The sequence below is a fragment of the Cavia porcellus genome, unplaced genomic scaffold, assembly GCF_034190915.1.
Source record: "Cavia porcellus strain 051 isolate PalLab524CR breed Dunkin Hartley unplaced genomic scaffold, mCavPor4.1 scaffold_20, whole genome shotgun sequence".
Taxonomy (NCBI): Eukaryota; Metazoa; Chordata; class Mammalia; order Rodentia; family Caviidae; genus Cavia; species Cavia porcellus.
In genome coordinates, this window is record NW_026947503.1 from 56864209 (window position 1) to 57104253 (window position 240045).

The 240045-nt window shown below is 42.9% G+C and overlaps 1 protein-coding gene and 1 non-coding gene across 3 annotated transcripts; one reads left to right on the plus strand and one right to left on the minus strand.

The window, feature by feature from the left end:
• Positions 1-12079: 12079 nt before the first annotated feature.
• On the minus strand, positions 12080-239735 carry Lama3 (laminin subunit alpha 3). Of its 2 annotated transcripts, XM_063231837.1 has the most exons (76): positions 239344-239735; positions 223368-223520; positions 189349-189466; positions 188579-188697; positions 185986-186165; positions 183454-183545; positions 178588-178703; positions 177729-177847; positions 170517-170607; positions 168463-168594; positions 167053-167122; positions 166614-166615; positions 140991-141125; positions 137541-137678; positions 135193-135239; positions 134260-134359; positions 133580-133632; positions 133266-133371; positions 132510-132609; positions 131118-131274; positions 128557-128689; positions 126667-126809; positions 124654-124751; positions 123989-124142; positions 119964-120118; positions 116079-116187; positions 114200-114297; positions 112671-112791; positions 105895-106021; positions 105657-105796; positions 104424-104539; positions 103239-103450; positions 102256-102454; positions 94376-94523; positions 93717-93857; positions 90924-91082; positions 88434-88532; positions 86275-86358; positions 80504-80731; positions 76679-76792; positions 72683-72792; positions 69796-69876; positions 65534-65640; positions 63948-63998; positions 63285-63436; positions 58162-58272; positions 57934-58045; positions 57574-57741; positions 56306-56502; positions 55388-55504; positions 54557-54711; positions 54123-54264; positions 53640-53742; positions 51952-52068; positions 51688-51867; positions 51069-51211; positions 47363-47533; positions 45296-45447; positions 45010-45172; positions 44463-44596; positions 43543-43687; positions 40313-40432; positions 39799-39932; positions 34786-34903; positions 34318-34458; positions 31645-31784; positions 30773-30904; positions 30347-30500; positions 26146-26315; positions 21954-22137; positions 19778-19918; positions 16425-16584; positions 16194-16324; positions 14719-14812; positions 13402-13521; positions 12080-12689 (listed from the first exon to the last, which is right to left on the minus strand). In XM_063231837.1, the coding sequence occupies exons 1-76, from the start codon at positions 239578-239580 to the stop codon at positions 12544-12546; spliced, it is 9939 nt and encodes a 3312-aa protein (XP_063087907.1). In that variant the 5' UTR covers positions 239581-239735; the 3' UTR covers positions 12080-12543. The 2 variants fall into 2 exon arrangements, with proteins under 2 accessions (XP_063087907.1, XP_063087906.1); XM_063231836.1 differs by lacking the exons at positions 80504-80731; positions 86275-86358; positions 88434-88532; ... (34 more) ...; positions 223368-223520; positions 239344-239735 and adding an exon at positions 79156-79451.
• Positions 219223-219356, plus strand: LOC111758106 (small nucleolar RNA SNORA2/SNORA34 family). The gene has a single exon (XR_002792339.1). It is a non-coding gene; the product is annotated as a small nucleolar RNA SNORA2/SNORA34 family (small nucleolar RNA).
• Positions 239736-240045: the final 310 nt, after the last annotated feature.

Below are 240045 nucleotides of genomic sequence, written 5' to 3' on the forward strand. Positions count from 1 at the left end.
GGCTGGCAAGCAATTCCAATCTGGAGCCAGGGGTTCTTTTCTTATTTTTGTATTACCATAAACACCCACAAGTTTCGTGGTACATAGAGAGGTGAAGGCATCATTCTTATGAATCCACATGTTGAACCAACTCCATTTATCATGGGACCTAGGAAAGGAAGCAGTTTCGATAGTTGTCACCAAATAGATGAGAAACCATGCTTTTTCTGCAAGTCTTCCATTGATTGATTTATGAATCAATTTCCCATTAAGCTTCAGTAGTAAACTACATGGTGTTCATGAGAAGAACATGGTTTGGAAATCTTTGCATTTTAGTTCCTTTCCCTTTTATGCAATTCCTTTCTTTCTTTCTGTAAATGAATATTTATTACACACAAGGCACAGGGAAGAAGCAATTTACATAAAAGAATCAATGGAAGGAAACAGGCCAAGCAATTCTCAGGATGCTTTATGTTATCTTACTACATAGCTGGTGTTTGCTTTTATTTTAAGTTTCTCTACATTTTTGGGGAGTGTTTAAATGAACATTCCAACAGAGCAGCATTTCATTGAAGTTCAAGGCCAAAGACTGGCTGTCCTGGACAGTAATGAGTTACGTTTGTTATAAATTTCCCTTCACCTCAGGGCTTTATTGAGCGTGTAATTATTTTGCCCTGGCACCTAGCCAAAGGGATATTAGCTTCTAAACTTGTGTAATAATTGACAGCACAACAGCAGCCCTATTAGGACTTAAAATACTCACTTGCCAGCTGACCCAGCTTTTCTGGTCCAAGGTCAGCAGCAGGTGGGGTTCTGATGTTGTGATATGCTCTTCAGAGGCCAGGAGGCTTCATCTGTGCCCTGCTCACACAGTCTTGTGGTACTCTGAGCTCCACAGAACCTGGACAATTACACTGGGTAATTCTATGCTTCACTAACAGCTAAACATGGGCAAAGGAGCTTCTACGAAGCTGAGAAGGAGCCCAGCAAGTACTCGGGGGCTTTGGTTTGCTTCTCAGTGCTCCAAAGCTGGATGATTGCACCAGCCAAGGAGAAAGGACAACTCAAAGTCATGGAAAAAAGCAGACAGGGCCTGTTATGAAAGAGAGATGAAAACTTATATCCCTTCTACAGCAAAACCAAAAAAGAAGCTCAAGTCATTCCAAAGCACCCAGAAGGCCTGCTGCAACCTTCTTTCTGTTCTGTACTGAGCATCACCCCCAAATCAGAGGAGAACATCTGGCCTATCCATTGCTGACACTGCAAAGAGCTGGGAGAGATGTGGAATGACAGTCCTGCAGGTGAGAAGCAGCCTCAGGAAAAGACAGCTGCTAAGGGGAAGGAAAGCTACAGAAAGGATTTTGCTGCATACGAGCTAAAGGAGAGCCTGATGCAGAAGAAAACAGAAAAGAAAAGAAAAAGAATTTCTCAAGGCTGAAAAAAGCAAGAAAAAGGAGGAAGAAGAGAAAAATAAGAAAAATGAAGATGATTAGTTTGCTCTAGTGCAGGCTTTACTTATGTATAAAATATTTAAACCCTCAGTACCTCAGTGTCACAGTGTGTGACGATGGCAGTGTGGAGAGTGAAAGATTACTCTGAGATGAGACCTACTTCAGTCATCAAGAGGCCCAGAGGAGCTATCTCAACCAAGAGCACTTAGCCTTGGGGAAACTCCCAGGAGTAGCCCGGAAGCCAAGAACTCTCAGGCTTTTATTTAGAATGTTAGTGTAAGAGAGGAGGAGGAGGAGGAAATACAAGAGGGGAGGAAAAGGAAGAAGAGGAAGGAGAGAAGAAAAAAGAAAACTAGTTTGGGCAAGGAACTGTCTCAAGGCTAGGTAGGTTCCTATTTTTTTTTTTTTTTTTTTTTTGGTACCGGAGATCAAACTCATGACCGTGCTTGCAAGGCGGGCGCTTATGCTGCTGAGCCAAATCCCCAGGGGGAAGGGGCAAGACAAGAGCCAGACACAGCGCACTCTACTCTAAACTTTCTGTCCGGGAACTATTCACTCTTCCCACAGCCTGCATACTTTTGGCCCGCAGTTTAATCATTCCTTCCTTGGCCAAGTCCCCCACACCTCATTCTTAAAGAAAAAAAAAAACTGAGATGGAATGCTGTGCAAAGTTTTGTTTTTAAGCTGTAGTATCCTTTTTTAACAGTTAAGATACTACCGAAGTATCTTTAGAGAGCGCCAGTCTTTGTGGTATTTTTAGTAATCATCTACACTATCTGCTACCGGCTGGAGGGTATAAATTGCATGGAAATTTAAGGTAGGTTCTTCCTGTTCACAGCACAAAATAGTATACATGGCAAAGGTAGTTGTTTTTTTTAATCTGCAGCTGTCTCTGATTCAGATTACACAAAGTGTTATTCTATACCATTTTGAAGTTGCAAAAAAAAAAACTCCTTGTAATTGCTCCTGACATTTTGAATGCTTCTAAGTAAATACAAATTTTTATGTATTTCTTAAAACTAGAAGCCAAACTCTTTCTAAATCTGGTTTCTATGGCCTCCCTTCATGTGCCCACAGGCAAAATGAAACACTTGACTTTTTGTCCCACTTCTGCCTCCCAATCCTAGCATGATATGAGAGTAACAAACACAGGCAGGTCTGAGAACTTCAGCAATTGGCATAAGGTTTCTGAGGCTAAGTATCTCCATCTTAAGACAACCAATGTGCCCACAGTTTGATGTGTTTTTGAGAGTGACAAGGCCAGAGCTCCTGCCCCTGCCTCCTGGGACTCTGGTAGCTTCTCTGGTGCATACAGCACTGGGTCTCCTAGGCACCTGTGCCTCCTCTGAACCAGGAAGAGCTTGGACAAATCTCTGGATGACTCCTGGTTATATAGGCTGGATCTGGTCTGAGTCTTGAGGAGTCTTCTGCCCTTTTTGCTCAGTACTAGCAGTGAACTGGGACCTTTGCATCAGGTATTGTTGGTTTTGTTTCCTTGCTAGTTACAAAACCATCCAAGATCATAGCACTGACATGTTACAGAGCCAGGCAGGAAGCCCCTCATGGCTGAACCCAAAGACCATGTACCTTCTCTAGAAGAAACCACTGAAAGTGTTTATGAGTTTAGTGAGAACTCAAAAGCAAAACAAATTAAACAGCAAAAACATCAAGCAACAAAATACCACCACAACACAGCAGTGACTCAGGAGAAACACTCTGGGCTTCCTGGCCTCCGGTGCAGGTCGTAGTGGTGGATATCGTGACCACCTGACCCTACTTTGATCTTTAGTTACTGCAACTCCATGCATAGGCCCTCACAGAGGATTTCACCTCCTGTGGCAAGATGAGCAGCAAGTAGGACTAGACAGCACAGTGCACTGTGCGCATTGCATCCTTTAGAGTCACCTCTGGGTGCTACCAGTGCTCGTGGTGGCTGAACGACCCAACAAGTGCCTCCTCTTGCTGCACGTGGGGTGGAAGGGTAAATGGCAAGAAGCACGCAAGTCGGCTTGGTCAGCCTTCTCCCCTCCCAGCAATCTCCACCTGCACATCCAATGTTAACCTTGCCAGCTCTCTAGGCAAATCCAGGTGGCAGCGTCCAGGAGTGCTTTTGTCACTGACTTTTGGGGTCCTGAGGGGACAGCAGAGTCTTTTAATGTGCAACAGCACCTAGAAACTTGCAAATAATGCCTGCAGTGGCCAGAGTTTGTCTAGATCACAGTAAGGCAAGCTGTAAGCCTCCTCTGTCCCGAACTAGTGTAAGTCCTCAATAAGGGTCACAGCAGACAGGAACTGTGACATGGTAGTGTAAATGGTAATGCATGATGCAGGACCCAGGAAATACTATGTGACTAGTTTCAACCATATCTTGTGCTAGGCAACCAGCAACAAGGCGACTACCAAGGTTAGAAGCAGCTGATTTATTTGGAGAGCTGCAGAAGTCCAGGACTGAGTCAGGAGACCGTTTAGTGCTTTTCCCCTCCCACCTTTTAAATGGAACTTGGAAGGGCCATTGGGCACACTCTCCCTGTCACACACCTCCCTCTCTACCTGCCTACTCTCCATTTACACCACCTTTATCTGGATATCCATTCTTTGTTGCCAGTTGCAAATTCTTCTGTGTGCATGGGTGGTCTTTAGGACCCACTCTCAGATTCACTGGAGCCAGTACAATGTGCTTATTCTTGGAACTTTTTCCTACCCCTTCCAAGGATGGTCCTGCAAGTGTAATAGGGATACACATGACAGTCGGGCAGAAATACCTGCATCCCATATGGTGATGTTCCTTAGCAAAGCAAGACCTCTAACTGCTATGGTCATTGTGGTGCCCTAAGCCTATATGATCTGTGTGCCCCATCGCTACCTCCCTGGCTACATAAAACAACACATAATAGAGTCCTTTAACACAGGGCTTTGTAGAAATCCACACTTTTTGATTAAAGCAATATACATTTCTATAGTCAAAAGTACATGTATAAAATGAAGTTCAAAAGTGTTTCAGTGGCCATCTCTGATAAATCTCTAGCTGCTTCTCACCAGGGAATAGAAAAGCACTTTTCTCTGGATATGTCTGGGGTCAGGGGTCCTCAGTCCCAGCTGCAGGTCTGGATCATCCGGGCTGCTTTGAAAGGCAGGAATGCTGGGGCCCACCAGACAAACTATCTGGGCTGGGCCATAGATGTCCTTTATTGGACACAAATTCTGGATGCCTCTGTGCCAGCACAGGTTGAGAACCACTATGTGAGATAAGCCAACTGGGCTGTGAACCAAAGAGAGTGGATAACTCACTTCTGTGCACCACGAAAACAGACAAGACAATAGGGGGGAAAAGGGAAAGAATTCACAAATAGGGACTAAAAGAATTTAATCTCTATTTCACCCATGGGAGTTAATTATGTGAGGCGGTGCCACTGAAAAATCTGTTTAAAAATACAACCCTTGATAAACACCGAGTTCCCCTCAGCAATCACTGTCCTTGTACCTGTCCGGTTGATACTTGAGTTGCCCACCACGTGCCCCGAAACCTTCCCCTGTCTCTTGCAGTCTCCCCCAGACAACTTTTTCTTCTAATCCACTGGGAAATAACCACTCTCTAGATTCCCCGTCTACACACAGTGACCTCTTTCTCCACCTACCTCACCTCCTCACTGCTGGAATCTGCTCAAGAGGTCTCGCTTTATCTGTTTTCCAGGTCACTCCCTTCCAGCATCCTCCAAATCCATTTGCCATCCTCTCCTGTCTTCGGGGACATGGGCTTCCTCCCTCTGCCCTCCCCTTTTAACCCTGCCATCTGTGCCAGCTCTTTCCCAGCAAACTCCACATTCTACTCTGCCTTCTAAAATCAAAACAAAGCTGTCTGCCTCTACCATGTGTCCTCCAAGCACCTCCTCTTCCCTTGAGAAGCGTTTCAAAGAGTAATCAACGTGAACTGTTGACATTTTCTCACCCCTTTCTCTGCTCCGTTGTAACCGTTGTAACCTGACTTTAGGCCTCATCTCTCTGCTAAAATTGCCCTCCCCGCAGGTACAGAGTCAGCCATATGCTCCCAAGGCCTGGCCTAGCCGCAGCCATCTTCACTTGCACCTACTCTTGGCCCCTGCAGTTGCACTGTCCGCTCAAGCAAGGAGAAGCTCAGATGCAAGCGACTTCTAAGAGCAATGGCTCTTCCCGGGGTGGGAAGAAAGGCTTTCTCCTTACTGTGAGAGAGCAGACTGGGGAGCTAAGGAATAGCAAACAATCTGCAATCTGGAAGCTGGGCTTGTCAGGAGCTGTCGGGCTGGGAAGTAACCCAGAAGCCCCATGATGCTTTTCAGCCTCTGAAAGAACCTGGGTATTAAGATATTATCCTCTTCTGGCAGTGTGGCAATTGAATGGTAGACAGACTTGGTCCTTTGTTTTCCAAAATAAAGGTATTGTTCTGAGGGCACACAGTCCTATGGGAATAGGAAACACCTCGCGAGATTTGTCTTTGGAGTGGACACCATGCCAGTATCTGACACTGGACATAAAGCTCCTTTATAACCATCCAGGAATGCATGCCCCACTTCCTTTCTCTGAGGCAGAAACAACAGAAGGTATTGTCTAACAGCAAAAGCCTTTGAGCAAGGAATGGACTGACCAGTAAGTGACCTGCCTGCATACATTCAGAGACTCAAGTGCTGCACAGTGTTCTCCTCACCCTGCAGAACTGCAGAACTCTCTGTTCTCATTTTATCAAGGACTCACTGAGGAGTGAAATAAACCACACATTCAAAATTTATAGGGACTCAGACCTTCTGGCAACAGAAAGGCACTCTTTACATCCTGGGGTCATAGAGTCCTTTATGAGGAAGGGAAGAAAAGACTTTTTCAGTGAACAGTATTCAGCATTTCAGGATTCTGCCCTCAACTTCTTCAGGAGAATAACTGTTCCAATTTTGTTTCTATTTTCCATTCATTAGCATGCATACAAGGTGCTGCAATTTTTATGCTGGAGGATTAAGCTGTACTGTTGAAGAAACTAGAAACATCCCTCACTTTCTACCTCGGCAATTGCCAGTTTCCCCCATATTGAAGAAGAAAAAGAAGGAAAAGAAGAAGAGGAGGAAAAAGAGATGGAATCATAAGAAATCCAAGTAGCTAAAGCAACCATGGGCAAAGAAATAAAATACTGGAGACATTATAATACTTGACCTTAAAATATATTACAAAGCTACAGAAACCAAAACTGTGTATTATAAAACTGGCACACAGATCAACAAAACTGAATAGAGAGCTCAGAAGCAAATCCACATATCTATATTCAACTGACCTTGACAAAGGGTGCCAAGAACATACACTGGAGAAAAAACATTCTCCTCAATAAAGTGCTGGGAAAACTGAATTTTCATATACAGAAGAATGAAAGTATACCTGGATCTCTTACCACATACAAAATCAACTCCAAATGGAACAAAGAAGTAAATATAAAACACCTGAAAACATTGAAGAAATCTTTCAGTGCATCAACATAGGACATTTTTGGGGATAAAACCACAAAAGCACAGGCAACAAAAGCCAAACTAGACAAATGGGATTATAACAAACTAAACAGCTTCTGCATAGCAAAAGAAACAAGCAACAGGACGAAGAGTCAAGCTGCCAATAGGAGAAAACATTTGTAAATTATCCAAGAATAAATAGCCAGAATATATAAGGAACTCAAAGGACTCAACAGCAAAAACAAACAAAACCAAGAGTTTTATGAGGAAGGGAAGAAAAGACTACTACTTAAAAAGGCAAAATAATCTTAACAGACATTTCTCAAAAGATGACGTGCAACATGTGTAATCAGTACATGAAAAATGCTCAGCATCCTTTATCATCCAAGGTAAATGCAAATCAGAACCACAATGAGATATGATTTTACCCCATATACTCATATGATCCATGTAAAAATGATAAAAAATAAATGGCTGTAATAAAAAGGACAAAAATACCATGAGGATGCAGAGAATTGGGAACTTGTACAGTGCTGATAAATAAAAGGTACAGCCATGTGGGAGACACATGGAGGCTGCTCAAAACCTTTAAAAAAATTACCACATGGTCCTGTAATTCTGTTACTGGCTATGTATCTGCTACTCCTGTGTTCATCACAACACTACTCACAGTAGTCAAGAAAAAGAATCGACTGAGGCACCATTAACAGATAAATAGATAAAGAAATATGGACACAATGAAATATTGTTCAGCCATAAGAATGAGATCTGTCATTTGTGGCAACATGGATGCAACTGGAAGACATTATGTTAAGTGAACTAAGCCAATCAAGAAAGGGACCATCTCCCTCCCGTGCAGAAGCTGTAAATGTTGATTTCATACACCCAGCATAGAGATCAGTAGAAGCCAGGAAGGAGAGAAGGGAGGAACAGAAGGAGGCTGGATAATAGATACGAACACAGTTACATAAGAAGAATAAGGGTTAGTGTTCCACAGCAGAGTAGGGTGACAATAGCTGACAATTCATTCTTTTTTTTTTTTTTTTTTTTTTTATCATACCGGGGATCGAACTCACGACCACCTGCTTGCAAGGCAGGTGCTTATGCCTCTGAGCTAAATCCCCAGCCCCAATTTATTCTTATTTTATAAAAAAAAAAAAAAAACTAGAAAAGAAGGGTTTGAAGGATCCCAACACAAAAAAAAAAATAACTAAGAAGCTAGAAATTCAATTTATCTGATCTGATCTTTTTGCACAATTTGTATGTACTGGATGATCAAACTATACACCATAAATATGTGTCAACTTTTTTTAAAAGAACTTCTGATTTGGATTTTTCTGTTAGGGGCCAAGGTGTGAGAAGGATAAAGTCTTGGGCTTTTGCCAATTCAAATTCTAGAATGTTATCTGATAGAATCCTTGGGAAAGTGTCAGTCATCAAGAAGCAAAATGCCAAGGTGGAGGAGAAGGTGGCTGGCTGGGGCCAAGCTGCCAAGACACAGTGAGAATTCAAACCCTCAGAGGGCCTTGCTCCACCTGGAAGCACAGCCTGGTTGGCACTGGCTTAATGCCCTCTGAACGTGATGTGTTCTACAATCTCGGCTGGTTTGTGGCTCAGCGCCAGTTTGAAGGACTTCTCCTTCCTCAGGCATCTTGCAAAATGGCCCCCCAGAGCCAAACACACTGTGTTTTCAGGTGATGTGATTTGTTCTTAACCTAGATAACCATGGCCATGTCTTAGTCACTTTCTTGTTGCTGAGATGTAACATCTGACACTCGCAACTTAAAGGAAGAAAGGTGTTTTTTTTGTTCACATTTTAGTAGTTTCAGTCCTTGCATGATCCTCCGGCTCCAAGACTGGAAGGACAGAAGCGCATGTTAGAGCAGAGCTGCTGGCGCATGGTGGACTGGAAGCAGGAAGAGTTGACAGAGGCGCTAAAAGGAAGTGCAGCGTTCTGGGCCAGGCCCACCGGGAACTACCTTTTCCTGCCACGCCCACAGCGACATACCACTTCTGGCCACGCCCATAACAACCACTAAAAGCTATCACCTATGCTGCCCCAGAATCAGCTCTCTGGCGTTTATAATTCAGGCACCTTCCAAGAGCCCCACTGTTGAGCACAGGAGGCTTTGGGTATCAGGCATAGGAGGCCACTAAAATTTGCTTGCTTAAATGGCTGCTTCCAGTTTTGAAGACTGTTGGAGGGCCGTGGGGATTTATATTCCAGGGCCAAGCCCAGTTTAAAATGATTCTAAGTGTAGATGGGTATACCAGTGACTGCGAACATTTTAGAGCCTTTAGTGATACAAACAGTATATTTGCCACCCCTGGGATATACCCTTTGGGCATAATTGATCAGTAACTAACCACAACCATTAAAATGTTCATAGCATTAGTCAAAGCGTTTTACTTCCGATAATTTATTTTAAATAAATTTATGTCCTATTCATTCTATTATTGCTTATGATTGTAAGAAACAAATATCCCAAGTATCTAAAGATTGGATGGTGGTGAAATGAACTACAGTAAATTCATTTGGTGTAATGAAATGTTTTATAAAAACCTGAGAAACTGGTACTGGCACACTTTTTAAAGCCACATAATAAAAATAAGTACTATAATCATGATTTTGAAAGATAATACTATGACTTTTTAAAGATGCATACATATACAGCTAAATATAAACAAATTTCTGGGTAGTGATTTTTTATACTTTCCTATATATTCTGATTTTTCCTCTAATGAACATACATATACCATTTGTAGTCAGTGAAATACGTGATGTTATTTTAAAAATTGTTCCTCTCACATGCTGGCTTGAAATCATTGCTCCTATGAAGAAGTGGTCTTTTCCAGGGCCACTGTTGAGCTACCAAAAGCTGAAATTAGTGAAGAGACCTGGGGTAGCAGAGAGGAACGTGGTCAACAGAGGTTGGTGTCTTGGGTTTTTGTAGTGCAGCACTGAAGAAGGGAGACAAGCGTGGTGAGAGGAGCTGAGTTCAGGTTCTCTGTGAGTGAGACCACTTCCTGTCTGGGAGAAGAGGAAATCAGTGTGTTTTATCGCATGCCACTGTGGTCTGACACAGATCTATCTTGAGTGTGGCAAAGCAAAATCTCAATGCCCAGCATACTGAGGAACGAGACTGACAAGTACACTGAGAGATGCTGTGAGAAGCGAGCCTCCAGAAGCACCCAAGTGCTCTGTAGATATTTGTTGCCCTGAAATAGTTGTTGCCCAGGAAGCTGTGTGCTTTCCAGGCCCCACCACACGGTACCAAAATGGAACTGTATCAGTCACCTACAAGGGACAACAAATACTTAGCAAACCAACTTCATTAAGAGGAAAGGTTTATTTAGCACAGTTTTGGAGGTTCAAAGGCAAATCGCCTACTTCAGCTCAGTTCTGGTGAGGTCGGTGGCTTATTCTGATTGGAATGTGTGTCAGGGCAGTCACATCTTGTGTGAGGAAGTGAGGTGGAGAATGTGCAGGGTCCCACAATCCCTTTCGAAGGCACAATCTTAAGGAAAGGGAATTTCATGAAAGTTCATAGCACCTGCCAATTCTCTGCCCTGGGGCACCAAGCCTTTAAATAATGGACCACTGGGGGAGTACTCAAAAGACTATGTTCAAACCACAGCAGGAACCAATAACGGCCCTGCAGTGACAAAGTCAGGGTTGTTGACCAGTGATTTGATGTCCTTGCTTAGCCTCTTACCCCAAGGTCAGGCCACTCAGTGTGAGCTCACTGAGCCAAAAAAAAGATAGCAGTGACAAAGGACAAAGGTTGTATGTCACCTTACAGTTCATTAATGATTTTCATGTTGGTTCAGTGCAAGACCTATAAACATTCTTTATAGAAAACACAAATTTATAATCATAGAACAACTACACTTAGGTCACTTTCTTTCCTCAGGTATAAATCATCTGGGACTCTCTCTGCTGCTTTCTGTGACTGGAATTTTATTTAGCAAATGCAGATAGGGGAGTTGTCTTCAGGTTATCACAGAATAGCGGGAAAATCATTGCGGTTAGGCAGTGAAAGATGAACTGTCCCTTAATTTGCAGGAAGAGATAACAAAAAACACTAATGCAATTCTAGCTAACACCAGGAACCCAGGAGAGAATGTGGACTTGGTGAAGACTTAGCAACAATAGGTAGTATGTATAATTTTGCAGCAAACTCAGTTCTGAGGCTGATTCTGTTGCCTGGGAGATTTTTCATTTGAAAATCAATGTTCTCAGAAAGCACGTGACTTAGTCATCTGCTTCAGCCCTTGACCCAGCATAGCATCCCTGAGGATCCCCACTTAGGCTCTGCATAGAACCTCCATGCCGGGTACTTGGCTACTTCCCTGGAACATTCCAGAGCTGTGCTGATGATTGTTAGAAAGCATACCCATCATACTGCAGTGCACATGTCACACAGAACAGGGGAGTGTGACTCAATTTCAGAGGATGAAAGCATATACCTTTGAGGAAGTCATAGGATTACTATACTCAATATTTAGGATTGTTATTTTTGTCTTAATGAACAAATAATATGTAGAAGATACAGAAATGCTCACATAGTCTTCTTTGTTATGGAAAGTAGTGTAGAGTAATTATATTGGTCTAGTACAGCATTCAATATTTTATAGCTAAAATTAGAAGTGATTTCCTTCTCTTTTTTATAGGAGAGTGAAATCTCTTTCCACTGCTGACTTCTGGAAGCTTCCACCTGAGCTCCCTTATTAGATAGTTTGAGTCTTCAAGGAATTGGTAATTTTTTTTACTGGAATTGGTAATAATGATCTGGACTTCACGGATAGCAGATTAGGGAAGAAAAGGATTGGGAAGCCAGTGCGCTTTGTTACTGGATGGGTTCATGAATCAAATTTGTTAATTGCTACTTTATGAATATTCTGTTTCCCCAACTGAATTAAGTATTCCTTAAGGGCTGAATTACTTTCTGTACCTCACTGTAGTTCACATACTGAGAATGTGCAGAACCTCCCAGTTTGTGCTCCATAATTACTTATAGAAAACCATGTTGTAGGCAGCACGCTGACCAGGTGCTAAGGAATTAATATGCTTAACAATGATCATCACACCTTTGGTTTTATATCTTGAAAACATAGAATTTAAAAGTACACTGCTTTTATTTAACCCCATAAATTAAATCCTTTAACATATGTAAAAGCTTCAAAGCCTTAAAGTGCTCTAAAGGAAATTTATTTTTTTGATGAGTTCTTTTAAAGGCACATTTTTGTGACAAATTTATCAAAGACTTTGTGTGCATATTTGAGTAACAATTTGTTCATCTTCTTCAAGAAGATGAGATTTTTATATGAGGTAATATGTAGCAATGAATACCAAAATGATGGGTAAAATGGTCATAATTCAGGATTAGATCTGCCATAAACTCGCCGTGATGGTGTCTTGAGCCAAAAATGACTTAGAGGGGCTGGGGATTTAGCTCAGCGGCATAAGTTCCTGCCTTGCAAGCAGGCAGTCGTGAGTTCGATCCGATAAAAAAGAAAAAGACCAAAATCCGATAAAAAAGAAAAAGACCAAAAAAACAAACAAACAAAAAAATGACTTAGAGTTGCAGAGGAAGGAGTGTCAGGTCCTCTGTGCTTCTAAAGGTGACTTCCTGCCGTGTGGTAGCTTGGCGTTAGTGCCCAGGGCAGCCACTCAGACTGACGGAGCCCTGGACTTCCAAGGCTTTCGAGATAGGGACAGGGTTGTGATTGACTAGAATATTCTTTAGACAGCCCCAAAATGACCTCCACACCGGAAGGTTCAGTGTCTTCAAGTTGGCTGAAAGAGAAAAGCAAGAGGCACTCAATGAATACTTGATACTGTCAAATGAACGCACCCTGAGTTTTAGAGAGAGTTGTAAGAAGGAGCCAAGGGGACCCCACAGCCTGGTCATTTCTTCCTCTTCAAGCAGGTGGCTGACCCTGTGCCTGCTGTGATAAGTCAACAACAAGGCGACTCTTCAGAAAACGAGGTTCCACAGTTCAAATTAATAGGCCATAACTCTGAACTCTGCTGTTTTTTTATGGGTCATAAAGGGCCTATAAAATTAACAACCAGACAGACCATTTGGAAGGACATAAAGCAATGAAGAACGAAAAGGCTCTTTCCAGACAAAAGTTTAGTCTTGAATTTGCCTCCATCTCAACCTGCCCAGCTCTCCCATTCTGGCCCCACGAAGCCTAACAATTCAGCAGCGAGAATAAATGTCTCGGGAAGGGAGATCAGATTTTCTGCCTGATGCCTTGCTGACATCAGGTGCTGGATTAATGCAGCCTCTTAGGAGAGGATTATGAATGGTAGGCTTGGGGCAAGGGGCAGCAGCAGTAATGTGGCCTGGATTAGTCACTGGGTTTCCTCAAGTGCTAGACAAAGGGCCTCTCCATCTCCACCATCCAGCCAAGGGCCGCCCTGCTAATTACCCACGCGGTGGGGAACGTTAAGAGCTGACGTTAAGCTGGAGAAGTGTGGAAGAAATGAGGATGAGCGTCACCTGGGACACCGCCAACATGTAGTGACCCCTGGGCGCTGTGGGGTGGGAAGGTGAGCTGCCCGGCTGTGTAGCTGCTGTCCTTGTCCAGTTCCAGGTGCAGGATGTGTTGTTTCATGGTGACTGGGAGAGAGGAAGCTGGTTAAATCTATCACCCAAGGAAAGTCCCTCCTGTATCGTGGTGTCACCACTGGCTTCATTTTGGACGCGTTCGCATGGCACCCTGCCTGCAGGCACTCAGTCCACTCGGTACCAACTCACTTAATTCTTAGTGCCGGCAGCATGAGGTGCTTCTGCATAATTACCAGACTGCTCCCTAAAATGTATCTCTGCAGAAAACATTGTCATCTCCCTTTCCCAGATGAGAGGCTGAGAAGAACTTGGGACCTGACCAGATGCCTGGTTTATAAAAAGCTGGCATTCGAGCTCTGGTACCTCATCTCCAGGAGCCATGCTTGCTTCTCGGGACCTCAGCTCCTTTCTAAGTCAGTGCTGCTTCTAAAAATAGATGCCAAGGCAGTCGACCCATTTTTGACCCATGGAAGCAAATTCCTCCCATGGTAGCTAATGGCAACATACTTGGTTTTCAAATTAGACAAGGAAAGATTGCTTTTTACACAAGATATTTTAGCAAATACAGGTGCACATGTCTGTAAACTAATACCTATGAGTTATTAATCAAATAGCAGGTTCTATTTGAGAGGATATGCTTGGCTCTCCACCATTAGCTTGTTTAAATAGTTTGCATTTAACTGATTGTTGAAAAAAATAACCCAACAATGAGACTTAACAATACAGTAGTCAGAGCAGACACTTATTCTATTAGGGGGCTCACACTTCACACACGCTATCCAATTTAATGTTTGCACCATGTGAGGTGCATGCTACTTTTTTTCTCCATTTCACAGATGAGGAAACTGATGGTAAATGGTATTTGTGTCACTTGTCCAGAGTCACACAGGGTAAAGGATGGCACTGAGATGTGACTTCTTTCCTTTTGACCTCAAACCCAAAACTTAAACTACAGTGTTATATTGCCTTGAAAACTAATACAACTTATCAATTTGCTGGACTCAGAACACACACACATGTACATACACACACACACACACACACCCCAAAATTCCCCAACTCAGGAAGTTATGGAGAACTAAAGGCAGCAGCTTCGATTACATCCCCATAGCTGGGGTTCACAGTGGATGGGTAAGCTGGTTAGCACTAGGAAAGATGGCCTGAGGCTGCCCTGGGCCTGGAGAAATTGAATTGCACAAGCAAAGAGACTGACTCAGTGTGCGCACAACAAGGGACCAGATGTCCTACCTGCCACTGAGTGCCACTGCCCATCACACAGAGACTGCTTGGGTGTCAATGATGTCGACATCCTGCCTGTCCCGCTGTCCACAGAGGCCGTGACCTGGAACACATACATATCTTTCTGCTCCTTTCCCCAGCTGGTAGACACAACTTTTCTCCTCCTCTTCCCTTTCCAGGCACAGCCAGGCAGACAGCCCACAAGCTGTACCTAATGGTCCCCCAATTCTTGGCAAGCAAGCTACAAACTCAGGCCCTGCCTGAAGTTGTTGGTAATGGTGATGACAATGAACCACTGCCTCCAAGTCGGACCCTGTCCTAGTGGTCCTACCAGTGGGCACCAACCATTCTTCTCAGCAATCCATATGTGACAGTGGCTCTGTTGAGAAGGACATATGTATGGCCTTGGAAGACAAATATGTGAGGGGTGGCCTACAGCCTGTTGTAAGGGCCAGCCAGTTACAGTCAAGACATTGATCAGGCTGATGGAGTGTGTCGGAACTGGACATTTGTTGGGTGCCCACTCTCTAGTTAGGGCCTCCTTCAGGACCTTCCAAGGTTGAATCAAGATGAATAAAAAAATAAAAAAAAACATGCAAGTGGCTGGGTACTGGAGGAAAAACTATTCTAGGAGTTTGGGCCATTTTATTTTCTCCCAGGACTATTTTCCCTCTCATTTAATAAATAGTAGAAAGACAGAGATGAAAGAAAATAGCACAGCATTAATTTTGACTCAAGGCTTCCACGATGAGCGGCTTCCTGGAAGAGTGTGGTTTTACAGAGAGCTTTGAGAAGAAAGGCGCTTAACTGGGTGATGGAAAATGAGAGGCTGACTCAGGCATGTGAGCGACGGGAGGGATGAGGTAGGAGCAGCATAAGCTGAAGAAGGAATCAGTGAGAAAGCAAGGGAAAGCTGGTGTGGGGCCCAGGGACCAGCTCGGCTGCAGGCACACTGGGCTGGACCTGTGTGGAGAGACTGAGAGGACCGAGACCGAGTCCGTGGACACAAGGCCACAGGCACGGGAGTGACATGCTATAGAAGGCTGGGAAACCGGTCCCAGTTATTCTGGCACCGCCCTTCTGATAAAGGTGTGTGGAAGGTGGAAGGGAGGAAGGAAAATGGACCTTTATGAAGTACATGGAAGCTTCTCTAATCTTGACCAAAGCCCTAGGACACAAGAATTGCTACCCTTGGTTTAGAGAAACAGTATGAAAGAGGTTAAGAAACTTCCCAAGGGCTCTATAACTAAGTGGTGCACCTGGAAATCTCCCCAGTTTATAAATTTTCTCAATTTTGAAGACAAACAACAACAACAAACCCATAGCAATAAATTTACTTGCTACAGTAAAATGATAAGTCATCTCCAAGGCTAACTTAACTATAAGGCTAGGTTCAGCTTCTATCATGACTTTACTTGCTATGGTCTCCATAAATGGAATCTGGTTTCCATGTCCCGCTCCCAGGTCACCAGACTGCTACGCACCTTTCCTGCCTCCATGTAAACACTTAAGTGCTGTCCTTGTTGACTTCCAATGTGGATCAGGAGCCCAGTGAGACTCCTTGGGCGAATACTGAATGTCAGCTTGAACCCCGGCTCCAACGGCACAGAGTTAGCTTTGAGAAGGAGAAAACAAACAGTTAAACCATCATAACTAAAGACAAAGATAGAGTTCTTAACACTCAAAGACATGAACTTTACCAAACTGCTTCTTACCCAGGATGACATGACCTCCTCCTTGGGAGAAATAAATGCCTTCCTCCAAAGAGCCATTCAAGCAAGGAGACACCCCAAAGTTTGCAGAAGGGGAATCCAAGGGTTTTAATCCCAACTGAAAGTTCTTCAGGCACCCAACAAAGCTGTTTTGGGGGAGATTCTGCAACCAAGTGGAAAAGAATGGTCATTACCGACAACTCCCCAAAATGCATGGGGTAACTGAGCTTAGGGGTATTGCAACTGGTTGGCAAAAGAAGATTTATTGTTCCTGCTTCACAGAGTTGGGTGGGTCTGACTGTTCTGTTTGGCTCCCTGCCCAGAGTGTCAAGGAAAACCTGTCTACCAGCTGTTGGCGGGTTGTTGACGTTCGAAGGCATCTCCATGCCCAGTGGGGTGTGTGCGGAAGTGTGGGGGCAGTGGAGGTTGCTAACTTGGGTCAACCTAACCCTGAGTCACATGCACAGACGGAGATGCAGCGTGGGGGGAATTTCCATCTCACTGTTCACAGAGCTCACCAGTGCTTTGCAGGTGTAAACCACTCTTGAGGGTTTCGTGAGCTGGGGTGAGAGCTTAATGCAAGGAAGCCAATTGAAAAAATGAGGCCAAAATGTTCCATAAATGATGAAGGGCCAAACAGCTCCCTTCGTTGTTTGGCTCAGTGTATGACTAACAAAGCATAAAGGGTGCAGAGTTAAAATGAGAATTACAGATGTGCATCCTGGATGGGCTTGGGCTCCTTACCCGAGCCAAAGGCTGAGCTTCTAAGGATTTGTAACCTCTTATAGCACATGCTCTCCATGTGTACATTTTGCTAGAGAGAAGCACTGTAGTGCATTCATAGATTCTCAGAGTATTTATAAAATTCTCAAAAAACAAATCTTAAGAATCATTGAATAAAAGCTCCCCAACTTCCTTCTAGAATAAACGCACTTAGGGCTCTGGAATCCTACACAACAGGAGCATGAGCCAGTAACACTGAGAGACAACGGTGATATTAGAGATGAACATGGTGCCGGTGTCAACAATAAACCATGGTCCTCGTGAAGTTTAGTTTCTTAAGAAGCCCGGAGCTCAAGCTAGTAAGTAAACCTTTCTTAATGACATCCACTTCTAGGCCCACACTTGAGTCCTGCAACTCAGCGAAAAGCCCAAATCTAGAATCAAGTGCGTACTTTCCCAGAACAGTCATAACCTGCCCCTGAACCCCTAAAAGCCAAGTGGGAGGGTGTGCAGGAGGGCTAAGATAATGGTTTACACCCCCATGTTGGAGGAGGCTATGGAAAGAACCCTGATTGATGAGAATACTGTAATGTATGTTGCTATTTGCCCCAGATGTTAGGAAGCCAGCTTTATAAAAGAACCTACCCAGCTCAGAAGGATACCCCTGAATTGTGCTGCTGAATAGCTGCCCCCTCCTGTGATTTCTCCAAGGGGGAGACAATCCAGAGGTTGAGGGAAAGCCAACATCAACAGTGAGGATTCTCTGTAGTAATTAATACATTCTACATTACAGGCACGCTATTGTGCATAGAATTTAACCACGTTATAATTTATGTATCATATCCATGTTAAAGTTATTACATATAAGACAGCAAAATAATACTTTATTGCTTACTGGGCCTTCGGCACAAACCTTGAGCAAAATTCCAGTGGGCCAGGCTGTGCCTTGTGGAGGCTTTGCCTCTGGCTAGGTCAGGCTGAAGCCCTGGAGAAAATCTGCCTTAACAAGTCCATTTCTCAGCCAGCATTTGAGTCTGGGCCCTTCCCTGCCTCCCTGCAAGCAAATATCAGACCAAGATGTGCCACCAGCTCTCAAGGAGAGGGGAAAAGCCTGGATGAAGGTGGAGGATGGTTTGCAGCCCGAGCTGCTGATGGGACCATTTTACTTAGCTTTGAGAGAGCAAAGGGCAAATCTGGGAGGAGAAAGACAATGTGCTGGGCCACCCCAAGTGGTCCAGGTGCAACTGATGCTCTGCCAGATGGGAGGAGAGATGGGGGAGAGGCAGGCACAGAGCTGGCTCCCAGGCCGTGGCTCAGCACAGCCTCTGAGCTTCAGACATCCAGGCAAGAGTCCCCTCCTTGGGGACAGAGGAGTCCTGCCTTTCCCTTAAGCCCATGGTTCCCAATTTTGGTTCTTGGCATTTAAAAAAATTCCAACACTGCATAGCCCTGAGCTACACAGATAGCCTGTCCTTCCTTCTCCTTCCTCTTTCAGGGCGGGACTGGACTCAGGTCTCACACATGACAAAGCCTGCTCTCACTGAGCCCCCTCAGCCTCCTTCCTGTTTCAGTTCTCTGTCCAACCCTCTGAGGGACAAGGGACAAACTGCAGCTTTGTGTTATTATGTCTTGAATGCTACCTGGCCACTTGACAAGCTCCCAGTGAGGTGTTTCTCCCTGTGAAGGGGGCATAGGCCACACTCCTGAGCTAATAACAGTGTTTCATTTTCATGTATTTATTTTTATATTATTGTACTATTTCTAGAAAAGTATATTGGGCTTCCACTTAGGGCAGAGAGAAAAGTCCTTTACAAACACATTTAAGTGCAATAGCAAACTATGAAGTAAATGCTTTCCCTGAGTGCAACAAAGATGGCAAAGGTGGCGTAGATGACTAAAGAGCCTCACTGCCTTAATCCAAAATTGCTTTCAACCTACAGCCTTAAATGTGTGTGCACTGCCCATTGAAAGAGAAATCAAAGCCTGCCAAGAATGCCCTCCAAAGTCAGGCAGACACTTCCGGATGGGCCTGGTAACAAAACATCTCTTCCATTGTGTAACCTCTATCTTTACTGCCTTTGCATAACTGATGGCCTTGCAATGTAACTTAAAGTGTAACAGGACATTTCTTCCTTTGTATAACCCATGCTTTGTATAAATAATGGCCTTGTAATGTAACCCGAAATGTTTAAACTCTCTTAGCAACCTGAGATGTCACCCAACTTGCCAATCATACTGCATCAAATCTACTTTTGTACCACGCTTGCTCTCTCCATAAAAGCCCTGGAACTCTTCCAGGCAGGGTTAACTCGAAGAGATCCTGCTCAAGGCATAATAAACTGCCTTCTAAACCTCCTCCGTGCTATTTCTTCCCCATCTGGTTTATTTTGCAGTAACACCAGGAAAGGTGTAAGGACCTCATGAGAGAAAGACACAAAGGCTATACTCTCATCTAGGTGCTGCATCAACCTGCTCCCAACCCAGGAAGGCTTCCTAGTGAGGAGTGGGCTCTTTCTCTGTGGCCCTGTCAACATTCAATATTTTTTAAAATATTAAAGCATTTTGAGATTGTTAAACATCTTCTATCATTACAATGACTATATTATAAGTGGATTTGTTCTATCTATGTTTACCTTTGGCTTCCCTGATGGAGACCATCCCAGATAAACTTGTGCTCTGGGGCTGCTGGTGGAATTTCCAGGCAAACTGCCCTCCTGGGCCCTCAGCCCATCCACGAGCAAGCGCCCCCTTCTGCCATCTTGCCCAAACACCACCTGTGGAGTCGAGAGAACACACAAGTCAAGTTCTTCCCTCTCGTAAGTGCTGCTGCATTTTATTAGTGGTCACAGGACTTTTTTTTCCAAGTTTCTTACCTTTCTGATTGCTAGAGAGAGAGAGAGAGAGGTTTTGCTCCTGTTCCCATCACTACTGTTTTGTGAGATTGTGTTCGATATTGAACAGACTAAGTAGAAAGGGCAGATAAATAAAAGGTCACTCCAAAGTGAACTAAATAAACAGATACAATTGATCTGGAAATTTGTACCAATGATGGGCAACCAGTGGTACAGAAATCAGCAAGCTTCTTCCCATCAAAGGGAAGGCACAGAGTGTATATAATGAGAGGAGCGGAGGTCATCTATGCCGTCGAGGATGCTCCCCGGAGCAAGAGGAACATGGCCACCTCCCTGCTAACATGAGGGCCAGGGTTTTCAACCCTCTGCCACCAGTTAAGTCTCCTGGGCCCTGGTGCAGACTCTGCGATCTTTGCAGTTTCCATATCAAGCGGCAGCCTCCAGTCTGTCTGTCTGGGACACATGGGTAGCACATCTGAGCACCTACCCTAACCAGCAGGAAACTGTTCTCAGGCCCTAGGGCCTGTTCTCCACCTTCTCCATCTCAGCAAATGCCCCCCACTGGGCAGACTGCTGCACATCCAGGCCTCCTCTCTCCCAGCCCCTGTGTGGCTGGGCCTCTGCTCTGCCTCTGGGGCCTGTCCAGATTCCAGTTCTGCACTTTCAGCCCTTGGTCCGTCTATAGAGTCCTCACTTCTATTTCTAACATCCCTACTACGTCGTCAGCTGAAGAGAGGTTTAAAAGAAATCCATCTGCTTTACTAGTTTAAGCCCTTCCAAAGCCGCAGAGACACCTGGAATGAAATCCAAGGTCCTCTGGGATGGCCTTCAGAATTGAACCATCCAGCCCGCCTCCCGCTCCACTGCTTCTCCTGGTTCTGTGCTTTGTTCAGCGTGCTAATTCCCACCTGGAGGTCCTTACCTTCATCTTTGCTCTGCCTGGAGCGCCCATAGAAATTCACATGGAAGTCACCCTCTGCAGGTGGCCTTTCTTAACTTACCTGATCTAAAACAGTCTCCCTAGCCTGCACTGTCATTTCCTGATCTTGTTCTAGTGTTTTCTGAATGCACCTGCCCGTATCTGAGGTTCTACGGAAAATGCTGTGTTTATGTGCTCAAGCAGAGCAGCCCATGAACTACTGGTTGGATGACTAAGTGACTGCATCTTGTCGACTCACTTAGGTAAGCTGAGTGTTAGCTCCCTTAGTTTAAAAAAAAAAATTTCCTTCTGGTACTATACTGAATTTTTAAAAATCTGGTCTGCCTTGAGGCCAGAACTAGGATACTAGGGATGCAGGTCTTTATGCTTATGGGCAGGGAGGGGAACTCAGGTAACCAGTAAGTGGCCTTTGCAGGAGGCAAATGGTCCAGGAAGCAGGTTGGATGCAGATCAGGGAACAAAGCAGCCCAGTGAGGATGGAGGGGGTCTAAGGAGCAGTGGCTGCATCCACCTGGGCATTTAGGGCATCATCAATACATAGTGTATGCAGCAGTCCCAGCACCAAGATGCTGGGTGGCCAGTGCCTCCACCCACACAAGTTCTCCGGATCCTCGTATCTCTGTGTACGGGAAGGACACTGGGTCCTATTTTCATTATCAGACAGATAATGTCACTGGAGGTGGAGGCTAAATACCTTGATCGGACATGCTTAGGACCAGATGTGTTAGAAATTTCAGATCTTCTGGATTTTGGAATATTCCTTAACACTTAATAAGCTGTCCTAGAGACAGGACCCAAGTTTAAGCACAAAATCCATTTATGTCCATATATACTATATACCTATAAACTAAAAATAATTTTATACGATGTTTTTAGCCTGTCTGCAATTTGACTGCAGCTCAAGATTAGGAGTGGGATTTTCCACTGTGGTGCCATGTCATGCTCAAAATTTTGGGATTTGGCAGTGTTTTGGATTTCAGATTTTTTGGAACACTTAACGTGTAGCCATGATCTTACCGTGTGCCACTTCCCGTCATTGTATGTCTCCTTGCTTTTGAGCCTCAGTTTTTTCCCTTCTTCCCCCAGAGCAAACACCAAGTGTCCTTTCAACAGGTAAAGAGCCATAAAGGATTTCTTGGTCCCGGCATAAAACACCAGCCCCTCAGAGGAGGTTGTTCTTATGTCCACGGCAAACTCTGACCTGTGGGGAAAAGAAGGCAAGGAAGGAAAGGGAGGTTGTTATTGTCCTTCTGCAGGGGTTTCCCACTCTCACAGCCGGGAGAGTGGGGCGCATATACCCAAACTCCTGTTTTCCCAATGCGTGAGTGAAGGCATGTGCCTCTCTCCCTCCTGCCCCAGGAAACCACCATTCTAGTTCCAGCCTGTGTGGGTTTCCTGCTCTAGGTATCTCATGTAAGTGGAATCCTACAGTACTTGTTTTATCATGACTGGCTTGTTTCACCTGGTAGCCTGAAGTCAGTAAGTCTGATGAATATGCCTTCTATTTGTGTTAATTCCGAGAGGGAAGTCTCAGGGGCAGTAAGGATCAGAAATGAACAAGGATGTGACCCAGGCTTCAGATGAGCACTTTCTCTCAGTAAAACTCATTTAACAAAAACACACTGAAGTAAAGATATAACAAAAACACATGGAAGTACAGATTCACCCATCTCTGCGACTCTCCAACCTTTATATTTCACCTATGATGGAAGAGGGACTAAATATTATGTAGTCGAAGCAGAGGTTGAAAGCTAACATTCAATTGCATGAATGGTTGCATGGCATCTGTACATCTGGCTGAGAAAGATTTACTGTCTATGAAAATGTACACCTATCCACTCCTATTCAGCAAATATGTAGCAAGTGTGTAGTAAGGATAAGGCTCTGTGTTGGACTCTGGCGTTGCCGATAGGGATGCTTCATTCCTAAGCTGTGCATGTCCCTGGATGCCCTGAGAGGGACCCTGAAGATGTGGCATGAACAGCTGGTAGAGACACAGGTAACAGCTGGCAGTCATCCTGCATCGCTTCAGCTTAATGTCTCAGGACACACCAGACCAGGGGCAGGAGCCAGCTGGGTCCAGTTTAGAGCTGCATCTCCAGTGCACAGTACAGAGCAGGGGCTCACTGAATAATTACTGAACTGAGTTAAGCAGTCAGGCCTTCTCGAGGCAGAACCAGCAAGTAGAAGGAAAAGTTTCACTGTTCTGTTGCTTTGCTTTTCAATACTGTGAGGCTGAGATGTAATCTTCAGATTAGCAAGTTTCCTGGAGGGGAACATTCTTCAAAAGGAAAAAGAAGTTTGTGTTTGTTACATGAAACCACCCAGATGGCAAGGGCTGTGTCTGCGAGCGGGGAGAGCTGGAGGGCCAGGGCTGGCGGAGGCGGGGCGGCTGCTGCAAGGCGCTGCAGAAGGGAAAGCACTTCACACTCGTGGGCTTGGTGATCAGACTTGACATTTACCTCCCAGAACTGTTTCTTAAAGCAATTTGCTTTCAGAAAAGACTAACTGGCTAGCACCCTAAAAAGGCGGCAGTGGATTCAAATCCCAGAATACGATATTGTGACTGACTATTCATTGCTGGAGGAGAAGGGAAATGGCACTTTCATACATTCACCTCAGGGTTACCCCAATGGTCCTGGCTGGGAAAGAGAGTCAAAAGTTGCTGGAACATAAATCAGAATGATGATGGTAAAATACATGAGCTTCCTAAAAATATAAGCTTGCGGTTCCTGAAAATATTTGATTGCTATGACATTTGGTACTCGAATAGTTTAAAATATGTATTTATTAATGATGGACTGCTTTTTTATTTAAACTTTGGAAATGTTATCTTTTTTCATTTATGATGCATAATCTAGAGCCAGATGTGAAAGGACTGACGCTGGGGATTGATTCACAGGAAAAAGCCGGATAATTTACCTCCCTCAAAGCGCAGGGGTGAGGGCTGGGGTGTGGGTAGGGGTGGGGCAGGGCTGGGGAGAGAGCATTCAGGTCAGCATCTGTAGCTGTAGCTGCTGTTTTTTAGACATTAACGTCAGCTTGATCAGGGACACGGCTAGGCAGTGGGGCCTCATCACTGAGAAGTCACCAAAGGAGGGCTAAAGGACAATCCCCTCCCTCTGCCTTAGTCTTCTGTTAGCACAGTTTTGCCAAATGAAGGATCCTAAGATTTGCCACAGGAGACGGAACTGCCTAGTGATTTCCCTTACTGAATGCAGTAGTTACTCATTTATGTATCTAAGTACTAGGAATTGCACTCGGAGCCTTTGCACTAACTGTATCCCCAGTTCTTTTCATTTTTTTATTTTGAGACAAGGTCTCACTAAATCATTAAATTGCCCAAGCGAGGCTCCAACTTGCATTCTTCCTGCCTCAGCCTCCCAGAGTGCTGGCATTACAGGTGTGCACCACCATGGCTTGCTTCCAAGCAGAATTCAGTTTCTCCCTGATCTCTGAAAGAGTTGCTGGCCCAGACCGGACACTTTAACCAGGAAAAGCCACAGCCACTGCCTCCCCCGCCCGTATAGATTTGCCTGTAACCCTATACCCCCATCCCTGTAACCCTGGCGCCAAACGTGTGCCAATGAAATACCTGTGCATCCCTAATGCCCCTTGGGGTCCACCCCAGACAGAGGTTACTTATGGGCCTGACTCCACGTGAAGGAGAAGAAGAAGGAGAAAGGGAGAGTGTGTTCCAGAGAGAGACCACCGGCCCTGGGCGCAGTGGAGATGCTGCGCCCCGGGGCCGGGGGGGGGGGTCTCTCCCCGCATTCCTGAAATAAAGGTTACTTATATTTTATATTTCTTATCTTTGCAGCCACCGCCGCCCACTACTTTCACGGCCGTCCACTCCACTCCTTCCACGGACCTCTTCCTCTCCCTCTTCCCATCCTTTCCCTTCTTCTCAGACCTAACAATTTCCAACCCCATCTGCCTGCTGGTGAATCATGCCCATAGCTTACTGAATGGCTATCCAAGAGCAACATTTCTTCCTGGTCAGTGCCTCTACTTCCTGCAAGGGGCCCTGAATCAACCCCATTTAACTGAAGAAAAAACAGAGGTCCAGAAAGTGGTCATGATTTCCTAGAGTATGTGGGACAGCCACAGAAGGAAAGCCTGGGCTTCGAAAAGTTACACAGTTTGTCGTGGTCAGAGATGTGCCTGTTGCAGGAGGCTCTGCCATGGGCACAGTGTCCAGGCTGCCCGCCCTGCCCCCCTCTGGGGTAAGCAGCAACAGCTTGGGCTGCTCCCAGCCAGGCATGCCAGTGGCAGGCAGACTAGAGCCGAGCCACTGGAGCCCCACACTGGGCTCTCTGGGGTCACCTCTGAGTGGGGCATCCCCGGGCCTGGCTGACCTCTCACAGCTGCACTGCAGTCTGAGCCCCGCTACTGGCCCTGGTTCTCCCTGAACTCTCTGCATGGTTCAGCAGGCCCCATGCCAGCTGCAGGCTCTTTCTGCCCACCCCCACCCCCTGCCTGCCTTTGTCCCCTCTCTGTCACCTTTCACAATAAACCCAGTGCCCATGTTTGCCTCTGAGCATCTGGGTCTCAGAGCAGCTGAGCTGGCACATGGCCTCGGGCCACACGGCCAGTATGTGGCTGGCTAGGGACTGAAAGCCAGGTCATTATGAACCCTGAAATTCTGCCTCTGTAGAGAAGTCTTGAAGGAACAATTGGACCCTTTTCATTATGCCTCCTTCAAACCACCTGAGAATGACAGGTCCCGTTTTTCTCCTCTCTGCTGACATCATTAATATTTCTGCTCACTCCTTCCTCCCCCAAAGAGATGCACCGTGCTTGCACAAAAAGTCGGAATGCATTCTCTAAAAAGTGATCTATCTGCCACCCAGGCTTCCTAAAAGATTGCTTTTTCTTTCTCTACGGAAACCAAGGGAAGGTGATTTGTCACAGGAATAAATAGCAGCTTTGGGAACAAAACAGCCTTATTTTTAGAACACTGTCAATTCCTAACCAACCAGCTTAGCCCCTGAGTGGGGCACATCATGTTAGCACCCCAGCTGCAGGGAGCACATGGCCCACAGTCATGCCTCCCATCCCGGTCTTGTGTGAGCTGGCACCTCTCTTCACAAAAATGGTAGTGCCACCTTCCTTCACGAGAGGCATGCAGCGTTGTACCAGCCAGACATCCCTCGGTAGTCTTGCAGTCGGGTTGAGTTGGCCCTGGAGCAGGAAAATTTAAAAATACCTGGGTTTCAGCAGCTCCTGGGGAAGCTTGAATAGCAAGTGGCTGGTGGGATTGTTCCCAAACTGAAGGGCTCTGTGACTGGTCTGGACCCCAGCGGGGGGTGAGCAAGGCTCTGAATCTCGCCACACTCCCATGCTCCTGGGGGAGGCCATTGGTGCATCCTGCAGCATCTGCTCGGGAAAGAAGCACAGGGTTAGGGTGCTAGCCGCTAGGATGCAGAGCGGAGATTATCCTGCCAAGCACCTGGCTCAGTTTTCACTCCCCAGAGAACAGGCCCACAGGGACAGGAAGTTCCCACTGAGAACCCTTCCTGCAGGCCCCAGGCTGGCATAGAGCAGGGGAGAAGGGGAAGCCAGAGCTTAGTCTCTGCTCCTTAGTCAGTGTCCAGTAAGTGTCCTAGCGGGGCTTTACCTCTAGAGAGGTATACACAGCTCTGGAAGGGGTAAGGGGTCATTCTTTGGGGGAGACAAAGTTGCAGAGCCTCTAAATATCCCCTTTCTCTTGCTCTCCTTGGGGAGCACATGTGTTTTTCTCATCCTACATTAATCTGGTCTTTCTGGAAAGCTGCTGCACCTGCAGATACCCAGCATCCTGCCCCATCATGGAGCACTGGAAGAAGTGATGTCCCCTAGAGAGCCAGTGTGCGGCCAGTAATACAAGGCAGCTGTAGCCAGCCAGTGGGATATGGAGCCCCAGAACTGCCATCTCCACTTCCTGGCCATTCGCTGGAGTGTTTGCAGGTAAATGGGCCCCACCAACACTAACAGTGACATCAGATGAGCCCTTTGCCACCAACTCTTCCTTAATTCTCATTATCTTTCAAGGAATCCAGGGTCAACGTCTTGGTCATCATGGATGCCCAGCTCATTGGCCTCTTTTAATCCCTGTTTTCACATCCTGCTGCTGCCTCCAGGACCTATTTTGTTTCTGCTCGTTGCTTTTCCTGTGTCTCTGCCCGGAAAGTCGGCCTGGAGTATTATAGTGACTTGCTGGTTTACACTCCTTGCCCCTAGAATTTCTCTGACCCTAACCATCCCACAGGCTGCTGCCAGTTTCATTATCTTTAATCTTTTAAGCAGTTTAAAGCACACCTTTCAATGGCTTTCCGCTGATCACTGGAATCGCCTAGGTTCACACAAGGGTTGCCCGATCTGCTGCTGGTGTGGGAGTGGGGTTACCCTCCTCCCCCATCTTTTTTCTCCACCAGATTCCCCATCATTTATCCCACTGTCCCAGCCTCAGAGGCTTTCCGAGCATATTCTGTGGGATTTTTACAGCCCTAAATTCAAATGCTGACTGATGGGAAGTTCTTGGGCAACTCAGTTTCCTGGCTGATGAAACTGGCACTTTCTTCTGCTCTCAGAGGGACGTGGTGTGGACAGAAAGCGATAGTGTGAAGCCTTGGGAGGATCAGAGGGAACTCACGTGAGGTGTCTCATGAGCGACACCCACATCCTGTCTCCAGCTTTGTGCTTCTGCCCTTGCAACACCAATATTCACATAAGGAAACTCAACCCATGCTCAGGAGCCCCAGCTGCTGGGATACCCCCACCAAAAGCCCCCCTCATTTCCATGACAGAAAATCCGTGTTGCACCATTTCTATAGCATGTCCTGTTCCTCTCATTTAGGCTGTTGCTGTTATTATTATGCACAATAATAATAACTAATATGTATTACATGCTTACTACATGCCAGGACTTTTCCCAAGTGTTTTATGTTTATTTCATCATTTGATCCTCACAGTGACATCACGAGATAGGGCCATTATTTGTCCTCATTTACACTGGAACAGGATTGTTCTAGTAATTATTCAAAGGCATGGATCTAACCAGTCATAAAGCCCAGTGTGAGCCCAGGAGTCTGACCCTGAGGTCCAGCTCTTAGCCCTAAGCTTGCTGCCTTCTCTCCACTGTGTAGCTATTAGAGGCAGAACTAACATCTATCTAATCTGGGCTTGTACAGAACTGAGGGTAAATTAACAACGTCACAAACATTTCCCACAGTGATAGCCCTGGCCCCACCAACAGCCTCTACTGGGCGCTCTGCAGACTCCTGGGACTCAGCACACCACCAACTCCTTTCCTCTCTTTCCCACCAAATCCTTGTCTTGCTAGTTCCATGGAGCTCTCAGTGGAATCTCCATCCCCCCAACACCCAGTCTGGATGCCTTGCATTGTCCCATCTCTCTCTGATCTCCCAAATCCAGTAGTGTGAGTCTAGCATATTCTGTCTTCAAATAGCTTTAGAATCTATTGCACCTCTCCTCAGTTCCACATCAGTGTGCCAACTCTGCCTCTCAGTAGCTGTCAGTCATACAATGAAAAGCTGAATGAATATACGGCTTCATTTCTGAGAGTCAATTCTAAAGATGCTCCTCTGATAACAGTAAAATGACAAAGCTTTGGATTCATGAAACGTATTTCTCTGCAATAGCATAAAACATTTCTTATGCATTAGCCACTCACACTCTGAAAATCATCATGCAGCACAGAAAAATTAGCAAACAGCACACGGTTGAGGTTCAGTGAAAAGTGGGCAGAGCAGAGCTGATCACTGTTCAGGGGCACAGGCTGCAGAACTGGAGCTGCACCTCTACCTCCGACCGGGGGAGCTGACAAACTGCTCAGCCATTCCCGCTGCAGCCCCTTTCTGTAAGACCTGGCTAGTGACAGTAGTGACTGCACAAGGTGAAGGACTTAGTAAGAAAATCCACTTGCAGGGCTTAGTGCAATGCCTAGCAGACTGGGGCACTTGATGATATCCATTAATCTTATTCACTGTGACCTCAGGCACTGGAGGTTACACTGTTGGCCTCCAGCAGAGCGAGGAATTCCTTTAAGACCTAAGACTTAGCCCCACATTCAATTCACAAGGCTTCCACTCCTCCACACTCAGAATGGCTCTTCCTCTCAGTCTCCCTCAGGTGGCTCTCGGGAATCTCTTGGGAGCAAGGCCTGGTCCCATTCCCAAAGCCTCTGACCTGGGATTGCAAAGCACCCTGGGTGTTTCTCAGTGCAGTGAAAGTTAAGCACGAGGCTTCAACAAGGCCTGAGTACACAAGCGTGTCTCTTTGTCGGAATCCCATCAGGGCAGAGGGAAGCCTGTGGGCAGGAGTGGGGTGTGGCCTCCATCTTCTGGAGAAAAACCACTGGACCTGCAGTCAACACACCAGAACTGTCCAGAGAGAAAGGCCTCAGCTACCAAAACTCAGGAAGCTGTGAAGGTTCTGTCATCCACTAAGTAGGTCATTTTTAGGGCCAGCTGTCACACCTGGACAGGGTTCCCTTCAAATAGCTGTTAATGTTTCTTTAAGGCTTTTGTTTGTTTCAGATAAGGCTCTCAGAGAAGCCACAGGAATGGGTTTAAGCCATCAAGGCTGCTCAGGCCTCTTCTAGGAGACTTACAGTAGAATTTCTTTATCTTAATCTCTTAGTAGTGCTACATTCTCTGCGCATAAAATGCTTCTGTTCACCTTCTTTTCATTGTTGTTGTTTTTTGATTTTAGGGATTTAACCAGGTCATTTATGCTGAGCTATATCCCAGCCCTTCATTTTAGTTTGTTTTGTTTTTTAATTTTGAGATAAAATCTTGTTGAATCACTAAATTGCCCAGGTGGGTTTGAACTTGCTATCTTCCTGCCTTGGCCTCCCAGAATGCTGGGATCACAGGTGTACACCACCACACCTAACTTTGTCTGCTGTTTTTCGAACACAAATGTATGCAGAAGCATGATCTCCAGCCGAACATATTCAGGAATGTGCCTACTTCTCCACACGAGGACAAGGGTCTTCCATATGAGTGCACATGTGTTTGTTAACCCAAGTCCCTGGCTCTCCTTGTTGCAGGACAGACAATGCTCTGAGAATTATTCCCTGACCTTTGCTGCAAGGAATAACCTTTCTTTCTTCACCCTTCTGCTTCCTGGCTTTGCATTCACCGAGGGCAAACCCATTCCATTCAGTTATGGCACTGTTTGTTCTATGACTGCAAAATTTGCCAAATTTTCAAAAAGATACAAAGCAAAAGCCAGAAAGAGAATTGCTCTGTCATGTTGGCGCCGTTCAATGGCAGAAGTCCTGTGAATGCCACCTGATGGAGGCTCTGACCTGGGATCTATCCCCCGTTCCACTATTGGCTACCTAGCTGGCCCAGGGGAATCCTCCAGTGGAGGTAAAGCCAGGGTGAGGCTTCATCACTTACGCTGTTGATATTGAAAGTTCTGGCCTTGTTAAACTTCGTGGAGCCTTTAAGTAACATTAGGAAAGGTGGTTTGTTCAGACTGCAGCCTCCCACGGACACATCTTTCTTGGTAGATTTACTGGCAAAATCTAAGACTTCAGGGCTCTCCGACAACCTGGAAAGGGGCAGAAATGAAAGCTGCTTCACGGTGATCCTCGTGCCTCGATCTCCCAAGTACTGGGATGATAGGTGTGCATCCACCACACCCGAAAACAAATAACATTCTTAACTGTCCTGGGTCCTAGTACATTTGTGTCTCCTCCCTGAAGACCACAGCTACAACCCAGAGGAAGGAGTAGGGGCAGCTTTGTTGATTGTGGCAGGAGTAGGGTAGGACCAGAATGGTCATGAGTTCTCATCCATTACCTCAGAGAAAGGATCACTCACCTCTGGATGAAAACATTGCTGATACAACCCTCGAAATAGCTCCCTCCCAGGCGGAGAGACTGTGGAGAATTTACAGTGGCCGGCAGCCTTTGGATCCTCCTGAGGGGCTGGTCATCCACGAGAAGCAGGAGGCTGAAAAAGGAGGACATACACAGTGAGAACCGCTAGGAAAGATGCTCAGACCATGGGGTCAGTTTACTCCCTGACCCAGACTCGGCATCCGTCACTTAAAAGAACTGGTTAGACTGGACTTGTTTTTAAAGACCACTGAAATTTCCTTTCATGGACTTTTTATACATGACACTGTCATTCACGACTGTACACATATGGAAACTGAGCATATCTTATTTGACTCAAAAAGTCTTGCAACATGAAAACATCAAAATAACCAGTCCCCAGAGAAAGAAACAGAAATAACTCCAAGCTGAGAACCCCACTGTGAGATGTTCTAAGTCTCTAGCTTCCCTCCTTCTCTGTGAATAACCAGCATCCTCAACCCTGGTAGAATAATTTGCCTTGCTTTGGAACTTTGTAGAAGTGACATCCTAGAGGATGATTTCTTTGATGGGTGACTTCTTTTGCTCCATACTATGTTTTTAAGGTTCATCCATGTCATTCCACATCATTTTAGATTTTTCTTTTACATTGCTATGTAGTAGTTCATTTGCATGTACCACAATGGACCCACATCCAACTATTAATGTAATTTTACTAAGGACACTGACATAGAACAAGGAGAAGACTAAGACTTCCTAGTAAATAGCATCAGCATCAAGAACAAACATTTTGCAAAAAGGTACCAGAGAATTCCATTCATATAAATAAAACAGAACTCTCAGAGCCCGGTGGAGGTGGAGAGCCATCCCACTCACCCTGAGTTGTCACTTATTACAGATACGTGATGCAGTGAACCATCCATGTATGTCTGAGGAGACTTAAAAATTGGGCTGCTGCCTTCCCTGGTGCTCAATTCAATGTGACCATCTTCCAGAGTGACCTGCAGGCCACTTGTCTGAAATCATCACAGAACACACTCATCAAACCTTAATTTGCAGCTAAGATGATGAATAACCGAATACTTAATTTATGAACACAATGATATATAAAATATAATGTTTTGACCCAAGTATTTTGCCTTAGCCTTTTAATCCAAAGCTTATTTTTAACTATTTTTGACTTCGTGTTTGTGACTATAAAAAGCCTTATGCAAATTACTTTAGCAAAAGTAATCTGTCAAAATCATTTTTATGGACCTAACATTCATTAAAATGATCTAACTTATCCAAAATGGTCAAGTCATTTCTAAATTTTTCTATTTTAACTTTCATTTTTCGAAAGTTATTTGTAGCAGAATCAGAGCAAAGAGACGGTTCATCAACTTTTTTCATACAGAATTAAAACAATGATTTCTTCTCTTTGGTCACGAATTTTTTATTTTCTGGTCCTTATTTTTAGGAAGTCAAATTTTCCATGTCAAACTGTGCAGATCCAAATTGTCACAAGATGATTTGACTTTCTGTCAATTAGTAGTTTAAAAATGTACAATATCAGCAGTATTCATTGCAATTTTATTCATATTTTTTCCTACCAAATTCAATTTCTGCAGTTTCCAGCAAGATGTGACTCTTTGATGAACATTTAATCTAAAACTTGTTTAGACTGTTATAGCCTGGTTATAACCATCATTACTTTTATTTTTGTGCTGCTTTTTTTCCTTATGAAAAGCATAAAAGAATTGTATAGATACATATCAATTTGAGGGCAATGTTCCTGAGCAACTTCTCGGATTTCTCTTTTGTCCAGGTTGATCTGATCTTTTGCTAAACCAATTCTCCCATTGAGGAACATATACTAAGCGTTCCCAAATGTGGCACAGAAGTGTTAGGTGTCACAAGAGCTAGGTCAAAACGTTCTGCTTTGATGGAAAATCTACCTCCCAGTGTAATGCTGGCATGTGATTTTTAAGGGCTAGTGTTTTTTTTTTTAAATTTATAAAGGTTGATGAACAAAATAGTAAGAGATGAAGCTTTCCTAATACTACACAGCCATAGCTCTGGCTACCGTCTTCTAGCATCTTAAGAGATATTAGATATGTATTGTGCTCAACAAGCCTAAAAAAACAAATCCAAGAACCACGGTATTCTACTTCTACTGCTATTTAAAAACTGCTGTTATTCAGCAAGTGGATTCCCAAAAACTAACTGGCTGCTACACCTACACCATGACACCAGCAAACTCCTCAACAGCAGACTAGTGATGGCCTGCCTGTCCTTGTGGAAGTGATCTTCTATGGCTCTGTTGTATGTGACCTAAGAACAAAGGATCTCATTTTCTCCCATTCCCCAGATGTAAATAATGTCCAGCTAGATGTTGCAGGAAAAAAAGAGGAATCTAAGGATCTCCCTTTTGTGTAATTAAAAAGGAACAATAGTCATAAATTCTGATTTTTCTTTATATTTAAACTTTTAGTCACATAGCAGCACAATTTGTAATAGCCAGATCTTGGAAACAACTTACGTGTCCATCAACTGAGGAATGGATAAAAAAGTTGTGGTATTTTTATACAATGGAGTACTACTCAATTATAAAAAATGATCACATTGAGATATTTATAAATAAATGGGGCAGCTTGAGACCATACTCATAAGTGAAATAAATCAAACTCACATGAATAAATACCAAATAGTTTCCCTAGTGTAAGAAATGGTAAGAATGCATAAAAGTATGTGGTAATCATGATTCCCCATTATATTGCTTTGAAGTCTTATAATGTTTTCATTCATTAATTGGAATGGTTTTATTCTGGGTTGCTTGTTTATTGTCTGTGATGGTATGAACAGTTATTTTGAAGAAAACAAGACATTATAATAGCTAGTGCTGATTTAATACCATCTTGTTTTGAAGTCCCATCAAGCTTTTGTTCTTTTGTCTCCATCGGTCTTAACATGTTGTATCTTATTGGATTTTATTATGTGTGATAGTATAAATAAAATTTTTTATGGACAAGGAGATAATATAGAAACAATTGTTCATTTTCTGTTATTTGGTTCTAAATACCCTGTAATACTTTCATTCTCTTGCATGGTTTTACATTGTCTTGTTATGTTTGATGCTAGAGTATATGAAGGTATACTCAAATATTTTAAGGAAAGAGACACTATGGTAACTACTGTTATGTCGGGTTGTCTTGTGGTGAAACACCATGTTGTTTAAATTGTTCTGTTCTGAAAAAAAATAAACTTTTAGTCACTTCATCACTCAAAATTCATTTTGAATCATCAACTATATGTATCAAGAATGAAAGGAAGTCCAGGAACACACACAAATTCGGTTCTGCAAATCAGTATGTGCATTCTAAGCCTGATACCTTTCAGCACCTATGCCAGGGTAGAGGTATAAATTTCACATTTGAACTATACAACGGCATTTACTTTGATGAATGATAAAATGCCCTACTACTCTACCATCGGCAGCTTTCTGTTGTTTCTGACATCAAACTTTGAGACAGGTTTAAAACTGTCCAACACTAAAGCATGATCTCTTACCCGCGTCTGATGATTTAGTAACACACCATTGGGCTGATAGGTCTGAAAGCCGAAGGAGGCCTGGAAGGGGTCGGAGGATGACAGGCCCAGATTAGTGAAGCTCAAATGTCCCCCTCTGGAGAATGAGGCAGATCGCACAAGCTGCAATGCAAACGTGGATGTCATTGGCCTTGTAATCATTTCACACCTGAAACACAATAAATTGCCCTAGAACTAAAAGAAACCGAGCATGTTTTTCTGCATAAGTCACCAATCAATGGAAAAGTTTTGGTCAACAGCCATATTATCTTACAAATTCTACATGTTAAACTGAAGGAGCTCTGTCCCTTGAAATTAGGTGGGCAGTGACATGGGCCCTTCACCGCAATATCTGCTAGCAGCAAAAAGCCAGAAGCTGAGGTGCTGCCACATGGGGAAGTGAGTCAGCTAGGATACATCCCACCACAAGGTTCAGGAGCCTCGGCTTACCTGCCAGTCCTCGGAGCACTTTTTGGTCACTCCCACGGTATCATTCAGCCTCACGACACCACTGGTCTTCTTCAGATTTTTCATGCAGCCTCGGAAAGCAGGTGTAGAAATATTGAACCTGAGGAGGGGTTCAAAAGAGGAGGAGATGGTGCATGGCAGGCTCACCTGAGAACCGCGGCTGGAACTCTTGTTCTCTGGTTCCAGCTCACTCTTACACAAGGACTTCCCCTTTTATGGTTATCTGTTCCTCTGGACTTCCTATAGCGCTGTCCCAGGGGCCCTAAAAGGCTGCTTGGAAAATCTACTTCCTTTCTGCGGGAGTCTTCAGTCTCAGCTTTAAAAATACAGATAACTGTGTTGACAGAAAAATGGCTGGTGTCCCCAAAGTGTCCCAGGATGAAAGATGTACAACATCCAGCATTGCCCATCCTCCACCCCCACAGTCATGGCATTGCATGCTGGATGGGGAGCACATTAATAAGATAAAGTACAACACATATCATATAAATAGGTGTTAAGACATCAATATGCCTGTGGTTAGGTGTTAAGAATCAGAAATGTTTCTGATGACTTTTTGAATCTTTTTTTTTCCCCATTTATCCTCAAGGGTTTCATTCTGAACGCAGAAAAAGCAAAGTATTACTTTTGTGTCAATTCAATAATGAGAAATGGAGCTTGACTTAAAAAAATGCCAGGCTGGCATCACAGAACGCACTGTGTGGGGTTAAAGCTGTATCCACCACCTGGTAACTTTGCAGCATGGGCAGGAGGTTACTGCGAGGATAATGCATGGGGCAAACTTGGAAGCATGGCGGTGCTTGCTGAGGGGAGGACCCTCAGCAGTTGCTTCTAGAGTAATGTTCTTTAGAGCCAGGCTGCTGGGGTGCAAGTTCTGTCACTGCTGCTCGAGCAAATGGCTTAATTCTCTCTGCTTCTGTTTCCTCATCAGTACAGTGGGTCCATATTCCCGTTTCATGGGGTTGTCCTGAGTTTACATAATATGTGCCACACATTCAGGTGGTGCCTGGTGCAGAGCGAGGGCTCAGGGTGAGCGGCAGGGTTGGTGGCTAGCTATCTATCATTTTATTATGACAGCTCTTCCTACGTGGCACCTTGACATTTCCCCTTTGATTTGACTTCAAAGTTTGTCTGGAGCTGAATCCACACAAAGCATAACTGATTAAAGTCCAGGCAAATATTTGTGTTTCTTAAGCAGTCAATGTACTAAGAAAACCGAAGCTGATTCCATTATAAATCCCCACAGCAGCTCACTTTGCTAAATGCAAAGGCGTCTGCATTCATTTTGGTCCAATTCATTATAATCAGTGGAGCTGCATGCAACACGCATAAAATTAAATTTCACTGAAAGGAAAAGAAAGACACAATCCTCACTGGCATTGCACCATGAGCTTAATTATTTTATAAAGATGACTTTTGGCCTCAGAAGAGGAAGAAAGTTCATCTGAGTTCCTGGAGCTGGCTTCTGATTTATATTTTTAGGCCCGTTCTCTCTTGGGCCTCTGAGGTCTGCATTTCCAAGCTGACACACTTGCTGGAGGAAGGCGATCCTGTGGGGTTTGAGTTGCACGGTTAGTGGGTTTCCACGTGGCAGTCAGCCTGCCCTGTGGGTTGAGCTACCAACAACCCAGGTCAGCCTATCAACAAAGCGTATCCTGCTTCCTGGCTGTGGTGGTGGATTTCAGAAAGCAGTAAGAACAAAGCCTGACCCTACACCTGGGCTTGAGTCCTTATAAATGTCCCGCATATCCTTGACTTATTTTCATTTCTTGAACTATTTTCATGTTTTAGGATTATACTTTGCAACACCATGGGCTAAGTTCCCCAGGAAATATTTCCTCACTGGGATCAGATCTTCGGCATCATCAGGGGTGACTTGCTCTTGTCCTGGGAAGCAGATGGGATCAGCAGACTGTGATTTCTGATTATAATCATAAGAATCTCATTCCCAAATCTGGGTAACCATCCTCAGAAAATAACTACAGTGAGGGGAAGATAAAAAAACACTCCAAGAAACCCCTTGAGCAAAGCTGGCTTCTTCAGGCACCAAGGTGCTGTGAGCACAAGGGCCTGGTGTTCACTCTGCGATCAGACTCTGCCCCGCAGAGCAGGACTGGGGGTTACGGGAACGAGCCCTCCTGCCCTCTAGTGACCTACACGCTGGGTTGCTTCAGGAATTACTGGACTTCCAAGACCACCTGAGGGATGAGGCAGGCCAGAAATAGCCCAGCATTTCACTATTGAGGGAGTAAAAGGCCAGGGAAATCCGCATTTTCCATGTTCTAGTGATTTAATTAAAAATCACAGCATAAACATGCCTAGAAAAGGGTGGCAGGCCTTGGTGTGTAAGGTCCTAAGTTAGAGTACAAGGGAACTTCTGTGAGTGTGTCAGTATGCATAGGCGCCTCTATATCTGCTTATGTATTTATTTCTTTAATGGGTAAGGATGGAAGGGCAACAAAACTTGAGTATTAACAGCCCAAGGTCTCCCCCATTCTTTGATGGCAGAGCCAAAACAAGGACCACTTTTGCAAATCTGTCCTTAGTTCTTTTCTAGAAAGCCTGGACTGGCTGGAACCCACACTGCTGACTGTGGGCCTTTAATGCCACCAAATGCAAACTTCCAATCAATGGTTCCTTACAGGTCATCTGGAGACATCCTTGTGGCTCTGGGTTGGCCACCTGGCTCAATACCTCCATGATCACTTGTCCTTGAGAATCATTTACCCCGTCTCTGACCTATCTTTTTTCTGGAAGCCCAGGCTATTATGTTTCCCCTCCTTCCTCCAGACTTCTCCACCTGGCTGTGTCTGTGAATGTGTCACCTGCTCTTGTCCTTATGTCCTCTATCCAGCCACATGCTCAACCAAAAACCAGCCATCAGTCACAGCTGCCCTAGCTTAGGCAACTGGTCAGTCCTGCCTATCTTTTGTCCTCCATATGTCTGGAATCCATATCTTTTTCCTCACTTGTACCACCATTTCCCATTTCCCTGGGCAGGCTACCTCATCCCTCTCCTCTATCTTTCCAACCCCTCTGCCCCCCGCTGCCCTTCCTCTCCCCTAATCCAATCTCTGCCCTGCACTTAAATGGGCTACTGAAACCCATAGATGGGCACAGCTTTTCTCTGCCAAAATCCCCCAGTGACTCCTCCCCAACCTGCAAGATTCTCTGACATATCCCCTGCTTCCCACATCAACACCATGGCTGTCCCTGCGCCACCTCCTGGTATGTTTCACCTCTTTGAGGTTCACATAGTCGATAGCTTTTGGCTCTTCACACATGTCAATGGCTAGCATCCTTCAGGTCCTAGCTATATCCTACTCACCTGCTCTCCTCAGCTGGACCAGATTCCCTCCAAGGCTTTCCGCACACTGAGCTTCTTTCTCCTGACACATGGCATGCTTGACTATAGTGACAGTCTCTCTTCCACTGTTCTTTAGCCTTTGCCCTGGTCTCTGTCTTCCTATTCCCATCACACTGTCTGGTACACACTATGCACTCAACAAATGCTTGTGTAGTAAACAGGTAAGTGGATCTTGCAACTGCATTTGCAACCTACTTTAAACAATTGTTATATCACATGTAGTTGACTAATACTGAAATTACTAACAACTCATAACTGGGTATTCAGGGCTGCACTGTTATTTAATATTGATGATTCTAAATATTAACATCATCTTTTTGACCTTCAATTCTCTTCATCTGTAAAATTCAGGGGCTGGATACTATGATTTTCCAGGTCCATCTTGGTCAAAGACATTCTCTTTCCAATTCTTCCAAGTGCCAAGCTTTCCCATTTGTGTTTTTGGGAGAAACTTACAAAAAAATCACATGTAGTACTCCTCCCAGCTGATTTTATAAATTAGAAATAAAGTTATTTAACTTCATGTCTCTTAAAAGTGTCATAATCAAACATTCTTCAGTGCTCTTAGCTGGGTCATGAAGTGTACCAATCAATCCTCCCAGGCTATCTTCTTTTTACATGTGGCTGTCAGATATCTAAGTCTTCTCATAGGTTATAAACAAATTGACTCAATGTAAAAGTGATTTCTGTGTGCATTCTCCAAGCGGCGGGGTATTTTTTTTTCTCACTCATTACACCTTACAGCCTTTGGGGAATGAATTTTGTTCATTTATGCAAAGAAAGGTTATGAACTTATTCTATACACTACAGCACCCAAGAGGCAGGTAACAGAGGTGTGAACAGTGCATCTTAGATTCCTCAAGAAACTTCCTGAAGGATGCAACCTGAGTTTCAAAGAGCCAGTACTGTTGTCAGGCCATGGGCCACCAATGGCCCAGGGCCACAGCCTCTTGCTACTGGATGGCAGCATTGTCAACTCAAGGATGCTCTTTGTGGTTTCCTTCCTTCCAAGAATAACAACGTGAGTACACAGTTGCTGCCATCCTTTATAATCTCTTCTGCTCTGTCGACTACACTGCTAATACTGAAGAGTTCACTTTGTGTTTGTGGCCAGAATTAAACAAGCCTGTTACAGTTTGTGTCTAGATGTCCCCCCAAAGACTCATGCAGTCATGAAGCTTTTTTCAGAGGTGACTGAATCTAGAATGTGTGATTATTCATTTGTAGTGCAGTGTTGGGATTAAGGGTGCTGGGATTAAGGGTGAGTGACTGCTGGACCAGTCCATTGACTGGATTGGCATCACTCTAATACCAGTAGGCTGGATACAATATAATGGACAGAAACAGTCTTGTCCTCTGTCTCTCTCATTGCCTTTGCTGCCTTTCAACACAAAAAATTGTCTTCCCTTTGCCATGTGCCATCTTGCCTTGGAGCCAGTCGCTTATGTGCTGAAACCTCCACAAACTGTGAGCTAAATAAACCTTTCCTCCTTTAACTTTGGATATTGGATATTTTCCTCCACAATGAGACAAAGGTAACTAAAACAAAGGCAGACTGCTAGATTTATTGGCAGCAACCATTACCATATGAGAGGTGTTGGCTTTTTAAAAAAGCCACACTATCTTACCTTTCCCTGATGGCAATTGGAATTCCACCCAGATAGTATGTGCTGAAGTCGAATATTTCCCCTTCAACTCTAATACTTTGATCACCCACATTTATTCTCATAAGTTTCTGTGTTTTTCCAATTTTGATTAGAATCTGGAATAAATGAGAGATGAATCAGCAAGTGGTGGAAAACAAAAGAATCTTACTTTCAATGGCTCAGAGATCTGTTGTTTGTGTTTGTTTGCTTTCATTTATATACATGATAGGAAGATGGCAATTTGGCAGAAAAATCTCATACTAAACCATTTTAATAGATGGTTTTACTTGAAATGAACCATGGCTTATACACCCCATATACATCACATATTTCATGCTCAAATGTTCAAATTTTAAAAGGATGCACTCCCAGTTAATAAGTTCATCTGATAATGGAAGATTTGTATTTATTTCAGGTTCTGTATCTTGGCACTGAATTAATTTTAAATCTAGGTATAATATTTAACAAGTCAAGTAAACACACTCCAAGGACGTACCAAATGATCTTTCCCGTTGTTGATGGTGCCTCTAATTCCTTTCTCTTTCGGTGGTCCTGAGTCCAGTTTGTATCGGACCATGACACTGCCGTCTTCTATATTTAAGGATATGAAGCGATCCTAGGGTATGGAAACAATGCAGGTTACCAGAAGAGCTGGATCACTGAAGTTGGGTTATTCTCAGGTCACTAACGACATTCAGCTTTAACTGTAAGATTTATTTCCTGGACTAGGTTTTCATGTTCAGTGCCTGCTGCTCAGGAGAGACACAATACTATCAATCACTGTGACTTTGTTTCATATCGTTCATAACCAACTTGTAAACTGGAAGGTACAGATCATTATAATTCCTGGAAAATAACAAGAGCTACCTCCCCAGGCGGACGCAGTCTTATTGAATCTGCAGGTGTTTTTCTCTGTTTTCTTAGGTTTTAGTCTCTTTGCTGTCTTCTATTGCCCATTCCAGTTTTGGGGGTCTTTTGCAGGAGGTGACTCACACAGGGCTTCTCCTTCCTTCATACCACCCCTTGGCCTGGAGACCACAGGCACGCCTGTGTTTCTACCGTGGTCACATCCGCGAAGGTTGAATCTTTCTCTCCAGCCTGGCCCTGCCTCCTCAGGGCAGGGTCTGAAGATCGAATTTCTTTGTTACTATCATTAGTACTTAGATGACTCACAGATCCTTTAGATTCCCAATATTCCAAACAGAATTTATGAACAAATGCTCCCACATGCCGCCAAGCCTGGGTCTCCGGCTCAAGGCTGTGTTTCTTTCACGCTGTGTACCCGCCTCCCCCCCCCCCCCCGACCTCATCACCTTGCTGAGACACCTAGCAGGCACTTCTGACCCAACCTTCTCTCCTGGCCAAGCAAACCTGGTGAATTTTCCCCTAAGTCTCAGCTCTTCTCCCGGTCTCAGTTACAGTGCTTCCAGCCAGACTACAAGCAACAGTCCTCTGGGTTCTCCATAACTCTTCTTGTATCATTTCTAAGCTGCAGCCAGAGCAGCCTCTGACAACGCCAGTGCAAGCTGTCGCTTCCCTTTGCTCTCAGGACATAGCAGATGCTGCAAGGTGCTGCCCATATCTTTTCTGTGCCCCTCAACACTCCCTCTGGCTCTACAGCCCCTGGCATGCTAAACTCCCCTTTATGGCCGGGTGCTCCTGCCCTTCTATCTACATGCCTTCTTCATGGCTTTTCTCTTCTACTCTGTCTCCTTCAAGTGCCATCTTCTACTTGGCCTCCAGGTCTCAGATGAAGCATTCTTTGCTTAAGAAAGTCCTTCATTTTCCCTCTATGTGGCTCCTTGAAAGTAGAGTGATGATGAATTAGCAATTAACTTATTAGCAGCATACCTTTGTGTAACACAAGTCTTCCCCTCCAGAGGGCAAGAGCTGTGTCTGTCTTAGTCATTGCTTCTTGGTCTTGGACTAAGACATGCACTTGAACCAGAAATTTCCTTAGTAGTTAGATAAACTGAGGAATTTCTGACTTAGGAATTGAAGGTTTTGCTCTAACCCAGCTCCCTATGGTAAGAAGGCTTGTCTTTAAAGACCAGGGTCAGAGTCCTCTTCTAAAAGAAAAAGTACTCCTTCTCCGGCTCCAAACTTTGTCCTTGAGAAGCTGGGGTAGAATTCATCAACCAATGAGCAAGGGAACACCAGTTCCCTGAGAGTAATGGGCCATCCTACTTAACAGCGGCTCTCTGGATCATTTCTTTTGCAGTAGCATTATGTAAGTTTTCCTCTAAAGTAATTACTGTTTCTGGCTCTGTCTCCAAGAACTTTGAAATGTAGTATATATTGCGCATCCCTAACACAAAAATTTTAAATGTGAAATGCTTCTAAATCTAATTTTGTTTGACCATCAACATGATGCCACAAGTATGATAAGTTAAGGTATGAAAATTTTATTTCATGCAGAAAATTATTAAAAATAGGCCGGAGCAAGGAATGGGGAGAACCAGGAAGGAAGCTAAACCCCTGATGTGCTGGCTAGGGAGAGAAGAAAAAACAGCTCCTCCTGCTGTAAGCAACTGGCTGATTCAAAAGAACTGTATTATTTGATTGACTTTTCAAGCTGAAAGCCAGTAGCCTGAGCTGTTCTTTAGAGGACAGCAATATGTACTATAGTAACTATTTTTAAAAATTATTAAAAATATTGTAATATAAAATTAGCTTTGGTCTATAAAAATAAGGCATGTATGAAATATACAGGAATTTCTTATTTAGACTTGGATCCTCTCCCCAAGATATCCCCTTTTGTATATGCAAATATTTAAGGTCTGAAAAAGTCCAAAACATTCCTGGTCCCAAGATTTTAGAAAGAGATGCTCAGCCTGAACAAAGGCAAGTTTGTTTTAGAAAACAGCCACCTTGATCTGAAGGTCTGGATGATGACTTCTCAGATCTCTGCAACTTTCAGGCTGGTTGGGTTCTTCCCAAACCATCAAGACTGGTTATCTTACGAAGGGTCCAGGCCAATCTTAAACAGGAAAGTTGGCCAGATGTGTGCTCTACAATCTGCAGGTACAAGGACCCCAAACCAAGCTTCATATCTTCTCAGACCAAATCTATAGGCCGGTCCAGATTTCCACAGAAAAGGTACTTGTGAGATCAACTGCAAAAGTTCTATTCCTGGGAGGGTTCCCCCCTCCCCGCCATGGCTCTAGTCCAGCTATATGGGAGCCAGAGCATTTCTCTTCACTTCCTTCCACCAGCAGGTGGCGCAGACGATTACTTGCAGAGCATCCCTTTGGATTTATCTCCCCTACTGGATTTAAGAATGGTGCCCAGGAACCTTGGCTGCTTTAAAGTAGAAAAACTTCCATGACTTGGAAAGTCAAGCACCAGACCGATAAAAAATGGTAATCCCACAGTCTGGCAGGAGTCAAATCAAGATGGAAGCAGGAGGAAGTCTTAACTCTTTTTGAGATATATTAAAATTGACAATGAGAATAGGATAAGAAAGGGAAAGCTCTCCCCCCATTTTTGAGGCATGTTCTCGAATTCCTGATATTTTGGTCCTCAAAACTCACTTCCCCACTGCACACTGGCCCCGAATATACACACCAGCTACCAGAAAGAAAGTGCAATTGGCCAAAAACAAGGATGCAGATCACATCTGCATGTGGTTTTATAGTGCCAGGTGCTTGTTTACAACCCAGTTATGTTCACATCGCTGCACAGAGTGATATATTTAATCATATCTAGACACTTATTGTGAAGTACCTGGTTTTCTGCAAAGAACAGCAAGCCTCTGTCCATGGTGGTCTGGATTGTCTGTCCGAAGGTTGGGAAGGGAGCATTTGGTTGAGTGGGAACTCGAGCGTAACCTGTACCTTCAAAATAATTTTTGTCTGATTCCTCCTTTCTCCTGTCAAAATCAATCACCGTAAGTTAGAACACAACAGCAAAGGGCCACCACGCAAGTGTGCTTATTAGTACAAAATGCTACCGTCTGTAAAAGCAAAGAACTACAATCTAGGTGTTGTGATTTTTGTCAAAGAAAAGAAGGCATCTTTAACATGTTAAAGATGGCCAGTTTTGCTTCCTAGATCTGCTCTAAACCCTGACTCATAAACATAATATTCAAGAGTCTCCTTTAGACACATCTACTAGTAAGCTATGGACCACAAGAGGAAAATCTTATAAGAAATGAGTAATTTGAAAAATATTTTTATTCTGAGTAGCAAATAATTGATCAGTCTTATATCAGAATATTCCAAGTGCTTTTAATTGTAGATATTATTAGCAGTTCAAAGCAGCAATTTTCAAACAGGTTCAGAGAGCAGAGTCATCCACTTTGTGGACAATTATTTTCCAAAACTTAAAAATAATTTCATGCCAAATTGAGATGCCATTGAATGACCCTGACTATTTTGTGGTAGGAAGCACCAAAAATCTAAGGATTTACTTTTTTAATTAGAAAGCCCTATCAATTGAATGTTTTATCCAATTTAGAAAAAGCCTGCCATTGTTAGATTTTAGGGATGCACGGTTAATGTTATGAGCAAACATAATTTAAGAACTATAAGCTGGAAGCAAAAAGCAGCATCCATAGCATCTCACTGGCCATCCCTTCGTACATGTGAAAGTATGATCAGTTTCCCTCTGAGGTACAGAGACACTGGCTGCCCACTTCCACTTACCGCCTACAAGGTTCCACTTCAGTTGTGTTGAGATTGAAAGTTTTTTTGAAGTTGTATAAGCTCACAACATTTTCATTTAGGTCATCTAATTCAATACAACCTTTGTATGGAGGGAATCTTAGTCTACTGGGAAGCTGAAAATGAAACAATACAAAAATGTCCCACTAATTGAGCCGAAGACAATGATCATGTTGACAAAAAAAATTTAAGTTTATCACTTTAAACAATCAGTATTGCATAAGGGTTAAGAGTGTAGACCCCATAGCTGGATGCCCTCCCTGGCTTTGCCATTTAGTTTCTATCTAACCTTAAGCAAGTTATTAAACCTCTCTGCCTTAGTTTCCTCATCTATAAAATAGTAGTGATAGTAATTATTTAAATTAATATACATGAGTTTAAAGCCGTGCATAGAGGAGGTATTCAACAAATGTTAGCTATTATCATTAGATGTTCTCAATTTTATACATACTTGATTACCAGAAATACATAGGTCATTGTGCCAAATTAAAATGAAATGGTTTCTCTCAGTGAGATAAGTTATACTTACTTGAAAATCAGGTGGGTAACCTCCAACATAAAACACAGCATTTTCAGGATCCAAGTTAAGAAGCGTGTTGCTAGTTTTACTATCCATGTAATGAAATTGGGGTGCTTTGGGTTTAGCGGAGGTGGCTTCTTTGGTGTAATTAAGCCTTGCATACTGATAAATTCTGTTTAAAAAATTGATAATAAGGTTATAAGACAATTAATGAACAATGAAAAAATGGCTCAGGAACACATACTAATGGAAGCATCTGATGATTACATAAATCAGCAGTCAACCACACTTGTACCTCTGAAACTTCACCCGATCCATAACTGCCTCTCGCGTCTCACTCTCGGTCACAATCTGGTCCACCTGTAGTTCGGCCACTCGCTCGCCCAGGTTGTAGACACAGGTGAGCTGGCCGTCCACAACTGCCATGCCGATATAGTCACCAGAGGCCTGGAGACAGAGTCACCTCAGTATGTGTCATACACCCTCTCCCCATACACTGTCAACTTTCCACTCCAAGATCGCAAGACTTTATTATATAAAATAATGGGTTTTATGCAGCAAACCTTGGGTAGATACACTAAACAAGGCACATCCTCTCATAGAGAAGTGTAGGACATTTAATTAATACTTTCTGGGCTATCTTTGCTCATGTGATTGTGTGCTCATTTATTTATCCCTCCATTCACTCAGTTTCCAGACATTTGCCAAGCAACCACCATAAAGATAGACCTGATATGGACCCCGCTGCCCATTAGGTTTCATCTGATATGCAAACAAGCCTTTTTTTTCTCCCAGAACCATGAAAAGTTTCTTTTAACCTCTGGGAATGCCTCTACTATGCCACCTATCCGCTGTCCTGGTGAGTTCTGTATGCATCCTTCTTTCTTATTAGAATTTAGAAACCTTAAGAATGAAATAGATTTTTCAAAATTGTGAGAAAATATTCACAATACAATATTTACCAATTTTACCCTTTTTAAGCAGCACATAGGCATCCAGTACATACATGAAATACAATTTTGCTTAGCATAATTACAAGTGTGGCAGGAGCACTGTAAGTAGAGTTATTCCTCTCAGGGTATGGCTTCCAGGACCCTAGGATGCCTAAATCTCAGAGGCTCAAAGCCCTTGTATAAAGTGGCACAGTATTTGCATATAAACTATGCACATCCTCCATAGAGTTTAAACTTTTCTCTAGGCTACCTATCGTAAGGCAAATGTTATATAAATAGCTGATAATCTGTGTTGTTTAGGGAATACTGGCAAGAAGAAAAGTCTATACATATTCAGTATAGATGCATTTTTCCCTGAATATTTCAAACTACTGTTGCTTGAATCCAGGCGGTGGCATTTGTGGATACAGAAGGTGAAGTGTACATGGCAAAAATTGTTAAATGCATAAATAATGTGCATTTTGTCATAGTCCAAAGCAAAAAGGAACTTAATAAAGAAGTTACCACCACCTCAAAGTGTGTAAAGGTAACTAATGATAGGGCTGAATTTGAGAATTTTCAAAACCACGTGCACTAGTGATAACTAACAATTTCCTCATCAGGTAGAATTTTCAAGAACCATATTTCTGACATTTCTTTTCCAGCAGTGGTATCCTAGCCTCGTCAGAGCTTAGCTTTTCCTTTGACCCTTAAGTTGAGAGAACTGTATTTTAAAAAGAGAGGCTGAAAAGCTCAGATCAACTATGTGAAGTGACCATAACGGTCATAGTCTAATGAATGAATGTGCCACGTGTCTGAAAAACACACCAGCATTTCTCTCTCGTTTTGGGTGCTGCTGGGATGGAGCCCAGACCCCCACCCCCACTAGGTGGTGCTCCCCACGACCACACCCAGAGCCCTGCAGTTCTCACTGGCAGGAGAGGCTATGTTCCACTCCCACGCTCATCCATAGATTGTCCCTGCCCCACAGACGTGAGTGAGGAGCCTGTGGCAGGGCTTGCTGAGGAAGAGAACAAGATCACAATTCCGTGAGGAGGAGCTGCTGCTGATTTCCAGGAAGCCTTATGACTGATGCCTTTCAATATGGCAAGAGAGTGCTGAGCCTCCACCTCCAGTGAGTAAGTGCTCCTATGTACACACGCATGTGCAGAGCCCACCAGGAAAGTGGATCCGTCAGCACCTAACAACTGCAGTGGATGCGAAGTCTCTCATGGTGCCTCCCCCATGCCTACGTGAGGGGAAAAGTCAGAGGACAGGGGTTGGGTTTGCTGATCTCTTGGTGGGATTTCTGAGGAGGAGCTCATGGCGGTGACACATGGGCCTCCACCCTGTGACACACTGTGCCATGTATCTCAACACCTCCAAAACCATTGTCACAGAAACAAGTGAAATAGTCAAGCAGTACTTACATCCTTGTTTCCGAGGTACATCACGAACATATCCTCAGTACCCCCGTTTTCTCTTAAGTCAGGTCTTTGGAGAAACAAAGACAGAGACGTGTAGCCCTTCAAATCTTCCAGGTCATTTGGCAGCCGGACTTCGACACCAGATTTCCCGTTGAACCTCATGGGCACTGCAACCTGTGAAAAATGACAAGGCATCAAACACAAAGAGAGTGCATGTGCTCAGAGAGGTCATCTGTCCCCTTTAGTTAGGCATTAGCCTTCCCCAGGCTGTTCTGATCAGGAGTAGGAGGGCGAGTGTCTCCTACACCTGGTTATAAACACTGATGCAATTTGAGGAGCCAAGTAATAAAGCACTCAAGGTCTCTCTGTTTATTAGCCCTGGGTCTCTGAGAAGTGTCATCCAGACCCAACCAGCAATGTTAACAATAATAATTCCAACTCTAGATGGATTTTATATAGAGAAATTACGGAAGCACTCAGTATAGTACTGGCATAGAGTGGATATATCATACATTCTAAGGCACGGATTTTCACCAACACTTTATATATTATGATTATGCTTACTACCAGTATTCAGTCCTTAAGAATGCATCCACCAGTATGTCAACACACTGCTTCTCAGAGTCCCTGTAGTGATAGCCTTTCTTCCCCCTCTCCAGTCTGTCATGGACCAATGCTTTCATAAAATTCATTATAAATTAAATTATTTAAAAAATGAAATGAAGAACACAAGCCCCCTGATCACATACCTGAAGGTGGAGACATTACAGACCTTTAGAAGCTTCTGAGCACTTCCTCTCAATTTTTTTACTTAGATTTAATGAACTGGTAACCAGTGTGTCTCACTGGTGCTAGTCTGTGGGCCAGGATGGGGTACCCCTGGTCTAAACCACAGACAACAAATATCCTCTCTCAAGTAGGAGGATAATCGCTCTGGAGGGATACTTACACCAACTCTACATTTTATCAAGAATTGTGCATATGGAAAGCACCAATCAGGAGGCTCAGCAGTGGGGGAGTTGAGGGTGCCCTAGTCACACTGATGAGCCCACTTAAGCTCTCTTTTCTGGCCACCTTCCACCCTCTAGGAGACCCAACCATGTCTTTCAGCCTTCCTGCCATGCTCCTCTGCTTTTTTGTCACTCGGCAAACTCTTACTAATTCTTTTTATTCTTTGAATTAACGAGATATTTCACTGCACAAAAAAAGCACGTAAAAAAGGACAGAGACTATACCTGTGCCTCAGCACTTAAGAAATGAAATATACCTGACATAATTGTCCCTATTCCCCTTTCTTTCTTCTCAGAAGTCAGCATGACTCTGGATTTGGATTTTCATGCAAATTTCCATGTAGGTTTTAATAATTAGCAAGTATGCATTTATCTAGGTATAAGACACAACTACTTTTATTTTCATCTTTTAAGTATTTTAACACCAATGACATCTGTGCCATTCACATCCTTCCAGAACTTGCTTTCTTGGCTGAGCACTGTGTTTTAAAATTACACAGATGATGCCTGCCTTCAGCTCCTTCACACTGATTATTGTAAACACTTGGTTTGTGTGTGGTTATGGACCATGTTCTGATGTACATTCTTACGTACATCCTCGAGTGCCATTCATTAGTGCTATTCTGGGCCTCTCCAGGTAGAATTACGTAGTTCTAAGATTCACATAATTCTCTATCCAGCGTCTGGGTATGTTCTGAGAAACCACCTGCAGTGGCTGGTAAGCAACCTGCATTCAGGTCTGGGCTTAGTAACATCTGGGTGTCCACAGCCAAGCGAATGCCAGTACACACTAGGTGTTTGGAAGTACTTGTTCTTTATTTTAAAAAGTATTTTCCACTGGTGTGCTACTTACTGTCTACAAGACAATGCCCTATGTTAGCTCACTTTACCCTAACATTTTCATGATCTTGGTATAGCTATTTACAGATGAAGAAACTGACACATGGAGAGGTGACATGACTCACCAACACCTTATAGCTCATAAGTGATAGAGCAAAAATTATACTAAAACAATCTGGCTTTATTAACCAGTTCTTAACTACTGTGTTATATCAAACTGTGAATTTTGTCGAATAAAGCTGTGAATTGACACAGAAGGACAAAAGCTACCATCACATTCTTTTTAGTTTCTTTTATTGCAAAGTTTTTATTGTTTTTTAAATTTTTATTTTTTTCAGTGCTGGGAATCGAACTCACAACTGAGCGCTTGCAAAGCAGGTGCTTATGCCACTGAGCTAAATCCCCAGCCCTTGCAAAGTTCTTATTGATGTGAGGAGGCTAGTCTTCTAAACTTTGTCTGATGCTCTTGGGTTTTTTGCTAAAGGTTTTACATTAGGAGCACTTCTCTTTCCTATAAGCAAGGGCAGATTTTGAGGCTCAAAAGAAGTTATATCGACCATGGTGTCTTCAGGACAGTGGTATTCTGACATGGCTCCCCCACAAACATCTCACACAAACCTGGCTAGGAACTACTGAAAAATGCAAAGCATTTCATTTACAGCAGTGTTTTCTTTTTTTGTTTTGTTTCCTGAGGTTTCAGTTACACACAGTCAACTCTTGTCCCAAATTATTAAATGGAAAATTCTAGAAATAACTAACTCATAAGCTTTGCATTGCATACTACTCTGAGTAGAGGGATAAACTCTTGCACTGTTACAGTACTTTTGTCACAGTTTCCATGCTGTATATGCCACCCTCCTGATAATTAATCTATAGGGGCTTCAGTCTAATAAGACTGACTACTGCAGTACTGAAGTACTTGTATTCTAGTAATCCTTACATAGAAGCATATGGCTACATCACAAAGCCTACTTTACAGACTTCATTATCTCATCAAGTAGGCACTGTATCATCCCACATCGTCCTAAAAAGGGTGAATATAATACACTAAGGTATTTTGATATATAGGGACTACAAACTGCATAATGGTTTAGAGACTATTACTATAATTGCTTTATTTTATTGTTAGTTATTATTAGTTTCTTCTGATTCTTTGAGACAGAGGTTGCCCTCAAACTCATGATGATTCAAGGCCTCAGTGTCCCAGTGCTATGATTATAGGTGTGCATCATCATAATCAGACTTACTAATTTCTTACTGGGACTAATTTACAAGTTACACTTTATCATAGGTAGCTATGTGTGGTTCAATATTGTCTGATGCTTGAGGCATGTATCCTCCATGAATGAAGGAGGACCACTGTACATTATTTTAAACCAAAACATATCAGAAGAAAAGAGTGTCAGGAATACAAACAAACAATGCCAAGTGAAAATAAGAAACCCTGATGAATTGGCTCTCTGGTGAAAGAAAGCTGCTGAAATCTTACATCCTCCATCCTCAACAAGGATGGACTCTATCACTTTCAAGATATAAGAGAGTAGGTCCTGTGCAAAATCTTGTTGACACACTGCCCATAGATCCCTCACTGGAGCTTGAAGCATCAGTTTAAGAAGTGGAACCCTCTTCCCGCCTGCATATACTCAGTGGGAGGAAACTGCATCAGGACCCGGATATGCTGGAAAATTCATGGATTGAAAGTCATGCGCACTTTCATAGAGTAGCAGGAAGAAATCAGCCTTCATATTTCAAACCACCAAAAAATCAGGACGAGGAAAGAGGACCAGTTTTCCATGAATGAGGTAAGAAGTAGCCTTGGCTATGACAACATGGCTATGACAACATGGGGTAACGCCCACCTTATTTGCAGCATCTCTGGCCTGCTGAATTAGTTCCCGAATTCGGTCCACATTGTCAGAGATGTTCCCCAGGGGCAGCAGTTGTTGGTTGATACTTTCGATCTTGCTCAAAACATCAGGCAGTTTCTTGGATAATTTCTTTACTGAGGGTGAGATTAGAAAACAGAACTTTAAATTATGCACTGACTAAAGGTTAAATACAGATGTTATTCCTAATAGTATTCATTTAGTGACATGCTTGGGTCATAAATGTTGAAAAGATAGATTATAGTCAGAAAACTTTCTTTCTAAATGCATTATGGGTTCATTCTGTGATATAGACACCAAATCCTCTTCCTACCATAGGAGAAGAAGTCTGTTTTTTGGTCCTTAGTGTTGTTCATGATTCACAACCTTAGAACTCTACAAGAAAGAAAGCCAATAGTGCTACCAATGGGCTCAAAATTAAAACATCTCACCCAGTTCACCTGATATAATATCTATATTATTTACATGTATTTTATGAAACTTTACTGACATTTTTATGTCTGAGATCAGACTTTATAGAGAACTGAAACGAACCAAGGCCATAACATTGGAGGAAATGGCTAAGACATCCTGACCAAAGACCGCCTGATACCTGACTTGTTGGCACTGGTCAGAGCCCTGTTGAAGTCTTCACTCTGTGCGCTCCCATAGTTCTCTTTAATCCTTTCCAAGTCTGTCTGAATGGGGCTGAGTCCATCCAGAACCTCACTCGTGATGTCATTGGCCTTTCTGACCAAGCTCTTTGCACCATTGATTGTACCGTCAATGTCACCTAAAGCACACACAAACAAAGAGGCATAAGGATCTGAAATGTTAACAGAAGAGGCCAAACACATGGGTTCAGGAAGATGCTGACCTCTCTGTATCCCACGAAGGTCAACACGGACAGAAGTGAGGTTGCTGTCTATTAGTTCTCTCTGAACCATCATAATATTCAAGGTTTGCTGTAGGTTGTTGAGAGCTGGACTAATTTCTGCAAGAAAATAAACACAAGGAGGCAATGACTATCCATTTTGACTATCCATTGCTGTCTGTAGCCCCAGAAGTATATCTGCCCAACACTGAGCAGACCTGTCTTTGGGATCATTTTACGATGCCTATTGTGTGTGCCTAGACCTGGGAGATCTGCAGCTCTGAGGCACCCAGAAGCACAACAGAGCCTTGTAGTGACAAGCTCCTAGGAAATACATACAAAAAAGGGACAGGCTGAACAACTTATGGGGGCAGAAGAGCCTGCTCAGTGAAGGAAGTATCTGTTTTATTCACTGCTGCGCCCTATGCAGTGCAGTGTCTGGCACTAGTCAGAGCCTACTGTTAGTACCTACTTGCTGAATGAAGGAATATATGAAAAAAATAAATGAGTAATGCAAAAAGAATGCCTTTTCAGCCAAAGGACAAGAAGCAATGCTTTTGAGAGAGACTCATCCTAAGGACACAAAGTAGACATTGTTTGCTTCTGTTCACTTCCAGATGACACATTAAAATAATTCCATGAGAGGCCAGGCATTAGCAGACCATCCTAGTTGCTAATGTTGCCATTTTTGGGCCACAAAAAATGATCAGCGGACGCTGTAAAACCATACAAATAATTTACATTATGATCTCATGGCTGATTATTCACCAACATACTTAATACTCCAACCTATTAAAAACACTGATAGTGGCCTGGGCATGTGGCTGTGGCAGAGAGCATGCTTAGCACCTTCTGGGCCCTCGGTTTAATCCCCAGCACTTCAAAAACCAAACCAAAACAAAATAAAACCCATCTACAACATGACTTTCAAGTGGAAATTTTAAAAAGACAGCAGATATCACACCATTAAACCTTAATTCTTAAAATTTGCAAGGTGAGTGATTGTGTACTAGCATATATTTTTTCCGCCTTTTATTTTTCATGTGTTCAGTTCTTTAAAATGCTAAATAAATTTACAAAGGCATCATCTAATCCCTCTGAATGGACTAAGAAGCTCAAAGAGGACCAGGGGCTCAGATGCCTGCTCAGCCATGGCTGCTCACGTAAGATCAGAGAAACTCAAAAGACAGCATTTTCAGAACACAGAGACTTGGTAAGTTTAAGGCAGCTTAATTCTTAATTCTAAACAACAACAACAACAAAAAAACCCAAATAAAAGAAAAAATTCTACAAATAAAATTTAGACTTTTAAAAAATGTCCATTCTTTAGAGTGGTAATGAGCTATGGTGTTTTAGTTACCAAGGTTTTAAGATATAAGAAATTTCAAAGCAGTTTCTCTAACAACTTGCAGTGAAGGATCTGGATATGTTGGTTTTCACTGCCATGATCATAGGAGAGTAAATCAAAAGAGTCTCCCCAAAATCAGGCCAGAAGACTTCGTTTATAGGGCTCTAGTCATTTATAATACTGGGCGGATTCATGATATTGGGTAAAATAAAGCATGCATTCAAAAACTTTCTTCCACCTCGACACTGACACTTAGAAACAACACTTGCTCCCGGCACCGGTCTTCCTGGTCCCACAGGGCCTTTAAAGCCTGATTATCCCTGCCACCTCTGCACATCCATACCTTGCTGTAATTTTTTCTGTGTTCTCTTGGCTTCGTTTAACAGTTTATTGCTGTCAGAACTCAGGGACTTAGCTTTTCTTGGAAGATCTTCTTTTATCACGGTCTGAAAGCAAAGTGTTTATCAGTCTCAGCTACATGCTACCCATTTGGTAATATAGAATATGATTTTTCATCCTATAAATCCCTTCAAGGTAAATGTTAATATTTATTCACAGTGTAAAAGCACCTGGTAAGGAGCAGGATAAACCATTTGTTTAGGTTCAAAATCAGTAATCAGCATAATTTCTCTCTGGCTTTCTAGGTAAGCTTCAAATAGCCTTGTAAGCACAGAAAAGACCTCTCTCTAGAGAAAACTCGAGTCTATTCTGTATAGTAACTTCTGATTTAAAATAAATGCACTTTTTGCCATTCCTTCAGGAACAGAGAAAGAGAAAGAGCTGCTTCCGGAGTGAATCTGAAAAAGCTGCTGGTGCTGGTGCCCACCTGAAGGGCGGACTGGGATGCGCTGGTGGCTTTGTTGGCTGCATCCTCTGCTGCTTGGATAGCACCGAGGATGTTCTCGTAGGCAGTGGCAGCATCCATGGCACGGCGTACCAGCTCATCCGCACTAGCATTTCTCTTTATTCTGGAAGATGGTAACGCGGTACAGAGGGTCAGGTCCTCCCGTGCCTTCCCCGCCCGTGGTTGCCATCTTACCAGTGGACCCCAGGAGCAGTGGTCTCTGCTGATCTGCCCCATGGCTGTGGCTGGAAATCAACTCCCTGCTGCAGGGCTGGCTGAGCCCTGTGGATCCTGGGTGGGGTTTTGGTTGGGCAAGGTCTCCCGCCCTGTTCTGGGTACCCAGCTAGCCCAGCGGAGGGTTTGGCTTGGTGTTAAGTGGCCTGGGGCATGTAGGTCTCCACGGGCCCCACACTTACTCTTCCAGCTGCTTTGCCACTTCTTGTAAAGACTGTGCATATTTTTCAGCGTCCACCACCAGGGACGTGTGGCTTGAAGATCTGGAAAGTTCTCTCACTTTGTCATTTAGTTTCTGTCTTGCTTCATTTAAAGTGGCTGCTAATTTTTCATATTCCTGTTTTTTCCCAAGTGAACAGAGACAATATAAATTCAAGCAAACAATGCATGGGCCATTTTCTCAAACTCTGCCATAAATAATGTTTCCAGTGAGAAGTCATATATTTTCAGCCCATTTGGCACATTAGTGAATTTTGGTTATTTCAGATAGTACCATAAATGATAGCCCCCCCTACTGTCAGCATCACTTTGAGCAATTTTCTTCTGGAAGGTAGCCCCTTGAGAAAGTTTGATAAAAGTAACTTTAGTAAGTTTTATAAAAATTACAGTGTCATCATCAAAGTTCTACTAAATCAACAGTTTTTATGATATAGAAATAGTTATCATAGAACATATTTTCAAAAACGCCCACTAGGCTGTTAGGAAATTTTGCCAATCTTTTAATCAAATCTTGAATGTTTTCTGTTAATAAGATATTTGAGATTTTGAAAATAAGCATTGCATTTTTTAAAATCCCAGAAGTGACGTACTTACTACAGACAAATCAGGTAACACAGATAGACTAAGAGTGGGTACATCTTTTACAACCTGCCCTCAGGAAAACCACTGTGAACTTTGGGATTTTTGCTTCTATCGAAAATACTCTAAGAAAGAAACAGGCGAACCTATTTCATAGACTCTTGGCAACATGATCGAAATGATTCTAGATTTTCTAGGGAATTCAAGATCTCTACCTTCCAGTCTTTGTCCATCAGCTCCAGCATGGAGTTGGTCTGTATCAGAGCGGAGTCTGCCATGCTCAGGTACTTGGCGAATTCACTCTGCAGGGAACTCATTTCTTTCACCTGTCTCTGGAGAGAATAAAAAGAACGTCTGCCAGAGCTCCGAGACACATCAGCAGCAGAAGGTGGTCTGGGCAACTAGAAAGAGCTGGGTCTGCAGTGCTCTTGGCAGTACTGGCCGCTGTCATGATCTACTATACTGTATGCTAATAAAAGTCAATACTCCCATTGAAGAAGTTTTCTACACAAGTCAACCAGTGATATTTGACTAAATTCTAGGTCAGCTCAGCTCGTGGACCACATGCTAAGCTCCAGTTTGAGGAAAAGAATGAGAGATATTAACTGAACAAACCAGGACCACCCACTACCCTGCAGATCAATCCCAATGAAGCTGTGATGGGCACCTGAATGACAGAGGACACAGGACCAGTGCATGCCAAGGGGCTGAGCATCGGTCCTGTGTTCCCTGCTTCTGATCTTCCTGCCATTTTTTTAACCCCTCATGTTTTTGTTGTTGTTTCAATGCATGTTGTTCACTATCAAAGATACAAACTAGAAACTCTGAGCTCTAAATTAGCTCTAATGTGATTCATTTCTCCTCTACTTGGCAATGTTATTCCTCCAACACTCAGCCAGGGGCAGGCTGAGGCACTTTGGGAGGCTTTGTGCATGAGTTAAGTTCAGAATCTTTGCTGGTAGCTGAGGAGTAGAAATAGTTTTGGTTTTGCATTTAAGCCTTGGTCCTGTTGGGTCAGAGTTTGAGTTGCAACCAGAGGGACACCAGGCTGTGCCACTTTGTTCATAGCAAAGCTCCCTGCTCCCTCATCCTACCTTTAAGGACAGTAAGAGGCTTCTAGCTGCGAAGCTCACCTTGATGGTTCCCAACACTCTCTCGTTTTCATGGTTGAGGCCAGCAGCCTGCTTTGCCTGGGCGGCTGCCTTCTGGATCATGGCACGCAGGTTGTGGAGTCTGGCTTCATAATCATTCAAAGAATCGCGTACATTCTTAACAAGTCCGTTGTTCTCCACCTGGTGGGTTTGCTGCCAGCTTTTTATCCGGTTCAGCACTGTAATACATCACTTTATGTTTTCCACTGGACAGATGTTAGGTTATAAAGACTACAGAAGGAGAATCAAGTTCCTGCTCATTTTCTGGATTTCTTTGAACTTTAGAGGGAATGGGATAGGACACTAATATTTATGCAAATCTATTACAATGCTACTTCGTTCATGAACTTAATTCTTCCCACGATTCTGGTCACAAATCAAACTGGGTAAGAAACAAATCAAAGTCAATGGTTAGGTTCACTGGTTCACTTAGCATCCATGATAATCACACCAAACCGGTTAACTGTCATTTGGATGTTACTGATAAAGAAATGCAGGGCTGAGAAATTGGGGGGTCAGCCCAAGGTCATACAGCCACTCTGGCCTTGAACCAGAGCTGTGGGGTATAAGGTGCAGGCTCCTCTTACTGCTAACACTGTCTTTGTATAGTTAAAAGCCAAGACTAATACTACATTTGAATGCCAGGAATGCTGCAAGAAAATAGCTACTATCTGTATATTAACCCCAGACACACTGTTTTACCAGACAACAAACAAGTGTTTGAACAAAGTATGCACCTTTTTTAGTTCTGAGGTAGTCAAAAGCTTTCGATATATCCAATAGAATATCCATTTTTGTTTTCATAATTATAGCATTAATATCAATTTGTGATTCAAAAATCTAGTAGTGGTGAGGAGATCATTAAAGGTGATATAATTAGAAATTTGCAAAGAGATGAATGAGGATCAGAAGCACGAAAATGTAGTTTAAAAGGGAAAATGAGGTATGAATGTCTCTAAGCTTTAGGAGAACTTCCTTTGGTTGCTTGGTTCTTTTGTTTTGTTTTTGTTTTGCATGATGGTGGGATGTTATATTCTACAGACCTGGTAACTTGGAGAAAAGATACTTGGTGCCCTGGCAGGGAGGGTGGTGGGAGAAAGCCCCCAATTCCACCCGCATGACACTAGCAGTAATAACATTCTTGGAAATGAGAAGACCTGACACCCTCCAGGGTCTCTCTTTGGAACTCTGCACAGAGTGCTTCAAAGCAACTAAAATGGTCTGGATGCGCGAGGGGGAGAGGGTCTTACAGAGCTGTGCTTCTGTTTTCTCAGCTTCTGCCTCTCTCAGGTACTTCCCAAAGGATCGGTTTCGCAGCTCCCTCAGCTTGCGCTCAGCTTCGGCCAGCTCCCTGGAGAAGTCACCTGAGGGCAGGTTGTTTCCTCCGCCACCTGTCCCAGAGATCTGCTTCAAGAGAGCTGGAAAACATTGAGCGGTTTATTAAACTAGGAATTCGGGACATCAAAGAGCTATTTTTTTTTAAAAGCAGAAACTTTGTTAGAGGCTTCCTATTTGGTTTTTAGTCTCACTATAGGATCTTTTTCATCATATTGGCCACTCGAAAGGGAATTCTTTCAGTGTGTGACAAAGGCCTGAGGAATTTTTCTTACTGTGCACATTCTGGATGACAGTTTTAATCTTCATGTCCAGCTCTTTTGTGCTCTGGATTGTACGGTCAACATTGTTATACAATGTCTGTGCTTTTCTCGAATTTATTTGAACCTGTACAAAAAATAAGTTGATTAGCAACAGATTCAGTTGATGGGGAAAAACTAAAAATGTTTTGAAAGCAAAAAAAAAAAAAAAATTGGTAAAGGTTAATGATGTCAATGAATTACCTTTTCTTGCAAAGTTTCAAACTCTTGATTCAAACTATTCAATTCTTTTTCCAGACCATTCATTTTTGATCCGTGATTTGAAATAGTAGAACGATAGTGGAGCAATTGATTCTGAAAGGGAAACACAAAGCCAATCTCATTTTGGAGCAGAAATTTAGACTATCAGCCTGGTAAATGTGATAAAGCTGCAAAGACTCATTTAACAAGAGTAATGTCAACTCCACAGGCAGAAAATGTGGTTCTTTGAAATAGATACCATGAAGAATCTACTTCCTGATATATATTGTATTATAACTCTAAAATTAAGTAGCAGTGCTAGTTAGTTTTCTATCACTATAACAAAGACCCAAAATAACTAATATAAAAAATCGACTTTGGCTGATGATTTCAGAGGTTTAAGTCCATGACTGTTTGGTCCCATTGCTTGGACCTGTGGTGAGAGAGCACATCATGGTAGGAACATGTGGCTGAGCAAAGTTGCTCACTGTGAGGTGAGCGATAGAGTTTACTTTACTTCGAATAGAGTGGAAGTAAAGACTGAAGTCCTATAATCCTCTTTCGAGGTCCTGCCCCCACCATCCTGAAGACCGCCCACTAGGCCTCGCCTCTTAAAATGTCTACCACCTCCCAACAGCACAATTCCAGGGAAGGAAGCTTTGATACACGAATGGGCCTTTGGGGGACAGTTAGGGTCCAAACCTTAACTGGGAAATACAAAAGCAACAACTTTATCAAATTTATTCAACAATTATTTTGTATGGTGTATCTTAGAACATTCAATACACAACATTACAATCTAGACAATAGTAGCTAGTCTCTTTCCAAATTCTTTTTTTATTATTTTCTTCCTATAAACAACACGTTTTAAATTGTTGTGTTGGTCTTTCTTTTTCTTCTGCGGTGATACAATTTCAATAAAATGTCTATCCACTAATGTAAGGTGAAGACACTGATGATGGACATGCTGGTTGGTGTTTCACTAACCTGTATTTTCTAATTATGTGGTCCATCACAATCTAAATTGTAAATCACTTTTTGAACCCCCTTGTTTTAAATACATAGCAAACAAATTACATATTGTCTGGTTCGGAAGGTGCATAAATATTTTATAGTAATATTTTTCCTCACTTTTTGATTATAGGATAGCTTATTAGATATTGGTCAACTCTGTCCATATCACCCATAGAATTATTATAATCACTGACCACTATTGAAATAGTTTTTTAGTTTTGTTTCTTCTTTCAAGTTCCATCATTTTTGTATTATGAATAACTGATAATAGGGGACATCTTTTTTGTCTTTCCATTTCATAACAGACTTTTCCTTTCTGATGGGCCATCATTTCTCTCTTTTTCAGTTTTTTCTTTATTAAATCTTTTGGCACTTCCTGTTCAGTTTCAGGGTCCTAAATGTGTCCATTTTATATTGAAAAAGAATAAAACTGAGTTCTGGAGAAGTATAAAAGTTATGCCTCAGCTACATGGCCTGGTAAGCATGAGGTCCTCAGTTTGATTCCCAGTTCAAAAAAAAAAAAGTTACATCTAATGTTCTTACGAAAAGAGCTTTATAGGTCATAACATAAAATTACAGGTTATTTTTCACAAATAAACATAAATTAGTAAAAGAAAACAACCAGGACTTATTAGATTTCATTAGGAACACACATTAAAGGTGAATATAGTGTTTTAAATTTAAAAGTATGCAGAACAATGATGTAAAACAAATAGATGTATGAGTGTATCTCACACAAACAAGAATCGGCTGGTTAAAGTGAGACCTACTGGAAGGACCTGGGAACAGTCAGTATGTAAGCAAATGTGCTTCCCGAGAGGCACTGGAGTGAACTTTAAGGGATTAATCTGCTAACATTAAAGGTAACATTAAAAAGTAACATAAAAAAGTAATTTATATGGTGACTTTATTGGATGAACCATTAGATTCAGAATTCAGGGAATTCAGAGCTCATATTACTAATGAGAAAATGGAAACTTATAGAAAGTGAGTAACTAGTCACCAGCTTTATCACTTATTAATGATTGCTTCAGGGTATTATCCAGGTCCCTGGTCTTTCTTAGTGTTAAAATGCCTTTATTATTATTATTATTGAACCCAGGGCCTCTCACTTGCCAGGCAGGCACTGTACCACTGAGCTACATCCCCAGCCCTGCCTTATTCCTTTTAAAGGGTGACTAAGCTGTACATAATGTATAGATTATGATTTCTGTGGTTTGCAGATTAGTGATTATTTTCGATTTTTAAAAAAGTAACAACTTTAAAAAATCAACAAGAAGAAATGATCTACTGCTTCTATTTGTTCATCAGAGCCAGAGCTGGGTAAGAGAATACATGCTTAAGTCTATAGGTCTAAACCCTAGGTCTACTGCTTAGTAGAGGAGTCTCATCAAGTCTTATCCTCTCTTCATCAGCCATCTGTGAATTTTAATATTTAATCTGCAGGTTTAGTTTGGGTGATAAGTTCATAATACTTCCACAAAGTACCGTGGCAGAGTGTGTTGACATAGCAAGAAAATGGCTCTGTTTTAGTTTTATAATGGGAAATCTGGGGCACATTGCTACATGGGCAAGAGGAGGACACCTGGATAAGAGGTATAACAGGTAAAGCCCGGTCTTTAGACTTTGGTCTTGATTTGAATTCTTTTGGAGGCTCCCGGTACTAGCTATGTGATTTTAGGGAGCATCCCAGGCCTGTTAAAGGAAAAGATCGCTATTTTTCTGATGGAGATGTGGTGACACTTGAGTCAAGCAGTTGACACATCCTAGCACATAGTGTGTGAACAGGAAAGGGAAAATGTGTGCGGCTATGTCAAAGAGTCCAAAGTTAACTCAGACAGCTTCCATATTGCTTACAACCTAAAGGTTATTTTCTCCCAGATTAAGCCTTTATTTAACTAAACTAAAATTACTCTGAGGGATGAAAAGGAGTCATTTTTCTGGAATTAATTTGGCTATACACACTCTTCCAAAGGCACTAAACCTCAGCCCTTCTTCCAAAAGCACAGATTAGTATTTCTCCAAAGCCCCTTTTACAGTGTCTAGTCTTGGGTTTACCTCATTTACTGAATTCTTTCACATAAATGAACATGTATTATTTATTGCCCTTATTTTCAATTGGATCTGTTCATCTTTACCTCTCTCGTTTAATTGCTAGTCCTTTCCCCTTGAATCTCCTGGTTTCTTACTCCTTCTATTAGGTAGTACTATTTAATTTTCTGTTTGTCCTACAGTTTCCATTTATCTTAAGTCCACGTATCTCTCAAGTGTTGCTTCAGCTGACTGTCTCTCCTGCTGTTACCTATCTGTAAAATGTTAAAAGCCCCTCTCTCTCCCTGCACTCCTCAGGTCCTGTCTGGAGATCCTGTTGTTATGGTCCCCATTTTGGATCCACAAGTCCAGGCTCAGGTCTCCTATTGGCAGTGTTTGCTATGGGGAGAGGAAGTTGTATTCCAACAAACCCATGTTTGTGGATTTTTCCAGGTCCTGATGGAAGGCTGTGATTTCTGTATCTTTCCTACATTTGCATATAGCCATTTTCCAATAATGAGCATTAGGCAGTGAAGAGCATGTATTTTCAACCTGCCTGGATGGGCAGAGTAGCTCTCAGTTTCCCCCAGAGAACCTGATGGGGCACTGTGGGATCCATTAGACCCATTTCTCCACCAGTCAAGTACACAGAGAACAGTCATCCTGAGGACCCGTATTTTGAACTATGGAACAAAACTTAATACACTTAAAAGAAATGAAATCATAAAGGTTCATTCTCCCACCACAGCAGTTAAATTAAAAATCAATAGTACCAGGTTATCGGGGGACTGTCCAATTAGTACGTTAAACCCTACACTAGCAAAGCACTCAAGAGTTAAAGAGATGTCCCAAAGGAAATTAGAATGCAAAGAATAATTAGAATGAAAAAATATTTCAAAATCTATGGGATACAGCAGAAGAAGCACTTAGGAGAATAGTTTATAAAATCAAATGCTTATGTTAGCAACAAGCAATAATTTGAGTAGGTAAACTCAAGTTTTCAATCCTAAACTAGAAAATAAGTTGCAAATTACACCAAAACCATAAAGAGGAAGAAAAAAATATGGATGAGAACAGAAACCAGTGAAATTGGAAAAGAAAAACAATAAAAATCAATCAATTAGAGCAATAAAGTTGATCGATGTCTAGCTACAATAATCAACAGAAAGAGATAAGTATAAATTATCAATATCAGCAATGTAAGTGAGGACATAACCACAGATTGTGCAGACACTTAAAGGTTAGCAAAAGAACATTATGAACAATTTTATGTCAATAAATGTGATCATGGAGATGAAATGGACATATCATGTGAAAAGCACAGATTACCAAATATCACCAAAAGGAAACAGATAACGGAGTAGACTCTTACCCGCTTTCTAAAAATTAAAATGATGGTTAAAAACATCTCACAAAGAAATCCTCAGGCTTATTTGGGCAGAGAAATTATACTAATTTATACAAACCTTTGTTTGGATTATCTGAATACAAGAGACTGAGCTAAAACCTCTATGAAAATAGGCTGAAAACACTGAGTAATAAAAAAAGGTGCACAATGAAGTGATAATTTCCTATGTTCATGAACACTTCCCACCAGTGAAAACCTAAGCTTCGTTTAGATGAGAGGAACGAGGAATCGAGGAACAGGGTAAGCATTCAGGGGACTCAGCCTCTCCTCCTTCCCCCCCCAGGGAGGAATTCACTCACACACTCCTCCCTTGCCATCCGAGGGCTCTGTTATTCACGGATTCACCCGAGGACTGGAAATACTCGAAAACCACACTGCATCTGCACTGTATGCTGCAGAAATGTGTTTCCTATTATTCCCTAAGCCATACAGTGTAACAGGCATTTGCATGGCATTTAGACTGCATTCGACATTATCAGTGAACTAGAAGTGGTTTAAAGTACATAAAAGGATGCGCACAGATTAGATGCAAATACCACACTGTATATAAAGGAGTTCAGCTTTTGTAGGCTTTGGTATTCACAAGGGTTCTTGGAACAGAACCCTGCAGATACCAAAGCACAGCTGTATTCGCTGAGCATCTACTCTTCCCCCACCCCCAGGGGCAGCTTACTCTCAGGTCCTTGGCCTGGGTTTCCAGGTGCCAGATCTGTTCCAGGGCGCCTGAGCTGGCACTCAAGCCCTGCAGTTGAGACTTGACCAGGCGGAGCTCCTCACTCATGGTGACCAGGTCATTTAGGAGTGTCACCACGCAGCTGTCACAGTCTGCAGGGATCACAATCACAGGCAAGAAAGCTGTGGGCTGGAGCCAAGGGAATGTGGAGAGAACACAGTACTATACAATCCAATTCACATGCTTCCTGGTCATCATGGGCAGAAGTCCCAGCCCTTCTCAGAGGGACATGAGCTCTGACGAAGAGGAGCACTTGAAATACAAATGGTGGGTGATTCCATGTTTATTTTGTGTGTGGGAAAATAAATCAAGAATAGCTTTGATTTATGAAGTGCTTGCTACTGACTAGGTATTGTGCTAAGGGATTTTCCGAGCACTTCCTCAAAAGCTCTAAGAGGTAAGTGTAGTTATTGTGTTCATTCTACAAATGATGAAACTAGGCCTGGAAAAGTCAGGTACCTCTGGAAGGTCACATAGCTAGCAGTCAACAGGGGCTGCATGGGACACCTCCTTCTCCTCCCAGCATTGCATGTCCCACCAGGGGGCTCATACGCCTTAAACTATAGCTCACATTTGGAAAGGCAGGAAGCTTTCGAAACTTACCGTCACATTCTTCTGCAGGAATGCTGTCTTTGGGTTCTTGGTTCATGCAGTCTGCAAACAGGTAAAAACCAAAGAAGACACTGTTATTAAACTTACTCTTCATCTGCATTTTAACTTGATTACCAGAAAAGTGAGTTTGGGGAGCTTTTAGTTACTACACTACACAGCATCATTTGGTCCTTGTTTGCCTATCTCCAAACCTCCAACCCCTAAGCCATCTCCCAGCTGGGCCACCGCAGGAGCTTCCCTTGATGATACACCTTCTGTTTCATCTCTCTGCAGCACTGTCTCCCTGGAGGGCCATGCCTTTCCCACCAATGAGAACCCCCTATTGTGTAGGTCAAGGCTTTCTCCTTTGTATAGCTCCTCTGTGTTCACACCACTTCCAACACCATTCGAGGTCACTGCACAAACATTCATCCAGCACCTTTGAGTTTCCACCACGTGCCCTAGCCCTGTGCTAGGGGCAGGAAATAGAGACATCAAGACAAAAGCCCTGGCGTCTTGTGGTTTAACAGTCTGGGAGAGGTGGACAAATGGCAAAACAGTGTGACAGAAACTGTAACAGAGATTGGCACACAGTGTTGCTGGGCCATGCTGTAGATGACCTCATGTGCAAGCTCAGTTTTGAGATTCCCAACTCCAGTTCAGGAAAAGCCTTGTTGTCACCCTTGAACTTTCCTTACTCCTTCCACTTTCTTTTCCCCATGCCATGAATTCTGAAGAAATGGCCTCTGAAAAACAACTCAACGTCCTCACACTAAATCTCTAAGCTGGAAGTTCTCCTAAATGTGTCAGAATTGGCATTTGTTTAGGCCCTCTTTGTGGTCATCTGATAATAGGGTATATTTACATTTGGGTATACTCACATCTGTGTCAGAGATATGGAATGAGATGGAGCCAGAAATTAAATCCAGAGGCACAGCAATCAATATTCCTATACTAGTTACTCCATCTTCTTTTGGGAATAGATCCTTGATCCGAGCCAGTACATGTCTAGGGTTTTAGTTTTTCACATTGCTCGCTGCTATGAGAGCTTTTATCTAAGTGATTTACACTAAGTGATGGTATTTTCTTGGTAAGTCATGTTAATATTTGCTCTAACAGAAGGAAGAGGATAGTCATCTTTTTTGTTCTGAGTTACTCCTAATAACGCATACTAACTTTTAAAATGACTTTTTCTTTGGTAAGATCTACCACCATTACCTGCCCACATCTCAGAACATATATAGCTATAAGAGAAAGACTACTTTGACTTCTTCAGATGTACACGTGAAGAAAGCTGATGTGAATATTATCTTACCATGTCAAAGGGAGACCTCAGCAAAACCACCAGAGTTGAAATGGGTTAACTGAGTTTTTAAAACAATTTATTAAAAAAACTAATTGATGTAATTTATTCACCCAAACTGTAAATTACACCTAATTTATTCTCAGATATTATCTCCAGTTGGCAAAGCAAGGGGACTATTTGCTAGCTAGAACTGTGTATTTTGATTCCTGGAAATTTCTGCTTGGGCCCTTAGGCTGTTATTTTAAATCAGTTTTATCAGCGCAGGTTGGCAGAGGATGTACATAGATCTTACCTCCAGTTAAGGGGTCACAAGTACCCAACTGGCCATTGCCATTACAGTTGCATGGTTGGCAGCTACCTCCAAACTTCTGGGGATTCCCAAAATACCCTGCTGCACACCTACACAAAACAGAGAGAGGCTGAGAGATGCTTAAATAATTCAGCATTCATTCCATTTAATTTTCTCAAGCTCTAGCTCCACGCTTGGGATATTGTGCCTCTGTGGAAGGAAAGATGACATGGATTTGCAGGAGCGCATATTTCTCCATGCAAGGATATTCACCCCTTGAGTGAGACTGGCAAGAGAAGGCAGGCGGGGATGTTCCTTTCCTGCTCCCAGAACTCCCAACTCCTCAAACACCCACACGGCTGAATAGCAGACGAGCAAAATACACACATGAAAAAATGGTTTGACCTTACACAAACCAGGGATGGCTGAATTCTAAGATTCATGTTCCTGGAGATACCCTACAATTAAATATTGCTTCACTTAGGGTTAATTACCTCACAAAATATGTATAAAGAAAGATTCATGAACTTCAGACTTGTGCATGGAGGAAGATGTCTAACTTCCTAATGTATTATTTCTAGGCTGCATAACTCACACTGGCGCTAATTGCTGCAGTGCTGTTTATAATGAGCTTAAGCAGCTGAGAGCAGTTACAGGTGCTGCCTCGGGCCACGCACCATTAGTATTCTAGACCAGTGATGGCAAAGCTTTAGAGCCTCAGTGATAACCAAGGCCTATGATGGCATACATGCCCCAGATTCACTGCCACTGTCAGTGATGAGGACTCAATTCCCGACTTACACATTTAAGGATCAGATGTCCTTGATGGTTAGATTCTGTTTTTTAAAGAAGCAAAACAAATGCATGTTAATGTTTCTGAAACTGGGATGTCAATTAGAATATTTCCATTTAGAAAAGTTCCACTCTCTGCCCACTGTGCCCAAATTCACATGACATTGCTATGTGGTGTCTAACCCTCAATGGGATTGATAGAATCAAGGAAATACGATAATTCTTTCCCTACATTGTAAGCTTTGCATCAAAAAACTGTTGGGCAAATTCAATATACATTACCAATGGCTATGTAGTGATACGATTCAAAGGATATGGGTTTTGGGTCAGGAAGATCTAACTTTTGGACCCCTGCCTTCACCCTTTTGCTATTGGGGTCTTGAGATTTTGTCCCAATTCTCTGAACTTCTGATTCTTCATCCATTCCCTTCATAAGCTCCATGAATTCTTGGTATTTTTGGGGGAGGGGGGGCTCTTTTCCATACTAACACATCCCTACCATCTAGGTTAGTGTCTGGCATACTTTAAAAGCTAAGCAAGTACTACTTATACTTATTCATTGAATGGATGGATAGATAGAGGAATGAATGGAGTACTAATATCTATTTTGTCAATGGGTGTAAGAGACAATGTAGTAAGGAATCTAGTACAATTCCTGTACATAATAGTCAATAGCTATGATTATGACATAGTGATATTTTACTTTATTATTGATATTGGACTACTGCATTTCTTAAAGTAGATGGGAAGCAGAAAATCCATGTATTCCCTATTTATCAAGAAACTAGCTAGGTTGAGGTGCTTATCTAAGTCTATTAAGCTGGGTGGGAAAAATACTAATCATAGGACTTTATGATCTGCCTCATAGTATGCTATGCAGAAGATGTATGTTCTAGAATACTCTTTTTTGCAATGTCTCATCTATATCTAAACTTTACATATAAAAGTCACAAAAGTACATATAACATATTAAAATCACACAGGTAGTCAAGAAGTTTGAGTTCTCTTTCTTACCCTGGTAAAGCATTAGTGACTGATTATAAGAATAAGTGATTCTTTTAATTTTGTTTTATGGCTAACAACAATGAATTAAAAGTTCCTGACTTCACGTATCACACTGATACAACAAACGAGCAGAGAACACATTTGTCACCTGTGGATCTGTGTGCTGAGAGACAGAGGTCAGCTGAGCGTGGTGTAACGCTGGAAGCTCCCCCACTCCAGACTGCTCCTCCTCCACCCAGCTAGGGTCCTACTGTTCACCCTGACAGTCCTCGAATTTGACATTTTGGGCTGAACTCCTAGTGCCAGGAGTGACGCTTGCTTGCATGCTTGGTCTGTGTTTGAACAAATGAAAATGTCGATGCCAACCTGGCATCTACTTGTGAAGATGTATTTTTTAAAAGAAATTTTTAAGAAACAGCTCAATTTCTTGAGGCATCAAATGTAGCAAACACAGAGAAAAACAGTTCATTAAAATTTTCTCCTCAAATGAGCTGTCTGCGAAATCACTGGATGCCTTGCCAAGCCTGTTGCTGTTTGTGGCTTTGTTGTTTGTTGTTTTTGGAGAAGTCAGAATAAGCCTCAGCCAGGGGAAGCCCTGTAGGCTTTAATGCTCAAGGTCTGAATTCCTGCCTGGTCCCTGTCCCCACCGTGACTGTCCTTGCCCTATCCCTCTCTCCCTCACCCTGCAAGGCTGGGCGGCTATCCCTGCACTTAGGCCTGATTCAGCCGTTTTCTGTGCATCTTCCTCTGGCCTGTGGGCCCCCAAGGGCAGAGTCCCTGCTCCGTTTGCTAATGTGTCCTTAGTGCTCAGCCCAGTGCCAGGCATAATCTAGGATTGTCATTGAAGTAGCAAATAAAAATGGGAAATGTCCCTTACTGCCAAAATAGAAAATAAAGAACCCCACCTTGGTCCCTTTTACCAAAGGACAGTGTCTGGACTTGTTTTGAGTAGCTGCCCAGTGTCCCCATGAGTCAGGTGGTCCCCACCTACCTTCCACACCAGGCAGATGCCCTCAGCTCTGGGGGTTTCTTGTACCTGCCACTTCCCTCTTCTGTTGCCACCAGGTTCTAATCATCCCTCAGACCTACCAAAGTCCTGCCTGGTCTACAACACAGTTTCAAAAACCCCATGCGCTACTAAGAAATTTGGTGGAATTAACTGTTTTTTAAAAATTTGCTCAAACTCTCTATGCCAGAATGACAAAGGAAGCAAAGGCAATAAAGGGAGTCTTACTCAACCAAATATCCAGAGACATCTTCTACTTTCAGAGAGGACACCTAAGTGAGCAGGACACATGAGCCACATACAACGAACAGAAACAAATCCAGTTCCGTGCAGTTTTGTACATACACATAGCTTTAGTGAATTCAGCTGATGGAGTGAGCTGAGCAAGGCGATAGAGGAGTATACTGGAGAGTGGAAGGCAGTGGGAGGTCTGCGCCTGCTTACACAGCCAGCTCACATCCTGCAGTGGGGGATAGGGAGGGTCCTCAGTCCTCCAGGCCACCTGGCTACCTGAGTGTCTCTGAGCTCAGTCAGGGACAGTAACCAAACACCTGATCTATGTTGTGCAAGGTGGCCCTTTGATACCTGAGGGATGGGATGTCAGGGTATTCAAGGTTACTTGAACCTGGGCAATTTTTTTACCTTACATATTGACAGTTCCCAGGTACCAGAAGCTAAGCATGGGAAATCTGTTCATGAATCACTAAAGCATAACTCTACGGCTGCTTATAATTAATTTTACACTTTGCTTTCCACAACCTTTATCCTTTCGCTCCACAAAGATTACTGAACACCTACTATGAGAAGGACATCACCCTGGTATCAGGGATTCAGAAATGAACAAGCCACAGATCATCCCGAGTGTTCAGGACACAGCACAAAGATAGAGGGGTGTGTGTGTGTGTGTGTGTGTGTGTCCATGTCCATAGAAATGTGTCCATAAGCAAGAGTATATACAGTATGTGTGTACAAATGAGGCTGTATGGGGGTGAGGTTAAAAATTCACATCTCTGCAGGGGACCTGGAGCATGCAGAAAAAATTCACGGGGGGAAGGATCCCCCAGAACACATGGTAGAGGGATGGGGGTTGCAGGAATTTAAGGGTGTGGGGCAGCACAAGTAATAGGGACATGGAGGGGGATATCTGTGGGAGGGAAAGAGACGCAAAGACAGGGACAGGGTATGCAGCAGTAGTTGGGGATGGAGCACGTAGGACTGAGGACGGGACTGGGGTGCCTTAAGGTGTGTGCTGGGGTACATAGTGCTCTGTGTGTGTGCAGAACCTTGTTCTCAGATTTCTGAAACATGTACAAAGGAAGAAAGAGGAGGATGTTAATGACTTATGAAGAGAGCAGTCTTGTATTTTTCCCAAGGAGACCTTTTCCCAGCCCTCAGGAAAGGAACAGTCAGCCCCCTCCCCTGGCCCCTGCCTTTCACCCCCCCTTCAGGAGGCAGCACCCACCTCTCGCATTGTGTCCCCGTGTACCCGGGTTTGCAGATACACCTCACGCGTCCGCCGTTCACCACACAGCCAGTGGCAAAGCTTAAAGGGAGACAGGAAAACGCTATAGTCAAAACACAAATCCACAGGCTTTTCGTTCATCTTTTCTTTCTTTTTTTGTTCTTTTTACCTCAAAGGACTGGTTTGCATTAAGTGAAAATCATGAGGAAAATTTTATGTGAAGAAAACCTTGCCCCTCAAGATTTGGCCGAACTCACAGTGAAATATTTCAGCTGACACAGGGGCAGGATGTAGAGAAAAATGACTGAAGGCATTTGTTGTACTTCTGGCTTGGAGAAATGCATACTTTCCCTTGAGATAGAGTGAAGGAACGCACTCGGGAAAAGATGATTACAACAGCATTTTTCCAGGAATACAAGTCCAGGCAAGAAAAAAGAACAGAGTTCTGATTCTCTTTACATTTTTTTTTAAAGTTCTTTTACATAGAACACACTGCCAGCAGGGAGGCCAGGCCCAAGGAGCTCAGAGGAGTCCAGAGCCAGGCCACCTGCCCTGGCATTTCTGTGGACACAATCCTTAGCCATTTTCACATTTTTTCAAACCAAGTCATGATTCTGTTGACATATTGAAAAGAGAATTTCTCCAACCCCAAAGAAAGATAGCCCAGCTGCCTCACGCAGTGTCAGGTCTGTGGGGTGAACATAACAGTGACATAAATCAGGAGGGAAATGGCTCCATTTATTATTTGCAAGTAAGAGAATTCATACTTGGGAGGTCACCCTTATTGTTTTAGGTACTATATTTGTACAGGGTCAGTTAGAAATTAGCCAGCAGCATTGCATTGCTGGAAGGACAATTTGATGAAGAGTTTTCCTAATAAATCCAATAAACTGTCACTCCAACTTCATCAAAGCTGGAAGCCAACCTTAATGATGTCAGAGCACATGAAAACTTTCCAAGCACCCCAGTGGAAATCTTGCTGCTTTCTATTCGTGCCAGCTTCTGTTGGGAGCAAGCCTGGGCAGGCGCGGAGGGTTAGATCCCTGAACAAATAGAACAGCAGGACCAGGCAAGCCAAGCAGGCAGCAAATGTATACACAGCAAAATAGGGCGAACATATCCAACTTGGAGCTCCAGATAAAGCCGGGCTCGGACACGTAACTTGTGGCACTGTTATGAGCTGGCCAATTTGTCTGACATGGGGCTGATGGCAGTCTGCCTTGTGCTCCATTCTTGCTTCTGAGCCCATTGTCTCTTGATTTTCAAACTAACTCCTGCTCCCTTTAGCTTTCTGTTACACCATTTTCTGCTCGGACTGCGTGATGAACATGTCATGAGGTTCCCTCAGGATGTGACAAGGTGCCCAGGTGGGGACCATCTTGGCCGGTGGGTGTCAATCTGTGTTCATAGACTGCTGGCCACACTGGAGCCTCGGTGGCAGATCAGGCCACCTCACTCAGGCTCAGAACTGTGCCAAGGCTTCTGTCATGCTGAGGCTGAGACCCAGGTTCCTCCTGCTAGGTTGCATGGGATCTGAGCCCAGGCCGAGCCTCTCATCTCTGCTCTAGTGCCCCAGAGACTGAGGGAAAAGCCAAACAAAACCTTTAGCTTTCTTTTGGCTTATTTTTAAAATCACTGACTTTGGAGGTCTCACCACTGAGTGATTATCATTAGTCTCCCACTTGTTTTGCTGGAAGCTAAACCTCTCGGACATGTAGGTCTTGATGATTCTGGTTGTCTCAATTACTTACAGAGACTTGAAGGCCACTTATGCTGAAACCACCAGTTCGTCAGCCTGTGCAAATGTCCTCTTTGAGTGACTCTGTTAACATCAGGGGCTAAAAACTTCACCCTTACATCATGTGGCACTGTGCTGCCATTTCCAAATTATATACACACGTTCACTAATGACTCTCCTTCCCTCACCTCCAATCACCTTTCCCATGCATTATATCACCTTCCTTTTTTTTTTATCTCATAAGTATTCCTAAATCCTGTCCTCAGGGAAGAGAATTTGAGACTTTTCCTGTCTCCAAGCACGGCTGCTTATGAACAGATCAGCTTTGCCAGACTCCTCATTTCAATAACTGGCATTATCATGTGGTGGGCAAAAGAGCCTGGCTGGGTCACACTCTCTCCTGCCTGTCCCTGAACACATCTTCAGAGGGCTTTCCCTGCTGGGGCCACGTGGCAAAGGTGGTGCCATGGCTTAATCTACTCAGTGGAGTAGATGAATTTCAGTCCATGTTCAACAGCCCCAGGCCTCCTGGCCAGCCTTTAATACTGTCACTCAGTCACTGTCAATCATGTAACTCTCAGAGTTCCCAATGCCATCTGAAATTCTACTTCAGATATACTCGTGTGTCACACACACACACACACACACCAGCACGCACAGAGAATGGTGTGCGATAGGCCTCTCCTCTCTCCCTCCGCCATCCACCTTTGGCTCCCCAGCAAGTAGCCAAGGCCCAGTCCTGGCCTCATACTGAGTGCTCAGGAAGTAAATGTTTAACCACTGAGTGCACAGCAAAAGAAAAAAAGAGGAAAAGTCAGAAAATATGCGACATAGTAAGACTGCAACTCTCTGATTGGTTTTGATTTATCTTGCATGTTGTTTCTGTTCATTTTTAAACCTTTATCGAGATACAATTTGCATACCATGCAATTTATTTACATAACGTACATGATTCAGTGGCTCAGTATGGCCACAGCATTGTCCCACCATTCCTGTGGTTACGTTCGTAATGTTTCATCACCCCAAAGAGAAATCCTAGGGACCCCTAGGCAGCCACTTTCCTCCTCCCACCCTTCTGCCCACCCTGGGGTCCAGGCCACCAGCAGACTGCTTCCTGTCTCTGCAGGTTACACTGAAACCTTTGATTACCTGTTGGTGTGAGGACAGGGGCAGACGCTGCAGGATCCGTGGGCAGCGTTTCCATAGTGACCCTCCTTGCAGCGCTCGCAGTGCTTGCCGGCCGTGTTGTGCTGACAGTTCTTGGGACAGAGGAACAGGACAGTGAATGCACCTCTCACACTTCCTACTTTTTAAGTCATTGCAATCTTACATGACTGTAACTCAAGTTCTCTGATTCTGTATAGGAAACAATACACATGAAGCGGTGGATATGCCGATTACCCTGATTGTGGGGATTATATGCAGAATACGTGCATCAAAATATCACACTGTGCCCTGTAACTAGGTACCATTCTGCCAATTTAAATTATTTAAAGAACAGACAGAAAATGGAGCTGTTAAATATCCTTCCCCCCCCCTAGATATAGAATTGTGCTTTTAGGGCCAGGGATATAGCTTAGTGACACAAGCACCTACCTGGCAAGTGCAAGGTCCTGAGTTTGATTCCTGATCCCCCCCCCCCCGCCAAGTACTATGAACATAAGAAACTAGTACATATTTTTTTAAAGCAATGAGGGTCTTTGGGATATTGCTTACATTTTTCTACTGGATCATCACAAGAAAGCTGACCCTGTCTGGAATTTTCCTTCCTCTCCAGATCTCTCCACAGTGAGGGTTTCTCCTTTATGTTTGAACCCTAGGAGAGAACCACCCTGCGGCTTATCCACTCCACAGGAGTTCTCTCAAATGCTGCAGTCAGGTATCCGGGTCTCATGAGACAAGGATGATAAAGGATTTTTTTGCTCAGCTGATCTGTCTTGCTCATGAAACATCCTCATTTTAAACAAATCATTTACCTTCCTGTTTTAGTTTTCTTTCTTAAAATAAATGACAACTTTAAAGGAGAACATTCTGTGATAGCTATAGTTTCGTGCTCTACTTACATCTGCGATTGAAAACAGCTGGAGAGACAAGGATTGCACCAAGGGTGTGCGCATCCTGCTAAAAAACACTGCCCAGTGGTGTAGGGAGGGTACTGTGAGTGGGGGTCATTCCCACCAGAATGTCTGGAGTACCCCTGCCCTTGGGGGCGGGCACCTCTCCTAGGATCTGTTGTCATCAGTCCTGCAAGCTGGAGACCTCTGCCTGTCAAGTTTCCTTGTGCTTTGCTGTAAATGAATGAATTAGGGAATGAAGGAGTGAATGAATGAGTGAGAGAGTGAATGCCACAGAGGCTCACATCCACTCTTCAGGATGAGTTCAATAGCCTTACTCAGCAACAAACATTTACTATGCGCTTGCTATATGCCCAACTACATCTGGTACTACAGACACAAAGATGGGCTGGTACCATCGCAGGAGGACAAACGCCCCTGTAAATAGACAGTCAATATGTCCAGGAAGACACCCCAGGAGGGGCAGCATCCCTAGGAACAGAGAGGGGCGGTTGGCTCTTCCAGAGCCCAGGGCAGGGCTACACAGGAAGTGCTGCCCACTGCGGGGTGGGGGGATTACCTGGGTGCAGAAGCCAAGGAGGGGCATTGCAGACACAGGGAACAAAGCACGCAGAACCTCAGTCCTGTGATGGTATGGTAGTGGGTGGAGCAGCAAGCGAGGTACAATGGGGATACGGAGGCCCACGTGCGAGGAAGGAGAGGGAGAGCATTCCTGAGACCTCACAGAGGCCCAGGCACATGGACTGGCTTGTTGCAGGAGTGCTTCCTTCGCCAGCTCCAGCCCCACCAGAGCCTCGTGTCAGCTGTGAGTTTCAAGTAAGTCATTCAGGCATGGCAAAGGAATAAACAGTTGGAAATTAAAGGGAAAAAAAGACAGGGTAACGCAGGCTTGTAATCCCAGCATTGAGCAGACTAAGGCAGGAGGATCGCTGTGAGTTCAAGGCCAGTCAGGGATACAGGGGAAGAGTTTATTCCAAAAAGCCAAAAAGGAAAAAGAAAGAGAAAAAGGGAGGTGATGTGGGAAGAGAAGGAAATCAGCCATGGTGGTAGAAGTGACAGAGAGTAGGAGGCAGGGGAACTAGGAAGTGAGAAAATACAGGGAGAGAGGAGAGAGCAGCCAGGAGAGAAGGGAGACCCAGGGGCCTTGTGGAGAAGGAAGCCCATCCCACAGGGCCCTCTGGCCACACTCTCAAACTTCAAAGTTTATTCTTTTTTGAAGTTTATTCTTGAAATGACATGGCATTTGCACATGTGCGAAGGTCTTTTGATTTTAGAAATTTATATTGTAGCTTGGTAGGAGTGGCCAAACAGTCCCTGCGATATCCAAAGGCACTTGGAGTCCCATTGCCCCTGGTCGGGAACAACAGTGGTGTCTTCAGCTTTCATGGAACCACAACAGAGCAGTTTACTGAATGCAGACGCGGGCTCCGTGTGTGCGCACCAGACATGGTTGTACATGTGCATGTAAATATGTATGTGTGTGCATGTGTGTGCGTACATGCATGTTCTCCACTAGACAGCAAGCCTCTTGACAAAAGGATGGTATCTGGCGTTTTTTAAACCCAGCTCAGTACCTGCCACCGTAGCACTGGTGCAATATTGATTTTCACGTGGCCATTAAAGACAAATGAAGACAGAGGTGTAAAGAGATGAGATGGGGAAAAATATCTTATTTGACTGAAATATGAATTATGATTCTCACAAGTTATCCTTTCATGAGGTGAATAATGGACTGCAGAGGAAAGTCCTTTTGTTCTTTGGCAGCTTTTAGAAGGTGAATTCGACACCTAGCAATGGTTTAATGATAAAAAATTTATTTTTAATTAAAGCATTCACCTGTGATACACACAACATACAGTATAAAACATAAACTGTTGCACAGGAACACTAGGAGCTGGGAAACCATGGTTCTCCACTTTTTTATTCTTTTGAACACTCAATATTAAACATTAACTGTTATGTAGGAAGGCTTAGGAGCTGGAAAACAATCTCTCTTAAAATCTTTTATTCTTGTTGAGCTTATAAGGTTATAATTCAACAAAATATTCTGCCAGGCGGCCCTTTACAGCACTCTCTTGCTGTGGCCTGTCCCATCTTGCAGAGGAAATGGGATGTGCTGAATTGGCTCATATAGTCTAGGAACTCAAGTAGGTGAAACACTGGTTGCTTTATGCAATGCACCGGAAGCCCACACCAGCAACGCGCATTTCCAAAGGAGCTCAACCCAAATAGGCCCAGGATTCCTGGGAGCACCGGACTGGAGAGGTCATGGCTCTCAGGAAGAATTCTGATCAAAGGGAAAAAGGAAGCAGAATTTTAAAAAAGGTTCTGCTGCAAGGTGTAGAAGAAAAGTTTCTAATGTAAGTAGAAGTTTATAAAAGCTTCAAAAAAATCAGATAATTTTCCAGCAGATAAGCTACAGACATCAAAGGTTACCCCAGAGGTCTTGAAAATGAGTCAAAATGGGGTATGGGCAGATGTTATATGAAAGGGGTTGTGAGGTTGTTCTTCCCCTGCCCAACATCCCCACCCCTTTCCCATAACCCCATCTGAAGGCTTTGTGTTTTGAAAGCAGCCGCCTTTCTTGGCGCACTCCCCCCCACCCATCCACTCTCTTGAGTATTTTTTTGTTTGTTTGTTGTTTTATTATTATTGTCACTGGTCACTGACAACAGTGAGTCCCCCCTCCTGCAACCTACTACCCCAACAGAACTGGAGCCCAAAGTAACGGCTCTGGTTTATCACATCCTGGCAAGAGTTAAATGCCATAAGCACCTAGAAACACCATTTAATGAGGCAGAGATGCAGAAGCTGAGGGGATGTGCAATTGTGCAGACAGGTGCTCCGGTTAGCAACTGCAAAGTGCACTATCAGAAGAGAACAACTTCTGATAGTGCATGTCAGAATAGGGAAAAATGTGCCAGGTAACATACATGATTTGGCCTGAGGGTGCTGGGGCCACCTAGTCCTCTACTTAGGGTTTGTTTAAACTGCGACATTAATATCTTGGGGCAAGGGGCTGGGGAAGAGAAACTGATTGATGATAGTATCAAAATATCAATTTACTCACAATACATGTTCCAAGCAAATCCAGGCATCGATCTGAATGTCCATGGCAATTGCAGGGCATGCAGGTTCCGGTATACAAGCCTCTGAAATCCCGATAGTATCCAGGGGCGCAAGTCTGGTTTTTAAAACAAAGCGCTTCATCAATACAAAGAACGAGAACATTCACTCTCCACAGCCTATGACAACTCTGACTATGAAGGGTTCACTTTCCTTGGGTAGTATGTGGGTTTCTAATTTCAGCCACTTGCTTTTTCTTCTTTTTTGTCAGGTTGAGTTCTGTTTCCACATCTTGGCAAGAATATGCAGGGCTTGGTGGGGAAGTGAGAGCAAGCTCGGGGTGTGAAGTAAAAGGACCGCTCCCCATACAGGAAAGAGGACCAGGCCCCAGTCGTTAGCATGGAGGTACCTAGACAAACCTCCTCAAGTTCAGATTCTCTTCCAACAGCTCAAATATGGTTTGGGGCTGGTAGAAGGTGCAGTAGACCAGGGGTCAGGGAAAGAGTCTTTCTCAGGGTCTGCACAGCACTAGTGGAATTATTGGAATCACCTTGTTACCACTGAACTAGTCTGTGAGCAGCAGGTGGCCTGTGGGGAAAGAGGCGCTTGGGTGGTGTCCAGAACTGATCACCAAAGTTTGGTCTGTGCCCAACACACCAAGAAGCAGAAGCTGCTCTTTCTGCTTCACTACTGCTTTGGTCGTTTCTATTTTCAGTATATTATCTCCTTCTAGATGACAATACAAGTTACTGTGCTCCATCGGGATGAAAAATTATAGTGTATATTTGCTGAACTGGTGACTTTTTAATAGGTTCTAGTAAAGAGTGCCTCCAATAACTTGAACAAATTTGTAGCACCCAGTAAAATCCTTTAGGGGTCTAGCTATAGAGAAGACTAAGACATGTTCTTTATTTTGGCAGAGCTAATCTGTGCATGGATTAAAACTGGACATTGCCCCTACCGTGTTACACTGATCCCATGCACGTCCTAATTTTAAGGCCTTAAAATTAATATAACATAATATAATATAATTAGTATAACAAGTAAAAGAATGTCATTTATCTGATTCTCTTTAAAGAGTACGCATATCTATTAGACTCTGAAACTCAGCCAGTGGAAATCTTGAAATTACTGCTCCATTCTTATTCATCCAAGGCCAGAAAGGACTCTACGTGGTCCAGTAGAAGACAGGAAGAAAGCCCTGAAGCGAGGATGAGTCATGAGCTCCTCAGGGTGGAACTTTGCAGTTGCTAACCAGAGTACTGTCTGAAATCAGCAGTGACTACTGATCATACAGGAAAACAGAGCACAATTTCCAGTATAATGTTCCATAAGCTAAAAAATTAGATTTTGTGCTCTGTGAATAGGCTTGCCTAAAGCAGATAAAGTATGAATGGAATGTTCTTTTAATGAAATCTATCCAGTTAGGACAAACAAGCTCCACTTCAGTGGCAAGTATGTTATGGTTAACACCATCCATCGCATCACTGTGTTTGCAAAATAATTATATTTGGTAAAGGACAAGTTACTCCAATCAATAAATGGATCTGGTTAGTTTATGACAAGGTACTTGAGTGGAAAACCTTAATTAAATATGCTTTGGGGAAGGATAGTCTATCAGGATTAAAGTTAAATTATCCACCATAATTTCTTTTGATTCAGTGCAGGAAAATACTCTTCAAGAACCGTTCCATGTGATTCTCAGAACACTTGTTAATTATTGAAATATAATCATTTTCCCACCTCCATAAAACAAGCAGACTCATATTCTACATAAAATGCAGTTCAAATGTTCACACTGTATTGAAGAATTACTTTCAGTGAAAATGCATGCATCCTAATACATTATTTTCAATAGAACAACTTTGTACCTAGCTAGGTTTCATCAAGTGATAAACTTTTATACTCTAAATGATAAGACCATGACCCTACCCAGATTTCAGGACCATTTCAGCAGCCATGAGGATCTATTTCTCTGTAACCATAATGTAACACCCAGGAAGTTTAAAGAAAAGCAGAGTTTATAATGTTTCATGCATGGCAAATCGAAACATATCTGTTAGACATTATGCAAACTTTGAATACTTTTCTCAGGCAAGGATTGTTTTTTCTCTCCAGTTTTACTCTATGGGCAAATTTTCTTCTCAGCAGAATTTGGAAACCCATAGGCAATGGATTCTTTTGTCCTGAGGCCTGAGTTACTCAAAAGGGCACAAAGTTTCATAGCCTATTAACATCCCACAAGCATTCAAGCTGTTAACTGTCTCAGCTTTTCCAGGTGGGCTGACGTTTATGGGGTTTGCGGTTAAATAGCTCCGGAGAACAGTCTGCCAGGGACTGTAATAAGCACTGTCAGTTAACATGAAGTAAGCCCCCACCCTCCCCCAGCCCACCCATTGACTCCTTAATCTCTCTAACTTAAAATGTCACCAAACTGGGAATCCTTTCCCACCCCAAGCCAAAACTGAAAATGGACTTTACCTGGTTGGATCTCAACTCCGTAAAACTTGCTTGCAGCTGACTTTGACCTGGAGGCTTAAGAAATGCTAGTTTCTGCTGCTGCTGTGAACTATACCCCAGACACTGACTCAGGGCTACCCCGAAAATCCACAGCCATCCTGCACCCAGGGCTGCCCGCCTCTCTACGGGGGGCATCCTGATTCCCTGCGGCCGTGTCCTGCTGGCTGAGCTCAGAAACCTCCGTGTCTCTCTTCCTCTTATACCTGCCCTTCCTGCTCAGTGCCCAGGCCTGCCTGACTCAGGTAAGCAAAGCTGTCTGCGGCAGGAGGCCCCACCTTTAAACTTCACACATGAGTCAGCCTGTGCCGGCGCAGTCCAGCAGGTGAGTGCGCCGCTATGTAATTCCTATGAGGTGGGGCAGCCCTGGCCTTCTACCTGCCTCGCCTTAGACGGCTCTAGACCATTAGAGCAGCCATAAATCACAGGCTGAGTCACCACAAGTAACACACCCTGGGCATGAGGGTGGTAATCTACGGTCCTCTCCTTCCCTCTGGCTATCTATTTTAATCAGGCCAGCAGTGAAGACATGGAGGGCAAGGAGATGAATGTAGGCAATTTAAGAGGCTTTCACAAGTCGGAAATCCCCAAAACACCATGGCAGGGGAGGCACTGCAAGCTTAAACAGTGGAAACTCTCTTGCGCAGATGGCCTTGGGTCCCTGTTATTAATGTCCAGGCAGTGGAAGCAGTGGACATTGCATCTATGGAATACACAGAATGATGAGATTTGTTGTTTGCTACTAATCATACTAATGTGGAAAAGAACATACACACAGCTCGAGACACTGAACAGCTTCATTGTGTGGCACGTTCTGATAATCTCAAGATGTCTTTGGTCAGCTGGACTTTATACAATGAAGATGCACTAAGAGCTAGAAAATTGGAATATGATTTCTCCAAGCAGAACCCAGGAAAGTCCCTGGAGTTCAGCTCTGCTGGGAACCGGGGGAGGAGGCTGGAGGGAGACCCTGGATAAGAGAGGGCCATGATTGCCCTTGTTCAGCTTCTGGGACAGTAGGGGCACCGACACTGGGGTGCTGACCTGCAGGCTCCTTTTCACTTGTGATTTCTGCAGCCCACAGTATCTTTGGGCTCCTGTGGTTTCCTGTGATTGTCATGCGCTCATATGACTCATATTAAGTCACTGGTGATGCCTTCTCATATTTAATCCCTGAAGGGAGTCTAGGCGAGATAGAAGCACTAGTCCAGTAGAAACCTGCATGATGGACCAGGGGCCACATGGTTTCACATGGTGTTGGACAAGCCACACATGTTGCTTCTGGGACGCCATGGATGGGGAAATGTCCTACCTGACAAGAGTCACCCGCGTACCCTGGAGGACAGTCACACTTCTCCACATGAGACGCCGGCTCTCCGTATCCATCTTGGAGCACATCCAGCTCCACCATGCTCAGGCTGAGCCGCTGTGTCTTCGTGAAGTAGAGGGCCCGGATGCTCAGCTTCCGCAGTTGAGACAGCAGGACCATCATGTTCTCCTTGACCACTGGAGCACCGGTCTCAGCGTGTCTGAAGTTTCTCTGTGTGGGCAAGCAGAGAGTCAGGGGGTGCTCCCTTAGTTCACCGAGTGACTTTCCAGTTCACTTCCAGGGAGTAGACAGGCTACCCCCACCACCACCACCACCAGGACAAACCAAAGAGAAGACATTCCAGAGGCACAAGGAAAAATCAGAGTAAGGTGGGAGAAGTCCCTCCTGGGACATTCACATTCTGAAGTCAGATGCTCTGGATTATTCCCAGGAAAGGTGAGCACCAGGAGAAGGGGAGAAAAGCCCCACAATAAGCAGCAATAGAATGAAATAAAGTGCCCCAGTGTCCTATGTTAAAGTGACTTTTGTCTGGGCAAATATAACATGACTGTGGGAGAGACAAAGGGAAGTAGAAACCAATAGAGACAAGCAGCACTGATCACATATGTATAATAGTGACAGGGAGCACAATCTCTCCCTGCACATGTACACTCATTTAATTTTAAGTTTTTATTGTGGTAAAAACACATAGCATAAAACTTACTGTCTTATCCATTTTAACAGTTTATAGTCATGTCCAGGGCATTAAAAGCTCTAAACACTGTTGTGGGAGAGGTCTCTAGAACTTATTCACCTTGCAAAATGGAAACTCCAGATCCTCTACACCATAGCTCCCCTTCTTTCTCCCATCTACTCTCTTGCAACCACTATGCTACCTGCTAAGAATTTTGAATACTTGAGATATTTTCATCAGTGGAATCACCTGGGACTTGTCTTTCTGTGACTGGCTTATTATACTGCCCTCAAGTTTATCTATGGGACAACGGTATCTCCTTCCTATGTAAGGTTGGAATAATGTCTTTCCTTTATCTCTTCCTCCATCCATAGATCATCGCTTGGCTATTGTGATACTGCAATGAACGGGTGTCTGGATGGCTCTTCCACATCCTATTTGCACTTCTTTTAGATCTGCACCCTGAAGTGCCACTGTTACATCATTTGCTGGTTCTATTTTACTAGTCCTAAACTATTTTCCACAGCAGATGCATCATTTTATATTCCCACCTGCATTGCAAAAGGGTTCTCGTTTCTCCACACACTTGCCAACACTTTTTGTTTTTTATAGTAAGCATCCTAATATTTGGGAGGTGATATCTCATTATGGGTTTGATTTGCTTTTCTCTTATGGTTACTGATCTAAGCATCTTTTCACATCCAAGCCTGCATTTTAACCATTATATTCTGTTGTCTCCCTTGAACTCAGTTTCTACATCTCTTGAATGGGCATGGTAATGTCTAATCCCTTAAGGCTTTAAAATTAAAATAAATTAATATAATGTATATAAATATTAAGCACAGTGCACAGCATGTAGTACATAGTCAATATTAGCTATTGATTAAAATATGGTAATATGTAATTTTAATTTGTTTTTAATAGCTTGAGGTCTAATTTATATACATGTAACAATATTATCTCATTTTAAGCGTAAATTTTAGTAAACATACAAAAGCATACAACTATGACCATAACGTAATTTTAGAATATTCCCATTACTTCAAAGAGCGTCCTTGGGCCTCTCTGTCACCTGTGGTCCCAGGCAACCTCTCTACTTTGTCTCTGTGGATTTGCCCATGCTGCACATAAACACCAATTGCATCTCAATAGTGCACAAAACTTTGCTTCTACCAAGAACCTCATTCATTCCCTCTTGGCTCCTTTGTGTTTTTATTGTCATGGAAATCACATCTTTGTACATTGTGTACCCATCAACACAGGATTATAATTACTGCTTTATGCAGCTGTCCTCTAAATTAGACAGGCAGGGAAAAAAACAATTACAAACGAGAGATATACTGTCCTTCATATGCACCTACGTGGCTGCCTTTTCCAGCACTCTGTTCCTCCACATGGATTTCAGTTACCCTCTAGTGTTCATTCCTTTCAGTCAGAAGGATTTCCTTTAATGTTTCTTGTCAAAGAAAGCCGGCTAGCAATGAATTCTCTAGTTCTTTTTCTTTTTTCCTCCTTCTCTCTCTCTCTCTTCCTTCTGAAGGACTGACGGATATCTTGTTGGATACAGAGTCCTTTTGTTCCAAGCAGCCCAGTTAGTTAGAAATACTATAGGCAGTGAGACAGGGCTAGATCCTCAAAGGAGCCAGTGCAGATACTTTACAACTGTGGGGAGACAGACACTTCCCGCTGTGGGCTAGGCCTCAAGACAAAGGATTAAACAAATGCATCTACATCCTAAAGACTGATATTCTAATTAGTTTTCTATCACCCTGGAGTCACTATCTCATCCCCCTAGGGGAAAGGTCACAGCTCCAAGAATGCCCACTTCCCATGTGACTTGCTTCCCCATTTGTCCCCAGTTTAATCAATTTTACCTGAACTATTAATCTTATTGGCTAAATATAGTTATGTCCCACCTTATGCCCATCTGCTTTGTGAGTTCCCAGTCTCCCCCCTCCCTCTACCCTCCACCTTGAACCCATGGTTTTACCCTATGAAAGTCCTTGGAAAAGACAGACCTGGGCATCCCACTCAGGTCCCCTTCTGTCTCTCTCTCAGACAGAAGCTTTCTTTCTCTCAATAAATATATTCTACTCTTCACCTCCATTGTTCCTAAAATTCATTCTTCAATTTTAGAGAACATGAACTTACAGACATACTGGTGTACACTAGCAAAAAGAGCTTCATTATACCCAAATACCTGTAAGGTGGCCATACTGTTCTGTATGAGTTTTTTGCCTGCCTCTGGGTGACCTAATTGATATGTTAATCAATGCTCTCCTCTGTAAAGAATTGTGAATCCCTGGGAACCTAACCTAATTGATATGTTAACCATTGTTGCCCTCTACAAATAACAGATGTGGTGCTAAAATAAGTTGACAAAGAATTGTTAATTACTGCTAGACTACTCTATCCTCTGCTAAGGAAAACAAAGGTCTTCCTCATTAGCAGATTTCCTGATCCACTTACTTTGTAAACTGTGATATGTACATAAAGGCTGCAAGTAAGGAGGAGCGACACACAGCTTTTGCAACTTCAACTGCACTGTATCGCTGGGCCCAGGATAAAATAAATCAGCACTGCTTTTTAAAATATGTTTTTGCCTCATTTTTTAAACTTGAGTTGGGGGCTCATTTGTGGATTACAAGACATACTAGGTTGGGAGTTTCATTCCCCTATAACTTTGTTGACAGTGTTCAGCATTCTGAATATGTCAAAATCATCCATGGTCTTCTAACAAATCAACCGTTAATCTCCACAAGGACCACTTGTATGTGATGAATCAAAGCTTTCAAGATTCTCTGTTTTCCAGCATCTTTACTACGACTGTTTGTGGATTTCTTGCATTTAGCCTATGTGGAGCTTGTTGTACTTTTGGGATGTCTACTTTAATGACTTTTTTCAAATCTGGGACATTTCCAGCAACTACTTCTTCCAATGCTCTCCCCATCCTTCTGCTAACCCCACTATGCACATGTTGGAACGCTTGCTGTAACAATTCACTATATCCTAAGTGACTTAGACCCAAGAAATTTATTTTCTCATGGTTCTAGAGCCTGGAAGCGTCAGATCAAGGCACTGGCTGCCTGGGTCCGTGGTGGGACCTCTTCCTGGTTTGCAGTGTATTCTCATTTCCTCTTCACAGGGAAGGAAGAGAGTGAGCACTTTGTGTCTCCTCTTAAAGGACTAATCCTACCAGAGTGTCACTTCCAGGACTTCAGTTAACCCCATTTACTTCTTTTCTCCAAATACCACCACATTAGAGGTCAAGGAACTCACATACAAATAGGGCTCTGGAGGTGTACAATTCAGTGCACAGTGAACTTTCTAGGGAATTCTTCATTTATTTACTGTGTTTTTCAACTTCAGAAATTCTATTTGGTCCTTTTCTATAATTTCTGGGTTTTTTACTTTATTTGATGAGACAATGTTCATATTTTCCTTTAGAACTTTACACATGGTGCCTTTTAGTTTTTTGAGCATATTTGAAACATTGGTTAAACATCTCTATTAAGTCTAACATCTGGTCTTCCTTGTTAGCAATGTACTTATTTGCTTACCACCCACCATTGTATGAACCACATCTGTTTCTTCACATGTCCCAAAATTGTTGAAAGCTAAGCATTTAAAATATGCAATGTGGGGCCAGGGATTTAGCTCAGTGCCCGGCAAACATGCAGTTATTTGATCCCTGATACAAAAAAAAAAAAAAAAAGATTCTTAAAATAATATAATGTGGCAACTCTAAAAAATCATATTCCTCTTGCTTCCAAAGATTTATTGTTGTTGCTTGCTGCCTTTTCCGAACTAATTCTGTAAAGCCTGTATTCATTGTCAGGTATGGCCACTAAACTCTCTGCTTTGTTAGCTTGTAGTGAGCAGCTAAGGTTTGGACTAAGATATCCTGAATTGCCTGGAGCTATTCTTTGTCTCCTATTATTTGCAAATTGGCTCTGGGTGGTTATTGGGAAACTCCTTACACTCTTGGCCAGGTAGTTGACAACTCTGCCGTAATCTTCACTTCCTGCTGCCATAGAGGTTCAAGGTCAGCCAGAGGCAGAGTTTGGGCTGTCTCAGATCTGTCCTCGTCTCATGTGTGCGGAAGATCTGAAGCTGTAATCTTCAAGAGTAGGTTGGTGCTTTTGAAAGGCCCCTGTGGACATCTCATCCCCCAGTTATTTTACTTTAAGATCTGTGATTACCTTATTGGTTACCCTAGCTATTTTAGGAAGCCACGAAGTTAAACAATTGCCTCTAAGTATTTCCAACAATAGTCCCAGGGAAAATAAAAACAGCCTTGCAAGCAGGACCTTCCAAAATACACCCAGACATGTCAAGCTGTGATAGTTCTCTGAGAGGGAGGTATGGAAGGAGCTCTGATCACTGTTCCTGTGGAATTGGAGAAAGGAGAACACCACAAAGTCAGTGTTCCAACTGAGAGTCAGGCAGTTCTTCTCAAAGAAACGCTTCCCAGATGTTTGCAAGCCCAAAGTCCTAAAAATGCTACTTCTGACCATGTTGCCAGTTTTCTTAATGCTTTTATGGAGGGGAGAATTTTTGGAAATTTGTTACCCTTGAGGTATTGGATATATTGAGTTGTAGAAACAGACTACTATTTTTAAGGAATAACAATCAAGTAAGCATAATGAGATTTTTTTATGAGCCAGTGAGTGTTTCTCTGTGTAGCTATATAACTTTTATTTATTTTGATGTAAGGCAGTTTTTTGACTTTTCTAGCCACCCATACCAAGAAACTGTGGGACACTGATCACGTTCCAGTCGCTGGGGGAGACCTAATGCAAGGAGCATGGATAGCCCCCCAGGTGTACCACACAAAAGGAATCGTGAAATGAGAGACAGGGTGTTAAAGTGCCAGAAAGATGATAGTAGCCGTGTGACTACCAAACATTATACTTTATATAATTTATATCACAAATCTACCTATAAATAAACTTGTATCTACACAAATGTAATTTACATTTTTAAATTCTTGAAGTAAATCAGAAATCATGATTATCTGAAATAATTAAAGCAGAACAAAAAGGTTCATCAGGCACCATTCCCGGTGCCGGTCCCTTACCGCCAACAGCTGTATCTGCCCACGGTACAGCTGGTCGGGGTGTGGCACAAAGTGGTCCTCACACACGATGGTCATGGTATAACCCTGTTTAGAGAAGAATGTGAATATATCAGCACCTCTTCCACACTGCTTTGAGGTTTATCACCGATCTAAGAACAAACTTCAGTGAGTCTCTACATTACATGAAATGTCTGTCTTTAAAACATACTTCAGAATTAACTGATTAGTTAAAGGATTAGTGACATGGAAATGGAATCATAACAGCTAATGTGGTGTATTTTCACAAATAGAAACCCTGGAAAATTGCCTTGAATGAAAGTGACTAAAAAGATGGGGAAAGAAGAATTTAAAAAATAAATTACGCTTTGCAATAAATACGAGAAGTGCTGTTCTTATTACTGCCTACAGAGAAGACTGTGGTGGCTAGAAAGGGCTTCGGTGGGTGGGTAGCTGGAGAGGGCAGAGGTTTAGGGAGCACAGCAGTGCAGCTGCAGAGCTGGGGATCCCCAGAGCTTTCGTGGGGAGGGAAGAGTTAGCTGGCAGCCCTGCCCAGGACATCTGTCCTTGCTCACTCTCAATCTCCCAGTGTGGGGATCAAGGGTGGCTCTTGATGGGACAGAATGGGGTGCTAAGTGCCCTCCATCAGCAACCCCAGCACAAGCATGCATGCAACAGAGCAGCTTTCCTGCAGCAGCTCTGCTGATGAGGGCTGGGCTTGCAGAAAGCTGAGCATTATCTGGAATCACAAATCACTGAAAACCTTAAGCTGAGAAACATGCTCCAAGGCTCTTAATTATACTGGCTTAGGACAAAGCAGCAAAGTAAACGTTTCATGTGCCTAAATTATTTTTATGTTTGAAGGTAAAATTAAAGAGATGTTTCAGTCATTAATGTCTCACCGAGTTTCAATAGTTTGCATAGTAAACTCCTCGGCAATGGAAAATAAGCACACCAACAGCCTGATCTGTGACGGGCTCTGCAAAAACATGGAGCTCAAAAATAGTGCAGCTGAGGCAGTGTTTTTATTGTGCAGCTATTTTTTCCAGACTTTAATGTTAGTGCTTTATCTTCAAGATGCTGTGAAAAGGTTCTTCGGAGTTTTTAAGCAATTCAGTAGATATGTATGTGAGTGGAAACGGCACAGCACAGCAATGCCCAAATACAAAGCGTGGGAGCCCTCAGTGGTGACAAAGTACCTGAGATTGGCTGGTCTCTATGGGATACTGAATGACATGAGGAGATCCTTCAGGAAGCGGGAGCTGCATTGCATTCATCACAGCACACAAACTAGAAATAAAGTCACCTTCGGGAGATGGCACTGCACCCTACATTCTGGGGATTGTGCCTTACACGGGTGTGATGTCATCCAGGCCTCAAGTAATTTTCAAGATTGCAGCCTGGATTCTGTGCCAGGCACATAGTGTACGGATATTGCTTCTCAAAAATCCCGAGGTGCGCCTTACTATCAGTAACAAGTTAAATTCCCAGCACAGCACGAGAGTTTTCCACCCTCCCAGGATCCTTCTTGATGACTCAGCATACTGACGTCCAGCCATGTTGGATGGACCAGCCTTGGCTACAACCTGCTGCCCTGCACTGCCGAGTGCCTGGGTTTCCCTGAGTTCTGGAAAAATGGGCATCTCTCCTCCTGTGCCCATTCTTAAGGGTACCCCCCACTCCCAGCCTTCTAAGGGACTGCACAACTCGCATTCACCCAGCACCCAGCTTACTCTTATTCCCAGCCACCTGCTGCTCAGATGGAAGCGTTTGCCTGTTTCTCCAGTCCCCGCTGCTTTGCAGGACAGAAGCCTCCTTTACAGAGCCCAGAAATGTGGCCTTGCACATGGGAAGGGCTCAAAGGCATGTATAAGACCCAACCGAAGACAGAAACATAAAACATAAGGCAGTGGGTCATGGCCAGCAAGGGCTACCTGCAGTTCAGTACTTGGGGAGGGGAGAAGAGGAAAAGCATTTTGGTCAGAGGAAGCTAGATCTTGAACAGATGCTCTGGGCTCTAAACTTACTTTCCAGACTCTTCCAAACATTGGAAATAATTTAATCCAAACTCTTCAGAGGTCACCTACCAAGAGGTCCCCAGTTCAGCTCACTACCAACTGTAACGTTATTTCCTGCTACTTGGGTCCTGCTTTGATACCTACGCTGAGCTTCACAGTTGGCCCCCTTTCCAGAAGAACCATGTCTTCAGGTGAGCCGTGGGACTTGATTTGGTAAGAGAGGTAGCCGCCATATGAGGTAACCTAAAATTGAATCAACAGCATTGACAGCATCAAGCATTAATTAATTATTAAACCAAAGAATTTAACCCATAACAATTCTAGGATATTTAGGCCACTGGTTTCTTATTTAAACTGAGACTCTTGGGTTTTATCTAGCAGTCCCAAAACAAAACTCTAAAAATAAAATTTTAGAAGTTCCCCTGGAAGCATGAGACTATTGTACTGAATTTCACTGAGCACTGAGGCCAGGACTGACTTCTCCAATAGGGAAGCGGACCAGCTCTAAGTGCCACATAAGCCTAGGGTCACGCTGATGACATGGATGTGAATGGCCATAGTTTTCTGACAGCTCCTTCACCTCTGTACTTGACCCCTCTCTGCTTTGATGTAGAAACTAATCAAGAAAAAAGGAGTAACAAAGGATGGAAGTCAGAGACAAGAGGGTTTCAGGTTAGAACAAAGTACTCTTCCAGGAAAATAAAAGTGACTTGGAGCAGTGGAAAAGCAGCCACTTGTCTGGTCCCGGTCCACAGCAGCTCCTCCTGGGATTTGCAGATTAACAATGTCTCGTGGAGTTGTGTTCTCAAATCTGGAAATATTCCAGGTAATGTCCTAACTCATCTTTTGCAAGTAAATACTGCCTTTCTGATGGGCTATAATTTCAAAAAATATGCTCCCAAATTCCTTGACACTGCCTTCTACAGAAAGTAGAGCTGAATTCCCCTCCCTTGAACATGGCTGGACTAAGGACTCCCTTCTAACCAGGTAACAATAGAATAATGCAGGAGTGAGACTATGTCGTTTCCTGTATTAGGTCATAAAAAGATGGTGGCTTCTGTCTGGAGTTGTTTTGCTTATTCTCTCTTTCTCTCTGTCTATATGATCTGTTGCCTTGGGGGAGCTTGACTGCCATGTCATGAGGGCACTCAGGTAGCCCAGGAGGATCTCGAGTGAGGAGGACCTGAAGTGTCAGCCAACAACAAACAAGGAACAGGAACCTGCTAATGAGGTGAACGGACTTGGAAGCAGATCTTCCAGTCCCAGTGACCACAGCTCTGGGTGACACCGTGACCACAACCTCAGCGGAGACTCTGGCCCATTGTCTCCTGGAACCCTGATCCATGGAACTGTGCAGCATAATAGTTTGTTGACTGTACTGCAAAGTATTTGGGGGCAATTCGTAACAGGTCACAGCACATAAAGAGGAATATGAAAGGGACAGCTGGGTCACAGGAGAGAGCCAACACTTCTCTACACTCAGGCATCAAAAGTCATAGGCCTTTAATGGAAGACAGAACTGAAGACCTTGAGCCAGGAAGACCCTAAAAGTCATACTCCATGTGAAATTATGGCACCACCCAAGCTGGGGCCTGTGAAAGCCACCCTTTCTCAAAACCTCTCCCCTGCCAAGCTCAAAGCATGTGTCACACAAAGCCTGCATTTCTGTCCTCATAAAGTGAGTAGAGTGGGCTGAGTTCTTGAATAATAATTCAAGCAGCAAAGGAAGAGCGGCTCATTTATTAGCTCCCTGAGGAGCGTGTAAGTAAACACACGTGACCATGCTCATGAGACCGAGCCTGCCACAGGTTTGCGTTTCTTTAATAAGCTCATGAGTCACTTTCCAGCCTTTGTTTCCTGACAAGAAGCCTTTCTTCTGCTCTGTAACAAAGAATTCTCAGGTTTGGCATTTAAAAGCCTCCCTTGGGGGAGCTTGGCTGCCATGTCATGAGGACACTCAGGTAGCCCAGGAGGACCTCGAGTGAGGAGGACCTGAAGTATCAGCCAACAACAAGCAAGGAACAGGAGCCTGCTAACAAGGTGAACAGACTGGGAAGCAGATCCTCCATACCCTTAAAAGTCCCATTTGCAACAGACATTATATAAATGGCTCTATATCTTTCTAGAGGAATATTCTTTAGCAGTCTAAAAACTGAGAAAAACACTACTTGATTTCTTTTGCTGGGGTGCTCGTGCATGAGGGGCATACAAAGTGCTAACTCAGTCTCTGACCAGAGGTAAGCAGGGGATCCTCTAAATTTTGGCTTACTTCATTCTTTTTCTTTTCTCTTTCTTTCTTTCTTGTTTGCTTTTTTACCATGTGGTACTGGGCTTTGAGCCCAGGGCCTTGTGCATGCGAGACAAATGTTCTACCACTAAGCTACACTCCCTGCCCTTTTTATTTTTTATTGTGACACAAGGTCTCGTTAAGTCTACCAGGCTGGCCAGGAACTTGGGATTTTTCCTGCCTCAGCCTTCAGAGTACCTGGAATTGCAGGTGTGTGTCAATGTGCTCAGCTTTAACCTCATTTCCTAAACATCTTCCTGATACTTGCTTCCAGAGCCCCTGTCAATATTGATCACACAGTCACAGAGGAGGCCCAAAGAGGGCTCAGAAGAATAGACTGTCATTACCCTGTCCCCCAGGTAGCTTGCAGGTGCAACCCAGTATGCACTGTGGATGTCCGACATCGTCTGGATATCTGTAGCCACACTGGAGCTGAACCAGAGGTACTTGGTGTGGATGGGGAAACCATCAGCTGTCTCCAGGTACCAGCCATTCATATCTGTAAACTGGAAACAAAAGCAAGACATAAGCAGGTGTGCTAAGCCTTCTGGGTGAAGGCAGCATCTCATCACAGGAAGGGCTGTGGAGTGGCTGCTAGCTTCAGAGGCTTCTGTGTGTCTTTGGAAGTGGGAGGTGGGTTGTACCCAGGGCCCCGCATACCCAAAGCATGTGGTTTACCACTGGGCTATACCCCTGGCCCTGAGTGTCTGTCCTTGAGCCCCCCTGGCCTGTCATGACCAAGGCCTTACCCTCCAATGCTCCTGTTTCACCCAAAGTGACCAGGGGCTTTCAGTGGCAGTGAAAAGACACATGTGAGATTTACCTTTGTACCCCAGACCACAACTGGGTCCTTAACATTTAGGATTTGTTCAACAAGGGTTTGAACAATAAATAAGTGTATGAATAATAACTAGAATGGCGGGTACATTTAAAAAGTGAGCTCCCTAGAGAGAAAAACCAATGTATAATACCATGGCCTGCTGTCATTATTTTTCTCTAAATGGAGTATCAAAGTTACATATGTTTCTGGTCACAAAAGAAGCCTGTTTCGTTTTGAGGGAAGAGAAGAGAACTGACAAGGCCTAGTTTAGGAAAAATGCTTCCTGGCTCCCTGAGGGGTATAGAGAGGAGGCTTCAGGGAAGATTTACAAACTAATTTTCTTTACATTTCCAGTCTGTACCTCTTTTAAGGGATAGGCAGTAAAAGAGACAAAATAATTCTCCTTGGATGCTTGTCGGTTCTAGGACATTATTCACACAAAGAAAGCAAGCATGAGACTGCCTGTTCCTGGAATAAGGAAGTTAACAAAAGTTTTAATTTTATGAAGTTAATTTCAAAAGTAGGCCCTAAAATGTGTTAAATAGGGGAGGCGGAAAGGCAGACAGGAAGAAGAAAAGAGAACAGAAGGATGGGATCTTGTACCATCGCAGAAGACACCTCTTCCACCTTATCTTCTAAAACCGTGGATCCCCACAGTGATGAGTGTCATTTTGTATGTTAATGAGGTGGCTGGTCATGACCACCAGAAAGTTTCAGAATAGGAACCAGTGGCCAGAAAGACCAAGACATGATTAGAAGCTGAAACTCTCAGTCCCATCTCAACCTCTGGAGAGAGGGGACAGACCCAAGACTGAGTTATGAACCAATGGCTGATGATTTCATGATAGGATCTCCATAAACCTTAAAAGGCTATTTGGGGAGCATACAGGTGTTGGGGGTGAGGGTGGCACACCCCAGCTGTATCAGGACAGAAGCGCCTATGCTACGGACTCTCTGGACATCACCCTGAGCACCTATGCATCTGTATCCTTTATAATAAACTGATAATACCAAGTAAAGTGCTTCCCTGAGTTCTGTTAGCCAGTGTAGCAAAGCTCCAGCCCTGAAGAAGGAACGGTGAGAATTCTTGATTTATAACCACATTGCTCAAAAATAGGAGAGGTCCAGCACTTGCATTTGGCATTTGAAGTGGGGGCAGTCCTGTGGGCCTGACCCCATAACCTGTGGCCCCAATACTACCTCTAGGGAGAACGTGGACAGAATCAATGTCTAAGACATCTGAAGAGGAGACTGGAGAGTTTCTTGGAGGGAAACATTCTAAACACTTGGTGCCAGACATGTGGGGAAGACAAAAACAGCTTCCTCTTAAGGGGAGAACAGCTGCTATAATTTTGGCCTTCACTGTCCCCACAAGGCCCATGTGGTAGACTTGACCCCCAGCTTATCATTAATGGGATGTGGTGGAACCTCTAAGAGATGGACCCTAATGGAAAGAAAGCAGGTTATAGGGGCAGCGTGCTCTTTTTTTTTTTTTTTTTTTTTTTTTTTTTGTCTTTTTCATTTTTATCGGTACCAGGGATCGAACTCACGACCGCCTGCTTGCAAGGCAGGTGCTTATGCCGCTGAGCTAAATCCCCAGCCAGGGCAGCGTGCTCTTGAGGACATATTGGGAGCCTAGCCCTTTCCTCTTCCACCTGTTCTAGTCCTAGCTACCACCACAAAGTGAGCACTCTCTCTCTGCCATACATCCCCACTATGACAAACTCCCCATTACAGGCTCCAGAGGTATGGAGCTAACAGACTCTGACCTGACATGAGCCAGTTAAACTTTTCTTCTTTTTAATTTGGTTACTTCAGGTATTTTGTTATGGTAACAGAATGTTGAATAGCGTAACAACAAACTCTATTCATTTAAAAAGTTTTTAAGGGATATCTATTAGGTCCCATTTTCTATCCTAGGAAAACTCACAATCTGATGATGGAAAAAGTTATTTTAACTTTTAAAGTGTAACTTTTTACGTGAAACATAGAACTTTTAAAACGAAATACAGAGTATGTCAGAGAGTGATAAATGTTGCAGAGAACCTAAGGGGAATAGCATGGAGTGATCTGTGTGAGATATTTTATAAGGAGTGGGGAGGAGGGCATGTGACATTTGATCAGAGACCTGATCATTCAAGAAACAATCACAAGGACATCTATGGGGGAAATGCTGCAGGCCAGGGAACAGGAAAGGCAACAATCTCTATCTCAACCACTCAGTATACAAAAAGCCCCAGAACATTTTGTGCCGATTTATTTCCTTCTTCATTCAGAATCAGACTAAACAAAATTCCCAAGACTCTAACTCTATGCATACCTCAGTGTGACAGTCCTGTGTCATCTTACAAAGATTAGTCGCTCCAAAACAGAAGCAATCAACACAGCCCTGGGGATTGTCTGATTCTAAATTGAACGAATTTTCTTGACACTCGTTACATTTTTTACCTTTCACATTTTCCTGTTGAAAAAAAAAACATGATGAAGGAGACACCATTCCTTCCAAAAGTTCCCTGGCTGCAAGTAACTGCACAGATTAAACAGTAATAGCAGTATGAGGGTTCACAAAGAGAAGAAACCAATTCACCCCACTCAGCGCCACCTGTGTGTCTGCTGGGAATGGAATCTACCTGTATCTGGCAGGACCCCTTGCAACAGAGAGGAAAACTTGGTATGCAGGGGACAGGGAAAGGCATTAGGGAATCTGTGAAGCTCTTGACATTTTAGTTTAGCATTTGCGTTGATTTTTCTGGAGAGGGTCTACCCTGAGATCAGACCCTCAAGGGGTCGGGGGTCTGTCCAGAAGATGAGAGGGGTTTCCTTCTATTTCTGGGAAGTGTGAGGAGGACTGTACAGTGCTACACATGTGATAGAGATCTGTGATGGGTCGGTCTCACTTCCCACATTTTCACTCACTGACTCAACACGAAGAACTTCTCCCGGGGTGGTGGTGGTGTCCCAAGCATGACATCATCTTACCTTACAGAAGCAAGCCCCAGTTTCCTTATCACACACTTTTGGCTCAGTCCCAGCATGGTTACAGTCACAGGGCTGGCACTCAGGAAACATGTAGTATCCATCAGCACAGTGGTCACACTGTCGCCCTGTGATGCTGGCAAACTTGCAGCTGTAGCCAAGCAAAACAAAATACCATTCATCATCTGTCTGCACACAGTCCCGAGGGTCCTCTGTGCTGGGGCCCAGGAGGTGCTGCATGAAGCCAGCTGAATGATACAGCAGCTGCCTGTGGGGTGCTTATATCCAAGGCGGAGGAGAGACACAGACAGAGGGGCTGACAGAAAGCAGCCAAAGACAACTATTGTGGGTAGCATGACCCCTGATCAGGCTCAGTGCTGGTGCTGGGGGTGAAGGACAGATTTGGAGCTGAGCCTGGAGGGCTCCTGCAGGTGGTCCATGAGTGGAAATGAGAAACACACACACACACACACACACACACACACACACACACACACACACGGGTTCAAAGGAGCAGCTGGTATTACAACCCAGGACAGTCACCACTTCACCAGGGAAGTTAGCTTCAAAGGGGGTTAGCCTCAAAGGACAGTGCAGGCAGTTGAGGTGGGCCAGATGTTCTGGACAGAGAACAGAGCCAGGAGAGCACCCAGCTCGTGCAGAGAACAGTGTGGTGCTGCTGGGCCAGAACACTACACAGGACTGCTGAACCATAGGTCTGCAGAGGAAGGTGCAAACTCTTACACAGCTGAGGGCTGGCCCCTGGCTCCTGCTGCAGAGCACAGAGGTAGAGATGGCTATCTCAGAGGCAGACTGGTCAGGGCTCTCACCCAGCACTGACATGCGAGGTTTACTATCTTTGCAACCTATCTGGATAATTGCAGAGAAGAGGTAATGCCTGCAAAATTTCAGCATGATGCCTGGCATGTGGTGGGCTCAGGCGGTATCTTGGAGGAGGAAAGGATGCGGGTGGACTTGTATGAAGGATGAAGATGAGGAGATGGACTCCAGCAGAGACACAGGGCTGAATGGGTTTCAAAATTGTTTTGTGGTGAGGTTATCGAGACTTGTATGACTGTGCATGACGGGAGAAAAAAGAGAAGGCAAGGAGGACCCCCAGGTTTCCGGCTCAGTGGTGGAGTGGATCCTGGGACCCTGTTAGGCGGGCAATGTAGGGAGGGAGACACGGCCTCGGGGAGGAGTGCAGCAGGCAGGAACCTGCTGGCACCAGAGCTCAGCAGAAAGCTCCGCTGGGGGCTAGAGTCACCATTAGCAGCAACCCAAGCATGGAGTGGACAAGAAAATGCCGAGCAGATGGAGAGTAGGGATCTGCAGCCGCTCTCAGGATGAGAGACGGAGGCAGAACCGTGTAAGCCTGCAGGGGTGCAGTCCTGGTGCAGTCTGCACCAACACCCACACATAGCCAGACAGAGGAGTTCACACCTGATGAGGAATAGCAAACTTGGAACAGGCAACCTAGCTGGAAGTCAGCTCTAAGGTCTATTACTTCTGGGATATGAGACATTGAGCAACCAGGTCTCCTCACCTGTGAACATGCAGACATTATTAATCCAGTGCCCACTTCATAGGATTGCTGTGAGGGTTACCAGGTGACACAGGTGAAAACCTTAGCATCATGCTACATATATTTCTGCAAGGATCTTTGTTGTGATCTTGGCTGGGGGAAGCAGATGACTGCCTCTTTATCGACCCAGCACACCTAAAAAGATGAAAGCCGCAAGACCTGCTGACAAGTTCAATGTCAGGTCAGTTTCTCCAGGCCCATCCACCCCCCTCACCCTCTTCCTTGGCTAAAACTGCAGAAACTGCTTTGTAAGGAAGAAAACATTCTCAAAGTCACACCCAAAGCGATCTAAGTGTAACGTGTAGAGTGAGCCACACCTAGAGCAGGGCAGGTATAAAGTGTAAATGCTCAGCTTGAAGGATTTGCTCTACAGCAGTGGACTGTAAACAAGACGTCTTGCAGGCTGAATAAACTACGGGCCATCACCTCAGAGAACCACTCCTGCTGTGTACACACACTTGCTCTTCTCACATATACATCATCTGTGTCACTGTGAGAGGGCTCCGGGGCCCAGGTGAATAACACCTATACTATTCTTGTGATTCTTAGACTAAATGTGATCAAGCAACTCAAAAACAGAACAGAAAAGAACAACAGAAAAATGGAGCCTGTTCTCAGATGACACTCTGTTTCAGGAGGGACACCAAGCATAGAACAAAGAACACTGGTGACCAAGAGATGGAAAGAAGAGAAGATAATTAAACCCTTCCAAGTAAACAGCAGTAGGAAGAGGAAGCTTAAAACAGAAGATTGGCTCAGGAGAGGACCTGAGCTACGATCTGATCTTCAGAGTCTTGGCCCACCGGTGAAGGATGTGTTTCCAGCTGGCAGTGGCACTGTTGGAAGCAGCAGCAACTTGAGGAAGTGATACCTTGTGGAGGGAGTAGGTCGTTGTTCCTTCATCTCAGGAGGGAAATAGCTTTTCCCTGCCACATGCTTCTGCTATGATGGGCAGCACTGCTACAGATCTAAAACCCACTGGGCCCAGTGACCATGGACTATATCCTCAGTGAGCCAAATCAATGTTTCCCCCTTTTTAGGTTGATTTTCTCAGGTATTTTGTCACAGGAATGGAAAGCTCACTTCGACTGACACAACTGACTTGGCCTGGCAATGAAGAAAAAGACAGTGGGCGTGGAGGGACAGGCATGAAATGCCAACCAGACACTCATCCCAAGGTCTGGCCCATGTCTTCTGGCAACACGAAGGATTTATGGTCCGAGGGTACGCACTTTAATGCTAGTACAATCTGGTATTTACTGGGTGTGGCTGAGTGCCCCTGAGCAAGGGATCTGCACCTGGACTTTGAAGGTGGAGACGCAGAGAGGAGCTTGTTTTTTGTTTTGTTCTGTTCAGAGTTTCTATGTGCTCACTTCACTGGAAAAGGAAGGAATGGGGAGTATGCAGTGGCGAGGCAGCTCTGAAGCTATGCGTGTGGGAGGGAAGCAGTCACTCCGTGTGCCATTCATTCCAGCTGATACGGTGGAAAAGAGGGGTGGAGAGGGTGCAACCACCCCAACCCTGCAGGGCCCGGCTCTGGGCCTCGAGGCATACAAGTGGCAGTTGGGAGACATCACAGAACTGATACCCACAACCTCAGTCACACAGTGTTTAGATCCTTGTGCTTCTGAATCCTGTACAAAAATCAGCAAGCAAAGGTGCTTTGGATAGTGCCATGACAACAGGGGAAAAAAGGAGACTTCCTCTTCAAAGTCTGGCTGAAAGTGATCTGATGTCAGCCTGACCTTGCACATTTCTCCAGGGAGACATTTTACTACCCATAAAAGCTGCCTATGCCACAAGAGCAAGAAGATTTCATTAGTTGCTGTTGCCTGGGGCTGCAGAATGGCCCATAAAGTCATCTCCAAGTCCATGGGCTTACACATTATGAAACAACATCTATCCGTGTGTGGGCACAGATGCATTGGGCTGAACTCCATCTTTCTGCTGTTAAATATTGTGGGTCCCTTCATAGTACATTCATATTAAAGTCCAGTTTTGTTGTGTTGTTTTTGGTAACAGGGATCAAACTCACAACCCAGTGCTTGTCAAGCAGGCGCTTGTGCCACTTAGCTATAGCCCAGGCCTCAAAGTTCAGTTTTAACTTAGAACCCAAGTCTACCTGGTCCATTTGCTTGTGCATTTGAAAATTATATACATCTTGGACACACACATTTCTATGTCGAGGGACACGCAAGGGAGAAGACGGAAGTCTAAGTCAACACTGACCTCAGCACATTGTGACTAAGGATACCGGACCTAGAAATATGGAAAGTCAAGTAACTGCGTCAAAGATGGGATGACTAAGCACCAAGTCTGCCCTAGGCAGGAAATGCTTAGAATCTTTTTGCTAGTGGAAGGCTTAGAGACTTCTTTGAGTCTTTCTTCTGATGCAAAAAGTGTTAGAGAAAGTGAGACTCAAATTAGGGTAGGTGGGGGCCAGATTGCCACAGAACAATGGCCTTCGATGAGTAGGCAATAGGGAACTGAGGAAGGTTCTTGAGCAAAGAATGGTATAGTGGATGTGGACTGATGTGGACCACGCCACCATGGCACCCTGCATACAATATAGCACTTGCTGCACTGCGCTGACATCTGTTAGTACAGGTTCCCCACTAGCTCCCAGACACACACGACTTCTGCCCATGGCTGAGAGATAAAATGTACTGATTCCTGCCAGAATTGAAGACAAATTCAAAGACAAACCAAAAACCTCACAAAGAACTGAGAGACATTTCATTCTCATTAAAACACATAGAGATGCCAAAAAATGTACAGCCATTATGGAAAATAATATGGAAGCTGCTCAAAAAGTTAAAAATAGAACTCCCAAATAATCTAGCAATTCCCCTCCTGGGGTACATAGCCAAAGGAAATGAAATTGGTAGATCAAAGAGAGAGATGTACTCCTGTGTTTACTGAAACACTATTCACCACAGCCAAGTTATGTATTCAATCTAATGCCCATCAATGGATGCACAAATAAGGAAAATGCAGTACATGTGCATGGTGGAATACTATTCAGCTATAAACAAAGACAAAATCTTGTCATTCTCAACCAACATGGAAGAACCTGGATGGCAAAGTGTTAAGAGAAATAAGCTGGGCATAGAAGGACAAGTACCATACGATCCCACTCACATGTAGAATTGAAAAAAGTTGATCAGGTAGAAGTTAAAAGTAGAACAGATTACCAGAGGCTAGAGAGAGTGGGGAGAAGGAGAGAGCAGTGGGAAGGAGTAGAGAGTCTGGTCAGTGGGTACAATGTTAGAGTAGGAGGAATAAATCCTCATGTGCTACTGCACAGCACAATGGGTATAGTTAACAACAATGATGCATTACACATCTCAAAATAGCCAGGAGAGACTTTGAATGTATTTACCATAAAGAAATTATAAAAATATAATATATATGCTAATTACTCTGATTTGATAATTATGGAATGTATACATGAATTAAAACACTACACTGTGCCCATGTGTACAATTATGTGTTAATAAAAATTTCAAAAGATGGTAAAAGATTAAAAAATCCACACATGAAAAAGATAAAATCACAAACATATGCATATATCAACACTGCTCCAGCTGTATACACTAATGATGCCATGTACATATTAGTAACAAAATTAAGGGGAAAGCAGAATTTAAAATCCTAGTATATTGTCCTCTTAGATTAAAGGAACAAAAAAAGTATGATTAAATAAGTAAACCAGGAAGAGGAAGGCCAAGTTAGGAGAGCATTAATATCACCTGAACACAGGTGACAAGAGGTGTTAGTCAAATACATCCATGGAAGGAAGGGTGACAATATATCCCTTGCCACCTGACTGGCTGGAGAGAAAATAAGCTTTCAGAGTTGGAGGACTAAGGAGAGGCTGTTGTCAGTAAGTAGAACTTTTTAAAAAACTGCAAGGTGAAATGGCATACTGGAGGAACTAAGGTCCCACTCCTGTTGATGTTTTCAGGTTGGGTAGAACGGCGTGACATGCTATGGTCCTGGAGTTAGGAATCTTCCAATCCATGAAACTGTTATTAGCTAGGCAAGGCTTGTTAAACATTCTCAGGATTTTTCCTAAAGTGAATGCTACAGTAAATCCACTTACCACATTCTTCCATCTTAAACTATTTAAACTATTTTCTATGCAGTGATGGAGAATGAACCTAGGGCCTTGTGCATGACAGGTAAGTGTTTTACCATGAGCTACATCCCCAGCCATTTTTATTCTATTTTCAGACAAGGTCTTGCTATGTTGCAGAGGCTAGTCTCTGATTTGTGATCCTCCAGTAGCAGGAAAGTGCATGCCACTGTGACTCATTTTATTTTAAACTTTTCTGGTAATTCTTTTTTCTCCCTCCCAATAGCATCACTGAGACACTGTGTGAAGTTCGGTTTGCAGGGATTCATTTTGTTGACCAAGTGTTTCTTTTCGAAAACTCTCCCCACTACTTCTCATACAGTGAATTCTCAAGCTCCCCTCCCTGCCTGAAAACTGCTCTGGTAGATCCCTCTGCCATCTGAGAGACAGGACGATCATCATGGAGATGGTTCAAAACTATGTCATGATAATGCGTAACTCCTTCTTCCCAGAAGCCCCTGTGGCTTCTTCCTCCCAAAAGTCTTTGCCGAAGCTCATGTGTGTAAAGATTAATCAGCTCACATCAGTACCCAGAGCCCTTCCCTCATCAGAGCCTTATCAGGCAGAGCCTGCCCTTTTGTCTGCAGACAGCCTCCTCTGTGGTGACTCCCTCCGTGCCCTCATTAAACTCTTTTCCTTTCTAGTTGTCTCCTCTCATTTAGTATTCTGTGCTGCTCTAGACTGAGTACAAACTCAGTCATGCTCCTTCTCCTCCACAGCTTTGCTTCTTCTGATTAAGCACAGATATACCTGGGGCCTAGCCCTGGTTTGTGGGTGACCAAGTTGACTCAGGCCAGACTCACACCTGGGTTTAAAGACCTGGAATATTCCATGACTCAAATTTTGCAATGCACTTCCTTACAAGGTCCTGGAAGCCAGGAGTAGTGAAGGGTTCTTCCTTAGAAAGCAAGCATCGTCAAGACAATGTTGAATCACATCCCCTACGAAAGGCATCTCGACGTTCTAACTCGCATCCCAGGGAGTGTGACTTTATGTGAAATACAGCCTTTGCAGTGTGATCGAGCTGTCATCCTGGAGTAAGGTGGGTCCTAAGCTGATATGACAGCCATCTTTTTAAGTGACAAGACACAGACACACAGAGAGACAGGAACACCATGTGAAGACAGAGCCAGAACTGCGCGCAACGACGGAGCGGAGACTGGAGGGATGTGGCTACGAGCCAAGGAACCGGAGGATTCCTGGTGACACAGAACTAAGAGCGAGGCACAGCACAGATTCCCTCAGAGCCTGCAGACAGAACCAGCCCTGCGGACTTCGGCCTCCCACCCTGAAAACTTACTGTTTCGAGACACCCATCCTGTGCCCGTGCATCCCAGCAGCCACAGACCAAGAAGGCAGCTGCAGTCACTGTGGCCGTCACCAGCAGCCACTGCTCCTTGTTTCTCACCCACATCCACACACTGTGTGTGGTGCAGGGTGCACAGTGGCCTTCCGCCTCCCATCACACACAACCCCAGGGCACACTCCTTTGTGGGTCCTGGGCTCTGCCTGTGGCTTCCTGCTGTGCAGCCTCTTCTGAGAGACCACATGCTGATTTCCACCCCTCCTGCCACTGTCCTGCCCTGATATGCTCAGAGCCAGGTCTGCTGAACACTGGCCTCTGGGCTCTGCTGGTTCAGATGCTTGTCACTCTGCGGGGGACAGCTTGGTGGCCAGGCTCCCCTGGAGCCTCCTGCCTCCCTGCCTCTTTCCACTTCCAAGCAAGTCTTGCTGTGGATCAGTTAGGGCAGCCGGGCCAGGTGCTCGGCTCTGCTCCCCACTGGAGCAAGGGCTGGAGACTGGACCAGAGACGGCAGAACTGGAGCTTGCTGCGCGGTACACGACGATGCTGCTCACTGCACTGCACACACACAGCTCTCCTCTGCTTGCATATGTGCCAGTGGCAGCATACTGGAGTAGGCAGGCAAGGCTGTTCGGCCCTGAGTCTGCAGGGATCCAGCACCTGGGCTCTGCCCTGACTGTGGGACCACTCGGTCCACCTGCTGTGATCCATTTTGCCTGAAGGTCTGCCAGGGCTGAACACTGCTTCTTGGCAGGTGGGAAGCAAGGAGCAATAAGGACCAGCAAGTAGATGTCCGCATGGCGCCCCCCCACCATCTTCCCCTTGCAGGACTGCACATGGAGCCCACCCTGGCTCACCTGCACTGCCCAGTGATCGGGTCACACTTCATGGAAGGGTGGGTGCCCATCAGGGAGCAGTTGCAGCTTTCGCAGCCGGCCACAGGGTGGAAGTTGTAGAAGTGCGGCTCACAGGCCTCACACTGGGGCTGCATCGTGTGTGGGGGACACTGGCACCGCCCCGTTGTCTCTTCACAAGGGTACCCCCTGCAGTTGCACGCTAGCCAGGAGACAGAAAGAAACACTGTGAGGGTCAGGTACTGCGTGACCTGGAGCCAAACTGCACCAACTGCCATGATTTTCAGAAGCTTCCAAGGGCTCTCCCGAAATGTTATTATGACATTTTGACTCTGGTTGATCTAACAGCCCCATTTCTTGTGGCCAAGACCATGTATATCAAGTGCCCCTGGCAGATCTGGTGTGCACACCCTGGGTTCAAGGTTGGTACCACAATTAGTGTGGAGCCTGTTCCTCAGAAGGTTCTAGAAAGAACCAGGGAGGGGCTGCTCACAGGCTCACAGAGCCCTACAGGTTCTCCACCCCAGATCAGTAGTGACACCACCCAGGCAAAGGCTCCTCACTGCCACCTTATGACACGAGCTGGCACTACACCTACAGGCACAGGACGGGGTTAGATACAAGTGCAAAGATTTCTCTTCTTGTATTAAGCCCATGTGATCCTGGCTCTCCTGTCTTAACTGACTTATGTTGGGTACAAAAACTGAAGGCACTTCTGCCAATGATAACAGTGAACTGTCCAAGACTCTACCAGGAAGACTTTCCTCATGGCTTGGCCAGATTTGTCTTCTCAAGCCGTGCTACTCGAAATGGGGTCTATTGACCAGCAGCAATGGGAGTCAGCTGGCCCCAGCCCAGGTCCCCTGAATTGAAAGCAGTGTTTCACAGAACTTCCTGGAATGTCTTTAGCACAGTGAAATCTGGAAGCCCTGAGCAACACTCGCAGGGACCAGAGAAGCCCCCAAGGCCTGGGAATGTTCACTTACGCCTGCAGTGTGGGAATCCGTAGTAGCCCACAGCACAGAGGGTACACTGCCGCCCGATGACATTGGGCTGGCATGGGCACTGCCCACCATCAGGGCTGCAGTTCTGTCCGGTGGATCCAGCAGGGTGACACCCACAAGGCAGGGCACCGTCATGGTAAAAGGCCACCAGCGACCTGGCGGAACCCTTACAAAACCAAGAGACTCGATCGGGGCTGAAGAGACAAAAAGCAGAGCAGGCTGATGCCCCTGAATGTGTGCCCCAAAATGCCCCCAAATTTGCCTTTCCCATTTGTTTCACCAAGCAGGGACTCTGGGCCCTGGCTTCTGGGAAAAAAGGGGACTCAGTTGGCAACAGTCACCCTTTCCTCTAGCCATCCAGTCTAGGAGAAGTTATCACAGGGGTGGCCAGTGGGAGCTTTGGGCAGCTAAAACCAAAGGAGGAAAATACACACATTGGGCTGAACTAGACGGTCTGTGAGCTGTGCGTCAATAGTGCAGTCATTTACAAGTAATGAAGGGTAACAAGGAGGAAGCAGGACTTCTGTCTTGGTCTTTATAGAACTGGAGATTGTACCCAGGGCTTTCACCCAGAGCTACATCCCTTAAAATTTTGAGACAGGGTGTTGCGATGTGGCTAAATTGCTCAAACTGGGCTTGAACTTGTAATCTTCCTGCCTTAGCCTCCTAATGCTGGGAGTACAGAGAAATATCTGGCTTCACTAGCACCTACTCAATGTTGTGTACTAGAAACTAGCTGCATCTCATTTAGCCTCACAACCACCTAACCAATTAGGCATAAGATACAGATACAAAAAAAAAAAAAAGATACAGATACAAAGCCTGAGGCTCCCAAAAGTTAAGTGAAATTCCTAAGACTGAGCGCACGGCGTGGCTGACCAGTCATGTACAGCTGACAGGGCAAACAGGAAGCAGCAAAAAGGGAGACGGCCCCAAGTTGCTCAGAGGGTGAATCTCAGCTGGCTAGTCACCTCACCAAGAGGGTGCCTATGAGGTCTGCTGCAGAGTGCAGAGGAAGAGCATTGCTTTCCTTGGACCCAAGACTCACGGTGGCTTCCTTGGTGGGGTGGGGGAAGCAGGAAGATCCAGGGCCACCCTTTCCCTCACCTGCTGGGAACGTGGGCCTGCCCCATGGAAGACGGCACTTCCCCATAACATGACACTTACTCAATATAAAAGCTGTTGCCTCCACATTTGGTGATGAACTCAGAGGACTTGTCCATTACAGTTTTGTCCAGCATTTGGTCACTGTAATTCTTGGCAGGCACCACTAGGACTCGGACCTAAGAGAAACCCATCAATGAACGTTTGGACCTACAACAAGATTAGTGTGCTTTATCATTGAGCCCAAGGCTAGATGAAATGGAATTTATCAAAAAAGAATCACAGGAGCAAAGCTATGGCAGGGTTAAAGGCTGCATCTCTGTTGCTAGGGAACAATGGGAGCTGCGCAGCCCCCTCAGAACACCTGCCCAGAGCAGCAGTGACCTCGGATGCTGCCCTGCAGGTGAGCAGGGGCCCAAGCGGCTGGGCCTGGGAGGCCCCCAAGTCTGCAGGGACTGTTGCTCTGTGTTTCTAAAGGTAAGTGTGGAGAAGTGGAGGAAATAAGACCCCAATACCATAGCCGCCATAGAGTTTGCTTAATGCTCAATAATGAGGAGCTGTAGCCCCAGTCTTTAAAGCACTGCTCCCCCCTCTGTACACATGCTCAGATCAGACCATGCCCTTGACAAATGCTGTATGAGACTCAAATGCTCTTACAGCTCACAGGCTGGGGAGTGCACATTGTCTCTATGTTTGTGTTTTCTGGCTCAGTAAACATTCGTGGAGCATCAGGTTCTGGGGACAGGGAGGTCACACGAATAAGGTCTGCTGCTTGCCTAGAGGGTGGGCACCCTCGGTGAGAGGAGCACGGGAGGCCACAGAACAGGGCTTGGGAAATGTCTCCTGGTCCTCAGGAAGGATCAGGGGTGAATTCAGAGATGTGGGTGCCCTTCCCACAAGGCAGACAGCAGAATCAACAGGCATGGCTGCTGTTTTCTAGACAGGAATGATGCTGGGGGCTCTGTATGGAGAAAGAGCCACAGTGGGATTGTGAGAGGTGGTGAGGGAGCTGGAGCTAAAAGGAGGAAGGGGTGTGAAATGCTGCGCGGAGGGAGTGGTCAGACCAGGAGCCAGCAAGTTCTGGCGGGCAGTAAGATGTATACGCTCCATCACACCTGGGATTGTAATTGTCATGCACTTTTTTCCCCACTGGGGTAAAAGCTGTAAAATGTCACACTGTCCCATAAATATGACTTCAGGCCCTTGGAAGAATGCTTGTTGTGAGCCGACAGACACACAGAATGGCCAACCAAGGCAGCTACATGGGAAGCAAGCGGGGCGGAGTTGCAAACGCACCAGCTCTAAGGACTTGTCCTGCGGGATCTTCACGGTCACCGTCACCTCACGATTTGAGCTGTCAAACTCAGTCTGGCCTTGGGCGACTACTTTGTCCAGGCAGCCGAGCAAATTGGGGCAGAAGGAGGCTTGGAAGGAACCTGGGGAGGGAGGGAAGAGCTCCTGTCACGTGACTGTAAGGACACCACCAGCGGCGGGGCGCTGGTCACGGTGGTGAACATCGCTGGTGGCGGCTCACCTGTCCACTGTTCTTTTCCGTCCACAGACACCTGTGCAGGATATGACGGGTGTGATGCTTGAGAAAAGTGGACGATGAAGACGTACTGGCCGGGCTTTGGCAGGATGCCTCTGAGGGTCAGCTGGCACTGAGAGGGAGGGAAAAGCAAGCATCTTTCAAATTAGCACTGGAATCAAAACAAGCGGACACTGTTGTGGTTTAAGCATGTTTTGTCCTCACCGAAACCTACGGGGGATCTTAGTTCTCAGTGTGGCAGTGCCTGCAGGTATTCGGATATGGACACAGCTCTCACGAGTAATCTAAAGCTGCCCCATGTCACCATCAGTGAGCTGTTACAAAGTCATGGCCCTCTCAGCCCCCTTCTCTTCCACAGCTGCTCACGTGTCCCTGTCACATCTATCCCTGCCGCACAGTCCTTCTGCCACACTGCAGCACAGCAGGACACCCTCCACACATGGGACCACTGCGCCTTGAACACGTCAGCTTCCTAAACCCTCCAGAAGCAAACCAACTGCTTCTCATCACAAATTACCCAGTTTCGGGTGTTCTGTTACAGCAACAGAAAATCAACTACGCCAGAGCATAAAGACCAGAACCACTGAGGAGTTTATCCAAGTGAAATGACGATCTCCATTCATTCTCACCAAAAACTTCCTGCAAATGTCTGAAGCAGCTTTCCTTGCAAACACAAAAAATGCGAATGAACCAATCATCTCTTACCTACACAGTGGACCAACTGGTATGACCATGCATTTCGTGGGAAAGGGGTGTCATCAGGTAGATCACATTGGAAAATTCTTTGACAGTGTTTACCAAAGTCAAACACATGCCCCAGCAGTTGTGTGCCAGGTTCGTACCTAACAGAAATACATACTAGGTTTGCCAAACGGCTGGAGCGGAATATTCACACAGTACTACTTGTTACACCCACAGACTACACAGTCTGACTCCGTTTTGGGTGTCTGACCATGGACAGTTTTCAGAATCCTCTACTTCCTAGCGCCTTTTGCCTTAGACCTGGATAAGCCAGGAAGCTCAAAGTCACATCACCCCATGAGGTGACTGAGGGCCACCCGCCCTCTCTTGGCTTGGGTAAAGTCCAAATCACACAAATTCCAGCCTGCAGGAGAGGAAGCCCTCACCCCAGACTATATGCAAACAACACCCGCCACGGCAAAACCCACTCAAAGCTCTCTTCCTCCTGCTAACGCACGAATGCAAGCCTTGGTCTCCCGAGAAAGCTTCAACCATGAGTTCAATAAGTCTTTGGTGGTTTTTTGTTTGTTTTTTTGTTAATGATATGTTAGAAAAATTTATTTTAAATAACCAATGAAAAACATAAACACAAACCATTGACTGTATTATGTCAACATTTTGAAAACTGCTATGCCTTAACATTGGGTTATTTTTATTCTCACCAGGGTTTTTTTTTTTTTTTTTGGTGTTTTAAAAATATTTTATGAAAAAAGTAAAACAAAATTTCATAACAAAATAATAGGAAATAGCAACAGTTAATACATTGTGTATTGTTATCTTAAAGTAATTACTCAGAGTATAAGACATCGGCACTTTTTAATCCAATCCTCAATTGGTGGGCATTTCATCTGTCTCCAAGATTTAGTTATTACAAACTATGCTGCATAAAAACAGGTACATATATATCATTGTGGTATGATGTTTTAAATTTTTCTAGGAAGATATTCAGAAGGGGAACAGCTGGTTCAAATGTGACCTTTAATTTTAGTTTTTTGAGGAACCCATATTGATTCCCATGGTGATTGTACTATCTACAGTCCTATTGCAAGTAAAGAAAGGTTCCCTACCCCACAGCTTTGCCATCATTTGTTATTGGTTGATTTCTTGATGATAGGCATACTTTTTGGATTGATAAATACTTAGGAATCAATCTAACAAAGGAAATAAAAGATATATACATTAAAATTATAGGACTCTAAGAAAGGAGATTGAAGAGGATATCAGAAAATGGAAAGATACCCTTTGCTCATGGATAGGAAGAATCAATACAGTGAAAATGGCCATACCCCCAAAAGTGTTATACAGATTTAATGCAATCCTGATCAAAATACCATTAGTATATTTACAGAACTATAGAAAACATTTCTAAAATTCATTTGAAAGCTGAAAAGACCTAGAATAGTAAAAGCAATTCTGGGCAACAAAGGCAAATCAGGGGCATCACAATCCCTGACTTGAGATTTTACCACAAAACTACAATGATAATATCAGCATAGTACTGGCAAAAACCAAAAAACCAGATCTGAGGATCAGTGGAACAGATTAGAAGATGCAGAAACAACTCCAAACATACTCAGCTACCTTATCTTTGGCAAAAGGGCCAAACACATTCACTGGAAGTAGGATAGCCTCTTTAATAAATGATGCTGGAAAAATGGGCTTTCTACATGCTGAAGACTAAAACTAAATCCATGTCTACCACCATGCACTAAGATAAAGTCAAAATGGGTCAAAGATCTAAATATTATCACAAAAGAAGTGAAAGACGTATACAAGGAAAATTATGATACATTGAAAAAAGAAATTGAAGATCATCTCAGAAAGTGGGAAGACATCCCTTGCTCATGGATAGGAAGAATAAATATTGTGAAAATGGCCATTCTCCCAAAACTGTTATACAGATTCAATGCAATTCCAATAAAAATACCATCAACATACCTCATAGATATAGACCATTCCTAAAATTCATCTGGAGTGAGAAGCACTAGAATAGCAAAGAGAGTTCTAAGCAGCAAAGGCAAGGCAGGAGGCATCACAATCCCTGACTTGAAGTTATACTACAAAGCAATCATAGTAAAATCAACATGGTACTGGAATCAAAACAGAGCTGAAGATCAATGGAATAGATTAGAAGATACAACCACAACTACAAACACACTCAACCACCTTATCTTTGATAAAGGAGTCAAACATGTTCACTGGAAGGACAGTCTCTTTAATAAATGGTGTTGGAAAAACTGGCTCTCCAAATGCCAAAAACTAAAACTAGACCCATGCCTATCACCATGTACTAAATTAAAATCTAAATGGATCAAAGATCTGAATATTAAAACAGAAACACTAAATCTATTGGAAGACAAATTGGGTAAAAACCTTGAAGACATAAGGGTAGGTAGAAAATTTATGAACAGGACTCAAACCGCACGGGAAATACTTCCCAGAATTAATAACTGGGATCACGTCTTATTAAAAAGTTTCTGCATGTCAAAAGAAATCTCCAGGGCTGGGGATTTAGCTCAGCAGCATAAAGCGCCTGCCTTGCAAGCAGGCAGTCCTGAGTTCCATCCCTGGTACCGATAAAAACGAAAAAGACAAAACAACAAAAAAGAAATCTCCAGCATAGTGAAAAGAAAACCCACAAACTGGGAAAAAAATCTTAGTGAACTGTCCCTCAGACAAAGGATTTCTGTCTAAAACATAACAAAGAATTTTAAAAAATCAGACCCCCAAAATTCAAAGATCCAATCCAAAAATGGGCATCGGAGATGAATAAACAATTCTCAGATGAAGAAATACAAATGACAAATAGATACATGAAAAAATGTTCATCATTATTACTCATTAGAGAAAGGCAAATTAAAACCATGCTGAGATTTCATCTCACTCCTGAAAGAATGCCCAGGATCAAGAAAACCACCAACAACAAATGCTGGAGAGGCTGTGGGGAAAAAGGAACTCTCCTGCATTGTTGGTGGGAGTGTAGACTGGTGCAACCTTTGTGGATGTCAGTATGGAGATTTCTCAAAAAGCTAGGATTGGAAGTCCCATTTGTTCCAGCTATTCCACTTCTAGTCATATTCCCAGAAGAATTGAAAGCATCGAACCACAGTGATATATGTACACCTACGTTTATAGCAGCATAATTTGTTAATCGCCAGATCTTGGAAACAACCTAAGTGTCCATCAACTGAGGAATGGATTAAAAAGTTGTGGTATTTTTATACAATGGAGTTATAATCAGTTATAAAGGATGATCACATTGAGATATTTATAAATAAATGGGTGCAGCTTGAGACCATACTCATAAGTGAAATAAATCAAACCCACATGTATAAATACCGAATAGTTTCCCTAGTGTAAGAAATGATAACAGTACATAAAAGTATGTGGTAATCATGATTCCCCATTATATTGCTTTGAAGCCTCATAATGTTTTCACCCAGCAATTGTAATGTTTTTATTCTGGGCTGTTTGATTTTATTGTCTGTGATGGTATGAACAGCTATTTTGGAGAAAACAAGACATCATAATAGCTAGTGCTGATTTAATATCATCTTGTTTTGAAGTCCCATCAAGCTTTTGTTCTTCTGTCTCCATCGGTCTTAACATGTTGCATCTTAATGTATTTTATTATATGTGATAGTATAAACAAAAACTTTTATAGACAAGGAGATAATATAGAAACCATTGTTCATTTTCTGTTAGTTGGTTCTAAATACCCTGTAATACTGTCATTCTCTTGAATGGTTTTACATTGTCTTGATATGTTTGATGCTACAGTATACGAAGTTATACTCAAATATTTCAAGGAAAGAGACACTATGGTAACTACTGTTATGTTGGGATACCTCGTGGTGAAACACTATGTTGCCTAAATTGTTATGTTCTGACCTGTGCTGTTGTATTGTTATGTCTTTTTTTATCTCAATCTCCTTTTTTATTATTATCTTTTTAATTAAGGGAAAAATAAATTAAAAATAGCAGGATATATTATAGTATCCCACTTTGATTTCCTATTAGCTTGATTTGAAACCCTATATTGCTCTCATCATCTTGTTTGGACTGATTTTACTCTATTCTGTTTTGCTTTATAGTATCAAGTTTGAGGGTATAGGCAACTACTTTGAAGACAATAAGATTCACTATGATGCTCATTCTGGTTTGATTATTATCTTCTTTTGAAGTCCTATAATGTCTCCAATGTTTCGGTTTTATTGGTTTTGTTCTGTACTGTTTTGTTCAATTTTATTGTAACTGATGATATAGGCAATTCTTTTTAAGATAGAAAGAGGCATTATGGTGACCATTGTTGATCATCTTGTATTCTGTTTTTACAGCATGTACTATGTCCATCCTTTTGATTTGACTGACTGTTTTGTTATGTCACATTTGGTTTTATTCTCTTCAAAAAAATGTAATAAGAACTGTGGGACTAATAAAACCCAAAATGTGTAATTGTCATTGTAAAAAAGAGAGAAAAAGAAAGTACTCTAAAGGATATAACTGCATGTATATTTAAGTGTATAAGATAGATAACCATGTAACTGAGTTTTTGTTGGATCATTGAGCAGAACTGTTTGCAGACTCACTGTTTGAATGTCCACTTTGTATGCTTTAATTTTGTAATTTGAACAACTATTTCTAAGATGACAATATGTAATGTAATAAGTAGCGATTTTGTAGTTTATTTTTTAAAAATTCTGTATTACTTTACCCTTTCTCTGTTTTTTTTCTTTTACTCCTTAAAATAAAATTAAAAAAGATCTAAATATTAAAACAGAAAGCCTAAATCTACTAGAAGATAAAATAAACAGAAATCTTGAAGCTATTATGTGTAGTTAGAGTTTATGAACAAAATTCAGACTGCATGGGAAATAGTATAAAGAATCAACAACTGGGATCTCATCTTTTAAACAGCTTTTGCTCAGCAAAAGAAACCACAGACAGAGTGAAAAGACAATATACAAAGTAGAAAACAAATTTTTAACCAGTTGTCCCTCAGACAAAGGACTTCTAATCTAGAACATATAAAGAACTGAAGAAAATCAGACACCCCTAAATTCAAAGACCCAATCCAAAAATGGGCATCTGAGGTAAATATGCACTTCTCAGACGAAGAAACACAAATGGCAAACATTCGAGAGACGCACATCGAAACAACACTGAGTGCAGTAAGCCTTCGACTCCTCCAACAGCTCCAGCAGCACCACAACAAAAGACTACGCTCGTCTTTCAGATGAGACGTACCATGCAGAGAAAGTAACTAAGATACCAGAGCGTATGTTAATTTAACGATAAAACCAAAATAAGAATTCTATTGCCTTGCTTTCTAATCTCTTGCCCCCATTACTAAGCTACATTTCTCCTATGGGATCTTGTTTAAACTCATCTCTCAGATGCTGTTAAGTTCCAAACTGTGTGAACTGACACAGCCATCTTTGGGATGACAAGACATAGTAAAATCAGAATGGCAAGTACACGTCCATAATCTGGAATTTAAACAGCCTATAATCTTATAGTTTATGATAAAAAAATGCATTCCCTGGCTCTACTTTACCTCCGTGCTCCAGATGATTAACAAATGAATGTTTATCCACGATTTCCTACGTGCTATGCCAGTGTGTGGGGAAACATAAGTTTATTAGGTACGGCTGCTATTCTAACAGTCCAGTGATCCAACCTGGGAGGAAAACTAATATACTCAACAATCCGAAAGAGCAACAGGCCAGACATAAGATAAATCACAACATGGGCTCATCAGAACAAGGCCATGAAAAAAATGCCAAAGAACTACATGGTGTGCGCGGGGCTGGCTGGTCACAGGCAGTTTAATCAGTCACCTGCATTTCTAGGGTTCCCCATAATCCAAAGTAGAAATGTTTGATTCTTAGGGTCATCAGATCATCTGCAAGCTGCTGGGCCCTGCCCCAGAGCTTCCGATACAGACAGGTGTATTTGGAACAAGTTCCCACACGTGGAGAATCACAGGTCTAGATGTAGCCCACCTGGGGGAGTCCTACCTGCGGCGCCTGCAAGGTGAATCCAGAGACACTGTCTGCAGAAGATGAAAGCTGCCGAGTGGGGACATTCAAAACTAAGGCTGTTGGAGGTGTCTCTTGGGCCATGCAAGTACAGGTGACACTGAAATATACAATATTTAAAAATTTATTTCACCATAACTGAAGCCTGCAGAACTCTCTAGCAATGGTGACATAGACTTTGAACATTGAACAGAGGGGCCATGTAAAGGTTCCTGTGCTGGGGAACCACAGGATTCTGGGAAGCTTTCTCTTTTATTATGTTACCTTTGTTTGTTAGGGAAGGTGAGGCTAGGGATCAAACTCAGGGCCTCATGCAGGCTAGGCAAGCACTTTACCCCTGAGCCACATCCCCAGCCCTCTGAAGAGCTGTATAGAGCAAATCTCAGTGTAGTCTATTCGCCAAGGTTATTCCAGCTGCCAGCTCAATACAGCTAGTTACAACAGAGAGAAAACCTGATGGTTGTTCTGTTGGTACTGGGGACTGAACCCAGGATCTCACATATGCCAAGCAAGTGCTCTACCACTGACCTACATCTGCAGCTCCAAGAAAATCTTAATCTTGAAGTACAGTAAGCTAGACAGGAACTTACTGAAAGAAACCTCCCTTGCCAAGCTAAAACTATTAAAATGTGATAAATGCACTAAGACATATAGAAGTGCTGACATAACAGGAAAAACAAATGCACGTCTTTTCTTTAACATCTGCATCGTCAGATCTGCATCGTCCTGGTGGCTTCCACAGTCCCAACCACACACACGAGATTTCGGGACTGTGTCAGTAAATTATTTTTGAATCCATGAAAAACAACGCTACTGAAACCCCAATGAGCATCAGGTAGCTAATTCTTATTACATAGTTGTGAGATAGGTCACTATTTTTTGTGCTTTTTCAAGAAAAGAGCCTCAGACAAAGATATTAAAAAGGACTGACACAAAGTGAGAGCCCAGAATAGAAGCCAGCATGCATGCTACCCTGGAGAGCCAGGCTTAAGGATTTCTCCAGCCGTCACTCTGTCTGTGTCTCAATGTTACGGAATCCTAGAAACACTGAGTGCTACAGAGCATTATGTAGTCAGTTTCTCTTTTATTAACTTCTGTCACCAGACTTAGCACCTTGGCTTTGATCACTTCTGAAGTTAAGTACACAGTGGGCTCCCTCATCTAAAATCCAAAATCTGAAACTGTTTAAGTACTGGACATTTTTCCACAAGCCGAAAATTCCACGCATGCATACTAGGTCACAGGCCCAAAAGTAACTCCAGGCCAAGTGTGCAAAGTATGCATGAAAAAAAGTGAATCTGATTTTTAGAGTTACATTCTACTCCTAAGATATCTCACGACATACATACAAATATCCTAAATCAAAAAAGAATTTAAAAAAGAAATTGAAGTATCTCTGGTCCTGAACATTTTGGATAAGTAATAATCAGTGTGTGTGGAATGCCAGCTTTATAAGCATTATAGTATCATTGAGAACATCACCAGGAGAAGGGAGGGACGCACATTACCTCGGATTTCCAAACAGCCGATAGCTGGCAATACAGTGGACTTGAGGTTTCAGATAATCAGTTGAGAAATCTTGGACGGGAATGACACAGACCTGATACTGTTGAGGATACACAATATATAAAAAGGCACATAGCAGTTAGCAGCCAAACCAGTGAGAAAGCTACTAAGTAAAGAATTCATCCAGAAAAATAAAGGGATTATGTCGGAGCAGTGAATATTACAGGAAGGCGAGCCCGTGGGCAGCAAATTCTTCTTAAACAGGGATCACTCTCTAGACTGCTGAGGAAGTAATTTTATAAACAAAGCTGAGTATCATACAAACATTCAAAAACAACTCCTTTCAGTGACCTCAGGTGTCTGGTTTTCCTCTTCTGCCTGAGGCTGTGATGACTTTGAGACCCCCTGGGGGAAAAGAAGGGGTGAGGTGGCAGCCAGAGAGTCTGCTACCCAGACAGGCTGCCTGCTGGGACAAGGCTTCTCCACATAGGGCACCTCGGATGTCAGGCACCCACAGGCTCTGCGGAAGGATCTGTCTCCAGAGCTGGTTTTTGAGTCACATGGGAACTCAGTCCTCAATTCATCATCATTATTCATCTGAAATCACAACTATATACCCAGCCTCACTGCGAAACTATTCAGTGACAATAAAAATTTTATTGAACGTTACTGAGACTTAAGAGTCCTGCAGGGACTGTTATCTACCCCAAAAGAGAGTCTATTCTAGCCAGCTTTGCTTCCAAATGATATCGTACTACTCATTTATTTACGTATTTTAGCTTTTTGAAGACAGGGTCTCGCTATGTAGTTCAAGCTGGCCTTGAACTCACTATGTGGCCCAGACTGGGCTTGAACTTGCAGGGACCCTCCTGCCTCAGCTTCTCAATTAGGCTATCAAAAAAAGAGGGGAAATTCATGCTTAAAAGATGAAGAATCTGCTCCAAGATAATTTCCAAAGATAAAGCACTTAGACTTACTTGAATTGTTATGTTTTTAAAATGCTTTACTTATGGGGCTGGGGACTTAGCTCAGCGGCATAAGCGCCTGCCTTGTAAGCAGGCAGTCGTGAGTTCGATCCCTGGTACAATAAAAACGAAAATGCTTTCCTTATAGTAATTTTAAAAACTGAATGCCAGCTATTCCTTAGGCTCTAAGACTCTTAGTAATAGCAGGTAAAAATACCTAAAGGACACTCATTCATCCAGGCTGGCCTGGCATTTCCCAAGGTGTGAGACATGCTCAACCCTGGCAGTAACAGGAAGTTGTGTCACACTTAGATAATCTCATATTTGCAGAGATGTCTATTATAAATCGGCCGCCCCTTCCTATACAGAGCCACCGTTTCTGTTTATCATAACCCAGCGTTCAACTTGCACCATTACAATGGAGGACAAGCAGATTGCTCAATCTGCCTCAGTTGTTATTTTAACTCTTAATATATCCAATTTGCTGAGCAATTGTCTTTTAGAAATAGCTATTTTTAAAAACTTAGCTGATTATAAACTTTGCTAAGAAATAATAAGATAATAAAATGGGAAAGGAAATAAACAATAACCAAAGCCATTTCTATTATTTGGCAATAATAGTAAAACAGGAACTATAACAACGGACATTTCACTCGCAAATAAAAATTAATGACATGAGATTTTGTGAGATGTGTTCAAATTTCACCATGAGACTTTCTATCGGGTGATCTAAAATAAAGGCTCAAACATGAATGAAGAAGGAAGCCCTAGCTGGAAGGAGAAGCAGTAAACCGGCAGTTCTTCCCTGGTGTGTTTTATAGACATTGTGCAATCCCAGCAGCAATTTTACTAAGCTGTTTAAACACACAGACATCACACAATGCCCTAACATTCAATGGGCACAACAGAAGCGTACCAGAAGGAACTGGCCTCCCTGCACCATGAGCCTCATCTCCGTGTCTGCTGACAGCTCATACACAGCTATGCGGCCTCGGCTGTCGGTCACGATGCTCCGGCAGAGAAAGCTGCAAAAGGGAACAGGGTTTCCTCAGCCTGAGTCCGCAGTCACCTCACTGAGCACCTCCCTATGTGGTGGCTGGCTGCTCTTCGGTTTTTCTGGTGATAACTAGATGAACAATAGCGAATTTCCCTGCATGAGAAATTGAAGAGGGATGCAGCCTGCTGTGGTTTGAATGTCCCCTCCAAAATGCTTTTGTTGTTTTGGTTTAGACGGGGTCTCACTATGTATTCCAGGCTGGCTTTGAACTCACTGTGTAGCTCAGACTGGGTACAAAGTCTCAGGGGTCCTCCTGCCTCAGCTTCCTGATGCTGCAATTATAGGCAAGCACTGTCATGCTCAGCCAAAACTCTTTTTTTTTTTTTTTTTTTGGTACTGGGGATTGAACTCGCAATCTCATGCCAGCCAGGTAGGCGCTTACGACACTGAGCTAAGTCCCTGGCCCCCAAAACTCATTTTGAAATTTAAGTGCCACAGTGTCCTTTAAAAGGTGACCAGCCTTCATGAAGAGATTAGCCTTGCAACCATGGGAGTGCGTTAGTTATCTCAGAAGTGGTTTTGTATATATATTTGTGTATATATATATATATATTTTTCTTCTTCGCAGTGTTGTGCGTAGGACCCAAATTCTTAAACATGGGCAGGTAAGAGCTGTACCCCTGACCCAATGACCTTCTTTTCTATATAAAACATCCAATCAGATATTTCTGTCTAGTAGCATAGACTAAGAACAGTCCACTCTATCTGCAGGGAAAAGAATCTTCTGACTGTGGCCAGTGCTGTAGCCCTTGGAGCTAACAGTCCACTCAGCTTTCCACCCAGCAGAACAGAAAACAGTGCTTGTTTCAGGCGCTGGGCGCAGAGCCGGGCAGTGAAGCAGCTCTCATGCAGCACCTGCCTGGAGACTGACGCGTGTGTTGGGGACCATTTACAGTTCAAGCTGCCCACCACCAGCGCCCAGGCAGTGAGCACAGCTGCCCTTCCTCAACAGAGAGAACTCTGCTCCTCTCCTCTGTCTTCCTCATTTCTCCCACTGCTTTCCCTTCTCAGCATCCCATCCAGTGAGCTACAGAGTGGAGGAACATTTAAAATGTCACATATTTGCACCAAAGCACACATCTCTCATAGCAAAAGCCCATAAAGGAAGTATTTTTTTCAGAAACATTACTGATTTCACAGAAAAGTAGCTACTTTTTGCCTGTAAATATGATATGAAACTAGTGAGTATTAAAACACAAAGATCATCTCTGATTCTGTGACAGTGCATCCCTGAAGGCCCAGCACTTCGGGAGGCTGAGGCAGGAGGATTGCAAGTTTGAGACCTAGTCTGGGAAACTTAGGAATTTAGTAAGACTCTGTCTCAGCCTCTAGTACTATACTTCTAAATAAAATGTAAAAATAAGTAAGCGCACATATACATACATACATACATACATAAAAATAATATTATAGACAGTGACTTTTTTGGTGAGGAACAAAATGAGATAATCTATACAAAGAGCCAAGCAGGGACTACATTAGGAACTTAATCAGAGTTTGTGTGACTACATTAGGAACTTAATAGTAATTTCCTGTTCTCTCTCCCTCTCTCTCTCTCTCTCTCTCTCTCTCTCTCTCTCTCTCTGTGTGTGTGTGTGTGTGTGTAGTAAACCACATCCCCTTTAGATTCAGGTGTAACCCTGGGAGTTAAGTATAATTAGTGATTCATTTAAATTTAGTTTTCTCCTTAACCTTTATTAAATTCTTACTAAGAAACAGACCATGGTGTTAACAGGATTGATTTTCACTCATTAGATCCCCTGTCTGTGGAGAGCAGACTTCATTTATCACAGCACTGTTTTTGAAAAATGTTCTTATTAGCACCCCTGCTACTCTAATAGGATATGATCTTTCTAACAACATAGTTAGAAATATTATTGAGAAATACTGGGGAAAATTCAGACCTCAGCAGGAGATGCTGCATGTTGAACAGGCCTGACATTTGAAATAGGTTTTTATGGGTCATGTATTCTAATAGCACCATTTTTGGGGATCCCATACTTGTAGCATATCCATTTTTACTTGTCCATAGGACAGGTGATGTAGAGAAAAAGAGAAATAGTTTAGCCAAGTGGGAAGGAAATTGCAATAGAACCTTCTTGAAAGCAGTTATATATTAAGCAGTGGTTCCTGGTATAATACAGCTCTGAATTCTCACCACAGAGACTCATAAAACAAGCCTTGGTGTGGGCATGACCAGGACCCCAGTGATCAGCAGGGTATCACGATGACCCCCCACAGTAAGTCCATCCTGATAAAGAAACAGCCTTTCATGGGACCCTGAAAACATGGCTTTGCGATCCCCTGTTGGCCGAGGTAGTCTCAGAGCTCTTCTGAGATGATTCAGTCACCACAGCCAGCGTGGATATTCCCTCCTGTCCACTTAGCTTGGAATCCTGTGCAACACAAACCAGGCCAGGTGACAGGGAAGTGGCTGGAGCCTGGGAGCTCAACTGGAGAGAAGGCTGGGGTGGGTGGGGTGTGGAGAAGCCCTGCCCTAGCCTTGTGTTTAATGGTCCCCAGGACTCAGGTGACATGGGCACTGCTCACTTGGGAGGGCACGGTTCAGCTATGGATACAACTCGCATCTTCAAAGAAGGACAAAACATTCTGGGGGAAGTATTTTTAGGCCCATCTCCTGCTAAAATCCAAATGCGGATCTGGAGGTGTAGCTCAGTGGGACAGTGCTTGTCTTTGCCTGCACCAAGCCCTGAGTTCAATCCCCGGCAACACACACACACACACACACACACACACACACACGCACGCACAAATTATATTTTTTAATTCTTTTTCTTCAACCCAAAGAGAAAGCCTTCACAGCTGCATGTTTAGGGTTGCGGAGGGCATGATGTTAATTCAACAGGCATTTCATCCACTCTGGCCCAAGTTCTCTTCTAGCCTACTGATTGTTACCCTTTGCACATGTTCTTCCATTTTCACATCAGGGGAGATGTCTATCTACTTGAGGCCACCTTAGTTTTTAAAAAAGCAACATTAAAGTGGGGGCAACGCGATGGTCAAATCCTGGGCGAGCACTGGATGAGTTTGCTGCCATTCTCTGCCCACTGTTTCGAGGCCTGCAGGCCACAGCTGCCGTCCATTCCACTCACGTGGAAACACACTGCACCATTTTTTAATTAACGTGCGTCTTTGAACAATTAAGCAAGGGGAGCCATTGTAATGAGTCCTTCTCAATGAGTCTCTCAGACACTTCATTAGGATGCATTTTAAAGTCCTTTGTCAGTTGTAAACCTAACTGTGCCCCTCCCGAAGGCAAGTGTGCACCTCCTAACGTTGAGAAGTGAGTTGTTCCCTTTGCCGGGCACCATGCCCTTGAGGTGAGGACTCTGAGTCCATGCTAGCCCATGGGAGAGATGGAGAATAAATAAAGATGTACAATTTTGCTGGGGATTTAGCTCAGCAGCATAAGCGCCTGCCTTGCAAGTGTGCCGTCATGATTTGATCCCCGGTATAACCAAAAAAAAAAAGATGTGTAATTTCACATGAATCTGAAACAAGCTGCTAGGTACAGCATGCAGCCCTTTAAGGAGACGCACTGTTTTCCAGTCGCTGCCCATAGAAAGGATGCTGCAGTTGCCCTTGGGTCCTATAACCAGCCCCTGCTTGCTTTTAAGATCTGTCTCAAAACAGAAAGCAAGATTCCAATGCAAATCAAAACCAGACTTCCCAGGCAATCTTCCTATCTGTTCCTCCAGAGGCCACCGGGCTGGGAGTGTTCACCTGTACTGGCAGCTGTATATGTTCACGCGGCCTATGCTTGCCAAGGCCCTAAAAAGCACTTCGAGCACAAGCAGTCGGTCTGTCTCGGTGGCGTACTCCAGCGTGACCACGTAGCGGCCGGGCTTCGTGATGCGCAGCCACAGATGCAGCTCTATCTGCCAGAGAGACAAACAGCCTGTCACACAATGCTCAGAGCACTGGACGCACTTACCTACCGAGGATGACAGCAGAGAAGACGCTCTGCAGGTGTCTTCCCAATCAGTATCGCCCTATGGGGGCAGCGCGAGGTGAGGCAGGTGCATGAGGCCCCATGGAAATGCAAGTCCAGGCAAATAGTGAATAACTGGTTGCTGTTTATCTGCATTTCAAATATACCAGGGCATCTTGCATCTTTGTTTTCTGAACCTAGCAGTTCTAGTTAGGGGGGCTCCCACTATTACCCAGGGGGTCTCTGTCCCTTATTTCTCACAGCCTGGGCACTCCCAAACTGTCTTTATGAGTCCATACAGCTAAACTGCATTATTCATGCTATAATACAGATATAAAATTATTTTACTACTAGCCTACTCCTGGACACTGGAGGTGGCCTCTAATTTTCCCTACAAGGTACAATGTCAGAGCACCATCACTGTATCCTTCTCCTAGGCTTTCTGTAAGCCTCCTGGGCACAGGGCTGTGGGTTAAGGTGCATCCGCATATTTAATGTCTGAGCCAACATGAGGATGATTCTCCTTAGCAGGGGAACCCACGTCAGCCAGCTGTACTGTACTTCATTAAAATGCTCCTCCTTCTCCAGCCCTCCAGAGATTCACATTTATTACTTTCTCAACAGCTCAGAGTCACACGGCTGTGATTTTTCTACCACTTAAACAATAAAAAGCCTTCCCTCGGGGGAAACAGTGTGGATTATCGACACCACTTCTCACTGTGTTAGAGGGAGAGGTCGGCACTGTGCCAGCTGGTGTGGAGGGGTCGTCACCAGCGCCTCTCCCCTGGGCCTCTCAGAACAGAAGCTCATCCGTCCTTACCATACCCACACAACGGCCATCTACCCACACAGGTCGATGATGAGCCGTGCTTTCCCCAGAAGTTAATACTGACAGCAAGTGCTGTCACTGCGCTCCGCTTCAAATCTCGGCTACCTTCCTTGCTCTGAGTCCTGTGGATTGATTTTCAGAAGACTTGTGGGAAGTGTTTAAGATACATTTGATGACAAAAGCAGGATTTGAGGAACTCAGATAAAAGACACTAAAGTGACCAACAGAAACTTTATGTTATCTACACAAGAGGGAACTTGTATGCAACCAATGTCACATCAATTTGGTGGCACAGACTACCCCCTCCTAATTACTGGTGCTTTAAGATAATGAGATAAAGGGTGGGTTTAAGCAAAGCTTTGCCAGATAATGAACAGCCCTGATGTTAAAGTAGGATCCAGTGATCTGATCAACAACCATTGCATGCCTGCTCTCTAGGCCAGCCCACCAGCCAGGGACTGGGTGCTCCACAGGAAACGGGATCTGTCCTCTGTCAGATAATTCAGTAACAAGACAGTTCCACTGTGAACCACACATGATAAATGCGCTGAAGAGGTAACCTGCTAAGGAGCATGTAATTACGACAGAGGCCTGAGCTGGTCAGGGAGATGTGGGAGAGGGGAGGCTTCCCGGAAGGAGGTGGGTCACCAGGGGAGGGAGGCAGCATGCAGGTCCCCTCTAATATAAAATGCTGCAGGACCACATGCAATGTGAGGTAAAGAGACCAAAGGATGATGGATGCTCAAGGAACAGAGAGCGAGTGGTGGCAGGGCACCACTGGGAGGTAGGAAGGCCAGTCTCTCGGGACAGGCTAAAATTTTGACTTTATCCTAAGATTAATGAGACATGACTGCAGTGTTGCAATTGTGTGTGGGTTGATGATCAGATGTTTGCATCAGGATAGCTCTCTGGCTAATGTTCGACAGGAGAACTGGGAGATGCAGATGCAGGCGAGCTAATTAGGGAGACACTGAGGAGATCTTTGTGAAACATGATGGTGCAGGCTGACTACCCCATCTCCAACAGGCTTGGCACCTGGGGTGTTTCAGTCTGCATTTTTGGCAGATTGTGGAATATTTACAGATACATAACGAGATAGATTAGGACTAGGACTCAAGTCTAAACACAAAACTCATCTGTTTCATACCCAGAGAGTGAATGAATCTAACAAGTAAAACATTGAAAAGACGTTCTTCACTGAAAAGGAAATCAGGATTTTTCAAGACCTCTTTTAACCCTGTAAGTCTTTGAATTTCAGCATAATAATCTATAACAGATCATAATCTATGCTATGCCCTGTCCTGTAGGTTGGCTACTGAACATAGTTAATTGTTGAGACCCTGAAATGCAGCTGGCACAACTGAGGAGCTGAATTTTCATTCAGAGTCTATAGAAGTTGAATGAAGTCTATGTATTCACAAGGAACTAGAGGCTACTGTATGGGACTGCACTGGCCTGTGGGCATTCAGACAAAACAGGAAAAATACAGGGGCAAAACAATGGATATCTTAGGCCATCAACCCAAAATGGTCCTGCTAACATAGCTCAGTGCTGTGTCTCTGGGATCAGCGGGAGATGAGGGTGCTTCTGAATCATCAGCTTCCCTTCCCGGAGGCTGGTGCTCCTCTGCCTGGCCTCCTGGTGGTTCTGGGAGCACACACACAAATGCACACACATATGTGTACATGCATATGCATATTTATACTTGTTTGGATGGATACGGTATAGATGGGGGATATGGTGAATTTGCTGTTAGAATGTAGGAAAGGGAGGATCGTTTAGCTTTTTTCTTTAATATTACACTGTTTTACTTGACAGGCATATATTCTTTTGTGAAAATAAAAATTCTAACAAAATGGAATGGGAACTATATTTAAGAAATACACTTAAAATCATTAGCTGCTAACTTCAAAACGTTAGGATCAGAGTTGGGAATTTATCTCAGTGGCACAGGCGCTTGCTTGGCAAGCACGAGGTTGTAAGTTCGATCTCTGGTACCAAAAACAAAAAAGTTAGGATTGTTGCTTATAAAAATGCACACATCTAAGGCTAGGAATGATGGCACATGCCTATTATCGCAGCACTCAGGAGGCTGAAGCAGGAAGATCATTGTGAGTTTGAAGCCAGCCTGGGCTACAAAGTCAGTTCAAGGTTAGCCTGAACTGCATAGCAAAACCCTGTCTCAAAAACACCAAAAAAGAGGAACACATCTAAACACATCTCTATGTTCAGGAAGAATTAAGGCCACAGTATCTTAATTTCACATATTTTATCCCCCACTTAAACATTTTCTTCAAAGATAACAAAACAGGATATTCTAGAAAGTAAATGATGAAAATAAAGTGGAGGAAGCTGGTTTTCAGTGTCTTCATTTTGAAGTATATGTTCTTGCTGTTACTGTTGATAAACTGTACTTTGAACTCAAATCTTAAATCAGGACAAGCTTACATTTGGCGTTAGAAGGCTCAGAGGACTGCTCGAAGGAAAGCCATGCCCAGACCTCTGCTAATGCAGCCTCGGGCCATGAGGAGGCTGCCCTGTGTTGCAGCAGATCCTGGTTCTGAGCTCCAGGAATTTGGCTGTCACAAATTGCTTAGCCTACAGGGTTGGACAGCGGCAGGTGAGTATTGCATCCTTTTTGGGTAGGTCAGGAAGTTTCTGGAGGCCTTTTGTACAGGCTAAGTCTCATCCGTCTTTTAAGGGAGATCTTGCCCTGAGATCAGCAGAACAGGGTGCCCTGCATAACTCCAGATAGCCAAAAAGAAAGGATTCTGTGGTTGCCCAGTTCCACTGCCATGTCTGGAAAGTACTCGGGAACAACCCTTCCCCAGCTCAGGGCTGGCTACCATCCAGCCCCCAAACCAAATCAGGGGATTCAGGAGAGGCTGATTAATACCCCAGAGAAACTCTTCCAGCTGATCCTGAATTTGAAAAACAACTACCAGCAAGGGAGTGGTAGCTTTGACTGGAAATAAGGGCTGTCCTCACCTGGTCCCCGTTGAGATGCACCATGAAAGGGTGTTCTGGGCTGAGCTTCTTCAGGGCCGGTGGTCTCTGGATCCCACCCAGCAGGAAGGTCTTGGCCTCAGAAGCCGGAGTACAGGTGAATCTGGTCACTGGCAAATTCTGGTAAAGCAAGCAACTTCAACAACAACAAAACACAATAGTTACAATTATGGCAACAGAATATCACAGTGCATCCCCAAGAGAGGATCAAGGCATACAGTTTATTCTGTCATTGCCGCACCATTGCTTCTACAAACTCTTCAGTGCCTACTGCAGAAACTGAGCGGTAAATTTTCACCTGCACCAGAATGAAATGAAACAAAGGCCCACAAACTTGCACCCCACTTTCAGCTCTTGCCTTCACCAAATGTATCCCCTAGACCTTAAGGTTACTCCTCCAACATGCAACAGTGTTGCCACATGCTACCAGCTGAACCACTCCTAAAAGGCTGCAAGGGTGCAAGGTGCTTTGTGATTCAGGCTTGAAGGATACCACTAAGAAAGATCTAGAAGAAAAATCACAATTAAATATCTGGATCCTCCTGCCCATGACTGTGATTTGGAGGGCTACCATGAACGCTTGTATAAAAGGCTCCTAATTCAGAGTCCCTGATGACATTGTGGCTGCACCTTCTGGCCATACTAACTTTTCATGGGGATGTCCTACGGTGACGCACGGCTGTGTGACCCGAACCTTTAGGGCGGATGCTTCATAGTAGTCCTTGGGGAGCAGCACCAGGAAATCCTAGCAAAGGAAGACCACAGGACAATTACTCACTTTGCTCGCAGCCCTACCTTGGTGATAAAATAACCAAATACACCAGCTGAGTTAATAATAGCCCAGTGGGGTCACTGTGAACCTCTCAGCACATCACCCGGACTCATCAGAACACGGCAACTCCTTGCGGCTCTGTTCACACTGGAGGCCAGCTGCCAAGAGAGAGCATCTGTACTTTTCAGATCTCAGGAAATTTTACTGTCTTTTTGGGCTTGTTTAGAAATCTCCAAACTACCAAAGCTGACCAGCTGTCCACTGATAGCAAGTTCCTCTGAGGCTCCATCTGCGCAGTCACTCAGTGTGGGTCCTGGTGACGGCTTCTGCTGCCCTAGGGAGTGAGGTTCACGGGACCTGGTATCAATGGGGGACATCATGAGCTTGATGACCCAGGCAGGGTGAGCTAGACCCTGTCTGTCCTGTGGGGGATGAAACAGCATATTCTCAGTTCTGCTCAGGAACTCTCCAGGAAAGAGCAGAGCTCTGGGCCTGAAAATCTGGGTCACCTGACAGCTTTCAGCAACTCCAAATATGAGGCCTCTCCACATGTCTGCAGAGGGAAGGCAGAAGGGACCTTTGCTTAACTGAGAAGAGACTCATGCATGGTCCACAAGACATGTTCTGTCCTCAGGGAGAACTATCTGGATGGAGGAAAACTGGAGGAGACTCGTGGCCTTACTGATCTTGAGAACTGGGGTTTTTCTCTTTTAAAAATACTAGAAATTAAACCCAGAACCCTTGCACTGAGCTATATTCTTAGCCCTTTTAAACACTTTTTATTTTGCGACAGGGTCTCCCTAAGTTGTTCAGCTGCCCAAACTGGACTCAAACTTTCAATCTTCCTGCTTCAGCTTCCCAGAGTGCTGAGATTACAGGTGTGTGTGCCATATCTGAGTGATTTTTAACATAAAAATGATTATTGTTGTATTAGTAATTTTCCTGAGGTCCATTATTGTTATCAAGGAGGTTTTCCTCATTACTTGCATCTGAAAAGTACTCCTAAATCCATCTAAAGCAGTAAAGCTTCCTGCCAAGAAGGCAGGAAGCAAAGCAAAACAAACCAAATAAACAAAAAAAAAAAAAACAAGGACTAGATGGACCACACAAATCTTCATGTTATCACTGTAACATCCCAGATTTAGAAAGGACCCATAAAGTTCAGTGTTGATCCTACAACTTGGCAAAAGCAAGTGAGACAGGAGGCTTGGATTTCAGACTCCAGCCTAAGCTTTGCCAATTGGTGGTTTCTCCAGTCCAAGTGCATGAAAGCAAGCTTTTGCCAGAGCTTCAGCAAACACCTAGCTATAAGCTAAAGCAGATCTAACGCAGGTAACAAAGTGGGGATCCTAAGAGCAGGTTTCAGCCTCCAGCCCACTGCTGCTCTGGCTACTCTACTGGCATGGGTGGACAATCGGTGTGGGGAGAGTGGGTGGGAGCGAGCAAGGGGCTCCGGTGGCCTTTTCCTTCTCTTTTCACCTCTCGGTGATACTGGGTTTTTAACCATCCTTAAGGACCTTCCGCTTGATTACCAGAGAGGTCTTTTTCTAGGTGCCGCGCTGATTCCTAACAGCAAATACCACACAGGCTCATAAAGATTTTGCATTTGATTTGACAACTTTGAGTCCCTATGAATTACAGTCTGGTGTTTTTATTTTGTATTTTGTTTTGGTTTTTGGTCCAGAGAAAGTGAGCTAGAAGGATATAATAATAATCACAACTTCAAGCAAGTTCCTACGTCATTTGAGGACAAAGATCACCTTCCGTTCCTGCGTAGTAACAGGGACTACTTGTGATTTCTGGTCTCATGTCCCTGTGGGTCACAGTGTTGGATGAGACCATCTCTGGGGTGAAACACCCTGCAGAATCCACCGTTCAGGACTCTTACCAGGAGGACTCCTTGTGCCTTGATAGTAGCAAACCATGTCCCAGGTGTGATTGAGAACGGATGTACAGAGCCGTTTCCGGGGATGGTGACGAAGGCTGGCTGCTTACTTGGCAGGAATATGATCTCTTTGCTTTGAACAACATCTGTCAGACATATAGAGAACTGATTAACACAGCTCTCTAGCAGCCATAGTTAAGATTCTAGATAATTCAGTGTTCAACCTTTGGTTTACACACAAAAAAGGTTAAGGCGGTTCACTGATCATGAGGACCCATCAGATGTATTGGCCTTATTTTCAAAAATTGTATGCCTGCATTTTCATATGTATAAAATAGGCTAGAAAGATATTGATATGATGTTAACAGTAGCTGTCTATACCACAATTGCAAAAAAATTTTTTTTAAATTTTTTAATGTATTAATATCTGTACATTATTCAGCATACATTCAATATATTAATCCTAGCTATTGAATTCTCTTTTCTTTTTTGGTTTATATGAGATTTTTAAATGCTTATTTTTATTAATGAGCATGCACTCTTCTCACAATTAAAAGCTTTTGGCTTTCTATTTGTTTTCAGGATGCAATGTGTTTCTTCTGCATTAAATGAGTGGAGGACCTTCCACGAATGATCCTGGCCCTGAGTCCAGCTGAGATTTTTTCTTGAGAAGAAATGCTTGCTCCAAACCCTTGCACTCCCTTTGGTTCTGCAGACATCGCTGGGGTGCACTGTGTGCTAGACCAGAAGTGAGTTCTGGGCACGGGGCAGTGAACACAGAAAGCATGGGCTCTGCTCCTGGATGAAGGGATAGGGCAAGGAGGGACTCAGACTAGAACTCGGGAGAATCTGGTGCAGCATGGACAGGAGGCCGGTGTGACTGTGGGGATGTATGACCGGGCTCCTGACCCAGGCTTGGAAAACACTGTCCCAGAAGAGGAGGAAACAACCCAAAATATATTCCAAGGCTGTGAGTTAACAAAGGGCAGGCTGCTGGTGGCAGTGTCACTCAGGAGGCAGAGGGCTCTAATCACAAAGAGTTTGGGGTCCAGAGACTTCATCCATAATGACACCTGCGCACTCAAGCAACTACCGATCCTCTCAGTGTTCCCTCTTTCACCCTCCTCCACACAAAGCACTTAGCACATGAGGGCACAGCCAGTGCCTACCCTGCCCAGGAGGAAGTCAGCCTGCCAGTGCTTCCTACCGGGCACTGGTTAATCGGCCTCCAGCCATGCAAGCTGGGTTGACACAGCTCAAGAATGATGTCATTTCTCCCCCTAAGCCCAGGGCTGCCGTGGATGCTAAACAAAGATTCTTACATCAGGATCTCAAGTTAGATTTCCATGAGCACCATTTTGTGTTCCTGTAGGATTCCAAATACCTCCTGGATGCCTTTTCCAGACTAGAGGGAGTCCCAGTCCCTTGCAGGGCAGACTTTTGGCCTTGTCTCTGGTTGTGATGAGGCTGTATTCTCTTCTGCTGACCCCCAACAATGCCTCAACCCTGAAGGGGTTCCCAGGTCCCTCCCGGAACTCTCTCTCAGGCTTTGTGCTTACAGCCTTTGTCTCAATCCCGGTCCTGACCATTTCTCCTTGAACTACCTGATCTGCACTAACTGATGGGAAGATAAGGGCAGTAGGCCAAGGTCTCTCAATGCCAAAGGGACAAAAGCTGCTATATCAGTTTTTAAAATGATGGTTAATTGTAATTTAATGCAGAATTTAAATAAGCAGGAAGTTCAAAAAATGAAAAGGTAAAGAGAGTACCTAGAGACCTGTCTAATGAGAACACGTATCAGGCTTAACATTTTCTAAGGTTGGTCAACTCTGAAAGCTGGAACTATTTCTTTATCATTTTTCCAACTGAAAAGGGACTTGAAATTTTACTCACCTGCTTTCTTCTCAGATGGATACACAGTTATATGTCCAGATACTGCATCAGTTCCAGGGTTAATGTACCTCAGAATAATGCGAAACAAGGAGAGACTTGACTTCCCCACGTCCAACTTTATCGTTATTTCTTTCTGAAAGAATACCCAAAGCCACAAAGCATGAAAGAGAAACCTGGTTCAAAGAAATGCTAGCTAACCAGTGACTTTACTCACATTCAGCATTGAACTTTAAGTGTTTGCACACACACACACACACACACACACACACACAGTGCACATTCATACGCCTCAGCAAGCACCAAGCTTGGTAATGAGCCAGCCTGACAATGAATCGCAATCACTTACAATGGAAGTTGCAGTGTAAGGGCATTCCCCTGCTACTGAGACCCTCTTCTGACCATTTTGTGAACAGGCAGACAGAGCAGAGTTTTAGGTGGGTCAGAGTAAGAAAGCCACTGTGACAAGACAACCACCACTGGCTGAGAAAAGATAAAAAGGCAGAAGGAAAGGAAAGGAAAGTGTATTATTTCATACTTCTCTCCCTCAAAGAGAGATGACTTCAACCAAGATCCACTTCACATCCATGCAATCTAAATGTTCACAGAGTTGGGCTGGGGATTTAGCTCAGCGGCATAAGTGCCTGCCTTGCAAGCAGGCAGTCGTGAGTTTGATCCCTGGTACCGATAAAAATGAAAAAGACAAAAAAAATGTTCACAGAGTTAAAAAAAATAATAATAATGTTCACAGAAACCAGTGGTAGCTGAGGAACAGTTACAGACCCTGGACACATCAGTGGTGAAATCAGCACGTAAAGAAAATATACCTATTTATAAAGTTTTATCTCAAGCCCTTACCCAAGGAGAATGTTAGCTTTTGAGCCTAATATTGAGGAAGGGTCCCATACCCTGGGGCCCAACACAGTGCTAAGCATGATTCTGATGATAAGAGTAGACAGTTTCAATTCCGAACCACAGACTACATGTCCAAATCCGTCTGCAGTCCAGGAAAGTTCACAAAGCATGGATATTTTCAATCAGATGGTCTTTATGGTTCTCCCCCCCCCCCCCCCGCCCGGCTGCTTTGGTTCCAGTGAAGGGGACATTTGTGGAGTGAGACATTGGAGACAGTCATGGCCGTGTTGGGGCAGGAAACTCTGGAAGCCAGAGCTGCAGGTGACCCACACTGAGGAACTCCCCGGGCCCCCCCCCCCCCGTTCTGGACTGAATTCATCTTTCAGTGTTAGTGCCATGCTGGGAAACAAAGAAGCGAAGATGTATTAAAAGCAGATACATGGTAACTCAGAGGCCACCATCACATCTTCCTCAGAAAATTCACCCTTCGAAATTCACTCTAGGTCACCAAGCTCATCTCTAAACCTGTGATCACCTATGAAAGAGCCTACACTGGATTCCATTCTCATGCTATTGTGACTCAATGAACTTACCACGTTTTTCTGAGTAAAAAAAGTAAGGTAAGGAAACTAAAGAGACCAAACTGTTGTATTGAGCAGAAACAAAAGACAGCTGTCTCAAGATCCTATGGAAGTTCAAAGCCAGCCCGACTGAGGTAGCAAGACCTTGTTTTAAGGTCCTGGTATTTGTCAAAGGCAGCTTTGGTTGGGAGAATCCGACCAGGCAAAAGGCAGCATTAGAATCAATGGGGACTAGGAGAACTATGGCCTGTCCCAGTTTCTCAACCAACGTTACTTGTGCAGGATCATCTGCTAAGGACAGATGTTGGGTCCTGCGCCATCGGCTTACCCCCATCCTGTGTCTCGACTGAGAAACAGCAGGAGGGGACCAGTCTCAAAGGGAAACTATGAGCACAAAATTATTTAACATCGTACAGGATTTTTGGTTCATATGCCAAAGGTAAACAACATTTAAATCTCCTTACTCTAATGCAGAGCCAAGATAGATGAATACAGCAGCAAAGAGCAAAGGAAATAAGAAATATGAGAAAGAAAAATTCAATTGCACTAACTAAAACCCACCATTTATCTTTTTTTCTGTTCACATAGTTCTTCAGGGCTCCCAAAGCAACAGTCAAAAATTAGCAGCACTAGCTTTACTGGAACTATTTAATCCAACTCATTTTTTTTTTTGTCTTTTTCCTTTTTATTGGTACCAAGGATCGAACTCACGACTGCCTGCTTGTAGGGCAGACGCTTACGCCGCTGAGCTAAATCCCCAGCCCCAATCCAACTCATTGTTATTTTCCATTTTTTATTTTTAAAAATGTGTCCCTTATTCTATAGTGTAGCCTGCTACTGTTTAGGAAGCTTCCTTCTTCCTGTAAAACCCTCTAAAGATAAACACCATTTTCTTCTATCTTTTTGTCTTCTGATTTGGTGACCAAAATAAAGCAGTAATAGATTGTGAAATCCAAATGTATGTTTATTAGTTATAATCCCATCCTACCCCCAACGCCAAGCCTAATCTGACCTCCAGTCACAGTCTTTGCTCTGGAGAAAGTCAATGCTGGAATCAGTTTTGGGGACAGCTCATCTCTGGGGGCCCCTGGTGGGGCTGAGGGTGTGGACAGCTTCCCTGTCAAGTACCTGGATATCGCTCATCTGGGCATATCCGCGCCAGCTGAATTTAGGAAATTCCAAGGGATCAAATCCAAACCGAAAGATCTTGCCATCAGGTACGGTGCCATCTTCAATCTCATACTTCATATGATGCAAATCCGGGAAATAGTGGTTTGCTTCAGGACTTTCATAAAGATAAACACAGATATATCAAGTCAGGTTCATTAATCATCTGAAGACGCTATATCAGTGTTAAAAGAACTCCACCAACTTGGCTGAGTACACTAAATAGGGATAATGAGGTAGCCTGCTCCCCACTATTTCTGTAAATTATTGCTTTCATTCATCTAAACATCTACATAGACCACACCATAGTCTTCCTGGGAACAAGCTCAGCTCATACAATTCCATCCAGCTCAAAAAACACAGCATCACCTTGATGTTGGCTCTTGCTTGACAGACATGGTTTTTTTCTCCATAGGAGGAGAACTGAGTGATTTCCACTGACAGTTCTGAACCTTGGTCTCAGCTTTCAAACCACAAGTCCATGTTGCGTCTCCCATGATGACAAGTTTCTTAAAAAGCTGGAATCGGAACTGGTACTACGGCACTACTCCGATGAAACGCATGGTCTGCAGTCCACGATTTGCAGCACACAACAACACACCTTCTCTCAACCTTAGGTCACTATGGTTTGCACTGAATGCGCTGAAATTGGTCACCCGTTGTTCCTAAGGTCCCAGGCAAAGCTTCCGGTAGTGTAGGTCCCTGCTTTTCCACTAGGTGGCACTGTGCAGCAGCGTGCACCGCGTTTTGTACCCCAGCGTGTGTATATACACACAGCTGAACACGGTATGGGAAGACACAGTATGTGGCCGTAGGGTCTCATTCTCCACTTTGCCTCCTGACTTTCACAGTTCATTTTCATGTGCTCCTAGGACAGGAAGCACTTTTCCACTTGAGAAGTTTTTTTATGTCTCCTATTGCAACACAACTGCCCTCTATGTTCCCTCACTCCTGGGGCCCAGACAGAAGCAGCCTCGCTCCTGAGCATGCGAGACCCACCCCCTTGTTATTCCTAAGTGTCCCCAAGGCAGAGCTGGCCCTTGTGCTCAGCTCCCTTGTGCAGTCACTTGGGCATGGGGACGCAGCTTCCAGCTTGCCCACATGACTTGCTGCACGGGTCCAGTCCAAACCCAGGAACTTGTGAGTGTGGGTGCTCTGTGGCTTACACAGGGCCACAGGTTTTATGAGCATCCTTGTCTCCTGTGTTACTTAACTCCAGGACAGAGGTCCAGATTTCAATTGGTGCGACACAGCTTCATCTGCACTTGGTCTTAGGACAGAACCTAGCGCAGATGGGAAGCTCTAAGATAACTTCCCACCACGTGAACACGGAGACAGCCTCCAGAGACTCACCTCTGGCACTTGTCCCCTGACACATGCCTCAGGCACAGGCACAGCCCAAAGGGCTCAAAGCACTTGGAGGTGAACGACCCACCGAGATGACACTGACACCCTAAAAGTCAGGAAACAGACACAGTCACCCATCTATCCATCTCCACACAAATGTTTGCCTCCCACGGAGAGAAGGAGATGCCAGTGACCCTCTTTCCTCTGTCTTATCTCACATCTGGCAGGGACTGGGAATCCGCCAAAACCTGCTAAGGGAAAATGGCCTGAATCTCCAAAAAGTCTGCTCCTAAGTTAGAGTACATGACACAGGTCAGCCAGACATCGGTATCCCATGCAAACTACTGTCAGTGTATAAAGGACGTATATTAATGAGGAGATGGGGGGTTGAGAGTGGCCTTTCAGGTCAACGTCTCTTACAAGTTCATTATTTCATACAATCCTATCTCTGAAGCTCTGGCTTTTCTGATACAACAAAATATAGCCTTAAAGTTACTAAGCAGGAGGGGAGGGGAAGAAAGGGGAGAGAGAGAAGGACCCTCCATCCCAACTATTTTCCTAATAATTAAGCCAACGGTGATCTGGTAGGAGAGAAGCAGAAGCAGCTATGTTAGCAATTTGTGATTCACGTCTGCTGACTATCTGGCCAAATTCCCTGGACAGAACATTGCAGCGCCATCCGGGAAAGCGGGCCCAAGAAGATGGCTCTGACAGTTTGGTTCTTTACCACTGCTTGGCTCAGGATCTGCCTGGTGGATTTACCTTTACACCCAAAGTAATTTTGCTTCTCCAAGCCAAAAAATTCATTTGGGCAGATGTCACAGGTATCACCCGTCACGTGGGCCTTGCAGTAACAGTTACCATTAGCCTGTAGAACAATGAACCTGGTGAGAAAAGCTCATACAAGTTACAGAATTTGCAAGCTTCAAGATCGAGAACTGGCTCAGCATATCAGGAAGCAAGGCTGCTAGATCTAAAGGAGACGATCATGATCGTCACTGATCCCCTGCCCCGGAAGCCCCCTAACTGATGGCTAAACACCCTCCCACTGTCACCCCCAAATCCACCCAAATTACCTGCCCACACTCTCGAATTCCACTCAGTGTCCCTGCCTCGTGACACCCGCATTCTGTGGAGATAAGAAAGTGTTCTTGAAGCAACGTTTCAGAGTGGACGCCACCCTCCTGCATACGTCAGCAGCCCTGCCGCCCGCCACAGAACCTGAAACAGGCCGGCTTTCCGCAGGTCAATCGATACAATACATCTAGGAGTAACATTTATGGCTACTCCAAAACAAAAGCTGCAACATTGCAGGATTTTTATAGTGAGTCTAATGTCAAGGTGATGGTCGGTGGGCTGGCATGACCATAGAGTCTATTTAAAGACACCCACTTCATTCCGCACCCATAGTTCAGTGGCTGTAATTTATTACTCTGGCATCGATTCAGGCGTAAAGTTTAAACTGAGTCCAAAAGAGTGGGTGATCAAAACAAAGAGGCAAAAAGCATTTCTCAAGTAGCTGCCTTCACCAATGACAGCACACATATGGGAACAGAGTATCAGTGCCCGGCTGCAATTTTGGAAATGACAGAAGTTCCATCAAAAGTGGAAGGAAAAAAAAATACATTCCATGGAATTTCAGATGAATCAAATTGCTTCAACAAATACTTCTTTTGTGGGTTTAGTCATCTGAGATAGAGAAAATTCAGAGGACGCTACAATATGGGAAGCAGTAGTGGGGTGTAAGAATCTTTACCTGAGCACCCATTGGGGTTTTCCCGGGCCAGATTCCAGTACAGCGGTTTGCAGACACTGCAGGTAGGACCTTTGACATGACGCTTGCACTGGCAATGCCCCTTTGAACGAGAACCAAACTGACATTTGACACCATGGAATTCTAAAACCTGTTTTCAAATGTGCATTCCTAGCAAAGGCTTGTCATGGAGATGTATTCTGGCCATGAAGAATAAATCAAGTACATTCAGGGATCGATATCAACAAGTCTGCTAATTGCTTTTTCTTTTATTGATTGACTTAATCTACCCCACTGTTAAAAAGACACTGGACAATACAGAGAGAGAAAAATGTAAATACCATTCATATAATGATAATGTGCCTGTTCGTGCTGTTCCAGCATAGACTATACATTTAAACAGATAAATATGCAAATGTCCTAACATACTGGGAATCAGTAAAGAACGATGCACATCTGAGAGCACTTTGGTGAAAAGCAAGATTCGCTGCCTGGCTTCCATATAATCGAGCCTCATAGTAGAGGTGGCACGACCTCTTTCCCACTGTCTGCCCAGTCCCAGGAGGCACCTAGCTAGGTCTTAGAAAATTGTTCAGAGAACCACAGCATGTGCTGCAGTAATGCAGAAGTCATGGCCATGTGTGTGTCCGCAGCCAGCTTTGTTATGAAGGTCGTCAGCCGCAGGCAGAGCCTGGGCCTCAGAGTAACCTACAGGAAGATCTAAACTCCAGGACTCCAAAGTACAGTGTTTAAGTAATTGCTACTCTTTGGCTTATGAAAACATCACAGAATCGCACATGTACTTGGAAAAAGAACAACTAACCTCTTTAAGGAGTTTGCTCTTGGGCCTTCCTGTTAATTTACTTTCAATTTTAGGAAGGTCCCCAGGCTAGTACTGAATAAGCACCCAAAGAACAGAGTTGTAATTCTACTTACCGGGGTTTCATTGATGGTTCCGGCTGGGTTACAAGTGCTGCTGAAATCTGTATACGATTTGGAAATGTCAGTGTTGGAAATTTGGGTTTGTCTTGATTATTTCAAATTTTTAAAATTTTGCTAGTCTTTAAAGATAGTGCACCTATATTTATATATTCAAATAAATGGATGGCAAAGACTTTTGTGTGATTCAAACTCAATAATGCCCATTATTCTTGATTCCCAAGTTGCTTCTCTTTGTCACTGAACAACTCTACTCCCTGACTCCTAATAAAATTGGAGATTAGATCGCAACATTTTGAGCATCTTCAGAGTTGACCAGAAGAGGGCAGTATTGTCCCAAGAGATTTTCATTTGTCCAGTTAAAGAATTTCTAAATTCAGTTTTTAGTTACCCAAGAGTTAATTCTTTAATTATTACCAGATTTTGTCCCTCACCTGTGCTAAAGTCATTTATAAAACCGATTTGTGTGCCAGTGTGTGATGGTACATACTTGTAATGCCAGCACTTGGGGGCAATTTAGCAATTAAAAAGGACTGGGGGTGCAGCTCATTGTGAAGGCCCTGGGTTTAAATCTCAACACACATGCACAAACACACATACACACACATACTCATGCACACACACACACACACACACACACACACAATTTATTTGCATTCCTGCCTTTGTCAGCATAGCATAACAAGCCTAATAAAATCTCTCTTAACAAGTGGAACAGGACTATTGTCTCAGTGTGACTATTATACAGCCTTTAGACTGGCAAACAGGTAGGGTAAGCCTGTTCAGAGCCTGGTTTTCAAGTGATGTTTTATATCAAGCCATAATTGAATCCTGTTTCTTTTATAAATTGTTCCTTAGCTTTTTGCCAGTGTCCCCTGCCTCTGTTCAGCTCAGTTTCCTCTGGTTTCTCCTCTTCCTCTCCTCCCCCTCGTCCTCCTCCTCTTCCTTTATTAGTCAATGCAACTGTCTTGCTCTTGTTTTCCACTGTGGCTACGCCCAGCTTTGGGTTCCCCCCTGGATTGGCCAGCATGCTATATACCACTGTCTATACACACTCATATGTATGCAGCACTGGTCATACATACTGCATGCATGTGACATGGTCCATACACACTGTGCATATACAACACTGTCCATATATACTCATGCACATACAGCTGACATATACACACTGTCCATATACACTGTGCGTATGAAGCACTGTCCAAGCACACTTTGTATATACAGCACTGTGCATAATATATACTATGCATACACAGCACCATCCACACATACACTTGTGCGTACACAGCACCATTCATGCATATACACTGTGTGTACAAAACATCATCCATGCATCCACATTGTGCATACACAACACTGTCCACACATACATACTGTGCGTATGCAGCACCGTCCACGCATACACACTGTGTGTACACAGCATTGTCCAACACTGGGAAGGCCCTTGCTGCTCAGCCTCTGTTGCAACACTTCCTTCCACTCTTGAGGCCCACACAGGGCATCTTACCCTACAGTGCCATCACCTTCTAGAACCCTCAGGCCTTCTCAGTGGTGGGCACCCCCGACGCCTGTCTCCAATTATCACCTTCAAGAACCTGGCTCTAGGATTCGAGCTTCCAACTAACATCCACAGACTATCAGTCAGAAGCAAGATGAGCCTGAGAAGACCGTGTTCTCTGGCTGGAAAGCGTGGGTCTGCTTGCACAAATCCCCCTTCTCAAATGGCAAGAGGCTCTGGACTCCAGGTGGGAGCTTCTAGCTGCCTGGAGGCTGCCCACAGAGGAGGCTTTGGGAGAATGGTGGCATCTCATTTCCATCCCCTCAGTCACAGAACATGGCCCACTCATGCTCATCTCTTTCCATCTCCTCGTTGGCCCACTTTTTCCCCACTGCTTGGGCCGCCCTGGGTCCAGACTCTTCCCTACACTTGCGCTTGAGTGTAACGACACAACGCCCAGGAGGGCACAGGCAGCCAGCAGAGAGCAGCAGAAACAGCCCACAGCTAGGGCCCCACAGGGAAGAGCCCAGTGCCGCTCAAACGCCAGAGCCAGCAAGGAGAGACCGCCGGTGCTCAGTGTGGGGGCCAACAAGTCCACCAAGCCCACCAAGAAGCCCAAATCCGTCACACATGCAAATTTAAACTTGATTTCAGAACACATCATTTTGTCATTCTTTGAAGATACAAATTTGACATGTGTGGTTTAATGGACTTAAAGAGGGACAGCCTGGGTCAACATTAGGGGTGACCAGGGTGGATCTTCAGGGCTTTGCAGGCTTTATTAACGGGCTAGCTGCATGCGCTCAGAGCAGCCAGCCCTGCAGCATTCTGCGGACTTCCCTACCTTGGCAATGGGGGAAGTCGGAGGCTCCTGAGAGGCACCTGTCACACCGCCGTCCTGTTGTCCATGGCAGGCATTTACACTGCCCGGTCACCAGGTTACATGTCTTCCGGGAGGACCCCAGGGCTGAGCACTGGCAGGCTGGATGAAAAGAACTCCATCAGACCCAGAGTACAGGCAGGGTGAGGGAGTCAGACACTGGGGATGGGGCCAGAAAGATCCAAACACAAATTCCAGCTCTACCTCTGAATAGACCTGGAGCCCGAAACTAACCGCTCGACAGATGCGAGCCTCAATCTCCCCTCTTTGGTATGGGACTGACACTAGCATCTGCTTGATAAGATCACTGTGAAGACTAAGACAGGACTTGAAAGATCTGTGACAGGTGCTTGTCATAGTGCTTGTTCTTCTTGCTGTTGTTAATTTTGTATTCAGCAAGTGGCTGGTGGTGGGTGGGGCCCTTGGGGTGCCTCTGGCACACGGTAGTGGTGCTCATAAGAGGACAGTGAAGGGGACAGCTGATGGGAAACCTGGATCATCAGAGCTTTCACGCTTATGACAGGTCCTACCAGGGACTGAGTGTAAACCTTTCAGGTCCAAGTCAGCATAGACATGTCGCCGTGTTATTCCATGTCTCCTCTCTCTATATCTGTTTTCTCAAGGTCCGAGGTACTGTAATTGAATAATCCTGAAAAAATCCTGAAAAGTGCCCCCCCCAAGCCTTTACTTCATCTTTGTCTCAGGGGTGAAAGCATAAGCGGAGACTCTGGTCACCCCGCGCAGGATCCTCTGTCTCTGTGCAAGACCAGCGTTACAGAGTGTCACTGTCATTGGCGCTGCAAGGACCCTGCTCTTGGGAAGGGGTGAGCTGTGGAAATTCTTTAGCCAGAGAGCTGCACGTCCTATTGAGTCCAGCACTGCACGGTGACATTCGGAAGCTAACTGGAATTTCTGAGTCATCCAGTTGGTCTCCAGCAAAAGAATTCAACCTCTGGGGTCAGACACATCAGGATGCGAGTGCCAGCTGTGCCCCATGACAGTATGCAACCATGGACAAGGTGCTTAGTCTCATTAAGCTTCAGTGTCCTCTTCTGCGAACTGGAACTGATAGAGTATCCACTCCCAGAGGTCACTGGAGGGGCCTCTGCATCGAGGTGTGACAGGTGCTGAGCACAAGGCTTGGCGAGGTAGAGCACTCGGAGTTTGCTCTCATTAACGCTATTATCCTAAGCACCCAACTCCCCACCGCTGGGGAAACTGCTCTTTACACCATCACACAGCACAGTTGTATTTCTGAGGTCCAAATTAATACATTGTACTTGGCTAAAAGGAGGAGGAGGAGGAGGAAGAATGGAAGGAGGAGGAGAGCTTTATTTACAAATCTCAAATGTTCCACTTAGTGGAACCATAAAGCAAAGTCTCACTTCTGGTGTTTTATTTAAGGTCTCCTGGGGTTTTAAAAAGCCCTACACGGCTAAGCCTGGGACCACAGCACCCTAAGGCCAAGAAGACCATGCAGTTTTTATTCTCTTTGATGGGATTTAACCCTATTAGTGATGACTTATTCTGAAAATGTGTTTTAGTAATAATTGTAATGAGTTAGCCCTAGTTGTTTTTGGAATAATAATAATAATAATAAATTCTCACAGATGGTGGGGAACCGAGTTAGTTTTCTTATTACAAATTACCTCAGAGTTCAACAGCTATGTAATGTGTTCATAGGAACATAATTAAGGACAGATCCAGAGAATTTACTGCCTCCTGCCCTCCCACTTTACATCCACGCATCCACCGGACACAGACTGGAGGCTTGATGTGTTCAGGGGCACAGGGCTGGCCGGGATGATGGGTGTTAACACCGAAGTACGGTTCCTGATCTCAAAGAACTACGGGTCGGGAAGAAGAGCTAGAGAATTGTTGACGTAGCCTAGCGCATCCTACCCTGCAAGAAACTAAGCATGAGGAATGGGACTAAGGATGCTCACCAGCTGTGGCAAGGTAGGACAAGGGCTGATTCCCTAGTGCCATCTCTGTCAGTGTCCTCCTGTGGCCCTAGCAGGCCTGTCTGCCGAGGTTAAGTCCCTACCAAGAGGTGGATTTCTGAGCAAGTGTTTTTGGCCTCTGGGATGTTAATTCTCTGAGTCACCATGCTGGGGTTGTGGTACTCAGATGTTTAGTCAAATGGCAGATTGGGCTGTGGAGGTACTTTTGAGATGAGATTAACATCTAAAGCAGTAGAGTTTGAGTAAGCAAGATTATATGCCACGATATGGGTGTGCCTTTTCTAATCAGGTCAAGACCTTAAGAGGAAAAGACTGATATCCTACAAGAAAGAATCCATAGACTTTGGATTCGAGCTGCAAAAATAAATTCTTCCCTGTCTCATCAGCATGCTCACCTATTTTTCAACTTTTGGACCTGATAGTCCTCATTTTTATGAGCCAATTCTTTAATCTTTCTTTGTCTATCTTTCCACACATGCAAGCCTATTGGTTCTGTTTCTCTGGAGAACTCTAACACATACTTGGACACAATGTGAAGAATTTCTAGAGCAAAGGTCTTCAGGATGAATTCTGAGTTGATTCTGGCATTTCCTAAGCTGACTAGATTTAGAGGAATTAGTGACTATTTCCAGCAGCAGAGAGAGTAGTAATAATCCATGGCTGGATGAGACAACAGAAATATAGATAAACATCATTATTAGATGCTCCTAGGCAAATAGAAGAAACAAGGTTCTGAATAGCTATGTATTTGATAATTTAAAACATTTCTGTCAACCTAATGAGTACAATGAAGCTGGCTGGTTGTTTCTAATTATGTTGGACAAAGTAGGGACAGAAAATAAAGCATCCAGGGTTTGAAGGTCTGGCTCAGGCACAACAAAAATGACATAGGTGTTTCTTAGTCTGCCCTACAAGAAACCTTTATCTCCTACACCCTTGGGGCTGAGGCTTCTGAAAATCAAACTCACAGTTCCCATCCTGCCCCCACTGTCTACTGTGTACTGGTGATGTGCTAGACACCGGCCAGATGCATCCTCCCTGCTCCTCCCACCTCTCTTCACTTACTAGGATGGAATCCTAGGTCACCAAGCACCTGGAAAGAGGTAATTATGGTTTCCTGTGTCTGACTTTGCAGGTGCTGCTCCTTCTCCCTGGGTATCTGCTTCATCTCTACATGGCAGGTTCCTACATCCTCTTCTCTAGAGCCAGGGCTTGAACCCGGCAGCTGAGTCCACAATTCAGATACTGGGGAGGAGGAAGGGAGGGAAGAAGGGAGAGGAACTGGCAACCAGGTCCCAGGAGGACAGACGGGTGTAACATACATGTATAAGCCAGGAGCTAACTTACTAAACTAAAAGCCAGGTGTATCTGCCAGAAAAGTTCCCAGAAGCTCCTGGGGAAGGAATTTAACTCAGAGGATGGATCCATATGCTACAGGTTGCTTACTCACGTAGACAAATAGGGAAAGAGTAGAAGCCCGCACTGCAGGTGTCACATCGGAGGCCCTCTACTTTCAAGCGGCACAGGCACCTTCCCTGGTCATCACATATTCTGGGGAGAACACCTTGCAAGTCACAGTCACACCCTGTGAAAGACAAGGACCAGAGATGTCAGCAGGGCCTCTGTTCTCCATGCCTTTGTGAATTTCTCTCTTCCTCGGGTTTCTGTCATGGAAATGGAGTAAAACTTGGAGTAAAACTCCAACACAGTAGATTCCTATCCAATGGCAATCCTGAATTAAACACATTTATACCTTCCACTTTTCACATGTTAGGAAAGAATAAACTAACATAATTTAATGCCAGGACAGCTTTGGGGCTTTCCTGGGACTGTCTCACTGCATCCTCCAGAAATGTGACCTTTCCAACATGCAAAAGGCTTCTGATGCCCCCGTCAAACACCTACTGCTTCAGGATCTTTGCCCAGGTAGGAACCCTGTGCCAGGACTGTTCTTAGCTGGTTCTGAGCACAGCAGCCCCCTCTCACCTTTAGGTGCATCTCAGACCTTGGAAGCTCTCGGTGACTAGCTGTATAAGTTGGCTCTCCTCCCTCCCCTTGTTCTCTACCTTGGCTGGGCTTGTCTTTCCCTACACTTCTGTTTTTGACATCTCTTATTGGTTCATGACTTATTTTGACCAATAGAATGAGGCCAGAGCCATTCTGTGACTTCTGAGCCCAGGTCACCACATACCTTGCATGGTCCACACTCACCCTGTGGGACCTGAGACAGGGTAGGAGGGCCCAGCATGGCTTTTTTGAGAATGGGGGAGGGGGTGGGGAGAGAGGTGTCAGCAGCTCCAGTCAAGCTCGGCCCCAGCAGACCCGAGCACACCCCACCAGCCCACACAGGGAGGGAAATGATCCCTGTGGTTTTAAGCCTCTACATTTGGGGGCAATTTCTTAGACAGAAATGGAGGAGTGAAAGTCTACCAGCCTGGAGATTTCATGAGCATTTAAGCTAGGACCTTGATAGCACTGAAGAATGTTTTTTAGTAAATAAATGTGTCTCCAAAAGAGAGGGCTCTTGCTCAACTACATTATGAACGTGTGAGTAATAAAGTCAAGAAAGAGCTCAGTGAGATAGACATACATCTTATGGGTGAGGAAAAATGCTCAATAAGGGGTGACATGGCAAGGTCCCACAGGCAGGAGAGCAGAGTTAGGATCTGAACTTTGGTCTGCCTGATTCTAAAGCCATCTTCTTTCCATTATTCTAAGAATACAAATTGATGACAATTTTAAAAATAACTCAAGAGTATATATATCCCAACCAATCTCATACTGAAAACATTTCTACTTCTAAGTATGGAAAATGTTCCCCTAAGAAAGATCTTGAAAGATTCAAAGATTTGACTGGGTTCGCCCTTCTTGGGAGGGAAGCGGAAAAATTTAACAAGGGTTAAAATAATAGATAATATGAAAAGTTAGTTAAATTCCTCTTCTCCTTTGCCTTAAACCTTTATCCCTTTTGGATAAAAGGTTAATAACAATTGTGGCATTAATTTTTAATGCAATAATTTGAGAATAAAAAGAAAATTCAGAGTAACTTTATAGTCTTTACCTGATCTTTACTCTGTTCATGCTTAAACTGGACAGTCTCTTAATTTGACCAAAAGAGCATTAAAGTGAAGCAGTTCAGAACACGCCACACAACATACCTTTGTTACCCACAGGTGCTATGTCTGCAGATTTGGCCAACTATGGATTGAAAATATCTGAGAGGCAAATGCCTGTACTGAACATGTACACTTTTCCCTGTCATTATTCACTAAGCAATATAGTATGACAACTATGTACATAGCACTGACATCATATTAGGTATTATAAGTCATCCAGAGATGAGCTTAAAGACACGGGAAGGTGTGTGTAGGTTACATGCAACTATTAAAGCTTTCAGATCAGAGACTCAGGCATCCCAAAAGTCATCTCTCTGACACATTATTCTGAGCCACAGGCAACGAACAAACATCAGGAAAGGTCCTCTGCCCTCCCCTTCCTTCCTCCAACAAAGTCATAAAATGTCCCACGAGAAAAATACCTCCCTGACCCAGAAGAGGGACACTCTTAGCACCAAAGATGAGAACAGACTAAAATGGATCTGGTAAGCCACACTGTTGAAATCACCCCTATCTGCCTCTAGTTTCCCCATGTATTTCCTGACACTTGTCCCATTGCTCCACTGTTTTGTCCCGTCGTCACCATTTATTCCTTGTGTAACATGTATATAAGCCTTTGGGCCTAATGGTGTTTTGGGGTCTTTTATTCTCCTTCTGAAGATGTCAATGTTTGTGTAAAATACAAAACAAAGTTGTATGCTTTTTTTCTGTTAATCTGCCTTATGTTCATTTAGTTATCAAGCCCCGTCACAAAATGTAAGAGAGCAGAAATTTTTCATCCTCTATGGAAGTGACTAAGAGCCAACTCATGACCAGAGATGTCTTTGCATGACCTTTGTCAAGAATCCTCATTCAGTAATAAAACAGGATGGCCCTGTCTTCAGGCCAGATGGGCTGCTCGCATGTCCAGTCCAGATTGCTTCAATTTCCTAGACAAAGCAAGCACCTAGGCTCTCTCCAGCTGTTGGTTTTGTTTGTCACTGCTCTTTGAACTTGGAGAACTAGAAGTGTCTTTCCAGAGAGTCTTCTTTGGGAGTAGTTATTTCCCAAAGGAACCTTGAAGATGTATCTGATAATAACTCTTATCAGGCTATAACTGATCCCTTGACCTGGAAATTCCAATAATTCCCAGGGTCATGAAATACAGTGAGAAACCTGAACGCAGACAGATCTGTAAAACTGCTCATTTGTTTGTGCTCTTCAGTGCCTACAATTAAGTAAAGTCATTCCTTGGTATCTCTTGGATACCAGAATCTGAAGACGCTCTCAAGTCCCTTATATAAAGGGTACAGTTTTTGTAGTATTTTTAATACAATCTGTGCAACCCTCCCAGACACTTTAAAACATGTTTCTCTTATTCAAAATTATTCAGAATTCCTAACGCCATGTAAATGCTGTATATGCAGTTGTTATAGTATGTCACGTAGGGAATGAAAACAAGAAAAACATTGCAGTACAGACATTTTTAAAGAAATATTTTCCATTTGTACTTAGTTGGTCTGAGATACAGAATTCGTGGAAGGCTGGTTTTGTGGAAGAGTGCTCTCAATCTTGGCTTCACATGGGGATCTAGTAAAACACCACTGCCTGGTGTGCAAACCCACACCCAGATCCCAGTGCAATTCTAGACCATGTAAACCATGACCTGGAGGCCAAATTTATCCGTTACAGCAAATATATATTTCTCTGGCACACAGCCACACACACTTGTTCCTGGGCTGCCTGTGGTTGTAACCACACTGCAAGTGTGAGATAAGGCCTATAAAATCCAGAATCTTTACTCTCTGACCTTCACAGCAAAGGCTGCCAATCACTGGAAAGGAATTTCTACTATCTCCATCTGTGGTTCTTTACAACATGTATCAGGATTATCTGGAAAACTTGTTAAAGATACAAGCCTGGGCTTCACCTGGAAATCTAGATTAAGATCTCAGGATTAGATATAAATTTATATTTTGAAAAAGCAATCACCTAAAACATGCCTCTGCCTAAGAACTGCCCTAGTTCAGGACCTGGAATTTTCAATGGTCTTAAAGAATTAAAACTCTCCGGAATGGGAAGTGTTTGGTATTGTCCAGGGCTGAATATCCCTTAGCAGTTTACAAATTTGAGCTTCTAATGTTCACTGCCAGGACTTAGGTCTCAAAATGGGTGGTTTTAAAATGCATTAAGGGACCAAATTATAATGTGTAATCGTGCAATCAAATTTGTCAATAAACCTAACTGCACTAAGTGAAACTTCTTTTACAGCCTCCCTAACATTCTGTAACCCATTTCTGAGTTTCCTTTTGAGCTCATTACTTTTCCTGAAGTTACTACCCTTCTACTAAAGGATGGGAAGAAACTGAATAATAATAGGATTGCTGTAAACACACAAACACGAGGAGACCTGAGCATTCTTGTAGAAGAAAACCAGGAATGTGTGTTGTAATCAGGACTCAAGCGCTAAGTTCCAAAATTTACAAACGTTTCAAGAGCCAACTGCTGCTTCCCACCCTGCATGCAGGATACCATGGTTGATGACATACAACCCAAGCACTGTACAGGTTCCTTATTCAGGGGAGTTCCACCACCAAGGACGGGCTGGAGTAGGGAATTTGGGGGGGGGGACAGGTCATTGGAGACACCTGCAAGACCTCTGCCGAACTCTAGGAAAGAGGACTTGAGCTGGGGCTTGGGAAAAGTGGAACATAACACTATTATTGATATTGAACCAAAAGAGAGTTTACTTGCCTTTTCTAAAATTTCCATCATCTGAATGTTCTGAACCCGTAGTAGAAACAGGAAAATTGGGAGATCCTATAAAATAGTTTATTAAAAAAAAAAACCAAAATGTTCAAATGGGAAAAGGAACAAGATGGGGAGATAAAAGGAAAAACTGGAAACAACGCTTTTGTAAATAAGGAACAGAATAAGGGTTCAAAGGGGAAGAGAAAGGGGAAAAAAAAGAAAAACCACAATAAGTCATGTACAGGTACAAATTGCCTATGATTAAACATCACGGTTATGTGTATCAGAAGGGTACCAGTAAAAGTAACTTTTAAAACAAACAGAGGCTGATTCAAGAGATTACAGGAAAGTATTGAGCTGTGTTAAGCAAAAGGAAGGGTCCTCGCACTTAGTGGAGGGAAACATTCAGAGACTGAGCTGGAGAAGAGCAATGTCCAGGGTCTGATGACTGAAACCAGAGGGGTCAGATATCTGATTAAGATTCATGCACAGAAAGTGTGTTTCGTGCTCACAATAGCTGAGTCTCAGCCCAAGCAGGGCTGAACTTGGCTGTCTCAGCAGCTTCATTGGTTGTAATTGCTAAGCTGAGTCTAGCTTTTTAAAAATGCTTTCATTCACATCTTTTCTCTTAAATTTTGTTGATGCTGATTTTCTATTTTTTGTCTATGATATGTATTTATTTGGCCATGAGAAAACAATATTTCAATATAAAGGAACAGGTCTGAGTGCTCACCCTTTCTTGCCCCGTCCCCTCCTGCCCAGCCTTCCCTTTATGCCCGCACAGCCCTCACACCCAGGACGTCATCTACCCAGCACCCGTGTTAATCCAACACTCTTGGCTCTGTACAGGAAGCCCTCTAGATCCCGTTTCACATACATCCTGGCTACTACACATTATTCTCTTACCGCTGTGCACAACCTCACACTGAACATTTATACACCCTGCAACTGAGCCTGGGGATTTCAAAAATCAACTCCATGTATACAACTCTATTTTATTGCACAGGTCAATGGATAGGAGGTGATTATATAACCAACCATAAGTTAAGATGAACAGTGAGTATTAAATGGACTCTGATTTTCTTCTCCTTTCTATTGAAAAGGGAATAGCATACAACCCAAGCCCTGTCGAGGTGCCTTATTCAGTGAGTTTTGCCGCCAAAGGAGGCTAGAGCAGGGAATTCGGGTCGGGGACAGGTCTCTTAGGAGACATCTGCAAGGCCTCTGCCAAAGTAGGAAAGAGGACATGAACGGGGCTTGGCAGTCTACACAGGGAGCAGGAAAGGAAAGTGGACCACAACATTGTCATTCATGTTAAAGCAAAAAAGAAATTACTTGCCTTTTGTAAAATTTCGAGGCTCTGAATCTTCTGAACTCGTAGTAGGAACAGAAAAAGTGGGAGATCCTATAAAACAGTTTATTTAAAAAATGTTCAAATGGGAAAAGGGACAAGGGACAAGGTGAGGGAGATAAAGAAAAATTGGAAACAAAGCTTTTTCCAAGCTTTTTTAGATAAAAAAAATTAGCAACCTACCCAGGGGGCAGGAAAAGAATTGTCATTGATGTTAAAGCAAAAGAGAGGTACTTGCCTTTTGTAAAATTTCGAGGCTCTGAATCTTCTGAACTCGTAGTCGGAACAGGAGAAGTGGGAGATCCTATAAAATAGTATATAAAACAAAAGGCAATGCAAATTAAAACAGCATTGAGATTTCATCTCATTCTGGAAAGAACAGTTGCCATCAAGAAATCAACTGGTAACAAATGTGGCCAGGCTGCTGGTGAAAAGGAACACTGCTCCACTGCTGGTGGGAGTGCAGACTGGTGCAGACACTGTGGAGATCAGGATGGAGATGTCTCAGAAGACTAGGATTCAATCTAGCTACTCCCCTCATGGCTACTTCCCCAAAAAGCTGAAAAGGTCATATCACAGTGGTATATGTGCACCCATGTTCATACAGCACAATTTCTAATAGCTAAATATTGAAAACAACCAGCATGCCCAACAACTGTAGACTGGATCAAAAAGATGTGGTATTTTTACACAGTGGAATATTACTCAGCTATCAGATGATCTTGAGGCCTTCACAGGTACATGCAGACACTTGAGACTATCCTCATAAGTGAAATAAGTAAGAATCATATTTATAAATATCACATTGTGTCTCTAGTGTAAAAAGTAATAAGAATGCAGGAGTAATAAAACCCCAAATTGCTATTTTAAAAAGTGTAATTGCTACTGTAAAAAAGAGAGGATAAGAAAATGCTCTAAAGGACTTAACTGCATGTATGTTCAAGTGTGTAGGATCGATAACCATATTACTAAGTTTTTGTTGGATCTTGAACAGATGTGTTTGCAGAATCACTGTTTCAACGTCCACTTTGTATTCTTCAATTTTGTAACTTGAACAACTATTTCTAAGAGGACAATGTGTAATTTACCAACTGGTGATAAACTGTTTATTTTTTTCAATTCTGTATTATTTTCACACTTTTTTCTGTTTTGCTTTTTTTTTCTCTTTAAATGAAAAAAAAAACCAAAATGTTCAAAGGAGAAAAGAAAAAAGTTGTGGGAATAGAGGAAAAATTGGAAACAATGATTTTGTAAATAAGGGGGAGAAGAAAGTTTGAAGGGAGGGTGGGGAAAGGGGAAAAATAGAAGAACCAGGACCGACACGTGCAGGTAAAATCACACATGATGGCTATGTATATCAGACATGCACCAATAAATTTAACTTTCACAATACAGAGGCTGATTAAGGAGATTACAGCAAAATACTGAATTGTGTTAAGCAAAACAAAGGCTCCTCTCACTTAGTGGAGGGGATCATTCAGAGACTGAGCTGGGGAAGAGCAATGCTGCTCTCTCCCCAGGTTCTGATGATTGAAACTGGATGGGTCAGATACTCTGATTAACATTCCTGGACAGAGAGTGTTTGGTGCTCACAATAGCTGAATCTTGGCCCAAGCAGGGCTGAACTTGCCTGTCTCAGCAGCTTTATTGGTTGTAAATGCTAAGCTGAGTCCAGCTTTTTAAACAGATTTTCTTTCACATCTTGGCTCTTAAATTTTGTTGATGCTACAAAACGCACTCTGATTTTCTTGTTCTTTTCAATGCACTTATTTGTACATGAGAAAACAAGTACTTCAATATAAAGGAACAGGTCTGAGTGCTCACCCTTTCTTGCACCATCCCCTCCTGCCCAGCCTTCCCTTTATGCCCGCACAGCCCTCACACCCAGGACATCATCTACTCAGCACCCGTGTTACTCCAACACACTTGGCTTCTGCACAGGAAGCCCTCTAGATCCCGTTTCACACATCCGGGCTACTACACATTATTCTCTTACCGCTGTGCACAACCTCACACTGAACATTTATACACCCTGTAACTGAGCCTGGGGATTTCAAAAATCAACTCCATGTATACAACTCTATTTTATTGCACAGGTCAATGGATAGGAGGTGATTATATAACCAACCATAAGTTAAGATGAACAGTGAGTATTAAATGGACTCTGATTTTCTTCTCCTTTCTATTGAAAAGGGAATAGCATACAACCCAAGCCCTGTCGAGGTGCCTTATTCAGTGAGTTTTGCCACCAAAGGAGGCTAGAGCAGGGAATTCGGGTCGGGGACAGGTCTCTTAGGAGACATCTGCAAGGCCTCTGCCAAAGTAGGAAAGAGGACATGAACGGGGCTTGGCAGTCTACACAGGGAGCAGGAAAGGAAAGTGGACCACAACATTGTCATCCATGTTAAAGCAAAAAAGAGATTACTTGCCTTTTGTAAAATTTCGAGGCTCTGAATCTTCTGAACTCGTAGTAGGAACAGAAAAAGTAGGAGGTCCTATAAAACAGTTTATTTAAAAAAATGTTCAAATGGGAAATAAAGAAAGGTGAGGGAGATAAAGAAAAATTGGAAACAATTTTTCCAAGCTTTTTTCCAAAAATTTTTCCAAAAATTGGAAACAAAGCTTTTTTAGATAAAAAAAATTAGCAACCTACCCAGGGAGCAGGAAAAGAAAGGGGAACATATAATTGTCATTGATGTTAAAGCAAAAGAGGGGTACTTGCCTTTTGTAAAATTTCGAGGCTCTGAATCTTCTGAACTCGTAGTCGGAACAGGAGAAGTGGGAGATCCTATAAAATAGTATATAAAACAAAAGGCAATGCAAATTAAAACAGCATTGAGATTTCATCTCATTCTGGAAAGAACAGTTGCCATCAAGAAATCAACTGGTAACAAATGTGGCCAGGCTGCTGGTGAAAAGGAACACTGCTCCACTGCTGGTGGGAGTGCAGACTGGTGCAGACACTGTGGAGATCAGGATGGAGATGTCTCAGAAGACTAGGATTCAATCTAGCTACTCCCCTCATGGCTACTTCCCCAAAAAGCTGAAAAGGTCATATCACAGTGGTATATGTGCACCCATGTTCATACAGCACGATTTCTAATAGCTAAATATTGAAAACAACCAGCATGCCCATCAACTGTAGATTGGATCAAAAAGATGTGGTATTTTTACACAGTGGAATATTACTCAGCTATCAGATGATCTTGAGGCCTTCACAGGTACATGCAGACACTTGAGACTATCCTCATAAGTGAAATAAGTAAGAATCATATTTATAAATATCACATTGTGTCTCTAGTGTAAAAAGTAATAAGAATGCAGGAGTAATAAAACCCCAAATTGCTATTTTAAAAAGTGTAATTGCTACTGTAAAAAAGAGAGGATAAGAAAATGCTCTAAAGGACTTAACTGCATGTATGTTCAAGTGTGTAGGATCGATAACCATATTACTAAGTTTTTGTTGGATCTTGAACAGATGTGTTTGCAGAATCACTGTTTCAACGTCCACTTTGTATTCTTCAATTTTGTAACTTGAACAACTATTTCTAAGAGGACAATGTGTAATTTACCAACTGGTGATAAACTGTTTATTTTTTTCAATTCTGTATTATTTTCACACTTTTTTCTGTTTTGCTTTTTTTTTCTCTTTAAATGAAAAAAAAAACCAAAATGTTCAAAGGAGAAAAGAAAAAAGTTGTGGGAATAGAGGAAAAATTGGAAACAATGATTTTGTAAATAAGGGGGAGAAGAAAGTTTGAAGGGAGGGTGGGGAAAGGGGAAAAATAGAAGAACCAGGACCGACACGTGCAGGTAAAATCACACATGATGGCTATGTATATCAGACATGCACCAATAAATTTAACTTTCACAATACAGAGGCTGATTAAGGAGATTACAGCAAAATACTGAATTGTGTTAAGCAAAACAAAGGCTCCTCTCACTTAGTGGAGGGGATCATTCAGAGACTGAGCTGGGGAAGAGCAATGCTGCTCTCTCCCCAGGTTCTGATGATTGAAACTGGATGGGTCAGATACTCTGATTAACATTCCTGGACAGAGAGTGTTTGGTGCTCACAATAGCTGAATCTTGGCCCAAGCAGGGCTGAACTTGCCTGTCTCAGCAGCTTTATTGGTTGTAAATGCTAAGCTGAGTCCAGCTTTTTAAACAGATTTTCTTTCACATCTTGGCTCTTAAATTTTGTTGATGCTACAAAACGCACTCTGATTTTCTTGTTCTTTTCAATGCACTTATTTGTACATGAGAAAACAAGTACTTCAATATAAAGGAACAGGTCTGAGTGCTCACCCTTTCTTGCACCATCCCCTCCTGCCCAGCCTTCCCTTTATGCCCGCACAGCCCTCACACCCAGGACATCATCTACTCAGCACCCGTGTTACTCCAACACACTTGGCTTCTGCACAGGAAGCCCTCTAGATCCCGTTTCACACATCCGGGCTACTACACATTATTCTCTTACCGCTGTGCACAACCTCACACTGAACATTTATACACCCTGTAACTGAGCCTGGGGATTTCAAAAATCAACTCCATGTATACAACTCTATTTTATTGCACAGGTCAATGGATAGGAGGTGATTATATAACCAACCATAAGTTAAGATGAACAGTGAGTATTAAATGGACTCTGATTTTCTTCTCCTTTCTATTGAAAAGGGAATAGCATACAACCCAAGCCCTGTCGAGGTGCCTTATTCAGTGAGTTTTGCCACCAAAGGAGGCTAGAGCAGGGAATTCGGGTCGGGGACAGGTCTCTTAGGAGACATCTGCAAGGCCTCTGCCAAAGTAGGAAAGAGGACATGAACGGGGCTTGGCAGTCTACACAGGGAGCAGGAAAGGAAAGTGGACCACAACATTGTCATCCATGTTAAAGCAAAAAAGAGATTACTTGCCTTTTGTAAAATTTCGAGGCTCTGAATCTTCTGAACTCGTAGTAGGAACAGAAAAAGTAGGAGGTCCTATAAAACAGTTTATTTAAAAAAATGTTCAAATGGGAAATAAAGAAAGGTGAGGGAGATAAAGAAAAATTGGAAACAATTTTTCCAAGCTTTTTTCCAAAAATTTTTCCAAAAATTGGAAACAAAGCTTTTTTAGATAAAAAAAATTAGCAACCTACCCAGGGAGCAGGAAAAGAAAGGGGAACATATAATTGTCATTGATGTTAAAGCAAAAGAGGGGTACTTGCCTTTTGTAAAATTTCGAGGCTCTGAATCTTCTGAACTCGTAGTCGGAACAGGAGAAGTGGGAGATCCTATAAAATAGTATATAAAACAAAAGGCAATGCAAATTAAAACAGCATTGAGATTTCATCTCATTCTGGAAAGAACAGTTGCCATCAAGAAATCAACTGGTAACAAATGTGGCCAGGCTGCTGGTGAAAAGGAACACTGCTCCACTGCTGGTGGGAGTGCAGACTGGTGCAGACACTGTGGAGATCAGGATGGAGATGTCTCAGAAGACTAGGATTCAATCTAGCTACTCCCCTCATGGCTACTTCCCCAAAAAGCTGAAAAGGTCATATCACAGTGGTATATGTGCACCCATGTTCATACAGCACGATTTCTAATAGCTAAATATTGAAAACAACCAGCATGCCCATCAACTGTAGATTGGATCAAAAAGATGTGGTATTTTTACACAGTGGAATATTACTCAGCTATCAGATGATCTTGAGGCCTTCACAGGTACATGCAGACACTTGAGACTATCCTCATAAGTGAAATAAGTAAGAATCATATTTATAAATATCACATTGTGTCTCTAGTGTAAAAAGTAATAAGAATGCAGGAGTAATAAAACCCCAAATTGCTATTTTAAAAAGTGTAATTGCTACTGTAAAAAAGAGAGGATAAGAAAATGCTCTAAAGGACTTAACTGCATGTATGTTCAAGTGTGTAGGATCGATAACCATATTACTAAGTTTTTGTTGGATCTTGAACAGATGTGTTTGCAGAATCACTGTTTCAACGTCCACTTTGTATTCTTCAATTTTGTAACTTGAACAACTATTTCTAAGAGGACAATGTGTAATTTACCAACTGGTGATAAACTGTTTATTTTTTTCAATTCTGTATTATTTTCACACTTTTTTCTGTTTTGCTTTTTTTTTCTCTTTAAATGAAAAAAAAAACCAAAATGTTCAAAGGAGAAAAGAAAAACGTTGTGGGAATAGAGGAAAAATTGGAAACAATGATTTTGTAAATAAGGGGGAGAAGAAAGTTTGAAGGGAGGGTGGGGAAAGGGGAAAAATAGAAGAACCAGGACCGACACGTGCAGGTAAAATCACACATGATGGCTATGTATATCAGACATGCACCAATAAATTTAACTTTCACAAAACAGAGGCTGATTAAAGAGATTACAGCAAAATATTGAGTTGTGTTAAGCAAAACAAAGGCTCCTCTCACTTAGTGGAGGGGATCATTCAGAGACTGAGCTGGGGAAGAGCAATGCTGCTCTCTCCTCAGGTTCTGATGATTGAAACTGGATGGGTCAGATACTCTGATTAACATTCCTGGACAGAGAGTGTTTGGTGCTCACAATAGCTGAATCTTGGCCCAAGCAGGGCTGAACTTGCCTGTCTCAGCAGTTTTATTGGTTGTAAATGCTAAGCTGAGTCCAGCTTTTTAAACAGATTTTCTTTCACATCTTGGCTCTTAAATTTTGTTGATGCTACAAAACGCACTCTGATTTTCTTGTTCTTTTCAATGCATTTATTTGTACATGAGAAAACAAGTGCTTCAATATAAAGGAACAGGTCTGAGTGCTCACCCTTTCTTGCACCATCCCCTCCTGCCCAGCCTTCCCTTTATGCCAGCACAGCCCTCACACCCAGGACATCATCTACTCAGCACCCGTGTTAATCCAACACTTGGCTTCTGCACAGGAAGCCTTTAGACCCCGTTTCACATATCCTGGCTACTACACATTATTCTCTTACCACTGTGTACAACCTTACACTGAACATTTATACTCCCTGTAACTGGGCCTGGGGATTTCAGATATCCAGAATCAACTCCATGTACACAATTCTATTTTATTGCACAGGTCAATGGACAGTATACTATTATATAACCACCATAAGTTAAGATGAATAGTGACTATTTAGAAGGATCCAGATTTTCTTCTCCTCTTTTCTAAAAAGGAAAGTGCATACAACCAAATCCCACTTCAGGTTCCCTACTCAGGGAGTTCTCCCATCAAGGACAGGCTGGAGCGGGGAATCTGGGTGGGGACAGGTCACTCAGGAGACATCTGCAAAGCATCTGCCAAACTCTAGGAAAGACGACTTGAATTGGGGCTTCCTGACCTGCGCAAGGAGCAGAAAAGAAAGTGGGACATTACATTGTCATTGATGTCAAACCAAAAGAGAGTTTACTTGCCTTTTGTATAATTTCCAGCATCTGAATCTTCTGAACTTGTCATGGGAATAGAAGAAGTGGGAGATTCTATAAAATAGTGTATTAAAACAAAAAAAAGCAAATTAAAACAGCATTGAGATTTCATCTCACTCCTGAAAGAATAGTTGCCATCAAGAAATCAACGGATAATAAATGTTGGCAAGGCTGCAGGGGGAAAAGGGTCACTGCTCCTCTGTTGGTGGGAGTGTAGACTGGTGCCACCACTATGGAAATTAGTATTGCGAATTCTCCAAAGACTAGGATTGGAAGTTCCACTCAATCCAGGTATTCTCCTCCTGGATATTTTCCAGAAAAACTGAAAAAGTCATATCTCAGTGACATATGTGCACTCATGTTCATAGCAGCACAATTTGTAATAGCTACATCTTGGATACAACTAAAATGCCCATCAACCACAGAGTAGATGAAAAACATGTGGTATTTTATACAATGGAATATTATTCAGCTATAAAAAGGATGATCTTGAGGCCTTCATAGGTAAATGGAGACAACTTGGTACTGTCCTCATAAGTGAAATAAATAAGAATCATAAATATCACATTGTGTCTCTAGTGTAAAACATAGTAAGAAATTCAGGCATAATAAAACCCCAAATGTGTAATTGCTACTGTAAAAAAGAGAGGAAAAGAAAGTGCTCTAAAGGATATAACTGCATGTATGTTCAAATGTGTAGGACTGATCACCATATTACTACATTTTTGTTGGATCGTTGAATAGAACTGCTTGAAGTCTCACTATTTGAATGTCGAGTATGTATGTTTTTTTTAAAATTTTATTTGAGGAGGAAAAAAAACAGAAAAAGGGTACCAGTTTTACAGAATTTCAGAAAAAATGAACAGTAGGAAATCACTACATATTGTCATCTTAGAAATAGTTGTTGAAGTTACAAAATTAAAGCATATAGAGGGGACTTTCAAACAGTGAGACTGCAAACAGTTTTGTTCAATGATCCAACAAAACTCAGTAATATGGTTATCTATCTTATACACTTAAATATATATGCAGTTATATCTTTTAGAGAACTTTCTTTTCCTTTCTTTTGTACAATGACAATTACACATTTTGGGTTTTATTACTCCCACAGTTCTTATTACTTTTTTTTTTTTTTGAAGAAAGTAAAACCAAATGTGACATACCAGGACAGAGTCAGTCAAATCAAAAGGATGCTCATAATACATAATGTAAAAACAAAATACAAGGTGATCAACAATGGTTACCATAATGCCTCTTGTTATCTTAGAAAGAATTGCCTATATCATCAGTTATAATAAAATTGAACAAAACAGTAAAGAATAAGACCAATAAAACCAAAACATTGGAGACATTAGAGGACTTCAAAAGAAGATAATAGCCAACCAGAATGGGCATCACAACGAATCTTATTGTCTTCATAGTTGTTGCCTATACTTTCAAACTTGGTACTATCAAGCATAACAGAATAGAGGAAAATGAGTCAAAACAAGATGGTGAGAGCAATACAGAGTTTCAAATCAAGTTAATAGGAAATCAAAGGGTCTGCTATTTTTTATTTATTTTTCCCTTAATTAAAAGGATAAAAATGAAAAAGTAGATAATAAAAATGAGATTGAGATAAAAAAAAAAGAGGGCATAACAACAAAACAGCACAGGTCAAAACATAGCCATTTAAGCAAAATAATGTTTCACCACAAAATAATCTCAACATAATAGTAGTTACCATAGTGTCTCTTCCCTTAAAATCAAGACAATGTAAAACCAATTGAAAGTGTAATTTATCAACTAGAGAATGACAGTATTATAGGGTATTTAGAATCAACTAACAGAAAATGAACAATGGTTTCTGTATAATCTCCTTGTCTATAAAAGTTTTCGTTTATATTATCACATATAATAAAATCCAATAAGATACAACACGTTAAAACCGATGGAGACAGAAGAACAAAAGCTTGATGGGACTTCAAAATAAGAGGATATTAAATCAGCACTAGCTATTATGGGGTCTTGTTTTCTCCAAAATGGCTGTTCCTACCATCCAACCTCCTCAGCCTAATTTCTGTTGAGCTCTTTTTCTGTCATTAGTTGTCAGTTTGTCCTCTTCATTTCGCCTTCTGCTCCATTCATTGTGACCTCTCTGCCACTGTTTCTGGAATCTTGGTATTTTTCATTTTTAGAATATCCTGCAGTAATTTCTGTAGAGTTGAATTGGTGGTTGCAAATTCCCCTAGTTCCTCTTTATCCTGGAAGCACCTTGTTTTTCCATCAATTTCTAGGGACAGTTGTGCAGGATATATCAATCAAAGCTTGAATTATTTCCCCCCACGCTCTTTGTGATTTAATGGTTTGTGCCGAGAAGTCTGCTGTAATTCTGATGGGTGGTCCCTTGTAAGTGATCTGTTTCTTGTCCCTGACGGCTTTTAATATTCTGTTCTTGTATTGGATTTCTGGAATTTTGATTATTATATGCCTCGGTGTAGCTCTGTTTGGGTTGTAGGTGGCTGGGGTCCTGTATGTCTCATACATCTGAGTATCTTTACCTTTTGCTAAATTAGGGAAATTCTCCTGGATTATTTCTGTGAGTAGCTTTTGTAAGAGTACGTGTGCTTTAATTTTGTAACTTGAACAACTATTTCTAAGAGGACAATATGTAATTTATCAACTAGATTATTTAATGTTTATTTTTTATTTATGTATTTATTATTGGTACCGGGGATTGAACTCATAACCGTGTGCTTGCAAGGCAGGTGCTTATACTGCTGGGCTAAATCCCCAGCCGCCTTGTTCATATTTTTAAAATTCTGTATTATTTTCACCCTTTTTTCTGTTTTGTTTTTTTTTTTTTCTCTTTAAATAAAATAACCCAAAATGTTCAAAGCAGAAAAGAAAAAATTTGTGGGGATAGAACGAAAAATTGGAAACAAAGATTTTGTGAATAAGGAGGAGAAGAAAGGTTGAAGGGAGGCTGGGGAAAGGGGACACAGAAGACCCAGGACAGATCGTGGACAGGTACCAATTCTGTATGATCACACAGAAGTTAGCCATAAGTTAAGATGAATGATACTAATCAGATGGACTCTGAGTTTCTTCTGCTTTCTACTAAAAAGGCAAGTGCTTACAGCCTGAGCCCAGCCCAGCCCAGGTTCCTTGTTCAGGGTCTTAGGCGCCAAGGACAGGCTGGAGCAGGGAATCTGGGTGGGGACAGGTCACTCAGGAGACATCTGCAAAGCATCTGCCAAACTCTAGGAAACAGGACTTGAATTGGGGCTTCCTGACCTGTGCAAGGAGCAGAAAAGAAAGTGGGACATTACATTGTCATTGATGTCAGACCAAAAGAGAGTTTACTTGCCTTTTGTATAATTTCCAGCATCTGAATCTTCTGAACTTGTCATGGGAACAGGAGAAGTGGGAGATTCTATAAAATAGTGTATTAAAACAAAAAAAGCAAATTAAAACAGCATTGAGATTTCATCTCACTCCTGAAAGAATAGTTGCCATCAAGAAATCAACGGATAATAAATGTTGGCAAGGCTGCAGGGGGAAAAGGGTCACTGCTCCTCTGTTGGTGGGAGTGTAGACTGGTGCCACCACTATGGAAATTAGTATTGCGAATTCTCCAAAGACTAGGATTGGAAGTTCCACTCAATCCAGGTATTCTCCTCCTGGGTATTTCCAAGAAAAACTGAAAGTGTCACATCACAGTGATAAGTGTATACCCATGTTCATAGCAGCACCATTTGTAATATGTATGTCTTGGAAACAACCAAAATTCCCATCAACTGCAGAGTTGATGAAAAAGATGTGGTATTTTTATACAGTGGAATATTACTCAGCTATAAAAAGGATGATCTTGAGGCCTTCATAGGTAAATGGAAACAACTTGGTATTATCCTCATAAGTGAAATAAATAAGAAACACATTTATAAATATCACATTGTGTCTCTAGTGTAAAAAGTAATAAGAAGTGCAGGAGTAATAAAACTCCAAATGTGTAATTGCTATTGTAAAAAAGAGAGAAAAGAAAGTGCTCTAAAGGATATAACTGCATGTATGTTCAAGTATATAAGATTGATAACCATATTACTAAGTTTTTGTTGGATCGTTGAACAGACGTGTTTGCAGTCTCATTGTTTGAATGTCCACTTTGTGGGCTTCAAGTTTGTAACTTGAACAACTATTTCTAAGAGGACAATGTGTAATTTATCAACTAGTGATTTCTTACTGTTTATTTTTTAAATTCTGTATTGTTTTCACACTTTTTTCTGTTTTGCTTTTTTTCTCTTTAAATGAAAAAAAACCCCAAAATGTTCAAAGAAGAAAAGGAACACGTTGTGGGGATAGAAGGAAAAATTGGAAACAAACATTTATAAATAAGGAGGAGAAGAAAATTTGAAGGGAGGACAGGGAATGTAGAAAAATAGAAGGGCCAATATATTGAGGTAAACAGGACCGAACATTAGTTGATAAATCACACTAATGAATAGTAAAAACAGGCCAGTTCCTGACTGCCGTGTAACTTCTGTCGTCAGCATTTGTGGTCATTGCCCTTGGTCCCATCAGAAACACTAGCCAGTTTTTGTTTATGTGGAGGTGAAAGATACTGTTCGTGAATGCTTGTGATGTTTATCTTAGCAGTTTACCTGCAGAAGTAAACCAGCACTTCCACTCCACACCTCAGGCTTCCGGTCTTTAATGAGTAATACTTTCTCTAAAAGTTTCACTGAATTAAGTAAGTAACCATAGGTAATGGAAGAACGATTTTGTAGTGGTGGATTTTTTTTTCCTGGGATTCCTGATATCTCAGTTTTCAAAGAAGGGGAACAATATCCTGTGTGGATTCAAATTAGTTTTTCTCTACTTTGAGGTATAACATCCTAACTATGTTTTGCAAAGTCTAATACTTTTTAAAAGGTTAAAAACCTCTTGCTAGGGTATATTGAGAGCCAGTTTATAGATCTTGTTATTGCTGTCCCAACTTCACATGTGAGTTGTAGAATCAAAGTTTGCTGTGCAAATGAGATTTGTATATATTTATTACTGCTTCAAATTATAACATTTCATACATCAAAATGTAGAGATGCAGACTCTTCCTGATTTTTGTGTGAATAACTTGTGACTTTATTTCTGAAACTCAGGTTTGTCTGTGCTGACTTCATACCTGCATTCCAAAGGCTTGATTATATTTATTTTCTTCATTGATTAAAAATTCAATGAAAATTAATTTGAAAGTCAAATACTGATATTTCTAGACATGATCTAATTCTAAAAGAATCCACTTGTGTATTTTTAAGTGTTTAATGTAGCTAGATTAATATATTTTTATATAACGTTTTCTATACTCATTTTGAGACTGTGTTCTATGGTGTTTTCCAGGTGCGTGTGTTAACTGTTTGGAATGAGAGTACCGTGCCTTCACCAACTCTAAAACCATGTAATACATGTGATATCACAGGAAGCACGGGTGTGTTTATACTGTACATGGAAACTTGATGCGCCTTTCCTAAAGCTTTGTACTTTTTCCCATGAAATAGATTAAATATTTTCTCTCTAAAAAAAAAAAAAAGAAAAAAAAAGAAAAATAGAAGGGCCAGGACAAATCACATGCAGGTACAATCACACATGACGTATATATGTTTGTGTATATATATATATATATATATATATATATATATATATATATCAGAATTGTACCAATAAACTTAACTTTTACAAAACAGAGTCTGATCAAGGAGGTTACAGGAAAATATTGAGCTGTGTTAAGCAAAACAGAGGCTCCTCTCGCTTAGTGGAGGGGAACATTCAGAGACTGAGCTGAGGAAGAGCAATGCTGCCCTCTCCAGGGTCTGATGACTGAAATTCGCTGGGTCAGATACACTGATCGAAGATTCCTGGCCAGAGAGCAGGCTTGGTGCTCACAATAGCTGAGTATCAGCCCAAGCAGGGTTGTAAATGCTAAGCTGAGTCTAGCTTTTTAAAAAGATTTTCTGTCACGTGTTTGCTGTTAAATTTTGTTTATGCTACAAAACGGACCCTGACTGTCTTTTTCTTTTCAAGTCTTTGATATGCATTTATTTGTACATAAGAAAACAAGTACTTCAATATAAAGGAACAGGTCTGAGTGCTCACCCTTTCTTGCACTGTCCCCTCCTGCCCAGCCTTCCCTTTAGGCCCGCACAGCCCTCACACCCAGGACCTCATCACCCAGCTTCCCTGTTAGTCCAACACACTGGGCTTCTGCACAGGAAGCCTTTAGACCCCGTTTCACACATCCGGGCTACTACACATTATTCTCTTACCACTGTGCACAACCTTATACTGAACATTTATACTCCCTGTAACACAGCCTTGGAATTTCACATATCCAAAAGCAACTCCAATGTGTATTTTATTGCACGAGTCAGTGGATAGTAGCTAATTATATAACCAACCATAAGGTAAGATGAGTAATTACTATTAAGATGGACTCTGATTTTGTTTTACTTTCTACTAAAAAGGCAAAAGTATAAAACCAAACCCTGTGGAAGACAACTCCAATGACTGCACTTGAATGTAAAACAATTACTGTGACTTTGATTATTTTGAGACTGATTTCCTTATATGGATATGTACAAACCTGACTAGGGTATTTCCTTCTCTCTTCAATTGGCTCTAAGCATTGCAAATAAAGCTAGCCGAGGTGCTAACACACAATCTCTATAGCCAACAGACAGTCCTGTTTCCTCCCATAATGTTGTTTGTACAGGATACAAGCATGGGAGATGCTGGGGCCAACAGCTCCAGGAATGTCAACTGGGAAGGAGCCTCAAAATGAAGAGGCTATAACTCCTCAGGGCACAAGAGTTTATATATCAAAAACTAAAGTGATAGCCTCCCAAAACAATTCCATTGCTACCTTAATTAATTATGTAAATTGAACCTTTTGCCTATCTATCTCTGCAATTTACAGAGATCCCATTTTACACCTGGCCAGCCAGCTCAAGTTACTCAAGTAATTCCCACCATCCTCACTGTCACTCATCCCTGAGCCACCCTCCTTTATCACAAGATAATAAATTCTGGGAGAGGTCTCGGATCAAGGCCTTTGTCCCCATGTCCTCACCAGGGATGGGGCCTTGGCGGCCCTTAACTTGGAACATGTCTTGATGTCTTTACTCTTGCCCTGGGTTGCACTGGCAGTGGTAGATTGGAATTAACTTGCTGGGATTCCAATAAAGTCTCAATGGGATTACAAATATAACTTTTTGGATTGTGAGGAAAGCTAAAAAGATGGTTACAATGCTTGATGACTAAACTCAATATTTGAGATTACAATAGCCTTGGTCAGGTTCCCTATGCAGGGAGTTCTGCTCTAAGGACAGGCTGGAGTAGGGATTCGGGTGGGGGACGGGTCACTTAGGAGACATCTGCACGGCCTCCGCCAACTCTAGGAATGAAGACTTGAACTGGGGCTTAGCAACCTACACAGGGAGCAGGAATAGAAAGTGAAACATAAAATTGTCATTCATAACATGTTAAAGCAAAAGAGGGATACTTGCCTTTTGTAAAATTTCGAGGCTCTGAATCCTCTGAACTCGTAGTAGTAACAGAAAATGTGGGAGATCCTATAAAATGTTTCATAAAAAATAAAATATTCAAATGGGAAAAGGAACAAGGTTGGGGGGGTAGAAGGAAAAATGGATACAAAGCTTTTGCAGATAGGCAGGATAAGAAGGGTTGAAGGGAGCGTTGGGAAAGGGGAAAGATACAGTCATGTACAGGTACAAATTCTGTATGATCACATGTGATGGTTATGTATATCAGAAGAGTACCAATAAAATTAACTTTTACAAAACAGGCTGATGAAGGAGATTACACCAAAATATTGAGCTGTGTTAATCACAGGAAGGCTCATCTCACTTAGTGAAGGAGAACAGTCAGAGACTGAGCTGAGGAAGAGCAATGCTGCTCTCTCCAGGGTCTGAGGACTGAAATCGGAGGGGTCAGATACCCTGACTGAACGTGGACAGGGAGCAGATTTGGTGCTCACAATCTTGGCCCAAGCAGGGCTGAACTTGGCTGTCTCAGCAGCTTGATTGGTTGTAAATGCTAAGCTGAGTCCAGCTTTTTAAAAAGATTTTCTTTCACATCTTGGCTCTTAAATTTTGTTGATGCTACAAAACGCACTCTGATTTTCTTGTTCTTTTCAATGCATTTATTTGTACATGAGAAAACAAGTACTTCAATATAAAGGAACAGGTCTGAGTGCTCACCCTTTCTTGCACCATCCCCTCCTGCCCAGCCTTCCCTTTATGCCCGCACAACCCTCACACCCAGGACATCATCTACTCAGCACCTGTGTTAGTCCAACACGCTCCACTTCAGTAGAGGAAGCCCTCTAGACCCCATTTCACACATTCTGTCTACTACTTATTATTCTCTTACAGCTGTGCACAACCTTACACTGAACATTTATACTCCCTGTAACTGGGCCTGGGGATTTCAGATATCCAGAATCAACTCCATGTTCACAATTCTATTTTATTGCACAGGTCAATGGATAGTAGGTAATTTTATAACCAACCATAAGGTAAGATGAATAGGGACTATTTAGATGGAACCTGATTTTCTTCTCCTTTTTTCTAAAAAGGAAAGAGCATACAACCCAAGCCCTGTTCAAGTGCCTTATTCAGGAAGTTCTGCAGCCAAGGACAGGCTGGAATAGGGAATTTCGGTGGGGACAGGTCACTCAGGAGACATCTGCAAAGCATCTGCCAAACTCAAGGAAAGAGGACTTGAATTGGGGCTTCCTGACCTGTGCAAGGAGCGGAAAATAAAGTGCGACATTACATTGTCATTGATGTTAAACCAAAAGACAGTTTACTTGCCTTTTGTAAAATTTCCAGCATCTGAATCTTCTGAACTCGTCGTAGGAACAGGAGTAGTGGGAGTTCCTATGAAATAGTTTATTTAAAAAAAAATGAAAACCAAAATGTTCAAATGGGAAAAGGAATAAGGTGGGGTAGATAGAAGGAAAATTGGAAACAAAGATTTTGTAGATAAGCAGAAGAAGGGTTGAGAGGAGGGAAGGAGGAAAGACAAAAAGAAAAACCACAATAAATCTGTACAGGTACAAATTCCGTATGATCACACATGACGGTTACGTATATCAGACGTGTACCGATAAATTTAACTTTCACAAAACAGAGGCTGATTAAGGAAATTACAGCAAAATATTGAGTTGTGTGAAGCAAAAAGAAGGCTTGTCTCACTTAGTGGAGGGGATCATTCAGAGACTGAGCTGGGGAAGAGCAATGCTGCCTTCTCTCCAGGGTCTGATGACTGAAACCAGAAGGGTCAGATACTCTGAAGATTCGTAGACAGAGAGCAGGCTTGGTGCTCACAATAGCTGAGTATCAGCCCAAGCAGGGTTGTAAATGCTAAGCTGAGTCTAGCTTTTTAAAAAGATTTTCTGTCACGTGTTTGCTATTAAATTTTGTTTATGCTATAAAACGGACCCTGATTTTCTTTTTCTTTTCGAGTCTTTGATATGCATTTATTTGTACATAAGAAAACAAGTACTTCAATATAAAGGAACAGGTCTGAGTGCTCACCCTTTCTTGCACTGTCCCCTCCTGCCCAGCCTTCCCTTTAGGCCCGCACAGCCCTCACACCCAGGACCTCATCACCCAGCTTCCCTGTTAGTCCAACACACTGGGCTTCTGCACAGGAAGCCTTTAGACCCCGTTTCACACATCCTGGCTACTACACATTATTCTCTTACCACTGTGCACAACCTTATACTGAACATTTATACTCCCTGTAACACAGCCTTGGAATTTCACATATCCAAAAGCAACTCCAATGTGTATTTTATTGCACAAGTCAGTGGATAGTAGCTAATTATATAACCAACCCATAAGGTAAGATGAGTAATTACTATTAAGATGGACTCTGATTTTGTTTTACTTTCTACTAAAAAGGCAAAACTATAAAACCAAACCCTGTGGAAGACAATTCCAGTGTGGGGGATGAGGTGTCACTTTGTAGGCCCCAACCCCCTCTAACCTGCAATTTACAATAGCCCCCCGGTATGCGAGACCAAGGTAGAACAGGAATGCCTGTTCTCAGTGAGATCTCTCACCCTCTGGAAACCATACTGTGAGCTGGCTTTGTTTTGCAGAAGTCTTGAGGAAGTGGCTGGCCACCCTTTGTGACACTAACAGCAGACAAATTAACAACATTCTTGAGCTAATGAATTTCTTCCTGGGCTAGAGAAGTTAGGAGAACTGGTTGTGATTATTTGCTTCACTTAGATAGTTTAGAATAAACATTGTAGTCTGTCACATTCTAGCTTGTCACAAAGAATGCCTTTTCACTACTTAATTATTTGGGCTCTGTGAACTGATCCGGTTTACTATATATGAATCTTAAAATAAAGATTGTGCGTGCAGTGCAGTGCAACGCGGTGCAGGCAGTAAGGTGCCGTGTCTCTCCTGTCTTCCTTTCCGAGTGCTGCACCCCCCCGTGTCCCGATCAGGCGTGTTTGCGTGTTTGCCTTTCCCGGAGTTCAGAGTACCCTAGATACTCACGGCACTCCAGTGACTGCATTTGAATGTAAAACAATTACTGTGACTTTGATTATTTTGAGACTGATTTCCTTATACGGATATGTACAAACCTGACTAGGGTATTTCCTTCTCTATTCAATTGGCTCTAAGCATTGCAAATAAAGCTAGCCGAGGTGCTAACACACAATCTCTATAGCCAACAGACAGTCCTGTTTCCTCCCATAACGTTGTTTGTACGGGATACAAGCATGGGAGATGCTGGGGCCAACAGCTCCAGGAATGTCAACTGGGAAGGAGCCTCAAAATGAAGAGGCTATAACTCCTCAGGGCACAAGAGTTTATATATCAAAAACTAAAGTGATAGCCTCCCAAAACAATTCCATTGCTACCTTAATTAATTATGTAAATTGAACCTTTTGCCTATCTATCTCTGCAATTTACAGAGATCCCATTTTACACCTGGCCAGCCAGCTCAAGTTACTCAAGTAATTCCCACCATCCTCACTGTGACTCATCCCTGAACCACCCTCCTTTATCACAAGATAATAAATTCTGGGAGAGGCCTCGGATCAAGGCCTTTGTCCCCATGTCCTCACCAGGGATGGGGCCTTGGCGGCCCTTAACTTGGAACATGTCTTGATGTCTTTACTCTCGCCCTGGGTTGCACTGGCAGTGGTAGATTGCAATTAACTTGCTGGGATTCCAATAACGTCTCAATGGGATTACAAATATAACTTTTTGGATTGTGAGGAAAGCTAAAAAGATGGTTACAATGCTTGATGACTAAACTCAATATTTGAGATTACAATAGCCTTGTTCAGGTTCCCTATGTAGGGAGTTCTGCTCTAAGGACAGGCTGGAGTAGGGATTCGGGTGGGGGACGGGTCACTTAGGAGACATCTGCACGGCCTCCGCCAACTCTAGGAATGAAGACTTAGCAACCTACACAGGGAGCAGGAAAAGAAAGTGGAACATAAAATTGTCATTCATAACATGTTAAAGCAAAAGAGGGATACTTGCCTTTTGTAAAATTTCGAGGCTCTGAATCTTCTGAACTCGTAGTAGTAACAGAAAATGTGGGAGATCCTATAAAATGTTTCATAAAAAATAAAATATTCAAATGGGAAAAGGAACAAGGTTGGGGGGGTAGAAGGAAAAATGGATACAAAGCTTTTGCAGATAGGCAGGATAAGAAGGGTTGAAGGGAGGGTTGGGAAAGGGGAAAGATACAGTCATGTACAGGTACAAATTCTGTATGATTACATGTGATGGTTATGTATATCAGCAGTGTACCAATAAAATTAACTTTTACAAAACAGGCTGATGAAGGAGATTACACCAAAATATTGAGCTGTGTTAATCACAGGAAGGCTCATCTCACTTAGTGAAGGAGAACAGTCAGAGACTGAGCTGAGGAAGAGCAATGCTGCTCTCTCCAGGGTCTGAGGACTGAAATCGGAGGGGTCAGATACCCTGACTGAACGTGGACAGAGAGCAGATTTGGTGCTCACAATAGCTGAATCTTGGCCCAGGCAGGGCTGAACTTGGCTGTCTCAGCAGCTTGATTGGTTGGAAATGCTAAGCTGAGTCCAGCTTTTTAAAAAGATTTTCTTTCACATCTTGGCTCTTAAATTTTGTTGATGCTACAAAACGCACTCTGATTTTCTTGTTCTTTTCAAAGCGTTTATTTGTACATGAGAAAACAAGTACTTCAATATAAAGGAACAGGTCTGAGTGCTCACCCTTTCTTGCACCATCCCCTCCTGCCCAGCCTTCCCTTTATGCCCGCACAGCCCTCACACCCAGGACGTCATCTGCTCAGCACCTGTGTTAGTCCAACACGCTCCACTTCAGTAGAGGAAGCCCTCTAGACCCCATTTCACACATTCTGTCTACTACTTATTATTCTCTTACAGCTGTGCACAACCTTACACTGAACATTTATACGCCCTGTAACTGGGCCTGGGGATTTCAGATATCCAGAGTCAACTCCATGTTCACAATTCTACTTTATTGCACAGGTCAATGGATAGTAGGTAATTTTATAACCAACCGTAAGGTAAGATGAATAGGGACTATTTAGATGGAACCTGATTTTCTTCTCCTTTTTTCTAAAAAGGAAAGAGCATACAACCCAAGCCCTGTTCAAGTGCCTTATTCAGGGAGTTCTGCAGCCAAGGACAGGCTGGAATAGGGAATTTGGGTGGGGACAGGTCACTCAGGAGACATCTGCAAAGCATCTGCCAAACTCAAGGAAAGAGGACTTGAATTGGGGCTTCCTGACCTGTGCAAGGAGCGGAAAAGAACGTGCGACATTACATTGTCATTGATGTTAAACCAAAAGACAATTTACTTGCCTTTTGTAAAATTTCCAGCATCTGAATCTTCTGAACTCGTCGTAGGAACAGGAGTAGTGGGAGTTCCTATGAAATAGTTTATTTAAAAAAAAATGAAAACCAAAATGTTCAAATGGGAAAAGGAATAAGGTGGGGTAGATAGAAGGAAAATTGGAAACAAAGATTTTGTAGATAAGCAGAAGAAGGGTTGAGAGGAGGGAAGGAGGAAAGACAAAAAGAAAAACCACAATAAATCTGTACAGGTACAAATTCCGTATGATCACACATGACGGTTACGTATATCAGACGTGTACCGATAAATTTAACTTTCACAAAACAGAGGCTGATTAAGGAAATTACAGCAAAATATTGAGTTGTGTGAAGCAAAAAGAAGGCTTGTCTCACTTAGTGGAGGGGATCATTCAGAGACTGAGCTGGGGAAGAGCAATGCTGCCTTCTCTCCAGGGTCTGATGACTGAAACCAGAAGGGTCAGATACTCTGAAGATTCGTAGACAGAGAGCAGGCTTGGTGCTCACAATAGCTGTGTCTCAGCCCAAGCAGGGCTGAACTTGGCTGTCTCAGCAGCTTTTTTGGTTGTAAATGCTAATATGAGTCTAGCTTTTTTAAAAGTTCACATATTTTCTCTTAAATTTTGTTTATGCTACAAAACAGACTCTAATTTTCTTCTCCTTTCTACTAAAAAGACTAGAGCAATGTGTGCTCACTTCCTATACAGCCAATGTCACTTATGATGCTGATTTAGTCCAAATGTGATCTCATTGTGTGTGAGCTTCTGACATTGGTTTCTTTTGTATATTTCATCATGTGAACTACGACAATTTCCACAGTGATAGTGGATGTCTGTATATTTTGTTGGTTTTGTTTGGTTGGTTGGTTTTTCTGGTGATTGGGATTGAACTCAAGGCCTTCCCACTGAGCTACATCCCCAGCGTTTTTTGGGGGTTTTTTGGGGTTTTTGTTTTTGTTGCTGGAATTTTTTTTCAGATAGGGTCTCTCTAAGTTACTAAATGTTCCAGGCTGGGATCCAACTTTCGATCCTCCTGCTTCAGCCTCCCAGGGTGCTGGAATTACAGGCATCTGCTACTAAGCCCAGCCTATGTGAAGTATTTTAATAATTACCCCTGGTCAGCAGGTATGAACTGGAATGCAGAGTCACTCCATTCATAAGAGTCTTGCCCGTGTTCCCACAGCTCAGTACCCTTTTCTGGGAACACATCTACAGGGCTATGAGGCTGCATGGGAATACAGTCACCACAATTCACGTAGCAGTGGGAAAGGGTGCTCCTCTTGAGACCCTGTGACCCCGAGCTCTGTCCCCCCACCCACCGCCATGTCCTCAGGTGTTAATGCACAGGGGCCAGCAACAACACAATGGATGGCCTCTCATTCTGCAGTAGGTACTTACTAGAACAAAATGGGAAGTTATCGTACCCAACCGCACACTCCTCACAGTGGTCTCCGCGGAAATTGGGCTTGCAGTGGCAGCGGCCTGAGCCCTGTTCACAGCCATCCGCGTGCTCAGGGTCACACTGGCAAGCTAAAGGAACAAGAGTTTTAAAGGATTGGTCCTTTGCTGTACTGAATAGGGCAGAAATGACCCAGTACCTCTGGGTCGTGTGCTTCACAGTAGAGTGGTCCCCAGCTTTCCTTGGCAGGATGCAGTTGTTCCCCACTTCTCCCTTGATTGTTGCTTCTCTGTGACTGGGCCTCATGGGGCATTGAGGAGCAGCTTTTGTGAGCACCCTCACTGGGCCGCCCTTAAAAATGTCACTGATAACACCAAGCATTGCTTGGCTCGCTGAACACAATGCAAACTACTCGTACGCAGACTGCAATCAGAGGGCTGGGTGAGTGAGCTGGGCTGTAGCTCCCGGCAGGTCTGCTACCCACAATCTCTCCTGGACATAAGCTAACTGTGCAAGTCCACAGAGTGGCCAGCAGATCCTGTTACGACACTTTTGGATGCCTAGACATAGGTATATAGTCTATAGACCGCCTAACAAGATTACGCCCATCACCCAAATGTTAGATTTGAAGGGTATAGCTTGCTGAAGGCAGTGTTTGCAACCAAACATGATTGGCAAGCTTGCATTTCAAAGGGACATGGCTGGAGTATGAAAGGTTTGGTAATCTCAGCTTGGGGGCTTTACTGGATGTGGCAGTATGTGACCCAAGGCAGAGAAAATACTGCCATCACTCATCTGGTCCATCTACTTGGAGAAACTGGGAGACTGGGCATGTCCTGATGGCTTCCCCGTAATTTGTTTAGCATTTATGTGTCCTATGGATCTTCTGTAGCAAGCCTCTATGCAGCCATGGGCCACTTAATGAAGAGGAACAAAATTAGGACAGTGAGGTTCTGAGCAGTACCACTGCACTAACAACACCCCGTTTTCCTTCACAATGCCTTCCCTCTGTGGGCACAAGACAAGTGGCGAGTACAGTTCACAAGATGATGAGAAAGAAGGGAGAAAGTGGAAAGACTTTTTAACAACTAAAAATGCCCTAGAGAGGAGCAAATCGTGTTACATATTCTTCGGGCTTTAATATCCTCGAATATTCATATAGCAAAAATTCATTTGAGGGTTGGCACAGAGTTCAACTTCAGAGTTGGATTTGCTTTCTAGCAGTGACAACCAGACAACATAAAATAACAGTGTTATTTTATAGCCTATAGGTCACTGATGGCAAACCTGTGGCACATGTGCCAGTGGGCTGTTTGTATTGTTCACAGCTCTTGAAAGGTTCACCATCACTGGCATAGGTTATATGTGTAGGGCAAAGTCTATAACCTGGCCTAAGACTCATGGTTCCACAGGGGAAAACTAATTAGAGCACTGTCATGCCAGACAGAAATTAATAACATCCTATCTACTAGTTAGTGGTTATTTCACCCAGATTGAAGTATTTAGCTACTCAAAAATCCTTTGCTTTTCTCAACTTAAAAAAAATAATAATACAGTATCTTAAGTTTTTGTGATGATTTCATAAGATCTCCATGTAAGCATTTAGGCAATGCCTTGCATGTGGCAAGTGCTCAATGAACCGCACTGACATTAAATTCGATAACTATTTCTAACCCATGTGCACTCACTACTACGTTGCTTTGATGCTAATTTGGACAGAAGTTGGACTTACTGGATCACAGAAACATATCAGAAGAGAACACAAGGACACTAATATTTATTGCAGCCTAGAATGAGACAGCTTAACGTTAAGTACTGTCTGATAGCATTCTATACAATCTTTATGAGTTATGTTATTATTTCTGTTTACCTATAAGAAATCTGGGGCTCAGAGAGATTATGTAACTGGAGGTCAGACCACTACCAAGGAGCGGTACCAATAGCCTGAACAGAGAGGGAATCAGAAGATTGTTCACTGGGTAATACCGGGCCTGATGATTTTTTTGGAGCAGTACACACAGTCCCTGATACACAAACTTGATATGAAACTTACGTCTGCAGCCATGGGGGGCCTCAACTGGAACCCCGTGAGGGCGGTAATAGCCTTCAGCACACAATTCACAGTTCACCCCTGCTGTGTTGTGCTGGAAAGAAACAAACAAAACTCAGAAGGAAGGATACTTCAGGAGAAGTTCAGGGCTCTTTATTTTGAATGATTCATCCAGATAAACAATAATTCTATCATCTCCAGTTGTAATTTCAAAGTCACTAAAAACGTAAGCATTGATCTTGACCTTGGGTCTCCAAGATGTGTCACAGGATACTGGTTTAACCTTGGCTCTAAAAACTTTTCTTTTTTCTTTTTACCATTAGAAGAAGAAATGGTGAAAAGACTCATGACCTAGACACCCTAGGCTGTTCCTTCCACCAAAGAATTTACTTTAATGAAGCCCTTGACATTTGCGTAAGAAAATAACTCAAGAACTAGTTCCCATGGCTTCATTCAGAAAAAGTGATGAGTGAATAATAAAGCAACTTTAGTTTAACCCAAGGAATAAAAAGGGCATGTGTGCATATTTATCTTCTCCAATTTTGGAAGAGCTAGTGTAAACAGACCTTCATCCCCAGCCATTCTAATTTTAGCAGTGCTTTCCTCATGAATCCATTTTCTGAATAGTTCTATTATCTGAATAGAAGATGTGGACCCAAAATGTAGGCATGAGTCTCAGACACAGAGCTCATTTTAAAGTATGATACTAGGCAGCTTTTTCTAGTTTGTGGTTAATTTTCTAGTTTGTGGTTCCTTGTAATTGCAACAGAATCAGATTACCCAGAATGCACCACCAGTTTCCAAGAACTATACATCATGGCTCTAGCTTGATTCTGCCCGTCTAATTCAGAAATGATTAGGGGAACAGTATCTTTCTTTTACTGAAAGGAAAGTCAATAGGAAATTAACAAGAACAAAAATAGTATACTTTGAACCACCCAAAAGTCTGCATAGACACACAGGGGGAAGAACAAAGACTTATTCACTGTTTTCTCCCCTGTTTTAGAGGATTTTATTAACTACAGACTTCCATTTATTACCGCTCCTTGTCCTGTAGGCTAAAATCTGAATTCAGTTTAACATTGAAGTTAAAAACCACTTTTCTGACTTAACATTCATATGCACACACATTGTGGGCAAATAGGGAATATCTGTCATCCTTCCATCAACGGTCCACTAATCCTCCACTCTGGTGCTCGCCACTGAGACTTATCATGGACAAAGGGCATCAGGTCAACATGCCAAATCTTTTTCAGTTAGAAGAGAAAATAAGAAATCTTTTCTGAGGTAGACAGTTCAAGCTTTTCCTTCTAGCACAAAGCAACCCATAACAAAGAAGTTATATTTTTGAGACACAATTAATAACAATGAAAAACCAAGAATGAACAACAAATTATTCTGCAGAGATGCCTGTGGTTTGCTTGAATTCTTGGGTGGTTCTCTTGGACCTGCACGGACAGAGGGCCAGATGCACTGCTGTATTTCTATTCAGGGGCACGTCATCCTAGTTGGACCAAGACCAGGGCCAAACCCAAGGAAACTGATGACTCTGTAACTTCTCCATTGGAGGCTCTGTATTGGAAGCAGTCTTCATGAGAGGAGTAGGTGCTTCTGGTTGCATCTGCATGCCACTATAAGATGAGAAACCTCAACTATCCACGCTAAAGAGTGTAGTGGGTGCTGATGGAAACTGTGAGCAGAAAATGTCTCCTAGCTAAACAAGTATTAAAATAGAAAACCAAAGAAATAAAGATAAAATCAATACCACATGAGATAACTGATAACTGCTTGCCCTACAATACACTGGCTGCTCTCCAATGCTGGTTGTTTGACTGCCAGCCAGGGTTTGAATGTGTCTCCTCCAAAATCAAGAGTTGAAACTTAATGGCCAATGTGACCATGTTAAGAGTGGGGCCTTTAAGAAGTGATTAGCCAGCAGGACTCCTCCCTCATGAATGCAGTGAAGGGCTTATACAAGAGGCTTCAGCATGGTTGGCCCTCTTGCCCATCTGCCTTCCATCATGTAAAGACACAGCATTCTTTTCTTCCAGAGGACATAACCTTGAGGTCCCTCTCAAAGCAGACAGCAGCCCTCACCAGACAACTGAACCTGCCAGCACCTGACCTTGGATGTCTCAGCCTCAATAATCATAAAATAAAAATCTATTCTGTAGGAATGTTCCAGTCTCAGGTGTTCTGTTATAGCTGCACCAGTGGACTAAGACACAATCTGACAGTCGCCAGCCTGTCTCTGAGGTTCTCACTTCACATCCCCTGTCCTGAGCCAATGGCAGGTAATTGATCATTTCCCCCTGATAAATACTACACAGAACCTACTCTAGGATATGTTCCTCTACCAACAAATCCAAACTTGACCTTAAAGCATTGCTTTGTAACTCACCAAGCCAACTGGCCCTGGAGTGGCCCCTCTCCTCCCCTTTCCCAGTCAGCATTCCCAAGTCCCATATCCTCTGTGTATGACACAAGATAAGGCTTTCCCCCTAAATGAAGAACCAGCTGTTCCAAATCATTAATGTACTGTCTATCCTTCTTTTCTGTTAGAAATGCCATTTCATCATAAGTGAAAAATTAACATCAATATGAATTTGTTTTAAGACTACTAGGTTCTATTGAATGATTTATCCCTACATTAAGTTCAATACAGATTCATGATCGACTTGAAATCTCAGAAGACATTTTCTCTGTAATTGTTCATCTTTTCTAAATGATCTATCCTTATCTATTCTTTTTTTAATAAGAACTTCAGAATCAGTCTGTCCCCTTCATAAAAGTCCTGCGGAAATTCTGATCGTGATTGCCCTGAATTATAGATTGGTTTCACAAAAGTGATGTGTATTTATAGTGTTAAGTATGGAAACACACTGTGCCTTTCCACGTAAGTTTTATGAATTTCAATAAAGTTTTATATGTTTGGCCATAGATTCCCCAACCCTTTTGCTGCCTCTCGGAACAATTCTAAATCTTTCCAACATTCACAGCTGTGTGTTCCTTCATGTATGGGTTTTGCTTTCTATCTTCATGGAATCCCTTAAAATTCCTAGTCTACTGATAACACTTTCTTTCCTGATTTTCACATTGCTATGGATTTTGGAAGAAGGGGCTATTGGGCTTTTAAAATATCTTTTCTGTCAAGTTGTAGGATCTGTTGCAGGAGAAAATGTGGGTCACATGTGCTCTATCTTCTGCTTCTGGACTCCACCTCTTAGTTTATGTAGTATATGTACATGACAGAGACAAACAATTTGGAAATAATGAGATGCAAACAACTAGGAAGCAAGTTGAAGACTTAGATCAAAACTCATGTTTTATAGGAAGAGACTAAACTTTATGTTAGTATGATGGAGATAAAATATCGTCACACATTATCTCAAACAATATGGGTAATCTTCAACCTTAAAAAGTATACCGATGTTCACCAAAGGGAAAGAAATCAAGAATCATTTGAAATGTTGTGCTGCTGGCCTTTCCTCATTGCTTTTTTCCATACATTTTACAGGAGTAACTTAGTTCATATTTGTTCTATTATTCTAGGAAAGATGGTCACGTATTTGTGTGGGAAAGATGGAAATGGTTGTATTCATCACTGATGCAATTTGCAAACAAAAACAAAATTTTGTCAAATGCTTTTGTTTACAAACTAAATTGGTCACAAACAAAAGCATTTGTGAACTAAAGTACCATTGTATTTTTTTAAATTTCCAATTTTACAAGTCAACACTTACACACTACCCACACAGTTTACCATTAACATTTTACTTTACTGTATAAATATCCATCTGTCCATTCCTCTATCCATCTACCACTCCATCTTATTTTTTATGCATTTCAGAATGAGTTATGGAAAAGAGTCACTTTCCCCTAAATAGTTCAGCATGGATTTAATTAACAGGAGTTCAACATGTGTCCACAGCTTTTGTTCTTTGGATGAAAATACAATAAGCATAGAGCTCTTATTTGTACACTTATCAAGACAGATACACACAGAGGTGAGACCCGATTCCTCGCCGAGGTAAAGAGTAAAACCATCATCCAAGACACTTCCCCACGCCCTTCCCTGTCAACCTCTATCACCACCTCCTCAGAGTCAAACAATTCTGATTTTTTCCATTATTGACTAGTTTTATGTTTCAGAATTTAAATGGCTCCCACACAATACATGCTCTTTTTGTTGCTGTTGTTGTTTGTAAGCTGACTTTCACTGACATATGCTTTCAGGATTCTGAGATGCTGCATACATCAGTAATCTGGTCCTCTCTGTTGCTCCTTAGCTTTCCACTGCATGTATACACCCGAATTTGCTCCTGCATTCTATTGCTGATGAGCTCCTAGACTATGTCCAGCTTGGGATTATTTGCATAAGCTATCGAGTGCCTAGGAGTAAGTCTTTCATGGGATAGGTGCACGCTTAGTATTGTAACAAAATTCTGTCCCAAAGGGGTGGTGCTATTTTTATATTCACAACTACCATGTATAATAGGTGTACCTGCTCTGCAACCTCATCAAAATTTAGTGTAATTAGCCATTTATAATTGTCTGTGACCATGAGCGAGCCTCTTTAATGGAAGACAATCATGTTTAAAAAGAAATTCTATCAAGGCCCTGGATTCGATTACTGGTACCAAAAAAAATTTATCTAATAAAGATTAAGTCAGATGCCAAGTTTACTAAAAACTTTTAGAGGTCAAATAAAAAGATGAAATTAGAAAAAATAACCCATTTATGTATAATTAAGTCTAGTGGTACATTCAAGATATATATAATGATTATATTCATCATAGGGAGTCTGTACCTATACATGATACATTTTGATTTCTCTTTTTCCCAAACCCTTCAACCCATTTCCCCTGCCTATTTGCAAAGCTTTGGGTCCATTTTACTCTTTTTGTTTTTAAATTTTTTTTCCCTTTTGCCTGCCTTCCTTTACCCTTTTCTCCACCCTGGAGAAGCTCTTCTTTCCTTTTGAACAATTTCTTCCCATTTCACAACACCTATTGTACGTTTTGGTCCTTTTTTACACTTTCAGTTTCTCACCCTAGGAAGACAATGCAACCTTTACACCTGGAGTCCCACGTTCACTGAAAGACAGATAGTCTCTCTAATAAACGGTGCTAGAAAAACTGGCTTTCCACATGCCAAAATCTAAAACTAAACCTGTGTCTATTATCAGGCACTAAACTAAAATCAAAATTGATCAAAGACCTAAATATTAAAACATAAACACTACATCTGCTAGAAGAACGAATAGGCAGGATTCTTGAAAATACAGGTGTAGGCAAAGATTTCATGAACAAAAACCCGACTGCACAGGAAATAATACAAAGAATCAAAATCTGGGAACTCATCCTATTAAAAAGCTTTTACACAACAAAAGAAATCACCAATGGAATGAAAAGACAACCACAGAGTGGGAAAAATTTTAGCTAGCTATCCTTCAGACAAAGGACTTATATCTCTAGTACAAAAGAAGAACTGAGAACATAACCTTCTATAGTAATGGCCGTGCTGGTGACAGTGTAGTACTGTGCCATTTTGATTTGCATTTCTCAGAGTAAGAACAGAAAGCATTTCATATTGACCATTCGTATACCTACTTTTGTGAAGTGGCTGTTTAAATCTTTTGGATACTCTAGGGAGTTATTTTTGTTTTTACAAGTGAGGTTTGAGAGTTTTTTATATATCCTGGATGTAATTACTTGTCAGATTTATGGTTTTTTAGTACTTTCTGCAGGTTGCCTGGTCATTTTCTTAGTATCGTCTTTTGCGAGCAGGCTTTTTTAACTTTGATGAAATTTAATTGCTCATTTTTTATGGTTACTGCTGTACATGACCTAAGAAAATTTTTACATTCTCTGACTCCAAAGGACATTTTTCTGCATTTTTCTCTAAAGCTTACAGTTTTAATTTTGCTTGTGCTCCATCATTTACAGTTTAACTTTTCACTAGTTTAATTTTTAAGAATTTGAGTAAGGATGATAGTTTATCCTTTTTCACATAAAATCTGCTTTTTTCCAGGAACATTTGTTGAAAGAGCTTTCCCCTCATTGGGTTGCTTTGGTACTTTTATCAAAATTCAAATATCCACAGAAGTGTGGGTCTATCTTCTGCCCCTTTCTGTTACTTTTTGTCAACATCTCATTGTCTTAATTACTATAGCCTTATAATTAGTCTTAAAGTAAAATAATATAAATCTTCCAGCTTTTTATTTTATTTAAATCAGATACAGAAAAATATAAAAATTATATATAATTTTTATATATAATTATGCATAAAATATATTTGTATTTATAACCATATATATGGAGTACCATGTGATGTTTCCACACATACATATGTTTCATATTGATCAAATCAGGGTAAACATGATCTGTCACTTTGAACACGTATCATTTCTTTATGATGATGATAAATCCTCCCGATGACTTTGTATGTTGTAGGCAATTTACATATCCTATGCACTTTCAAGCCTCCTTGCCTATTCCTACCCAAAAGTCTATGTTAAATATTTTTTTTGAACTGGGAATGAAACGCAGGACTTCATACTATGTTTTATCACAGTGGTAAGAACTCTAGATTAGTGTTTAACAGAAGTGGTAAATAGCAAACATCCTGGTCTTATTCCCACTATTTAAAACAAAGGAGTTCAATATGTTACCACTAATGCGATGCTAGTTGGATTTCAATAACTGTCCTTTATTGAAATGTAGAAACTCACTTCTAGTTTGCTAGGATTCCTGGGAACACAGCTGACCTAGAAGAGGTGACTGACAAGTGCCTCGTCCTACGGCAGAAGCCATTAACTGATCAGGGCACACTTCCTCAACGCGTGTAGACTCAGAATCTGCCTGACAGCAGGATTTAAGGTCAGTACTGAAGTTGGCATCTACCTGGCCCTCCTACCTTGGAACCTTTCCACCGTAAGTTGGATAGTAGCCAGGAACTCTCCTATTGATTTAGGCAGACTGACATGGAAGACATGCTCAAAGGTCTCCAGATAAACACATCTCAGTCCACTTCTCTGAGGACCCCTAAATTACATCCAGCTAATAAGGCTTTTGTGTGGCCAAATGTGGAGAAATGGCCTCAGAAAAGCCTTTTAATTGCCTCTAATTCTCTTGGTGAGGCTTTGAGAACAAAGCCTGCAGCATGCTCACGCCTTGTCAGGACTCATCCACTTCAATTTAACTGGTGCCTCACCTCACAGTTGATGCAGACCCCTCCACCCTCACGGATGTTTTGCTTATTCAAGCTTCTGCGCTGGTATTCAACATTCGAATCATAGTAACAGTCTGTGCTGTGGCCATGGCAATTGCAGGCTGAAAAAAAAACCGTACTAGATCAACATTTCATCGTTACTATGGTAAAGTCCTTTCTGAAATACGAGGACCTTTCTTAAGAAGTACTTTAGGGACTTTCACACAGACTGGTGTATAACATTATATAATGTATGGTTCCCGCCATCTGATATTAAATGACAACGGCTGCTCTTTTTTGAAAAAATAAGCAATTATAACAAATTAAAATGCACCAAAATGCCAATTAGACTTTATACACGGATTACTGCTATTACTGACACTACTACTACTAACAATAACTGAGTTCTTCACGTACTGTGAAAAGCTTTTTACACACATTATCATACTTAATCTGCTCAGTAACTCTCTGAAATGAGTGACATAATTCCCTCAACCCAGACAGAAAAACTGAGGCTCAAAAGGGATAACTCTTATTTATCTAACAGTATCCTTGAAGAACAAGAGTAGGGATGCCTGGTAAGTTTACTTCAGTATGTTGTCATAACTGTTCTATTTTGTTATGAGTGCTTGTTGACTCTTACTATGTCTAGTGCATAAATTCAACTTTATTGGAGGTGTGTATATAGAGGAAAATACGGCATATGCTGTCCTGGGTTCTAGGGGACCTTGAAACTTACCCCAAGGATAAGGGAGCCTATACAACACTGGCCCCAAGTGCTAAAGCTGACGTGCTCCAGCCCCTTCATTGGCTCAGGGAGACAAGGCATCACTCTCGGGTGGAGAGGGGACCCAGCACCCACCTTCACACTCATTGTTCTGCTGCTGCGTCCCTGGCTGCCAGCGCTTCTGATGGAACCCTGCACAGCAGGTATTGCATGTCTCCCCGCAGGTGTTGTGCTGGCATTCGCACTGCAGCCTGGGCGTGTGGGCAAAGCATATTGCAGTTATTGAAAAGTCTTGCCTAAGAGCAGTTGCTCTGGTGTGCCAAAGCGACAGGTAACTACAGTCAAAGGAGCATCCGTGCGACATTTATGGAATAATTATAACAAACCATGCTGTGTATGTTATTTCGAGCCCCCCATGTCCTGCTTCTTATCTCCATTTTATTGATGGTGAAACTAGATTGCAGAGGTAGTGAAACACTTGCCAAAAGTCAAGTGGTGACAAATGGAGAACCAGGCTTCCCTGAAGCACCCCCACTCTTTCTCTGGTTCACATTATGTTACAGTAGACAAAGCAACAAGCAAGCACTGATTCTGAGGTTGCTGGGGTGAGTTCAGTGTCACATTACCAGCCTCTGGAGCAGTTCTGAGGAAAGGTCTGCTCATGTTTCCTACCTCAACCTGTGGTTGTGCACAGACACTTCTTGGTCGAGGGACAGCTACCAGAAGAACTCAGAGTTCTCTGTTCTGTCACAAGACCAAAAGCTGAGATCACTTGGCAAGGCAAAAATGTAAAGACCAGAAAATCTCACATTTTCCTTAAAATTTTTCCATGTTAAAATGAGATGGCGGTAGCTTCAGTATTGGGTTAGAACTCCAAGCTTTGAGTTTTCCATTCATCCATGCAGGCAAGAGGATTCCAAATAGTTGTCTAAGAAGTTTCCTGGCAGGACCTGTGAAATTCCCTCAGCTCTCCTTTAAGAAAGCCAGGAGGGCATGCTTTTAGTCACACTCCTAAGAAGAGGTGTCATCTCTTTTTTTTCTTTTTATCGGTACTGGGGATCGAACTCAGGACCGCCTGCTTACAAGGTAGGTGCCTATGCCACTGAGCTAAATCCTCAGCCCCTGAGGGGATGTCATCTTGCTGCCTCTTGAAGAATATGGATATAATTTAGCTGGCAGCAGCTGGCATCCAAGTGACCTCTGTCACAGAGGCATTCAGTTCACTGCCAACAAAATACCTGGCCTATGAGGGCTGAATGAATACTTAGGGATCATTACTTGAAGAATATATGCTCCATCTATCCTCAGAGGGAAACTAAAATTGAGCACAGTATTGAAAAGGAAAAAAAATAAGAGTTGAGTAACTGCCTTAGTCATACTGTTCCTGTCAAGTCATTGCTTTCAGTCCAGGCTACAGGCTATTCAGAACATTTGTCCTGTGTCTGCTATGACAATGTTATTAAATATGTCATTCAGTAGAGAATCCTTTTCAATAATGCTCCCTCTGCCCAACTCCCAGGGAAAATTTATATCTTGTCCCCATGTCTACAGTCTGTTTCGCCCAAGCAATTTGATTAGTTTTTAGATTCTAATCACAGTGAAATATGAAACTACATGAATTATATATCAAAACTGCACTGAGTTTGCCTCTTATCCAAGTCCCAAAGCCTATCATCAAGAATACGGGAAACAGTAACTGCTGGTGAAGACGCAGAGCAAAAAGAACCCTCCTACACTGCTGGTGGGAATGCAAATTATCAGAGCTTCTGTAGAAATCAGCATGGAGGTTCCTCGAGAATCAAACAATGGAGTTTCCACTTGATTCAGCTGACCACTCCTCGGTATGACCAGAAGCAGTTAAAGTCAGCATCCTACAGGGATACCTGCATACTCATGCTCACTGTGGCACAATCACAATAGTCAAGATATGGAGCCATTCTGGATGACAATCGATAGATGAATGGATATAGGTGCCTTGGTTATATACATGGTGGAATATTATTCAGTTAAAAGAAAGGGTGAAATTCTGTCACTTGCAAGAAAATAGATGGATATGGAGATAATCATGTGGGGCAAAATAAGTCAGACCAGAAGGACAATGCTGCATGTTGAACCTAAGAAAGCAGAAGTGAGAATATTATTAGACAAGAGGAAGGAAATAAGAAGGAGGGAATGAAAGGGCAGGCAGTGAGGGGAATGGTTATGAGCAAAATACATTATTCACATTGAAACTTCCAAAAATGTGAAGCTAACAGAAAGAGGGGGGTAAAGGAGGAGATAAGGGGAGCTGAAATTGTCAAACGTGTTATGTGTATGTACAGTCTGCCAAAATGAAATCCCTTAATCTGTATAAGCAATATAAAAACAAGTGAGAGAAAATAAAATAACTATGAAGCCAAGTAGCTTTTCTTTTTTTAGTTGGCAGCTAGGGAGCTTGGAATTGAATGTGCGATCCATCGATTCATGCATGAAGGACGATATGGTAAAAGCCTTCTTGTGCCTGATTAGCAACTAACTTAATGATTATCCAGCCTTGGCTTCCTCCACGGAGTCACTAAATCCCCTTAAGTATACTGTAAGATTATTCTCTTCTTCCCGGGTGTAGAATTCATCAGAGCTTGTTTAAAGGTTAGTCCGTAGGTTGGGAGAAAAGGGAGTGTGGAGTGATGGTGCGGGAGTGGGCTGAGCTTTCATCGAGGCACAGGGAGATGGCCTCTCTGCTCACGTGTGCTGGAGATATTAACTAACCAAGCCACAAGTCTTCCTGTTGGGTCAGGATCAACAGGGTTTGGCAGTCCTTCTAAGGGGGCACCTGAGTCCCTTTGCAGTGGCCTCCATTCCTGTCCCACATGGCACCATTTTGTGTCTCCTCTTTCTCCAACTCAGAACTTCCTGATTTTGTACCCCAGAGCTCCACCCTCCAGCAGGGTACACAGTGAAAACAGAATAAGACTTTCCTGATTACACATTGGTCACTGGGTGAACAAGCACCCTCAGAGATGCCCTTGGATCTCCAAGGAGGGATGGTAACATTTGGCACTGTCACCAGTCAGGGAGAAGAGCTTTACAAAGCACACCACACTAGTGACAACTATGCCTGAACACAAAGTTGGCTGAAAGATGTGCAAACCTGAATCTGACTACAAGTAACAGACAACTCTGGTAAACACATCTTATGGGGAATTCTATACTCTAAGTAAAATTTTGAGAGAAAATGATCACTCTGTTTAGCACCCAATAATTTCCATCCTTACAAAGTATCCATCTTGATTAGTAACACAAATGTGCACAACTGCTGACCACATAACATCTTATTGTTTGCAAAGTATACTTGAGCTAAAAACCAAAAAAGGACCATACTCATGTTCTCAGCTGCATTAACCACAACAGCTAAAAGATGGAAGAAACCCAAGTGCCCAACTATGGATGGATGAGGGCACAAAATGTGGTCCTATGAAGTCAATGAAATATAACTGAGGCTTAAAAGGGGAGGAAATTGCCCAACTTAGATGGAGTTTGAGGACATTATGCCAAATGAGCTAAGCCAGCTACCAAAAGACAAACATGTAAGTTCCCGCTCAATAGATCTAGTTCACACCATCACATTAACACCAACAGAAAGAGGCATGGTGCTGGCCAGAACCTGGCAGGCACAGTGAATGACTGTCTAATTGGGACAGACCTGTAGTTTTGCAAGATGAAAAGACTTCTGGAGTTCACTTTCACAGCACTTGTGATTGTACTCTACACTACTTAAAAGTGGTTAAAATGGAAAATTACGGAATGTGCATTGTAATACAACTAAAAAATATGTTTTAAAAGGATTTGAAAATCTATGACCCTCTCATTCCATTAAACCAGAGATGATAAATATACTTTATCTTGCCAAATTTAATCAATTATTTATGACACCTGGCAACATCTGGTAAGTCACAAAAGGAGGCTTAATTCTGTTGCTTGTATCTAGGACTGGCTCTACTCACGATGGTCCATAGTAGAAAGAGGTGGTGACCTTCGTGTTAAGCCAACCGGAAAGACTAAGCTGACTGGTCAGTATCATCCAACCACACTGCCAAATTCAAGGTAAAATGGCATAAGAAGAGCAGAAAAAGGAAAGGAATGTCATAAAAATGACAACAGCACTCACCCTGGCCTGCCCAGAAGTCCCATCCTAGTGGAATCCAATCATCAGACTTCCGAGATCAATGACATCAAACAGTGAGTGTGACTTGTGTGTTTAGGACATTTGAATAACTTCCTAGCAATAAATACTCAAAACTCCTGATTGCTCTTTACTCTGGGTAACACCCTTCATTAAGTACTTTTCATATGGGTACTTTTAGTACCTCAAAAAAGCATCTAAAATTAAATACTTCTACTTCCCTTCTTAATGCTTTAAATCATTGAAATGTAATTTGAACTGGAGAAAAGCATTATTTAAGCATTTGCAAACACAGTGTTTCCATAGATGATTTAGGAAAAGATTTTCACTGTTGAAGGCCTTTGTGTAGGCAGACTTTAACCAGGGCTGCAATCCATTTGACTAGCTCATCATGCTTTAAGGATTTATGGTTGCATGAGAATATGTTCACAGCAGGTCAGACCCAGGGTGTGCTCTTAACTTCTGTGCCTATTGTACCCTGAGGTAGAAAACATCAAACATGGCAGAACTCCACAATCAAGTAAATGCAAAATCAAATTGCAAAGGAAAAAACCATTAGTGGCCGCCTACAGCACCTGCTTCAGTTAGGGGTCGTGGCTGTTCCCCATATCATCCATGGAGGGCTGCGATTGATTGGTCATGCCTGCATGGGCCTGCCAGGGATCTGTGGCAGGAAGTGGAGGGCTATAGGAGGAGAGGTGTGCACACATCATTTTTGTTGGCCTGTAAACATTCCTACTGAGGGAAGGAGATTAGAAATATATAATGGGATGCAAACATCCACTGAAATAATTGGATTTATTCAAAGCAAGAGTGGAAAACCTGCACAGTGTACATACCGTTTCTTAGGATTGTTTGTGCTGCATACTTCAGCATGGCCATTACAAAAACACCGCCCACCGATGTTGATATCCTTTATGCTGTAGTAATACTACACAAGAGAAAAACAGAACAGGCCAGTTACTATGCTGCAGCATAATCATTTTTCACCCATCTTTAAGTCACATCAGTACTGCTTGGCTTCTCTTTTATCCTGTGCCCTTGAACCAATTCTCCTGCTGAATTAAACACAAAAAGGAACCCTAGGTAACCTGTCTTACAAAATAAATGCACTCTTCAATCAAACTCAATTTTAAAGAAGTTCTGAATGTATTCATTTTTTTAAAAAACAATTGCTTTAAATGCGTGGAGAAAAACTGCCTTCAGAAAGAATCATACCTATAGTTTGTTGTAAAGAGATCAAACTCAATTTTAAATAATTTCAGAATATGTCCATTTTTAAAAAAAACAATTTTTAAATGCATGAAGAAAAACTGCCTTCAAAAAGAATCATACCTATAGCTTATTGGAAAGAGATTAAGTGCTTCCAAGGTGGATGGTCTGTTTGTAAATCCAAGTTTTACAAGCTGAAAATATTTATTTTCCAAAAACAAATTCTGCACCAAAAATTGTGTCCCTACTACATGCAACCTACTATCCTAGGCTGCAGGAAGGGAAAGAACATTTATAAAGATGAACAACCAGTTGTTGAAACTTTGCTAGTTTAGGGTCAAAAGGCCAAAGTTAGGGATTTAATCTCCAAAAAAGTGAGACAGAGCCACTTTTGGATGTGCAAATATGCACAGGCCACCTCAATGCCAAGGCCTCTCTACCAGCAACAATAGGTGGCCCCTGCTGCCAGCTTCCTGCCTTCCTAGACTTGGCAGGAGACCACACAGGATGGAAGAAATGTAGAATGTGAAAGAAGCCTTCCCTTTCAGGCATGCTGTAGGTGAGAATACCTGTCAGCAAGGAAGTCCTTGAATTCACCAGGACAAGAGGGTTTCTGTATTTGTCTTGTTGTTGAGTTGTCTTAAGAAGCCCTATTCATTTGAAGTTGGAGTTCCCTGATTAAATATTGTTCAAGTGCCAAAGCTTCCTGGCAACACCTGGCATGGTCCAAACCATTAACAACTCTCTGGTTGCACTGTCAGTGTTTTAGGTAACAAGTTAACACCCAGAGGCTATGCTGACAGCCACAGAAGTTTCTCTTTCTACGCGTCTTCAGGGTGCAATAGAGACAAAGAAGCACTGGGGATGTGTGATGGAATAGCTGGCATTGTGCTCCTCCTATCAGAGAAGCATCTTAGGTTGGAGGGTTCAAGATTAAATTTGGGATATGCTCCATAAAGCATTACTTAGTGAAAAGTCTGCGCCCACCTAAGTGGAAAGGTAGACAATACGGACGAGGGCACAAATCGTGTAACCCTCAAAAAGGACAATTCATGGTGGGGGAGGAAGACCATGGCAAGCTAGAATGCAGCTGCAGCTAACCAGCAATCCCAACTCTCGCCTATAAATATTTATCTTTGGCTCTAACTCAGTCCCCACCAGCATGGTGGTTCAGAGAGAACCAAGAGGGTACCAAATAGGGAAGGCAGGCCGCCATACTCAAAACACCTGGTCCTTCTGCAAAATTCTCAAAACAAAATACATCACCTCCTCCTCTCTCCCCAGCTCTCTACTGTTGCCTACGCTAGAAACCAACTCTAGAAGGTTCACTGCGGATCTCCAATTGAGCCCACCAGGCAGGGCCTGCCTTTTGCCCTGAAGCTGACCTCCCCGGGCTACAGTCTTAAGCTCTCTAGCTCCCTGGTTTCCTGTTGGGATTGGCCAAGAGGAGGCACCTGCAGGAGATCTGAGGGTGGAAGAAGAGTGATAGCTCCGTACTCATTCTGCAGCGCCCCCTATGGCCAGGAGGCGGAGCTACTGTCCTGACTTTCGAGTGAGAGCTGGCCAGGGCAGACATCCAACACTGTAGGGGGCACCAGAGCTCACAGGCTTCTACCTTCTCCTCCATGTAGCCAGGTTACATTATTCAGTCTCCTATGCCTACATACACTGTAGTATGACCTCTCACTGGGGAGGTGACCACCATGGTCAGAAGCAAGGCGATCTGGGTGTTCTCTCTTCCCCCATCTGAGGTCCTGAGGTCCTGAGGTCCTCCAGAAGAGAAAGAGCCTAGTTCCTTCAGTAACTACACATTGTCAGTCTCACCTACTGACCCATCTTGAACCATAACATGAGCAAGAAACAAACCTTTATGTCAGTAAGCCTCTGAGATTTGGGGACTGTTGATTACAGTACTAGTTAGCCCAGGCAAATGCCAGGCTGACTAGAAGCTTTTGCCTTTCATCTTTGAATACAATAATTTTTTTCAAACACTCAGACATCTAATTAGCATCTACTATTTCAGACAAGAAGAACCCTCCTGCCTGCATCACTACTGGCTGTAAAGGTTACTTAAAAGAGTTTGAAGCAATTAATTTACAGGCAAAAAAAAAAAAAGGTATACCACAAAAGCTGCTGAGGCACTTGTAAAACACACTCACCCGCCGAGTGATGGTTGGATCACTGGAGGAGAAATGGCCAAAAAAGCTGTTGGTTTGCAGAAAGCGCAGGCGGATGTTCGTTGCCCGGGTAAACTCCCTCAGGGTGTCTGAGAAAGAAACGGTTTTCATATCTTGATGCTTTCTCACACTTGGACGATTGTTGATCAAGGACACCACAATCTAAAATAACCACACACATAAGGGGCAAAAAAATTTTTTTCATTTAGTAGCAATTATGTAAAACTAACACACACCCCAAAGCACCCTGGTATCTGGAGCCGTCAGGTGTGTGGAGGTGGTCTCAGAGCTTGTTTGTATCTAGAAATACCACTGCTGGGTGCATCTTCCTCCCCGTTCCTGGTCCCAAGTGCTGGCACTAGTCCTTGAAACCCAGACTCTTGGCGTTGTCATTTCTGTTTGGGGATGAATTTTTTCCTCTTTTTTTCACCTACTTTATTTTTTATTTGTACATGTGTGGTACATAATGAAAATAACTACTGTGTGGGGGTGCAGCATATACAAAGGACATCTTAATGCTGTTTTCCTCTATTTTTGTTTTCATCCTCTACCCCTCTGCTCTCTCCCTGCACCTCCCAACTCTCATCACCTTCTCATTTGGAAAAGCTCTGTTTTCAGTACTCAGCCCCTCCTATTCTTTTCTGTTTTATTCCAATCCCTTCCTATCCTTTTTCTCTTACTCTTCCATCCATTCACAAAAGATCTCCCTACTTCCTGTCTTCTAATTTGCTCTCTCTCACTCTCTCTAAGTTTTTATATGAGATAAACTGTGCCATATTTAAGCTTCTATGTCTGATTTGTCTCAAAACTTTAATTCAAGTATATTATGATCTCCAGTTGCATCCATTTACCTACAAAGGCCTCAAGTTTATCTTTCTTTATGACAAAGTAGTACTCCACTGTGTATGAATACCACATTTTCCTTATTCATTCATCTGTTGAGGGGCATATAGGTTGTTTCCAAGATTTAGCTATTATTAAGTGTGTTGCTACAAACATGGGTATGCATGAATTCCTGCAATGATAACTTTCACTTTTTCAGGAAGATACCTACAAGGGGAAGAGCTAGGTCAAATGAAATTTCCAATTTCAGTTTTTTGAGGACTCTCCACACTGATCCCCATAGCAGCTGTACTACTTTACATTCTGACAAGCAATGTAGAGGTGCTCCTTTTCTCCCACATTCTCACCAGCATTTGTTAATATTGATTTCTTGATGATAGCCATTCTTTCTGGGGTAAGATGGCATCTCAATGTTGTTTGAAATTGCATAATCCTTTGTTCTATCAGTGTTTTGTGGGGCTGCCACATTATGAAATACTGAAGACATAATGTTAAAATCTATAAATAGGAAACAATGGTGTCAAGCTGCACGGAAGAAGCAAAGCTGAAGCAATCCAAAAATTCCAATGAAGTTGAAAAAAATGATCCAAAATCTCCCCTACACTTATCCCAAATCTAGGTTTTATTTTAAAGCTTGAACTGATGAAGTCCAAGCCTCGATAATTTGAAACATGAAATGCTCATGAATTGTTGGACAACAATGGATATAGTTACTCAAATAAGATTTCTCTTCTTTTTCTTTTTTAATTCACTATGTAGCCCAGGTTGCCCTTGAATTCACAGTGATTCTCCTTCCTGAGCCTCCCAAGTGCTGAGATCATAGGTGTACATCATCACACCTGGTGAGATTCATTTTCTGTCTGTCTGTCTGTCTGTCTGTCTGTCTGTCTCTCTCTCTCTCTCTCTCTCTCTCTCTCTCTGGTACAGGCAATTGAACTCACAACCTCGCGATTGCCAGGCAGGCACTTGTGCCACTGAACTATATTTTCAAGAGAGGAAGACTGATACTCTAAATGGAAGTTTATTTAAAACTCATCATATTCAATATGCTTCCCCAAGTCTATGGAATTCTCCCACCTGCTTGCCTATCTACCCTAAAGTCAACCAGGGCGACTTATCCAGGGACAGAGGAAACCACAAAGGAACCGCAATTTTCTTCTCCCCAATGGATAATGTTCATCTTGCCAAAAAGGGTCAGAATTTGGCCCTGCCCCTTGCCCCTTGCCCTTTGCTCCCTGCCCCCTGCCCTTTGCCTCCTCACTCTGACTGAGGATAATGCATGAAGACGGTGGGAATCATGGCTTCAGCTAGCAGTGTCCCATATTCTAAATCTGTACCAGAAAGGAGCACTCAAGATCTGCAGACCTTAAATCCCAAATTCTGACTTTCTTTTTTTTTTTTTTTTTTTTTTTGTCTTTTTCCTTTTTATCGGTACCAGGAATCAAACTCACGACTGCCTGCTTGCAAGGCGGGCGCTTAATGCCGCTGAGCTAAATCCCCAGCCCCTAAATTCTGACTTTCTGAGGAGAATTCAAGACCTCACACATACTTTCTAACTGCACTCATTCTGGGAGTCTTGATGTGATTGCTTTATCTTTCAGTCCCAAGTATTGGTGGATCTATACAGTAGCTTAGATCTCCCTGAAAGCGAAATTTCCACAATTATGAAAAATTTGATATTCTCATGTTCATTTCTGCATCTCACCTCTCACGGCCTCCCAAATCCACTTACCTCTCCATTTTCCAAAGGCAGCACACGGGAATAATCTGTAACACAGAGGACGTCATCATCCCTTGTGATAGCTTGATTTGCCTCCTTCCCAAACTGTTGCATGCAGAGTCCTGCAGATGCTAGGAAAAAAAAATTTTAATTTTATAAAGTAAAATATTTTAATTCTTGCAGACCTCTTGAGAAGTCTTAAGAAAATGTGTGAATAGAGAAAGGACAGAGAAGTCTTTCAGACTTTCAGTCAAAAATTTATCTAACTTTTCAGTTCATGAAAAGCTACTTGACTTTGAAGGGCAAATTTGGAGAGGTGGTCTCAGGCTTTGCTTGGCAAATTGAGCCTCCAAGGAGTTTTCATGGAAAATTCAATACTCTTTTAAGGAAAAATTCTTGTCCACCTCAATTTATACAGGGCCCAGGGAAAAGGACATTCCTCATTCATGCAGATAAGAGGCTAAGGTTGTGTACAGTGCGTTATCTATGAAAATTCCTAATTCTGCATAAAAAAGAGAGGATTAGAAATGTGGCCCAGGAATAAGTACCCCCAAAAAATGGCAAGAACTGTTACAAAAGACCTACCCCTCAGCTCTGCATGTGGTATCCTAGGAATCAATGCACACACACTTGAGAAACAGAAGTGGTCTAGGAACAATTTAGGAGGTCAAAATTGGTCCCTACCTAGCCACACTGAGAGACGAATTTTCTATCAAATCTGTAGTCTTGATTTGTTGCAAATAATTAAAGCTCTTTATAACCCGGTAGACAAGATTACTTACAAGCAAAATATTGCCACGGGGTATAGGTGCTTCCAAAGTCTACAGATCTTTCCAAGACCCAAAGAGCTGGGCGAGGAGAATTTGCAAATTTAATTAAAATATAGGCCACTTGGAAGACCTGACAAAGCAAAATAGACACAGTTAGGGAGTCACTTCATCTGTCCACAGCTTCGACCACTTCTACAGGATGCAGTAGGCATCGCATGCAGCTGCAATCACAGTCCTAAGATTTAGACCTTTCGTTTTTAAAACAATTATTTTATTAGAACATGTTTGCAATTCACGCAATTTACTATCATCGTGGGGAGTGGTTTCATGTATATATTACAGCTTGTTTCATTTTGTTTTGTCTTTGAAACCCCTTCCGTTTCCCTTTCCCCTTCCCTGGCTCCTCTGTCGCCTTTTGCTTATTTATGGAGATTGTCTTAGGTGGTGCTCACATTAACTGGGGTTATAAGAGTCCTCTAGAGGGCACGTCTTTATTCCCCTCCTTTCCCCTTCCCCTCTTCCTCCCCCTCACCCTTCTTCCCTTCACCATTTCCCTATGCAAGAGACCCTCCCTTTATGTTCATCCTTTATCCTTTTCTTCACCTGTGCTTTGCCTCATTCAAACGAGAGATACCATATGGTATTTAAGCTTGTGTGTTTAGTTTATTTCACTCAACATTATATTTTCCAGGTGCATCCATTTTCCTATAAATATCTCATTCTTTTGTCGGGAGGGAGGTACCAGGGATCAAATTCATGATCTTATCCTTGCCAGGCAGGCATTTGTATCACTGAGCTAAATCCCTAGCCCATAAATGTCTCATTTCTTATAGCAGGGTAGTAGTTCATTATATATAGATGGGGATTTTTTAACCAATCATCTGTTGATGGGTATACAATTTGTTTCTGGATTTAGCTATTACAATTGTGCTGCTATAAACATGGTTTTGCACCTATTGCTATAGTAGGAGGACTTAAGTTCTTTGGGAATGGTACCTAACAGAGGGATAGCTGGGTCATGGAATTTCTGTGCTTTGAGAAAGTTCCACACTGATTTCCACAGTGGTTGGATTAGTTAACTTTTCCACTAACAATGAAGGAGTGTTCCTTTTCACCACATTCTGGTCAGTATTTGTTATTGTTTGATTTCCTAAAGACTGCCATTCTTTCCAGAGTAAGATGGAATCTTAGTGTTGTTTTAATTTGCATTTCTCTAATGGCCAGAGATGTTGAACATTTTTTCATACATTTGTATTTCTTTCTCTGTGAAATACCTGTTCATCTCTCTTGCCCATTTTTTCACTGGGTCTTTAATGTTAGGTGGTTTAATTTTTTTGAGTCATTTGTATATTCTAGATAATAGTCCTCTGTCTGAGGAGTGGCTGACAAATTTTTCCCATTCTGTAGGTTGTCTCCTCACTATACTGATTGATTCTTTTGCTGTACAGAAGCTTTTTAGCCTGCTATAATCCATTTGTTGATTCTTGCCATTTCTTGTGATTGAGGTTCTATTTAGAAAATGCTTTGCTACACCTATGTTTCGAGTGTTTTATCTATTTTATCTTCTAGTGAGTTCAATGTTTGTGTCTTAAAGTTTGGAGCTTTGATGCATTTTATTTTCATTTAGTATACAGTGAGAGGTAAGGGTCCACTTCCATTCCTCTGCAAACAGATGTCCAGTTTTCCACCACCACTTGTTAAAGTCTGTCTTACCTCCAATATATGCTTTTCACCACTTTGTGAATGAGCAAATAGTTGAATTTGTCTGGGGAAGTTCCTTTACCCTCAGTTCTTTGCCTTTGATCCACATGTCTGTTGTAGTTATGGTACCATGCCATTTTTATCACTACTACTTTGTAGTATAGCTTGAAGTCAAGTATTTCTATGCCTCCTGCTTTGTCTTATTCCTTAAAATGACTTCTCCTATTCTGGAAACTACTTTTACTAGTCTGGGCCAGATCCTTATTTATAACTGTCTGCTGGACATCTCCACCAAGCTTGTGTTGTTCAAAACCCAAACTATCATCTTCTTTTCTCCACCAAACATAAATATTGATCATCAACTTTGTCACAGCTTAGCTAATATTCTCTTGAATTTCAGTCAGTATGTACAGCATCTTCAAGTCTATACATCAAGTCTATATATCAGAAAAGTCTTAGCACATAGTGTGGAACCGAGACCTAAACAACATTGGCGGGGCGGCCCTTCCTGCCCAGCACCGTCTCTGCTGGTCTCCTCTCTTCCTGATGGTTCTCCTTATTACTAATTTTCTTGCTCCGTCTCATCATTCTTTTGCCCAAGGCCATAAAGATGCAAAAGTAAACAGATGAAGTGAGACTTGGCTTCTGCTTTCTACCTGCACCCCATCCCTGAAATCCAATTTTTCCCTCTGTGAGTCCCAGTGTGCCTTGCAGTTTATTCCTACCCACTTTCTTTGAAAATTATCTGGCTTGAGTTTTGAACTCTGTATTTGTACAGTCTCGACTTTGTCACAGAATCTGTGACTTCTCCAGTCACAGATTCATATCTGTAAATTCAATCAAATGATCAAAATATTGGGGGGAAACATTCTATACTGAACACATACAGACATTTTTCTTATCTCTATTCACTAAACTAAAATATAACAGCTATTTACATAGCATGCAATTGTATTAGGCTGTATAAGTCATCAAGAGATAATACAAAGTGTACAGGCAGAGGTGCATAGGTTAAACCATGTAAATACTATGCCATTATATAAAGGAACTAAAGCACACATGGGGATAAGCTAATGTAAATGTCCCAGACTCCGGACCAGAAGCCAAAATCTTTAGGACAATGATCCTGAAACTTTTTGGTGTCAGGACTCCTTTACACTTTTAAAAGTTCTAGAGGTCACCCCAAAATTTTGTTTACATGGATTCTGTATACTAATATGTACCATATAAGAATTTAAAGTTGAGAACATTTAAAAATATATACCACTAATTCATTTTAAATAATAAATCCAAAGCCGGGTGTGGTGGCACACACCTGTAAGCCCAGCACTCAGGAGGCTGAGACACAAGAATTGCTGTGAGTTCACAGCCAGCCTGAGCTATCCAGTGAGTTCAAGGTCAGTCTGAACTACAAAGTGAAACTCTGTCTCAAAAAAAAATCCATTACATATTAAAATAATTACCTTTTTATGTAAAACTGGTAGATTTTCTATAAAAATTTAGTGAGAATAATATCACTGCTTTACATTTTTATGAATCTCTTTAAATGTCTATCTTGATAACAGCTGTGGTCTCCTAGCTACCTGCTTCTCCATTCACGCTCCTGTAATGTGTAGTTTTGGTTGAAGTATTTGGAGAAGATCTTGCCTCATGTAGCTTTGCGATGGGGCAAAGGAGGACCCCAAGACCACCACTGGACCTCCACCTCCTAGAAGGTCTTGGGAAACCTCAGCTTTCACATACACTTTGAGAACCATTACCCTTGCACACAATGATTTAACCTTTTGCACTGAGAAGTCCTTTGCTTATTTCTCTGCTGAGTAATTGTCACCTCAATTACTAAAAACTCTAAGTTCCAGCCTGTTTTGTCCCAGTCATACCTCTGATTTTTTTTTTTGAGACAAAAGTGCTTATCTTGGGTTTTAATTGACATTTCAGACTTTTTAAAAAACAGTGCTTGCCTTGGGCTTAAATTAACATTTCAGATTGTCTGCTAATGCTTGGCGGAGGGTCCCACCCATGAAGGCGTACTAATTAGGAACTACAATGTACACTGAAAACCATACTAACTGTAGGTAATGTGATTTCTGAAAGAACTACATGACATTCCTACACTGTAGAGAAGTTTATAGGAAGTCCAAGAACTCCTATTTGGAAAATTGGAACAAATATACATCCTATAAAACTGTTTGTATAGCTCTCTTAGTCTCCATCAAAATAAGATCACCTTTAAATATGGAAATAAAATAGACTTCAAAAGCACTGATCAGTTGCCAAATCTACAGACAGTTACTGTAAACTCTATAGATTGTACTGGCATGCAGCTACACCCAGGAGAGAAGGCTGACAATCCTGCAGATATTAGGATCAAGGAGGAAGAACCTGATCCTAAAGAGCGGCAGCTCAGTGGTGATTCTACACTGAATACCAATGACCTAACACACTTAGAGTTCAGGTGGCAGGTGAAGAAGAGAACCAGCAGCACCAAGGAGGAGACAGACTGCGGAGGGTAGCTGGCATCTGTCCCAGTTGTAAAGGAGGTGGCGGGAGAGGTACCAATCTTGGGAAAAAGAAACAACACATTTGTCATATACCAGGATGTACTAAAGTGTGTGGCAAGACTTCACATCTGAGGGCACACCTGTGTTGGCATTCTGGAGAGCATCCTTTTATTTGTAACTGGATGTTCTGTGGTAAAAGATTTATTACAAGTGATGAGCTACAGAAACACAGAAGGACACACTCAGGTGAGAAGAGTTTGTCCAGAATGTTCAAAATCCTTTCCTTGCCAAACATATTAAAACATATCAAAATAAAAAAGTTATTCACTGTAGCAGTGCAGCGTTAGCATCTGTGGAAGCTGAGCGAGATGATACTTTGATTACTGCACAGGAGGAACGACATTTATCCTTGCAAATATTCAACAAAGTTCTGTTTCGGGGATAAGAACTGTTAATACTTCCACCACCAGCAATCAAGATATCTTTACCAACACTGAAATACCTTTAAAGCTTGTCACAGTTTCTGGAAATGAGACAACGGAGTAAATATTATACAAATACTTACTCCTTGAGGTTATTTTTATATAGTAGTGAGAAGACTATTGTCCCTAAGTTCTTAGATATCTTTTTATTATGTGCAAAAATTTTTGGAATGACAGCAACGTGGTTATACATGACACTGAAATTCCTTACTTTGTATGATATTCCATAATATATTAAAAATGATAAAATTGCATGGATTTTGTAGGTATTTTTGGAATCTAGATGAAATGAAATTTTACTAGGTTATATAAAGAGAAAATTGAATTTAATAACGTGAGTGGTAGTCTAACCAAATGCATCGATCCTGTGTGGTTTAGTGTAAAAATGAGAACATGTTGGTATTTATCTATTGGAAGATAAAAAAGAAAGTTGGTGGGTGAAAGAAATCATGTTACGATAAAAATTTTTGTAATTTTCTTGATGATTGGAATTATTATCATGCATAACTGACAAATCAAGTTTCCAAGCAAATGTTACATAGTGTAGGCTTTACTTAGCTTATCAATTTGTCATTTTGAAGTTAATTATTTTAATTAGGTTAACTATGTACAACATTTTACAGACTTTTTTTTATCGGTACTGGGGATCGAACTCATGACCGCCTGTTTGCAAGGCAGGTGCTTATGCCACTGAGCTAAATCCCCAGTCCCTGTACACCATTTTAAACATTACTCTTTTAAGATTTTTAAAACTATATTTTAACATGGAACTCTAGGGGTAGTCACCTTTTAAATCCTGTTGAAAAGACATGTTTAAGATTTAATTTGCCAAAATAATGTTTTGTTAATATTCTTTCAGTAATGAAATTGGGCAACATAACGACTGCTTAAAAAAAGTTAAAATGTATAGGTTGAGGCATTTGGGTGGCAAGAAAATGTTATAGTGAATTATCCCTTTTCTTGAATATTGGAGGACCAAAAAAAAAAAAAAAGCTGTATTGCTTCTTAGCACTGATTTTTATTGAATCTTGTTTTCAAAAACCGTATGTCTGCCAGGGCCTTAAAAGCCATTATGTAAGTTACCAGTGAAGTAAAACATATGCAAACATAACAAAGTCACTTCCATAGTGACTGAACTCCAACCATATGGATATTAGTCATAGAAAAATAGAGGTTTTGGGACCTGTGGATTTAGCTCAGCAGCATAAGCGCCTGCCTTGCAGTTGTGAGTTCAACCCCTGGTACTGATAATAATAGTTAAAAAAAGAAAAATAGAGGTTTTATGATATTTTTAGTCTTTTTTTTTGGTCTAGGCAGTCAGTCTGCAATTAAAATATCAACCATTTTCCTTTTTTGTGTCTCTTCCCTTAAAATTTATACGTATCCAGTACACTTAATTAAGAAATGTATGCTTTTATTATGCTGTATTTTTATTATTGTTTATATTTTCAATTAAGGTGTACAAAATAAAGTTTAAAAATAAATAAAATAGACTTTAAGTAAAACATTTTTAAGGCAAGGATCATCCCAAATAACCTTTACCTTTTCTATCAAACTCCCACAATCACAGCACCCCTAAAAAATCTATTTAATAGATTATGATTTAATGGTTATTGAATTCCAGATAACACATTAAGTGAACTTTCATTTAGGCATCAGAAGAAAAAGTGGTGCCTTATTAATCCCACTTTACAGATGGAAACAAGGCAGCTTGGAGAAGTTAAGTGATGACCTTGCAGGTTTAAAACTCTTGCACCTGTGGGTTTCTACTCACTGAGATTTATCTGTGCCACAGGACTCAATGGGGGCTTAATATTTGACCTGTTGCATTCTAGGGGAAAATAAGTGATCAGAAAAATCCCAAGTAGCATTATTTCCAAATGCAATAAAACTGTGTTCTAGGGAGTCCACGGTGAAAAGCCAGATTGTAACATCATGATGGTTGTTGAGGGCACTGGTTTTCCAGAGTTGCATTTTCTGGTACTGCCAGGCAAATATGCAAAGCAGTTTGGTGACCCAGCGGGAGCCTCTGGCTAGCTTCCTCTGGTTCCTAGAAATTGGGTGACCTCTCTGAAGCACTGCATTGATTAAAATGCCAACTCCAGCTGCAGGAAGTGTGCCCTGCTGCTAGGGCCATGGCTGCCACCTGAACCTGAAGTAATAAATCCACTAAATTCATCTTCCCACACCAACCAGACTGGACATCACTTGCAAACACTGCCCTCACCCTTTCACCTTAGGAATTTGTCTCTGAGGCTCTCCCTTCTATATGAGCTCTGACGCTGGTAGGTTACTTTTGTCTTTTCTGATTCCACCAGCAATGCCAGGCTCAGATTTCATTCATCACCATCACCATCACTGCCATGTAACTTGCCCTAGAACCTGCCTCAGTGCCCCAGTGCCCCAGTGCTTAGTACCAAAACTCTTAAGAGATTTGCACAGTCAAAACCATCATATGGTTTTCAAAAATGTGCCCAGCATGCTTCAGGCATATTAAACCAACAAGCAGGGATTTATTCTCTGCTGCTTAATAATTTGAAATTATGTGGCTCCTCAATGAGATCTGTTAAATGCTTTCCTTACTATCAGTAAGCTATGTTTACTCGTTAGTCTTTAAATATACTTTAAAGTGCACGTGATTGATGCTTAAGATTCAGTGATAAGAAAGAGGGCTCTTTATGAAACTATAAAGCAGTTGGCTGTGGAGTCACTATCAGTAGAAAAAGCAAAATTGTATAGTTTCAAAGAAATAATCTCAGGAGAAAGAAGGCGGGGGAGGACTGACTCAGAAGGACTACGTAGTAATCATCTCATGCTTTTATAACAAGGTAAAGATGGCTTGAATTCTGTGGATGGTTGTTCTACAGTCTGACTGTTCTATCACAGAATCATAGAGTATCCCACAGTTTGGATTTGATACATGGTACATTTGACTCACACTTTCCCATGATCTGACTTTCGAGACCACTTCATACCTGGGCAGCACAGCCTTCTCTCTGTCATGCCAGCAGGCACAAGATGCCAGGCTGTCCTATGATCCACAAAGCTAAGTTAAAAAGATGTCCACTAGGTTTCCCCACTGCAGTTCCCATCTTACTTATGTAATTAATAAGAAAGCTGTGAGGAGGCATATTGAAAAATTTACGTTTACCATTCCCACTATCAAGATACAAAATACAAATAACAAACTACAAAAAAAAATCACAGCATATGGGGCCAAACAAGTTTATTCTGCAGATGAGAACCCTTGAAAAAGTTGCAGAGGGCTTTTGTTTTCGGTTTTCTTTGTGTCTGTTTTACAGATCCAGTGAAACTAAACTCCATTTTAGTAACCCACATGGAAGGGTTTCTACAAGCCGAGGTGCAACTCTCACAACACACTAAAGCCAGTGATGACAGTACCACTCTGCAGACCCAGATCCTTTAGTCTTGGGTCAAAGCACACACATGCCAGCAGTTCTATGGGGCACCCCTGTCTTCCATGTCTGTCACTGCCCTGTGCCAGGAAAAGATGCTGGGTTTGGGTCTAAGGAGAACCTTCAGCCTCTCCTCCTGGCTCCCAGCAACCCCTGCCCTGCTGACAAGTCCCAGCTATCACAGGTTTCTGGGTGCTTTGTCAGAAACTGTCTTTCAGCTGTCCTCCCACCAGGTGGGGGTCCTAGGGAAGGAGTGTCTGTCCTTCAGCACACAACAGCCCGCCAGAGTTTAAATACCTACACCAGGTCTCCTGGGCTCTTTTCAAACAATCAAGATTCAAGGCAAAAGATTAGAAACTGGACTGGAGACAAAAGCTAATAGTCTCTTATTCCTAGATTTAAAATGAATAAAACCCACGGGAAGTAGGTTTTAGCTGCACAAGAGAAGTTCTGGTAAGCTAGTGCGCGCCAGGACAACCGCAGATAAAGATAATGTACTGCAAACTTCCAAAGGAGTTTGAATCTTTTTCCTGTAAAGACATGATAAATATTGGAGGAGATAAATATGTTTGCCCTGATTGGAACATTACACAATGTATACCTGTACTGAAACACCACAGGGCACCCCATTAAAATGTACAACTTTATGCATCATTTTGTAAATTAATTAAAAATGCAAAACATAATTATAAAAGCCTGAGAAATAAATTTCTAGGCAAAAACTTCGTCTAAAGAATTGAGCTACCAATGACTTGGAAATAATGAAAAATTTCAAGGAAAAGAAAAAGGAAACACAGAATAAAGGAACACCTGCAGCTTGATTTCTGAGGAACTTCTAACTCCAGAGAGGAGAAAAGGATGGGTGACACTGAGCATGGTTTCCAGTCTTTGTAGATTTTAATCACTTTCCCCTAAATAATTTTAAAGTACTATGCTTGAGATCAGACTGCTACTCAAAAGCCTTTTACCCAGAACCAATAACTTACAAGTAAATTTGGTGGTGATGATAAATCAGCACGACCCCACAGAACTGAGGGGTTCTGAGCGCCTCCTCCTAAGTCAGTCCTGTATTTTTCCCCACGTTTGAGCTGTTCTCGATGGTCAGAGAAATTGTGTGCTTGGGCTCTAGTTCACCTTATAAAAGTCCCTATTTTCTTGTTCATGCTTTTTTTTTTTTTTTTTTTCGATTTACAAGAAACTCAGGTACACATTCAGGTCACCCACGGAATTAAGTAACCTTAGAATTTATTTGACAAACCACTCTAACAATGGAAATCCTAGTCATGTTCTTCCAGGTCAAAGGAAGAACTAGTAACCAAGTTCTCTAACTCTTGAGTCTATTTATATTTTTATTAGGCAAATGCCTGAAAACACAATGTTTTATCTGTATGTGGCTTATAACATGAGAAGTTGAACAAAATGTTTTCAGTGATGATAATGTCTTAAATCAGATTCCAAGTGATGTTACTGTTATTTTTCCTAAAAGGTCCGCTCCTCTCTCCTCCTCGTGGCCAGGATGCCTCCTCCTGCAGAGCGTTAACTTTCTGGTCTGCACTCATAATGGTCCTCTCTTCTTTCCCTCGTCATACCACTTCCTTTCTCCTTCTACTACATTTTTCTTAATTCAGCATTTCTGGCTAAAATAATCCTTTCAGCTGGGTTTCCAACATCTTTGCTAATGACAAATTGCCTCAGATCTCTTTGTTTTTTAAAGTCTATCTTGTACACGGTATTGCGGGATTGCAACTGAGTATATTTGTGGGGAACAAAGTGATGCCTTGATATATGTGTACAATGAGGAGTTATTAAGCTAATTGATACCCATGGTCTTAAACACAACACTTACTCCTCCTGACTGACACAGTGCACGCTCTGATCAGCACCTTGAGACCTCCATTATGCTCTCATTCTGTAATTTTTAAAGGTTCAATTAATCGAGAGACAGTAACAATTGTAGATACGAATGCAGCCAACATGAGAGTAGCTGAACATATGAAGGAAACACTACAGAATCTGCAAAGAGAGATCAATTGCTTCAGATTTTTTTTATTACAGCTGTTCACATCCAAAGGGCATAATGATGATCACGTAAATTGGTTCAGCTACTCCATTTCATTAGTCAGCATATTTGTTTGGAGGACACGCTGCTACAAGAAGCATCAAATCAGTTTAGCTACAGATTAAATATTCTTAGAATGTGGCCATTGACCAAAAGCAGCTCCTAGTATGGTAGCTCTCAAGAGTGTTTGGATAACAGAGACACCTTATTGATTGTTGATAACCCAAGTAATATAAGAGCTGGAACCATCTACAGTGGCATCTACCTGTGGTTGAGAAAGACCACATCCCTCCTCAAAGATCAGGAAGCCTCCCCTGGGGGGTGCAAGTCTCACACAAGGGGTTCTCAACAGCTGGCCCCGCCCTGCAGATGTTTGTCTTTCCTTTGATTTTCAAGGACCTGATAACCCTTCCCACCACACTTGCTGGGAGTAGAATGCAATCCCCGCCTTGCAAGCTTCAGGTACCAGCTTTGCCAGGTGCCCTGGCAGGAAGGCAGCCTGGCAACACAACTCCTCAGGGAACTTCATGTTTCTTTTCAAGATTTTGCATGGAGAGCAAGTTTTACCAAAAGATGGATCACTGCAAGATCCTTTCTAGAAGGTACAGAACTCATTGTCTGGCTTCCAGGAACAGTAACTGATGCCAGCAGGGGTTCCTGAGTCCATGGTCAGGCCCAGGGTGACTGTGTGATCAGGAGGAGCCAAAACAGGAAACGCTGGGCCCCAGGAGGGACCTCACAGACAGGCTCCAGGCTCTGACTACACAGCCTCCTGAGCCCGATTTTCTCTGCCCCCAAAACCTCCACCACCACCCCCAGCCCTGCTCCTTCCACTTCTCTTTCTCTGGTAAAATCAAACTACAGAAAAGGAATGTGCTGCCTTACTTTCCAAATCTCTGGCCACATTAGCAGCTCCACATCCTCCACCTTTCCCAGGAAGGGAGAAGCCTCCAGTCCAAAGCCACCTCTGTCTCTGTGCTCCAAATCCTACTCCCCTGCCTTCTGTTGGATCCATCCTGGCAGCTTCCAAAGTCTCTGCCATCCTGAAAAAGTTCAGGAAAGCTCTTTCCTCCTATCTGCACCCTCTCCTACTCCACCCTTCTTCCCCTCAGCTCAACCACACTTCACAAGCTCTGAGCTGGCCCCATGCCTCCCCTGGGCCATCCCCAGTGCTACTCAGGGTAGCTGTATTTCCAGCTGTCTCCATACTATCTCATTTCAAGATACTCACTTCCCCTCCACTGGGACCCAAACAGAAACCTGATGCCACTCCTACCCCAACCTGAACATGCTAACTCCTCTCGGATTCAGCTTCACCATCACTCTGGTTGGTTTTCTACAATTTATGCTTTCTGGGACACTGTGCTTTTCCTCTAAAACACTTCTCACAAGAGCATTCACATCTCCAGTGCACACGGCCTGATGAGCCCAGGATGTGCACTGGATGCCTGCAGGCTCAGGAGCTGCAGCAGGAATGCTTCAGCCACAGGAAGCTGTAGGCCAAGGTAGGGCTGCACTTCACATGGGTGAGGGCAATCCCAGGAGGCGGCCCTGCCCCTGAGCATCATGCTTATTTGGTGCAAAACAAGACAGTGCCAACTCATTTTTCACCACAGTGGGCAGGCGTGTGCCAGTTGAACTTTGGGACCAAAGACTGTCCTAGTGTTTTCAGAGGCTTCCCTCAACTCTTCTGGAGCCTGTGAAGCCCCTGCAAAGGCCCCCAAGAGGTGTTCTTTGTGGCTGGGCCGATGTGTGGGAAGGGAGATAGCACATGGCATGGAGAGTGCAGGAGTGTGGATGTCTGAAATCCTAGAAGGAGCCAAGAGCCAGTGAAGTGGGTAGGGTGGTGGCAGCAGAGTCTGCCACCCATGAAACACAACCCAGACCCCTTGTCTCAGGAGTGGTCTGGGCTTTCAGAAGGTGGGTGGGTGGAAGACCAAGTCCCATCACCCTGGACTGCACTCAAGACTGGACCCCTTGCTTCTTCCCTGGACCTCTTCTGACCCTCCCTCGCCTCTCATTTCTTTGTCTGTCTTCCCAAGAGCTCTCTCCAGTCTGGGGGCCTTCTTTGCTCCCTGCACCCCAAATGCTACACAGATGAGTAATCCAGCCCATAGTCTTGCAAATGTAGACTATTCAAGTCATTATGGTGATGTGAAGGATTGTGTGAGTTTTTGAGGTTTTGCTTACAAGATAATTCTTACTTGTGACATTTTTCTTTAAAAACAAATGCAGCATGAATTCTAAATATCTGATGTAACTGTTGGCACATACCATTTATACCTGTATATGATTTCTTTCAAGGCAACATTGTATTCAGTAATATAATACTGAAATGTGACAATGTAATCAATGTGAAAGAGCATCTCACTAAAGTCCTCTAAATTCCAGCTCTGCAGGGATCCAAAGCAGTCTGGATGCCTCTTCCACAGCACAAAGTTCATGAACATGGGACATATTGAACTAGATGTCCTACTGTATTTATATAAATGAAAAGATACATAAATAAAGCAATGCTTCATATTTTACAGAGTATCATAATGGCTGGGAGAGTAGAATTTGGAGCCAGAATGTCTAGCTTCAGTTTCCCAACTGTATGATCTTTCAGGAGATTAAGTTGTGAGGTTCACTTTCTCTGTGTGTGCTTGGTATCCCTATCAATACAAAGGAATAACGGAAGTACTTACTGACAGAGTTTTGGAAAGGTTCGATGAACAGAAAATATTTTTTAAAAATGAGAAAGGAGTTCCATGCAGAATGAAGGATAGCATCCACCTTCCCTATCTGGTTATAAACTAACTCAGAAATAAGGCAAAGCAACACAGCAGATGGAGGACAAAATGTTCCCTTATTTCTGCTGAGACTTTATTGCCTCTTATTTCTGGTAAAATCAGCTTTGCGCAGTGGCAGTACTGTAGTCAATGAGGTTTATCTGAGGAGCAATTATTGCTAATATTTCTGGTAATATCAGAGGATGCAGGTTGTGGCTACTGATAGGGGCCCGGTGTGATTACGACAGGCTGAGGCAGAAAAGAACACCTTCCTTTGACTGGATTTGCTGTCTAGGCACAGGACAGAGCTGTGACACCTGGACCTGGATTCTACACTCACCACCCAGCAGATGAGGCAGGGGGGACACAGGGACACTGTCCAGGGGGACCCCCTCTACGTGGACACGCACTGCATCAGGCTGGCATGAGGGGTGAGAAGATGGTGCCCACAGCACAGAGCTGGTCATGGAAGGGCTCTCCCAGGGACAAGGGTGTCCAAGGAGAAGTAGCAAGGACTTCAGAGCAGGTTCGTATAAGCAAGGAGGGAACAAGAGAAAGGATCTCAGATGAATGGAAAATATTTTTTTTAAATGAGAAAGGAGCTCCATGCAGAATGGAAGATAGCATGCTATGTATGGAAAAGCATAAGTAGCTACTCGTCTCCTTGAGGTAGGGACTTGAATCTCTAAAGTTCTCTAACAACTTCTTCCTAAGGATAGTGATACAAAACCAAATGAGGCCCGTCCTTCTGAATTGCAGAATACTTATTGCCACGTGTTCTGCTCAAGCACGTTGGCAAAAATTCCAGGAATGTTTCAAAACCTCCCTTGTGCCTTCTGGCTCCAGGCCAGCACAGGAACCACCTTCCGGTTCAGGGGAGAAGTAAGCTGGTAGGTTGGAGTGAGCCTCATAAATGAAAGCCCAAGCAGGCACATGCACCCTGGGAGGAACTCTTTCTTTCTTGTGGTTTTGGCAGTCAGCAATTGAGATTTTTCTTCTTTTACTCATTCCTACTGGTTAAGCAAAGTAGGTCCATTAGTCTCTTGACTTGTAAAGAAAAAAGACAGCTTCCATTTGAATTATAATTCAATTCCTGGTCAGGAATAAATCTGCCTGGAATTTGAGGGAAACTTTCTAAGCTTTCAACTAGGACCCTTGACTTAAAAACTCAACTTGTAATGCAAATTAGAAGTAAATCAAGACTTTCTGGTAAGAAATAATGGAAATACCCATAATGCATTCATTCTGAACCTCCCAAAGCACCCCTTAACTAATCTTTTCACGATGAAAAAGGTTGTATAATGTGTGTAATTTACCAGAAACTACAATAATTTTCTTAGTATATTCACCAAAAAGTTATAAAATGAACCAAGTTTACAAGAAACAACACTTTCATTCTATACTCTCCATTCAAGTTGACACCTTTGGCTTGCAGGAAGGGAGGATGGAATGGAAGGTGGTCATGGTTTGGAAAGAGTCCCTTCCATAAGGAAGTCAGGAATCTGGCTCTCTGTGTCCTTTCTCTCCTCGGGAGAGTCTGTAGCTCACCAGCACCTGCTTCTGGCTCACTAGGTCTTAACATTTTCAGAACTAAAAACTGGTCTAAGGTTGTCTGTTTCTGTCTTTTCTTTAACACTGTTCTTTTCGATTGTGATTGCTTTCTTTATCTTCTCTATCTTCCTTAGCTTCTTTTCTAACTTTTTGGGGGGCCATTTTGATAGCAGTAATCACAGCAATTATATAAAGCACTAACCAAAATCATACCCACAAATACATGCAGCCGAGCTCAAACTGATGCTGACTTATGCTTAAATCATGCTTTTCCGGCATCGTGGGTCTCTGTTTACAACTTCACAAGTGGCTGGCATTTGGGCCCTAAATCGAGAGTGCCTCAGATCTCTGACCTTGTAACCACAGTTTTCCTTCTTCCTCAGAATTCTGTTATGACCAGCAAGAGCTTTTCACGAGGCAAGCCCAGGAAGGGTACCTTCCTGACTGGACACTATTTGAAATACGTGGTGAAGGGACGCAAGCATCTCCAGATGACCACATGAGGTTATCTCATCTCTTTGTTAGACAGAATCTCACTTTCTGTTCAGGAAATTCTGAAAAGAATCTTGCCCTTTTTTCCCCCTGGCTTCCTTCCAGAGAACCAATCTGGGAAGTTCTGTGTGTTTGCTTTTTTCCTGACAGCTACAGACACCAGGATGTTTAGAGATTGAAGCCTGTGTCTGCTATGCGAGGCTGCAACCACAGTCAATGGCAAAATCTCAGTGGCTGGAGCAAGTGTGTGTGTGTCTCCCCAGGCCACGTGGGTATTGAGGTGGGCGCCTTGACATGTCTCCTCCACTCGGGGACACAGACTGATCGGGATGCTACTATCTGGAGCGTCACTGAGGCCAAGGGAGGGAAATATGGTGCACAGGGTACCAAAGCAGGTCCTGTGACTAGGCTTCCCTTCAACGATCTGGCGATGCTCTGAACATCTTGAGCTGGGCAGGAGATCTAGAAACCCTGATGAGCTGGGGATGCAGACATGCCTATGCTCAAAGAACCCCCTGCAGACCAGTTTGGCACACTGTCCCTGCTGAAACCAGCTGCAGAACTTGAGGTTTCAGGAGTGTAGAGGCTTTTCTTTTTCCCTCACACTCCCCACACAGACCATGGAAGATGCCTATGGCCGGAAAATGCACTCAACCCATAACATGCATTTAAGCAAGGAGAAAACCATATTGTAGTGCCTTCCGGCTTAAACCACAAGCACCTGCAGAGTGTAAAATGTTACAATGCAGATTGTCAAGCTAGAACTCTGGACACAAATTCCAACTCAGGTCTGTACTAATGATCAGCACTCATGACCATGAGTCATGATCAGGGGGTATAGATCACACTGGACTAATGGTGATGAGAAGCTATTCCAGTTTGCTGGAACTGTCCTGGTTTTAGCACTAAAAATCCTGTATCCTATAAAAATCTACAATCTCAGATAAACCTGAGACAGGTGATCTATGCGCAGGGCCTAGCAGTAGTCTAATAAACTCTATATAAATCTGAAAGAAAAATGGAAGGGCTTTTATGGGTCTTTCCAAACTATTCCAAGCAGAGATAATCCTTCCCTCATGGCGGTTATATTTACCAAGATGCATACTAATGTTTACCCATACATTAGACTCCCCAAGAGGAACTTGAAATCCTAGAAGCCAAATGCTGCTCACTGAGACAGACTCAGGGCTCCTGTGCTTTGCACTCAAGGCTGAAGGATAGAACCTGGGGCTCTGTCTGCTGTGATTCCTGAGCCTGAGGGATACAGCAAGGTGGAGGGACAGGACCCTACAGCAGGTGGTTGGAGGGGCTTAAAAGAGGAGCGGCAGAGCGGAGCGGAGAGGAGGAGCAGAGAGGAGGAGCGGAGTAGAGCGGAGAGGAGCGAGGAGGGGAGGGGAGGGGAGGAGCGGAGAGGGGCGGGGTGGGGTGGGGAAGGAGAGGAGAGGAGAGGAGAGGAGAGGAGAGGAGAGGAGAGGAGAGGAGAGGAGAGGAGAGGAGAGGAGAGGAGAGGAGAGGAGAGGAGAGGAGAGGAGAGGAGAGGAGAGGAGAGGAGAGGAGAGGAGAGGAGAGGAGAGGAGAGGAGAGGAGAGGAGAGGAGAGGAGAGGAGAGGAGAGGAGAGGAGAGGAGAGGAGAGGAGAGGAGAGGAGAGGAGAGGAGAGGAGAGGAGAGGAGAGGAGAGGAGAGGAGAGGAGAGGAGAGGAGAGGAGAGGAGAGGAGAGGAGAGGAGAGGAGAGGAGAGGAGAGGAGAGGAGAGGAGAGGAGAGGAGAGGAGAGGAGAGGAGAGGAGAGGAGAGGAGAGGAGAGGAGAGGAGAGGAGAGGAGAGGAGAGGAGAGGAGAGGAGAGGAGAGGAGACGAGAGGAGAGGAGAGGAGACGAGAGGAGACGAGAGGAGACGAGAGGAGACGAGAGGAGACGAGAGGAGACGAGAGGAGACGAGAGGAGACGAGAGGAGACGAGAGGAGACGAGAGGAGACGAGAGGAGACGAGAGGAGGGAATGTGGCACTTGCAAGAAAAATTAATCAAACTAAATCATTAAACTGGTAAGAATGAGGTATAGGAAGAAGAGGCAAAACTATGATTCGTTGAGAATTTATATATCAAGGTATAAATGCTTGCATATTGTTAGCCTTGTGAACAATTCTAGTACATTTGTATGTTAGCTTCTATCTATTGAGACAGAAGCTTGCATGAGAGAAGAGGCAAAGGAGGTCCACAATCACACCACGAGTAGGTCATGAAGCATGAACTCATACTCACATCTGTCTGATTCCAAAGCCTGTGCTCATATGAAATTAGCTATCTTGGTAACTACAGGGTCAGACAAGGCCAACATGGAGGAGTTTGATGCTGAAAACCTGTTTGTCCTTCAGGTCCTTCATTTAAGGAGACTTCCCATGCTGGGTGGTTCTGTTAATACTAGGAACTAGTATGCAGCCCAATTTTCCAGCCAATTTGTTCATAGAGCAGAATGAAAAGAAAGTTGCCTGAGGACAAGAAGTTTGGCCTCAGGCTCCAGGACTGGGTCCCTAGTACTGCACCCTCATGCCTCCCTTGAGGTCATTTAAGACACTCTCCCTACTCATTTTATGGACCTTGTCCCTATACATCAGAATTCCTGCCTCTTCTCCACTGCCCATCCTGCTACTGCCCTGAGCCTTTGCCTCAACTCTCTGAATGGGGCCTAACCTCCTAATGGTGGTCCATTCAGTGTGTGGCTCATGCACCAATAACTTTGGCATCACTAGGGAGGTGCATCCTAGAGATGCAGAATCTATGGGCACCTCCTGAATCAGGAGCATCATTTTCCTAGAGAACTCTGAGGGACACTGAAGTTTGAGATGCCCTCATAATATACAGCATTTTCTTAAGGCACATCTTCATCAAGGCACATTGCCAGGATTGTTCCCTCTCCTATAGAAACCTGGGCTCCTCTGGATTATAAGCTAATGATTCCCTTTCCTGAGGACATGAGTCCTCTGGTCACTTTTTCTCCAGCTTAGCTGCTAGGAGGCCTACTCTGCATGTTGCAATTGTGCCATATCAACAGCTTCCAAACCACCTCCATAACAACTTGGCCCTAATTTTCTTGCCAATGGAGTATATGTCTTCTCCAAGCCAGAACACTAGACCATCTAGGAGACAAAATACATATCTTCAAGTAACCAGCATACCAACCATTCACTGAAGTTTACCTGCTGCAGAATAACATATTGAGCAAGAAATGTTAGTGTACCCCTGGACATATGCATTGAATTGTCCCAGTGCATCCTATAAATATTAAAAATTGCTGTGCATCAATTAAAATTCTTTTAAGTTAAGAAGAAATTTCAGGCTAATCTCAGTGGCATCTACCTGTAAGCCCAGCAATGAGGGAGACTGAAGCAGTAGGGTTGGAAATTCAGATCGTGCCTGCATGGGTAATTAAGCAAGACCCTGTCTCAAAATTTTAAAGTAATGAAAAGGAAGAGGGGGTTGAGGATGGAGCTCAGTGGTAGAGTGCTCCTGGATTTGATCCCCAGTGTCACACACACGAAAAAGACAGTTCAGTGTACAACATGCTTTATAAGCCTCATCTGTCCTCCAAAGCAAACAGTAACTCTTATCAAAAGGAGAAATAATAGCTAGGAAGAGACACAGAGTGGGTGGAAAGGGTCCTTTTGAAAGAATGCCTCAGGATACTGTGTGTCACAGTCTCAGTGCTTAAGATGACTGCTTATTTAGACACAAACCCACTCTCAGCTCCCAACACACTTAATTACCCAAGTGTCACTGGAAACTTTGGGAGCAAAAGAAAATATGTGGGAATGAAACAAGTACAATAGCTAATGAGATCTTATAATTAAAGGCTACATTTGCTGTTGGAGTTTTTAAAAAATCAAATAGGCTTAAAAAGGAAAGAGCCGAATAAAAGTGGGTTCTTCGTTCATTACAGACTGTAAAAGAGAAAGTTATAACCTGGCGCTCTGCAGACAGCCTGTGATGCTTGGTCATTCTGCTGTGTTGAGTTTCCCAGTGACAATCCACTGAGAAAGGGGTAAAATGGAAAAAAATAATAACAAAAAATGCAGTCAACAGACTTGACTTGAGCTTGAGTATTTTCCATAGAACCAGAGTACACTTGTTAAAATGACTCCAAAATCTTCAACACTATAAAATAAATATTTCCATATGAATGCACAAAACCTCCAGGTTCAGGATAATCACAAAGTGAAATAAAATATCTGTTGACAGTTTACTCTAAGTCAAAACAAAATACATGGCTGAGATGAAGCTGGTGATTTTATTTTACGGAGTCCTCAACACATTGCTTGTTTGTATCTATCTCCTGATGAGTTTAAGGAAAATAAGAGGGTGGGGAGGGATTCAGATGTCTTTAAGCTTATCTTTCATTTGTCTTAGAATTCACTGTTACTGTGTTTTACAAAGGTGCCGGTCTGTGATCAAAATTTTTTTAAAAAAGTCTTTTGTCACAGGTGACTTCAGGAGCCCTGCCTACAGCAGCGCTTCTCAAATCTCAGTGTGCCTGGGGTTCACTAAAATGCGGGTTTCCCTTCAGCATATCTGGGATGATACCCCAAAAGCTACATTTCTGACAAGCTCCCAGGGGCCAATGCAGCAAAGGTCAGGGCCCCCAGGCTGAGAATGAGCAGGGTTTCGGGAGCAGGGGATGTGAAGGCTGCCAACCTCCGGTGTGTAGTGGGTTTTGCAGCCCTCAGGCTTGGGGGCAGCAGCATTTGGTCTGGAAGAAATGGGCAAATAAGGAAAGAACACTGCGTCCAGGACAGAGTGGGTTGCTGGCATGGAGAAAAGTGAGTTTAAGCAGTGGCTGAGCAACTGTCACAGCAACCTACTGACCCGAGCTGCCCAGGTGGGCATCACACCCACCTGTTCTCCACACCTGCAGACCTCGGCTCTCTGTGGGTTCCACATCTGCAGAGTCAACCAACATTGGCCAAAAATATTTGGGGAAAAACCTGCATCTCTATTTTTTTTCCCTACATCTCTATTTTATATAACCTGCATCTCTATTTTATATTTTTTTTCCCTACACAATATAACTTGTTCACATTGCATTAGGTTCCACAAGGGATCTACAGATGACTTAAACTATGTGGGAAGATATGAATAGGTTGCATGTGAATATCATGTTACTTTACATGAAGGACTTGAGCATCTGTGGGTCCAGGCATCCACAGGGCTCCTGGAACACCCCACCACCACCACCACTTCCAGTACCAGGGAATGGCTGGCTTCAGATGCAGCCTTGCCCAGGGCCTGAGCCAGAGACAGCCAGGCCTGGCACATCCCTCCCCTGAAACACAGGAATTCACAAAACAGTTGCCCTCCCCTCTGGGTCTCCCTGCCCCAGCCTCCCTGCCCAGGCTGAACTCTGCTCTCAACTCAGTGTGCTCTCATTCCCCTCGGCTAGGCTCTGAGCTCTGTCCCCACCCTTATGCCAACTGTCCCAGCTGCTCTGCCCATGTCACACTGTCTGCTAGAGACACCTGCCTGGATACCAGCTGCCTGACCCTCGTGGTCTAAAGATTTACACTGATCCTGAAGGGATGTGGCCTGCTCCTGTCCACTCCTCTGGGAGCTCCCAAGACACATGAAGTTCTAGCAGTGAGAGGGACAGAGAGAGCTTACAGAGCTGGGGAGAGGGAGGAGAAAGCATCTGTGTTCCATTCTGGTTGCTTACAATGTGAAAGAATAGCAAAGATAAACACATGGTCTCATTAAAACACATGGAACAGAGGACATCAGGTACTGAATGTGGAATTTCTCAAAGGTGGGACATTTACATTAGTGGTTTGAGAGCTTGGAGGGAGATCTGCAGGCTGCAGGGCCCAGGGAAACCTGGGGAGGAAGGGCAGGAGCTGTCTGGTGCAGGGAAGGCAACTGTGCTGGCCCCTGTGATCAGGAGGCAGGAAACCACTCTGCCTGCACCTCGAGTTCTTTGGGGAGCGGAGGTGAGGGTGGACCTGCAGTGTCCAGGCTGAGAGCCTCCGACTGCTGGAGGTGTCCTAAGAGCCCTGCCTCCACCCCATAACTCAGAGCTACCGCTCTTCTGAGGCACAGCACAGCACAGCACTCCACTCCAAGGCTGATGTGGCCACAAGAATGGTGTGGTGGCACAAGCCTGTAATTCTAGCACTCAGGAGGCTGAGGGAGGAGATCACTGAGAGTTTGAGGCCAGCCTGGGCTACATAATGAGTTCAAGGCCTTCCTGGAACTGCATAGTGAAACCCTGTCTCAAAAAGAAGGAGGAGGAGAAGGAAGAGGAGGCGAAGGAGAAGAAGAGAATAATGGTGGGCTATTCTTAGAAAAGGTGGTTTGGTTTGGTTTGGTTTTGGCTCTTCACCAAAGGGAGAAACTTCAATGGAAGACTAGAAAGTGACAACACAAAAAAGAAGAGAATCTCAGAAGCAGAAATAGGGTACAAAGAAGCACCAGGAAGAGAAGAGAACTGGGCAGCAAATGCATGGTGGAGCTGGAGCAGCGGCCCCAGAAGACAGGGCTGAGGAGACACAGGGCCCAGCGACGGCCCTGAGGCCTCACAGCTGGTACACACTTTCACTGGCACCATTGTGAAGAAATGTGACGTGGAGTTTTCCCTCATCTATGCTTCCATTAACAGTAATAGGAAAATTGTCATGGTTTCGAGCCAAAATATGCTTAAAGTCTTGAAAGTTTCACAGGGGAAGAGTCATAAAGGAATTTTCATGATTCTGTAAGGAAAACATTATGCTTTTAAAAAAATGTTTCCATTTACTGTTTTTTTTCAACAAGATTCTGTTGGCATTTAAAGATCTCCGGCAGGCTATTTCCTCCTGAGACAAAAGAGTCCAAAGCTCATCCGGGGACTGGAGGGTACCGAGAAAGCTCCAGTGAGGCCTTCTCATTGGTCCCTCAAATCTTACCAGGAATCACTGCTCCTAAGCGTAGTATGTGCTAATGTGGAGAACACAGACACAATGAGCCCATGGACTGAGTCCTCATGGCATCCCAGAGCCTGGTTCTAAGAGCCTTTTCTCTATTATCTCACCCATGTCTCACAGTGACCCTATGAGGTTAGCACTAGATTCATTCTAATATTTTATAAAGTGACCCCCAAGACGTTAACTAGAAGGTCCAGTGTCACCGGCTCAGAAAGTCATAGAGCCAGATTTGTCCCTAAGTAACAATTCACAATTACTTTTTGAGATTTATAGAAGAAAGTAAAAATTGTCAATAATTCTGCAACCAGAGCAAAGCACTCTTAGCATTTTAAGGGCTTTCTTTCCTGACTTTTCTCTTTGCTTATATACACACATTATTTTTTTACTACAACATAGGACCATAACATATATCCAGGGCCTACATATAGTTCTAATTTTTTCTTTACGTTATAGCACAGATATACATTGTGCCATTAAAGACCATTCTCTGAGGTCATTTGCCTACTAATCTACTGACTGAATCAGTCCCCTACTGTAGGAGCTGAGATGGTTTCTCATTCTATACTGCTCTGAACAGGGTTCTGATAAATGCTCTGGATCAAACACTTGGGCATGTAGCTCACTATTTCTTTAGGAGATAGTCTCACAGGGAGTAATCCCATGTCAAAGATAGATCTTTGGAAATACAAATATTTGGAAAGATACATTATCAGTACTGAGCTCCCAGAACTTCTGCATGAATGTGTTTCTAGGCACTTCACTAACTTCAAAGAGACAAGACAGCCGAAGCCTAGAAGAAGTAGAAGGTCACCAGCAACGGTTCCTTGGGAATAATAAGAACACTCCCTGCCTGCCCAGGGCTCTGCAGTGATCGATGAATATCCGTACATGCTCATAGCAGTCTCTGGCCACAGGTCACACGTCCTCCCCACCTACTAAGCCCTAGACACCCTGACTGCAACCTGCCCCAGCTCGAAGTCTCAGTCTTTTTCTTGTCCAACTACTCCAGTTACCCAAAAGTTGTGATGACAGCCCCGGCCCCTCTCAAGACTATCTGGTGAGTTTCCCCACCCAGCATGGCTCTCTGTCCTCCATAACATACCATCTTTCTTCTATTTTCTCGGCAGCAGGAAAACAGAACCAACCTTCTCGACATAGTGCCACGGGCTTTGTTTCTGGTTCTTTTTCTCATGTAAGCATGAGCCATAATCCTGCTTCCCATGAAATGAACCCAGTTTGCATGTCTGGAGCAGCTGAGCACATTCAAACCCCATGGAGTCCCTCAAGCCACTCCCTGGGCCACAGGTTTCACTGCCACCTTCCATGGCATCCCGCTGACAACTTTACAATGGCCTTAATCCTGCAAGGCAGCCAATGCAAGGATTACTTGTGTGTGAACCAGAGTTTCCTGATAAGAGTCACCAAGTAGGTCACAGTGACTTCCACTGATCACTTTACATACATACTAACTTCTATCTATAGAGGGGAGAAAATTCCAGTATAAAAGCATTTTGTCTTTCCCAATGTTGCTACTTCCTAGTCCCGTTTTGAACCCTGCTTCAGTTTTTTAGATGTATGCTGCCCGCCTACAGCCAACTGAGTGTTTGAGAGGGAAACATATTTAATCCATTTTCTGTTATGTCTGCTATATTTGTAGTGTTAGATGAAAACCAACAAATGTAAATGTTAGTGATATTTAAAATAAAGCACAGTTGTTTGTGACTCTAGAAGGCACTGCATCAAATGGATAATATAAAAAGAACAGTGCTGGAATTCAAATTTCCATTTAATTCAACATGTTTGCGGAGAAGCGCACTCTAGGGCTTTTCAGCCCCGTGGATTGAAAAAGAATATTGTACCCACAGTTCCTGACTCCAGGGTGTGGCCTTTACCACACAGTGCAGCAGGAGTCTCAGAGGAAAGAGCAGGATGGAGGCAGAGTCAGCCCATGAGGGCTTCCAGGAATCCCAAGAGCCATGACCAGCACCAGAATGAGGACCCAGGGCAGGAAGCTTCACCCCGATCTCTGGGGGATTAACTGATGAGGCATGGGGTTTGCAGGAGAAAATGGTACCTACAGAAGAGGCTGGCAAAGAGCCTGAAGAGGTGACTTAAACTCCCATAGTCTCAACCAGCAGGACTTTGCTTCAGGAACAGAAGGCCCTGTGCCCCTTGGCTATGGGCAGACCGCTAATAACCTGGCACTCCTGAGGCAAGATAGCAACGCTGAGGCATCTGGGTTCAGAGAAAATCTGTCTCTTCATTAACCTTTATCCACCCATTTTCTATAGTCACTGTTCTACGGAATCTGTGCTACCCTCCCCCTCGGCTTCCCATCAGCCAATGAACGCGAGCCAAGCTGAGGTAGCAGAGCAGGTTCACTAGAGGTGAACTCCTCCGATCCCCCTTGTACCCTGAAATTTGTCTCCTTGTCTTTATTTCCTCAACATTCCCTCTACAGGTATCCGAGGTCTCATCGGCCCTCGGTAAAGGAGGCTTCATTCGTAATATTTCATGATTTCTGTGATGCAAATGCCGCCACTGGGACCAATTCCAAGTAAGCAATCTAATGTCACTGCACACAGAGCTCGGCAGAGACACTCGGGTCCCTCGAGTGCACATCACTGAGGGCAGGCAGGACGCACACTTCCTCTGCCTGCCATGCCACAGGCTCCTCTGCAGGTAGACAAACCCATGTGACCAAGCCGCAGATAACAGAGGACAAACTGCAAGAACACAAATATACCAGGCCCGGGCTTGCCCGTGGAACCTCCACATGTAACTGGACATGATCTTCCCACACTCCCGCTGGCTGCCATGGAAATGAACCTCAGAGCAACTGGGGGAACCACAGGGTGAAGATGATGAGCCCGACTCTGAACTGCTGCTGTAAAGAAAGCTGCTTGTAAAGAGCGGTACTACTTGGAAAGTGAGACATAAACTTACAAGGCGCTCAGCTACTGTGTTAGAGCTCTCCAGACAAACAGAACTAACAGAATGTGTGAATGTGTGTGTGTGTGTGTGTGTGTGTGTGTGTGTCTGTGTGAGCATGGAGGAAGAGACAGAGAGATAGACACAGAGACAGGGATTTAGTTTTATGAATTGGCTCATGCAATTTCTGAACCCAAAGACTCCAAAATCTTCAGAGCAGACCAGCAGGGGCTTGAGACCCAAAAAGACCCAAAGCTGAAGCTCCAGTCTGAAGGTAATCTCTTGCAGAATTCCTTCCTTCTTGTGTATTGGAAGTCGGTCTTTAGTCTACTCAAACCTTCAGCTGATTGGATGAGGTCCACCCTCATCAAGGAAGGCAATTTGTTTTACTAAAAAATTGACCAATTTAAATGTTATTCTCAGAAGAAAAAAAAAACCTCAGAAATACTAGAAGAGTGACTGACAAAAATACCTGCACAATATTGCCCAGCCAAGTTGACACAGACAATTAATCTCCCAGCCACTAAGTGTCACTATGCATCTGCTTCAGTCTTGGTTAGTACAGGGAGTACACAGCAGCTCTGTTGCAGGGCTTGAGGAAATCACAACACTGAAAACAGAACACACACTGAACACATGAAAAAAGAGAACACTGAAAGGAGCCAGTAAGGACAGTGAAAACAGAGTTCAACTTTTACATCAGACATTGTTTTCCAGACATTTTCTTCTACTAAAATATAATTTCAAAGTCATTTGGGGTAACAATTTGGAGAACTAAACAAACTTGACACTGCAAGGATTCCAGTTGGTGACAGTGAAGCTGAATCATCAACTTGATTGGCTTTGGAGCCATGTAGAGGAGTAATAAGTCATGCTTCTGGGTGCGTCTGGGTGGCTTACAGAGGCATGACTGTGGCTACTATATCTGGTCCTGGATCCCTTCCTCTCCAGCGCTTTCCTCTGCTTCCTGCCACCATGAGCTAAGCAGTTTTGCTCTGCCATGCCCTTCTGTCTTGATTGGCTTGGGAGCCAGCCAATCATAGATTGAAATTGAAACCATAAATCAAATCAGACTTCTCCAACTTTAAATTGTGGGTGCTGGATATTTGGTCCTAGCCATGGGAAAGTTGTCTAATATACAGGCTGTTGGCCCTAGATCTACTTAGCTTCCTGAATTTTTCAAGTATAAAAATAAAATGCTACCAGATTCTTACTCATATATAAATTACTTCAAAGACACTTTAAAGGCAAATTAATATTTTTAGGTTATTTCAGGACTGTAAAGGGTAAATCTATCCTCCATAGTTCAGGATATTTTATTGACACTTCTTTTTCTACCTACAAATGAATTATCTGCTTCTAATGGTTGAGCCTCATGATTATGTTCATCAATAGCATATTTATTAGAGCAAATTTATTTAAATACAGTTTTGTTGTAACTACAAAATGCTTAAAAGATGTGTAAACAGACCCAGTGTCATCAATGGAACTAAAGCACTAAAACTGGTCTACTCCCACGCAGAGGATTGCTCTCACAGCAGCATTCATCCATCAGTGTTCTCCCCTGAGAAAACTGCAACTGATCCAAAGCCACCTTGGTTCATTCTATATTCACTCAGCAAACACGCAATGTGTATCTCAAATATGCTAAATATTGCTCAAGAGGTTGGGAGCAAAATGACATGGAGTGTGAACCTTTAGCATGAACAAAATGTAGTGTGGCATCCAGATAATTCCTTAGGAATCCAAAAAGATTAGGTCACAGTCAAGAATCATTCACTTTCCAGACTGGACTGAATCCACTGTGCCAACTAAGTCAAGCTCCATAGTGATTTCTTCTGCCAAACATTTACAGAACCAACTTAATTTCCAAAGTCCTCAAGCCCAGGGAGACTCAGAATCTACACAAGCCCTCCCTCCAAAGCCAGAGTCAGAATTAAGAAGGTGACAAAGACTGTGTCTACATATTAAATTCACTCTCAGATGACGTCCTGTATTTGCATTTGGTCCACGAGGAGTTGATAAGTTCATGAGAAAACAAAAAGGTGGAGTATTGGAATATTTCTCTCATGACTTACTTTTTGCATTAATGGTTAATACTATTTCTAATGCTATTTCTTTTGTTACTCTTAATCTTAAAGCTTTATAAGCACTTTTGAGTTTTCTATTCATTGCCTTTTAAATAACTTTGTCATGATGTTTGCTTGTGTAAACATGTAGGACTGTGGTTTTGGGTCTCAGGCCCCTTCTCTGTCTTAGGTTGAGTGCTCTCTAAAGACAAAGACGTGGGTACAGGTAGTTTATTTAGGAATTGATCTCAAGAAGCTCAGATTGAGAGCAAGAGGGACACAGGACACAGAAAAAGCAATGACTGATGTGCTACTGAGCAGACCAGTGCCATGGGCAATGGAGGCATGATCCCACCAGGGACTCTGAGTTGTAAGTTAGGTAGAATCACTTCACAGACGGCTCACTGAGAGGCAAGGACATGGGGTACTTTCCCCTAGCTCTTTCCTAGTGATACAAGGTCACCTCTGAGGGCATTAAATGCTGAACTTCCCAAGCCAACTTATAGACAGCTTTAATTAAATATCTCCTTAAGCCCCAAAGAGCCCATGGCAGGAATACAGGAGCCAAGTCCCTGGCTGGCCCTCAGCCCAAAGTCCCTGGCTGGCCCTCAGGTTGGGCTGAGTGAGAGGTTCGGGAAGTATCTGCCACTCACACTATCACTCAGCAAAAGCCAGCGGCTGCAAACAGCTCAGCCTTTGGTCCACAGGCCTACACGACTGTGTCAGCTGTCCTCCTCCATCCCAGAAAGCAGGCCTTCTTCCCCAGGGATCCGCAGGACAACGGGGGCAAGGATGTCTCCTCTCCTGGAAAGCAAACATTCCACTCTTTGGAGGTTTCTGGAAGGGTTGGATTGCTTATTTTGCCTCTGTATATTTCCGCTTCTAACAGGTCAGAAGCAATATTCTTGAAGACATTATGAGTTGTATGAAAATCTCAAAATTCTTCTGGTGACTGTCCTGTTGCCCAGGATTGCTCCGCAGGATTTCTGTGTTGGACTTGTCTCATTCTTACCCAAGAGCCGGCTTTTCTCACCCTCTGGGCTGCCTTGATTTCAGGGGACCATGGGGACCACACCACACCCTGGGGGAAGGAGCAGGAAGGTGAAACGGATCCACAGAGTCAGACAGCCCTGCATTTTGAAGGAAGACTATGATGGGCGCACAGTTTCATGGCACTGCCTTCCTGTTTCACAGGGGACACCCCGCCAGGAGTTCAGGGACCAGCCAATGTCGATGGACTCCAATGACACTGTTTCAACAACGTGGCATCCCCATTTCATTTTAAATGTGAAAACAAACTCATAATACTTGGTCAGACAACATGAAAGTTTCCTATAAGACACTCTTTTCATATTTTATAGCCTAAAAGTCATGAATAATGCATAATTGAATGCAATAAAACAATCCCAGAAAAAGCCAGGCTCTAGTCAACTGTAGAACCATCTTATATGTGCCATTTTGTGAGGATGAAAGTGCCCCCTTGAGCCTGAATCCTGAAGGTAATGTTTTAAGAAAGTAACAACGAATAGCAATTAATTCAAAAGGAGACAGAAAACAGCCCCTAGCAACCAAATAAGCACAAACTGACTGCAGTGTGTTAGAACAAATTTCAATCTTCAGTATGTAAGGAAAAGTGATTTAGTTATAAGAAGTTAGTAATCTCTATTTTATTTTCCAACTAGTAACGAAACTCACACTGTCCTAAGGTCCTGATGTTACTCTTAAATTATAAAAAGTAGCCTCACGTATACATTCTTATGGATAATTCCAGTAAGAGGAAGAAATTAGATCTGACCAGTGGGACATAAAATACAAATCTTACAAGACAAAACATGCTTTATGGAACACATTTGGCTCCTACATAACAGAGGAAAGAAATGTCTTCACCCTGACATAATTTATATTGCTTCCACTGTTCCTGGATTTTTAAGACTATTTTCTACAGTATTCTATATTTCATAAAACCACAAAAGCTATGAATGTGTTCTTTTTAATGACCACTTATTGACACTCATCTTATTTTATTAAAGAAAAACTAATAGCACTGTCCTCAGCAAGGCTGAAAATGAAGCAGTTTATTCACTGAAACCTCACATTGTCCAAGGTAGGCACAATCATTTCATTTTATAGGTGAGGAAACTGAGGCAGGGATCAGCATGTTTCAGGGGGCCACACAGTGAGTAAGCTGTGTGCTCAGGCACAGACTGAGGCAGGCTGACTCAAGGGCACCAACAACCTCTTAGAGCAACCCCTACAGGCACTCTAGCAGCCAGGAAGTGGGTAGACACAGAGCCTGCATGGATATGCATGCTGAGACTAATGTCAGTCAGCAACAAACAGATTACTAATTGTTCTTATGTTGATGTTTTCTTAATTTAACAGTTATTTACTTGTTTGTTTATTTATTTATTTTGGGGGGTACTGGAAATTGAACTCAGGACCTTGCACTTGCCAGTCAGGTGTTTATGCCTCTGAGCTATGTCCCAGGCCCTAATTTAATAGTCTTAATTAGGGATTTTTTCAGCATATCAAAAGAAGTCTTTTTTAATGAATGTTTTTTTTTTTCTTTTTATCGGTATTGGGGATTGAACTCACAACTGCCTGCTTACAAGGCAGGTGCTTATGCCACTGAGCTAAATCCCCAGCCCCTGAATTTCTTTAAAATAGTTTTGGAGGGAAAGAAAGGGAACCTGGCAAAGGTTATGTTCTAAATAGATAATTCTGATGGATTAAAATTTGCAGAACTAATACAAAATGACTATGCTTTCAAAACTGATATATAGATTTAACACAACCCTAACAAAATACCAACAGCATGCCCGCAGGTCTAGAGAAAACAATCCAAAAATTCATATGGAAAGAGAAGAGATGCAGAAAAACCAAAGCACGGCTTGGTAACGAGCAAAGTAGGCAGCATCACAATCCCAGGTTTGAATTCACATCACAAAACTATAATGATAAAAACAGCATAGCATGACCCTGAATCAAAGCCAGCAGTTTTCTGAAGCTGTTGGTTTCAAGCAGAAGCCTAAAGTGGTATCTTTCTATAGCCTATTGGCCATTTCAGAACTTCAGAAATGAGTTGCTAGAAGTTGCTAGAATTCAGAAATTAAGTTGCTAGAAGACAGAATAGATAAACTCTTGAAAATACAGGCATAGGCAAGAACTTTCTGCACAGAACCCCAATAGCATAAGAAATAACACCGAAAATCAACAAATGAGATCACATCTAATTAAAAAGCTTCATTAAAGGAAATAATCAATGTGTGAAGAAACAACCTAAAGAATGGAAAAAAAGCTTTGCCAGAATGGGAAAAAGCTAACATCTGGGATACATAAAGAACTCAAAGAAAAATGAGACTCCCAAAATAAAAGATCCAATAAATAAAATGGTCAACCAAAATGAATAGATCCTTCTCCAAAGAGAACGGTGGTCAATAATACATGAAAAAATGTTCAACATCTCTGGTCACTAGAGAAATGCAAATTAAAACAATGCTGGGGTACCATCTTACTCCAGAAAGAATGATTATCATCAAGAAATCAAATAATAATAAATGCTTGTGAGGCTGTAGGAGGAAAAGGAATAATTCTACATTGTTGGTAAGAATGTAAACTAGTACATTGGTAGGGCAGTATGGGGATTCCTTAAAAAAAAAAAACTAAAAACAGAAATTCCATTTGACCCAACAACTCCCCTTCCAGGGTACTTTCTGAAAGAATTAGTCATTTTAATACAAGGAAACATGCATATCCATGTTCATAGCAGCACAGTTTTTACAAGCTAAATCTTGGAAACACCCCTTTTACCCATCAATAGATGAATTTATAAACTAAATGTTGTATTTATATACAATGTAATACTACTCTGCCATAAAGAAGGATAAACTTGGGGCATTTGTAGGTGAATGGATGCAATTTGCATCTATAATGTTCAGTGAAATAAATCAGACACACCAATTTAAATATCATATTGTTTCTCTTACATGAGAAACCCAAATTATAAATAAAGAACAAAATAAAGGACAGATAAAAGGAAGTAGACAGATCTTTTTCAAACAGGAAAGAGAACGAAAGATGGGTGGAAGAGGAGGGAAGGAGACAAAATGGATTTCAAAAAGAACTGAAGAAAAAAATAAAAATTCAACTTTTTCAAATGAAAAAGGAAACAAGAGCTAAAAGGAACAGGGAGGGACGAGACAGGAGAGGGACACAAAGACTTGAATGTGATCCTTTACCAAAAACAGAATTGAGATGTGTTGTGAACATGTACCAACTTCCCCACAGGAAGAGTAATCACTATATACTGTAAATGCATACTAATAAAAGTGAAATATTAATAAAAACTGTCTTAACTACAGAAACTGTCAGTTAAAATGACACAGGGAGTAACTTCAGATCATTATAGTTAAAACACACAGAATAGAGGTCAGCTATTGTATGGCTAAGACTAATTCATAGTTGAAGTTGGGATCATAGAGTCTTTGGACCCGTCAAGGATCTCTGTGATTTAGAAGCAGATTGAAGGTGGAAAATATTTTCAGGAGAGGCCTAATTTAGCACAATATATATGGGTTAAAGAGGTTGAGAGCCCTTCCATCAGAAAACTATGCTAAGCAAAATAAAAATAATGCATTCATTCTAAGGAATCCCAAAGCCATTCCATTTCCAGATTGTGGGATCTGCTCCTTTATAAGCTTTCTTTCAAGCAGTTCTCCTTACATGGATCCTCCCTGTGTGCAGTGGTAGCCAGCACACAGCAGTCATTAGTACAGCATTAGCATTAGTTCCAGCACGGGTAGTGACAACACTAGCCTACGGCTTCAGACAGTGGGTGGGAAAGTGTCCTCTGTTCCAGTGTCTCCCACTTTACCAGATGTCACTGGCCAAGTCCGTTCTGCCCCCACAGGCAGTCCTAGTAGGGCTCAAGCAGGAGACCCAGGTACAAGAACAAAGCAGACCGGAATACTACTGAATGGTCTCTGAAAACTAATTATGATTGAAATCATAGCCCACAAAAGGAGTCTGGAGCCAGGCGTGGTGGCTCATGCCTGTAATGCCAGCACCTGGGAGGCTGAGGCAGGAAGATTATTGCAAATTCGAGACTAGCTTGGGCCACAAAGTGAGCCCAAAGCCAACCTGAACTGCATAGTGAGACCCTGTCTCAAAAAGACAAAAAAATAAAAAATAAAAAAAGCAGGCCAGGACCTACACATAAATCCTGCTATTTTGGTTGTCTGGGTTCATAGAGACAGTATTTCCAGGAAAGAGATGCAGTAAAGTATCTCTGCCACATCTACCTTCATTGCTGTGCTCTTCATAACAGCCAAAAGCTGGAAGCAGCCAAGCGTCTATCAGTGGATAAATGGACAAACCGTGGTCCATACATACAAAGGAATGTTATTCAGCCTTAAATAAGAAGGAAATTCCTGGCACATGCCCAGCATGGATATCATGCTAAACAAAATGTCAGTCACGAAAAGAAATATTGTATGATTCCACTTCTTAAGGGTCTTCGAGTCATCAGCTCACAGGAAGTAGAATGGTGGTTGCCAGGGGCTGGGCAGCGAGGGGACTGGGGATTAATAGATACAGACTTTTAGTTTTGCAGGTGGAAAAGATCCAAAGAATTCTAGAAGTGAGGATGCCTGCAAAACAATGCCAATGTATTTAATGCTACTGGACAGTAAATTTTAAAATGATTAAAATGGGCAGACTATGCGGGGCCCAGGAAAAGAAAAGCCAGTTCTCTTTTCCTGTGAGTCACCAGAGGCCACGCTGGGTCTGGGAGGACAACACCAAAAAGCTAGTTCAATCTTCCCGTAAGCTGCACAGACTAGGCAGGGCCCAGGAAGAGAGAAACCAGGTTGCCTTTCCTGTGAACTGACCAGCACATGGGCTAAGAATGAAGACACCCACCTCCTACCCCCTCCTCCTACCTCCCCAGTAAGCAAACAGCTGTTTCGGAGACAGGCTGAGTTGATAGCAACCAAGGTACAAAAACAACTACATGTTTGTATTGTTTGATTGACCTCGTAGGACTAAGACCGGTAGTCTGAGCATCCATCAGGAAGATGATAGCATGCAATACAGCAAATAGGGGGGATTTTCTTCTGTCCTTTTTTGAAATCCAATATTGTTCTCACTGTTTTGTTTTGTTCAATTTATTGTTGTTTTCTTCAATGCTCTGTTTTGGTTGGTTTTATTCTGCTTTGTTTTAGTTGATTTCACGAGGTCTGAGAGAATGGACGGCTGCTGTGAAGATGACAAGGTATATTACGGTGCCATTGTTGGTGACCTATTGTCCTGTCTTGAAGTTCTGCACCACTTTCACTGCTTTGTTTAGGTTAGCTTCATTCTGTTTTGAACTGTTGGGTTTTATTCTCTTTAAAATTAAAAAAAAATCCAATTGGATACTTTTGGTGCAGACAGCAAGAAGGGAAAGCACACAGAAAGGGTCAGCGGTCTTGGGAGGAGCTTCGTCTTCCCTGAGTTCCTGGCGGTCACACCCCCTTCCCACAGGCCCCACCAAGGTGAAGGACTGGAAGTTAAACAAGTCTTGGAAAGGATGGCTTGAGCCCAGAATGTGGCAATTCCATGGGAAACTTGTAACTAAGTTCATAGGAAACATTTACCATGCATTACTAAACACAAAACACTACTGCTTAAAAATGATGAAAATGATCCTCTTCTGCTGTATGCATTAGACCACAGTGGAGGGAGGGGGAGGTAGAGGAGGGGAGAAGAGAGGAAGTAGAAAGAACTGAGATGTGTTACACACATTACCAGCCTCCCACAATGAATGTAATCATTACCTACTGCAAACACGTCTTAATTAAATTTAAATTTAAAAATGAATCGTTGCCCATAAAGCATTGGCAACTATTTTTACCCTTAGTTAACTGACAAGCATGGAGATCTGCATCGTGACAGGCACTGTTCTGCCTATTTGAAGGTAGGCAAATAGTAACATCAAAAAACTGATGTCACAGGTTGGATAATGATTAGTAAATTAAACCTGAAGCTTGTTTCTTACAAAAAGTACTGTTAAAAAAGAAATCACCACAGAAACATTGACCCGAAGCAATGCTCCTACTTCACTGGAAAGCAAAGCTCACCTGACCCAGATCCAAGGTGAGGTTGACCTGGTTGTACTCCATGCCCAAGGACAGGGTAGGGCTTTGCCACCAACTTTCAGAGCCATCGATGGCGTTGGAGGCTGGGTGTGCCTTCTGAGGGTTGCTGGCATTACAATAGTCACAGGACTGGCCCTGAGGAGGAAAAAAAAGCCCTTTTAGACATTTTCAAGTGATTTTTTTCTTAACAATTTAGCAGAATTGGTGACCAAACAAAGACCATAAGGTTTAGCGAACTCAGCTCGTGAAATTCCCAGAATGTGTTCTGAACACAATGGTAAGTCCTCGTTTTTTTTTTTTCATTTAATTTTAAATCACATTGCCTGCTTAAACCTCTGGAGACTGCGTTTCTAGAACAGAGATTTCTTTCTGTTCCCAACAGCTCTGCTTTCCTTGTCCCATACCACACCTTAGGAGCCTGCTGCATTGGAGATGAAAAGAGGTTTGGACCACAACAAATCCACATTACTCTTTGCAGCTCTGGGTGAGGCCCTAGGGTGCCAAGAGGATCCCTGAGTGGGAGTGTAGCAGGGACTGTGCAGTCAAAGGCCATGGACATTCCAGGGTGGAAGAGGAGGCAGGGTGGAGGAGAAGGCTTTGGTGAGAGCCAGTGAACAGTGAACGGGGATCAGGGAGGCTGTTTGTTGCATGTGGGGAAACCAACATGCGCAGAGGCTTCAGGCCGGCCAGCCTGACTCAGCAGCAAAAGGCAGGTCTCGGTGGGTCAGTAGGAGACGTGGCTGCCTGTGAACTCCAGAGCAAGAAGTCAGAAATCGGCTCAAATGCAGCGGGAATCCCTTTTACCGGGGATGATGTTGGTTTGGTATTATCATCTCATGACTAAATTACTCTTGTGTGTTAGCAGATTCTTTTGATTCTAGCTTCATGGTTTGGCTTTGCACAGTTTACAGCCGGTTATATTTAAGAAGCTGAACCTGGGCCTTTCTTCTATATTTTAATGGCGTCAAAGGTCCACGCTTAACCAGGGCTGGACTTCACACACTGCTGTCAAACTAAACTGTCATGGAGCATAGCTAGGGCTTAGGAGCAGGACAGAGAAGCACACACGCTCACAGCCTCTCTGGAAATGTGCTCTGACCAAAGGGTATCTCTTGCCAGCATCTTCCATGTTAAACGTGAGATTCTCAAAGATAAATTCGGTCCTGGTATCTAACCAAATGTGCGGCCAGATGTTTTCAGTAAGTATCTGATGTTTTTTTCCCCCTGGCGTGAGATGTTTGTGTAGATCCTTTGCCTTTGATTTTGCATGAAGACATTTCTAGGGTTCAGAAGCAGCATCTTAGCCCGACATTTGGTGATGTCAGAGATTCATGGGGCCTGCTCGGCACTCCGTCCCTACAGCCCGACGCCCTGCACGGAAAGAAGCTCCCTCCACTAAGGAGCAACGGGTTCCACAAGCAACTTGTTTTTATGAGCAACTTGTTTTAGAAATAAATTTCTAAAAATTTATTTTTAATAAGGTGCTTAAGTAATAGCTTTTAAAAGCAGAACAACTCCACACTTTTTTTTAAGTATTTTTCCTCCAATGAGGTTAATTTTCACCACTTCTCTCTTATAGACCATCTTACCAGTTTAATTATTTGATGGAGGGATTGAGTTCTTATTCCCCCAGAGTTTAGATTTACATATACTTAAAGGCAACTTTCTTCCAAAAGTGTGGAAGAATATGACTTATATTTATCTGCAGAGAGTAGGTTATGATCCTTTTTTGTGCTGTTCTTGGGATTCTCAGCTCCAGTAGAGCAGTAATTAGAATAAACATTTATAGAATACCTGTATTACAGTAGGCATTGTACACTTCACACTTTCATGCTAGGAATATTCCCATCACCTCTGTATCACAGCTGAAGAACAGGGTGGGGAGGCTGAGTAATTTTCCCAAAAACCACACACTGGTAAACTGTAAACCAGGACCTAAGTCCAGGGTCCTGGGGATAACACGTTAACCACTACCCCGCAGCTCTCGTCCTCCCTCTCACAGCTACACTCCAGTTTATCAGACATCTACAGACAGTCCAGTTCATGCAGCATTTCCTATAGTTTTATACAGTGGCTTTCGCAATAGCCTAAAAGCTCTTATCTCCAAGACCTCCTTTATTTAGAATCATGTAGTCTTTTTTTTTTTTTCCTGTGGTGTGAATGTCCCCACTAAAACTTGTGTTGAACTTGAATTCCTGTTGTAAGATGTAGGAACTTTAGACCTTATAAATGTTGTGATTTGGGGGACAGTTTACTTGTCATGGGGTAGGTTCTTGCTGAAAAGCTTGACCTTAGTCTGATTTCTCTCATTCTTATGTGCATTCACTTGCCTTTCTGCCATATTAAGACAAAACAGATTCTCTCATCACAGGCCAGTACCATGCTCTTGGATTTTCCAGCCTCCAGAACTATGAGCAATAAACTTCTGCTCCTCTGACATGACCAAGGACACAAGCAGGCAGGCCTGTGCTGAATCCATGGCTGCGCTGTTCCCTACATCAACAAGCAGGCCAGCCCCAGGACCGTGGCCCTCCTCCCGCTGTGTGAGCAAGTTGAGAACACACAGAACCGCACCGGACCTACAGCACTCCTCCTCTGGACCTGCAGTCTGCAGCCCCAACACCAGCACACATGACACTAGTGCTGCCCCCACACACAAGGGTGAGACCATCCACCAACTCCACGTCAGCTCTACATTTTGCTGCCCCTTGGCATGGGGCAGCAAAGCAGAGGACATCTGCAAATGGCCTGATCTTGGAAGACAATGTCTGAGGAGAGAAGGGAGCAAAACCAGACTCCATGACCATCAATATTAAGTCTGAGCATTCACTTGAACCCCCACCACCCTGGCTTACATTCAGCAGAGATCATAGGGCTGATCGAGCTTCCTAGCTACCACCATGAGCAAGGACATGTGTCAGCTTGGACAGTTAGTACAGCCTAGAGAGAACGGACAGAGAGGCCTCTGGGCACCTCAATAGGCCATGGGTCCAAAAGCTAGGTGGAGAGAGTCACAGCTGTCTGGATCACAGCCGTGATCAAAACTGTTGGATCAAAACTGCAGATCTTGGGAAAAACTGCTCATTCGAACCATAGACTTCTTTTTTTCTTTGACACTTTTTCCTTTCTTTCTTTCTTTTTTTTACTTTCAACTTTCTTTCATCAGATGTTTTGGAGGGTTGAAGTTTTTTTTAAACCCTTTTCCTCCCCCTTTAGTTTCTTTTCTCTTCTTTGCTCTTTTCTCCTCTCCATTTTCCCTCTTCTTTCTTGTCTTTCATTTTATCTATATTCAATATTTTTAGCCATTAGAGAAATGCAAATTAAACAATACTAAGATAATATCTTACTCCAGAAAAACATGGCTAGCATCAAGACAAAATTTTTTTAAAAGGCATCAAATAATAACAGATGGTGGTGAGGCTGTGGTGAGCAGGGGGATAGGAACCCTTCTACACTGTTGGTGGGAATCTAAACTAGTACAACCACCATGGAGATCAATATGCAGAAACCTCAAAATATTAAAAATAGAAATTCCATTCAGCTTAGATATTCCTCTTCTAGGAATCTTCCCAAAAGAGAAAGTCATCATATTACAGTGATACATGCATACCCATGTTTACAGCAGCACAAATTTATAATAGCCAACAGCCAATATCCCATCCACAGATGAAGAGATAAAGAAAACTTGGTGATTATACACAATGGGGTACTATTCTGTGTAAAGAAGGATAATCATGTGAGACATTTGTAGGTAAATGGATGCACTTCAAGACCATAATCTTAGGTGAAATAAATCAGACACACAAGTGTAAGTCCTGCATTGTTTCTCCTGTGTGAGAAACCCAGAGGGTAAATAAAGAGGTTAATGGAGGACAAACATTGGGAAGTAAGAAGAACATGTTTAACTGCAAGGGGAACAAAGAGAGGGGAGGGGGAAGAGAAGGAAAGGAAAATAAAAGAAAAAAGAATGGAAGGGAAAAATTAAGACAAAGCTTGCATAAATGGGGAGGGAAAGAAGGGTTAAAGGGAATGGAGGGAAATGGGAAAAAAGAAGAATCAAGCTATGTTGTGTTCACATACAAATTCCCCATGATGAGTGTGATCAATGTGTATGACAAATATATACTAATAAAAAATTTTAAACATCAGACACAAGTTTAAGTATTGCACGGTTTCTCTTATATGAAAACCCAAAATATAAATAAAGAATAAAATAAAGGGTAGGTAATAGGAAGTAGGGATCATTTTCAAATGGGAAAGGAATCAAGAGATACAGGGAGGACAGGGAAAGAAGACAAAAGGAAGTCTTAAAAGAATCTAAGAAAAAATGGAAACATTTCTTTCAAATGGTAAGGGGATCAAGAGTTAGGGAGCATGAAGAGATGGAAGGAGGCGGGAACGAAAATGAATTAGACGTGTTATGTACATGTACAAACTCCTCACCATGAGTATAATTTGTATACTACAAACAAGTACTCATAAAAATAATTGTACACAAAAAAATTTTAAATGTTTAAAAAATAAACATAGAAATTCCATTCAATATAGCTATTTCTCTTCTAGGTGTCTCCACAAAAAAGTTAGACATCATATCAGAGTGATGCATGTATACCCATATTTATAGCAGCACAACTCATAATAGCTATGTCTTGGAAGCCACATATATGTCCATCAACAGGTGAGTGCATGAAGAAAAGGTATTTACACACAATGCAGTACTACCCTAACAGAAAGATATACTTGAGTCATTTGTCAAAAAATGGATATACCTTAAGACCATAATGTTAAGTAATATAAATCAGGTGCAAGTTTAAATATCACATGGTTACTCATATAAGAAACCCAAAATGTATATAAAGAGCAAAATAAAAGATATTAGGAAGATAAAATTTCTCAAATGTGAAGGTGATCAAGAAATGGAGGGAGGGGCACCCATGCAAGCTGGGAGGAGAACCAAGAAGCCAGCCCCTTCCTGTGAGCCAACTGGCATGCATGCTGGGAGACGAGAAGAGCCGAGTTCCTTCCCCCTACTCCTAAGTAACCAGTTGATTCAGAGAAATGCAAGCTGAGATGATAGATACTGAAGTAAAAAACAGCTTAATGCTTGTATTGTTTGATTGACTTTGCAGGCCTAAAGCCAGTAGTCTGAGCATCTATTATTCAATATAGCAACAATATCCAATATAGCAACTATGAAGGATTTCCGTCTAAAGGTGGTAACCATTGTTAATTCCTTATTATCTTGCTTTAAAGTTCTGTATCATTTTCATTGTTTTGTTTGATTTTGTTATATCTGAGGGCACAGTAGCTATTCCAAAGATAACAGGATGTATTATGGGAGCCACTGTTGATTTCCTGTTATCTTGTTTTAAAGTCCTGTATTGCTTACACTGTTTTGTTTTGTTTGGTTTTATTCTGTTCTATTTGTTTGATTTTATTATATCTGATGATATGGGCAGCTATTTTGAAGATAACAAGAGGCATTATGGTAGCCACTGTTGATTTTTTATTGTCTTGTTTTGGAATCCTGTATCACTTTCATTGTTTTTTTTTTTTGATAGGTTTTATTTTGCTTAGTTTTATTTGGCTTTATTCTCTTAAATAAAAAAATAAAAAAGTAAAAAAAATGGAGGGAAGAGATAAGGAGGGGACAACAAGGGGATAAAAAGAATCAAAATACATTATATACATGTGCAGACACTTCAAAAGGGATGTAAACATTATGTACTGCAAACATGTACTAATAAAAAATTAAAACTAATACTAATTAGAAAGTGTGGCTTCTTTAAGTCACTTTTCAATGGTCAGGCTAGGAATTTTTATTTGCACATTTAATCTTTTTAAATTTTATTTTAAAGAAGATAAAATAAAGGAAAATGAAACAGAATAAAACCAATAAAAAAAAACAGTGTAAGTGATATCAGACTTCAAAACCTAAAAAATCAACAATAGTTACCATAATGCCTCTTGTTGTCTTCAAAATAGCTGCAGATAACTTCAGACATAGTAAAAATCAAACAGAACAAAATATAACCAGGAAAAACAAAACAATGAATGCAATAAAGAACTTCAAGACAGTAGTAAATCCAAAATGGCTACCATAATATATCTTGCTAACTTTGAAATAGCTCCTCATGTCATTGGATATAACAAAATCAAACAAAACAAAACAAAACAGAATAAAACCCAACAAAACAAATGATACAGGACTTCAAAACAAAACCATAGGAATCAACAATGGCTACCACCCTCAGAAGGAGACCCCTCTGAGGTGCCATACTGTGTACCACTGTCCTCTGAACAGATGATCAGACCCCTGATCCTAGACCTGCAAAGTCAGTGCAACAACAAAACACCACAAGCATCAAATTGCATTTCACCTCTGTAGCTATTACTGCAGCCTGTGTTTCTCCAGATCAGCCAGGGGGTTACAGGGTTTTGGGGATTGGATCTTTTTGTTTGCCAGCTCACACGCCAGAAAGGGCTGGGCTCTGGCTGTCCTCTCACTGGCAGTGGCCTGCACATGGCGCTGGTTCGCGGGGCTCAAAGTACTTTATAAAATATTCCTTCTCTTTTCTTTGTCTCTATATTTAAGCTCTGCTCTACCTGGAAAATATCATATTTACTTCAATAAAATTATGTGAAAAATCAAAAAGAATTCAGTCAGTCCCCTAGAGGGAATCGTATTGTGGGTCTAGATGTGAGAAAAGTCAGGAGGGTGAATTTTCAAAAGAAACTGTTCTTCCCCGGCTCAGACAGTTACGACATGCACAGTCACTCAATTCCCATATTTCTGTCTCACCAATATTCAATCATGACTTCCACATGTACCTTCTGATGGGAACCACTGAGGAAATCCAGGGCTTGAGACACTGAGAAACTAGAACGTGTGGGACTCAACAAGCTGGCTTTCCCCAGGGCAGTTTCCACCCTGTCAACAGGAAGGGTCTAATGGGCAGCTCTTCCTTGCAAAGCAGGAAAGGGCTCCCTGTGCCCGAGCTGCTGCAACCCTGCCTGGGTTGCACTTTATGCCCCCAGCTCATACCCTTGGCCAGGAGTTCACACCCACAGCACTGCCTACAGCAGCTTGGGCTGAGACCACTGACTCAGACACCATTAACAAATCTTTCCTCGCCGGGCACGTGAATCCGGAGTGGTGACCAATAGTCAGCTCAGCTTCCCTCGATGCCTAAATCACAACCAGAAACAAATGATGACTTGAGAAAATATATTACTGCCACCCAGGGCGGTTAAAACCTCCCCCTGAATGTTAATTTGTTTGCTAGAAATGTATCCCTACATACACAAATACTGCCTAAACTATTACTAGCCTAGTGCCAAGAACCACTGTGCATTGCTGTACTGTAGAGGGCCACAGAAGTCTTTATGCCTGTGGATTGCTCAGCATGTCACATGTATTCCATATATAATGTACTATACATTTCATTATTACAAGAATTTTACTTAAAATTTTTAAATGATTACTTAGCAAAGTATTGTTGTAGCTTACCACTTTAGAGGTCTCACTGGTGCAAAATTTTTTCACTCTATGAAAAAAGAAAGATTTATGAGGATTACCTGGCTTCCAAGAAACAGTCTAAGTACTTTTCATCCACTCAGTAAAGCTATGAATAGATCTATTATTAGGCCTGATTTATATATGGGGAAGTTGAAATTATGCAATAATTTACCAAAGTAAGAAAGCTGTCAGAGTTAGAATTTAAATTTAGAGTTAATGATTTTTAACAAAGTCAGAATTCTTCACTACTGAGAGTTTTGATAATACATACAAGCAAGTGGTACTATATCTCTTCTCAGAGGGGTTTCCTTGGCACCCTAAGAAAAGCAAGCCTTAAAAAGGTTAAGGGTACAGGAATGTTTGGAACAAACTCCTCTTTGCATCCTTAGCATCTATCACAAGGTGTGAAGAATTAATTATTAGTTAAAGGCACACAGATTGGAAAGGGAGAAGTTAAACATAGATAATCATGTGTGTAGAAAATTCCAAAGAGACTACTAAAAAGAGAGGTCCTAACATACAATATCAATATGCAAAAATCAACTGCATTTCTAATGTCGATACATATATATATAGCAGTTAGGAAACATGTACATCTCCCAGCTCTTTTCTCTGAGGGGCCTGGACACAATGACACACCAATAACAGGAGCACAGCCAGCACCCAGATTGGTTTCAAAGCACCACATTCAATAAAAGAAGCCAGAACTCCTTAAAGAGGTAATTCATTTCAGGGTTGAGGCAAAGAAAATTAAAAATTACCCTAGCCCATCTTTTCGTACCAGAACAAAAACAAAAGCAAACAAACAAAGTTGGGATGGGAGTATCATCGAAAATGATGAAGCAGGGAGGTCCAAAGATTTGTCCTTCACTGAAGTAACAATTAAACTAGCAAAACAACAATAACAACAAAAGAAAACTTCCTGCCCCACCCAAAAAAACTGTCAGATTCATCTTTTCAGAACTCTAGAAGCTGTTAAAAGCACACCACAATCTATAATCAGGGATAGATCAACTGAAATTCTCTAGCCTACAGAATAGAAAGGAAAAAAAAAAAACAATGACAAAATAACTAAAGAGGATCTAAGAGATCTGTGGAATATTCAAGTAGACCAATATACATATTAGGCATCTCAGGAGAGGATAGAAACAGAAGAAATTACATCTGAAAAATATGGCTACAAGCTTCCCAAACTGATGAAAGACATAAATCTCTCCAAGAAACTCTACAAATGTCAGGGATTCACAGTATGATACATTATAATCAAACTGGAAAGAATATTGAAAGCAGGAAGAGAGAAGCGATTCATCACACACTGAGAGCACTCGATAGACTAACAGCCCTTCTCTCATCAGAAAGCACAGAGATCACAAGGTGGCAAAATGACTAATTTAAAGTACTGAAGGAAAACAAGCTGTCTGTCAGGAATTATCCTTCAAAAAACACCTAAGACATTCCCACATGAACAAGTAAGTTTAGGAAATTCCCAGGGAAGTTTAGAGAATTCATTGCTAGTAGATCTGCCCTATACAAAGTGATAAAAGGAGTCCTTCAAGCTGAAATGAAAAGAAGCTAGAAAGTAACTCAAAGGTGTACTAAAATATAGATGACATTAGTCGAGGTAAATCCATAGGTAAATACAAAAACTAGCATCATTGTATTTTTAGTTTGCAGCTCCTCTTTCCTTCATAAGTGACTTAAAACAATAGTTGTATATTTACGGTAACGAACAAGAACACTGTGTGATTTGCAAAAACAACACAAAGAGTAGTAACAGAGCAGAATTTTGGGTGCTACTGAAGTTAAGTTGGCATTGATTCAAACTGAAATATAAATTTAGGGTGTCAGTTTTAATCCTCAAAAATAACAACTAAGAAAATAACTTAAAAATATACAGATTGGGACTGGGGATATGGCTCAGCAGCACAGCACCTGCCTGACAAGCATGGGGTCCTGAATTCAACCCCCAGCACCAAAAGTAAATAAACAAAGAAAAAAATTGTTCAGATTAAGAAACGAGGAAGGAGTCAAAATGTAAAAAGGAGTAAAAAACTAGGAAAGTCAGTTAAAAACAAAAGCAGGCAATGACAGAATAATTGAGTAATCAAACAAACACAGAAAACAAGTGATAAAATGACAGAAGTCCTTTCTTACTTTTTAAGATCACAAATTAAAAGACAGATTGTCAGATTAGACCTTTTAAAAATATCATCCAAATATCTAATGTGTATATAAGTCATTTTATAGCCTAAGACACAAATGGTTGAATGTGAAAGAATGAAAAAAGATAAGGTACTCCATGTCTATAAGTAAAAGAGAGCTACCAGACAGCAATAGTATCAAACAAAATGGACCTCAAGTCTAAAATTGATACAAGAGACAGTGATGAACACCACATGTTCTTAACTGGATCTACCCATTAGGGACAAAAAACTATTGTAAACATATCTGCACCAAACAACAGAACCCTAAATATATCTGAAGCAAAGATTGACCCTTGAAATACATAATTTAATACCCCTGTTTCATAACAGGCAATATCTTAAAAACTTAAACTTACTCTATAGTGGATCGAGCAAATTCATCCCTAGGAATCTAACGAAGAAAAGGAAAGAATATGTCCACACAAACACTTATTTGCAAAAGTTCACAGCAGCATTATTTATAAAAGACAAAATGAGAAGCATGGCAAATGTCCATTAATTAGTGAGTGGATAAAGAAAAATGCATATCTATGCAACACAATACTAGTTAGCAATAAAAACAAACTACTGAATCAGGCAACAATACAAATGAGCCCCTAAAACATTGTGAATGAATGAAGGCAGGCCTGAAAGACTACATATTTTATGATTCCATTTATATGAAATTTGCAGAAAAGGCAAATATACAGACACCCAGACAGTTTAGCAGTTGCTTAGGATGGTAACAGTGCATGAGCTCAAGAGAACCCTGAAGTTGGTGCAAATGTTCTAAAACTTGATCCTAGTGATAACTGTGCATATCTATAAATTTACTAAAAAGCTTTGAATTTACATGGATATGTCTTATAGAATATAAGCATTGCTTCAAATAAAATTGCAAATAAAATGACTCATCCCTCAAAAATAGCTTTGGTTTGAGATAAAAAATATAGTTTTCCCATGTATACTAAATATATATAGCACATATATTTTTCTGGAATGATTTAGGTACCATTCTCTGACAAATAAGGGGCTAGAATTAATGATCCCTTTTTGCCTTGTCCTTTTCTTATGACTGTATTTTTTTTCTTTCAGATTAAATGATCCAGACTCTCAATGACAGTCTCTAATTCCAAGGACAAAATAAAGTCATTAAATTAAAGGGTTGAACACTTGTAGTTGAACTCTAAAGGTTCATAAGCTCTAATTGGGGGTGTGGTGCATGTCTGAAACTCCAGCACTAGGGTGGCTAAGGCAAGAGGATTGCTGTGATTTCAAGGACAGCCAGGGCTACAAAATAAATTCAAAGATAACCTGAACTCCATAGTGAGTCCATATCTCAAAGACATCAAGAAACAAAAACAAACAGATGAAAAAACTCTATGTGCTGCAGTAATCTGTAGTTTGTTGAGGGGAAAATCAATTGCTTCAAGTCTTGTGTATAAAATCCTCTTCCTTAGCAGTGAGTGAACTTCATTCTCCAGGGAAAAACACTTACATTTGTCTTCTCTGTGCCAAAATTCAGCTACTTTCTACAATAACAGAACAAATATTAGGAAAATTATTCACCAAAAAAATCACTCACCCTTCCATTTCTGACTCTAGTCATTTGTTTGAAGTGTCAAAATAATTCTTATCATTAATAATTTTTATAAATATATTAATGGACACAGCAAATATCTCAGGATCCTGGGCTCGCTCTCAAACTTTTCACATCAGTGAGAGGAAAAGCCCTTGTTGAAGTTAGCTGATGATTTTCTTTCACAACAGTTCTATAAACAAAGACAGCCAAATCGAGTTTCCTGTTTATGGCCATTAGTCCAAGTCACACACACCTACCACTGAAACAGCTTTCTGGCTTCTAGCATGCACTCTCATTTTCTGCCATGACTCATGGGTTTGTGTTTCTCTATCAGTATCAACAAGGGCAAGCACACAAGCCCATCCGTAAGTCACAGAACCACGAAGGAATGAATAAAAGATGTGTTCAGCTGTTGATACACTAAATATAGATCATGTTGGGTGAATGTGTACATTTCAACCTTATAAATATAGTATTTAGAGGGCTGGGGATTTAGCTCAGCAGCGTAAGTGCCTGCTTGGCAAACGCAAGGTTGTGAGTTCAATCCCCAGCACCAAATAAATAAATGAATAAAGCATTTATGCCAAGTTGAACTGAACACTATTTTATATTGCAACATAGTCTTCTATTTCCATTTTCTCCTTGCCTATGTCAGGTATCACAATGTGCTTTAGGTAAGCAAACATTAAAACTAAAGCACAGCTGGGTGGCGGTGGTGCACACCTGTAATCCTGTAACTCAGGAGGCTGTAACAGGAGGCTGAGGCAGGAGGATCATTGCAAATTCAAAACCAGCCTGGGCTACAAACTGAGCTCAAGGCTGCAAAACAAGATCCTGTCTCAAAAAGACCAAATAAATAAATAAATCTAAAGCACAAAGTGTGACAGGTTTTGTTTTTAAATACTTCTCAACAGAATAGAACTACTGTCTTTATTTACCCTTTATCTTAACTTCGGTACAGCCTCTAATTTACCTTCCTCTCACCATTCCTTCATTTTACCTTTTCTGACTGCCTGTACTGTTACAGGTTTTGTGTTAAACATGGAGGATACAACTGTGAACAATCTGGACAGGATCCCTGAGTCACAGAATCTCTGAGCGCTGCCAGGTATGGGGGACACACCTATGATCTCATTACTTGGGAGGCTGAGGCAGGAGGATTGCTGCAAGTTCAAGGCCAGTCTGGGCTACAAAATAAGGAGACCCTGCCTCAAAAAGACTAAAATAAATAAATAATAAAAAAAAAAAGAAAGAAAACTTGGAGCATTAGTGAGGACATAAAACTTTTTCAAAGGAACCTTAAATCCAGAACACTACAGTGAGCATATTTCACACACCAAACAAGAAGCAGACTCTGCCTATTCACACAGCTGCCATTCAGTATCAGCATCAGTGTTATAAATGCACCATCAAAAATATCAATACATAGAACAAAATCTTCCAAGACATGACCTTTATTCTTTCTTTATTTTTACGTTTTGCAAAATCTTTTAGGTCTGAAATTCTAAACCGTGGCTCTATTATTTTAGTTAACACTTCTCAGTTTCCTCTCTGGAGCTGTACATGAGCAGATTCAACCCAACCATCGTCTGATACAACCAACAGATGTGTACATCACAACCATTCTTCCCTTCTCCACCGTCTCTCGCTTTTCTGAAAGGCAAATCGGTACCATGTGCTACCAACACTGGGCTTTCATGAACATCTCGTCGTCTCACCTCGGGGCCTCAGTGTCCACTTCAGGTTCCCAGCATGCTACTCACATCAGCAAGCTGCACACCTGCCTAAACCCTCCACTGTGAAAGCATATGCACAGTTGAGCAGGGCTTTTGCTCAGCCCTTATTTGCAGAAGAGAAAAGAGTGCAGCACCAGACAGCATTCTCTTTCTGCAGGCTCTACACTGGCCTAGCGACAGAGCCTGCTAGGTCACCTCAAAAAGCCACCTTCTACTCTCCCTAGGATCAGGAGCCCATATTTAATGACCTGTTCTGGAAGTCCAATTGGAACAGAAAACATGATTTTTCTGGTCCTCCTGCACAGGCATGTTAACCCCGGCACAGTCAATGGTGAGAAGGAAAAATGTCCTTTTGGGCCACATCCGGGTGAGTGGAGACAGATGAGGGTCTCTCCGATGGTTTCCCTTCCTCAAATCTACTCCACCCTTAATTAGGACCACTTTTCCCAACATCGGGTGTGCCAGGTGATCCAGTGTAGTGCATGAGGGAAACATTAAAGCTGCTGGTTACCCTTATTTTAAAAATGAAAATTTCAGCTTTATTAATATGTAATATACAGCCAGGCATGGTGGCTCACGCCTGTAATCCCAGGACTCGGGAGGCTGAAGTGGGAGGATCGTTGCGAGTTCGAGATCAGCCTGGGCTACAAAGTGAGCTCAAGGCCAGCCTGAATTGCATATCGAGACATCGTCTCAAAAAAGTTTAAAAAAAATATGTAATATACAGATTGACTTAGGACTTTCACACACACAAGTCAGCAGGTCCCAAGTTACCAATGCCCAGGAGTGTCTAGAAAGGACACAGTTTGACTCCATAGCACACCCAGCAACTTAACATGGACCTAGTCATACGAACATACAGAGTCTTTCTTAGAAATAACAAATAAGTTACAAACCACTATTGAAATGGAAAGTGACCATGAAATTTCTTTGACTACATGGAACTCATGAGTTACCATATAATAAAATATTTGAAGGGCCTTTTAAAGAAGAGTTACATGTTTTTTCCATGAAAAAATCCAAATTTACTGACTTCTGCTGGGATGACAAGTGGCTGCCATTATCTGATAAATATTTGCAGAATGATAATGGCACTTGCTCTGTCCCATCAAAGGAAAGGTGTTATTTTAACAATGTATAGAAAATAAATGCTTTCCTAAGGAAATATATGCCTTTGAAAAAAAGCATTTTGAAAATCATCCTTTTGTCAGTGAACAGAAAGAACTATGTAAGTCTACAAATATGCATTTTTAACACATGGGAAGCAATTTTCTAAGCTATTTTATAGTTCTCAAAAGAAAATTTGCAGCGAGTTTTGAGTCTACTGTTTAAAACATTAAACTGCAAGCTTTCTTAGCAGAAAGTACCGAATGCAACCTGAAAAGTGAAAGATTACCAGCCAAGTTTCTGCTTTTAAAAATCTTCAGAATAACTGAGGGATGAGTGCCATGATCTGCTGGTGCAGTCACACAGGGCCCCCACTCAGCAGGGTTTGGTTTAACGTGCTGCTGTTGCCATCTTAAAAGTGCTAGTAATCTTTGGACAGGGAATCCATATTTCCACTTTGCACGGGTCTCTAAATTATGTAGCTGGCTCTGGAATTCTGTAGTCCAGGCCGTTCTTCCAATGGAACCTACATTTTTTAAAATATGTTCTCAGCTATACAACTCCTTGATTAAAATCCAGCACTAATATGACATTGATCCTGAGCTGTCAAGTCATAACTGCTAAGGCCAACGTATCAAAATCAACACTTCTTTCTTTCCTTTGAGACAAAGTCTTGCTATGTAGCTCAGGTTGGCTTTGAACTCACTATGCAGCCCAGGCTGGCCTCAAACTCTAGCCAAGCTTCCAGCCTGCCTCAGCCTCGGGAGTGCTGGGTTTACAGGTATGGGCCACCACCTCTATCAAAATCTATACATTTGTACATTTAATTACCCACAATCTCTAAATAGAGAAAACAAAATTATCCAGAAGGTGTTAAAAGTATTTTAATCATTGTTATTTTAACCTTTCCTATTTTATAATATGGTCAGGATATTAATATGGTAATACATGCATGTAATTTGTAAGTAAATAAGCATCTATGGCACTGCATGTTCAATCACTTTTCATTTCTGCAAATGCACAGTCAAAAGAGGCTCTAACACACTAACCCAGATGCCCTGCCAACTTGCAGTAGAGCTGGGCAGGCCTCCCAGGTAGTTCTCCACAGGTGGCGGTGGTCCAAACCCGTGCACCTCGGTCAGGCTGAACTTGCACTCTGGGAACCCTAGTTCTAAAATGACTCCCTTTTCTGGCAAAACTTCTCTTCCCTAGCAGTTTTTCCAAGACAGGGAAGTGGGGATGGCTTGGCGTAAGGGCTGTCAAACGCTCAGCCCCACCGCAGGGCAAATGCCGGTTCCTAGCTCCCCTCCCCCAGCTCTGCTCCTGCAGGTGGCAAGGCCGGTGCGGCAGGGCCTGGCACGCACACCTGCTGACTAAGCAGGAGCCCCGGATCGGTCCCCTAAGTGCTTGTGCGCCACGCCTATCTCTGGCCACGGAAGGTCTCCTCAGCTCCAGGGACAGCCTGGTGGCGTTTCCCGAAGCCAGAGAGGTGTTTCTATTTTTTCGGTGACATCAGTGGCACTATTGATATCTCCTGAAAGTTGTCTCAAAATACATCACAGAAGGTCACCACTACGGGCTTCTCCCCGGACTGCAGTCGGCATCTCCTCCCGCGCGCAGGACCCGAGCGAGTGCAGCTGTGACCGCCTGCGCGCGCGCCCATCCCGGCCTCAAGCGGCGAGCGGCGGCACAGTCTCCACCCCAGGCTCACCACCGGGTCCCCAGCCCGCGGAGGCAGCGGCCGCCCTTCCCCGTTGCGGGGCGCTAACGCGAGTGGGGACCTCCAGGTGGCCGCCCGGCGTCCCGCCCCGGCCCTGTGCGGGAACCGTACCTGGATCCCGAAACCGCTGCCGGGGGCCGAGGGGCCCCCGGCCAACTTGCAATAGAGCTCGGGCTGAGGGTTCTGCGGGTCCGTCTCTCCGCAGGTGGCGGTGGCCCAGATCCGTGCCACCGTGGCCAGGTTTAAGTAGGGCGGGAACAGGCCGGCCTGGGCTGGCGACGCGAGCAGCAGCACGAGCAGCGGCAGCACTGGCCGCGGTCCCCGGCCGGGAGCCATCCGGCCGCGCATAACCTCGGGCCCGAGCGTCCTCTGAGGGGCTGAGCCGGTGGCACCGCCGTCCAGGGCCGCCGCTCTCCGCGCGGGTGCAGCGGGGTCTGGTGCACCGAGGGAGCGCAGCCCGGGTATAGGCGGCGCCGGGGCCGCGCCCCCGTCCACGCGCACAGCCCGCGGCTCGGGGCGGCCACCGCCTCGGGGACCTGCGGCTGCCGGGATGCCGGGGGCGTCCGAAACTGATAGCGCCCAGACCCGGGCAGCAGGCAGCTGCTCTGCGGGCGCCCGGCGCAGGGCAACCTCGTGGACAGGCGAGGAAGGGAGAGGTGTTCAGAGTTTCCACCCGCCGGGCCCCACCGCCCGCACCCACCCCCAGGGCAAGAAAGCTCATCCTGCTCCAGTCCCGATCCTCAGTGGCCTCAGACCAAAGCCAGCAAAGCCAGCTCCTGACCTAAGAGGCTTGCAGGAAAGGGCAGATATCTA

What these genes read in the sequence shown, in the direction of transcription:
- Lama3 (XM_063231837.1), bottom strand. Translation starts at nt 239,580, where the DNA reads ATGCGCGGCCGGATGGCTCCCGGCCGGGGACCGCGGCCAGTGCTGCCG. An exon ending in GGCAACAGCTTTTATATTGA is followed by an intron (nt 103,451 to 104,423) that starts GTAAGTGTCATG and finishes TTGTCTCTTCAG; the next exon opens with CCCCGATCGAGTCTCTTGGT. An exon ending in CTGGGGCTTGCTTCTGTAAG is followed by an intron (nt 93,858 to 94,375) that starts GTAAGATGATGT and finishes TTTTTTCAACAG; the next exon opens with GAAAATGTGAAAGGTAAAAA.